Genomic DNA, 288358 nt, shown 5'->3' with positions numbered 1-288358 from the left:
TAGGCATTGAATGTCGTAACGCTGTTCACCCGATCTGTGCCCTCTTGTTATAAATATAGACAGACAGTCTCTACTATATGATGTGTTTGCTTTTTGCTAAGTTCGAACACATCCATATCCAAATTGTTACCTACTTTGGGAAAATTCCTGTGTGAAACTCTGAATCATAAACCAGATAGATTAGGGGTGACTATTCTCATTGCAGAAAGGATTCTTCAAGTTCCAAAAGCATTTAGTAAGACTTGAGGATTCCATCCCCCAACCACTCCCAATCTGGGGTGGGTGGGTGGTGTGCAGCTGGGCAGTGGGGTGAGCTCCACCTCAATGAGCCCTGCGGCTATTTAAAGTGTTACAATTGGGGGAGGGGAAGGGTAAGCTGGGACAAAGTGAGAGAGTGGCATGGACCTATATACACTACCAAATGTAAACTAGATAGCTAGTGGGAAGCAGCCGCATCGCTCGGGGAGATCAGCTCGGTGCTTTGTGACCACCTAGAGGGGGGGGATAGGGAGGGTGGGAGGGAGATGCAAGAGGGAGGAGATATGGGGATATATGTATATGTATAGCTGATTCACTTTGTTATAAAGCAGAAACTAACACACCATTGTAACGCAATTATACTCCAATAAAGATGTTAAAAAAAATAAAGTGTTACAATTAAAAATTTATTTCTTCAGCTGTAGACTCGGTCTTGTTGGAATGAAGATGTTTTCGAGGACATTATGAGGTTAAAAGGTAGTCACTTACACCTCAGTGTGAATGAGTTTAATCACTTCTTCCTTGAGAGCAGGTTCTCAAGAAGGAGAGAACTAGTTGCAGCTGAGTTCCTGAAAAGAGAGACAGAGAAAGAATATGAGTGGCAATGGAGGCAGAAAAAGAGAGTTTGGGTGCCTCAGAACAGAGATGTTTATTGCTTCATAATTCTGGGAAAAGTCAGCATTTTAGAGAGAGCAGTTTTTTTGTTTTGTTTTGTTTTTGCAGTACGGTCCCAAAGAACTTTCTGTGACAGTGGAAATGTTCTAGACCCACACTGTTCCAAAACGGTAGCCACTAGCCACATGTGGTCATTCAGCACTGAAATGTGGTTAGTATGACTGAGGAACTGAATTTAATAGCCATGTGTGTAGCCATGGAACTAACAGCTGTCAACAGCCACAAGACTGAGCTTGGGGGTGGCTTCTCTGCCATGAGAGCCGTGAAATGACTGCAGCCTTGTGAGCCCCGGAGCTAGAGACACCCTGAATTCCTGACCCCCAGAAAATAGGAGATAAGACATGTGTGTTGTCTTAAGTCACTACATTTTGAGGAAATCTGTTACACAGCAATGAAATTTGATTGTAATATGGTCAGGCCCATTTAAAATACATTTGTTCTAGTTAGGGCATCCCTAGGTCCAGAGAAACCTCCAAATATCAATGTCTGACGCAATAAAAGTTCCATTCTTTTAACAGTCCAATGTGGGCAGTCTTCTGATGGTGATTCAGGGCCTCAGCCCCTTTTTGCTTTTGGCTCTGCCATCTTTAACTTACGGCTGTTCAGGTCGCCAGCCAGGTGAAAACTGCAGAGCGGAGCCATGGGCTTAGCTGTTTTGGTAGGGGAACAGACCTGGAGGTGGCGCCTATCATTTCTGCCCGCATTCTACGTGGCCAGACCTCAGTAAAACGATCCCAGCGAACTGTCAGTCAGACTGAGAAATGTAGCCTGACTCTGCGTGTGTCCAGGGTGTAGGGGAGGCAGGTTTGGGGGCCGCTGACACATTGTGCCACAACACACTCTCCTTTTGGGAGGTAAGCTCCTTGACAAAAACGGACCTTTTGGTGCCTTGCCAAACCCCAGGGTCACAGAGGCAAGGCTCTCTTCACAAATAGTGATGGTGATGAGAGAATGGGAAAGAGACTGACAGTGCTCCCCATCCCAAGAGGGGCATTCACCAAAACTGTCAGAACGTTCTAGTCCTGTAAGGGTCTATGACTCAGCCCAAAGTTAACCAAACCAAAATTGTTTATAGGAAAGCCTGGGCACAGTTCTGGAAATGACTATGGAAGAATCAGGAAAAGATGTCTGTGCTTGTTCAAAGGGGACTTGGGATCTATAGGGTGGGGGCTGGGATGGAATTCCATGAGCCGAGGCATCCCTTAGATGTGATTCCAAAGGTACCGTCAAATCTACCATTGCTTCTGAGGCCAACTTGGATTTTCTGGTTGCTGCCCCCAATGTCACCATCTGTCCTAGGGTCTGTAGACAAATGAAAGAAAAGATTGGTTTGATGGATTTTCATTGTTTTAAGTTGAGGGGTTATCACTCATACATTGATACTTTTAAAAATGTCACTCCTCCTTTCATCTCTCTGGGCCCTGCCATCCACCTCCCTTCACCCTAACCTGTAGCTTGTTCCCAAAAAATGAGTCAGTGAAGATGGGAATGTTCATTTAACTGAGTATGTATCTGCCAACATTAAAAAAAAGTTTTGCCGACCTGAAGGAGTCACATAACCAACAGAGAAAGGAAGGAAGGAAGGGAAGGAAAAGAAAGAAAAAAAGAAAAGAGAAGAATGTTGGGAGCATATCCAAAGACAGATTTCCTTGGAGTGGAGTGAACGTAGCTCAAGCTTCAGGGCCCCTCACTGATCAGTGCCCCTTCCGAGGCTGCACGCTCTCCTCAGGGAGAAGCAAAAGAAGCAGTAGCTCTAGCACATGCCTGAGGACAAGAGTGCTGCCCTAGCCTGGGCTTCCCCTCTATATACATAATTTTTAACAGCTTTACTAAGATATTATACACATAACATAAAACACATCCATTTAAACTGTACAATTCAGTGTCTTTTAGTATATGCAGAGCTGTGCAACCAACACCATAATCTAATTTTAGTACATTTCATCATCCCGAAAAAGAAACCCAGGATCCATTAGCAGTCTCTCCCCATTACCACTCTCACACCCTTAACTCAGGCAACCACTGATCTACTTTCTCTTTCTATAGATTTGCCCATTCTGGACATTTCATATAAAGGGAATCATATAACATGTGCTTTTCTGTGACTGGCTTCTTTCGTTTAACATAAAGTTTTCAAGGTTCACCTATGTTGCAATAGGTACCAGAACTTTATCTCTTTTTACTGCCAAGTAATAGTCCATGGTATGGATAGACCACGTTTTCTTTATCCAGTCATCAATTGATGGGTATTTGTGTTGATTGTATAATCACTTTTGTGTCTATTTTGTATGTGCCCTACTGGTGGTCCAAGAGTTGTGGGTAGGGTTGACAGACTGCCAGCACTACCTTCATATCCACCTGGCCTCTTGTGACACCTTGCCTCTGGCAGTTGTCAGGGAGCATTTGGACTTCAATTTTGAGCCTTGGAGAAGGGTCTGAGACTGAGGCTGCGCTGTGCCCAGGGTACTTTAAGACCCAGGCTTCCAGGTGTCTTCCCTCAACCCCAGGACCAGCCCAATGTGGGTAGGAATATGAGGAAGAGGTGAAAGGACCTGACCAAACCTAACCAGCTGCTAGGGTACTAGTTGCAGGAGCCATGCCAACTATGATCAAAGAGCTGGAGTTCTCTGAGGGCTTGCTGTAGCAAGAAGCCCTGCCTGAACAAGAAACTGGAGGAAGTTATAAATGTGGCATTCCGCGTAGCTGCAAGAAATTGTTCTAAACTGTCAATCTTTTTTAAAGTTTGATCAACTATGCTAAAAGAAAGACTGGACTATCCTTCTAATTTTTCAATAGAAACACATTACAAACTTGTTTTCATATGAAGAAATAATAAAAGAGTATACAGAGAGAAGTGGTGGTGTCAGTGAAAGTGGAAAAGAATGCCAATATTCTTCTTCTCCAGAAAAACAAAGAAAAACCTGGGGGCTTCCCTGGTGGCGCAGTGGTTAAACATCTGCCTGCCAATGCAGGGGACACGGGTTCGTGCCCCAGTCTGGGAAGATCCCACATGCTGTGGAGTGCCTGGGCCCGTGAGCCATGGCCGCTCAGCCTGCGTGTCCGGAGCCTGTGCTCTGCAACGGGAGAGGCCACAACAGTGAGAGGCCCGTGTACTGCAAAAAGAAAAAAAAAAAGAAAAACCTGGCAAAAATTGTCAGAATCAACTTTTCCACAACCCTGGAAATTAACTAAGGGCTTGCAGTAATCAGGAAGTGCTTATTCAAGGAAAGTGGCGAATCTCAGTAGGAACAGTGAGCTTTGTGGCATTTTATTCTAGCCTGGGACCTTCCCCACACCCCAGCTCAGAGGTAGCCTTGAAAAAACAGCCCATATTTTCAGTACTGGAGGGACAGAATGGACATTATTTGCAAAGAATTGTAATTATTTCCTTTTTATCTGGTGGCTCCATGGAAGACCAGCTCAAAACACTTGTCTTTATTTGCCCTGATTTGGAACTGGTCCAGTTCAAAAGCTACTGGGAGGGAGTGGGGCATTTGTCCAAAGCATTTAAAGGCAAATGTTTTAGCTGCTGCTGCCTGAGGCTATAGATAACAGTTGGCATAAACCACAAAGCTTGGGAGAAAAGACTGGGAAATGAGATGTCCATAAAGGCTTTGAAAAGCTCACACATATTCCTGGGAACCTAGAATGCCCTGGGTGCTCAGGAACAACATGAGAAGGCTGTAGGATCTGACCTCTGGCTGACCTTGAGGTTCTACACTAGAGAAAGTGAAGGCTAAGGCAGAGTTGTAAACTACCAGGCTGAGTGATGAAGGCATGCCAACCACACACACAGAGCCCCTTGGCCAAAAACTTGAAATATTTTTGGTATGAGTTATTTAAGGAAATATCTGTTTAATCATTAGCTGACTACCAATCTAGCAGAACAGTGACTTCAGTGGCCACATATGACAAAGAATACAGTGTTTTCAGAATTAGTTCATAAAAGTCATTAAATAAATAGAGAAAAATAAGTAAAATAAACAGCAAACAACAAATCTTGAAAAGAGGAGAGAACCTGATTACTAGTGCTTCCACATTATAAGATACAAAATGCCCAATTTTCAACTAAAAATTATGAAGCATGCAAAGAAAAAATAATGGTGAAAACAGGAAAAGGAAGCATTAAAAGAAGCTGTCCCTGAGGAAGTCCAGACACTGGACTTACTAGTAAAAGACTTTAAATAAACTACTTGAAATATGTTCAAAGAGCTAAAGGAAACCATATCTAAAGAACTAAAGGAAAGTATCAGAATGATGTCTTATCAAATAAAGAATATCAATAAAAAGAAATTATATTTTTAAAAGAACCAAATAGAAATTCTAGAACTGAAAAGTGCAATGACTGAAATAAAAATATTTACCAGAGGAGTTCAACAGCAGGTATGAGCAGGTAGAAGAGTCAACAACTTGCAGACGCAAGTCAATTGAGATTATCCAGTATGAGGAACAAAAGAAAAAAAGAATGAAGCAAAAAGTGAATAAAGTTTTAGAAACCTGTGGGGCACCATCATATGCATAATGTTAGTCCTAGGAGAGGAAAAAGTGAAAGGATGAGAAAAGTATTTGAAGAAATAATGCTAGAAAACTAAAATTTGATGAAAAGCATTGTCTACAAATCCAAGAATCTCAATAAACTCCAAGTAGGGTAAACTCAAAGAGATCCACAATAATACACATCATAATTAACCAATCAAAAGCCAAAGACAAAGAATCTTGAGTGCACAAAGGGAAAAATGACTAATCATCTACAAGTGCCCCTCAAAAAGATAAACAGCAGATTTCTCATCAGAAACCATGGAGGCTAGGAAGCAGTGGAAGAAGGCATTCAAAGTGCTCAAAGAGAAAAAAAGTCAATGAAAAATTTTATATCTGGCAAAAGTATCTTTTAAAAATGAAGAGAAATTAAGATATTCCCAGATAAACAAAAAGAGAGTCTGTTGTTAGCAGACTTATCCTACAAGAAATGCTAAAGAAAGTCCTTTAGGCTGAAATAAAAGGACACCTAGATGGTAATTTGTAGTCATATGAAGAAATAAAGATCTCTGATAAAGATAATTACATGAGTAAATATAAAAGACGGGGGCTTCCCTGGTGGCGCAGTGGTTGAGAGTCCGCCTGCCGATGCAGGGGACACAGGTTCGTGCCCCGGTCCGGGAAGATCCCACATGCCACGGAGCGGCTGGGCCCGTGAGCCATGGCCGCTGAGCCTGCACGTCCGAAGTCTGTGCTCTGCCAAGGGAGAGGCCACAACAGTGAGAGGCCCGCATACCGCGAAAAAAAAAAACAGTATGACTGTATTTTTTGTTTGAAACTATCTTTTTTCTATCTGATTTAAAGGCAACTGCATAAAGCAATATTTATCAATCTGTTAATGGGCACACAATGTATGAAGATGTAATTTGTAATAGTAACAATGCTGAGCAGGAGAGAAGGGAAAATTGAACTAGGTAGGAGCAAAGATTTGGAATACTAAAATTCAGTTGACGTTAGGGACTTTCCTGGTGGTGCAGTGGTTAAGAATACACATGCCAATGCAGGGGACACGAGTTCCAGCCCTGGTCCAGGAAGATCCCACATGCCGCAGAGCAACTAAGCCCGTGCACCACAACTACTGAGCCTGCACTCTAGAGCCCGTGAGCCACAACTACTGAAGCCCATGTGCCTAGAGCCTGTGCTCTGCAAAAAGACAAACCACCTCAATGAGAAGCTTGTGCAACAACAGAAGCCAAAGCAATGAGAAGCTCGCACACCACAACAAAGAGTAGCCCCCACTCGCCACAGCTAGAGAAAGCCTGCTCACAGCAACGAAGACCCAATGCAGCCAAAAATAAATAAATAAATTTATTTTAAAAATATTCAGTTGATGTTACTCTAAACTAGATTGTTATAAATTAAGAGGTTTATTTTAATCCCCAGGGCAACCACTAGGAAAATAATTCAAAAATATGTAGTAAAAGGAATGACCAGGGAATTAAAATGCCATGTAGAAAATATCTATTTAACATAAAAGAGAGCAGTAATAGAGGAATTGAGGGACAAAAAATGTCTAAGACATATAGAAAACAAATAGCAAAATGGCAGAAGTTCTCCTTCCTTATAAGTAGTTACATTAAATGTAAATGAATTAAACTCTCCAATTAAGAGACAGAAATTGATAAAGCAGACTTAAAAGAAGATCCAACTATATGTCATCCTACAAAAGACACATTTTAGATCCAAAGAATACAAGTAGGTTGAAAGTAAAAGGATGGAAAAAGATATTCTGTATAAATGGTAACAAAAAGAGCTCAAGTTGCTATAGAAATATCAGACAAAATAGATTTCAATTGTTACTAGAGCAAAGGATATTTTATAATAATAGAAGAATCAATCCATCAGGAAGATATAACAATTATAAACATACATACACCTAACAATGGAGCTCCAAAATACTGAAACAAAAGCTAACGGAATTGAAGGAAGAAATAAACAATTCAACAGTAATTGTTGGAGACTTCCGTGTCCCACTTTCAATAATGGCTACAACTAGACAGAAGATCAGCAAGGAAATAGAAGAATTGATAGGTAGCAAAGAACACAATAAAGAACATTTATGACTCAACAACAAAAGGACAAACACCCTAATTAAAAATGAGTAAAGGATCTGAATATATATTTCTCCAAAGAAGATATGCAAATGGTCAACAAGTATGCATAAAGATGCCCAACATCGTTAGTTATTAGTAACATGCAAGTCAAAACAATAATGAGATGCCACTTCACATCCACTAGGATGACTATAATGAGAAAAAAAAAACCAACAAGTGCTGAGGAAGATGTGGAGGAATTAGAACTCTTATACATTCAGGCAAGAACATAAAATGGTATAGTTACTTCAGAAAATGATTTGGCACTTCTTCAAAAAGTTAACAAAAAATTACCATATGACTCAGCAATTCCACTCCTAGGTATATACCCCAAATAATTGAAAATGGCTACTCAAAGAAATCCACGTACACTTATGTTCATAGTAGTCCTATTTACAATAGCCAAAAGGCAGAAAAAAAACCATATTTCCATCAACATATGAATGGATAAACAAATTATGATATATTCATGCAATGGTATATTATTCAGCCATAAAAAGCAATTAAGTACCAATACCTGCTACAAAACATTACGCGAAGTGACAGAAACCAGACACAGACGGTCACATACAACACAATTCCGTTTATGTGAAATACCCAGAGTAGGTAAATCCGTTGAGGCAGAGAGTAGATTGTTGGTTGCCAGAAGTTGGGGGAGGGAGAAATGGGAAATAACTGCTTGATGTGTATGGGGTTTCCTCTGGGGGTGATAAAACTGTTCCAGAACTAGATAGAGGTGATGGTTGCACAACACTGAGAATGTATCAATTCCAAATCCCACTTGAATTTCTCACTCTAAAATGGTTAAATTTATGTGATGTAAATTTCACTCCAATAAAAATTTTAAAGATATAAAGTCCTCTACAACATGGATGAACCTTAAAATGTTATGAAAGAAGCCAGACACAAAAGACCACATACTCTATGATACCAATTATATGAAAGGTCCAGGATGGGCAAATCCATAAGGACAAAAAATAGATTAGTGCTCCCCAGGGACAGGGAGATGGGGGGATTGGGCCTGACTGCTAATAGTAACAGAGATTTTGGGGGAGTGATAGAAATAGTTTGCAATTAGATAGTGGTGATGCTTGCATGACCGTGAATAAACTAAAAACCACTAAATTGTATGCTTTCAAACAGTGAACTTTATGTTATGTAACTTTTACCTGAATTCAGAGAAAAGATGTCGGGGAAAAGTGTTGTAGGGGTGTGTCAGGCAGCTAATTAATAATAGTTATAATAGAGTTATGATGTCATTTTCTGAATTTTGTGGGGCTTTTCAGATGTCTTCTCTCCTTCTAAATGAATGAATATTCATTTTGTACCTATCTTGTATTTTTTTCCTAAGAGGGCTCTTCAAGTTAATTAAACTTCAGGTCCCAGAAAACCTGGATGCCACTCCTATATTAATAGGTGCAGAAACTCAGCCACCCATAGCTCTACAAGATTAAGGAATTCTGTCACCAAGCAAGCTGTGCATCTTCAAGGGGACTCACTGCCAAGTCCTCCACACCTGTCTGCCTCCACCCATGGGTCCTCAGTCCTCCTCTGAGATGTCCTTCTCTTCTCACCCTTTTCACTGCCACTGCCTTCATGTGGTTATTATCAGCCACATCACCTAACTGTTCTATAGTTTCACAAACCACTGCCTCCAATCATCCTCCAAACTGCTGCCAGGGAAAATCTTGTTGAAACACATATTCTCTCCTGTCTCATGTCTACCGAGAAGCCTTCCAAAGCTCTTTATCTGTAGGGTAAAGAACACATTTCTTAACGAACAGGTCCCAGCCTGTCTTTCCAGACCCATCTCATAGTCTTTCCCTCACTAAAATGTATCTCTGCATCACAAGTCACGTCCAACTTTTCCCTGCTCTCTTAACCTCCAGTTTTCTATGTCTCCTCTTAGCTTCTGTATGGTTGTTCTCTCACCTGGGATGAAGCTTCTCCTCTTCTCCTTGGGAAGTTCTTCATCTGTTTATACCCAGCTCAGGTGTTGTTTCTGCAAGGTTTCCCAACCCCCTCAGCAGCTTTTATGATCTCTCGTTGTACTTATTGGTTCAGATATGTGTGCATTCTAAACATTCACGTATGTTTACAAATCAGCTAAAATTTTTGACCTATTTCCCATGTGTATATGAATATACATAAAACATGCATATATATATATATATATATATATATTTTTTTTTTTCCTACAGAATTAGGTGTCTATCAACATACCCAAGGCAAGGAGTGTCTTTCCTATTCTAAAAATGTTTTCTTCGGTAGTTACTGTATATTCTGTACACAGTATGCCCTTAGCCATGTGCCAGGTCCTGGTACCATGGAATAAATGCTTTTGGAATGTAATTGAATTAGAAGTATCTGCGTGTGTGTGTGTGTGTGTGTGTGTGTGTGTGTGTGTGTTGCATGTGTATATAAAGATCCTTTTCTTTAAGGACTTCAGTCACTGAATAAAGAAACAAGCACATGAGAACAATTAAGAATCTCATGATTATAAATAAATGTCCAGGGCTTCCCTGGTGGCGCAGTGGTTGAGAGTCTACCTGCCGATGCAGGGGACACGGGTTCGTGCCCCGGTCCGGGAAGATCCCACATGCCGCAGAGCGTCTGGGCCCGTGAGCCATGGTCGCTGGGCCTGCGCGTCCGGAGCCTGTGCTCTGCAACGGGAGAGGCCACAACAGTGAGAGGCCCGCGTACCACAAAAAAAAAAAAAAAAAAAAAAAAAAAAAAAAAAAATGTCCAGTGGTCTACTGCAAACCAATTAAATGAGCACTGATGGCTCACAGAGCAGAGTGGATTGAATCATCATCATTGTCATCATCAGCATCACACGTAGGTTAAAGCTAATCAAAGGCAAACTTTCTGGAGTAGTGAGTAGTGAATTGTGCTGGTTCAGGGTAAGGAGGGAAAGTGGTCCTCCTTGGGAGGTAAAGAACTTGAAGTCTTTAACACATGGGAGAGAATTTTTAAGATTTTCAAGGAAAGACAAGGGAATTCTTTGATCCCGGTGGGAAGCACTTGAGTAATTAAGCGTGTTCTTTGGATATACTATCTTCTTGTACTGATATTAAAGACATACAGTAACTAAGAATTTTTACTACTCCAGTGAAAGTTCCCTTCCAAACCCCCAAATCCCATTTTGTGAGGGAGAAGGAGATGGAAACCCTGCTAGGTATACCAAGTCAATTATGGAATCAAAATAAAAAGAAGGTAGGAAAGCACACTTTGTTTTCCTCTCCTCCTTATTCTTTCTCACTCTCAGATGGAGCATAATAAGAGCTTCCCAAGGGAGGTAGCAGGTCATGCTCTGCCAGGGGCTCAGCGGTGGATTAGTAGAAAGTAGAGGGCTTCCCTGGTGGCGCAGTGATTGAGAGTCCGCCTGCTGATGCAGGGGACACGGCTTTGTGCCCCGGTCCGGGAAGATCCCACATGCTGCGGAGCGGCTGGGCCTGTGAGCCATGGCCGCTGAGCCTGCGCATCCGGAGCCTGTGCTCCACGATGGGAGAGGCCACAACAGTGAGAGGCCCGCGTACCGCAAAAAAAAAAAAAGTAGAGGACACTTTCCTCACCTTATTCTAATTCCCAGAAGACAATAAAAAAAACCCAAAAAACAAAAAAAAAACCCCTCACACCATATTTCTGTGGGTGAGAAGAAATCACCTCTCTATTGATATGCTTATGGGAAAGAAATTTGTAAGCTCTTTGCGGAAGCATGTGGCTTATTTAGTATGTGTATTTTAATTTACTTTAGTGTCTTATGGTTCTTTCTGTTTCTCTCTCTCTGTGTGTCTCTGTAACAAGTGAGCTTTGGAAGGCTTGCTTTGATGCCTTTCCCCTTCCTTTCTTGCTTGTGTCCCCAAACCTGCTTGTGTTCAGAGACCCTTAGAGAGGACTGGTCTCTGTCTCAACGTGTGAAAGACGATGTACTGAGAGGAGAAGACGCTTGGTAACCTGGAAGGTCCGCTCTCTAATGGGAGAAATAAATCTAAAATCATGGGATGACCTAAGGGAGGTATTTTGGGGACTTAACAGAAAATCTCCAACCACAGCAAAATCAGTGACTTTGATATTTTCTTTCTTCCTTCCTTCAACAAACCATTGAGTGTGTACTCTGTATTTGGCACTGGCCCAAGCATTTGAGCGACGCTGATGGGTGACTACACAAAGGAGTCAGACGTCAAAGAATCATATAAATAAATGTAAAGTTACCACCGTGCGCTAGAGAAGAGAAGTTAGGGCTGGAGTCAGGGGTGGAGGCACGTCTAGATAAAGAGGACATCACATGTCAAGGTCCTGCAGCCAGAGAGGACATGGCGAGTTGGAGAGATTAAAAGAAGGCCAGTGTGGCCATTACCAGATTTGATGTTTTTTTAAAAAAAAATCACTCTGGTTGCTCCATACATAGGAGCCAAAGTAGATGGAGAGAATTCTTCAGGAGGACACATGGTGGCTTACAGAACCCGAAGTCTGGAAGCACAGCTGGGCCTCAGGAAAGCCTGGAGCCTGGCCTGGAAAGCTACCCTCTCTGTGTCTCTGTCTCTTTCTTTGTTTCTCTCTCTCTCTCCCTCACATTCTTTCCCCACCTCCTTCACATGCCCGTGAAGGCATGCTTTGCTGTCTCTGAATCCCAGATTGGACCTTACCTGATCTTCCAAGTTCGAAGACCCAGAGGAGACTGAATCTCATGGGGGGAGACTGAATCTCCCCCCACCCCACCCTTGTTAATTCCTTGCTGAATTGGCTGAGACTCACAACTTGGAGGGAGGAGCATGTGGGGGGGATCACACGTGACTCTAGCATCTCACCCCAGAGTTCTCAGGGAAGGGGATTGGTGGGCCAGCCTCCCCATGTTTTTCACTAATATGTAATGACACATCTACATGTTCTTATGCAGTGACCAAACACACAGATTTTTTTTTTTTTTTTTTTTTTGTGGTGCGCGGGCCTCTCACTGCTGTGGCCTCTCCCGTTGCGGAGCACAGGCTCCGGACGCGCAGGCTCAGCGGCCATGGCTCACGGGCCCAGCCGCTCCGCGGCATGTGGGATCTTCCCGGACCGGGGCACGAACCCGCGTCCCCTGCATCGGCAGGCGGACTCTCAACAACTGCGCCACCAGGGAAGCCCCACACAGATTTTTTAAACAGCCCTATGGAGTGGCAGTCTACTACCGAAAGACAGAACAGCCGTCATTCATCTGGCAACTGTTTCACTTACTCAGGGCGTTCCTAGGCACTATGAACTAGGCTGGAAACCTTTGCTGGAGTATCTTTCCCTGCATTGTTAGGAATGGGAAACTAGTTACATCCAGGTTTGGGGGTGAAGAAATGCCGCTGTGAGTAGAGATTATTTCGTCAAGAATCTTAACTTTGAAGGCATGGAGAGAAAACAGTAAGTAGTTAGAAGGTGGCACTGGGTTTTGGGAAGCATTTTATGTGTCAGAGTCTTGAAAATGCTTATAGATGGAGGAGAAAGAGCCTGCTGAAAAGGAGACTGAAGAGCGAGAGGCTCTCAGAGGGACAGAAGGGGTGGATTCTGAAGCACACAGTTGGAGACATTAATCTTCAACGAAGAAAAGAATGCATCTTCTCCTGAAATGGTAAGAATGGCAATGGACGTAAAAAGGTTGTGTGTATGTGTAAGGAAAATTTAGGAGCTTTAAAACCCAGTGGTTTCCATTACTCAAGAAGAAGGCCATTTTCAAGGCTGAAGAATCGAGAAAGAGGATAGGAACTGGAGGGCAATGTTGTTATACCTGCTGTGGACATTGGAGGAATGAAACAAAGTGGAACTAATGGGGTATTGGAACCACTGGAGAGATCATGGGTTAGTGGGGACACCTGTCAGCCAGCTGTCCAGAGGTTCAAGTGCTTTGCTCATCTCACAGTACCAACCCGGGTCAGACACGCTTGACCTGGGTTAGTAGCCTGGTTTCACCATGCTGTCTAATTCCTAGAAGCTCAGGGTTCTTTCCCAATGAGCTAAGTATTCAAGTTAATAAATTAATATAAAACCAATGCCAAAGGAGTATGGCGAAATCATTGAATCTGTGGACTCTTGCCAGTGGTGACCAAAGGCAGGTTTTCCAGCATCAGGAGGACGCTGTCTAGCAGTTTGGTCTTCACTGAAGACAGGACAATAGAAAATGGTCTTAAATTGCAGCAAAGTGTCAAGAAAGAAGGATGTTCTAAGAGCGGGCTGAGAGAGCAACCTGCCCTCAGGTATAAATGCACCTCAGGGGGGTCTGATTCCATGCTCAGAGGATGGCTTATTTGGATTTTTTACATTCCCTTTTAGCTCTCTGCCACAGTTTGCTGTTAAGCATATAGTAGTACATCCCATACAATGGAGACAGAGTACTTTGTCTTTCTCTGCTTTACTTTTATCTTACTCTCGTCTCTAATGGCCACATGAGAAGTAGCTACTATATAAAAATAATCTGGACATTAAAGTTAAATAAGTCATATGTAATTATTAATTGTGTCATAGCCCCATCAAAAAAAAGAAAGAGAGAGAGAGAGAGAGAGATTCAAACCCCCCAGTCCTCTATCCTGCTTTGTTGGTTATCTCTAGCTTGATTAAAGGGAATGATACTCATTTGTAAATGCATTTGGCAAACTTACCCTGCTATTGTTTCCATTATTTTGCAAATTACAGACATTGAGATGAATGCTCTGTAATTTCCTAGCGTTCCCTTTATTCCTGCTTGGAAAACTGGTATTGCCCTGGCATACTTCCACTTTGCTGTTATTTCATTTGAATACAGCAAATTCTTTATTATGATTAACAAAGACTTCTGCTCCATTTCTCTTTGAATATCAGTCTGCTCTTGGAGTTGAGTTGATTTTGAGCCCTGCTGTCTCCTTGAATCTCTCTGCTTCGCTGATCTCAAAGATGTTCAAGACAGCAGACACCCATGTATTCCTAAATGACATGTTTTTTGTGTGCTCTCCCTTTTGAATTTGTTATATGTTTAGTAATTTTACCATCGTCTGGAACTTTTTTTCTCTTCTTTCAATTGCCTGATTCTAAATGTCTCCTTCACTCATTACTTAAAAGCCTGAAACAATGCAGGCAGTTGGGTTTGGTCATCTTGCTATTTTTAAGCTTCTTTCTCTTTTTATTTTTCAGTGTTCCTTTTTCCTCATACATACATCTCTCAAGATTTTACAATGTTTTGTAAACAGTCTTGATACCAGGCACTTTGGGGCATCTCAAATATACAGATGGTTTTCCCTGAGCACTACACGTTTCTAATCCAGTCATTAATCATTGCACTGGAATCACTTTTCCCCCAAATAAGGCTCTTCCTCCTTAAATCTTGCCCGGATGTCCACCAATTTAATACCTCTGTAGCAGCCCTCACACTTAGAGAGTACTAATGAAATATTTGCTTCCTAAGATCAGTCATATTGTTACCCGAAAGCTGGGTTCACCTCTCGGTGGGTGTTGACCCAAAAGACACAACCAAGCCAAAGATTGGGAGAAGAAAGGACGTATTGCTGGCAGCGAGTAAGGAGAACACCGAGGATTTTTCCCAAAGCAGTGTCTCTCCAAGGAGTAAAATTGGGGAAGTTTTAAGCTAAGGGTACATGCTTAAAGGGTCTTGAGCAGAGGAGAATTCAGCATAGAATTGGGGCAAAGGTTGCCGGAGTCCAAGCTTTAGCTGATTGAAGTCACGAGGGCCAGATTATTATGTATATCCCTTAGGAGGAAATAGGACCCTGTTTATCACGGAACTATTGTTTCCTGACTGCTTTTCCTTTGTTTCTGCATTCCCTTACTTCCCTTAAGATCATTACTGAGAGCTCTTCAAGGGCAAACATTGTGGCCAGGCTTACATCACAAAATGGCTTAGGACACCATTGGCTTCTCTTAGGTCAAGAAAGTCATGCCTGGCTCTCTTTCTTCGGGGACCCCTACCCTACCTGCTTACAAACTTTAGAAAAAAATCACATTCAGAGGGCTCTTCTAGACTACAGGGCTTGGTGGAAAATGCTGGAGCCCAAACAGGTGCATGAATGTGACTTGGGGGCCCATCTCCCACGATCAGATATCAATGCACCAAGGTCTCCTCTTATCCCTCTTTGCCCTCATCTCCTCTGGCCTTATTTTCCCCTCTCCTCCGTGATGTCAACATCTTTGGTCACCCTTTGTTGCTTTAACCCAGTGGGCCAAATATGGGGAGGAATGTACTGAGGTGAGGGTAGTGCAGCCCCTTTATTCATATTGGGTAGGTAGCATTGTGGAAAATAAGGGTAATACCAGAAGCAATAATGTCTCACATTATCGAGAACTTAGTATATGTCAGGCATTGTTTCATCTGCTCTACACGTTTCATCTCAGTTAATCTTCTCAACAAACCGGTGAGGTAAGTAAGAGCAGGCAGGTGGACCCTGAGAACTCAGAGAGGTTGAGGAACATGCCTAAAGGCCCCACAGCTAGCTCCTGAGTAGCAGGTGCAGGATTTTGAAGCTGGGATGTCTGACAGCAGAGGTAGAACTACAGTCTGCCTGAGCAGAGGAAGCACTCAGTGAGCTGTTAGCATTTTATGGTGATTATTATGCAGACATTTCTCTCCCATGTGTTGAGCATTACTGCCTATTGGGCTGTGTTTGATCCTTTCATCTTGTCAACTGAAAAGATTATGCACAATGTAAGAGTTATGAGTTAAGGGCTTCCCTGGTGGCGCAGTGGTTGAGAGTCCACCTGCCGATGCAGGGAACACGGGTTCGTGCCCCGGTCTGGGAGGGTCCCACGTGCCGCGGAGCGGCTGGGCCCGTGAGCCATGGCCGCTGAACCTACGCGTCCGGAGCCTGTGCTCTGCAACGGGAGAGGCCGCAGCGGTGAGGGGCTCGCATACCGCAAAAAAAAAAAAAAAAAAAAAAAAAAAGAGTTATGAGTTAAGTTTTGTTTGGGGCACAATGAGGACTATAGCCTGGGAGACAGCATCTCAGGTAACTCTAAGGAACTGCTCTGAGCAGGCAGGCAGTGGGGAAGCCAGTGCATACGTGATTTTGTGAAGGGGGAGACGTGCAGTCAAGCACACATTTTCGTGGAATGTTGCTGCTGGTCTCCTGACGTTTACTGCTAGTCACAAGGAGCAGATGTCTCCGATAATGATTTTAGTGCTTTTCTAGATACGAGGAGATGCAAGAATTTGGGCTCATAAAATCTTCTGAAAATATCTAACTACCTAAATACCTGTTCTGCTAGTTTTTCCCAGAGCACAGAGTGCCTCATGCCTGATCTCCACCCTGAACTCCTTTCAGGGTGTGTTGAAGGTCAGGGACTGCAGCAGCGAGCGACTTAATCCTTGTAGCGGCAGATGGCAGGTACGAACTTTTAGCTGGCAACCTCAGTTAATTTTCACAATAACCCATGGGATTAGGGTTTCCATTTTACAGTCAAGGGAACTGAATCTCAAAGGCATTCTGTAACTTGCCCAAGATGACTCAGGTTGTAAGAAGGAGAGCCCCTGGGCACTCCAGGTAGCCCCAACGCCCCTTTCATTCCTCTTCAAAATTTTCTTTGGAGGACATATTGAATTTTTCCTCATTAGGCTTCGGAATCTAATGAGGTCACATTGATGGTAATAACTCGGATGTCAATGGCTGGCACTCCCACCTGCATGAGCCTGGCTCACACGCTTCTTCTCTTGCTGGGAGCTGCTCCTGTGCTGTGGCGGCACCTCTGCCTCCGTGGGATTCCCTCCCCCATGGGGCATATTGTCCAGTGGTCTGTGGCAAACGGGGAAGAGGGAGGACTCACATCAGCCTTAACTCAAGCAGTGCTGCTTGTGCCCTGGTACCCTGATGTCTAGAGCTGTAGTTCTAGTGTTTTCCTAAAAATGTAAGAAAAGCTCTTTTGCTTTTCGTTTACAGCCCATCTGCTGTCTGACTCAACTAGGAGTGCATGGGGACCAGGGTGGGGATCAGGGCCACATGACAGGTGCCATTCTGTATTCAGAATCATCCTCCTATCCACCAACTAAGATGCAGGTTTGTACTCAAGAACCCCTAATTCTTTTTTCAGAAAATTCCTTTCCCCCAAACGATATGGCCTGGGTGGAGAGTAATACCTGCCTCCTACTAGTGAAGATGAGGGGCCAGAGCCTCCTCTCCTGCAGCCAGGAAGTGAGCACATGACCAGGGAAGCCCAATATATGACCTTTTATGTAAAATAATCAGGGTGCATTTCTGTTGCACACCATTAACAAACCAGAATGAAATGCACATGGATTTACAATGTAACTGTAGCAAAAAACATTTTTGTGGCCCTTTTTTCACTTCTTTTCATTCCTCTCCCTCTCAGCTCCTCCTCTGCTCCCAAGTCCTCATGCGTCTGGTGCTGCCCTCACTGCACAGACCCCCTCATGGTGTTAATTTTACTAAGCTTCCCTCTCTAGAACCGAAGCTCTGGGTTTCCTTCTCCACTTCTTACCACAATCCACATGACAACATATTTTGTGTTTTCTTCAGCAAGGCCGGCTGTCCAGCAGGTCTTCGTGGCTGTAAAGGGATACCATAAAACCATACATTTTAAATCATAGACTATTCCTGAAACAAAGCCTTATAGGGACAACATGTGTATGAGATTAAAGAGCAGTTGCTCTGGCCCACACTGAGCTTGAAAACCAGTGTTATAGGCCACGCTACGAATACTCCTACCTCCCCAAGAATATTCACAGCTGATGATGGCTCTGAAGAGGCAGTAGAAAGAGTATTTGACTGAGCAATGTCCTCCCATCTCTGCCACCATCCCACTGTGTAGTTTTAAACAAATCACTGAATGCTTTTGGGTTTCACTTTTTGAGTTTGGAAAAATAAGGGCATTATATTATATTTTCTTTACGTTTCTTGGGGTACTACGATTTGAGTGTGTATGCGTTCCATTGGTCTTTGCATTTTCATAGAAGACTTTTGAAAATTTCAAACTCTTTGAGTTCCAAACAAATATATCATCACTCTCCAGGAGTTAAGCTTTAGGACAGGCTAGGAGGAGAAATCGTTTTGGTTTGCTTGGTTGGGGGTGAGGGAGAAGGGAAGGAGAAGAAAGGAGAGGTACCTCAAATTTTACTGTTCAGGTTCCTGGCAATTGCAACTCCACAACCAATTCCTTCTCTCGTTAGACTAAGAAAGCAGAGAGCCTAACCCCCATACTAGCACGGTAGGAAGGGGCTCCCTGGTGTCCTTCCGTATTTGGCCCAAGCGCAAGACAGCCGCTTTCCTGCTTGCCTGGTATTACTGACCAGGGCTCTTGGCCTCCTTAAGCAATAGAAATTGACAAGAAGCCAGACAAATTCCGGCAAGGCTTTATTGGGGCTCCTGCTGCAGCAGTGGGGGAGTGAGAACAAGCGACAAGTTCCCTTGCTCCCTCCCTGGGGCAGGGGCGTGGGGGGCGGCCGGGAGGATAGGGGTGTGTCCAGGGTTGGCCGGAGGGGTGTCTTAGGTTGTTTGCCCACCCCTTTGGTGGTGGTGTGTGCACGGGGCGTGCGCAGTACCCTGCTTTTGCTCCTGGCTCTTCAGAAGTGGCAGTTAGGGTTTTGGTCTTTTTGTACCTTGTTGTTCATAATTTGCCCCAGCTGGGCAAGCACACAGTTATTTTTAGTCCCTTAGAGTTTCTTTGTATTTTGTTCCAGGAGATGGTTGTCCAGGTACAAGCACTGCAGCAAAGGGTCCCAGGTCCCAGGTCCCAGCCTGTCTCACTGGTACTTGTGTAGCATTACCAATCATCACTCAAATGCAGCAATATCAACTCACCTTGGAGTCCTTTGGTTCCAAACACAGTAAGTGGGAAAAAAACACCAAAAAACCAAACAAAAAAAAAACACAGTAAGTGGATCCACATTTTCTCCTTGAGGAAACAAAAACCCCTGCTTGCTACCCTGCATGGAGCGGGATGGTTTCTCTCCATATAGGTACACGTCTCTGTATTTCTGTTGGGGGTGTATTTATATTATTACCTTAGTTACAACTCATACCAATGAATGTTTGCTATGATTACACCAGCAGTAGTTACTATATCATCGTCAACATTTACCCTAAAGATACAATGCTTGTAAGTACTTTAAAATTCGTACCATTTACTTTCAACGTTTGTATGAAAGAAGTGTACTTTTATCTTCTTTGTAGATGAGGAAACCAAGCAATGAGAGTATCAGTAACTTTCCCAAAGTCCCACAGACTCTAGGAGGCAGAGCTGGTTTATGAACCAGTGCACATCTGTCTTAAAGCTCTTATTGTTGAAAAACACCTTGAAGGAAAAGGAGATTTTCCAGAGCTTGGGCAGATCCTCTCAGGAACTGGAGGCAGACAAGCACCTATTCATCTCTATTCATTCAGACTCAGGGCTCTCTAAAAGCAGGAAGTGGAAGGCGCGAGGGTTTGCCACAATATTTGCAGTTCATAAGTTAGAAATAAGCAATCAGCCCCTTTTCACATAGGGCACTATAATAAACACTGGCATCGTCCCTGCAATTGGGTTATGCAAAGAAAACAGGAAAGAAACGCATTTTCACTGGGGTTTCAGTCTGAGGAGGGTTGGCATCTTCTGACAGGCGGGCTAGATTTTCTTGTCAATACCGTATTTACTATCCTGGTCACATGAGCAGAGAAAGGAGGATGAGTCACAGTTAACTGACTGCTAAATTAAGAAAATGTAATCTATTTGTTTCTTTTAAATTAGATCTCCCCCAAAGCATTTTAAAGCTTTTTTTCTTCAGCAATCATAATCACAACCTAAACAGCTAATACATTCTCAATTTGGGCTAATCTAGCTTTCTATTATAAGTAAATAAATTACCATTCTGTAGCTTTCCTTTCCTATGTGAGGGCAGGATTTTGAATATACAACTTTTCGTCTACAAATGCCAAAACACTGTAGACTTCCTGACTTTGCTTTTCTCATGCCCGCCCCTCACTACTTACCTGCAGAGCCGTCGAACTACAATGCGTTACTTTGCACGTTACATTGCTAGCAAACAGCACTGCAGTTCTTAACCAATAAGAATCACAGATCAGCAGCTCTGCAAGGAATCTAGGGGGTCTCTCGATGTGACTTCCTTACTTTATAGATAAAACTGAGACCCAGCAAGGTTTAAGCAATTTGATGAACTCAGATCTCTGGATGCCTCATTCCCCAATAAAGCCCCTTTCTCCCTGTTGCACACCTGCACTCCTGGAAAGCAACACCACTCAGGAAACCCTGGTTTGAATGAGTGAAGTGTATGATGGTCAAAACAATCAAACAAATAAAACAGCAGGTCCACGCACCATGCCAGCGCATCCGTCCCTCAGGAGGGGTACCAGGGTAAAGTCACTGGCCGGAAGCTCTTCCATAGAGAGTAGTTCAGTTTAATCTCTTGACCTGCACCCATTTGCTTAATTTCCTTTAAAAATTTGCTGACTTGAATCAGAACCTGCTTTCTTGTTTTACCCAAACAGCAACGAGGTCCGAGAGATCTGGATTTATTCAAGCATAGACACGAGACGGCCTGTTCTGAGCTTTATTTTCAGGGCGTGCTGCCACTTTTTGGAAACCTCTGATTGGTGTTTCTCCAAATGAACAGAGTTGTGAGGAGCACTTACTAAGCACCAAATAATTGTTGTCGATGACGGTATTGGCCGAGATAAAGGGAGCTAAATGGGAGAAGAAAGAAAGGGCGGGGGGTCAGGTAATTCAGGACTGAAAAGGTGGATGAGGGAAGAAATAAGTTGAGGCTTGGGTGGCCAGGCATAAGAGATGAGCCCAGGAATTATGTAGGAGGACATAATAAAGGTGATGCGAATGGGAAAAAAATGTATGCGTGTGTGTATTAAACGAGAGGGAGATAGAGCAACTTTTCCATTAAATTCTAAGCAATGGACTAGTTTACACAAAGCCATCTTAAAGTCAATGGCATGGTTGATACTCTGTGGTGGGAAGAAAGTCAATAAATTTAGTGCCACATGCATAGCTTTGCAAGCCCTGACTTGTGATCCACGTTTCAGTTTTAGAGAGAATGTTCACATCAAGGGGCCTCATCTTTTAACATTCCTGGGTGCAATAAAGAAAGAATAGTCAGGGCACTTTGGTGAGTATTGACACATTTACCAGACAGTACAACAGATTTCAGGACATGAGGCTCTAATATTTGGCTCTACCTCTGTGGAGCAGCAGGTCTGATTATAGAGCGTTCTCAATGAGCACCTTCCAAGATGTGATTCCGGGGGAAAGAGCAACAAGCCCAGTGACTGGGATTGCCACCCAAATTGGCTCGGAGGGTCCTTTAATGAAAAGATTTCCACATCTCCTCTACCCTCCTTCACCCTCCCCCCCTCCCCCAATATTCTGGCCATGTTAGATTGGGTGTGAATTCCATAAATTGCACACAAGAAAAAACTGTAATTCTTAGGGTCAAAATGCAGAAGGGAGAAGGGGGAGGAAAGAAGGTATGAGTGGCTACAGACCCTTGGGATTCACAGCTATCTTGCTCCTTGCTTCTTGGTGCTTAGAAGCTTCTTTCTGGCAGATGCTCCCTTGAGAGGGGAAATAGAATACAGATTTGCAGCAGGTTAGGGTCCAGGAGGTTTTGATGGGTGCTCTAGGATCTGGGGAAAGATGGTATCAGCTGTGCTTGCAAGCTGTGCTTCTGTCTTGCAAGTGCGGTGGGTGGAGTTTTTATGGACAAATGTATTCAGTTTCTTCCTTCCCAGGCCCTCAACTTATCCATGGATTTCTGCTTCTCCCTTCCCACCTACTAAGTGAGAATCCAGCTGGGTTCCTGGATGGTTTATGAAGAAAACTTGGGAGAACGGAAGAGGGTAGACTAGATAAAAAAGGGATCAGAGAATTGAGGGCTGAGATGGAAACGTTGGTAGAAAGGGAGGAAGATGGGGCAAATTTCTTAGCATGGCAATGCAGAGCTACACAAGAAGAAGAGGGCAAAGAAGGTGCAGTGGGCTGTGCTGGAGAGGGGATTCTGGATTTTGCAGACTCTGTAGGAGGTACAAAACCTGTGGCTGGGGAAGAAGGGGCTTGGGGCTTCTCAGTTAGAACCTCTGAGAGAGATGAAAATAAAGATTCAAATCCTCTTAAATTGCTACCTGGCAGCTGGACTGGTCCTTTGAATATAGAGATGAGACCACAGGAGATCTGCTTATATTTGGGTTACACAATAAATGTAGAGACTTGAATACCCCCTGGTATAAATTCTATTTGTTCTAAGAAAGAAACCCAAATGATTCAAAGATCATTGAATGAAATAAAGATCGATGAGAAGCCAATAGCTCTGAGAAGCTGAACTCTCCTGTGAGACATTGGAAACTTGTTCTGTATGATTTAGACTGAGATGCTTAAAGGGGCTGTCTCTGCAGGAGCCCTGGTTTTCTGTGGTTCAGTCAGATGGAGCTGTATCTCTGCAAATCACGTTTCTTTCAGAGAAATTGCCCCTCCCCTTCTGTGAACATGAGTTGAAACCTACCCACAGTTGTAGAAGCAGCCAATATCCTGGGAAGTTCCAAAGCTAAGAGAACTCTTAAAAGGACTTGAGATCAATTGATTTAGGAAGATTACATTCCAGAGGCATTCATTCATTCAACCAGCTATTTCCTCCTTGCTTTCCAAATGAAATTTCAGGGAAATTGAAGGTCTTGTCATAAACTAGGTGAGAGTTTCATTTAGTCCATTTACCATGACCATAGTTACAAAGGGCTCTGCTCATTTTAAGGTATCCATTTTTTTTCTTGTTTTCGAAAATGGATGTTTTCTAGTCTAAGAAAATAAAGACAGCCCCTCAGAAAGTAACCCTCTAATTACTGCTTTCAGACTTTCAAAAGGTTACAGTGTTATCATCTGAGCCCCTGTTCTGGTGAAATCATCACTTCTTCAAAGATTATTTCTAGCTGTTACCTCATCCATTGTGTGATCAAAGGGATTGCTCTAGGGGTACTTGTTTAAAATGGGGGGTAGGAAGAGGGAACCACAAACTGCCCCAGATCATGGACCCTTTACAAGGCCACAGTATAACAGAATTGCCTGAGTGTAACTGAACATTCCTGTTTATGTATGAGGTAACATTTCTTAAACCTTGGCTTTAAAAACAGTCTGGGACATTAAATCTCTCAACGTCCCACTGTCTCCTTCCTTAATGAACTCTGAGGAACAGCTACCAAAGCAAACCAAACCAAACAAAAAACTGTGCTTTGAATTCCCTTCTGTTTCAAAACTTCCAAGTCAGAGGAAATTGTTTAAAATGATTTACCCCAACATAAATGAGTGAAGGAAGAAAAACTTGCCAGTTCATGAGATCACTTTTTCTCTGCTAACTGCCTGCTTTTGCTTATCTGACAAATTAGAAATACATTATTTCCTCACAGTATTTCAGACCTACTTGTAGCAATGTTTTGAAAGAGGAAAAAGAGTCCTGTTTGCTTCCATACACAGGCCTCTGGGACTTTGGTTCCCTGAGTATGATCCTGGGTTTGGAAGCCTTCCAAGCGACAGAAAATTGGCAGGTTCCTCATCATTGATTCCTCGCTGGCTCTTCGGGGAGAAAAGGCGTTCTGCTCAGGACTTGGCCATGTTCTTAGCTTGGCACCCAAGCCAGTGACTCAAAGTTCAAGGAACTTGACAGACAGAGGCTGCTTGTCTGGCGAGAGATGTCAACTGGCCAGGCTGAGTCTGCCATCTCATGCCGGAATCATCTGTCCCCTTCCAGGGAAGCTTGTTTCCAACTAGGCTTACAATGCTCTGTTCTATGGGAGAAGACCTTTGCCCATCATGGGTGGCAATGGCCCTGAATTGGGTGAGGCCTGGATCCCTCTGGCGTCCTAATCCATACAGCTTCATACTGCACCACAGGAATAGTGGTACTGTGGGGTGTGTGTGTGTGTGTGTGTGTGTGTGTGTGTGTGTGTGTGTGTGTGTGGTGTGTGTGTTGTGTGTGTGTGTTTTATCCAAACAGTTAAAAAAAAAAAAAAGACAGAAGGCTTAGACACATTTCCAGGAAACAGACTGTGTTAGTCTAGACTAGTAAAATCCAGCCAATTTAATTTCTGAATTTGTGACCGTTATTTCTTTCTTTTTTTTTTCCACATCTTTATTGGGGTATAATTGCTTTACAATGGTGTGTTAGTTTCTGCTTTATAACAAAGTGAATCAGTTATACATATATACATATGTCCCCATATCGCTTCCCTCTTGCGTCTCCCTCCCTCCCACCCTCCCTATCCTACCCCTCTAGGTGGTCACAAAGCACTGAGCTGATCTCCCTGTGCTATGCAGCTACTTCCCACTAGCTATCTATTTTACATTTGGTAGTGTATATATGTCCAAGCCATGTGACCATTATTTCCGTATTTATTTTGTATTTAACCCTCTTAAAATGAGTTAAAAAATGAGAAAAACTATGTGCACTAAGCTTTCAAATGACCAACCAATTTCAACTGCCATACTGGCATCAAGAGATTTAAAATTCCAAGGATTAGATTTATATATTATATCTATGAAAAAGAACCTTTGCGTGAATCTTTTAAAAGCCTACTTTTTTTTTTAAATAGGAAAAGCAACACATGTCATTGTTGAAACTTTAGAAAAAAATAAGCCAAAAGAAGAAAATTAAAATTTTGTATTCTATCTAGATATGATTACACTGTTAGGTAAGAATTGACTTTGAGTTAGGTAGAACAAAATTCAAACAACAGCTTTAATGGTATGATTCAGAGCAATGTATGCTCTGAATGTAGTATGATTCATCTACCTTAGCATTAATTTTCTCTCTGTAAAGTGAGACACCTGTGTTATAGAAGTGTTGGAAAGCCGTGGCAAAGTTTTGGGGTACAAAATAATCACTGATTGATAATATCTGTGTTTTATCCCCTGAACTACTGATAATAGCTTGCTATTAATTTGGTACCACCGACAGTTTCAGAACATGAGCTCCTTTCTATGTCTCATGCTCCTTTCCTATATTGCTATGACATGAATTATGGCTCCAGTATTCTGGTTACTGTGTCTATTACTTATACTTACCTGGGAAAAGAAGTATACAGAGCCATATTTTGTAGTGAGCAAATCGAATTTCATCATTCCATTATTTTTGGCAGTAAATGAGTTTGACGCAAGTCTGAGACCAACATGATTTTCTTCTTTATAGGTGATTTATTTTTCCTGGTAGATGCCTGAAGATTTTCTTCAAGTTCAGTGGTGTACTTAGAATAAACTTTGATATTGATATTCTAATTTAAATGTTTCCAGAACATGGTATTCACTTTTCATCTATAGTTTCAGTAATATCTTAAAATTCAGACAATTCTCTTGTATTATATCTTTGAATATATCTCCTATTTTGAGGTTTTTTTGACTCATGTATCAATTATTCTTATATTGGATTATGTTTATCTACATATATATTGTCTTCTGTATAATTGTTTTGTTTTTTTCATTTGCATTCACTGGGTCAGTAATTTAATTTTCAGCAGTTTTTATTCTGTCTTAATTTTTTTAGCTCTAAAATGTTGCTGTTTTATCTTTCAACTTGTTTACTTCATCTAGAAATTGTCCTTTTAAAAATCTTATTGCCTTTCTTACAGATCTGATGTTTTTATTTGGTTGTGCTATATTGAGAAGGGAGTTGAGTGGAGCACAGGCTCTGGACACGCAGGCTCAGCGGCCATGGCTCACAGGCCCAGCCACTCTGCGGCATGTGAGATCTTCCCAGACCGGGGCGCGAACCCGTGTCCCCTGCATCGGCAGGTGGACTCCCAACCGCTGCGCCACCAGGGAAGCCCTTTGCTCATTTTTAAATTGGGTTATTCTCTTGTTATTGAGTTGTGAGTTCTTTATATATTCTAAACACAAGTCTCTTGTTAAATCTCATGATTTAAAAATAATTTCTCCAATTTTGTGAGTTGTTTTTTCACTTTCTCAATGGTGTTCTTTGAAGCATAAAAGTTTTTAATTTTGATGAAGTCCAATTTATCTATTTTTTGTTTTGTTGCTTGTGCTTTTGTCATATCTAAGAAATTACCGTCTAATCCAAAGTCATGAAAATTTATGCCTGTGTTTTCTTCTAAGAGTTTCTGGGATAATTTTTGTGTATGCTGTAAGTTAAGGGTCCAATTTCATTCTTTTGTATGTGAATATTCAGTTGTTCCAGCATCATTTGTTGAAATGACTATTCTTTCCCTGTTGCACTGCCTTGGTATCCTTGCCAAAAATCAATTGACCACAAATATGAAGGTGTTTTTTTCACCCCTGAACTCTCAGTTTTGTTCCATTGAGCTATATGTCTATTCTCATGGTAGTTGCTGATGCCTCTTCCCTGGGCCTATGTGTGTCCTGTTCCTCTCCCCTGCCACCCCAATTCACCCACATACATGACTACTTTTAGATGTCATAATTTCCCTTAGAATCTCACTTTTGCTTTTTCTCAGGGCCTTAGATATTCTATTGCACTCTTCTGCCTGTAATCTCTTGGGCTGCAGTCCTCCTGCAGCTCTCCCTATGGCCACTGCTTTCAGCCGCCTCCAGTTTGATATCCCAATTATAGCACGATTCCTAGCAGCCCTCTGTGTCAGGCAAGAGTGAAACCAGTCACTTTGGTAACCCCCAGACAAGCCTGAAGGGTGCAAACAAGTTCCACTTTTTTTCATTTCATCCTGAGAAAGGAACTGGGAATTGGGTGGCTTCCTCCTTATTTCATCACGCTGGGATGGAAATGGGGCAAGGGTGAACAAAAACACTGAAATTTCCTACCATTCTGACTGTGGCTTCTTCTTGTTTAGGGATTTGCCTTGTTGGTGTAGATCCCAACTGATGTCTACAGTTCCCACAAAAGTGCTTTGATGTGTATGTTGTTTACCTGGTGTTTCTATGGGAGAACAGTGCCTGTAGCTTCCTAGTCTGCCATCTTGCTGATGTCACTGCCCTGTTCCGTCATTTTTCAGTCTCTCACAGCCAAGTGTGCTTCCTGGGCTCCAGCAACAGTGTTTCTCACCCTTGACCGCACAACAGTTTTAAGAAAAATCCCAATGTCCAAACCACACCCCAGACCAATTCAGTCAGAACCTACAGAGGTTGGATGTGGTCATCAGGACTTTTTTCTTTTTTGAGATCTTTTTTCTTAAGGTGGTGAAATAAAGATAGATAAAATTTACCACTTCATCCATTCTCCAGGGTCAAGTTCATTAATCATTCACTTAAGTACATTCATGAGTTGTGCAACCATCAACAACATCCGTATCCAGAACTTCATCATCCCAAACAGAAACTTTGTTCCCATTGAACACTAACTCTTCCTTCCATTTTCCTCTCCAACCTGGTAACTACTATTCTACTTTCTGTCTCTAAGAATTTGCCAATTCGAGGTACCTCACAGAAGCGGAATCATACATTCGTCCTTTCATGTCTGCCTTATTCACTTAGCCTAATGTCTTCAAGTTTCATCCATGTTGTAATATATCAGAATTTCCTTACTTTTTAAGGGTGAACAATATTCCATTGTATGTATTGATATATACCACACTGCCTGTTGGTGGACACTTGGATTATTTTTACCTTTTGGCTATTGTGAATATACTGCTATGAACATTGGTGTATGAATATGTGTTCAAGTCTTTGCTCTCGTTTCTTTTGTGTATATACCCATAAGTGGAATTGGTGGATCATATGGTAATTCTATGTTTAATATTTTGAGGCCCCTACATCAATATGCCTCAAAGTTCCCCACATGACTCCAGGATGCAGCCCAGTTGTCTTTCAGTGCCATAGAGCCTTATCTGATTATTTCAGCTAAATGAAACCTCTTCCACTTCTGAGCTCAGTTAACATCTTAATGAACTTTTGTTATGACACCTGTTTATTTCTACGTTATGTTATTTATATTGTTACACATATTATTTGTGCTAGATGCTGAGTATACAGTGACAAGCACAAGCCCGCAAAACTAACTGCTTTCATGAAGCTTGCAGTTAAGTGGAAGAGACAGATATTAATTACACAATTATATAAATGTATGATTACAAACTGAATTATCTGCTATGAAAGAAAGAAACACGGTTCTATTGAAGGCAAATTAAAAAATAAACTGACCTAGACTGGAGGTGGGGGACAGGGAGTCTTCCCTGAGGAATAAATACTGGGGTTTAATTCTAAAAGATGAGGAGTTATGTAAGCATTTAGTGAGAAGGAAGATCATTCCAGATAAAATGAACACAGGTTTGGGTTTCCCTGGTGGCGCAGTGGTTGAGAGTCCGCCTGCCGATGCAGGGGACACGGGTTCACGCCCCGGTCCGGGAAGATCCCACATGCCGCGCAGCGGCTGTGCCCGTGAGCCATGACCGCTGAGCCTGCGCATCCGGAGCCTGTGCTCCACAACGGGAGAGACCACAACAGTGAGAGGCCCGCGTGCCGCAAAAACGAAAAAGAAAAAAAAAAAAAAAGAACACAGCTTTGATGGATGAAAAGGAATTCAGTCTGTCTACAATATGGGAAACAAGGGGCCAGTGTTACACGATAAAATTGGCCATTTGCAGGGGATGGACCATTCAAGACCTTGCAGGTATTTTAATGATTTTGGTCTTTATGTAAGAGAAATAGGGAGCCACTGAAGGATTTTAAGCAGTGGGGTGACAAACTTGGATTGGCATTTAGAGAAGATCATTCTGCTTGTGTGTGGAGAAGGGATTGGATGGAGTTAGAGTTGTTGTGGGGAGATCACAGTGGTCCAGGTGAGAGAGACTGATTCCTTGGACTAGGGAGGTAGCAGTGGTGATGGAGAAGTGTCAGAGTTGAGAAATACTTAAGATGGATGATCCTGGATGATGGATTGGATATAAACAGCCAGGTGAGGGCACTGTCAAGGATGATGTCTACTTTTCAGACTTTCCCAAAGCTTTGAGATTGTAACTATGCTTGATTAAACTTTGCATATCTCCTGAGTAGCCTGCACAAAACATATGTTCACTGAATAATAATCTTCAAATGAATGAATGAGTCAATAAACTAACCATTATATTATATTGGGCACAGTCATATTAAGCAAACTAATAGTACTGGCCTCTGGATTCTTTTTTTCCTACAAATGGATATTTGCACGATTATCTCAACTGAATTAAATTCAGAATTTTTCTCGTTCTGCTACAGCTAGCCTTGTGCTAGGCACTGGAAATACATATATAAGTAATATATTGTCTGCCTATGGGTAGTTATAAATACAGTGGAAAAGAAGACGTACAAAGAAATAATTACAGCAAAATATAATTGTAGTAATAAATGCACACTTTAATAGTAGAAGGAGTACAGAGGAGGCAGTGATGGATTTTTTTTTCCTAAGAGAGCTAGGAAGCTTCCCAAGGCAGAAGTGGAAGTGCAATATATTCCAACCTGTGTTGTTTTTTTTTTTTAATGTACTTGGATATTTTGGGGAGTGGCAAGCTTAGTGTGGTTAGAGCGTGGGATACCAGGCAGAAAATATTACCAGGGTGGGAAAGGAGGTGAGAAAGAGGAAGGAAGAGGGATATTTGATCAGAAGCCTCATCATCATGAAAGCATAAAGACTGGGAAGAGTGAGGAGGCCAAAGCAGATTCCATGGTCCATTGGCCCTAAGATATTTTTGTAAATCAAAGAATTTCATGGTCAGATAACTTTGGTAAACACTGATAATTACATCTTGGAGATTTGTAGGCACATTGGTATATCAAAGGCTCTGCAGGATAGAAATTGGTTTAACTTTGTTCGATACAGTATTTCTCAGACTTATTTGACTGATGAAACCCCTCTTCGCCCATGTAACATCACAAATATTGACATCCTGCAGGAGATGGCTGTTTGGAAACTGCCATATTGGGTTATAGATCAAAGATGGTTTATATGGCTTTGCTGTCATTGGGGTCAAGGTGTAGAGTGTGTTTTTGCTACTAACGAGTATGTATGGTGAGGCAATAAATCTTTTAAATGGAACACTGAGCTGAGCAGGACACGATAGAGAGCGGGGTTCAACTGTCTGCTAGCAGGAGGCAAAAGGAGAGAGCCACCAATTGAACGTTTACTAAAACACCCAAAATGCCACTTCAAGAGTAGAAAAGACAGGGCGGTTAGCCCCCTAAATCCTTGTGACCCTGTAAGTAGTGGATTGTTTTATAAACACTGTGAGACATTGTTAAACTCTCGTAGGGATGGTGTCGTCATTATTACTAACTTGTTTAGTGTTGTTTTGAACTATTACTCCTTTTGAGAGTACTGCCCACAATTCTAACATTTGAAAGGATTCCATGAATAGAAAAAGTTGAGACTCACTGCTACATCCTTGTCAGTGCCTAAGGGACACCAGAGTGTCTATCCTAATTCTCAGTGGCCAGCCATTGGGTGGGGGCAGGGGGGCTCCAGTCAGATGAGCAGAGAGCTCAGTGGCTAGAGAGCATAAAGCTATTGTTTTCACATGTCCAGCACCTATTTCCCCTTCTGGTAAAACCCCCTGATTTTCCTTTCAGGAACGGTTTCCTGAAATTTATTTTGGGTACTTGGGAGTATAAGAGCCATCTTATCCCTATGTAGTACAGCACATTACTCTCTTCCTCAAGCTTCTATGTTACTCTTCTGTTTATAAATTCTTTTGCTACCCAATGGCTCATGGGTTTCTCCTATGATGATTTTGTCCTAGGGAGCAAAATCTTTTTATTTTTTACAGGATCCTTCAGTCCTAGACAGTGTGTCAGGTCCTAGACAGTATGTGTCACATCACTGGGACTAAAAATACAATGAATGAAAGATGACTAGATGGAGAATAAAATACGTCTTCAATTAGTTAGAGACTTGCTAAACCACTTTACTGCAATGTAAACAATTATAGGGTACACACTAGAGCCCCCCTAACTCTTATTTTCTCTGAATGTTAATTATAGGTCCTTTCTTTCTGGCTTCTTCAGGACTTACCCATAAGTTCAGATGAGATGGCACCCAGGCAGTTTCAGTATTTTCCAAGAAAAATATAGTATTATCTTTATATTCCACTCACAGAAATTTGCTTTTTCTAGGGTTAAAGTTTTTGGTTGGCAGCCCTTAGTGTGCTTTCAAATATTTTTTATTTGATCTTCCTTTAGAAGCTCATGTAGCTCTTCCAAGTCTAGAGTAAAATAATTCATCCTTCTGTCCCTGGATTTCTTTAAAAACACATCAAAATAAGAGACATCTTCATTCTCTAGTCCTCTCTGCTTGGAATATGGCTTGGAGCTCTTCTAAGAAGATAAGCTTTACCGGAGCAACTTTGGTCCCAAGATATTCATCTTTCTTTTACAATTGTAATCTGATCTAAACTCACTTTACATTTAAATTCTCTCACTTGGGTGAGTCAAGTTTATTCAAAATAATATGTACTTTTAGGTGAGCCTCATATATTGTTTCACGACATCAGATACTAACACATTAATAGAGTAGCAGGAATAGAGCTCTACTAATCCATTAGGAAGTGTAAAGTGTAGAGGAAATGTAAATGAGCCCTTGATCCAATAGAATAGCTCTGATTTTCATTGTTGGAAGTGGTAGAAATTGTAGAGGGAGGATGTTAGAGAAGCACAATTTGTTTCAATAAAACTCCCTGGGATTTAGGAAGGGAAGACCATGACTTTATAGATGTCTGGAAATCTTGAAAGGTTTTAGTGCCAGGATGAACATAAAGTAGACACAGTTGTCATCTTGGATTTTTTTAAAGGTCTCAGAGAAGTTTGCCCTTCTCACATCTGTATTAGGGCACAAGGAAGTACTTAATTCAGACTTGACTGTGTATGCCGGGAAAGAAAAGACTAATCTTTGACACAGAAGCTTCCCAGACCAAGATTGAATTAAATAGGATATTAAAAGGATGTACTTTATATGAGAAAGCAGGTCATTTGTGATCCAAAGGAAAATTATAACATAGCGGTCCAGTAACACCTCACTGATCTAAAATCACTAAGGAAAAAGGGAAGTTTCACACTGGTAAATTTGTCTAGATCGTATCCATTTATTCATTCGTTAAAAAAATTATTAAACTCCCTGCTATATACCAGGAACTGTCCTATGTGCTAGGAATAGAGTGGTGAAGAGACAGTCCCTGCCCTCGTGCAGTTCACTTTCCAGTGGGAGACAGACAATTTATATAAAAGAAATTAATCAGTTTTTTTCTTATTGGCAACAATTCTTATTAAGAATGTGAACAGAGAAATAAGATAGATCATGACTGGTGTGGACTGGATGTGGACTCAGTGAGGACCATCTAAGACAGTTAGAGGAAACCTCTCTGTGGAAACTGCATCTGAACCAGGGCTGAATGATGAGAAACAGCCAGTTCTGTGAAGGTGGAAGCAGAACATTCTAGGCACAAGAACAGCAAGAGCTAAGACTTTGAGGTCGAGATTAGAATGAAGGTAAGAGTGGCTAATGCAGAATAAAAGGAGAAAGAAAACAGGAAATTATCCATTTAAGCTCCAAATTTAGATGGACTGGTTTTCTTTTCTTTCTTTTTTTTTTTTATTTTGGTCAACTTTATTGAAGTATAATTTATGTAAAATAAAATGAATGTAGTTTAAGAATAAAATTCAATCAATTTTGACATATGTATTCACTTTTTCTTACTCCAAGATCTCATAGATTTTTCTCTGAGGAGTTTCTCTTAAACTCCTTTAAGAGTTTTATAGTTTTACCTCTTACATTTGGGTCTATGATCTACTTTGAGTTACTTTTTGCATTTATTTTAAGATAAAGGTCAATGTACATTCTCTTCTACCCCAAAGGTATCTAGTTGTCACATCAGTTGTTGAAAACACTATCCTTTCTCCATTGAATTATCTCGGCACCTCTGTTAAAAAAAAAATCAACTTATCCTATATGTGTGTCTCTGTTTCCATTCTGAAGCATTGATCTCTATGTCTCTCCTTTTACTAGTGGCATACTGTCTTGATTACGTAGCTTCATAGTGAGTCTTGAAATAAGAGAGTATAAATTCTCCAATTTTGCTCTTTTATCATTTATCAATTTCTACAGAAAACCTGCTGGGGTTTTGATGCATTAAATCTATAAATCAATTTGTGGAGACCTTACATCTCAGGGATATTGAGTCTTCTGATCCATGAACATTGTATATCAATTTATTTGGTTCTTCTTTAATTTCTCTCATCAATGCTTTAAGGTTTTTGGTTTACATGTCTCATGTATTTTGTTAAATTTATTCCTAAACATTTCATTTTTTATGCTACTGTAAGTGATCTTTTCTAAAATTTTATTTTCTAATTTTCTGTTGCTATATATAGCAATCCTTTTGATTTCAAATATCGATCTAGTATTCTGTAACCTTGCTAAATTTACTTATTTATTGTATGAGGTTTTGTTTGTTTGTTTGAAATGGATTAGAAACTTCATTAGCTGGACATACAGTCTTATATGTTTGCAACCGAGGTTTATGGCAAGGGGCAGGCTGTGATATTCAGTGTTCAGCACATTTGAGAACATCTGGAAACTTTATAGAGAGGGCTGGGTGCACATGGAAACAAGAAGCCTCCTGGAAAATTCCTCATCATGAATAGCCAACTGATGAGTCATGTTTGGTTAAAGGATTATGAGTTTTTTGGAATGGAGAAACCGGTAAGAGGCAAGATCCTTATTTGCAGCAAAGACTAAAAAAGCTGTTCCACTAAAACCTTCATTTATTTTAAATTAAAGTACAAATGATTTACAATACTATATTAATTTCAGGTGTAAAACATAGTGATTTGATATTTTTATAGATTACACTCCATTTAAAGTTATAAAATATTGGGACTTCCCTGGTGGCACAGTGGTTAAGAATCTGCCTGCTAATGCAGGGGACATGGGTGCCTGTGTGGTCTAGGACCCGTGCTCTGCAACAAGAGAAGCCATGGCAATGAGAAGCCTGCGCACAGCAATGAAGAGTAGCCTCCACTCGCTGCAACTAGAGAAAGCCCATACCATATGCAGCAATGAAGCCCCAACACAACAAAAATAAATAAATAAATAAAGTTATAAAGAATTGACTATATTCTTTGTGCTGTACATTATGTCCTTGTACTTTATTTATTTTATACCTAGTAGTCTGTACCTCTTAATCCCCTTGCCCTATCTTGCCCCTCCCCCTCCCCCTCTCCCCACTGGTAACCACTAGTTTGTTCTCTGTATCTGTGAGTCTGTTTCTGTTTTATTTTATTTTTTATATGTCACATATAAGTGAAAACATACAGTATGTGTCTTTGCCTGAAAAAAGTATAATACCCTCCAGGTCCATCCATGTTGTTGCAGGTATGTTGTGTGTGTTTGTGTGTGTGTATATACATATATCTGCTTTATCCATTCATTTCTTGATGGACACTTAGGTTGCTTCCGTATCTCGGCTATTGTAAATAATGCTGCTATGAACATTGGGATACATATATCTTTTCTAATTAGTGTTTTTGTTTTCTTCAAATATATACCCAGGAGTGGAATTGATGGATCACATGGTAGTTCTATTTTTAGTTTTTTGAGGAACCGCCATACTGTTTTCCATAGCAGCTGTACCAATTTTTATCCCCACCAACAGTATATTAGGGTTCCCTTTCTCCACATCCTTGCCAGCATTTGTCATTTGTAGACGTTTTGTTGATAGCCATTTTGACAGGTGTGAGGTGATTCTAGACTTTGTTTTAAATTCTACTTCGTCTGCTATGAGTATTGCCTCCCCAATTTTCTCTTCATTTCCATTTGCATGTAATACCTTTTTCCATCTCCTCTCTTTCAATATGTATATGAGTTTAACTCTGAAGTAAGTCTCTTGTAGGCAGTATATAGATGTCTTGTTTTTTTTTGTTTTTTTTTATCCAATCAGCCACCCTATGCCTTTGGATTGGCACATTTAGTCTATTGACATTTAAAGTGATTATTGATAGGTATGTACTTATTGCCATGTTGCTACTTGTTTTCTGCTTATTTTAGTAGTTTTTCTCTGTTCATTTCTTCTTCTTGTAGTCTCTTTGCTTGTGATTTGATGATTTTCTTTAGTGTTATGTTTGTGTTCCTTTCTCTCTGGTTTCTGATGTATCTATTGTAGGTTTTTGATTTGTGGTTATCATGGAGTTTATATATGATGACCTATAACTCTAGCTACTTGTTTTAACCTGATAGTCATTTAAGCTCAAACACATTCTAAAAGATTTACATTTTTTACTCCTCAACCTGCAACGTTTTGTGTTTTAGATGCCTTATTTTACATCTCGCAGGTCTATCTCTTAACTGTTTATTGTAGTAATTGTAGATTTTACAGTATTTGTCTTTTAATCTTTGTACTAGTTTATTTAAGTGATTGATCCACTGTCTTCACTATATATTTGCCTTTACCAGTGGAATCTTTCCCTTTCTATAATTTCTTATTTCTTGTTTTAGCCTTTTCTTTTTCACTTAAAGAAGACCCTTTAACACTTCTTGTAAGGTTGGTTTAGTATTGATGAACTCTTTTAGTCTGTGCTTTTTTTAAGAAGCTCTTTATCTTCAGTTCTGAATGATAATCTTGCTGGCTAGAGTATCCTAGGTTGTAAGTTTTTTCCTTTCAGCACTTTAAATATACCATGTCACTCCCTTCTGGCCTGCAAAGTTTGTGCTGAAAAATCAGCCTCATGGGAGCTTCCCTTGTATGTGATTCTGTTTTTCCTTGCTGCCTTTAAAATTCTCTCTCTAACTTTTGCCATTTTAATTATGATATGTCTTGGTTTGGGTCTCTTTGGACACATCTTGTTTGGAACTCTCTGTGCTTTCTTGTACCTGGAAAGCTGTTTCCTTCTTCAGATTAGGGAAGTTTTCAGCTATAATTTCATTAACTATATCTTCTACCTTTTTCTCTCTCTCTTCTCCTTCTGGGACCCCTATAATGTGAATGTTGGTATGCTTGATGTTACCCCAAATGTCCCTTAAACTATCTTCTTTTTAAAAAATTTGTTTTTCTTTTTGCTCTTCTGATTGGGTAATTTTAATTTTTCTGTCATCCAGATTGTTTATGCATTGTTCTGTATTACTTAATCTGCTGTAGTTCCTTCTAGTGTATTTTTCATTTCAGTTATTGTATTCTTCATCTCATCTCTTTTTTATACTTTTTAGTTCTTTGCTGAAATTCTCACTGTGTCTATCTATTCTTTTTCCAAGCTCAGTTAGCATTCTTATCCCTATTTCTTTGAACTCTTCATCAGGTAAATTATTTATCTCTGTTTCATTAGGGTTTTGTTCAAGTGTTCTTTTCTTTTTTTTTTTTTTGCGGTACGCGGGCCTCTCACTGTTGTGGCCTCTCCCGTTGCGGAGCACAGGCTCTGGACGCGCAGGCTCAGCGGCCATGGCTCACGGGCCCAGCCGCTCTGCGGCATGTGGGATCCTCCCGGACCGGGGCACGAACCCACGTCACCTGCATCGGCAGGCGGGCTCCCAACCACTGCGCCACCAAGGAAGCCCAAGTGTTCTTTTCTTGTTCTTTCATTTGAAACACATTCCTCTGTCTTCTCAATTTGTTTACCTTTCTCTGTCTCTAGGAAATTAGGTGAAACGGTTACCTGTCCCGTTCTTGAAGGGGTGTCCTTGTGTGGAAGAATCCCTATTCAATCTGTGTGTGCCCAGTGGCTTTGATGGGAGAGCTGGCTCTGAAGAGAGCACTGGCCATGCCTTCCCCAAGGATGTGCTGGCAGCCACAGCCTTGGCAGGAGGTAGGGCTGGAGTTAGAAGGGCTAGAGCCTGAGCAGGGTGTGCACCTGGGCTTCTCCTAGGCTCAGTGGCAGTCATCACCCTATCGAGGGCAGGGTTGGGGCCCGAGCGGCTGGAGCAGGGTTCCTGATGGAATTGGGTTTCTCCTGGGTAGGATGGCAGCCTCATCCTTGGTTGGGGTCATGGCCAGGGCCCAGAGCTTGGGTCTACACTTCTCTTCTGGTTTCACATTTTCCTCAGTAAGCATGCCTTGGTTAGAGGCCGGGTCAGGGTCTGAGGGGTTGCAGCCACTACTTAGCCACTACTAAGCTGCTTTCGCTCCCTCCCAAGTGTGCTCATGCACAAGTGTGCTGGCAATGGTGGGCTCAGCTCTGGAGCTCTTTTGTTCCCTCCTGAGTGTGTGCACAGATGGGCTGCCCCACCCTGGTCAGAGGCAGGGCTGAGCTAAGGTGGCTTATTCCCTCTAAGTGTGTCCGCTCTCATGGGCAACGGCAGCCTCAGCCCTAGTGGGAGCCACACCGGAGCCAGAGGGGCTGGAGCAGGACCCGGTGGGGGAACAAGGTGCCCTGGGGTAGGCCTAGCAAGTCGGCCAGAACCCCGACACTTTTCTATTTGCTGCCTCTGTGCTGTGCCTGGGAGCAAGCAAGCCTGTGCACATGTTCTTCTAGAGTAGGTCTAGGTTTCTTACAGCCCTCTGGTAGCCCCACCGGTTTTCAGGCCGGCTAAGGGGGCTCATCTTCCCGACGTGGGACCCCAGGGCTGGGATGCCTAATAAGTGGCTTGAATCCCTTGCTCCGTCAGGGAGGTTTCCGGGCCTGTGGCATCTCCCGCTTCTTCTGAGTCCCCCACTAGGGATGTGGGTCCCAACCAGACAACTTCTTCCCTTCTACCAGAATCCACGTGAATCTTTCTTTACAGCCTTGGTCTTAGAAGAGCCGTTCTGTTAATCTTCAAGCCTATTTCAGCGAGAGTTGTTCTATATACAGTTGTAGTTTTTTTTTTGTTGTTGTTTGTTTGTTTTGCGCTACGCGGGCCTCTCACTGTTGTGGCCTCTCCCGTTGCGGAGCACAGGCTCCGGACGTGCAGGCTCAGCGGCCATGGCTCACGGGCCCAACTGCTCCGCGGCAATATGGGATCTTCCCAGACCGGGGCACGAACCCGTGTCCCCTGCATCGGCAGGCGGACTCTCAACCACTGCGCCACCAGGGAAGCCCCAACAGTTGTAGTTTTGATATGTTCTGAGGCGAGGTGAGCTTAGTGTTCTCTGGCTCTACCGTCTTGATCCTGCTTCACAAAACCTTTTAAGGCAGGTGATCTTTGGTAAGCCACTCAGGATAAAAGTTAACCAGAATCTCAACAGACAAAGGGGGGATTTCATTCTTTTCCTGTGGTTGTGGTGTGTGTGTATGTATGTGTGTATGTGTGTAAGAGAGAGAGAGAGAAAGAGAGAGAGAGAGAGAGAGAATTTAATTTAATGAGAATTTAATGAAATTGTGGACTGAAAACTAATTGAAAACTAAGTAGCTGGCAGAAATTCCACACCTCTATTCTCCCTTTTCCCCACAAACCCTGCAAGCACCCCTCATACCAGAAATGCTTAAATGAAGTTTATTATATTAAAAACTACAGATAATTTTTGTTTTTGTTGTTGATGTTTGAATAGTTAAGCGATATGGTTGATTGCAGTGGCATGGACCAGAACCAGGCAGTGGTCATGAGAATAAAGGAAAAAATTTGGCAGACTTTGGACCTCTGCAGGGCATGGAAAAAGAGGTCAAACTGATGTTATCCATAACTCATGGGCCAGGCAGCTCCAGTGAACATCTGGAATTCACATGTAACCACAAAGGCTGCATCTTCCCTATCTCACCTCCTGTCTTCATAGCTGTGTTGGGAAATGAGCCCATTTGCGATTACGGAGAGGTTTTGTCAGAGTAAGAATCAAGACAATTTCACAATCCCAGAACCTCACATTTTCTGGTCTCTTCTCCACCTCCTTGGGGAAGAGCTGCTCTGAGAGCCTGCATAGGGGACCTCCCTGTTCTCTCTGGTCATTTTAACTCCACATCCGAGACTATACCCAGATATTTTGTTCATTTATTCACTCATTAATTTAAAAAAATTATTGAGAGCCCGCTATATGCCAGGAATTGTTTTAGGTGCTGGGGATTCGGAGCCAATAAAGCAGACAAAACTATTTTCATGGAGTTTATATGTTAAACAATTTCTTCAACAACCATTTGTACTGATTTCACAGTGTCACTAGGGGGAGGAGAAAACAACCACATATCATACAGGCTGATAAATGCCCCAATCTGAGGCCAGTGTAGGCTACTGTGGAATTACTGAACCTATCTTAGGGAATCAGGGAGGCCTTCCTACAGGTGGTGTCGGCCTTGGGTAGGATGAGCATGGAAGGCAGGTGAAAGTTTTCCTCCACCCTCCTAGGAGCTCCAACTGGGACTGACATAAGACAGATTAACAGGGGAAATGCACATACATTTCATTTACAAGGAGCCACAAGAAAAATGACCCAAAGAAATGACTAGGCCTAAGTGTGCATATGGCAGGTTGAACAAAGAATAGCCATTATGTCATAGTATACAAGTAACTAAAGCATATGAGGGAACTAAAGGAAGATGAGTTATTTTAACAGGGTCTGTTTATCAGATTTTTCTAGCCCTCTCCTCCCCTCCTTGTCTCTGACGATGAGAATGTTTCTTTCTCCTGGTAGTGAGGACACCATTACATGGGAATTTTATCTCCTGTTTTTAGGAAGAAAAAGGAAGATCGGAGCGCCTTCCTTGCATTTGCTGTCTTTCAAATGTCTTTAACTCAAATAATCAATAGGCCGTAGTGGCATATTTTGGGGTGGCATGTCCTGAACTCCTTCAGGTAGGAATTAGCTAGGTGAGAAAAGGGGGGACTACCCCAGCGTGGCTCTGGTGGTGGGGGAAGGAAGGAGGGGGGCAGTGGAGGCTGGAACTATAAGCCAAGTTTCATCATTGAATGCCTTGTATGTGATGGTCTAAAGGTTTGCTATTAGCTGCTGCAACATACTACCTGCACACAAATTTATCATCTTATATTCTGGAGGTCAAAGTCTGAAATGGTCTCACTGGTCCAAAGTCAAGGTGCCCACAGTGCTGCATTCCCTTCTGGAGGCTCTAAAGGAGAGTCCATTTCGTCACCTTTTCCAGCTTCTAGAGGCCGCCTGCATTCTCTGGCTTGTGGCCTCTTCTCCATCCTCAAAGCAGGCAGCACAGCATCTCCAAATCTCTCTGCACCTTCTGCCTCCCTCTTCTACTTTTAAGGACCCTTGTGATTAGATTGGGTCCGTGTGAATAGTGCAGGATAATCTCCCCATCTCAGGGTTGGATGGTTAGCAGCTTTAATTCCCTCTGCAATCTCAATTCCCTCTTGACTTGTAAGGTTTACATATTCACAGGTTCTGGGTAATCATTAGGACATGGACGTTTTTGGGGGGGCGCATTACTCTGCCTGCTACAGATGGGGAGCTACAGAAGGACAGACACAGAGGAGCAATGTGATCAGATTTGCGTTCAGAGGAACAGCTTTCATGGTCGTGTGAAGATTGGGCTGGGGGTGGGGTGAGGTGGGGATACTGAGGCTATAAGTAAAAAGCCCAGTTAAGGGCTTCCCTGGTGGCGCAGTGGTTGAGAGTCCGCCTGCCGATGCAGGGGACGCGGGTTTGTGCCCCAGTCCGGGAAGATCCCACATGCCGCGTAGCGGCTGGGCCCGTGAGCCATGGCCGCTGAACCTGCGCGTCTGGAGCCTGTGCTCTGCAACGGGAGAGGCCACAACAGTGAGAGGCCCGCGTACCGCAAAAAAAAAAAAAAGCCCAGTTAAGAGACCAGTTCAGTAATTAAGTGAAAAATGATGTGCCTGTATACACGCACTCTAGGTAGCGTAACCCTAGGATTCTTAGAAAAAATGACTCTAATTAAGCTTGAGACACACCCCACAGTGTGAAGAAAAGGAAATTGTTTTTTAATCCTGGTTTAAGGCGTGAATAACTTTGGAACAAAGGCTAAGTCTTCATAGAGAATCTCCTTACTTTTCCCAAGAAGAAAGTTCTGCTTAGTTTGTAAAAAGGGGATGTTGGATTAGAGCATCTCTAAAGTTTTCTCTGTCCTAACCTCTCTGATTCTGTGGAAAGGAGATGGGGGCTGTTTCTACCTTAATTCGATTGTGGCTTAAAAATAAATGAACACATGACTGAAAAGACCTCTGCGAGTATAACAGCAAAGCTGCTGGGCTAAGTGCCATCAACTCAACAAACTACACACGACTGGAGCAAATGCTTCAACATAGGGAAAATGAGCCACTGTGCATCCCGAGAGCTGGGAGACTGAAATTCTCGGAGTATTTTCAAAAGATACTTAGCAGGTTTTAGTTTCAGCTCTTTTTTTTTTTTTTTTTTTTTGTGGTACGCGGGCCTCTCACTGTTGTGGCCTCTCCCGTTGCGGAGCACAGGCTCCGGACGCGCAGGCTCAGCGGCCATGGCTCACGGGCCCAGCCGCTCCATGGCATGTGGGATCTTCCCGGACCAGGGCACGAACGCGTGTCCCCTGCATCAGCAGGCGGACTCTCAACCACTGCGCCACCAGGGAAGCCCAGTTTCAGTTCTTTTTGACCTTGCCGGTAGGAAGAATGAAGTGAGGAGTGGATTCCTACTGTGTCTGTCAGGACTCTTGGTGGCAACCAAGGGGAGCTGACTCTGCCTTGGGAGTATCTTGAGGACACAGAGATTGGCTGAGGGGCTGAAATCTGGGCTGAAGGACCATCAGGAAGCAAGGGAGCACGGGGGCCTCAGCGCTGAGAAGGCACAGAAGGGGATGCTATAGAAATGTCTGGGACATTGTGTGCCCCTGTTTCTCCAGAGTATCTGACCTCAAATTGTTCCCTCCATCTTTGGGTTACCAGCTGGAGATTCAACTCCCTGATCGGTCTCATTGGTCACGTACCCATTCCCGTAGCTGTAGAGGAAGAATCTGGCTCTTCCGCTCGGCTTCCCATCTAGCCACACTATTCACAATGAGAAATCTCCTACAAGAAGACCAGATTCAAACAAGTGTGGTATGTGGTGGGAGTGGAGCTGAAGGATTGTTGGTTGCTAGGTAGCCAGAAAATGACCAGTGTCTCCTAATCTTGGTTTTTGTCTCTGGCTCCTTTGACTTCCTCTTGTCTGCCTTTTAGTTTATTAACTTATGGGAGGTATGCCACATCAATTTAGACTGGTGTAAATAGGTTTCCAATTGCCAGGGTGAGTGAGAAAATAAGATTGTAAGGGTCACTTTGATTTTTTTTGAGATTGCCATCCTGATATAGCAGGCTGTATGCTGCAGATCTAAGCCCAACCCAGATGAAATTCTTAAGCCAATTTCTAATATTTGTGTTTGTGTCGCAGATGCAGCTTCTGATGGCTCCCCAGCTAAGGCTGTGTGGACAGACAGAACAGGCGAGGAGAACAGCCCTCAGGGACCATTGCACTGGGAGATGGGTGCATTTGTAGCAGTGATGTTTGACTCCACACCCGTGATGCCTATTGGGTTCAGTATCATCCTTGTGTGCATGTAGTCAGCACTCAATGCAGAGTTAAATTGCCTGTTTTTTCTCTAGAAGTGTCTGTTTGCTGTGAAGAGTACTAGAGATAGAGATGGATAGTCACCACTGTTCAATTTCACATATTGGATATCGGTTCAAAGTGAGGAATCCAGATGAAATCCAGCCACTTGGGAAAGAAAAAGATCAAACTTTTAAGGGGTCCTCCTTTGTGCATCTAACTGAGAGGCTGGAACCAGCATGTCGGCCAGCAGGAGAGGAGCTGGTAGGCCAGGCTAGTTGACTCCAGTTCTGTGGCAGTCCCCATGCTGGTTGCAGAGAAGCAGACAGAGCAACCAGTTTTTCCTCTTTCTGCATCATTAGAATGTTGCAGAAATACACAAAGCCAGGGATTTTGCAATGGAAAGCAGCAGTAGCTGCACCCTCAGGAGGATAAAGTGCTTTGGCTCTTCTCTTGCCATTGTTGTGTGCACTGCAGGGACTATTAACCCCTCCCCAAGCTTGGTGAGGGGAGTTGAGAGTAGTGATTGGCAAGGTCTATGGCAAGGGTGGGCTGGCCTCTTCTGCTGGAGCCGAAGGCTGGCTGAGGGGCAGATCCTCAGACACCCATCTCGGCCCAGCCACTGGGGGGTGGGGTGGGGTGGTGAATGAAGTGAGAGGCCCTGGGAGGAACTGACCCCACAAAGACCAGGTCTGATCTTGACCTTGACAACCAGAAGCTGGGAGGCTGGAGGAGCTATCTGGAGAGCAGGTGAGGAGAGAGGCAGCGGCGGCACTTGCACTGCTGGGTGGGACAGGGACGAGGGTGTGCCCACAGGCACCCAAGAACACCAATTAGAAAGAACCCAGCCCTGGAGACCTGCCCACTGGGGCCCTCACTCAGCCCTGTGTGAGGCTGGGGGCTAGCAATGGGAGCAGGAACTGATGCCAGGAACGAGAGGCTGACTCTGGTGCAGTATATCTGTCCCCTTTGGCCATCTCTGAAGTTCCCACTGATGGAATCTAAGAAAAAAAAAAAAAAGGTCATGAAGAATCTAGGGGTAAGATGGAAATAAAGACACAGACCTACTAGAGAATGGACTTGAGGATATGGGGAGGGGGAAGGGTAAGCTGGGACAAAGTGAGAGAGTGGCATGGACATATATACACTACCAAACGTAAAATAGGTAGCTAGTGGGAAGCAGCCGCATAGCACAGGGAGATCAGCTCGGTGCTTTGTGACCGCCTAGAGGGGTGGGCTAGGGAGGGTGGGAGAGAGGGAGACGCAAGAAGGAAGAGATATGGGGATATATGTATATGTATAGCCGATTCACTTTGTTATAAAGCAGAAACTAACACACCATTGTAAAGCAATTATACTCCAATAAAGATGTTAAAAAAAAAAAAAAAAAGCCAGAATGTGGATGCCTGCCGTGGCAGAGAGACTAAGCAGCTAGGTTAAAAGTGTTTTCCTTCTTTTCTTTTCACCCTCCTTTCCTGTGCTTTCCCTCTCCCCAGACTCTGGAGTGGCCTGAAGTAGCAAGTAGGGGTAAAGTAAGAGAAGTAGATTTGGGTAAGAAAAGGGAAATAGACACCCCACCTCCATCGTGTCTGAGCCCTGCGGAAAGCCACCGTCAAGGGAGAGGGCTACTAGCGAGTTTGGGAAGGAATTAAGTACAAGTTGCTATTCAGTTAGGAAACCGTGGTTTGAGTTATAGAGACTAGGAATCTAACTCAGGTTTTTGAGAAGAGTCTTTCATAAGGTGTGATCACGAGAATACACATGACAGGAATGAAAATGGTGAAGTGTGGCTATCTCATTTCCATTCATTTATTCCTTTATTCGTTTAACAAATATCAACCGAATGCTTGCCAGGTGATGGCCATATCTGTGGAGCTGGTCTTTCCGTATTTAGCATTAAGAGGGCTCAAGCCCTTTCTTGCGTTTCTACAGCTGTTGATAAGATCCCCCTGGTGGTCCTTAGATCCGTCTTCCGGAAGACCCCGACATGTTCTTTCTTGTTATTACCTGCATTGTTTGATCTAAAACGCACACACAGTATATCAGTTGGGCGATTCTGGACTGACGAGGGAGTATCTTATTATTGCACTCTGTCAGTTTGTTTTCTAAATATTTCTAAATGAGTTGAGAACCCAGAAATGGAGAAACTCTAATCCCTCCACACCCTGCCTGGTAGGTTCAGAAGTACCAGCACCGCCCACCACGCTGCTCCTGCCTCCGACTCCAGGAGAAGGGGGCTGCTTCTCACCTCTCCAACGCTAAGTTAGAAGCGAACCGCTTTCCGCAGCTGAATTAGAGGCTTGTACCGCAGCCAAAACACAGTGTGGATTAGACAACTAAAGATGTCTTTTCAAGGGAAACAAAGAAATTAATTAAAGCCAGACAGGAAGCGTCTCCGGTGTGCTGTCTGGAGTTGCACCCTCTCTTGGGCCTGCGGGCGCCGACAGGGAGGGTATGACCTGGCAGGTGGTGGCTGGAAACCTAAGCCAGACCTTGAGGTTAACAGAGAGCCCCTCATGGGGTGGGCGGCTGCCACCACTGTGAGTGCGTCGGAGCAGGACGATGGCCCGTGCCCGTGGCGAGGGAGTCAGTGTGTGTGTGTGTGTGTGTGTGTGTGTGTGTGTGTGTGTGTGTACGTGTGTCTATGTGAGTGCTTGTGTAGGACCTGGGTGGGGGAAGGGAAGAAGGCCATTAAAAGAGTCTTGATGGCTGGGCTTCCCTGGTGGCGCACTGGTTGAGCGTCCGCCTGCCGATGCAGGGGACGCGGGTTCGTGCCCCGGTCCGGGAAGATCCCACATGCCGCGGAGCGGCTGGGCGTGTGAGCCATGGCCGCTGAGCCTGCGCGTCCGGAGCCTGTGCTCTGCAACAGGAGAGGCTACAACAGTGAGAGGCCCGCGTAACGCAAAAAAAAAAAAAAAAGAGTATTGATGGGACTTCCCTGGTGGCGCAGTGGTTAAGAATCCGCCTGCCAAGGCAGGGGACTTGGGTTCAAGCCCTGGTCCGGGAAGATCCCACATGTTGTGGAGCAACTAAGCCCATGCACCATAACTACTGAGCCCACAAGCCACAACTACTGAGCCTGTGTGCCACAGCTACTGAAGCCCGCACACCTAGAGCCTGTGCTCTACAACAAGAGAAGCCACTGCAATGAGAAACCCACACACCACAACGAAGAGTAGCCCCCGCTCGCCGCAACTAGAGAAAGCCCACGTGCAGCAACGGAGACCCAACGCAGCCAAATAAATAAATTAAAAAAAAAAAAAAGAGTCTTGATGGTGATAAATGGGCACATTTTGTTTTTTCCAGTATAAAGGGACAGGGTCTCTGAAGGAAGGAAAAAAAGGCCTAAATGTGTTGGGAGGAAAATGTCAGGCAGTTTCATAAATATTATTTGATGTAATTCCTTGAGGTGAGTGTTGTCCCATTTTTAGAGATGAGCAGGGTGAGGTAGACAGAGGGGCCAGTTACCCTGACAAAGGTTAAATGGCAAACAAGTGGCATTACTGGGATTTGAATTCCGGTCTTTGACACAAAGCCAGGCTGCAGATGCCCCCTTCCCCTCACTGCCTCTCCCATGACCCTTTCTTGCAGTGCCTTCCAAGAGCTGTGTATGACTTACGAAGGGGAACTTCAGAGGAAAATCACTTTGCCTTACTAAGCCTCTGGGCCTCCATGGTAAAAGGAGGCAGATGAATTAGGTGAGCTCGAGATTCCTTTTAGCTCTAATATTCTGTTTGTGGAGCCTGACGGGCTTGGGGGGTGGGACAAGGTAACCCAGACTCTAGACTAAGCTGATTGTGGTGGAAATCTTACCTCATCATCATGTCCCAGACGCACAGGATGGCATTTAATTTCTCAAAAGCTGACTTGGAATCGGACACTAATCCCCACTCTCTTCAACTGTAGTCCCACTGCTTTTAGAGGGAAATATGGTGCCTGGCACATTAAACACTCAGTAATTATTTGAGGAATGAAAGATTGAATGGAATCAATTGGCCAGCGCTCAGCTGGCCCTGTGTGTGGAGGTGGGAAGTAGGAGTGGGGAGTGAAGGACCCGTGTGCAGAGGTGCATAGAGATGTCCCTGGACATAACAGGACTTAAATGATATTTATTACCGGGGCCGCATGGTGCAGTCTGTGTTCTTTTTTTTTTTTTTTTTTAAGCAAACAAAGATCCAGTTTCAGTGGGTTGGTTAAATGCCTTACTTTGATGTGGCTACTTTGTTGACCCAGTTATGCAGCTCAGCACAGGCTGTTCTGTGGAAAAGAAGAAGCCAACTGTTAAACCACTGCCTATCTTTGCTGCAAAGAGGGAGCCCCAGAGTAGATGATCTTTTGTATCTGGGAGCCCATTAATTAGTCTTGGAACGTGTAACGGAAGGCCTCGGGCTCCACTGGGAGCGGAGAACGCAATCGCACAGCATGTTCAAATGAGGAGATTGGGAGGCCAGAGTGCTGGGAGGAAGAACGCGGGCGAGGAACACCTGAGGCGTGGCTGAGATGCTTAAGATGCGGTTCTAACTTTCACCTGCAGCGACATCTGTCACCTTCAGAAGCGCTTTGTGTGAGTGATTTCGAGGGAAATTTAAAAAGTGGGGTCTGTGACAGGGCGAGAGAGAGGCATGGACATATATACACTAACAAACGTAAGGTAGATAGCTAGTGGGAAGCAGCCGCATGGCACAGGGATATCGGCTCGGTGCTTTGTGACCGCCTGGAGGGGTGGGATAGGGAGGGTGGGAGGGAGGGAGACGCAAGAGGGAAGAGATATGGGAACATATGTATATGTATAACTGATTCACTTTGTTATAAAGCAGAAACTAACACACCATTGTAAAGCAATTATACTCCAATAAAGATGTTAAAAAAAAAAAGTGGGGTCTGGGTCATGGAAGAACAGGAAGGAGAACAGCTGCTGGGGTGAAGGAGAAAGAGAGAGGGATGGTCTAACAAGGAGTGGGGTGTCCCCAGAGCCCCGACACTCCACGGAAACCTCGGGACAACCTGGGACTTCCCACTATATACCAGTGCCGGTTTTGTTACATTTCAAAAGCGCATGACCATGACCGTAGCTGACATCGTGCAGACTGGTCACAGAGCCTTGGGTGTGCGAGTCATCTTCAAGGCAGGGAGAAAGGGCATTTACTTCAGGTCAGTCAAGGCAGAGCCCCACGTGCACACGGCTGCTTTTTGCAAGACTCGGTGGGAAACCACTCGTGCCAAGGGATATGAATATTTAACATTTTCCTGAGGAACAGTCAATCTGTTAGTTTTACCCTTCCCCATATAACAAGATGTAGATGATAAGCAAGTGAAAGTCACGAGGGACAATTGAAGGTCACCGGATCCAACTAGTTATGGAAAAGAATGAAGCGAGAAGCACCGCAGGATCGAAGACTACGTAGAAAAAAACGCTAACAGTAATCATAATTGACAGCAAGAATTTCCGAACTAAAAACATTTAGTTTTCAAAAGCGCCCCAGTCATTAATGAGTAATGAGTAAGAGAGTAGGGAATATGTTTGTGAGAAAATTATTTTTACCTCAATTTAATAATTGTTACTTGGGTCTTATTGGACTGATCAGTAGAGAGATTTTAATCCCCTGTGAGTTCTACTTGGCTGCTAACCGCCGGCCAGCTCTCGGCTCTCTTGAGCCTCTACCCAGTTACTACCATAGTCTTCACTCAGGCGACTGGAGATTCTTTCATCCAGCGCTGGCAGTGATTGTAACATAACACTTATTCATTGGGGCTGGGGTTAATGTAAACTAAGTTGATGGAAGAGAACTAAGTTTTCGGCAAATCTCTTCTTTTACTTTTTTTTTTTTTTTGCGGTCGGTACGCGGGCCTCTCACTGTTGTGGCCTCTCCCGTTGCGGAGCACAGGCTCCGGACGCGCAGGCTCAGTGGCCATGGCTCACGGGCCCAGCCGCTCCGCGGCATGTGGGATCTTCCCGGACCGGGGCACGAACCCGTGTCCCCTGCATTGGCAGACGGACTGTCAAACACTGCGCCACCAGGGAAGCCCATCAGAGCAATATTATTGATTAATTATGAAACCAATAGGTAAATGTTAAAACAAATAGGTAAATATTACACTACTAGTTGTGGAAATGGAGATGTAGGTATTCAAAGCTCAAACTGAAATCATTATTTATCCCCCTTCAAATCCTCTCCTTCTGTATTTAGTGCATTAATATTACCATCATCTATCCAAAAACCCAAGAGTTTTCTTCTATGCCCCCAATCCCCTAGACCTATCAATCACCAGATCCCTTCTGTTTTACTACCTATTTATGTCTAGAATTAGCATCTTTGTTTTCCCTATTCCTTCTGCTCTGGTCAAGCCCTCATCTTGTCCAAACTGGTCTCAGCATCCTCTAGTACAAACTCCAAGTACCTCAGACTGAAGCCTCTCGGCTCCTTGCCATTGTATCTGCAAATGTTACCTACGTCACTCACAAGGCTGAGAGCTCAAGGGGATATGGAGAAGTCTGTCTGATTCACATTTGTATTGCCAGCACCTAGCATACAGCCTGGACAATGGCCCACACAAACCTCCACCCATCCATCATCCCTCCTTGCAATGCATGTTTACTGAGCTCCCACTGTGTGCACACTACTCGTGGGGGAATGAGAATATGGCAGCGAACAAAACAGCAAACAACATATGCTGTCCTTACATATGTTGCGTCTTACACTGATGCATATATTTAAACCTTTACAAAGAAATTTTGTAAAGTTATAGAGTCAGACATATCAGTGTCCTTTAAAAGGTATTATTATGTGTGCTTTTTCCGGACAGATGACCCTTGAACAACACGGGTTTGAACTGCGTGGGTCCACTTACGTGCAGATTTTTTTCAATAAATAGGTACTACAGTACTGTGTGATCCACAATTGGTTGAATCTGAGGACATGGAATCGCAGATGGGGAGGGCCGACTATAAACATATACATACTCAGATTTTCAACTGTGTGGGAGGCATCACCCTTAACTCCCCGCATTGTTCAAGGGTCAGCTGCTTAAGAAATCCTTTGGTTCTAAACGATAATAAAATATCTCCCATAGAACAATTATGATTAAGAACTCAGGCCTGCAGTGAAACTGAGTTCAAATCTTATCTTTGCCATTAAAAGCTGGGTAATTTAGTCAACAATTCTGTGCTTCAGCTAGGTCATTCGTACAGGTAAAAGTATTTAAGGGTATTTAACTCACTGCAGTTGTTTTGGAGAGCTAATGAGCTAATACAACTAAATACATATAGAATTGAGTCTGAGAAATTGCACGTTTGTATTGTTATAGGTTATTATTTTATTACGTTTGTTCTTTATGATTGCCTCTCTAATTCACATGAAATTTATTTTCATTTATGGTAGAAATTGAGAGTCCCATTTTATGTTATTCTTCATATGGAAAACCAGTTGTCCCCCAATTTTTGTTTATACTCTTTCAATGGTTTCTCTTTGCTCCAAGAATCACAGGGCAATTCTGTACGTTAATCTACTCAGCTGCATGGGCTCTCACCCCACCTTTTCAGACTTCCCTTTTTACTACTCTCCACTGCTGTGCTATAGCCACCCTAGCCTCCTTTGTGGTCCTGGAACATACCAGCCTCTTTTCCTCCCCAGGGCCTTTGCACTTGCTATTTTCTTTTCCTGGAATGTTTTTCTTCCCAAATCTTGTATGGCTCCTCCTGGTCATTCAGGTCTTCCCTGTTCACTTAAGATAAAACATGTCATCCCTTCCCACTCCCCCCACCACTCCCCGCCAAACCACTACTTTCTCTCTGTTTCATTTTATTTACTTTATTCCATCTTATTTATTTCATTCACCACATTTATGATCTGGAATTCGTTTTGATAAATCATTCTTTTCTTCCTTCACTGGAACATAAGCTTCATTGGAACAGTAATTCTTGTCTGTTTTATGTACTATGGTAGCCTCAGAGTCTAGAATAGTGCCTAGGAAATAGTAGGTACTTAATAATTACCTTATCAGGAAGTCTCTCCTTTTCTCCCTACCAAACCAGGCCTGCTTTCTAGAAGGATAATCCTGGTGACACTATGGAAGTTGATTTGTCCTATGCCTGGAACGCTCTCTTTCTGGCTTATCCTTTCAGTCTCACCTTAACTATAAACTGTTCACAGAGGCCTTTCTGGACCCTGGTATCTAACATGGATCTCCAGAGACTTGCTGCAACCAGCTGAGATACTGAGATAGTGAACACCCTGAGAATTTAAATGTGCATGTCAGGCATTTAAAGGTAAGCCCTGGGGCTGTCAGAAGGTGAGCTTGATGAGGCAGGAGTTTGTCTTTCTTCTATGCTGCTTCTCAGGGCCTGGCACTTAGTAAGTGCTCAGTAAAAATTTATGGACTGAATCAATAAGTGGTTTTTCTGTGGTTTCCTTTGTTTTCCTGTTATCTTGTTTCTCTACTTTGATGTTGCAATTCGTATTATTTTTTTTATTTTGGACTTGAGCATTTAAAGCTGTTTGCTTTGAATGCCTTTTCTGTTTTAGAAGACAACTCTGCCAGGTTGTGGTGCTGTTTATCTACAAGTCAGATGTTTCCCCTCCTCCGCTGGCCATCAGTTTTGGAGCTGGTTTCACTTAGAGGACATCCCTACCTTGTCACTCTGCCATGTCTTCAGAAATTCACAGCCACAGAGAGGCTTTTGGGAGGAGAAGAGCTCAAGTATAAAATCCTAAGAGTTCATAAACACTAGTCTAAGAGAGGCTCATAGGATTATGGATGATAGAGAGGTATGAGAATTCAAATCAGATCAGACACTTATTTAATGCTTGCTGTGTGCAGGAAACTGTGGTATATGCCACGGGGAACACGTAGAAGTTAAACCGTGCCTCAAAGGGCAAGGGGTGCAGCTGGGAAAGATGCTCTCTGCTCCAGAATGATCACATTTGAGACGACATCAGGACACACAGATGGAGAAATCTTGGAAACAGATGTGATGCCTGGTAAACAGTTGGCTCTGGAGCCCTCAAGGTCCAGGCTTGAGATTTTAAGAATCATCTTAGATGAGAGCAAATATTCAGAATGGTCATTTTAAGGGACAGTAGTGTCCTGTGTCATTAAAATAATTAAAAACGATCATAGTGCAGTTTCACAGAGGTAGAAAGGTAGACCAATGAACGATTTTTAACAATAGCAAACAAGGGTGGAGTATGTCTGGCTCAACTTACCTAGGGCCTCAGAATTTTCCAGTCCCCTTCATGAACACATGTCCTAGAATTGGCAGCCCACCTCCGGCAGGACTGCCCAAACTACTCCATTCCATAAGTGACTGAACATCGACCAAATTGCTAAGCCCCAGAAAGTCGGTTTCCCCAGGTAGCCCAGGTGGGAAACCTGATTCTGTGATCCAAAGACTCAGGACAAACTTTTAACTGAGAGCCTCAGCACACAGAATGGCGTTGGGCCGGACAGCTCTGGGAAAGGAGAGGAAATTCCCCCACGTGGTGAGAAATGAAGGAGGAGTTTGAAACGGAGATGGTCTGGCTCTTCCTGCTTTTTCCTCGAGGTTGCCATCATTACTTTGCATCATGTGCGAGAAAGCAGAGCGCCAGGGTGAGCTCAGACTCAGACATGGTGCATGGATTTGCAATGTTCATCATGAGAGTCAAGGGTGCGTTAAGGGTGATTTGGGCCAAAGACTGTGACAGGCAGCAAACTCCTTAAACCGTCGATAGTCTAGGAGTTAAGTGAGGATAGTAACTTACTGTACAGGGAGGCATTGGTTCCTTAGAAATAAGCAGGTCAGTCCAGGGCAAATTTGGAACAGGGTAAGTACTTATAACTGCACAGATGCGAAGGGGCCAAAGAAGGGAGCATGGGAAAGGCCCAGGGGGGTGGGTGGGTGTCAGGTCCGGGGTGTCTTATAAGAGGAAATTTGTGGGTTTGGGGGTATCCTGGAGTTGAGGGGCACAAACACAAATGATACAGGAGCATACCAAAGACAGCCCTCCCTTGCTTCACCTTTTGGCCTCCAGGTCTGTCTTTGGTGATTAGGAAAGGGGCAACCAGGTCAGATGCTGACCGAAGCCATTTGCTCTGAGACCTCCTGCTGGGTTACACCCCTTTCTGCCCTCAAGCAGGTGAGCTCTCTTCATGGCCTGGGGCATTATTTGCTCTCAGCTTGCATTTCTTCACAGGAATGGCTGGCCCTGTGGGTAGATGTCACCAACATTTTCCCAGGCTTGTGAAAAGGGTCTGTTAGCATTTACAGAGCATTTAGCATCTTCCAGTGCCATGCTCAGTCCCTCATTGGGGATGACCAAGACGACCTTGTTAGTAGGTTCTATACTACAATCCCTCACTTCGTAGGTGAAAACAGGGGTACAGAGAAGTCTCACAGCTTCCTCAAAGTCACCACAGGGCTGGGACTCAAACTCAGGTCCTTTTCTGCAGAGTCTGTGACTCTAATCACTCCACTGCACAGCCTGCTCAGCAGGCACGACCTCCTTCCTGCCAGGTGGTGAGTTGGTTGTTAAAACCCTCAAGCCCTGGTGATGCCCTAAGGGCATGTAAATGAGCCATTCTTGATCTTCCCAAATAGTAAATGAATGTTAACAAGCTTTTATGTAAAACTGAACTTTATTGCAATTAAAAAAGAACAAAGACAAGTTGATAAGTGCCTTTAATTACAATGCACCTGCTATTTACATGTAATTATACTTTTATATACAGCTTGAGTAAGGTTCATTACATGTAAACTATAAGATAGGACAAGTTGAACTCCAGCCTTTTGGGAACATTCAGCATAGAAATACTATGGGCAAAAATACACAGAAAACAAATACCCATTTCAGTTCCTTAGGTACCATTACTGGATAAATGATCAAGATCTGGCCACAGAAGAGAATTGTAAATATGAATCAAGTTGAAACTTATTCTTAACATGACTAACAGTATTGCTATTATTTAAACCCTAAACATAATTAATAATTGGATCACTAAAAACAACACAATTTCAACTTATACAGCACCTTTCTTACGGAATTCAAAGCATTTGTATTTATATTATCTCATTTGTCCCCATAACATCCCTATGAGGTAGGCAATGGTTGGTATCATTATCCCCATTTTGTATATGGAGAAACTGAGGCACAGAGTAGTTAATCATTTGCTCAAGGTCACACAGTAAAGTCAGTGCTGGAACGGGGACCACAGAGCCATGAGTTGATCTCCAAAACCAATGCTTCTCTTTAAACTAAATTGTCCCCTCTGAGAATTTAATTCAATACTTCAGTTCATTTTTACAAGACATAAAAACGTGCATTTTTTTCTCCCATAAAAATTGTTGAAATACTATAGGCAAGAAACAAACACTCTGGGGCAGAGGTTAGACTGATACTATGTTCTTCTAGAAAGAGTTTATGGAAGTCTCTTGTTGGTTTTGTTTTTTCATTACTAGGAGTTTCTTTCCCCAGTTTTTAAAAAAGTTAGAATGAAATATATTTGAAAGAATGCACCTAGATACCTAGAAATTATAGCTTTGGTAGCCATATTCTGCCATGCACAAACCAGGTTTATTCCTGAGTTTACAAAGAAAAAAATACCTAAACAATAATTTAAGTCTTTGAGATATTCTTTCTCAATCTTATATACATTTACGGTGTGCTTCTCAAGAGACTCAGAGTGGTAGGCAGGGCACTGGAATAAAATATTTTCCAGAGTCACACACACAGGGGCAGGAAGTCTTTCCCACATCACTTAGTTCAAATTTTACTTCTAATTCCTGCCCTACCCACCCCCTGAGAATCAAATATGTAGTTGGTACTCAGAAAAAAAATAAAGAAAAAATTTTAAAAAGGGTCAAAAATCTGAGGCATACAGGACTCTTTCAAACGCCTGTTGACGTGGATGTAAAATTCAACTTTCCCAACACGTTCCGCGAGCTTCTCCCTGAGAGCAAAGCACTGCTGATGGTGCCGCCAAATCTCCAGGACGTCAGGAGGCAGCCGTGGAGGGGCCCACAGGAGTTAAGTTTCGAGCGCGGCTCAGGAAAGACAGAGAAGCTTATATTTAAAAGCATGAATGCGAAAAAAGCAAGCACACTTACTGGATGGGTCATGATCATCATGTCAGGTTCATCTATGGGTTTGACATTAAAAATACATAAAAACTTGTCAAAGGAATGTTCAAAGACCGACTCAGGCCTTTGGTTCTAGTCTCTTCGCCTAGGGAAAGGCACTGCTGTCTGTCAGGGAAGCCTTTACTACCTAAATGAGGAGCTAAAATTACATTTCTTTTTCTCCTTAAGCTTAAAAAAGGAAAAGGAAAGAGTTTGTTTACACTCATTGTTTCCCACTTGTTGAGTTAAAAAAACAAACAAAACAAAATAAAACCAGACGTTGCAATAAGTCGGTTCTGAAATGCAGGCTCCAGGGGACAAGACTGGTCTCTCTGTTTTAGCCTTAACTGTCCTGTGAAGGGTGCCTAACTGATACACTAGATAGGCTTTTAAGAATTAAATGTATAATGAGAATGAACATATCTGTTCTGTTAATTTGGAAAAAAATATTACACTCTAGAATACCCATTCAAATAAGCTATGATGAGAGTGAAGGTTAAAAAAATCAAAACTAAACACATCCTGCACCCTCAGGTGTGCAGAACGTGAGACCCTCAGCCACTGGATCACCTAACATCACCAAACATCAGGGATTTTGCCTATAAATGGCCAAGTTATGTTCAACATCTGGTAACTCCAGAGTTAGATGCTTGAACGTTCTCATTTCCTTGAGACCTGGAGAGGAGCTCAAACTAGTTATAACTCACATAACTCATAAGCACTGTTTCTCAGGGGATGGGGTGCAATAGCTACATGGCTAAGAAATGTTACACATAATTTACTCTAGAAGTGATTAATTCTTACAGGAAAGAGTTTTTTTTTTGTTTTTTTGTTTTTTTTTCCCCTCTCAAAATAATCAGTGCCCTTCCACTTTATGGGTAGCTATTGGTCTGCTGTTCCAGGGATTTCCCTCCAATCTCAATACCTTGTAGGGGACCTGTGGGCTTACCTGGTTAGAGCACAGTGCTCATTTTTCTGCATTTGTGAGTCTGAGTCCTCAACAGAATTTTTAAAAAGTTCTTCTCCATGGCTCCTCAGTGCCAACCATTCTCACGAAAGATGTGGGCAAGAGTGTACATGGTTTAGCAAAGTTCATGGCAAATAACACCCAGCATCTGCTTCCCCAGGTGGATCTGTGCCTTATCGAGATAGCCCAAACGTGAGCTGGGCAGAGCTGTCTTCGTGCCAGGAGGTGCTGGGGAACGGTTTCCATGCTGCCAGGCCGGGTCTGTGATACTGAAGATTGCAATTGGTATTAGAAAAATTGGAATGGACTGGGAGTAGCAGACACAGGGGGGCCGGGGTGGTGCTGTGCAAGGTGACAGAAGGTTTAAACACTCGCAATATTGAAAACAACTTTCCCACTCTTTTGTGAATTGGACAATTTGACCATTACACAGACCTTTTTGAGACAATGAGTCACAATGATGCTAACTGTCATGAATTACTTTTGAGTAACAGGAGTACTTTGAAAATGATTGGGACCATCTAACAGATAATATGTCACTTTTTTTGGAAACTATTTTTATGAGGAAAAAAATGCACGCACCGTGAAATGCAAATTCCTATTTGTTTAGTTATATTTCAAACTCCCCCTGAAAACATGAGGCGTGTTAATACAATGCAATATTTAAGAGGTAATGACATTAAACTATTTTACTGTTGCCAATTTAATATACAGAAGTCTGAGGAATGACAATTACCAACCTTTACAATCCATTACACAAGGTGATCTGAGACAGAGCACAATACTTTTTAAAAAACACCCATAGTATATATATAAATGGCGAGCAAAGAAAAGTCCAATCTAACTGCATTAAGATAAATGATTACCAAATTGAATGCTTTTAAAAAAATTGCCTTTTTTAAGCAAAAATTGTATTTCTCATTTCATCTGGCATTAAGAAAAATCTGAACTACTATTTCCTAGTTAAATAAAAGAAGAACCTGGGAAAACAATGAAATACTTTATAAATATCAGAGACTGGATGTAAATACAACTTTAAAATGAGCAGTAGGAAAAAAAAAACCCCTTTATGAATGTTTGTTCTCTTCCGGACCATGATTTTATTTAATTTACTATGGTGATTCCAGATGAAGACTCTAATTTAACACAGTTTCTGGATCGATCTCTCTAGTCAAACACTTTCTAAGTGTATACAACTCATCTAATGATACTGTCAGGAATAATGTATTTAAGAAAAGGTACAACACAGAGCAAGAAAATACTACTACAGGACAAGAAATTTAGACTTCACTGCAAATAAAGCCATAGTTGATATTATAGACACATGTTCCTACTTTCACATCAGTCACTTATTAACACTAAACATTACACTTTAACTTTTCCCAGTTACACAGTACAATAAGCCTGCCAAGATTTCCAGGAAATAACCATGGGTACCTACTGTGCTTCCCGCAGCCAAAGCTAAGCTAGCTGGGTACCAGAAATCAACACTTTCAGAAGAACGGCATCACTAGAACACATGGACTCATGGCAACTATTACAAGGAGCATTTACAAAATCCTAAGTCAGTCTTGAACTGAGGCTCTGGGATTCTAGCCATGTTACATCACCATCTCAGAGTGGCTCTTCTGCACCGCATCCTCCACCACTGCCTGTTGATTCTGTGCTAAAATCTCATGGTTTTTGAAGACAGTGAAATAAAATGCCCTCATGTAATAACGGGTCCCTGCTTCTGCCCCCGGGTGGGCAGGTAACCTGGCCATGGCGCCATCCTGGCTCACGGGGCTCTTGTTGCCTTCGGCCAAATCTGTCTTCAAACGCCTGTCTGAAGAGGACACCTATTTTCATTCCCTTTTGTCAGGTTGAATATGTAGGGAGTTGCATGAATAAAACTATTTAAACGTACCACTGTTTTTCAGCTAAGAGAATGATGGACCTAATTTAAAATCTGAATTCATTAACTAGAAAAATTCAATGAGGGCAACTTAAGATGGTTTTCCTGTAATTACAAATGAAAATGATTGGAGAACTGTTTCTTCTATTCTGCTTTTATGACAATAGTCATTACACTAGTAGGATAAACACTCAAAATAAATGACAGGATGTATCCTAATTAATTAAGCACCAGAGCAACTTTATATATATACGTGTGTATATATGGATGTGTGTGTATCATATATATACAACATATATATATATATATTTTATATAGTTACTGGTAAAAGTAAGTAAATGCTCTAATTCAAAAAATGAAAATCAAATATGAGAAACAGATCTAGTGACATGCTGAGGTTAAATTTCAGCTCTTTGTGTTTACTTATTGTTAATTTAGCACTCAATTAGAATTAACTCTTGGATTTTAAGGGCAGAGAAATGAGTAATTAGCCTTTTTCCCACAAAGAGTGGTACCCTCAAAAGCTTTAATAGCCCTAATGATGTAATTTAATGCAGGGCAAGAAAAAAAATTTGTGGCAAACATATTTGCAAAAATTACTTTCTTCTAGAATTTAAAATTTCCTCAGGGCTTCCCTGGTGGCGCAGTGGTTGAGAGTCCGCCTGCCGAAGCAGGGGACACGGGTTCGTGCCCCGGTCCGGGAAGATCCCACATACCGTGCAGCGGCTGGGCCTGTGAGCCATGGCCGCTGAGCCTGCATGTCCAGAGCCTGTGCTCCACAACGGGAGAGGCCACAACAGTGAGACGCCCGCGTACAGCAAAAAAAAAAAAACAAAAAAAAACTTCCTCAAACATTTCATATAAAACAGGTTACACTTCCCTGCTGACAATATTTGAGAAATAGTACAAGCAGGACAAAAAAATTCTTCAAAACTTTCAAAATACCTGAATAAAAACAAAGATCCTACTTTTAGGCAAGATAGGTTTATAATTCTGATTTATACGACAAAAAAAATTCCTAAACTTATTTTTATCTTTTTGTATAAATTTCACCTACCTAGGTTATTATAGTTGAATGCATACATAATACGGGTGTCAACATTTTAAAGATATAGTAAACTCTTTTTTCTTTATAATATCCTTTCATATATTTAAACTATGTGGCATTTAATTCAGGATGAAATGTTTTTTAAAAGAAGCCACAGGCTTCCAACTCAAAGATTCTAGCACACACTTTCAACAAATAAAGTAAAAAGTGATGAAGTTTATGAAATACTGTACTTTAGGGTCCAAACCGTGATGCTACAACAATAAATATACTTCAGTAAGTTACCCAGTGTTCTGAAGAGCAGAGCCATCTCCTGAAGTTTATTCTGCTTCTCCCTCCTCCCCCCCAACACTCATGGACTGTGCTATCACTTATTCTTTTAGGATTTGTTCTGGAGGGCCTCAGAGTTCCTTTCAGTACTTTACATCACAACTTATTCTTAGCACAGGTTTTCAAGTCAAGAGAGATATTTCATTGCATACTTTATGGCCATAAGGCATAGCCTTGGTTTTGAAACTTCTGGGGGAATTCTGATAATGAAATTTCAAGATGATATGACTATTTATAAAGAGCTTCTCTACCTAGAAATGGTTTTACCCTTTAGAGGTCATACCCACTACCCTGGCAATAAGTAAGACATCATGAATTACAACTTTCGAGCAGTCAGGGGCTCATAAGGGACAAGCCTGCAGCACGCACAATGCTAGGTGTGCAGTGTGACATGGCTGTCACCAGATACAAAGCAACCCCACAGAGTCAAGATTGTCGGGTCAAACTCATTCATACTAAGCAATGAGACTCACTGGGCGAACCAGTGCTTACAAAGGATGTGAATTCAGAAAGCATGGGGCCTTGCACCTTCCTGATCAACTTCTCCCTAATCCAAGGTTATTCCGCCATGATCTTTTGATCAATGATGATTGTGCTTATACACATGAAGTCTTCATGGGAGAGACCAGGCTGACTGAAAAATAACGACAACCAACCAATTTACCCCAACCGAGCTACTTTACAATTTCAGAAACATATTACAGAGCAGTCACAAAATCAAGCCATGAATGCAAGGAATGGAAAAAAACATGCCCGGGAGCTGGTCCCTACAATTTTCAAGATGCTTCATCCTCCCAATTGCATTCTTTATCATAATGAGTGAAAACAGCAAGATTATTCAATCTGAAAAGTCACAGATGTCACAGCAGTACAGAATAATTGCCTCTTTTTATTTTTCTTTAGCAGTGCAGGAAAAGCTCCTTTTCTGTAGCCCACACTGCATAATAGCACTTCAACCAGGTTCATTTTAAAATGAAAAGTGAACAAGCTTCCCAATGTTGGCCTTATAAAATCTAGAGAGATGATTAAATTCAAACCAGGCTGAGCTCTCAATCTGAGTTATTTCAGCAACTGATTTTTGTAAAATGAAGGGGAAAAAAAAGTCCCAATAGGCAATTTACATTTGCAAGCACCAGGCTGCAGAATTCATCACCTTTTTCTTAAAAAAGTAGCTAAAACTTAATGAAATTATAATACCTTCTCGAGGTTAATTGCTCACAGTCATCCCTAGTCATATCTTGTTCCTCCTTCCATTTTTAGCATGTCAAATATTTCAGTACTTCCCACCACAAACCATTGAAAATGATCATTTATGTTTATTCCACTTATTTCTCCAGTGAGCCGGATGATTTGACCAGGAGCTCCAAGTACCATTTGAAAAGTCAAGTCTTTAAAAACCTTCAGTGTTTTCAACACTTGGTTAGAAAAAAGGTAACAACTACTCATAATTATCCAGCTTATGTGCTTTATGGTGTCTTTTCAAAATGAGAATACAAATCATTGTACATCAAATCAAAATAGTTAATATACATTTTATCTGGCACTTTCTAGAAATTAGGCATTAAACATAAAATACCTTATAAATTTATATAACAAAAATAAATGTCTATATTTTAATCTCAGATAGATTACCTTAGGGGAGCAGTTCATGTATGAAATCCCGCACGGCTGGTGTGGCAGCGGGGGTCATCAGAAATACACATTCAAGTTCACAGCCCTTGGGAAATGGAAGCCGTGGCTGCCATCCAAACATGTGGTCTGTGTCCCAACATAGAGATTAAGGCTCTCTGTTTTGGAGGAATGAGCTCTGGGCTAAAAGAAGTATGGAAGTACCACGATATTCACTGAAGGCTCTGAAGAGTTTCAAATACTGGGGAAAAAACCATTTTGACTATAAAAATAAAATAAAGCATCTAACAATGACTTCAAGTACTTTGGGAGAGGCTGCTGACATGGACTGCCCGAATCAGAAGGAATGAAGAGCTAAGAAGCTCAAGGGGCATCTCCAATCCTATCCACTGGCCGGTCCCGGTTCCCAGGGGCAGCAGCTTGAAGAGGACTGGGGAGCAGTAGGGAAGCAGCAACCACAATTTCTTACCATCGAAAAACACCCACGTTGAAGGCAAAGGCCAGGCTGGTGGGAGAATATCCTTGGAATGAACCATTATAAATCGGAAGATTTCAAGGGGAAAAAAGCCATTCATTTTACCGTTAGTAGCAGGCAGTAGAAAGGGGAGAGAGGGAAAGAAACCCGGCCCCTGGGAGTGGCAGTGCTTCAGGCAGGTGAGCGGTGGTTTCGGATGAGTGCTTTTCTTCCTTACTGTGTGGCTTTCTTCACAAAGAGGGTGAGACCACTGACAGCTGGGATCCTTCCAGAGGGTGTGGGTATATGAGGGAGGTGTGCTTGGGTGTGCCCGTGCCCTGGCAGTAGGGTGTGTACCTCACTGTTCTCCAAACTGAGAAGCGGTTTCGGCATCTCCAGTCATCTTCCTTTTCCGGAAGCAGCATATGCAGTGTGGCTGACACTGCTTCTTGTGTTCTGCAACAGCACTGGCCCTGCCGGCTGGTCCTATGCTAGCTGGGTTGTCTTGCGGGCTGCTAGAGCCTGGTGATGTCTCGGCATTGCTGCAGGTCCCCGATGCTCTCGTAGTCATTCTCCTTTGGGAAAAGGCCGTGGTGGCTGTTGGTCTCCGGGGCAGCCTTCTCTTCCTCTCTGCTTAGAGTCTGTATTGCTTCGTAATCTGGTTCGGGCTCCTCGCCGTTGGGCCTCCCTGCTGCTGGAAGAGTGCTGACACTGTTGGGAATTTTCTCCAAGTCTTTAAGAGTAGCATAGAGATCGTTACAGGAAGAGGGCGACCTCAGAGCGGCTCCTTGGATGGAGGTATAGGTGGACTCTGGTGCTTTGAGTGACTGTCCTGATTTGTTCCCTGGCTGTCCTTTTTTATGTACTGATGAATACATTGCCGAGATCTAGAAAACAAAGGGTGAAGTGAATAAACAAGCTTCAAGCTTGATTTCTCCCTCCCCCTTTTTAGTGATAAGCTAGATTTTTAGGACAATGTGTGTGTGTGTGTCCCTTTAAGACTTTATTGAGATATTACTGACACACAACACATATAAGTTTAGGGTGCGCAATAGGATGATTTGATACACATGTTGTGACATGATTACCACGATAAGGTTAGTTAACAACTCCCTTACCGTAATTGCCGTTTTTTTGGTGTGTAGTGATAACATTTCAGTGCTATTCTCTTAACAACTTTCAAGTATATAATACAGTGTTGTTAATTCTAGTTGCCATGCTGTACAGTATATTCCCGGAACTTATTACAGATGGAAGTCTGACCCTTTGACTAACATCTCCCCATTTCCCCCAGTCCCCAGCCTGTGGCAACCACCATTCTACTCTATGTCTATGAGTCTGGCTTTTTTAGATTCCACATATATGTGAGAACATACAGTATTTGTCTTTCTCTGTCTGACTTATTTGACTTAGCATAATGCCCTCCGAGTCCATCTATGCTGCTGCAGATGGCAGGATTTTCTTCTTCTTTACGGCTGAATGCTATTCCATTACATACGTACGTACGTGTGTGTGTGTGTGTATAAAACTACATTTTCTTTATCCGTTCATCCACTGACAGACACGTGGGTTGCTTCCATGACTTGGCTATCGTGAATGCTGCTGCAATGAACATGGGTGTACAGATATCTCTTCAAGACAGTGGTTTCACTTCCTTTGACTATATACCCAGAAATGGGTTCTTCATTATCTGTACTAATCCTGGAGTACGTAACTCCAGGAGAATTATGTGTGTCATCTACAACTTTGTAAGTAGCATAATTCTATGAAAACCAGGTCCTCTCTGGGTCTCCTCATGGGTTTGAGGAGAGCAGGTGGGGTGGGCAGCTCAAGACCCCCAGGACCTGACCACAGATCAGGTTCTATTTGGTTTCTTTATCAGAATGATATTTCACCTGCGAAAAAGGTTTGACTACTTTACAAAAAAGGGTAAAAAAAAAAAGCATTAGACCAGTGATTCTCAAAAGGGTGCGATTCAAACCAGCAGCAGCAGGATCTGGACAGTTATTGGAAAGGCAAACTCTGGGGCACCACCCCAGAACCACTGAGTCACAAACTCTGGTCGGGGGGGGTCCCAGATGGGCTGATTCTGATGTCCACTAAAGTGTGAGGACCACTGAACTAGACTGTTTGATCCACTCTTCCTGCACCACAGAGATCTGAAGAGTAGCTCCTGGATTCTGGTTGGTCATATACCTATATCTGTCAGAGTATCGTTTTCCACTTTTTTCTTTTTTTTTTACTTCACTGCATACTATTGGTTAAATATACATTTACAGACGGGGCTACATTTTCTTCAGTGGGAAAACTCTTTCTTATTTGAAACCAGCCAACTCAGAAATAAAGCTAGGAGACAATCAACTTATGGGATGCTCTTTCCTATGGGAAGAGCAGCCTATTTTCCAAGCACACCTACTCAGTCTCACTAATGTACCTCCTGTAGCCACACGTATCAGGAGAGATTTCATTTTCTTTGATAGAAAAATGGATGATAGAGTAAATGGACTGATGAGGAGATTTGGGAGGTATTGTTTTATTGTTCGAAATCATGTTTGGAAATAGGGAAGAATACCCTTCATTACCTGTATTTATCTTTGCCACAGCGATTGATTTATTCAAACACCCAGGAAATAAATGAACATACTTCCTGACAGATGCTTGGCTTTGCAAGTACAGGGAGAGATGTCCTGTTCTCACACATCTCACATACTGTGCAGGAAGCTTCCAGCTGGCCTCCGCAGCTTCTTAAGACACGCCTGCCGCATGTTAACTGGTCATTTGCATGAGGACTTTTCACTACAGGCTGGTGGCTCACATTTGCCAGGCCTTGACGAGCCAAAGGTTTTGAGTCAGAGAAATAATCTTTGGGAAACTCTTGCCCTGTTGATCTGACCCTTTTCAGGACTGTGAAATTACCATTCTCTCCTTAGAGGTTTTAGTGAAAATACTACTCTCAAAATGAAGAATTAGAATTTCTTTCCATTTAGAAAAGAATTAAAAAAAAAAGCCTCTGCTTTTCATAGGGAGGTGCAAACATATGGAACTTTTTATTTATAAGGCGGTCCAAGCCAAAAATGTGGACAGATTATAAAGGGGTAAGTCATGGATGACAGTGATAAAGGGAACCAGCATCCTAGATATTTATTCCTCACCTTCAGGGGTAACAACAGGAGGACAAACACACCTTTACCTGTGAGAGTAATGAGCGTTGACCCCTCACCACCATTTCTGTTTCTCTTCCCTACTTTCTTCCCCATGGTCCCTGCCATTAATGCCCCCAACTCTTTGTAAGTACTTGGGTCTTCTTGGGCCTTATAGTCTTTTCTTTTTTTTGATTATAGGCTCTTTCATTAACTTACAACTTAATATTATCTCTGAGCATGAACCAAATGTGCAGAGGTTGTCATGTGAAATTTGAACTCTTATCAACGTTTCTCAAGTCTTCTAATATTCCTTTTGAATATTTGTCTCCTATGACTATTATTTTTATTTTGTATATAAATAAAAGGTTTCTCTTTAAGCCCCCTTGCTATTTAGCTTTGCAATTTTTCCCTTTAAAATCTTTCATCATTATTATTTGGTCTGTAAATTGTTATTATGTTCTCATAAATTACTCCGTTTTCCCCATTTCTCTCCTTTTTATATTCAACCCTTCCCCCATCATTCTGTTAAATTGGGATAATAGTACTTAAAATTCAGGTCTCAGTTTCAGTCTGGACTGTCTAACATTATATTACATGAATATAAAAATAAATGATTTCCATATTTATTTTTTCTAAATCTTCTTCCTAAAATGAATACACAGGAATCACAGTTCCTTATTCTATGTTAAACATTCATCAGTATAACCAGGTCCTATTTTCAAAAACCACAAACAAATGTAAGATAAGAAGAAAAGTAACTTAAAATTTTACTGCCTCCATTTATTTTAAAGGATTAGTTTCCAGATCTTTTATATTCTATCTTCTTTCCCCCCTTGTTGTTTTGGCCACACGGCTTGTGGGATCTTAGTTCCCTGATCAGGGATTGAACCTGCACCTTCGGCAGTGAAAGCACAGAGTCCTACCCACTGGACCACCAGGGAATTCCCTTATTTCTCATACCAAATGGGATGGCTCCGGGACAGTGAAAAACGCTGGTGGAGGCAAAGGAGCTGCCACAGGCCCTGGTAGGAGGGTCCTGCCTTAGTCTCCTGAGGGGAGGAGGGCCCAGTGGAGATGGAGAGGGGTTGGGGGGTGCATGAAAGTTACTTTGGAGGTGGAACTGAAGGGACTTGTTCCTGACTGCATCTGAGGACAGTGAGGAAAATGGGGTGTTAAGGATGACCCCAGGGTTTTGGCTTGTGCAACCAGGTGGATAGATGGCAGGTCCCTTCCGTGGAGCAGGAGACGTGGAGGGGGTTAGGCAACATCACCTAAGGAAAGCACTTCTGCTCCTTCAACTTTCAATGTGGGATTGTAACGTAGCTTCATATTTTAATACTCAGAGTCCTATATGGGAGGTGATGTACCAGCATAGGTACATTACTTTTGTACATGTACAAAATTTACTAAGCTAGGCATTCCAGAAAGAGGCTATATGTAGCTAGATAAATTAAGGTGTTCAGCTCTCTCTGAGTCTAGCTTGACATAATAACACAATAAATAGTGGCTTTTACAATTTTAATGCTCACTGAAAGTTTAACCAGTGAATTTTCAGCCCCGGTGCTTGGGAGAATATATCATCCTTTCTTGCTGGCGGCCATGTCTGACTCTACTTCCAAGCTGGACGTGTACTTCCTGAAGTTCCCTGCTCTCAGCTTCCCAAATTCCTAAGCCCTTCTCCCCCTGTCTTCCAGCCTGGAGCAAATTCTCTACACCCACCTGCTCCAATTTCCTGTATTTTCCAACCCACTATTAACTTCCTTCTAGAGGGGACTTTCTGACAGATTAAAGCTCCCACACTTATCATTTCTCTCTTCTCATTCCTCTTTTCTCCCCTCCCCTTTCTATTTTTCTCTGCTCCTTCTTCCCTACTGAGTTTTCTTTACTTAGCAGACCTGTTCATCTTGTCCTCTTTCTTGTCTTACCATCTGCCATTCACTCTCTCTGAGCCATTATAAAGCCAACATCCCCAAACCCTGATCTCCAACCATATGCTTAAGAGCGTACTTTAGCTTTCTCAGATGAAGGGTAACATGACAGTGCATTTACTCAAGGAAGGAGGTGCTATTCTCTATTGCATGAGCTTTCTGGTTATTTAAAAACTAACAGGGCTTCCCTGGTGGCGCAGTGGTTGAGAGTCCGCCTGCCGATGCAGGGGACACGGGTTTGTGCCCCGGTCCGGGAGGATCCCACATGCTGCGGAGCGGCTGGGCCCGTGAGCCATGGCCGCTGAGCCTGCGCGTCCGGAGCCTGTGCTCCGCAACGGAAGAGGCCACAACAGTGAGAGCCCCGCGTACCGCAGAAAAAAATAAAATAAAATAAAAACTAACAAAACTCACCTCTTCTTCTGTGAGAGTTGGGTCTTCTTCCCGGGACTTGTATGACAACGAACTAAATCTCTGTTAGAAGAAACATAAACCAAGAGAAGGGAGTTTGAAGTCAATAATCGAACCTTTCTCGTGCATATGCTTTGATCCATCTATCTACAAAAATGTTTTCAAATGATATTTGGAGAAGAAATTATTTTCTACAAAGAAATTATATAAAGCACCTGAGGAATAAACACATAAAATGTATGTTTTTGCATACCCAGTAGTATTACACTTAGAGAAACTTCTGGTTGTTTATTTGAATCTGCAGGTACAAATAAAACGAACAGTTACGTGGACTACTGTTTCAATTCCTAATTGTCACTGACGGATTGATCATCAATGAGAGATGGAAAGCCTGATGAAGAAAAAAACATGGTTTCTTTATCAAGTGCCGGAATTTTATATTTCTACAGCTTGCCTGAGCCATCAGGAAGGTTCTTAAGTCATCTGGAAACTTTTCACAGCTAGTGGAGAACTCAGCTCACATTTTGTCACTTGCTACCTGCCTCATTTCTCAATGATTTTGGTTCCTGCTTCACTGATTCTGTCTCTAACGCATCTCCTGCCTGAATTCTTGCTGACTGCAACAAACAGGGATCCTTCCAAGCCTGCCCCAGCTCCCTGACCTCCCTGCCCCGACCCGGTCCTCCCGCCAACCTCACTGTTCACTCTCCCAGCTACACCTCGGACTTCTCTTACCCTAAACAGACACCCCACCCTCCCATCTCCTTGCAGCCCCCTTCAGACCAGCACTCCTCGATCAAGCCCACTCCTCCCATAACCCAGTTCCTACAATCCTGCAAAACGTTTTTGCGTGTGTCGCTTCTCCTGGGCGTCCTTCCTTTCTGCCCTGTCAAACTCCACTGCCACACTTTAAACATTCCACTTCCTTCTTGGTCCCTGGTGAACTCATCCCTCGAGTGAGTCCTTAATGCTGCTCTGAATCCTTCTATCACCTGGTCCCTGGTCTCCTAGCTCCCTGCTTCACGTCTTCCCCTCTCTTCCCAAACTCCCAACACCTCTTCACCCATCCTCATGCTTAGCTGAGGACCTTGAGAAAACTGAAGGAAACGAGAGAAATTTCTATAAACTTTTACCTCCCCCACCTGCCCCCAGTCTCTGCATTCATGTACCTTCCTTCCTGTCAGTTGCCACAGATGAACTTTCCATGCTTCTCCTTAATGATCCTTTCCTCCTGTGCACTAGATTCTGACCCCTCACACTCACTCGTGGATATAAGCTCCAGCGTCTCTCCCATTTTGTCTACATCATCAGCTTTCCCCTCTCTGTGGAGTCATCCCCATTCATGTAAAAACAGGCTATTTATTCTAAAAACAAAACCAATCCACCCTTCTTCCAGTTCTATTACTCCTTCCTTTATAGTAAAACCTCTTAAGAGAGCTCTCTGAAAAAGTCACTCAAATAACTTGTCTCTTCCTATTCTCTCTCTAAACCCATTTCAGTCTGGTTTCTGCCTCTTCACTTCAGTGAAACTGCTCTTGTCAAGGACACCGAAGTCCACGTGTAACTATCTCTCCTGACCCACCTGCTGCATCTGATGCAGGGGTCACTCCTTCCTCCCTGAAAGTTTGCCCTTGGCTTCTAGGACACTGTACTTTCCTGTTTTTTCTCTCCTGTTTTGCTCTCTTCTGCTGGCTCCTTTTCTTTCCTGGACCTGTGTCCTTGGAACTCTTCTAGTTCCCGTTCACACGTACTCATGCAGTGATCTCATCTGATGTCAGCTTTGACAACAAATTTCTGCTGCTGACTTCCAAATGTACAAACCCAGCCCAGGCCCTTCCTCGTAAACCTGCTCCCCCATCCAGCTGTTCTCTGACATCTCTACTTGGATGACCAATATCTATCTCAAAGCAATAGGTCCAGCCCGGAACACCCAAGTTGCCTCCCAAGTCTGCTCTGCCTACAAGTCCTTTCTACTTCAGTTAATGGCAATTCCATCCTTCCAGTGGCTCAGGCCAAAGCCCGGACTCATTGCTTCCTCTTTCTTTCATCCACATCTGGTCTATCAACAAATGTCCTGGCTCTAGTTTAGTGTCTCCCGTTACTCCTGCCCTGATCCGAGCCACCTCGTCTCTCGTCTTGCTTATTAGAATGGCTACCCAACTGGTCTCCTTGCTTCCATTCTTCATAGGTGAATTTCAGCTCCATCAGAGCAATCCTTTCCTAACCCAGATTAAGCCACCATTCTTCTGTGCAAGGCTTTCGAGTGACCCCATTTTATTCAGATTATAAGCCAAGGCTATACAGCGTTGGGGCCCTGCTTACCTTTCTTCCTACTTCCCTTAGCGTTGCTCTCCCCTCTCCAGCCACGCCCACCCCTTCTTCTTTCCCGGAGAGGCCGGGCCTGCTCTGGCCTCAGGACCTTCACACTGGCCATCCCCTCTGCTTCATTTGCTCTGCCCCCCAAAATGTGTACCAACTCACTCTCTCACCTCCTTTAACATTTTGTTCAAATGCCCCTTCACAGCCAGGCATACCCTGACCACTCTATTCACAATTGTGCTCCCACCCAACTTTCCTAAACCCCCGGATTCTGTTCCAATTTTTTCCTTTAAACTTTAAAGCCTTCTAAGATACCACATACTTTACTTACATACGTATTTATGTCTCTATCTCCTTACTTAAATGTAAGCTCCACGGGGGCAGAGATTTTTGTTCATTTATATGTTTTGTTCACTAGTGTATTCTCAGCACCTGTATCATGTGGCTTATAGTAGGTGCTCATTAAAATCTTTTTGCAAATAAATGCATGAATATTAAACATTTCAAGTTCTCCCAATCACTTAAAATTAGGCTGGTTTATATGGAGATGATGGATTATTCATTCCTGTATTACTATAGAAAGGTAATCTGCTTCCCAGATGGCTATTTCCAGTTTCTAATGTGACATCTGCAGAATTGCTTACTTAGCAGTGGTTAGACAGTCAACTCTCTTACCTTTCAAATGCTTGTAAGTAAAGAAGTTTTAACTGCTTTAGGCAGCATAAACGTCACATTAGTTTTATTATCTTTAGTTATACAAAGGGCAAAAAAAAATAGGCTGCATTTTACAAATAGATTCATAAATACTTTACTGAGGCTCTCAATGGCTCACTTTACGGGTAAAACGAAAAGCTGAAATGCATTCAGAGAACACGACACAGAATGACTCATTGGCATAAGCTATATAACCCTAGCCGGACCTCCCCTTTTGATCATGAACGGCACAAGTTTTTCAAGGCTACTACTGACTGACTAGTCCCTACTTGGCCTTCCTACCAAAACTTGAGAAGAGAACCCTACTTTTTTCTCTGCAGAGAATGGAAATTAGATATGAGTTGCCTAAAGAAGGTAGGGCCTAGTTTAAATCCCAAGGAAATGCTGACAGCTGGAGATGTGAATTCCAAGCTATGGTGGCTCAGACATCAGCTTATGAGACACCCACAGAGAAGGCTCGGGGATTGTTAGTACATTTTAGAGCTCTGTTGAATAGTTACACTTAAGAGCTACAGGGTAGTATTTAGAAATTGTCACAAAATAAAATCTCTTACTTGATTCCTATAAAAGTCTATACATAATCAGATACACCCAGTGGCACCTGTGAACTGGTCCCCTCTGCCTGTTCTTGTGCTCTGATTTCTGGGACCCGGGGAGCGGGGAGATCACCCCACTGCCTGGGGTGGTAACAAGTGGAAGAGGCTAAGTGGGTGGCAAAGAGTCTCGTCTTTCCAGTTCTTGGTCTTCACCATGAAGAAAATAATACTTGCCCCCATTAGACATGATGCAAAAACTGGAAGATATCCAAGGAAGGTGCCAAGTGAGAAATATTTTGTAAATATGAGCTTTCGGTATTTTGTTACTTGGAGGGGGGAACAAAAAATCAAACACAGCTTCCACCAAGACAGCTTCCACCACTCAATGCACGTGAAGGTGCTAGCATGTATTCCTTAGAACAACGTGCACGCAAAAGCCCCAGGATCAGCTAGACGCCCAATTGTGACAAAAGCTCTGAAACCAATGTGCCGGAGCCCACCTTGTTGGCTTCACTGGTCCCCTCGGCGGCCCCTTCTTCTCCTGTTTTACTCTCTGCCTGTTCCTGAAGGTTTTCATTTTCATCCAGAAGTTTAATGGGGACAGGGGGTGGCGCCTCCTCTTCTGGATCCCATGAATTTCCAAGAATACTCTCTGCATTAGCGCTTTGTCGACACTTTCTGTTTCTGTCCACGGAGGCATATTCGGCAAAGTCTGTTTTGCCACTGGTCTGGGGCCCCGGAAGCTCTTTCACAGTGGAAGTTGACTTCGACCTGCTGCTGTGGCCTCCAGCTGAGTGGGCGGCGGCCGTCACCTCCTTAATTTCTTTCACAGTTTCATACAAGCAGTCCTCCACCATATTTTCTTGTGAGGCACTGTCCTTGAGCACTTCGTACGGCCCCTCCATCCCCAGACCCTGGTCCCCGTCCGCGCTTTCTCCATTGAGCATCGTGTCCACTTTGCTCTCAGGAGGAATTCTGGGCAACTCCCGGCTCTGATGACATTTTGGCTTCCCTGTGCTGTCCTGGGAGTCCAGCAGATCTGAAGCTGAGGTCTGGACTTCCTCGTAATGCTGCGTGCAGGTCATGGTGCTGTCTTCTGAAAGAACTAAAGCAGTGGGAGTATTAAAAGTGGAGAAAGACAATTTCTGACATAATTATTACAGTGAATCAGATGATGTCAAGTTAGGTGAAATCAAAGTGCTGGCTTTTTATTTGACTTGAGGCTGTAAATTACAGATGTTTTGACTGTTAGTGGATATTCTTATTTCAATCACCGTGTAAACTAAAGCCATCCATTACATCTTTCCAATAGAGTATTTAATAAATTGTCTTGGCTATCAATTTGGGTCACAGTTATACAGTCTTTGCTGTTACTCCTGATGGGCTCCTTGTAGGCAGTGTCCAAAGTGACCAGAGGATGAAAGTGACACTGCATAGGGCCAAACTGTGGGAGGCTGGGCTCCAAGGGGGGGGCATGTGTGGCAGCGACTCTCCCGGCCCTACTGGCCTCCTCTCGTGTGGAGGGAATACCTGGGAGCCATCCCCCTTCACAGGTCACTTTGTTTGAGAGACAATGGAAAAAATGGGGCAAAAATGTGCCCAGAGCAGTATCCCAAAGGGTCCGCCTACCCTGTGCCTTTTTAAAGCTCTTCCTTCCATCTTACTGGCTCCCAGTGCCAACATTTTTACCTCAAATTAGAAAATTCGTATTTGAAATTCTTAGATTGCTACAGAAATGTTACTGAGTGGAGCCATTCAGTCATCCCTTTATCAAATGTTTTTTGAGTGCCTCCTAGGTGCCAGGGATGGTTGAAGTGCTGGGAATACATCACTCATCAGTGAGGTCCAATGAGTCCTGCCCTTTGGGGACTTACACTGCAGTGAGCCAGTTATTAAATTACTGTCTCTCCACTGTATGTTCTTTATATACTATATATTCTTCATATATGTAAGTGTATGTATATAATATATATATTATATAAAGTAAATATATACTTAAACATGTATTTGTACTGGTATATTCATATATATTTACTTTATATAATATATATATTCCTTATATATCGTATATATTCTTTACATCTGTGTGTGGGTTTATAACTTAGTTTTTCTTTTTTGATGTTGGGGGTAGGAGTTTATTTATGTATTTATTTATTTTTGGCTGTGTTGGGTCTTCGTTTGTGTGCGAGGGCTTTCTCTAGTTGTGGCAAGCGGGGGCCACTCTTCATCGCCGTGCGCGGGCCTCTCACTATTGCGGCCTCTCGTTGCGGAGCACAGGCTCCAGACGCGCAGGCTCAGGAGTTGTGGCTCACGGGCCCAGTTGCTCTGCGGCATGTGGGATCCTCCCAGACCAGGGCTCGAACCCGTGTCCCCTGCATTAGCAGGCAGATTCTCAACCACTGCGCCACCAGGGAAGCCCTATAACTTACAGTTTTTAACCCACTTGTTTTTACTGACTAGACTGGGATTCTCTAAGACCCTGGAGTCCAGAACAGTAACTAATGCATGGTTGACTCCACTGTTTTTGCATGAAAAACTAAATGAGTGAAAGAAGAAATAAACTGCTCACCTCTTATCCTGAAAAAAAAAAAAAAAGACTACTTCTCTTTAGGGGGACTAGAAATAGTGTCCCTGAAGAGTATCTCGGGAAAATGATAATGGAACCCTCGTCGGAAGTTACCATCACTACCCACTGTGTACTAAATACTTGATCATCAAGGAGGGGGTGAACTTTTGCCCTCTGGATTTAGATGTCTGTGTCACGGTGGACAGAGAACGGGCACTGGAGTCTGAAGCCTCCGGTGTCAATCCTGACTGTCCCCCAGTTTCCTCGTCTGTAACTGGAGGTAAGAGGAGGATTTGCTACCCCAGGTGAAAGCGCTCTGTAAACTGGGGAGTCGAAATGTGACTTTGGTGAGCGAGCACATCCTGGGCGTGAAACAGGCAGCATGCAGAGTGGTCCTAAGGGTGTACCCAGGAGTCAGATCGAGGGTTCAAATTACAGATCCTCAGAGCACTGACCATAACATCTTAGGCAAGTGATTAACCTCTCTGTGCCAGACAGAATAATGCCCCTCCCCCCCACTGCTCAGGCACCCACGTCCTCTTCCCTGGATCCTGTGTGTTTCATTCCACGGCAAGGGAGGAATTAAGGATACTGATGAACTATTAGCTGATCTTGAGATGGGGAGGAAAACTGGGGCATCCAGGTGGGCGCGGTGTAATTCTGAGGGTCCTCATCAGTGGAAGATGGAGGCAGGAGAGTCGGAGAGAGACTTGAAGATGGAGGGAAGTCCAGGACCAAGGAATGCAGGAGGCTTCTAGCAGCGGAAGCAGGCAAGGAACTAGGTTCTTCCCTATAGAGCCTTGGGGAAGGAGCGCAGCCCCGCTGGTACTTTGATTTTAGCCCAGGGAGACCCGGTTCAGACTCTGACCTCCAGAGCTCCAAGCTCATAAACCTGTGTTCTTCTAAGGCACTAAGTTTGTGGTAATTTGTTGCAGCAGCAATGTTTCAGTTGCCTCATCTGTAAATTGTGAAGAGTAATAATCCCTACCCTACAGGGCAGTCATATTAGTCATGGTAACCTTATAGTTGCTAGCATAAGCGGGTTAGCAAAAATGAGTTAGTACAGGGCTTCCCTGGTGGCGCAGTGGTTGAGAGTCCGCCTGCCGATGCAGGGGACACGGGTTCGAGCCCCGGTCCGGGAAGATCCCATGTGCCGCCGAGCGGCTGGGCCCCGTGAGCCATGGCCGCTGAGCCTGCGCGTCTGGAGCCTGTGCTCCGCGACGGGAGGGGCCACAACAGTGAGAGGCCTGCGTACCGCAAAAAAAAAAAAAAAAAAAAAAAAAAAAAATGAGTTAGTACACATACAAATCTTAGAACAATGGCACACAGAAGCCAATTCATAGATATTAACTTTTCATCCAAAAGAGATTTTTTTGGCTAAAACTGGTAGTAATACAAAAGGTAAGCAAGAACAAACACATTTCCTAGTTTTTGAGCCACATTTTCTGAAACCCTTTCTCAGGTGATGAGGCCTGCGTGGATAGCTGGTATTTCTGCAGAACTTACTGTCACCGTTGGTGAGTGCCCCATTCTGTTCGCTGCTGGCAGGCGCGTCTGTGGCCAGGCTGGTAACTGAACGGCTGAACATCTCCTTGTCGGAAGGCTGCAGAAACAAAGGCACCAAAAGGATCAGACTGCGTGGCAGAGGGGAATATCCACGGCTTTTTTATGGGGGGGGGTATTTTTAAAAATTCATTCATTCATTCATTCATTATTTTTGCCAAACCGCACAGCTTGTGGGATCTTAGTTCCCCAACCAGGGATTGAACCCTGGCCCTCGGCAGTGAGAGTGCAGAGTCCTAACCACTGGACCTCCAGGGAATTCCCTCCATGGTTTCTTCTAAAAATGAAAACAACAACAACAAAAGCCAAACCCACTGCTTAGATTTAAGTTAAGCGAAACGAAATAAAATCGAGTTCCTCAGTTGCACTAGTCTCATTTCAAGGGCTCAGTGGCTACACGTGGACAGTGGTTACCCTATCAGTGCAGTTACAGAACACGTCCATCTTGGTGGAAGGTTCTATCGGACAGGGCCGTCCTGGGAATCTTCCGAGGCCGCCATCCACAGAGCTTCCCATCTGGTAATCACAAAGAGGCTATGGTAGGTTGTGGGGTCTCAGGTCCCTTATCTCAAGGTAAGGGGGACCAGAAGCCCCAGGGCTGATTGGAATCAGCTCCAGCAGAGAGAGGCCTCATCCTTCTACCAGGGGTGCCGGAAACGTTACCCTTTTTAAGGGTGTGTCATGCCGAGGAAAACATCACCTTTGTCATCTGAAGGGAAGGGACTTAAATCTGATCAAAGATAATGTCACTGATGTCTGAGACTCAGAAATCAGCCAAGTCTCTGCTTCAAGGTTCACCGAAACCATCATATGCTAAAAAGTGGTTTGCAAACCTTTCTTATTCTCACAAACAAATTCAGGACGCTTGGAGGGAAGAATGGCATTGATTGTTTCCTACTGGGCTAGCCTGGGTGGACAGTACATGGCATGATACGCCAGGCTGAGCTACAGCTATGACTAGCCTGAAGGTAAGGTGGTAGCTCACATATTTCTTGAAATATGCAGCTGGTCCCACGTAGCAGCTGAATCACTGCTGATATGATCTGTTCCCCCTTCCCACTCATGGAATGCACGGCCTGCGGGACCCAGGAGGCCACACTGGACCATGTTCCAGGAGTCCACCTGGGAAGTTCTGATGTAAACAGCACCACAGCCTTGGCTAGCTGGCTTCACAAATTCTCTGACTTGGGAACCAAGTAATAATAACAGAGAGCAAATAGCTCATGCTGCGTCATGATCCAAACATGTACCGGGAGTCAGCTATTTCAATCCCATGCAGCCCGTGAGATGGGTCGTTGTGTTAGGTTGCAGGGCGGCTGCAGACACAGGTGCCCATTCACAGAAATGACGTCACCCCTGGTGAGGAGTCAGCTGTGGGGGAAGGATGGCTCCCAGGTGGGCCCATAACAGCACAATCAATCCGTCACAGCTGAATTATCATACTCTAGGCTCTCACCACCATTTCTTCTCTTAGCTTCTACGAGAAAACGCCTGCTGGAGCTCCAAACACAGAAGCCAGGAGAGAGCCTCTCTCTCACTGAAGCTTCAGATGCAGCCAGGGGACACCACCGCCCCCCCGCCGGCCTTTTTCACCTTAGGATTTAAAGGCAGCTCCTCTGGGGCTGTGGAGCGGTGTGTGTCGGGGTGTGTGTCAGCCGGGATCAGGGGTGGGGAAGGCTGGCTGACTACAAGGACTTGTCAGGCCTGGGATGGAGACTGTGCAAGTTGTACAAAATTGAGAAACTAGGATAGAAGCTTGTAAAGAGAGCCATGTGATGTGTGTGTGCAAACGTGCACTCCCTTGCTCACACGTTCGTATGAGAGAGGCTATGGGGGGCTATTAATGAAGGACACTGCACACGGAGAGCCAGATCTTCCTTTTATCCACCCGCCACTCTCTTCCCATCTCACCCAGGGCTGCTGCTGGGCGTTAGCAGAAGAGCAGGAACCAAAGGTCTAGAGCAGAGGTTCTCACACCTGAGCAAACATCAGGATGACCCGAGGGCTTGCTCCCAGCCTCCCCCCCACCCCCCGCCCGCCCCCGAGTCTTCTAACAAATGGAGGTGGAAGCCTCTCCCCCAGCCCCGCGTCTCCTGCCAACGGGCACCAAGGAGAGTGGCAAGGGGAAGAAAGCTGGGGCCTGGGACCTGCACGTGGGAGAAGCCACAGTGGAGGTACCATCCCCTCTCCCACCCGCCCTCTGGGTGCCTGCACAGCGGCAATCCAACAGAGGCGCTGGGGGCAGGTGTGAAGCGGGGATACAGACAACCAGAGACTGCAGTGAGGGTGACAACGGGGGTAAAAAGGAGGAGGGTGATGAGAAACCCGGAAAGCAGTGGAGGGTGTGTGTGTGTGAGCCGCCTGCATACAGAGATGAAAGGAAGGAACTCCCCAGGGGCTCCCAGGAGAGGAGGGCTGACCGCTTCGCTGCCTGGCCTGGAAGAATCCCTCAATCCTAGGGCAGGGCCCCCAGGACGCCTCCTGGGTGAGCTTGGAACCTGGCTGCTGGCTGAGTGTTTCATACCAGACCTCACATGACATACTTCAGTCATCCATCTTTCCTTTTTGCCCCTTCTTCCTCCAACCAGTTGATGCCTGATCTTGAGAAATTACGTCTGGGACAGGAAGCATCTTCACCATTTCAGCCTTGCGAATATGAGGGCGGCCCCATCCCCAGCTGCTGGAATTGCTCAGCCAGTTAAAGGCATGGGCCTGAGGGGAGAGAATGAGGTGGGACCAGGACGCCCAGCCTGCTCCCTATCTGGGTGAATCCAAGAGGCCCGCGGGGCTCGATCAGGACCCTTTAGGACACAGAGCAAGAAAACCCAGCAAGGCCAGGCCACATCTGGGATGCTGGGGGTCCCAGGCTCCAGTAAGCTTAATGATCAGCTGTTACAGGTTGAATTTTATCATCTCCAAATTCCTATATTGAAGTCCGAACTCTCAATACCTTAGACTTGGCCTCATTTGGAAACAGGATCGTTGCAGATGAAACATGTTAAGATGAGGTCATATCGGAGGCCTTAAAAAAGGGTAACTTGGGCAGAGACAGACACACATAGAGGGAAGACGGTGTGAAGAGTCACAGGGAGAACACAACGTAAGGGCAGAGATCTTCAAACCAAGCATCACTAAAGGCTGCCAACCGACCACGGTAAGCTAGGAGAGCGGCCTGTAACAGATGCGCTCTCACAGCTCTCGCAAGGAACCAACCCTGCTGCCACCTTGATCTCGAATTTCTAGCCTCTAGAACTGTGACATGATAAATTTATTAAGCCACTCAGTTTATGGTCCTTTGTTAGGACAGTTCTAGCCAACTAATACACCGGCTGGAGCCCAGCAGAGGCAAAACAGAAACGTCCCTGCAGTAGGTTGGAACTATCTGAGGATCCTTCCAGCAGTGGCACAACTGCATCCGTTTCAGAAGCTCTCCCAACAACCTGGCTAATTGCACAGGCCTCTAGCCACGGTGAATATAAACCTGCAGCAAGAGGACCGGCCCAGGCAGCCAGTTAACTCTGGCTGAATTGCTTCCCTGGGCTTCCTTCAGGCTGTAGGCTTGTGGGGACCTGCTTTAGATAAGCGGCTGCTGCTTTAAAGCTCGTGCACGCGTGCTCACCACGTTCATCAGGTTCTCATGATCTCCGCTGTGCTGTCTCGGCTTCTTTTCTCTGAAACAGAAAAGGAAACATGGCTGTAACATCCAACGTGCTATCTAAAATCAAACATACACTCCCCTTTCCTATTCAAACTTTGATCGACACTTAAATAATCTCTCTTTTAAAAACCGGGTTTATTTTGCCAAGGAAGCAGAAGCCGGACAATTCACTCTACCCCTCCTCTGCAGGCAGCAGGGTCCGAGGGAGTCAAGTCCCAGCAAGGGGCTGGTCACCTCTCTGGACCTCCCCTTCCTCCAGGAGTAGAAAATACAAGTGAACAAGAGGACTGGGGCAGTTTCCTGAGTAGAAACTGTTTATATCTAGAATGCTGGAATGAGTTTTTTGTTTTTGTTTTTTGTAAGGAAATCAACAATTCTCATCTCTTCATCTTTCTTAATTCAGTCTTTGCAAAGTCACACACTGCCATGGGATTGAGAAAATAAAGAAAATACAACTTTTGGCTTGTCGGGGAGGTTACATGCCCTCAGGATGAGTCATATGTACTTGCAGTCTATGGAAAAGTCCATCCAGTAAAAATAGAATTTATTTTTACTCGGGACAGGCTAAAGAAAGCCATCAGTACTAGAGGCTACCTTTCCCATAGATGTATAAGGCAACAGTGACACCTAGTGGTGGCATAAATAATTGCAAGGCAGGCCCTCCCAGGCCCAGGGGAACAAACACTCCTCTAGCTTTGCTTCTATTTTTTCATCTTTCTGGCCAGTTAGTCTCTCTCCCAGCCCTGGAGTCCTGGATCCAAACCGGGCAGGGATTTGGAGGCTACTTGTGTTCAGGGAGTCTGGATTTTCCCCTCCTGACAGAGACTTTAGGGCACAAAGCCACATCCAGACTTTTAAATGACACTTGTCCAGTCTCTTCCAAGGTTATTGAGAAGAGTTTGAAAGAAGGCTGGCTGTCAGCTGGTCTGCACTGGCTCCCAGCAGCAGCCCTCACCAGAGAGCTGCATATGTTGTAACAATGTCTGAACACCTGGAAAATCACTCCTGGTTAGAAAGGACTTTGCTTCTCTCCAAGCAAAGATCTCCTTTTCTTCTTGGTGGAGGGGTTACACATTTTATTGTATATGAGGGAGACAAAGAAGGAGGAAGAGGGGAGGGGAAAGAGAGAGAGAGAGAGAAGTATAATTCTAAAAAAGACAAGATGGTTATTTCATACACAGAATGTTTCTCTTGTAGAAAAAATGAATGTTTCTTAAGAAACTGCAGCTCTAGATAACAAATCCTTAATAAAATGACCCCCGAAAGCTACAGAGCAGCAAAAATTCTCAGTAACTCTCAAATGGCAGCAAAAAGAATATCTTTAATGCACATGATACTTAGATTTCCAAATGTCCACAGATGGAAAAAGAAAATACACATTTGGACAAGGGTGTGCTCATAAGAATAGCAAAAATTTCCTTCTGGGAAGTTTCATACATAAGGGCTCTTCCAGTTGCTCCCCAGGAAAATCAGATGTGGCTTTTCACTGAACTAATAAAAAGTGTCCTGAGCTCCTTTGCGGCAGAGAAGTCAGTTCATCTAACATACGAGTTTCTGGGAATGTCTATGCAGTGAGATGCCATTCATCACAGGCTTTTTATATAGAAAGTCTTCTGGGAACATGTTATTTTAAGGCTCTAGTAGACATGCACTGCTCTCACCTGTCACAACTGGAGCATAGAAAGATGAGGAAGGTGATGAGGAAGAAGGTGGCCACAGCTGCCAGGCTTCCCCACAGGGTGATCTGCATTTGTCCCCCACTCAGCAAGCTTCCCTCGGGTCCCATGGTGGGTGGGAAGTGGCACAGCCTGCTGGATTTGGTCAGTCCTTCCAAGGTGGCGACATGGGGGCAGAGGGCTGCGTCCTCCTGCAGAGAGAACAACGTGTGTTTTGACAACTTCTCGCGTGAAATGCCAGAATCTGGGAGTAAGCTCCTGGTGGGGCGTGGGGTGAAGGGGGCGTTTGAGTAGAGCAGGGAGGTGTGTGCAGACTGCAGGTGTGTGCAGGTGTGTGCAGGTGGACTCGACTTGGAACTCCCTCTGGGCAAGTTTCCCTCTGTGGTCCAGGCCTTTGTTTTCTCACCCAAAACGCAAAGCAGGAGCGTGCAATACCTAGCACAGTGTTTGAGGCAACGGATGTCTTGTTATTTGGATATGTTTGGGGATAGATTCTTAACGTCTTCAAATAAATTTAAGACTCCAAGTACTCCACAGCAAATGAATAAATGCTTATTTGGTTTCTCTTGCATTTTTTTGTTGTTGTTTTTTGCCAGAACAGTGTAAAGCATTTATTACAGCTTTCACAAAAATGCAGTTTGCATCTTTCCCACCTGAATCCCCAACTCCCCAAACCTGCTTCTCTTCGAGAAGGTTTACGGTCAATACAATTAATGAAACGGATTGTCTTTACATTCACCTTCGTCAACAGTTAACTGTTCTGAGTATGTGACTTTATATTCAGGGCTGGCTTTCACTAAACTTTGTAAGCACTCTATAAGTCCACTTTCAAAGGGATGGCTGAAAGTCTACGCTAAGAATGCATCACCGGCAGCAAATAAGACTTATTTATAAACAACTACAAATTGAGTATAAAAGCTAGGACGTATTAGTACCCTGCATGTGCCTGGGACTCGAGTGCTTTCCTCATTCGATCACTGCCACCAGTCTGTGAAGAAGGCACAGCTAATCCCCATTTTTCAGAGACACGAAGTTCCCCGACGGTGTCACCGCGCTCAGTGGCAGCGGAGGATATGAGACCAGCCAGCTCTGACTCCAGCGCCAGTGGTCTCAGCCCCTAGAGGGCGCTCCTTCTCACTGGGGGCTACCGCTTCCCGGTCCAGCTACAGGGCTTCTACATGAAAATGGCCAATGAGTTCTGTGAAATATTTTAAGACTTTTAGATTTTGAAAAACAGAGTGCTATATCAAATTAACGATGATCTCTCGTCAGAGATGCCTTGTTTAAAGAACATTTGCTTTGCTCAATTCTAGAACATTCTCACTTAAACAGCCTTTAACTTCATCTCAAGATTCATGAATAAAGTCAGCAAATAAATATTTTTGTCATGATAATTCATCAAAACTCAAAACATTTTTTTTTTCCTTGAAAAAGACGGTTGATGTTTGCATTTCCATTTGCTTCCGTAACAGACCTGGGACTCTATGTAGCCATCACTGAGCATCTACATCAAGTCAGCACCTGGGGAGCTTAACGGAGTCACTGTGGTTCAACGAGACCAGATTTTCTCCAGGTGAAACATTTCACATTTATTTCAATATTTAAAGGTGACAAATAATAAAAAGCTGGAGAAAAAGAAATTTTATCTACAAGCATGCAGAGAGATTTCTAGATGAAATCGATTGCTTTCTATATGGCCTTGAACCAACATGAACACTTCTTAATGCTCTATAAATAAATAAATGACAACTTCCTGGGTAATACAGAACTTCTTTCTTCCTGTGTTGGTTATATATTATACCTATAAACACTACATGCATACAGGAATGGATGGTCAAATTGCCTTTGCCTGTTTGCCCCTGGACAGCTATAACTGAGTGAAAATCGCCAGCACTTCTCTTATGATTTGTTGAAACAATGAATAATTCACTTTTAAACTTAGACTACAAACTGGCACAAGTTATTAAAATACATTCAAGCACATGAATGATGGGGACCTCTGAATATATATGAAATAAATTTTTATATCCAGATCCAGGTTCATGCATAACACATTTCAGGAGGTACAAACAAAAGATATCTGTTGTGCAGGCGTTTGTGTGTTCCTTCTTTCCTTTGCTCATTCATTCGTACAATGATTTAATCAATGTCTCTTTATAAAGTTCCCGGTTCTTAGAAAATAGTTTGCTGAGTGAATTATTCAAAAGGCACATATCTATCCAGCAGGACCCTCTCTCCATCTCTGGTACACGTTTCTCTTTTCTCTTTCTCTCTTTCTCAACAGGGGGAGGCGATAGAATATAATGAATTATGTGGTGCTCCAGCTAGCAGAACAGTGTGGGGAGAAAAAGGGCGAAAGCAGATTATTACCAGCTACTGAATAAAGGATGTAACTCAGAGAAAAGGTGTCAAAACTCCTGGATCACTCCCCTTCAACCAGAATTTGCAGAAAAGCTACTGACAGAAATGCTTTTTTACAAAAGTTCTCATTGTGGACAAAAAAAATCTCACAGTGAAAAGCAAGATCATCATCTGGTACTGTTTCTGAGTCAGATTATCAATACATTGTACCCCTAAGGACAAGGGCTCCAATTGCGTGGGCAGCTTTCTCCTCTCAGAAACCTCTATGTGCAACTCGACAGGAGCCACGCAGGTCACAGCTGTGGTGGCAGTGCAGCAGGAACACCTACCCTTGCAGGGGCCAGGGGTCTACACACACATGACCTCCCTCCCAGTGGGATTGTTCCAGTTTTAGAGAAGGTCTGCACCACTGGTACTCTCCTCTCCTGGTCTCTTTCTCTTTCTGGTCTCCTGTTTCCATAATTCTCCGGCCCATTTCTTCTCTGGTCATCTCCTTAAATTTTAGTGGCTTATTTACTATTGAGACATGGCTGCCTCCCCCCACCAACCCAGTGTGTGTAGACGGACTGTCCCCACCGTGTGTGTAGACGGACTAGCCCTCCCGTGTGTGTTTTGAACTGTGCCCCCCAGTGGGTGTAAATGGCCTACTTCCCCCTCTTTCCCCACCATGTGTGTAGACAGACTATCCCCTTCCCCCGCCCCATTTGTGTAGATGGACGACTCCCTCCCTCCACCGCATATGTAGATTATCCCCTCACCGTGTGTAGACGGACTGCCCCTCCCCCATGTGTGTAGAGAAGCGCTAACACCCATAACGGATGTACGCGTTATGACTTCCACATTCCTCCCTCTTGGTGGAGATGAGAGTGGAAGCCCTGTGTGGATGGTCCAGGGCTTTCCAAGAAGTGGAATGGACTTTCCCCCCAAGGCTGGACCCTCCTGCACTGGTTTCACTCAACTTAAATGCAGTGTTCAGGGTTCTTTCCTGGAGTTCATTTTGAGCAGGGCGGGGCATAGGTGTCCTTCCCTGAGACTCAAGGCTTCTCTCAGGATTAGCGACAGAGAGGGAGAATGAGGACAGCGAGGCACAGGGTCCGGGAAGTAAGAAGTCACCCTGAAAAGGAAGGGCCCCCGAAGGAGCGAGGGTTTTCTATATTATACACTGTGCGCCTTTACCAACCAGGTCCTCGTGGAAAAGATAATCCAAGGCTGCGGAGTCCCTGATGTTGTTACCGGCCTTGGGGACCAGCTAATTTTCTGCTAATTCCTATATCAAGTAAGATGTTTCCTGAACATCCGGCATCAACCCACACCAGCAGAAATACATGAACAATTTGGGGCGATCTCTCACGATTTTTTCAAGGAGATATTTAAGCCTATTTCTCTCCATCCTGTTCCTACCCGTCTCAATAAAATTGCGTGCAATTATAGAATACTGTTTCTTCAAAGTTAAAAAAATCCCGTTGTCAGACCACATGTGTAAATATTCTATGAGTTATTCAACATAGAGCAAAGGATGACCATTCACCGTACCTCAGCGAACATTTATTACAGCACCTGAATGCCCCACTAAGATGTGTTGCAAAAGATCATACTACTAATGAAATAGCAGATTTAGTTTAATAGTTGTACATCATTTTTTTTGTTTTAGAATAGGCTTCACCATTGGCTGCACTGACGTTCAATCATGACCAGTGACTGTAATTTAATGCATGATATTGACAAGAGGCAGTGGCATTTCGCCCACCCCGCAATTTTATATCATTTCAGAGTACTGTGGGAAATTGTCATTTGGCCCTGAGAAAGGTCGATGCCTGAGTTTATAGGACTGCTTTTGGGGATTCTTTTCGAAGTAGGGTTGGATAACTATTTCGGACTAAAAGCTCCATAATCACTCATACTTTTGTATCCATTCCTTTCACGATTTTAATCAGTAAGTGATTCAATCTTGAGAAAAACCGAGGGCCTTTTACTTTAAAAGCAGGTGCCACGTTTAACCACAAGGGGGCAGTATAATTCTATTCTCAGCCCTCCAGGACAGACCTCAGTTATTCTTGCTGTCGGCGCCTCTGCTGAGCCTTTTAACTGTCTTCAGTAGCCTGGACTATCGCCACACCAATCAATTCCAACGAAACAGAAAGCAAAAACCGGATGAAATGAATGAAAGTTGCAGGCCAACTACCAGCTATTTCTTTGTTTAGCCAAACACATTTAACAGGTAGGTGCTCTGATCGCTGCAAATTCTGTATAATTTGGTAGAGCTGGGATGGCCGGTGAGATTAGCTATAGAAGCCGACACTTAGTTCCTCTGAAGCCGGTTGAGGTCAGTAATGATGGTCATTACCATTTTATAGCTGTCCTAGTTGACTCATAATTAAGCATGTTGGAAACCACCTCCACATGACTCCTCACCAGTGGCCGAAATGAGGAGGTCAAGGACCCATCGCCATGGGAACGCCTCCTTCCCGGGTCATCACCAGGTGTGGGAACCATGCGGTAAAATGACACTTTACGGGCAACAGATTTTAACCAAACATCTAAATTCCTTGCTGGGCTTCTGTCCTGTGAGGCACGTGGGCAGATGCACAGGCTATGGAAGCATGAACCTCTCCACTGAAGTCTCCCGTCTCCTGAAAGAGTTTTAAGCTCAAGTATTCAAATTCGGGTCAATTTCTCTTCCGACCAAAGGGGTTCTGCTATAGGTAAGCTTTGTGCACTGAACTCTGTGTGAGGGTCAAGCGGGTCTGCTGTAAACACGGAGCCATGTCTGTCCACCAGGGCCCTGCTAAGGCCCAAGGGTCTCTGCCATACCAGTTGTTACAAACATATCCCTGTTTCTCTCTTTCCCTGAGTCGGGGGGAAACACACCCAAAGAGCAGAAGGTGGTAAAGGACTCCAAGGTAAGATTTTCTTTACGGTTTCCCGAATCATTTTATTTACATCACTATGGAGCAGTATCTTAACGTTTCTTCCTGCAGCGGCTTGAAGCGCGAGAGAAAGGAACCTGGGGAGGCTTGACAACACCAAACTGGCCCTGCTGCCATCAAGGCTTGCTGCTGCTGTGGAAAGAGCAAGGCATTCATCCCAAGAGCGGGTTATAAATCCTTCAGGCCATCTGTAAGCGTAACCTGATTTCTTCTTGTGCATATTAAACCTGTTGATCCCCATGGGAAATGGGAAATCTGACCCTTTGGGAGTGTGTGTGTGTGTGGCTGTCACTTGTCTTCAAAAATACATTAAACTTACATTACAGAAGTCATACAGTTTATTGCTTATCAAAGCTCTGCTGCCGTTTTGGTTTTTGCCTTCAGAAAAGCCAAAAGGCGAGTGACTTTGGTGGGTAAGGAATGCCTTCTAAGGTTGTTCCTCCTATCCTGACTTGAAAACCAATTCCCAAGGCTCATGTTTTTTATTTTTAATGGTAAATCTCATGAGAGAACAGGAGAGGCGTCGGGGAGAGAGAGGGAGACAGAGAGAGAGAGAGAGAGAGAGAGAGAGAGAGAAAATGATTCTGACAGACATGGCGGAGGAATCCAGGTATAGGGTCTTCAATTTGCATAAGCAAGTCTTAATGGGCTGTTTCACAAAGTGTGCAGTTTGAACTTTAGGCTCTAGTTCTTCCTGCCTTGCATGTTTGCTCATCTGATCTGAATGAAAAGTTCCTTGAGGGCAGGGATATATCCATCTTGTATCCCACCACATTCTCAGCATCTCCATGAGCTGGCAAACAGGAGACAGTCAAGACATTTTTACTGAATACATATTACTGCAAAGGGAGGATTCGCAAGCTGACTCTCAAAATGCAAGTTTAATGAATAATGTATTAGGTAAGGGAGAGAAGGAGAATAAAAGAGAAGAGCACATCAGGCAAACAATTAAAAATTAAGCCAAGTATGTCTTAAGGCAAAACCTTAGCTCTGGAACAAACACAGCCACCTGCCTCTTTTGTACTGTCACCAAAGCAGCCTGAGGTCTCTTGAAAAAGGTCCCAGCACTGGAATTACTTGCTTCTCTGTACGTGAATCCTCACCACCCTTACCAGGTCTCCACACTGGCGATCTCAATGTATCCCCAAGCTTGGCGTCCCTCTGGCCCCTTCTCAGCGATGACATGTCACGCCTCCCTCCTCTCCTAGGAATCTGGTACACACCTCTCTCTTCCCTCCCTCACAGTCCTGGGTCTTACATTTCTCAAAGGAAAGGGGAGCCTTAACTATTCTTGGCCGTCTTCGCACATTTTCATCCGATGGAAGCCTAACCATCCCTCAGGTTTCAGCTTAAATGTCACTTCCTTGGAGCAGCTTTTCTGACACTGTTTCCCCCTCCCCAGTTTAGTTTAGGCCCCCTGACTTTTTTTTTTTTTTTTTTTTTACAAGTTTTTCCCTTCACAGCATCACTCAAGAGTAGAGTGATGAAGCCCTCTGTGTGTCTCTTCCACCGGTCCAAGCTCCAAGAGGGAGGCTGTGGAGAGACGTATCTTGTTCACAGCTGTAGTCCTAGTGTGTGGCACACAGTAGGCACTTAATACATAAGTTGAATGAATTAACAATGAGTAAATAATTCCAAGGATCCAAGAGGAGGTGGATACTGACTTGGCCTTCAGAGACGGTTAAGAATTAGAAGAAATTCTTTTTCTCAGTCTTCTCAAACAAGGCTGAAATTTCTTGGGGATGTGAGGGGTTCCAGAAGCTGGCTTGCCTGCTTGACTAGCTGGTGGGGAAGTCTCCATGCTGCCTCCATCCTACACATGATCGACCGGCCTCTCTCCACGTTCCCCTCAGGGTCCTGAAGGGGCCCAGTGTATATCAGTTTCGACTCGTAGGCTTGAAATAAAAAAAAAAAACACGGCCATCCCCACCATGTTCATAACCCCCAGGTGTCCGCCCACCTGGGACAAGAGCAGGCAGGTGAGGACATGGGAGCCACGCCATCTTTCTGGCAGGCTCAATTCACGCGGTCGTGACTTGTTTCCGGCACCAGAGAGAAGAACGCTCCCTCTCCTCCGATTCGCCCACTGTTCACTCCCAGCCATGTCATCATGGGTCTCCCTTCCAAGGGAACTAGTGCACTTTGCAGCCCTGGCACCAACTTCTTTGCTGGAGTCCGGTGGGGATGTGCTGTTTACACACAGGCCAGTTTACTGAGGTGGGACTTTTATTTATTTTTATTTTAAAAATTTATTTTCTTGAAGTATAGTTGATTTACAGTGTTGTGTTCATTTCTACTGTACAGCAAAGTGATTCAGTTATACATATATATACATTCTTTTTCCTATTCTTTTCCATTGTGGTTTATCACCGGATACTGAATATAGTTCCCTGTGCTCTATAGTAGGACCTTGTTGTTTTTCCATTCTGTATATAATAGTTTGTATCTGCTAACCCCAAACTCCCAACCCACCCCTCCCCCAGCCTCCTTCCCCTTGGCAACCACAAGTCTGTTCTCTATGTGAGGTCAGGACTCTGTTAAGCACTTCTTTGCCTGTTTTTATTTGGCTTCTGACGCACGGGTGATTCAGACACTTGTTAAAAAAGTAGTAGTAAAAGACTTAACCAAAGAAAAACAAAACAAAAAAAACCCCAAAACCCTTCAGTGTCTTTGATGAGAAGTTCAGAAATTTACCATGTGACATAAACGTCTCTCAAATCCTCCACTCACGGACCATGATATTTAAAAGATCAGATTCATTTTAACACTTGAACTGTGGTTGGACACTAATTACAAGTGCTCCAGTATCTGTCACATCCCAATTAGCTTCTACCAAGCCCTCACCTAACAATGCTACCTCACGGAGATTGTACATCAAAGGATGCTTATTCTGGGAAAAGGAAACCTTCAGGATGGAAGCAGTGGAATTTCAGAGTTAGTTAGATAGCAATTTAAGCCACATCCCAGAGGAATCCCAGTTCGTAGTACTGGTTTCATTGTGAGTTAGATCAGCCACACCTTCTGATGTACCCGGATGTAAGGACTCTGAGGTAAGAGTTAACATTCTACCCAGGCACTAGCAAGAAGGTAGCGTGACATTACCCAGTGCTCAACACATCAAGGCAATCTTTAATTCTCATCTTTCCTACATTTAAAAAACATTAAGAATTCTTTACATTATAAAACTGGCCGACAAAGTGCTTTCATTGACCTCTAGAAAGCAAAATCTTCAAAAACCTTCCCTGCGAGTTACTTGCCGGTGTTCCCAGAAACTACTTAGGGAGACAGAGTGACAGCTTGATTACAATGAGTCAGAATTTGTGTTTGAAAATGTAGGTATTCCGGGCTCACCCTCAAGGCTTTCTGCCAGGAGGGTGCGGGGAGCAGATGACTCAGGGAGTGTGACTCCCAAGCTCCTTATAGAGGAAGCGACAGGGCCATGGACCTTGTAGGGCAGAGCTCCTCCAAAGGTGGTTCTGGAGCAGAAGCCTCACCATCATCTGGGAACTTGTTTAAAATGCAGAATTCAAGGCCTTCTCAGAAAGTCTGGGGTGAGGTCTGGCAATCTCTGTTTTAACAAGCCCTCCAGGTGACTGTGATGCGTGCCGAAACTGGAGAAGGCTGTTCTAGAATAGCACCTTCCTTCCTCTCCAGATCACCTGGGGATCTTGTTAAGCAGCAGATTCTGAATCCTGCGTTTCTTTCTTTTTTTAACTAAAGTATAGTTCATGTACAATGTTGTGTACATTTCTGCTGTACAGCAAAGTGATTCAGTTATACATATATTTGCATTTTTTTTCATATTCTTTTCCATTCTGGTTTATCATAGGATATTGAATATAGTTCCCTGTGCTATACAGTAGAACCTTGTTGTTTATCCATCCTATATATAATAGTTTGCATCTGCTAATCCCAACCTCCCACTCCATCCCTCCCTCAACCCCCTTCCCCTTGGTAACCACCAGTCTGTTCTCTATGTTCTTGTGAATCCTGCATCTCTATTCGGCCCTCAGGGGAGGTCTAGGCTGCTGGTCTGAGGGCCATGTATGAATAATACTAGCGTAGATGTTCATCTTCCTTCAGCTAGGGTTGAAGGGTCACTGAGCCAGATCCCTGGGGCTGAAACTTGGCCTTCATCTTCCTTAAAGTTAGGTGAGATGAGGTCAGAGCTCCTGTGTCCTGGGAGCCTTCTGGATTCCCACAGAAGCACACAAATAAAAGGCTGCCCTTTACAGAGTCTAATGAGACAAGTCACTGATGTGTGGCGGCACAGACCCAGCTTCTGCTCCATCCCTTCCCACTACACTGCTCTGTGGCCTGGAATGAGCCCGCACCTCCTGTGCCTCAGTTTATCCTTCTGAAAAGTGAGGTCATTTATAAAGTTTCTTTCCAGCTCTGAGATTCTCTTATAAAAGTAGCCAGTGATTCCTAAGTTTTACGACCCACATCCAGAACTTTCCACACAAAGGGAAGTATTGACCCAGCAAGAACTGGAAATTCTCAGTGTGATCAATAGTTTCAACTCCCCAGGAAACACAGTCTTAATAATTCATGGGAAAACCTGATAAGGCCACACCAGTCACACAGATGTCAGGAGGGGACACCATGGGCGGTCTTCACGGTCAGGGTCCAGCGCCGGAGGTCAATCCTGACACCCCCAGAACATCAACAGCACATCTGGCAGCGACACCAGGCACAATGGCTGCAGAGCAGACGATGAGTCTCTTAATTTTCTCATTCGCGTGTAGTTGATATATTTACACATTTGCGATTCATATTTATAAAAGTCTTTCAACAAAGTGTGAAGATCAAACCAAAGTACGCAGACGGGTGTGCAGAGGTGACTTAGAGAGAAGATGCGGCTGCTGGAAGCTTCTGAGGCTGTTTAAAGGCATATGCCCTAACTTAGGAAAATCTTACAAAGACAGCAAGTCTGAAAGGGATCCATCTAATTTCCAATCTCAATACTTGACAAGCCTGAGGAGATTCCAAATGTGACAGAACATTCTGGAGACTTTCTCTGTCTTTATTATGAAAGATGCTCAGCTCTTTGGTTTCATTTCTTGACTAATACCTCCAATGTTTCTTACTCTTTGACACTAAGGCACAATCTGTATTTTACTCTTTGACACTCAGTAATCCACTGAACAAATAATTGCTAAATACCTACTCTGTGCCAAGGACTGTTTCATCTTCTAATCACACCTTAAATATGAGATGACACTAGTCTGTTGCGATTCAGTTGCAAAATTCAACTGGCAAGAGGTGAAAAATCTTTAGAATTAAGTTCCTAATACAGAGATATATTTTGATCACAGATGAAAAACAATTTATTGTTGAATTCCAAGCACGGGAAGTCAGGGGAAAAAAAAGCCGGAAGTCCTTTCATTTCCACCATATTGCATGAGAAACAACATCTAGCCACAATAATTGTAGCGTGATTCCGTTCAGCTTGACAGCAGAGGCGCCGTGGCATTGACGCAGCTGCAGTGCCCTTGGACTGATGTTGTTTCAAGCTGAGAACTGTCCTCATTGTGTCTGGTGGATTCCAAAGGCAGCCTTTGCATGAGTACGGGGTGGACAGGACCACCACCAGGGACCCACGCACCCACCCATCACAGTCAGGGTCAGCCAACTGCTGAGGATGGATCAGATTTCAAGGACCTGGGAGGGTACCTGTAGAGAGTACCCCTCCCCGTCCCCCCACCCCCTAATGGAAGAAAACTGCTTTCACTTTACAGTGAAAGCAAAGCTTAAAAAAACATTCATGCAAGAAGTGGCACAAGCATTTAAAATCCCATTAAGGCATAAATGACAGAACAGAGCAATTCACCTAGTGAGGACAAGGGAGGGAAGGAGAAGGTGAGAGGGTTGAGGCCAGAGTGCAGACACAGTGTACGTGGAGGGAGGCAAGGGGAACAGACTCGGAGGACTTTTCTGGTAATTTTTTTCTGCTTTACCATTTTGTTTACAGCTGGCTTTACTCCATGGGGTACTTTGGGAGTTTAAGAATGACATGTGTATGTACATGTCTACGTACTTCAGCACATTTATTTTCTTCTTCTCCTTTGCCCACTTTAGAGAAGACAACACTCTGTCGACAGAGATGGGGAGATGGGTATAACAGAATGGCAACCCCTGTGGAGATTCTGTTCTTACAAGGTGTGACATGACTAAACATGAAACTCAACCATCAGAACCTGTCACATTCTTTGTAAGAGGTCTGTGTTCATTACAATGGCCATTAACATCATGGATAGCCAAAAACACTTCGAACTAGATACAGAAGGCAATGCGGAGTATTTAAGAAGATGTGGTAAGAAGATGTGGTGTATATACATGTATATATACTATATATACACACACACAATGAAATATTACTTAGTCATAAAAAAGAATGAAATATTGCCATCTGCAGCAACATGGATGGACCCAGAGAATATCATACCAAGTGAAGTAAGTCAGACAAAGACAAATATTATATAATACCTCTTATATGCAGAATCTAAAAAATAATGCAAATGAATCTATATACAGAACAGAAACAGACTCACCGACATAGAAAACAATCTTACGGTTACCAAAGGGGAGAGCAGGAGTTGGAGGGAGGGATAAATTAGCTGTTTGGGATTAATAGATACACACCACTATACATAAAATAGATAAGCAGCAAAGATTTACTGTATAGCAGAGAGAAGCGGAAAATAATCTGAAAAAATATATATATAACTGAATCCCTTTACTGTACACTTGAAACACAACACTGTAAATCAACTATATTTAAATTTAAAAAAGTTGTTTCAAAAAATAAAGGCGGAATATTACTTAGCCATAAAAAGAAACAAAATTGAGTTATTTGTACTGAGGCGGATGGACCTAGAGTCCGTCATACAGAGTGAAGTAAGTCAGAAAGAGAAAAACAAATACTGTATGCTAACACATGTATATGGAATCTAAAAAAAAAACGGTATGACGAACCTAGGGGCAGGACAGGAATAAAGACACAGACGTAGAGAATGGACTTGAGGACATGGGGAGGGGGAAGGGTAAGCTGGGACGCAGTGAGAGAGTGGCATGGACATATACACACTACCAAGTGTAAAATAGATAGCTAGTGGGAAGCAGCTGCATCGCACAGGGAGATCAGCTCCGTACTTTGTGACCACCTAGAGGGGTGGTATAGGGAGGGTGGGAGGGAGACGCAAGAGGGAGGGGTTATGGGGATATATGTATACATATATCTGATTCACTTTGTTATACAGAAGAAACTAACACAACATTGTAAAGCAATTATACTCCAATAAAGATGTTAAAAAATAATAAAAAAATAAAGGCAATATGGAATAAACTGTAGGGTCTTGAGTAGAGACATGGCAGGATAGAAGAGTATCTCATTTGTGAGCAGAATATTTTCTCAACTTCAGTGGATGAGTGTTTTGACTGTGGCCCTACCGAATAACTAGCCTCGACTGGTATCAAAGGGCACGGCCTCCAGGCCCCTCCATCTCAGCCCCATTGGTTTCATCTGGCTTCCTTCCCAGGCCACGTGAGAGCATCAGCCATTGCAGAGATGCCCCCCCCCAAACCCCCTCAGTCCTGCTCACCACCCGCTGGGCACTTGTTACACTGCTGATGCCAAGGCCTGACCCTCAGATATTCTGATATAATACAGCTGCAGTGGAGCCCAAGAATCTGTATTTTTAACACGTGTCCTAAGTGATCCTAACATTAAGTAGCTCGCTGAAAACCCCAGGCTCTGAATTTGTTACAAGTCCTACAGGAATCCCAGTGAGGTGGAAGTTACTCATCTTAAAGTCTTTGGGGGATCAGAATTACTCAGAACTGACATCATTTGGCCAGGGGAATCACTGTAGCAGGAATTAGGAAAGTGTGAGAGGAAACGTCTGTGTAAACGTGGTCCCTACAAGCTGTATCATTTCCATTGGTTCATCCTATGAAAGGAAAAATCTAATCCTATGTTGAGTCCCAGGGGGCAGGGGTAGTGAAACTCCTAGGAAATCCACTGGGAGGTCTCTGCAGGGCATTTCTTCCCTTACAATGCCACGTAGCTAATGCGATTATAAGACCTAATGAACTGAGACTAATGCAGTTTTGAAAATCTTCATAGCTAATGAAAAATCACATCTTCTCCCTCAAGATTTCCCATTTTTTTCTGTTTGTAAATCATGAATGAAACGAAGACATGGGTGAAGGCTGTGTTTATGGTCTTTATAATTTGAAGAGTTTGTTATTTTGAATGTCACAGTGGTTTCCAAGTGGAAGGGTCACATTTGGAATTTACATTCTATGCCACAGTATTAAGAACGTTTTGGAGAGACCTAGAATATGCATTTATAACACTGATATTTAAAAGAGAGTCTTTCCCCCCTGCTGAGTTCAAAGTATTTTGTACATCAGGTCAGGCTGTCAAGGTAGCCACTCTGCCCCAATTTCCTTTTTTTTTTGGAAAGTAGAGAGCAAGAAAATGAGAGCTAATATCAGGATATGGCTTTGACACCCCCCGACTCAGCACTTCTCTATCCTATGTTTTCACCCCTTTTGGGGAAGGAACATTTCAAAGGCATGAAATTGAGACAGGAGAATGGCCTATGGTGAAGTGGCGTATCGGGGAAGGCGCATCTTAGAGGCATGCTGTGGTAAATTCAGGAAAAGGTGCCAGCCACCTCTACCTGACTATCCACGTTACTCAGTTTTTTTAAAATTTAATTAATTAATTAATTAATTAATTTTTGACTGTGTTGGGTCTTCGTTTCTGTGCGAGGGCTTTCTCTAGTTGCGGCAAGCGGGGGCCACTCTTCATCGTGGTGCGCGGGCCTCTCACTATCGCGGCCTCTCTTGTTGCGGAGCACAGGCTCCAGACGCGCAGGCTCAGGAGTTGTGGCTCACGGGCCCAGCCACTCGGCGGCATGTGGGATCTTCCCGGACCAGGGCTCGAACCCGTGTCCCCTGCACTGGCAGGCAGACTCTCAACCACTGCGCCACCAGGGAAGCCCCAAGTTACTCAATTTTAACTTTCACTTGTTAATAAAAGAAACACAGGTATTTATGGAGTATAATGTAAATCTAGTAAGAACTTAAAAAAAGGCATATGAGAACTCAAAGAAATTTTGCACATGGAATCAAAAATTTGAGTTCACTCCTCTCTGCCACTGAGGCTTTGAGAGGCTCTGGCTGTGTTAAGAGCATAAACTAGAGCATATGAGTGATACCCCTAGAGGCGTGGGGTAGGCACTGCATAGCCATCACAGCAGCTCTGTAGATGCACACTATGAAAGTAGCACAGTGGAATCTGATCCTGAGAAGGTCACTGTTGAATTATTTCTCATGCCTCTATTACAGGAAAACTTCAAGAAAAATATACTTACAAAATGGAACAGGAAGGTGTGTTTCCAGGACAAAAAAACTCATTTAGCAAAATCAGAGTAGTCACTGACACCTAGTTATTGCTGTTCAGTTATTGCTGAATTTAGTTATTGCTATTATATATTGCTACATAAATCAGTATTATTCTTTTAATTTATTGGATTAGATCATCTAAGCCAAGTGGCTTCATTCCAGTTTTTTTTGTAAGCAATTATTTCTAATGGTTATGTGATTTCTCAACACTAATTATAAAACAATACATTATTATATTTTAAATTTAAGAGAAAGAGTCAGTCTTTTTTACATTACTTTTTTTTAAGCCTTTCTCCAAACCCTTTGAAATCCTACTTTATTTTACTTCCTAATGCACTGTCATATTATAATATATCAGGAACAAGCAAATTTTAGGGACAACTGGTCCACCAGCAGCCACTGTGTTTCATCTTACTAAGAACATGATTAAGAACAATCTTAGATGTCCTGCAACATTCACTAATCTACCACAAGTCTCTGATTCTGTAGCCAGGATCCATCTAAGTCACCAAGGGGTAGGATTTCAGCATAGTCCCCAAACTAGTATTGATAACGTTCTCCCAGACTGTGTCATAGTACTACCATTGTACGATCAGACAGGGTAGGGAGAGGCTGAAAAATCAAATTCCAATCTTTCACGTCATTAACCGAGTTGTAATCTGATGCCATTTCCCCTAATTTATTATTGGATATGGCTTTTCAATGAACTGAAGGATACCCTCTTGCCAATGTTAACTGGAGTGCAAATAGCCTCCATATTGTAGCCGACACTATTCTATTGTCATGAGCTGGGGGGGGGGTAGACTGGATAGCAGCTGAACCCACTGACTAATTAATGTCATAAAAAGTAGCTATTATAAAATATTAACATAAGGAACTGTCATGATTTATTTTTCTGTGTTTTTTGGGAGAACTATTAAGGACCTTGTTCTATTGCGTAGTGCATAAAGCTTTTTGTGATAAACTCAGAGATTTTAGTGCTTGGAAGGTGGTTTTATTTATCCTGATAAGTTAGTTTGATTTTTTTTTTATAGTGACTAAACTATACATACAAAAATCATACTTCCTTTTCTCTGGCTGGAAGCTGAACGCTGTAATTATCCTTCAATTATAGCAATTACCTTAGTCTAGCTGTTTCTTCCCTCTCTCTACACCAACCCCAATTACAAGTTTTTGATTTCACACATTTTGAAGAGTCTTATGTAAGTGTCTTTATTATAACAATCTCAGTATTTCTTAAAAACAGATCTTAATTTCTAAATATTGTATATATGAAGCTTTAAATTTAACTGCCATATACTCTTCCTTTATAGATTTTAAAAGCTCTCAATGTCCAGATACACTTTTAAAAAGCAAAGGATGAAAGAAGGAAGAAAGAAGGAAGGAAAGGAAGACCTTCCCACTAAACTAATCTTTGGGATCATAAGTTCTGATCTCTACTCTAAGGAAATAATGAAAGAAGTATTCAGATGATATATGAGATGCAAAGACTAAGGTGATTAAAATCAAACCAACTTTATCCTAAAGGCTACAGAGAATTATTAAATTCCTCTGAATTATATTAGAATTTTCAATCCTGGCTATACAGGATAGAATCACTTGGTAAACTTTTTACAATACACCAATGCACAGGCCTAACCCCAGAAATTGGCAGGGATTAGGTCTGGACATTTACAGTTGTAAATGTGTCCCCAGAGCATTTGAATGTATAGTTTGGGCTGAGAATCATTTAGCTAGACTATTCATTCATATTTCTAAGCTTTTAACTGACAAATGCTACTTCATTTTATTTCTTACATTATTGGAACATAGCATAGTCAGGATATGACAATATAAGACAGATACAGCTCACTGTTCCTCTTCCAATACAAGTCCACACTGGGCACCATGCAAACCAAGCTTTTTGCAGCACAGGTATAACCTCAGAGTGCAGACCCAAACAGAGCATGTATAGTCTAGTCCAGAAGGTAGTATCTAACCTTGCAACATAAAGACACACACTCAGAAGCTATGGACATTGAGCCATGTTCTTTGACTGTCTGCTAGATTAGGTCTACATATTTATCTCTGCACTCCTCCAAATACTAATCTAAAAGTTGTATGGCTAAATATAATTCACTAGATAAGTTAAAATAGCATTATTTTAAAGTATTTTCTTTTCTTTCTTTTTTTATTTTATATTAGAGTATAGTTGATTTACAATGTTGTATTAGTTTTGGGTGTACAGCAAAGTGATTCAGTTATACATATACATATATATCCATTCTTTTTCAGATTCTTTTCCCATATAGGTTATTACAGAATATTGAGTAGAGTTCCCTGTACTATACAGTAGATCCTTGTTGGTTACCTATTTTATATATAGTAGTGTGTATTTGTTAATCCCAAACTCCTAATTTATCCCTCCCTTCCAGGTTTCCACTTTGGTAACCATAAGTTTGTTTTCAAAGTCTGTGAGTCTGTTTCTGTTTTGTAAATAAATCCATTTGTATCATTTGTTTAAGATTCCACATGTAAGTTATAGCATATATTTGTCTTTCTATGTCTGACTTACTTCACTTAGTATGATTAAAGTATTTTCAAAGTAAACATTTCAATAAGAAATACAAAAAATCTCCTCGTCTAATGTCACTAGTTCTCACATACTGTTTTTAGGTTGCATGTCAGAGCTGATGTAAACACTCATTATGTCTCCACTTACAAAATGATCCATAATTCTTAGAGGTAAAGAATGTACTAGAAATCAATACATCATTATGACAATACCTTTCTTTATGCTTTAGGCTACTGGAACTTTTCTCTTGAACTTCATTGCTTCAATGGACACGATACACTGTTCAGGTCAGTTTGACAATTAACTGAAGGACTACCATGAGCGAGGCAGGCTCAACCCCTTCAGCCTCAGCTGCTTCCTTAGTGTCCTTGGCCATGACCTTCCAAACCCACAGGCTATTTCTTTGTAGCTCTTGGACATATTGAGTTTGTCCTCACCCTTTTGTACTAGCTGTTTACCTACAGGAACGATCATTTTTCAGGTCATCACACAGCTGGTTCCCCTTCCTTTTTTTCATCCTGTTCAAACAGCATGTTCTCAGAGAAGCCTCCTCTGACCAACCTTTCTGTAGCCCTCTCGTGCACCCCCAACTCAGCCTTATCCCATTGCCCCCTCTTCCTTTCCTGTTATCCCATCTGAAAGCATCTTACGGATTGGCCTTTGTGTTCATAGTCGGAGGAGGCTCTCTAGAACATAACCTCCACGAGCACAGGCCCTTTGTCCGGGCAGCTGTAACTCCAGCACCTACAACGGTGGTGTGCACTAAGTATCGATGGAGTGAATGAACACATGCCTTTGCGGTTTTATCAAGAGTAGTTCCAAAAATAGTCCTGTACTCCTTAAGGTTGAAACTACTGAACAGATAATAAATGAATGTACAGTTGCAATTTTAACTTATAGTCCCCCACACAATGTGCATGCGTTGGGATTTTAATTGGACCCACAGTGCCAGCCACTTTCGCACAGAAGGTGATTTGTACCCTGTGCCTTCGCTGGCTCTCAGTTTCTGCCAGAGAGAGCTTCTCCTTTTTGAAGTCTTTGCTGTTCCTTTCAATTCTGGGCAGAAAGCAGCTAAACATTAATGTCTGAAACTGCACTTCTAATGGTCTGTGGAGGTTTCTTGAGATCACCTTATTGGGGGTAACACCATGTTTGTTTAGCGTAGGGTTCTCAGTCTACCATGGAAACGTTTTTGGGTCTCTTGCTATTGTTCATTTCCATACATGTCTGGCTTGGGCTGGGAGTTACGCTGCAAAAAGCATCCACTTGATGTTAGTGGGTTTCTTACAGCCTGGGATATTTTGTCGGTAGTAATCTTACCCTTCCATTATTACCACGTGATACTAAAAGGACTGGCTAGGAAATCAGCTGTAATGTCTTCAGGACAAATCCTCCTGACACGTGGAATCGTCAGTTGGACCCTACCTCTATTTCGAGGCGCTTCTGTTTGGTCTAGGCTGGCACTTTAAGCCATATTAATACTGCACTCTGCCAGCCTTCCAAACACGCGCCTGCGTTTGCATGTCAGCTCTGTTCAGCATCTTCAGCATTTCAGTTTTCCATTCAGTACAGAAAAGTATATTTGATATCATTAACAAGATCAGCTACATTTGTATCTTGTGAAACACGCAGTTTGGTGCCCTTGCTCAGAAATGTCACCCAATAAATAAATATTAGTTCCTTCTGCTGCTTTCCTTGCTATTTTAACAACTTACTTTATTCAAAAATATAAAGAAGAATCTGCATCTTTTAAAAAGTCAGTGTACCTAAAGTATTCAAATGTACTTCTAGTGTCTGTTTATTTCTCTCTGTTAGCTAATTAGAGTTATGTTAAATTCAAACAATAAATTGTAATCGTTATCAACATCTGAATCAGCTGCTTCAAATGCAGGCGGTCCAATGACAGGATAAAGTTCTAAGAGATGGTGGATCTTGCTTTAACCAAATCTAATATATATAAATTTGTATTCATAAAAGAGCGGCATTATGAAATAATATGAATATTTTCCAAAAATACTATTTTAAATAATGATCAATTCGAAATTCTTTAAAATATAATTCAATTTCAAATAGACGTTCACAGAAATTAACAGGAGCCTACGTAATACCATACAGTAGGTCATAAACAGATGCAAAGCCAACTCAGAACTAATGATTATTTCCCAGCACTGATACAAGGCTGTTCAACTATAGGGTTGGGGCTGAGGGAAAACTGTAGTGGGCGAGTCAGGATGATCACACGTGAACACAACGATGAATCAACGCAGTGTAAAGAGGCACCACCGGACACTGGGTGTGTGATGTAAGATGAAGCATGAACTATGAAGCCTTCTTGCCAAAAATGTGGACCTGAGCTGATTAAGTCTCCAGATGTCACCACCAGGCTTTCATTTATTTTTCTTTTACTTCTATCACTTAACAAATCAAATAACAATCAAGGGTTTTCTCGACCCCTGTCAGTTAACTCACATTCACAAGATTGTGAGGTTTGTGCATAGGTTTCTATATGTGACTATCTGTGTTAAAAAAAATCATTACAAATTTTGTACGTGCAGCTTGTGTAACTACCCATAAGGACTGTCATCAATGTGTCCATTAAAATGCCAGTGTATTGAACGGCAGGAAACGAGAATGACAAAGTCTGGTGGTACCTACACATTTGAGAAGACACTTCCAGAGCTTCCCTCCTCTCCCTGGTTGTGAAACACATGATCCTTGTTCTTTGAGGTTCAGTCTTGGGCCTTTTTCCTTCTTTTGCCTCATATTTTCTTCCTGGCATCTTATCCACACCCATGAGTCCAATTCCCTTCTTGCTGCCTTGATTCCTTATTTGTATGTCCAGACAAAGCCTCTATTCTGAGCCCTAGATTCCATATCCAGTTGCCATGGGACCTCCCCCCGCCCCAGCACCCGGCTGTCTCCAGGCCCTCGGTCTCAGCATGTGTGCACGCTGGACTGGACTCTCCATCCTCCCTGCACACCGGTCGTCCTCCAGGACGCCCTATCTCCGTGAACGGTGCTACCTTCAGCTCTCTGCGCAAGCTCGCATCCCAGGGTCCTCCCCTTTACCACCCCCTCCGTTTCTCCGCATATCCAATCCAACACACCAAGCCCTCTTGGTCTCATCTCTGAGATGACTTTCAAATCCATCTCTTCAATGAGTCCTTGTCTCTGCATCACCAAGGTCAACCCCCTAGTCAAGTTACCAGCATCTTTTGTCTTGTCTACTGCCTTCACCCTGCCGCCTTCCAATTTCTTCTTCAAACCCCAGCCAGAGGGAATCTTTCCAAAAAGAAAATCTGATCATACCAAGCCCTCTGCTTAAAATCCTTTAATGGTTTCCCACTGATCAAAGGATAAAGAAAATAAAATCATATAGAGTAGGCTGCCACTTCCTGCAAATCCAGGCTTTGGCCTACTTCCCTCCCTCTTCTCATTCTACTCTCTCACTGTCTCCATCCCACTCACTTGCTCCTTACCTGGAACCCCTTCAACTGCCCCAGCCCCTCCCTTAGTTAAGTTCTACCCCCCATCAGATGCCAGGGAGGCCTTCTCATGCACAAGGCTATTGCTCATTGCTATACGTGTTCCTCTTTCAGAACACCTCTTTTTCCTATGTCCACGTATTTGTGCCATAGGTTTGACTAATGTCTGCCATACCTTCTAGACCGTATGGAAACCCTATTATGAAATCACCCCTGAACTCATAGTTAGTAGACACTGCAGTCTGTCATCTGGTAGTACATGGCAATCTCTCCTCCAGTCATGCTTGAGTAATCTTGCTGAATCTGGTGACTCTGGTTTGTATTGGTTTTTGTTTGTTTTTGTTTCCATAGTTAGTTGTGAAGTATGAGGTCAGATTTAAAAGAGGACCCATTTGCACAGGGCCTGGGAGGTAATGCAAACACTGAGGCAGGCCAGGTTAACCATGGGGAAATTTTTTCTCCTTCTCAAAGAAATGTGATGTTTCTCATTTTTCTTTGAAGATATGATCTGCTCATTCTATCTTTTGTTTTTTCTTTATCTTAAGAAAACCACAGCACAAAAATAATGAGAAATGGTGACTGACCCTCAACTTGATGGTTGGGGAATGACAGAGCAGGGTGGGGACAAGGGCAAATTATTATTCCACACCCTCCAAGTTGGGTATTGGTTGCCATTCTTTTAAAAGACGAAAGGAACAAGTTCTATAGTCTTAAAATTTAGATGTATATAGATGTATGAAATAGAACTAATAATTAGGTTTTACTAATCATCTTCTAAAATCGGAAGGATGAACTAGATTATGCTTACTAAATTTCTGGATGGTGTTCATTGGAATAGGGTTTCCAACAGCTCTCAAGACATGTGCTTAATCTAAAATGTTTAATATACTGTAAATCCTTTACAGTAACAATATTAAAAACCTTAGACTGTCCAGGGATCTTTGAGATCGAGTTCAACATATTTGCATTTAATTTTTATTTATAAAAAAATAATTGCAGTAATTTAAGATATTTGCAAGGTTTGCAAGGGTAAATTTGTCTCATCTTGGATTCAGAAACCTTTATACAACTACTAGTTTGGCAAACAGATGTCAACAATACGGATTCCCCTTAAAGATATTATATATAAATAAAGCCATCAAATTTAGAATAGCAAGCCCCAGATGGCCTAGCAGCATCAACAAAGATCACTTTCCTTGCCAATGTGAATTTCATAAAGCAGAAATCATTCTCAGGCACGCAGAGACAGACACATCAAGTCCACGAATACTTATGGCCATACGCTAGGTACCAGGTTAGGTACTTTATTATGTGGCCCATAAAACAGGACTTTAAAAACAAACACTGTGTGTTCAAAATGAACTGTTTACTCTTTATGGAAAGAGTGACCGTACTCTTGTGTTTTAGTGAGACAGGGTGGTGAGTACACACGGGACCGGTGGGATTTAAAAGTACAAGCAAGGCCATCAGCAAACCTGTTGGGATTGGGCTGCTTTGAACATTTGAACTTATATTGCTTTTTCTTTCTGATAATCTATTTAACCTAAATATCTGGGATTCAGTATTTGGGACTACGAATGTGACAGAACTGCCTTGTAAGCGTAAGTGTCTTTGTATGATCAGGATTAATGGAATAGGAACTGAGGCTTAGAGAGTTTCAGTAGGTACCCATGCCCACTGCCACCCCTGACTCCCCATTACTCAGAGAGAAAGTGAGAGAAGTGAGGGTGGGAGCCACATGTCTCAATCACTCCACCATCAGGACTTTCTAAAATCATAAAAGGAACTGCAGTATAATTGAAACTCAGTGCTTGAAAGCTAAGTGTAAGCAGGTGGACGGCCTTTTGAGGCCCTTGGGGCTCCTGGAGTTGGGGCGCTGGGTGATACAGGCTGGAGTCAGAACATAGGGCCCAGTGATCACATGACATATCTTTTTTTTTTTGGTACGCGGGCCTCTCACTGTTGTGGCCTCTCCCGTTGCAGAGCACAGGCTCCGGACGCACAGGCCCATACGGGCCCCAGCTGTTCTGCGGCATGTGGGATGACCGGGGCATGAACCCGTGTCCCCTGCATTGGCAGGCGGACTCTCAACCACTGCGCCACCAGGGGAACCCGCATGACATTATCTTTAAGGAACTTCAAGTCCCACAGTTATAAAAAGCAGACACCATCCTCAATGAACATTTGCCATATTTCTATAGTGCACATTCCTGAATAACGTTTGATGCCCTATTTATTTCAAAGAAGATAGTTTTTTTTTTTTTTTTTTTTTTTAAATTTTGGCTGCACTGGGTCTTAGTTGCGGCATGCATGTGAGATCTAGTTCTCTGACCAGGGATCGAACCCGGGCCCCCTGCATCGGGAGTGCGGAGTCTTACCCACTGGACCACCAGGGAAGTCCCCAAGATAGATTTTTTTTTGACAGTTCACATCAATGATTAGAGATATTCTAGCTGCCAGATAAATAAATCTCCATTGGATCCAATGTGTGGGATCCAAGAGCAAATTATGGATCCATCTGGAATTATATGGGGCTTGGCTGGTTTTGTGAAAATAGTTACAAGGCAACAGTGAAAGAAATCAATAAAGATTTATTAAGGTTCTTCTTTCTTTGCATAGGTTTAAAAATGGGTTCTGACCTATTAAAAATGCCTTTAGTGTTTTTGGAGTTGAAATATTACACTTTACTGTCTCTGGTTCTTTTCTTGAGTTGACCCTTCACATAGATTAAGTATGTCTTTCTCATGCATGGCTGTGAGGATGTCTGGCTGCCGCCGCCAGGCTTTCTCAGCTTCATCAGGTGACGACACCTAAATTCTGTGCCTAGATACACATGCCATCATAGGCAATCGCTTTCCTCTACTTATATTATCTTTCTGTAGCAGAGAAAAAATGCATAACATTTAAACTTCTTGAACACCATTTGGAGGTTCATCTGATACTCTTTAAAAGTAGGCAATTAAAGAATTTGGCTGAAAATCTGACTTTTAATATATGTAAGAAAAAGTTAATAGGTTTCACTTATTGAACATCCACTCTTTGCCAGATACTTTTTAACTTGGAGCCTCATCTAGAAAGATCAAGTTACATTTCACTTATTCTTCATAGGATTGTTGTGAGCTACAGGTAGGTGAAGGAGATTGTATCAATGGTCACAAGGCTTCCCCTCCCTGTATCCTCACTCCTTGCACTGTGACTTTGTAGGTCCTTCCAGCAAGAAATGTTGTCTATTTCTATACCCTTAAATCTTGGCTGGTTTTGGACTCACTTTGTCCCATGGAATGCAGTGCAAGCAACAGTGTCAGACCTGAACCAAGACCATAGCTTTGCATGTTTCTGCTCTCACTTTTGGGACCCTGCTGGTCCTGTGAATAAGTCCAGACTAGCCTGCTGGATAAGAGACATGTGATCCAGGTGTCCTCATTGTCCCCCAATAGTCAGCCAATTGCCAGAAGCAGAGATACTTAACTGACTGCAAGCTGACTGTAGACATATACATGAGCCCAACTGAAACCAGAAGAATCGAGCCAGCCCAAACTACAAACCCACAGAATCAGGAGCTAAGTAAATGGCTATTGTTTTAAGCTGTTAACCTGTGGGGTGCTTTGTTATGCAGCCAAAGCTAACTGATACAAAAGGCATATTCTCATCACTGTACTAAAGAGAGGTACAGAAAGGTTAGTAACTTGTCCAAGGTCACAAAACTAGTAAGAGGTAAAGCTATCAGGTATGACCTCTGTCTTATGGGCCCACACTCTTAGTTGCTCCACTGTGCTGACTCTTTTTAATGCAAATGGTAAGTGCCTCCAACCTGCTCTGGGCTGGGCTAGACATATTTCCTACATTTAGGAAACTTACAATCTCCATTTTGTTTTTCCCTAAGGAACTTGCAATGCGATAGTTTTGTTCATACTATTGCTTTCACCTGAAACACATTTTAAATTTATTTTTCACCTTTGAAACCTGCTCAAATGTAACTACCTCTCAGAAACCTTTCTAGTTTCCCAAGACAGAATTAGAGTTTCCCATCTGTGGTTGACTGCAAAAGTAATCACAGTTACTCCTTCCTTTATCCTCATCCTTTGTAATGTGACATTTCAGTACCATCCATTAAGAGATGAAAGCTATTTCCCTACCCCTTGAATCTAGACTGGACTTGTGACTTGCTTTGGCCAAGAAATATGGCAGAGATGATGGGGTGCCAGTTCTGAGATTAGGCCTAAGGGACCTTGCATACTTTCACTCATTCTATAGGTAACCATAACTCCACCATGTGAACAAGACTAGGCTAGCCCTGCTGAAGCGTGAGAAACCATTTGGACGAGTGTTCCATCAGCTAGGTTGTCCCAGCTGAAGCCCCCAGATATGTGAGGACCCAGCCAAGATCAGCAAAGCCAAACCACAGTGAACACTGCTGTATGTGGGTGGCTAGTTGAGACCAGAGGACTTGCTCAGCTGAGTCCAGCCTAAATTGCCAATTGCAGAATCAAAAGCTAAATAAGTGGTCATATTAAGTCACTAAATTTGTTATGAAGCAAAAGATAACAGATACAGATCCCTTTGTACTCTTCCGGCATTTTTAAACTTATTTTTGGAAGAGCACATATATTTGATAAATGTTCAATCAATGAATGAATAAATGATTAAATATGCAATTACACTGAGATAAGATTTTTCGAACAAAACAGAACTCTGACTCTTTATTTTTATTTTGAAGGGAATAATTTCTGTCTTTCTTGGCTGTGAGACAGAGCCACATTTACAGGGCTTGATACTTAGCAGAGGTGCTCAATAAATGTTAGCTCTCACAGATCCTGTATATGACCTGAAATGCCAAATAAAACAAAAGCTAAAGCAAACACTGTAGCACTGAGGCATGCAAGGGATTTTTTCCTAAAACCTTTCAAAATCAGGACAAACTCTCCTGGTATTTGTGAGGTGGAGATCTAGGGCAAGGGACATGATTTTTTTCCCCTTAATATTGGCAAGCTTCTTTCTCTTTGAAAGTATACACTCTTTAAATGATCCATCGCTACTCAAGTCACCCAATTTCAAAGAGTGGGAGAATTCTGCTATAGAAAGACCATCATGGGAGGCATTTCCCACTCCCTTAAGGCTAGTGGTTCTTAGCTTTGGCTGCATAGTGGAAATACCTGGGAAATTAAAAAAAAATACCTCTAGAGAATAGTTTAATTAGTTTGGGGTACATTCTGCACATAGGGACTTTTAAAAGCCCCTGGATTGACTTTACTGAATTAGTCAAAGTTAAGAACCACTATTCAAACCCTCCCCAGAGTGCTTCCACCGGTCAAGTGATTATTATTGGATTTAACTTTTAAGGCAGACCTAAGTAAGCTTTCCTTTTTATATGCCTCTAATCAAAACACGACACTGAAAACCTATAGCTAAGAAATAATAATTTCTTATAATGGACAATGACTGGCTCAAAAGGAATTAAGAAATAATTATCAGATGAGTATCTTCCTGATGATTAACTCAACAAGCATAATATGAACACTTGGCAGGGTCTTAAATGTCTTCAAGGCCTTAAGTATAATTAGGTATTCAAAATTTTATTGCCCTAAATTAAAGCACCACATAACACTATAAATTATATTAGATAATAAATTCAAAGTAAATTGCACTGAAGCACATTAAACTAAAATTTTTGTTTGAAAATGTACCTTATATGAAAATAAAAATGTATCACAAATTAAGGTATAATTTAATATTTAATATGATTTTGAGTTCAGATTCAATGTGGGCATTTCAAAAAACTGTGGTCTTATCTTCTGAATGTATAAGTGGGTCTCACATGGCAACAGTATTATTTTTAAGGACTATTTTTTTGGGGGGGATGTAGAGTACAAAAATGCTAGAAAATGATAAATAGTAATCCTATGCTATAAACTATGTAATGCATGCAAATTGCTTTAGTACCAAAATTTCGTCGTCAATGAATTCCTTCACAAAGAGACCTCTAGCACATATTCAGAGAGTCAGAATTTTTCTAAGCCACAGTTTTGGGGAGAGAAAAATCTGGTGTGACCCCCTCTGATTTCATAGAAATGGAAAATGAGGTCCAGAGAGGTTAACATGTCAAGCAAAGCCCCCAATACCCAATGACTGGGAATTGAGCCCAGGACGTTTGAGCTTGCACCCTCTCATGTCTCCAGAGATGGGTACAAGGAAGATAGCAGCACAGTGCGCTCAAGCCCCACAGTCACTGTGGCTGGTTGGGATTGGCCTCTGATTTTGCCCATCTCTGCTGCAGGTGGCTGTGTCAGAAGACCTTGGCAATGGGAGAACTAGTTATCACTTCCTACTCCATTTCCTCTTATGACAAAACAGGCTGGAGTCAACTCTAGTCCTTTACTACATTAGGTATGAATACAGTTACTGTATTTTTTTCTAGTCTATTATTAACTTTTTACATTAACATGGTACATTTGTTATAATTAATGAACCAATGTTGGTACATTATTATTAACTAAAGTCCATATTTAATTCAGAGTTCTTTAGTTTTTATCTAATGTCCTTTTTTTGTCTGTTTCAGGACCCCATCCAGGATCCCACATTACATTTAGTTTGCTCTGTTTTTTCATTAGTTCAACTGTGTGTGGGTGTGTGCATGTGTGTGGGTGGGGGAGTATGACTATCTCTCTTCTTCTATGTAGCCAGTTAAGGGCAAAATCCTACAAATTACTGTTCTCAGGTGCTCTCATGTAAAAGAAAAGGGTATATGTTAATGAAGTAATCTGGAGTTTTAATTATGAGAAAAACACTGTAGATGAGAGGAAGCTTAGGTTAAAAAGAATTTGACATTTGGAGGGACCTAGAATCATGGTCTGTGACTTCAACATGGATTAACAGAATCTAAAAAGCAAGGAATGGGGTAGAGAAGCGTGACAGTTCGGAGTAATAAAAGGCACTTCACATAGAACTATAGCAATGCAGAAGAAAGAAGTAATATTGTGCAATTTATCATCATTTAATTTAGGGGAGTCTGCATTTTTAAAATCCACAGAAATGCAGTCACAGTTTCCTTGCCAATATTTGTAGAAAACATTTTCCAAACAAGACTCATTCATCTTACTCTGAAATGAATTGTTAGATCACAACAGAGAATGTTAAAGACTTTGCATCCCTTATAGAAATGCCAAACATTTTACTCTGCCTGATGCTGTACTATAAATAGGGAAATCTGAGTGCTAAAAATGTTCTTCAAGTTGCCAAACATAGTTCTTTAGCATCAACTTCCTCCTACAAATGACTCATTCTTCCAAAGTTTGAAAATGAAAGCTAGTTACAATTCAGAGAAATGTTGTAGCGTACATCGATTAAATGGCAAAGATATTTCATTTATGTATATTTATTTTTCCTTAGATCTTATCCACTGAAATTCTTCTTCAGAATTTTATTGAAGTTTTATTAAAGAGTAGTTACTCTCATGAGAAGTGGAGTTTTAAATAAACAATTAGAACAGCCAAGCAACATGAATATTGTTGGAGAATAATGATGGTTTAAATCATTTTGAAATTCGTTAACTTCATTTGGATATAATAGATGCAAAATGTATTTACTGTAATAAAAATAAGTTAATAGTGAAGTCATAACATGAAAACTAATAAGCTCACCAAACAAGATGGTACAAATAATGCCTCAATGTCCAAGAACACAAGGAAATTAAACTCTAAGAAATTTTACCTGATTAAGAAAAACAGGACTCTTGGGAAGAAAGCATCCTTTGTTATAAAAAGAATAATAAATAGGGAAAATGCCATTGATTTATGATTAATATTTCAAAATAGTACATGTATCTATATATATCTTGCAATAAGTAAAGAGAACATAAATAGTATAGGGATTTGTATAGCACATTTGAGGTTAGTACTCATTTGAAGAGGTAATTGCTTTTTTTTTTTTTTGCGGTACGCGAGCCTCTCACTGTTGTGGCCTCTCCTGTCTCCGGACGTGCATGCTCAGCGGCCACGGCTCACGGGCCCAGCCGCTCCGCGGTATGTGAGATCCTCCCGGACCGGGGCACGAACCCGTGTCCCCTGCATCGGCAGGCGGACTCTCAACCACTGCGCCACCAGGGAAGCCCATAATTGCTGCTTTTCACTGAGAGATGCGACAGGAAACTACAGGAGATGCTCATTTGATGTGGATGGAGCAAGGCAGGCGGCCAAGAGTGGATTCACATTTTCTTCTAATCAACTGACGATACCACTGGATTTTCATCTTCCTTCTGCAAATCACTAGATCTCATATTACCAGTCGTTTACTGGAGAATGGCTAGAATCTCTTTAAACTGACTACAAATAATTATTGCAACCTCTTTTCCTGGCTTCATTAAAGGCTTTTTCACCTGTTTTGACTTGCATAGTGACACTTTTGCAAACCTCTATGGGAGATATTTTAGTTATTTAAACATTTTATGGTATATAAGAAAGAAGTGACTTAAGTAAAATTAAAAGATTTTTTTTGAAGTTTTTTACAAAAAAGTTTTTACAAAACTTTACACGTTTTGTAAAGTCTTTCTTGAATTTGTTACAATATTGCTTCTGTTTTATGTTTTGGTTTTTTGGCAGCGAGGCATGTGGGATCTTAGCTCTCCCACCAGGGATTGAACCCACACCCCTGCATTGGAAGACTTAACCAGTGGACTGCCAGGAAAGTCCCAAATTACTTGATTTTAGGTAAGTTATTATTAAAGATTATAATATCATAGTTATTTAAATATAAATTTTAATAATCCTATTTTGACTTTTTCCTATTTAATAAGTGATGTGCTATTTAATTAACTTTACCTTCATTACCTCATAAAATACATGACTTGCAGACAAATTTTTGAAAAGGCACACGGGTGTATGATTGAGTTGGGAACCAAATATATAAGTTTTAAACTATATTGAATATATTCTGATATCAAAATAGAAAATAATTGTTTCCATTAATATATGTCTGGGTATCATACATTTTGAACAAAAATAATCAAGCTATGATAATTTTGTGTTTACTTATAAAACAATAAGGCAAAAAGTTTTAGGTTGCAGTTTATAAGCATTTCTCTGCAATTAATATATATTTGATTTGATTTGACTGTTTTGGTAGCTTATCAGGAGGAGTGTGAGGACACATATATTAAGGGTATGAATGACGTTTATTTCTGATAAATAAAAAGCCAAATTGTATATAATTGTCACTACTTTTCTTTTTTTAACATTGAATTTTATACCAGACAGATATCCTAATAGGCTAATATAAAACCTACCAAATATATTAAGATACTTAAGATTTACAGAAAGTATAATTCAATAAACACCCATGTAACCACTACCCAGTTTAGGAAATGAAACATGACCAACACTATGAAAAGTATATAAGAATTTTGACCAGATGACTGCAGCTTATAACATCATATCAATGCTTCTTAAGCTTATTGTCTCACAAATCAGCTATCCATGATATGTATAAGGTAACAATCTATGACTAATTAAAACTAAAACCTCCATGGGAGCCTGCAGTGTTCACATGAATCATAAGCATGTTTGCTCATCTGACCGTCACTGATGGCTTTGTATACTCTTAAGAGGTCCTCAAACAGTATTATGTTCTTTAAAAATATTTATGTAATCACTTTTACTAATACTTTCTTTTTTTCTTTTTTAAATTTTAACTTTTATTGAAATATAGTTGATTTACAGTGTTGTGTCAGTTTCAGGTGTACATCAAAGTGATTTAGTTATACATGTACTAAATATATACATATATTTTCTTTTTTCAGATTCTTTCTCATTATAGGTTATTACAAGATACTGATTATAGTTCCCTGTGCCATACAGGTGGTCCTTGTTGGTTATCTATTTTATATATACTAGTGTATATATGTTAATCCCAGTCTCCTAACTTATTCCCCCCTTCCGCTTTCACCTTTGGCAACCATAAGTTTGGTTTCTGTCTGTGATATTTACGAATACTTTAAAAATAGAACTTGGATTTGAACCTTTACCACCCTGGACAATGTGAAACCCCTGGGACACTTTGACTCCCAGTGATTTTGTCAAGTGGCTACTGGGAAACCCTGATCCAGGCTATGACAAATGGTAAAAAGTTAGAGACAGATGAGGAAGACAGATGAGGATCCTGGAAATACAGAGTGAATGTGATGACCACATACAAAGATCACACAAATGTGTCCATCCCAGAAGTGCGATCCCTCAAACCTTGGGCTTCCATCACACAGCTCTCTGGGTTCTGGAAAAGACTCCAGAGTCCAGGGAGTCAGAACCCAGACATACCCATGTACACCAAAGGAGAGCTGGTCTCTGCAAAGTGTAATGTTTAATAAATGAGGCGAGGGCTTCCCTGGTGGCGCAGTGGTTGAGAGTCCACCTGCCGATGCAGGGGACACAGGTTCGTGCCCCGGTCTAGGAAGATCCCGCATGCCACGGAGCAGCTAGGCCCGTGAGCCATGGCCACTGAGCCTGCGCGTCCGGAGCCTGTGCTCCGCAAAGGGAGAGGCCACAACAGTGAGAGGCCCGCGTACCGAAAAATAAATAAATAAATAAATAAATGAGGCAAGGTACCCACAGCTACCTCTGAAGCACGTCTATGGAGGTTCCAAATCTCTTTGGTACCAGCCTGTGACAGAGACAAAATTTCTACCTAAAAGACCAAAAGGCCACAGATTTAAAAAACCATGGGAAAATTTTGATCTTAAAACTGGGAATAATTGTTTCTCTGGCGAAAATCTGTTTGTTCCTCGCTTAGGACCCTGTTAATCATGAATCTGTGATCATAGTTCTTTAAAAACTGTTCATTAGGAAACACAGAACAATGTTCCGTTCTTTCAGATCAACCATGAAGGCTTCTACAGAATTCACTGTGCACACTAATCTCCCTCCTTCCCCCACCTTTCCTACCTTCTATTCCTTGTGCCTCATTTTACCCCTACCTTTTTAAAACTTACTCTGTCTTGATGTGCTGTATATTGTGTCTAACTCTGGAAAGCCCTTTTGGAGAATATAAACAAAGTTCCCAGCTGATAAAGATGAAAAGAACTTAGAGATAACCCCATTCTATCCTCCATATTTAAAGGTGGGCTAGAATTTAGGAATCCCAAATGTAGCATATTGGTCTTTCCTTAATACCCGATTACCTCCTGTGACACTGGGTTTTCTTGTCTCTCCTCCACCCAAGGGATGTCGCTAGACGTTTCTCCCTACCTGAGAGAATAAGAAATTTAGGAAATTCTGCCTTCTACATCTTGCTTTGGAGGGACAGAAGAAAATTCTGAGAAACCCGCAGTAAGTAGATCAATTTTTGTTTAAACCACATCTGTCAAATATATCTGATCATAAATAAAAACTTTTCTTTCTTTTCTTTTCTAGGTGCACCGTGGAGAGCTGCACCCCTTAACACACCTCAGAACACGCTTTGGGAAGGTCAGGATTAAGGCAAGGCAAGGCTGCTATCTAACTCCCCATGGCAGTTGACAGAGAGGAACGGTCAAACGTCCAAGTCATTGACACACCAGCCTGAATAGTGGCTTCTCTCAATGTTGTCAAGTCCAGCAACACTGTTGCCCTCAGAGCCACCATCCGTCAAGGTACAGGACCTAGTGAAAAAGTGCAGAAGAAGAGGGATGGCAACCACCCTTGGCCTTTGTCCCAAGTGATGCTGTGCAGTACAGCTCACCTGACAGCCCCGGGGGCCGGGGCCTGGAAGCCTGGGTTTCCCATGCAGCATTAATCCGTACCCACTTTGAATTCTGGAAGGACAGTGGTTACAAATCCTTCTTCCACTGACATAAACACCAAGAGACAGAGGGTGTACAGTTCCAAACCCAGCAATGTCACACATCGTGTGTACCTCTGCAGACTGGCAGGTGTGTTTATAGACCCCAAAGGGATGTGACAGGTCAGCAAGATCTGCTGTGGCACAGTAGCCACCTTGAGGGCGAGGCCAAGACTCCGGCACAGGTGGCACTGCTGCTGTGTCCTGTGCCCTCACCGCCTGTGGGACTTTGGACAAGTTACTCACCCTCTCTGAGCTTCAGCTTCCTTTTCAGTAACATGGGAATAATCATAATAGTAGTAGTAGAGCAGTCTGGCGGATTAAATGATTTAATATTTGCCAAGTGCCGAGACCAGTGCTTGCCTCACCGTACATGCAATATGTGTTGGTTAAATAGGACAGTATCATTGTGTTTACTCCAATTTCCCTCTATTGGTATATGTCTCCTTTCATAATAGACAAAGATGACACACAACATTGGTGAAAACAAGACCGTCGCACTCCTCGTTTTGAGACAGCCAGGCCTGACTAATTACGAGGATACAAATGAGGCCAGGCTTGGCAGTGCTGCTTCCAGAGGTGCACATGCTGACTTTCTGGTGGGCTGGGGTAGCCTGTGATGGAGAGCCTGGCTGTTACTTGCACACACTAATGATCAGACCTCGTGCACAGTTACCAGAGATTCCAGCAGAACGGGAATATGGAGGCAGAACGAGAGGCAGGGCTGCCAGAATCACAGGTGGGCCAGCAATTGCCCTGCAAACTGCGTCTCTCAGGGCTCTCCTGTCCTGCTTCACGGGCAGCGCCTCCCAGGAGCCCCTGGCAGGAGCAGTAGGGGCTGGTCCTGCCTCTGCCTCACCTCCCTTCATAGTCCTTACCTCAGCTGTTAAAAATAATAAAATAAAACTAGCTTTAAAACAGACAAAATAAATGTGCTCAAAAGACAATAGAGGGAAATAGTTTGGTAAATCTTGATTAATTTTTCTTGATGTCATTGGTATTTACTTGAAAATAGCATCATATAAATATATTTTATATTTTTTTAAAAGGTTAATAAATATATATTTATAAAGATTGTCAAATATGTCTTAAGGAAATGTACATTTCTTGCAAAGAAAAAACAAAGCAGGTAATGTACATGAATAATGTCCTAAGTTGTAGAATAAAAGATCTTCATTAGGTGTGTAAGACTAATCCTTATATAAGTTACATAAAAAGCTGAGACTGGTTTGCTATCATCTAATAGCTGACCGTATACTGATGTCATCATAACTGTAATTTTAGAAATGTCAGAATTTATATCATATAGTTCTTGTAAAAAGAGATGCAGGATACCCCAATAAAGATGTTAAAAAAAAAAAAAAAAAGAGATGCAGGGAGATCTTACAAATACCAGCCAAGATTGGGGAATATGACACGTCTCTCTCTGAGCATAAGGACAGGGGCTGGTGAACTTGGCTTGGGGTGGCTGGGCACGCTTGCTCTCAGGGCTCCCCTGCATCAGCTCACGTGCTGTGTCTGTGAACATGGCAGCCTGCAGCCTGGCAACACCTTTATCTGCTCTGGGGAGAAACACAAATGCGCACACACACACACACACACACACACACACACACACACACACACCCCCGAGTCCCAGACACCTGGCGCTGTGCTCAGGGAAGTGGCGGAGTGGCATAAACGCAGAGCTTTTAAGAAGCACAAACCCCAGGCCACTGCAGGGTTTGCACACTGCTTTGAACCTTGGCTTTTACAGTTGTTGCCTTTAAAGTTCTGGAACATTCTGAGCATGGCGTCCTCTCACACTGTCTCTGGCGGGGCACTTCTTACCCCAAGGCACATCTTTTAATGTGTCTTTTTTTCTCTTATCTCAGGCAGCTCCCACTTGTTTCTGTGAATCATCTGATGACATGCACGGGTTATTTTTCGTTGATACCGACACCTGAATGCTTATATGTAGGGAGCAATCTCAAAGCAGGTCTAGTGCGTTTAGAACGTATTTCTCACCTTTCATGATTTTAATTTTTGCTCCTACAGTATTGCGATAGGCAGGCTGCTCTCTTAAGGACTTTTTCCATGTGAGACATGCATAATGCAATAGTGAAGCAAACAATTACTTCAAGGAAAACGATCTCCCCAAATTATGACTTGCATCTACAGTCACGGAGGCTATTAGAATATATTTTTTAAAAAAGCTCTAAGCTGATCCACTGCTTAGGATTTTGAGATTCCCCACTGCTCTGCGATGTTTCCATTCTGTATGCACAGCACAGATTCCTGCCAAGCCTATTCCAGTGAATAAACAATGTCTTCTCTGTCAGAACAGAAAATGAATAGTATCACAAAATTCTCCTCTAATGTACCGCCTCCACTTTCCCGAACCAACCCCTTCAGAAGAGAACAGGCAGGATGAAGACTGGGGAGGAGAACATTCTTCTCCCCCTGCCAATCTGGAACTACATTCTGGCCAGCTCAGGACCAAGTACTGTCAACTCTATATCAACTGCTAAACAGAGAAAGTTGACAAGTTTATTTTCTTTGAAATTGGATGGTAGATTTTTGCATTTCTGTGTGTGAGTGCACACAAATATTTTTCTCGAAGGAAGGAGGCAGTTCATCCACTATAATTTCAGGGCCTGGTGAAAACAGCTTTTAGCTACAGACTGAGCAGCAACAGGGGAACTTCATAAAAATGACACAGCAATTTGTGTTAAAATATTGACAGCTAATTCATGAGTGATGGAGCTGACTAGGAATTCAGCTGCTTCTGTGAAGATCTTTATTCTCGCCAAGCTCATGATTCATAAAGAAAATGCCTGGAGTTACTTCTCTGAAACATACAGTATGATGCTGACAGATTTCTCTCTGGTGTCTCTGTCTCATATTTATTCTCTGTCTCTGTCTCTCTGTCTCATACACACACACACACACACACACACACACACACACCCCTTCCCCTCCCCCCAAAAGAGGCATCGCGAATATAATGTTCCAAAAAAGGACATCATTCATGAAGCATTTACCACCAGCCGATGAAAGATTTACTTAGTAGGTATTTTCATAAAAGAAGAACACAGATTTCTTTTAAACTCTCCCATATTCGTAAGTCTCAGTTGGTGTAAAATACTGTGATTCAGGTTTTTCCCCCCTTGTGATGTGAATACAACATATATCTTATTTTAACCCCTAAAAGGAATTACTCAACTCTTTCCTCATAAAAGAAGAAATGCTATTTTTACAATCAGACCACACTGCCTTTTGTTTTCATGAATATCTGAGAGACACTGACACGAAGAAAAAAATACAGATTCCCCTTTCTCCCCTTTTTCCCACACATTTTGAGCCCAGCTCAGTGGGCTCCCAGATTCTGACGGCATTCTCCTGGTAACACATTTAGAAGAGACTGCAGGATATCCCAACAGCGCTATTTTCTTCCCTCCAGCTCCCTCTCCTTCTTTCTCTCCTATCACTCTAGGTTTGTACCAGACTAAACAATTAAGCCTTTGTGCACTACCGCTGCAATCTGCAAATTCTAATGATCACTGGTACAATGGTAATATTTACCTTGAAGAAAGGTTTGTCCAAATAAGTATTCAAAATGCTGGCAATGTATTCCCTTTGAAACGCTGTGGTGGTGAATGTTCTCCCTTCCTTCTTGGCCTATAACCAAAGAGAAAAAAAGTTAGGGAAAAAAAAAAAGACAGATGGATAGAGACTGTGACAGATACTGGTCCAGTTCACTGTAAAAATGCTGGCACATTTATGCCAAACACTGAACAAAGCAAACTACAAAGTAGAGGAAAAACTACACATAGTAGTGGATGAATAAAAAAATTTCTCCGAAATAGCAGCCAAGTCAATGTCTAATCAAATACACATCAATTTACTTGCTCTTTCCCTATTTTTCCTAGTTTTATGACAAAGAAACCTATGTGTTATTGTAGTGATACTGAAATTCAAATAACTGTTGTCTGAATTTGAGAATAAAACAAGTGATTTATCTGAAAAGAGTATGCTTCGAGGTAAGGTAAGCCGTGATTTAATTGTGAAAATGTCTTACGAACAACAGTATCGTTGATGCAGCGTGAACAGTGTGGCCCGAATGGCACACCGATCTAATCCTGAGTGGTTCCTTCATCCGTTCCACTGTGGAAATGGGGAAGGTGTGCGGGAATAGAGGAGACCACAGGAATGACTTCAGTTGATCTCCCATCTGTTTTTCTGCTCTGTGTCTGGTGCCCTGCCTTTTCTCCATCCCCCTCTCCTCTCCAATTCTCTTCCCTTCCTCTAATCTACATCTCCTGTACTGAACCTCTCTTGTACATAAGATACCATGAAAAGTACAGTGACAAAGGGAGAAGGGCAGAAGGATGAAATGAATAAATAAATGAATCTACAAGGAGAATATCCTGGATGTTGTCTAAGATTCAGAACCACGCAGTATTTTACAGACTGAGATATTAATTCCTGATTTACAATATAAAAAACTGAATAGAACACCAGTCTTCTAGATTTGCATCTAGTGATGTTCTTTTATTAGGACCACATATGATCTCTTAGACTGAGTGTTGCTTTCTTCCATAGCAGAATCAGCAGATTATTTATATTATCTTTAGGTACATCAATTGTTTCCCTGACAGTTACCAAGTGAGACATGGCCACCTTTTGTTTGCCACTGCATTCAGCGACATTATTATTTTCTTTTTAAAAAATAAGTCTAAAAAGATTAGAACAAGACACATAGTCACGGGCAGTCTTTCTCCAACTCGACTCCAAGTCTTTGTCAGTCATGCAAACTAAGAGAGCAGGGCTTCTCTGGGTGAAGGGCTTGACAGACAAGAGCCCTTCTCAAGCCATCTTTCTGTCTTTCATTAGATTTCAAATCAAACCTCCTCCTGAACTCCTGCCGTACAGATATATTTAGATGTGGATTCCAAACCTCTCCACTTCCCCGTGTTATCACTGTCAATCCCAGAGAACTCTCTTGAATTCGTTAGAGATGTGAGAAAGATTTATTATCTAAAGCAAATTGCTACAGTAAAAAAATAAAATGAAAATAATAAACATTTTTCTTAAAATGCCAAATCTTATTAATATGTATGGGAAATAATGTTTGCACATACTATCTGTATTACTAGACAGGAGTAAAGAGTCTGATTTTAAAACTGAACATATTATTTGACAGCTAATTTAATAACATAAAAGTGGTGCATAATTTTGCATTTTCAGAACATGAATTTCACGAGTTATGTTTTTATTCCAAGGAAACAAGGTAGTCAAGACAGTGTGGTACCGGCATAGGGTAGACATCTAGATCAGTGGAACAGAACTCAGCACCCAAAAATAAACCCATATATCTATGGCCAATTGATTTTTTGACAAAGGTGCCAAGACTATTCAATGGGGAAAGAATAGTCTTTTCAGCAAAAGATTATGGGGCAACTGATAGTCAAAGAATGGAGTTGGATCCTCAGCTCAGACTGTATAAAAAAGTTAACTCAAAAATGAATCAAATGCCTAAATTTAAGAACTAAAACTACAAAACTCTTAGAAGAAGACATAGGGGTAAATCTTCATAAGTTCAGATTTGGCACTGGTGTTTTAGATGTAATACTTTCAAAAGCACAAGTAACAAAAGAAAAATAGGTAATATAAGTTTCATCACAATTAAAAACATTTTTATGTTTTAAAGGATACTATCAAGAAGGTGAAAAGACAACCCAAGGAATGAAAAAATATAGGTGTAAATCATATCTGATACAGAACTTTTATCTAGAATATGCAAAGAACTCTTATAACTCAATAATGGAAAGACAACGCAACCAAAAACAGGCAAAAGATTTGAATAGACATTTTGCCCAATAAGCACATGAAAAGATGCCTCATCAAGGAAATGCAAATCAAAACCACAATGAGATATCACTTCATACCCACTAGGATGACTATAATTGACAGATCTAAGATAGTAGCAAGTGTTGGCGAGGATGTGGAGAAATCAGAACACTCATACCTGGCTGATGGGGATGTAAAATGGTACAGCCACTTTGAAAACAGCCTGGTTGTTCCTCAAAAAGTGAAACATCGAGTGATTTTACCCAGTAATTCCACTCCTAGGTATATACCAAGAGAAATGAAAACGTTAAGTCCACACAAAACTTGTATGTGGGTGTTCATAGCAGCATTATGCATAATAGCTCCAGAATGGAAACAGTAGCAATGTCCATAAACTGGTGAATGAATAAACACAATATAGTATATCCATATGAAAGAATATTGTTTGACCATAAAATGAAATGAAGTACCGACACATGCTAAAACACAGCCGAACTTTGAAAACATGCTATGTGGAATGTCAGTCACAAAAAAACCCCACATATTATCTGATTCCATTTACATGAAATGTCCAAAATGGGCAAATATATAGGTTGCTTAGGGCTGGGGAAGGATCGTCATGCGGATGATAGCTAAGAGTTGTGTGGTTCCTCTTTGAGGTAACTCGAATGTTCTAAAATTGATTGTGGTGATAGCTGCACAGCTCTGTGAATATACTAAAAACCATTAAATTGCACACTTTAAGTAGGATGTGAATTATATCCCGATAAAGGTGTTACCAAAACAATATTCTAAGGAATGTGGACATTACACATTACAATGTCAGTCGTTTTCTAGATCAATCTGAAATAAGTATGGCAACCCCAAGTATAATTGTAGCTGGAATCACTGGAGTCGCTGTACTGAGGAAGAGTCTCCTGGCTCCACTGAAAACTATCATAGTCTGACTGAGACAACCTGAGTGTAATTCTGCATGGACCAATATTCCTTCAGGTCCTCTCTCATCCTCATGGCTATCTCTGAGTGTGGACAGCAGTTAATTACTGCAAACAATGATTGATCCAATCAAATAGCAATCCTATGCTTTCAATGCTGATTTCTTTTCCCACTGAATGGAAGTTTGGACTTCTGAAACCAGGTATCTAATCAAATACGACTGGCCCCCTACCCTGCATACACTAAGTCAGTAGAAGGCCAATCTTACTTCTTCTATACCCATTTCACTGACAGTTCTCACGAGGACTCTTACCAGCTTCTTAACATGGATGATGTCATTCATAAGAGGCTCCAACAAACAAACTCCAGTAATTCATGATGCTTCTTGCCTACTAACCTGAAGGCTTGTTCTGGCTAAAGCCTCTCAGAGGATCTGAAATAGAATTCTATTTCTGGGCCACTGAGACTATGCACCTGACAGATGGCATGGGCCCAAGCCCCAGCTGCCATTGCTGAGGGGAAGTTTAGGGGGAGGAGCATTTCTTCAAAACTATGCCCTACAGTCCCTCCTAAGGAAGTAGTGATGACATTGACAGCAAACCTCCCTGCTATCTGTGTAGATAAATACTGGGATCTGGTAGCACAGACTTAAGAAACATGAATCCAAATTCATGTTTGAGAGGCTAGACATCTACTCAGTAGGAGACTAGACTCAAGGAGCTCAATGAGTAATTCTTAAATTTAAAAGAAGTTTAAAGGTTAGCTATAAATCAACATCACTTGATACTTGAACCCTTTCTACAGTGTCTGTAACATCCAGTTCATGAGTGCAATGTCAAAAATACTTGGCTAAATGTAGCAGTTAAAAGTACTGAGCGATGAATGAATCACAGTGCCTAAGATATAATAATCACTCAATATTTATTCGCTGATTGAGTAACTTTTAAAAAATCAGAGCAGACTCGAGGATATTGCTACAGTAAAGCCACTCTCAGTTGCAGTCCCTGAAGACAGAGAAAGGAGTAGGATTGCATGTCGCTCGTGGTAGACATATTACCATGGCAATGTATCATGCGTGCAAATGCCAGCCAAGTAAATACTATCCTTATCCACGCTGTAGTGGAAATAAACCAATAAACGAAACTTAGACCTGCTATTCCAGCCTATGCCAGATTCCCTCCCATAAGGAAAGGCTTCCAGAAGGAATCCCCTTCTACCTCTTGGAAGCACTGCTAGGTTTGAGCTAGCAGTAAGGAAGGCTTAGTGGCTGCAACCTTAGTTGGCGTCCTGGTTCTGATATCCAGGGCTAGGCAGAACAAGTCCAGTACTTTCCCTATATGGCAACCTTTGAAATACCTGAAGATATGTGTTTAAAGAGGTCCCTCTTCTGCTGCCTTTTAGTGTCCCCTTCTCCATTTCAAAGAGTATAGTTTTGAGTACCACCTACTATGACTCAGAAGAGCACAAAGGCTATATGGAGAAGGGAGCTGAGTCCTGGCCAGGCCTGCTCATGAGAGCAGAGCATGCTGAGAGCCCAATCCAGCTCCAAAGCCCAATCTAGGGACCAAACACAACATCCAATGGACAAGGCAACCTTGATCTGATTTAGCAAATAGTCCTTATCTGGGTTTTGGTGATGGTTGGTAGGGGAATCCTCAGGGAGGGCAGAGCTATCAGCAGGGAGTAAAAAGCTGGGCAAGTCAGGAAGGTGGTCCACTACTGTCCTGGAGGTCCAGTCACAGCTACAGAATCTGGCCACGGGGCAGGATTCCTGGGTAAGAGGCACACTTCTCTAGAAGACCTCCTGGCGAGACCGAGATAGACCGTGGTACCCAAAGTAGACACTGAGTCCCAGACACGTAATACACAGGAAGACAAAGAGCTGAAACTTGGAAGGTCAAGGAGTGAGTCTCAGGGCAATACCATTCTCAGCATGGGAGATCAAAATTCAACAAACACACTCAGACAAGCATGGAGCAAGATGATTATGGGCGAGGCACAGAGAGAACATGACGAGTGGTATGCCCTGCAGCACTGCGGGTTTAAGGATTAAACATCTTAGTATTTCCTGCTTTAGTGAGAACTGAATTCAGATGTGGGGAGGGCGAGACAGTGCATGCAAGAGGACCAAGTCGGGGAGGAAACAGGGAAGGTAGGAGGAGACATGCTGGGGGCTGACACTTTCATTTGCTGGTGTTCTCTTCTAAATGACTAAGCTCGAAGGCAGTTCTCCAGATGAAGTAACACTGCATCTGGGAAGAGGAGCTCGTCCTTGAGTCAGTTCAGATGCTACACTTTTATTTAGAAAGCCTACGATCACCGAAGCTTTTCTCACCAGCTACATTATACTGTGGGCATCTATGAATCTTTTACTTGACTCACACAAAATCTAAATTTGTTTCATCTACGATGCTGCTAAGCCACATCTCTCTTTATTGCCTTTTTGCAATTTAATTGGTGGCGGTGCTGAGGTGCTCTTGTCATCCCTGTTCCATGTCTGCGTCTTAGATGTGGGTCATTGCATTAAACGTCAAGTTGTTATCGAATTCTGTTTCCTTCACTTGTTATTACACTAGCCACCTCTCCCAGTTTGCGGCCACGCACTTATCGTGTTTTACCCAAATGAGTCCTCATGTTGACTAGAATAGGATTAGGTTCAAATACCAGAAACCTTTTCCAGGAAGAAAGCGATTTATTAATCAGTTCCCTCTGGATATACTTACCAGACCAGTTATTAATCGAGCTCACTATACACACCCCCTATTTGTCCAAATGTTAAATGTTAGCAATGTGATACCCTCTGGTTAAAAAAAATCAAATATATCTCTAAACAAGTATATGCTATTTGTTATTAATCCTTCTGAATTCTATGATGGGTTTCATAAATTGTCAGTATAACAGAGATCAACCTCAAAGCAAAGACATATACTTCCATTAAAATTTCAATATTCAGCCTTCGACAGTAATCGTCCAAGAAAACTACATACTAAATATGCATAATGGTACAGCAATGAAAGGAGTAGCTAAGGACAATGTATATGGGCTAAGGTATACTGTGCAGTATTGGAAAACATAACTTATGACACTTCCTTCTCTTGCATTCTTCTTTCCCTCGGGCTGCACTTCTCTTGCTAAGCTCCCGCATGTTTTCTGGCCATTTTTTCTTGCTGGTTCTCCCAGCTGTGTCTCTCATCTTTTCCACCCAGCCCCCCACCCCCCAGCTGCTTTAGCTCACACTTCCAGCCTTCCTGGTATTTACTGTGTTAACAGTTCTAGTCATCACACCATCTGATGTCTCCTGCTTCATTTTTCACACAATCTAACAGCTGAAATCCCTGATGTATGCAAAGCAACAGTCCATTAAGAAAAGAGTTTTCCTTATCGAGAACAAAAAAAAAATGGAAAAGGCAGGAAAGGGTAGTTCACAGAGGTGCCAAAGAGAGGCCACTATGTAGATAAGATGAAAGAAAAAAAAGACTTTTTTTAAGCCTCAAAAAGATTATGACACTGGGAAATCTAAAAATCCCCTTCAATGGTGTGGCTTAATGAAAATAATCCCCTTTCCAAGAAGAATATATTCTAGGGAACGGATGATAAAAATCCTTAAACACGTACCCTTATACTATCTACAATATACAGAACCCAGGTAAGCACTGATACAGTTATAATACATATACTAAGTTATTAACAAATGACATTTTCTTAGCAAAGCCTTCTTTTTGTTAGTATGTTACATGGAAAGAGGCTTAAAATGACACCTTCTACTATAAGGCTTATCTGTAAGCCTGCATCCCAAGTGAACAAGGCTTGGGCATGAATTCCTTGCAGTTTCAATATTAACAGAGAAAAAATGAAAATGACCAAAGTGCTCAACAGGAAAAAAAATCCTTTCTTAATGGAAAAAATAGAATAGCTTACAATATGCAAATTTAATGTATTTAAGGAAAATTATGTGCTTTTCGGATATCTGAACAAAAAGCAAGGTAGCATAAACACTAACATTAAAAAGATTAGCTTCGGGGGCTTCCCTGGTGGCGCAGCGGTTGAGAGTCCGCCTGCCGGTGCAGGGGGCGCGGGTTCGTGCCCGGTCCGGGAGGATCCCGCATGCTGCGGAGCGGCTGGGCCCGTGAGCCATATGGGACAAAGTAACTTTATGGTGACCCCTTCCTCTCCATATATGTATATAAAGAGATTATATGTCTATATCCATCTCTTTCTCTCTCTCTACATATACATGTGTGCGCATACAGAGAGAGAATACATATTTAATATGTAAGTAGTGAGAGAATACACACACACACACACACACACTTGACCACTTCAATCTTAGACTTTCAACACTGCCTGCAGACACCACACCAGAACTGTACCATTGACAGGATACCTATGTGGCCATTCTCTTATGACCTAGGGTTAGTTTTATGAGATGCTATCATATGTATGACATTTCAATCGTTTATTTGATGGAAAATAACTATTAGATGACCTAAGTTGAGCTTTAGAGAAATTCTGAGCCACCTAGTGAGATGTAATGCTCAGTAGCCAGAGAAAGTCAAGGAGAGTCAATGGAATGGAAATAATGCATAAACTAATGTATGGATGCTAGCAAGAGCTTCGAGATAGTCAATGCTCCGCAAATGTCAGCTCTATTATGACCTGTACGCAATGGTACATTCAACAGAACTGAAGGTATCGTGATGGACTCTCGTCTACTAAGCTCATCTCTGCAGGGAGGCTACACTTAAATACTGTACTATAGGTGTGTGTATAAGTTGCCCGTATGTGACCATTTCGTGTCTGTTATAGGTTGAATTATATCCTCCCCAAATTCATATGTTGAAGTCTTAATCCCCAGTACCTCAGAATGTGACCTTCTTTGGAAACAGGGTCATTACAGATATGATTGGTTGAGATGAAGTCTTACTGCAGTAGGGTGGGCCGCTGATCTAATATGATTGGGTCCTTATAAAAAGGGGAAATTTGAGAGGTGCACACAGGAAGAATGCCCTGGGAAGATAGGAGTTACGCTGCCAGAAGCCAAGGATGTACCAACAGCTAGGAGAGAGGTCTTGCAACAGGTCCTGCCCTAGTACCTTCAGAAGGGGAAATGGCCCTGCTGACACCTTGATCGTGGACTTCTAGCTTGTGGCACTTAAATTTCTGATGTTTAAGCTACCCAGTCTGTGGTACTTTATTATGGCAATCCTAGGAAATTAATACAGAGCCAGTACATGAAATAATGGTCGTTTTCTAATATTGCAGTCCTAAGTTAAAGGAATAGAAGTGATATAAAATAGATAATCAACAAGGACCTACCGTATAGCACAGGGAACTATATTCAGTATTTTATAGTAACCTATAAGGGAAAAGAATCTGAAAAAGAATATATATATATATATATATATATATATATATATATATATATGAAACTGAATCACTTTGCTGTGATTACACTTTGTTGCGTTTACACAATGTTGTAAATCAATTATACTTCAATAAAACATTTTAAAAAATTTAAAAAAAGGAATAGAGATGAGGGCGAGCAAGGTAGCACTCATCACTTTACACATCTCATATCAAGAAAATTTACATATCAACCCAGCTGTTACAATGGAGTTATTTCTTAATTATATAAATTCAAGTAAACATTGAAATAACAGGTTCACATAATTCATAATACAACTTCAAAGGAGGAATTTGTTTTTGTTTTTGTTTTTTTTTGCTGTACGCGGGCCTCTCACTGCCATGGCCTCTCCCGGAGCACAGGCTCTGGACGCACAGGCTCAGCGGCCATGGCCCACGGGCCCAGCCGCTCCGCGGCACGTGGGATCCTCCCATACCGGGGCACGAACCCACGTCCCCTAGCATCAGCAGGCGGACTCTCAACCACTGCGCCACCAGGGAAGCCCAGGAATTTGTATTTTTAAACATTCTTGTCAATAAGACTGAGGGACTAATTACCTAAACATCATAAAGCAGAATTAAAGAGAAAACTTTCAATCATTTCTTTAATCTTGAGGAAAGTTTTGAGAGGATTCCCTAAGAATTTGACCAAAATTTTTTTTTTGCTTTATTGGGACATCTATTTAGATTGAGTCATTTATATATTTATATAATTATTTATATATTTATTTTCTTTGCTCCTCTTAGTTAATTCATGTTTTTCCTTGAATTCATCCTTAAAAGTCTGCCCTGCTCTACTGTTTAGCACTTGCACATATTTCAGAGTTGGATTAATGTAATTTTAGAGTTAAAAGAAACTCCGCAATATTTCAGCTCATTAATTTTAGCAACAAGGAAGCCAATGCCCAGCTGTGATCACACAGCTCGTCAAGGTAGAGGACGGAACAGAACGTGGCCACTTGTCATTACTTCCAGATCTATGGCCCTGGCTTCACCATGTTTCACGGATGCTACCTGTGTGTGCTTCCCTAATCAGATAATCTGGCTTCAGCGTTGGTGCCTTTTATGTTTTTTTTTTAATCTCATCCAAAGATTCTCTTGCAACGCCACATCCAGAGCAGGCATACCAAAATGCCTGTTTAAATATGGATTATTGATGATATAGCTAAGTTTCTGTACGAAGATACTAGCAACTGATCATACATGACTGCTCTTCAGTATACTGTTATCTTTTAAGAAGTCTCTTCAATTTATTTACTATCTAGAATCTATTTTCTTTAACCTGAACATAGAACTAATCGGCATTATATATAACCCAAGTTTCATCTTCTTAGCTGTTTTGATATCCAGGCTAATGGCATTTTAAGTGAGATGTGAAATCTGGGCTTTGTTACTGTGGCCCTTTGTCTGGGTGTCTGGTCAAAGAAGTCAGTCCATCTACTTGGTTAAGTAAGGTGGGAAGAGGAAAGAGAAGAAGGAAATAAAAGAAAAGCAGAAATGACAAATAAGCTTTAAAGATTCTGAACTCCCTTAGACAAAGACATGCTTTCTAATATTACAGTTGGTAAAAATCACCAGACAACAAAGGCTTCAGGAGGTAACATGGCTGTATCCTCACATACAAAATGCAAACAGCTGAGAGCAGTTTCCATCTCAATCTGCCCAAATGGAGATAAGTGGTTTCATCCACAAGCCTAGATAAAAGAAGAAACAAAAACACCCTCCACATCTAACTGTGAGAGAGAGAAACGAGAAATATAGTAGCAGCTTCCTCACTGCAGAAGTACGTGTTTTTGGTCTGCCATCAACAGGTGTTGCCATGGTAACTATCTTGTAGTTAAGAAGTAGTAGAAGTATAAAAAACCACAATGAAGGGGAAAATAAGAAAAGTGTGCTGTAGTAAAACTAACCTCAGACCTCACAGAGTGAGCAGCAGAGACTCGCTCTCCCATTCGCCAGGTCTCTGTGTTGCTGGAAAAGGGCTCAGCCCAAGAGCATGGTGCTTGGAAGACCCAGGGAACTCTCAGGGGAGCTGTTGTGTCCCTCAATGTATCTTAGGTGCTAATTTACATCCCCACTCCCACAGGTACATTTTAGCTTTTTGATGTCTTTGTGGGAAAGGTTACAGTTTTGTAACGTTGTGTCTGGAAACCTCTAGAAAGGGAACATATATCAGTGAAGAATTTCCTTATTGTCCTTCTACTTCTCACAGGTAGTGTGTTTAGTAACGATTTCTCTGTGTTCTCTCTCCATATGGAGAAGCCAGGGCTTGCATGCAATGAATTAGTGCGATAATAACAGCTATTTCTTGCTTTGAACAACTATAGCCCGTATTTGCAGCCCTGGTACCAAGAAATACCTCAGAGCCTGGCTAGGATTAGAAGACCATTTCCATGGTCCTTCCTTCATTACTCACAGCTAGTGATAGTATCCCATACTTTTTTCATCCCAAATATACTAGCATCACGAATGATGAAATAATAATCATTCTGCATTTTTATTTTGTAAGCTATTGTTGATGACCCCATGAAAGGGCACAACCTAGCCCCTTTATTTACCCAGATTTTTGCTGTTGCTCAAATGACCACTCCATTTGATAAATAAATAACATGGATGCATACAGTTTGCTAACTTCCGTGATGCTTTAAAGTTAGGACAGCTGATGAAACAAGTTTTTGAAGGCTAACATCTGAGCGGTTTAGCCTGAGAGACAAATCTGTGTGGTACCAAGGATACTCTGTTGAGACCAAGCAGGCGTCAGAGTGCTGTGGAAAATAAAAGAGCTGCGGTGTGAGCAGAGATGGCTCTGGGACCTGACTTTACTTCCCACGTCCATTTCTGGAACTCAGGGTCCCGTTCCCTAAAGAGATGGAAGCTCCACCTCCTTCAAAGGGTTCACGTGAGACTCAAATGAAATAATGCCGATGAAAGCATTACTTTTTTCATAAACATTAAACACTAGGCCAATGAAAGCTGATGTTGGAAATATGATTGTCACTTGTTTTTCAAACTTTCTGCTATGTTGGTATTACCTGGTTCACGTTTTTGAGAATAAGTAGGCCACGAAATTTTCACACGATGTTTCTGGCAGAAAATCTTTTGCGTTGTTATCGGTTGGAGGCACTTATATGATCTGGATGTCACTGTATTCTATTATTTCCTGTTCTTTCGACTTTTTGTTCTCAGGCTGGCAGATTTGTATCAGGGGGTGCATGTGTGTGTGTGCCTGTGCGTGTGTAAATGAGGACAAGCAGTAAGGGAGGGAGGAGAGAAAGGAAGGGAAAATGAGAGGAATAAATGAGTTAACGAAGTGGGAAAGAGCTTTCTTTCCCATTCCGCAGATACGTAGCCATCCCTGATGGTGTCTGTTATTGTATTTGCAATCTGTAGATCACTAGGCATACGTTCCTGGTGGCCTTACACACTCTTCAGGAGAAGCAGTTCTGGGGACGACACTGATGTCTGCCACTGACTCTCCTCTCATGATGCTCTGTTTCTCCATTTTCAGGCCAAAGGGCTTTGCCAATTGTAGTTCAAGATGCATAAATCCTTCTGTTTCTCAAACTAAAACCCCTCGATCTCTTTTACAATAAGATACACACCTTCTGTCTTCCTTGTGTGCTTGTTTTATTAAAGAACAGCTCCCGCTTTAAAATGCTGTCCTCGGGGCTTCCCTGGTGGCGCAGTGGTTGAGAGTCCGCCTGCCGATGCAGGGGACACGGGTTCGTGCCCCGGTCCGGGAAGATCCCACATGCCGCGGAGCGGCTGGGCCCGTGAGCCGTGGCCGCTGAGCCTGCGCGTCCGGAGCCTGTGCTCCGCAACGGGAGAGGCCACAACAGTGAGAGGCCCGCGTACCACACACACACACACACACACAAAATGTTGTCCTCTTACTTCTGAGTGTTTTGAATTCATGGCCCCCACTTTATCCCTTCCATTCTGTCTCCTACTTTCCCCCTTAAAGCCTGCTGTTCATCACATTCAACTGCTGGCCAAGTCCCATGGATTCTACATCCTTATAGTTTTGTTATAGTAAATCTCCAGCTCATTGTAATACATGCTTATTGAAAAGGTTCACAGAACACAGAAGAATACATCATACAAAATGAACGTTCCTTTTCCCCTTACCGCCCCCATCCCACTTCCTCCTTTATAGGTTAGCACTGCTCGAGGTGAGTAAAAAACGCTTAAAAAAGGTCTTGAAAGATACAAAAATCTAAAGGTACTTTTTTCTTTCTGTGTTACGTATATGGTATTCTACACAAGGCATTGTTCAACTGTTTCCTTGTGTTCATTTACTGTATTTTAGAGAACTTTCCATGAAAGTAAATATTGAGTTCTCTCATTTCTCTTAATTATAGAGCATTCAATGGTATTATAAATATACTATATTTAGACATTTCCATGCCAATGAATATTTAGGTTGTTTTTGGCTTTCCTCAGTTAGAAGCAATGTTACAAAGATTACTGTTGCATATATATCTCACTACAAGAGTGAGTACATCGATGGGACAGATTCCCAGACATGGAATTGATGGGTCACAGAGCATGTGCACTTTTTGTTTCATTCTCTCTCTCCTTATCGACCTAAAACCAAAGTTGTATTAATACACAGTCTGTGTAACTGTAAAAGAGAGTATACGTCTCAGTTCTGTTGGGTTTCACCACCACTTAGATGCATTTCTCTTAACACCTTCTGGGATTCTTGGATATCCTTGTCTGTTGATGGCATTTCTTCCTGGCTTTTCAGCGCTGCTGTGGATTTGTGAATTTCTTCTTTCTTTCTTTTACTTTGGTGAGTGAAGGATAAAGCAGAACCCCACATACTTGGTCAGCTATCTAAAAGCCATAAGACCTCTTGCCCGACTACTCTTGTCTCCTTTGTATTCCTCCTCCACAGCTGTCCAGCTAACCTTCTGAAATGCAAAAATAATCACTTGACTCCCCTTCAATTCTTTCAATAACACCCTGATGCTTGGTGGGTGTTATGGGTTGGATTTCGTCCCCTAAAAACGTATACGTTGAAACCCTGGCCCCAGTATCTCAGAATGTGACCTCACGTGGAAACAGGATCGTTACAGAGGTGATCTACTTAAGATGAGGTCATGAGGGTGGACCTTAATCCAATATGACTGATGTCCTTATAAAAAGGGGGAAGCTGGACCCAGAGACACACATGCACAGAGGGAAGGTGATGGGAAGAAACACAGGGAGAATACCATGCAAAGATGGAGGCAGAGGTTGCAATCATGTTGCCCCAAGCCAAGGAACATCTGGGGCTACCAGAAGCTGGAAGAGGCAAGGGACAATCCGACCCCACAGGTTTCAGAGGAGGCATGGCCCTGCAGACACTTGGATTTGGAATTCTAGCCTCCAGAACTGTGAGACAATGAATCTCAGTTGTTCAAGGTCACCCCGTGCTTTTCAGTACTTTGTTACGGCAGCCACGGAAAACTAATGCAGTGGGTAAAGTCCAACCTCTTAAGCATCTCACATAGTACCTTTCATGCAGTGGCTCGCTGCCCTCAGCATCCTCCCTCACTACCTTTCCTACCAATACCCTACTTCCTTATCTGCTCATGTCCACAAGTTCTAGGATGCTTCCTAAAGCCATGCTTTTGAACACCCTGCTCCCTCTACCTAAATTCCCTTCTCCACTCCCCAAGCATTACTAATGTGTCTTAGCTAATTTCCAGGGTCATCTCCGTTACGAGCTGTCTCTGACATCCCTTTCTCTACCAGTGTCCCAGACACAACTACTGTCCTCGTGAGTCCCCTCTGTGCTGGCCCTAGAGTATTTTGACATTATTTTGCGCTTACTTGTTTATGCACATCCATCCCCCTCTGCCATGCTGTGAGCTCCTTGACGGAAGAGCCATTTGACGTATTCTAGCAAAATCCCTGCATATAGCATGTCGAAATGGGATTTTGCTCAGTGAACAATGCTACGAAAATATAAAAACTGTAAGCAATTTAATGTTTTCAAAAAATTGTTATTTTATATTGGAGTATAGTTGACTTACAATGTTAGTTTGAGGTGTACAGCAAAGTGATTCAATTGTACATATACATTTGTCTATTCTTTTTTTCCGATTCTTTTCCCACATAGGTTATTACAGAGTATTGAGTAGAGTTCCCTGTGCTGCACAGTAGGTCCTTGTTGATTATCTATTTTTTTTTTGATTATCTATTTTATATAGAGTAGTGTGTACATGTTGACTTTATTCTGTTAAACGTGTCTCATGTAAAGAGTTGGAGGAGAGTAGGTCAGGGCTGACTACAAATGGTTGATGCGCACAGGTGACATTGGCTGAAAAGTACTTTTCCACACACTGAATTTGTGGCTATTTTCAGCTTGTTTTTATTTCTGATGAGATTCACTCTTCTAACCAGTCACACTTAGGAACGTCAGACTTTTCCTTCAGATAATGTAAACTCTAACAGCTCCAATCATCAAAGATAAGTCCATCACCTGGACCTTGATGTCCACTGACTGCTTCCTTCATTAGAGTGGTTTATTAGAGGCAGAAAGTAGACCAGTGGCTGCCTAGGGCTGGGGGCAGTGTAGGAGATGGGGAAATTGAACGGGGTGATGACAGCTAAGGGGTGAGGGATTTCCTTTTAGATTTGTAAGAATGTTCTAAAACTGATTGTGATGATGGTTGCAAAACTCTGTGAATATACTGAAACTGTACACTTTCAATGAGTGAATTGTATCATATGAGAATTATAATTTGATAAAGCTGTTTTAAAAATAAAAGGCATGATTCATTTAATCCAATCTAGTCCACAAGAATCGCTGTTAAAACAAGTCAACTCTTTAGTAGCCAAACAGCCACACAGATAAAATAAAATAAACCCACTGCAGTAATAAAAAAGAAAACAAACAAACAAACATAAAACCACAGCCTGGAATGTATACGGCATCCTACAGAAGACATGATGGACCCTGGGGCGGGGCATTTCCCGTCAGGCCCATTCACTCGGATCATCCTATTGCATAGTTGTAGCAGCATAACTAAGCCTCAGAACTTTCCTTTTGTCATAAAGTGTTCAATTCTCTCTTCTTTCTATGTCACTAGAGATACACATAGTTCAATAAACATGACAGCTAGGAGGGAAGTAAGATAAAAGGATAAGTGATAGCCAAAAAACAAACTCTTAAAAACTACCAAGCTTTAGCTAGTGGAAGGAATATTAGTCATATGGTGAACCAATGACCTCTGTGCTAAGTCAAGACAGTAGCATTTGTCAGGGTGTCAGGCAAAGGAACACATCTTTAACATTGGTCCAACTGTTCAGTAAGTCTTCTGAACAGACCAGGCAATGAATGACTAAAAGCAGACATCCTGGTGCTCATTCATACACTGTTTTGTATTTATCACCTGTTATGCAAATGCCTGTCACATGTCCCCAGTGAAATTCCAAACTCCTTGAAGACAGGGAAAATATCTAATGGATTTTTCTCTCCTCCCACCATTCCATACCCAAAGCAATCAGCAAAGAGTTAAAACTGCTTTACGGGGTCCAGGATACACCCATCTTAGAGTCTTACAGCACTAAAGAGATTTTTTTCCTTTTTAGTAATGTTGTTTTGGAGCAAACATAATTTAATGCACGGAATAACAAAATCTATGTAATAAACAATTTTGTAATTGATTGTTACCTTTCTTTGAAGCCCCATTTCTAAGGACGTTATTTTGGAGAAATGTATACTACAATCACATAAACAACAGAAAAAGCCTTCAAAAATCAATGGGCTGGGCTTCCCCGGTGGCGCAGTTGTTGAGAGTCCGCCTGCCGATGCAGGGGACACGGGTTCGTGCCCCGGTCCGGGAAGATCCCACATGCCGCGGAGTGGCTGGGCCCGTGAGCCATGGCCACTGAGCCTGCGCGTCCGGAGCCTGTGCTCCGCAATGGGAGAGGCCACAAGAGTGAGAGGCCTGCGTACCGCAAAAAAAAAAAAAAAAATCAATGGGCTGCTGGCTCCTGAATGTATCAGAGCATGGCTCCGTGAGCCAGGATTCCACTGGGTCCACCCAGATTCACAAACTTTGGTTTTGAAAACTATTTCAGAACTAAATCTTTTTTTTAAAAATAAATTTTATTTATTTACTTATTTATTTTTATTTTTGGCTGTGTTGGGTCTTCGTTGAGGTGCACAGTCTCCTCACTGCAGTGGCTTCTCTTATTGCGGAGCACAGGCTCTAGGTGCGTGGGCTTCAGTAGTTGCGGCACGCAGTCTCAGTAGTCGTGGCTCACAGGCTTAGTTGCTCCACGGCATGTGGGATTTTCCTGGACCAGGGCTCGAACCCGTGTCCCCTGCCTTGGCAGGCGGATTCTTAACCACTGCGCCACCAGGAAAGCCCCTAAATCTTTTTTAAAGGTAGTTTTTAAGAAAAATTTTTTATTGGAGTATAGTTGATTTACAATGTTGTGTTAGTTTCAGGTGTACAGCACAGTGATTCAATTATATAGATATATTCATTCCTTTTCAGATTATTTTCCCATATAGGTTATTACAGAATATTGAGTAGGGTTCCCTGGGCTATAAAGTAAGTCTTTGTCTACCTGTAGACAAAGTAAGTCTATTTTAACTACAGTAGTATGTGTTAAAGGCAGCTTTTACTGTAACCAGAGGCAAGATTTTTATCACGGAAAGGGAGGGAATAATTTCTCTCTGCATCATGTCCTTACATAGGTCACACAACTGCAAAAAATTACAGACTCTGTGCTATTGAAATCTGATGATTAGTCACCGAGTTCAATATATTCTTAAAAATCTATAGTTAAAAGTAATTAGCCAAGGTAAATTATAGAGAGAAACATGCAAATACATGAAAACATTCTCAGAGTTCAATGTACTAGGATGTAATAAAGAAAAAAAACCCACCTCTCTTCCACACATTCAGAAAGAAATACTCAAGCATCCCACTTCTGAAAGCTCCTTAGGTAAGGAGGGAGCTCCCTAGTTCCTGTGATTGGGACTTCCCAGACCTCTGTAATCTGACCAGCCAGCCTAGTTCCTTTCCAAAACAAACTCACCTTCCCCTGCCTTTGCGGACACTACTTTTGCCTGGAATGTTCCACCTTCTTCTCCCCTTATCTCTAAGTCCTGACCATCCTTCTTAGTAAGACTTGCTCTTTTCCTTCTGCCCTTTCTGCCCAGTTCATTTGACATGAAATATTACCTTACCTGTCCTGTATTGGGGGTTAAGTCCCTTTTTCCCTGATCAAGCAATTCAAGCAGATAACACTTCTGGCTCTTTCTACTTCTTCATTTAAGGGGAGGGAGGTGGAGTGACTCACTTAATGAGTCATTCCGGGAAGGGTAAACTAGGTACCCTGGGTGTAGTTCCTCCCTTCTTCCTTTAGGGATGAAGCAGCCCTCTGGGAATTTTCCTCTGACCCTCCATGCCATAATCTGATCCTTTTGGCCCACAGATCTGCCCCAGCTACTGTGGCTTGTGCGTAACTCTGGGGTTCCGCATCAGTACAACAAATAAACCCCACCCTCCCACCTGGCTTATACTAGTAATAATGATGATAGTTGAACCTTATCTGCCAATTATTTTATCCTCTCTCTTAATTTTTTTTCAGAACTTGGTAGGTCAGAGGGGTGTCATGATTATAGTTTTCATCAAAGATTCCAGCATCATTCATATACGTAAGTTGACATATATTGATTCGATGGCTTTCAAAATTGATGTGAGATTGCGTCCCATCTCCCTGCCTGGACATAATTTTGGGTCATGTCACATAAATCTTTGCTACGTGGTGAGTGCTTCACCACAGTGCCCAATGTATAGCAGAAATAAACTCAGAAAGGTTCAATTATGAATACATCATCTAATTAAAGATATATAGAGAGAAGATTATAAGACAAAACTCAGGACTACAATACTTGTGATTCCAGCTAATAGTTATGACGTTATTAACGCATTTTTGTTGTCACTTATCAGCAGTGTTAGCATAAAGTTAATATAGGCAGGCTGAGTATAAAATTAATATATGCGACACACTGTGATCCTGCAGAGTCAATTTAATTGCACGTTGAGCAGCAAGAAGAGGGAATAAAAGATAAGGCATATACTGACTGATTTTCTTCATCAAAACCAACAAGATCTCATTTCAACAAAACCCTGTCATTAAATGTCCAGCATATCCAACAGTGAATTTTATATGATATATATCTGAATCTAATTTCCAAAGCAGTAATGGCAATCTACCATAAGCCAAGTTTTCATTTACCCACACATCTTAAACCTTCATCTTATAGGTTCCATTATCCTTTGCTCACTCTTACATAAAAAGCTTCACATGTATTTAAAAAGCTGTTAATGTGCAATGTTGCTGAGAAATAGTGGTTCAGTCGTCTAGTATATGGTTTTGAGTGTCCCCCCCAACCCCGCCATGAAACAACAAAAGTAGATTAAATACATAAAGGATTTACAATTATGTCAAAATAAAGACAGTGTTTCACAAAATTTTAGAGGTCAATTAATGTGATTAAACCACTAATTTCAATTTTAGTTTTAGTACTTTTTTTGAGTTTCCAAGTCTTTTTATTTATTTATTTTTAATTGAGTACAGTCGACAATATTATAATAGTTTTAGATGTACAATGGTGATTCGATATTTTTATAGATTCTACTCTAACAGTATTATAAAATATTGGCTATATCGGCTGTGCTGTACATTACATCCTTGTATCTTATTTATTTTATACCTAGTAGTTTAAACACAATCTTTTTTTTTTTTACTTAAGTTTGAGTTTATTGAATACTAACTGGACGCAAGCACTAACTAGCGTTTGGTATCAATAAGCAGTACGTAGCCACACAATAATAATTCTAGAAATGATTACTTATATAAAGCCCTTTCCAGTTTTCAAAGATGTCACACATTTTTCCTTTGACTCTCACAGTCTCCTGTTAAAACAGCAGAGCAAACATTGTCATGCCCATTTTACAAATGGGGAAACTAAGGCTTAGAGAGGTCTTGAGCACTGGCAGGGCTGGTACTACTGTCCAGACTGCTGACTCCCAGGAATTAATCAGTCATTTGGAGATTCAATAAATAGTTATTCAGCACCTACTGTGCGGCAAACCCTATGTTGCAGCTGGGGATGGAGATGGTCCCTGCCCTCCCGGTCTCTCCCCAGGTTATCCTATTTGACATAGGACCAGCCATCAACATGCACATGATACGTTCAACACAGGATTTTTATTTTATACCTCGATAAAAGCAAAAATAAATTTGTGACTATTTTTCCTGTAAAAACAAAACTATGGAAGACTTCCTTAAAATTAATACAGCTTAATCATTTACTTTAGAAATTAAGAACGTGTTTCATTGTTACTCCTCCAAGCTCCAACTAGAATGATAGTGTTTCCATTCAAATTGAAACTCCAAGTAAAAAATACCCTTTGGCATTTTTCAATGAAGCATTTAATCTTCTATCAGATGAATGAGAATTTAATCACATAAATTAGTCTACCTCATTCCTCTACCAAAATGTTAGAATTTATCTAAGGAGACAAACTTAGATGTAAACATTCACAGGGACAGTGATGAGAATATTGCTGGAGAAGAAGACCCTTTTTGAAATTCAGTTTTGGGATTCACATATCCCAAATCACAGGGATCTGAGTTCCCAGTACCACCCTGCAGTTCTCAAGACACGAGTTTAATATGAGGTGGCCCCTTCATAAGTGCAGTTGTCATAAAATGTCATAAAACATGAGAGAGAAGATCCATGTTGAGTCCTGAGATGAAAAGGCACGGCACCCACATGGCTTTTTCTCATCTTTGCCCATAAATTAATTAATCAGTAGTAAAGACATGTGCATTTAAGGCAGGCTTCCTTCCAGGCAGGAAGACAGATAGACAGATATAACACAGAGAAACCAGCAATCTTGACGTAGAGAAACCCAATGAGGCAAAGAAAGGAGAAAAGTAGGTGACTGAGTCAATCAGCCAGTGAGTTAATTTCACAATCGTGGCCTCACACTCTTGTTGATAAGCGGGTGAAACACAGTAGATCATGGGCTCATTACAAACGAAACACAAACCCACCCCTTCACGCCTCCAAGAGTTATCAGTCTTTGGAATTCAGCAAGTAGAGAAGAGTGTCAAAGTGCACTTTAGTTGTCCGTCTCCTTCCTCCACTCTTTCTTTCTCTAAAGGATCGTAACTTATTTGTCTCACATTTTTCTTTTTGTGAGGTAAAGTCTATACACTTTTTAAAGTATACAGACTTAATGCAGCATTATTTCTTATGTAGCATGTATTTCTGTGTCGATCCGTCAGCTGTCTCTGGGTAAGGAACTGTGATGCCAACTGTATCACATGCCCAAGTTCAGTATCATCCACAGCGCCTGGAGGCACCGCTCTCCTGTAAAACGAGCCCTGCCTTATTAGAGTCCTTTTAGATGCGGTAAGAGGAAATAGAAAAATGAGACCCAGAGAGGCCCTAATTTATATAAATCACTGTCAGATGCTCTTTAAAAACGACTTAAGCTTTTTCAGAACATCAGGTCCCAAAGTGCCACATAAATTTCTATAGAATGATACATTGACTTACACATTTCTCTATTGGTGTGGGATTAATTAAAAATCTAAATCTTTGGTTCAAACTTCCCACCTTCTCTGGCTTATCAGACAGACACAAGATTTTGGCAACCTAGGAAGAAAATAAAAACAGCTCAAGAGGCCTAATTTACAAAAAGAATTATATTCCAAAAGCTCATCTTCAAGCTTGTCATTAGGAACACTGAATGCACTGTCACATTAGAATGAGTAAATGAAAGTTATTACATTTTTAAGACAAATAGGTCATAACAATTTTTATCAAGTTAAACAATTTTGTGGAAAGCGAAGAAACCAATGAACATTAAAACCCTATTTATTCTATTCTGAAGTTTCCTTGATCTTTAATTTTATAGAAACATTTGCCAAGTTGCCACCAGCGAAGAAATACTGTTTTGTACCATTTTCAGTTATTATGTCAAATATGCATTTCCATGTTCCAAAACAGCCTGCATGTGTCATTTTAAAATTATAAAGTATTGTATACTTTTATATCCTTAGTCACTTCCTCATTGTTAAAGGCAAGTAGCTTCCAAATTTTCCTTGTTTAAAAAACATGCCGTTATGAATGGCTGCACAGTGACTTTTGCACATTATTCTCCATGACACAAAGTCATGATCTCATATGCTAGAAACACAGGATCAGAGAAGAGCCATTTACTTATCAAGATTGAGATTACACTTCTTTCACTCGGTTAACTGGAGCACCTGTGAGTGACAAGGACGACATCAGAAAACCGAATGGAGATGTTGAATAATTAACGAGCATGATGCCTCCAATACGGCGCTGATTATTAGTATTATTTTAACATCAACAACCACGCACGACACCACAGTTTCCTAAGCGTCTACCACCTGTCAGGTGCTTTGCAAGCATCATTCCCATCCTTTACAACTTTTACAAAATAGGGATTATTATTCCCAGTTTAAATATGGAGAGGGGTTAACGGACTCATCTAAGGCTACAGAATCTGCATTAGAGCTACACTTCGAACAGAAGTCTCTCTGTTCTGCCCCAAACTGCCTAGTTCTTAGAAAAAGATCACTGGATGGGACTATCAACCTGCTAAAACCTATTTACTAAAGACTTGAAAGTGATCTTTATTTGAGGCTTTGTAGTGAGACTTTATGTGCCAGCCTCCAGCTTAGGTGGGAGGTCTGCTGAGGGCACCAGTACCACCAGCAGATGGACCAGTGACATAGCAACAGTGGCAGCAGCAGCTATCTCCGTTGCAAGAGGTGACATGGCCAACAGGGCACTGGGACAATATTTTAGCTTGACGTCCTTAACCACTTACTTTTTTTCCGTAAGTATCTCAGCTATTTTGAAGTCTTATGTGGATGGCATTTTTTTCCAGATCATAATGTAAAATCATCCTTAATTTGGCAGTAACTGAGCGACATCATTTCTTTACATGTCTGATCAAAATACAGCTTTAAAAGTCTACGGACAATTAAAATTTTAGGAAGCATTTAGAGAAGCTTATTAATGTATTCCATAATCATTAACCAAAGAAAAACATTAATCTTTAAGATCCCTGTTGAGCATGGGGAGCTATTATTCTTGGGATTATTTTGTATAAACAAGCCCAAATCCTTATGCTGCACAAAGGCTAATGTCTTTGCTCAGAGGATCTGAATTAATTTATGACCTCTGCTTCTGACTTAAATGCTATAAACATCTCTGTTGACCTTGAAAACAAAGGCTGCTCCTGCATAATTTTTCAAAGAGAGGAACTTAAATTAAAGTACTATGAAAATATTTACTGGATAGAACAAATGCCAAGATCAAAAATGCTAAGACACTGAGCGGATATTTATTATCCCCACTAATCCTTTTGTATTTCAAGGTTTATTTATTTTTACTCTGTTTTTCATCAGTTATGATAGCATAATTTTAAATTCGTAAAAGATGATGCAGAGTTAATAATATCATGAGCCTTACACGAATGTGCAAGTAATACTGAAAAAGATGGAAATCCATTTGTTATCTGAACATGTTCTTTGGCTGAACCAGCAGAAATGATAATCTAATGTTGGAATTTTAGCACCTCGTGCCCTGGCCAATGAGGCCCTGCATACAGAACAGAGATTTAATTTTAAAACATCCATGATGAATAGTTTTAAAACGACAACTCAATAAATCAAACAGTCATGCTCTTTCAGTGTATTTTAATTGAAAAAGCACAAATTTTATAGTATTCTGTCTTCCTAGCATTCCTAAGTTCTTACTTGTGAGGCAGTATCTGAAGTTAAGACATGGACCAATGTCTCCATGGCTTATTTGATGAAGACATACTAATAGTTATTTCTCACTGAATATACTTTATGGCATCTTCTAAGGGACTGTTAAAAGGAATTTCTGATCGGATGCAGTTGGGGCTTGAGAATACCAGAAATGATAAAGTACTGGCTACTTAAAAGCCTACCTAGATCACTGTCTTCAAGGCGTTCATGTATTTTTGGATGGTTGATGGACGGGCCTTGGTGACAGATCAGGCATGAGAAATATAAAGGAGGGAAGCACCTTGGGCATATGGTGGTGCCATTAACTGCGATAGGAAACTAGAAGGAGGAATTGATAAGGGTGGAAAATAAACACAGAAAGAATTTAGTTCGGTGAATGTCAATTTTAAGGTGGATGTGGGGCATGGAGGTAAGGAAATCTGGTGGGCAGTTACACTTAGGAATTAAGATCTTAGGAGAAAGGCTGAAAGTAGTGAGCAAATCACGATATGCAAACATTTTCTGTAATGGGCCAGAGAATAAATATTTTAGGCTTTGCAGGCCTGACGATCTATCCCAGCTACTCACTTCTGCCATTGCAGCAGAAAAGCAGCCACAAGATAGCACAGAATGAGTGTGCCTATGTTCCAATAAAACTATTCCTAAAAACAGGTGCCAGAATGTATTTGGCTGCAGGTCATAGTCTGCCAAGCCCTGAGTTCGACGACAAATAAAGTCCTCGGAATGGATGAGCTCACCCAGGAAGAACAAATGTAAGGCAAAGTAGTATGACATGAAATTTGAAAACACGGAACCCTGAAAAAAATAGAAATTCAGAATTCCATGGACTTTATCTTCAAATTAATCTGCAGAGTTAACTCTATTTAATAAGTCAAAGGACACAGCAGTATCAGAATGTTTTTCTTACAGGTTGATTTTTTTTTTTTTTTAGGTAAATCACAGCAAGTTGATGGCAAAATTAAAGTAAGAATTGAGAATTCCCACTATTCCATTCATAGGCTATAATCCGTCTCTTATAAATGAGCGTTCTTTTAGCATGTCTTGGGAGAGAAACCTATTCTTTCCAGAACAAAATAAATTCCTCTCAAGGATTAGATTTTGAGAGACTCTACAGCACTACAAAAGGCTTTTGCTATACCCTCCTGCTAATTTAATTTTCTGCCTTTTCCTTGTTGATAGCCAGAACCAATTTGGAATACCTTTTTCATATTATTGAAAATCAGTGGGCAGTAATGTCATTAATGCTTTCAGGCCACTAATGTACAAGAGGTTATTACTTCGAAGTATAAAAGATGGTCGAAAATGAGTTGACCTTCCTAAATTAGGAAGTAAGTAGCAAAGGCCTGGAATTCAAAAGCTGTTTTCTGTTTCCCTGAAACTGTCCAATAAACTTATCTTTTATGACCACAGAACCAACATTTCTTTGGTTAACTTGACATGAGGGCCCATAAAATTGTATTCAGGCTCTACAGCAGCTTCTCTGCTCCCTGAAAGAATAGTATGATTCATACCCATTTCAATTTATATCTCTTTTGCATAAATGAAGCAGACTTGTAGAAAAGACTGATTCATTATCATGTAAAATATAGCCATTAGTAGAAAATCTAGTAACCATATTCCCAGACATAACAAGATCAGACTCTCAGGCCTCTGGGCTGGAGTTGGGAAATGAGAGGTGCAGTGTTTCTGAAAAAAGAAAGTCTTCCTTCTGAAAGAGGTATTCACAGTGGTAAATTAGAGGAATTTTATAGCTCCTTAAGAAACGGAAGCCACAACAGGCCATTCCTTGAGTCTACCATCAAAGCAGAACATTCTATCCAATTGACCCTTAGTGTTAATACCAGTGTATACGTAAGTCTTAAAACTTGTATCTGTTTCTCTTTCAGAATCTTTTTTTTTTACGTTTACCAATTATTAAAAGATATGTTAAAGGATATGATAAAGGATACATATTAACAGCCAGATGAAAAGATATGTTAGGTGAGGTCTTTGAGAATCCTGCACCCAGGAGCTTTTCAGCTCAACCTGGAAGCTCCCCGTTCCCTCCACCATTGGGATTTTTTACTTAATTGGAGTATAGTTTATTTACAGTGTTGTGTTAGGTTCAGGTGTACAGCAAAGTGATTCAGTTATACATATATATATTCTTTTTCAGATTCTTTTCTGCTATAGGTTATTATGTGATACTGAATATAGTTCCCTGTGCTATACAGTAAGTCCTTGCTGTTTGTCTCTTTTATACATAGCTGTCTTGTGGCTGGAAAATTTGATAGGAGCCGCTTGCCTCAAATGCCTATCATGGTAACAGTCGGTGCGTTGCCGTCGTGCCTGCCAATCGGGTGCCACCACCAGGAAGGAACCGCTGGTTAATGACAGAAATGCAGAGTGTGAAGTACCATGGACCCCATAGTAAGGGGAGGAGACGGGAGGGCCGGATTCCAGGCAGTGATGATGAAATGGCCTCAGAGATGGGAAGAGGGGAAGATCCCCGGAAGAAAGCAGGCAAGTGGGAAGAACCTTCGAGTGCTTCTTCAAGGCTGGGCACTGCTCTAGGCACTGAGGATACAAGGTGAATGAAACGGATGAAGTCTCAGCCAACCTCCCTGTAGGTGAAGACTGATGAAAGACCAACTCACACTAGGGTATCAGACAGGGAAAGTAAATTAAAAAGGTAAAGGAGAAAGGAGTGACAGAGTGCTGTGAGGGATTCCTGAGCCATGGCTGCCTGGGGAAGCCCTTTTGGAGGAGGGAACACTTAGGTTCAGGTGGGAATGACAAGAAGGAACCATCCTCTATTCTTTCAACCTATAAAAACTGTCTTTGATGGGAAAAGGGTGTTAGATGGCAAATCGGAGAGCCGTGATCCAGTCTCATAATTCAGGGGTTTTCACCACTTTTCTATGTGTGTTTGAGGCACATTTTCAAATATAAGAATATTTATTAGATTATATAAAGGGATAATAAAACAAAGCAATTTAAAATCAGTCAACAGTAATTCAATTCTGTGGCTCACAACAGTTCAGCTAACAGCGCCTCAGGTGTCTATAAAAGCACGCCTCATCCCATGGTCACCATTTTGCTGCGATTCTGAGTTGCTATTTGCAGTCCACATCACACTCTTATACACCTGGGAGGCAAACTTGTCTCCAGTTAAAGCAAACAGAAGATCTTTGTTTAGCAGACACTCGAGAATACACTCAACTAAAAAGTAAACTTCCCTTGTCCTCTGCAAATGTACCTGTATTGCCTAACAATACCTGTAACCGTATATACACATTTTGTAAACTACATGTATTCAAATGTGGAAAAATAAATTTTAGATACTAATATTGGACAGCACACCTTTGTGCTTCGGGGCATTTGCCGGGCAATGGGAGATGATCATGGTCATGAAATGGCAAACCTTGGTCTGCCACTTCTGAGTTTCTACATTTTCTGGCTGTCCCATAGGAAGTAGTACTCATTTTCACAGAATCCTCAACTTGTTGGTTCTTCCCCTACATGATGTTATAGGAAAAGTCTTGTTTATTTATTTTTCCCCACCATTTTGTGATTCTTCATAGTTCAAACCATCAGAGACAGCCATCAGAATAGCTTGCCCCAAGCCTGCAGAGATGAGTGAGGTACACCCAGAGGAGGAAGGGCCCCAACACAATCCAGTGACAGCAAAATTAGGAGAAACTATGGTTGATCTCGGAAGCTCACCATTCAAAATTATCAAGTGGTAACTGTTTGGATGTAGGGCCATCTAGTTGTGACACAGGTCACTCCACTGATGACCAGGGTTGATCTGGTGAGCCAAGGGGCGCCTCTAAAGGAACCAAATGCAGGGTCCACAAACATTTTCCTTTCCTAATCAGCTTCCTAGAGCGGTGCATAATTAAATCATTTAAAAAGATAGAACAAAACGGTCGTATTAAAGAATATAAAGCCAAGCCTATGGGAGGAATGTTAAGAAGACTTTGAAGGATGCAGCTAAAGCTGTTTAGGAAACATAACAGATAACCTTAATATAATGGTTAGATTCCAAACAGCCAAGTCCCCTTCAAACAGCTGCTCTGGTGCGCCTCGCACACCAGGCAACTCAGCTTCCTGCTGAAGCCGAAATCTCAGCCCACAGCTCCAATACGCCGCACTCAGAATCTTCTCATTTTTGCCAAGTAAGACATCCATTCGTGAAATGAACAGGAGTGTTCCTGGGGCTTAATGGGAAACCCCTGAAACACTGACATGCCACCAGGTTGCTGCAATGTCTGCAGCTGTGAGGAAAAGGGAGGCAAGTGCGACCAGCAGTGAACAGCTGTCTCAGGGAACGGTGCTTATCCTTCCCTTCTGGTTCCTAGAGCCCTCCTCTGACGAGGCTCTCATCGCTGCTGCCCCGAGAGGGGAAACAGCTGCGACCCAAAGGGACAGTATCGTAGTGTCTCCTCCCAAACCTCTGGTGAGGGACTGGGGTCCCCAGGGAGCCACAGGCCTGGCCGGAGACCCCAACTGCTCTCTGTAGCAGGTGCTGGAGATCCCGGATGCTAAACTCAAGGTGTGTCCTCGACGGCTCCGAAGTTTCTAAGGAAATTGTGACTCCTGGTAGCTGAGCTAATCGTCTGAAATCGTTTCTTTTCACAGAAAATCGTGGACCTTTAAAACTGGAAGAGGACTTCCCTGGTGGCACAGTGGTTAAGACTCTGTGCTCCCAGTGCAGGGGGCCCGGGTTCAATTCCTGGTCAGGGAACTAGATCCCACATGCATGCCGCAACCAAGAGTTCATGGGCCATGGCTGAGGAGCCCGAGTGCCGCAACTAAGGAGCCCACCTGCCGCAACTAAGACCCGGCACAACCAAACAAATAAATAAATATTAAAAAAAAAAAGTGAGGGCTTCCCTGGTGGCGCAGTGGTTGAGAGTCCGCCTGCCGATGCAGGGGACGCGGGTTCGTGCCCCGGTCCAGGAAGATCCCACATGCCGCGGAGTGGCTGGGCCCATGAGCCATGGCCGCTGAGCCTGCGCGTCCGGAGCCTGTGCTCCGCAACGGGAGAGGCCACAACAGTGAGAGGCCCACGTACCGCAAAAAAAAAAAAAAAAAAAAAGTGGAAGGAACTTTGTTCTTCATGAAGAAATAATCCTCACTTCATCTGCCCCCTTTTTTGCTTTCATTTCCTCCCTCCCTCTTTTTTTTTAATATCAACGAGTTACTTTCAAAAGGAAAAAAAAAAAGAGTCCTGATATACAGAAAACTATGGAAGTCAGATGAATGCCTGCCAATTTCACACACCCTCACTCACCTTCATGAAGAAATAATCGTCACTTCATCTGCCCCCTTTTTTGCTTTCATTTCCTCCCTCCCTCTTTTTTTTTAATATCAACTAGTTACTTTCAAAAGGAAAAAAAAAAGAGTCCTGATATACAGAAAACTATGGAAGTCAGATGAATGCCTGCCAATTTCACACACCCTCACTCACCTTTATTTAAATGAAAAAATCAAAATGATATAAACAAAAACAGGAGTTTTTGTGAGTTCAGGAACTCACCTTGGGTCACACAGAAGCCAGGAGTAAATAATGAAACTAGTGTCTAGAACATCTGACTCCCCAACCAAATTCTACCTTGCTAAGATCATACAGCTAATAGAAAATTGATATTTAAAATTCCAGATGGTGACATTCTAGCCATTAGATGCATTTTTAACCATTAGAAAAATCAGTTATGGTTGGGGAAACTACCTGAGACATATTTTCTTTAAGTTAAAAAATTCTAATAGTAATTTTCACATGTTAAAAACTTTTAAAAGAAAATAGAAAACACACACACATATATTGACAAAAAGTGAAAACTTTTAGAATGTATATATTCTGTACCATGAGGCAAAATTACAGTGTTATGATCAACAGGGCCAGCATAGCTTTTGAGAGTAAGTTGACAGATTCGGTATCAAGAAAGGAGCACTGCTGAAGCTTGGTTCCATCCAGTCTGATGCTATACAACTGACCCTTGAACAATGTGGGCCAGGGCTACCAACCCTCCATGCAGTCGAAAATCTGCGTATAATTAACAGTGGGCCCTCTGTAACCACAGTTGCTCTGTACCCAGAGTTCTGCTTCCATGGATTCAACCAACCACGGATCATTTAGTACATAGAATTTACTGTTGGAAAAAAACCATGTATAAGTGAACCTGCACAGTTCAAACCTGTGTTATTCAAGGGTCAACTGTACTTCATTTAGGTCCATTTGAAAGGTGGCCTGGAAAACAGAGGAATGAAACTTAACTACAGGCTGAAATTCTCCCTTTACATTTGGAAGCACAGCAAATGCACTTTCTCAGGCTTATGAAGTAACCCTCTAGCATCATTGATTTTTGAGTCTTACAAAAGCTCTTCGTATTAGGCCTGCATCACAGATTTACGCTGCCATAACTCCTGTAAGACATCATCTTGGCCTTATGAATAAATAAAACTATGCTCTAGGGGAACATTGATTTAAGAGGAAAAATCAATACCCATCTAGCATGTGATAGACCTGAGCTTTAAGGCTACTTATTCCCCCAAGTACAATATAATACTAAATGTAGAACCATACTTTTTGCTTCCTAAGTAAAAGGTGGGTGAAGGTGTATGAAATTGGCAGGCAAATACTTGCCTTCCACAGCCCTCAGTATATCAGGATTCCCCTTTCCCTTACAAAGTAGTTAGCTGATACTTCCAAAAGAAAAGAGGAAGGGAAAGAGAAAAAAGAGATGGACAAACCAATGATGGCGAAATCTTGGTAATCTGTGAACTTATGCAGTGAGTATATGAGAACTCACTGTATTATTCATTCTCTCGTGTATGCAAAATTTTTCATAATAAGAATTTGAAAAGTATGTACGCTTGCTTGGAGGAAACTCTAACTTGGAGGCTAATATCAACCAAGAAGCTGACAATGGTTCTTTTGGGGTAATGGCCTCATAGGGAAGCTTTTTTTCTTCCTTGGGAATAGGGAAGCTTTTTTTCTCCCTTGGGAGTTCTGTATTTTCCAGCGTACTGTAGTGAATATGTATATTGCTTTTGTAATTCAGAAAATACACACAGTAAATGCAAGGCAGGATAGCAAAAAAGAAAAATAAAGGATTAATTAGGTTGATTGCAAAGTATTTTGTTGACTACTGGCCTAGAGAGCGCTAAGATATACACCGTTACGCATATTTATATCAACTCTTACTGCCCTTGGACATTTTTTCAGGGCACAGGCAGACTGCTATTAAAATTGACTTAAAAAATAAAGTGAACAGCGTACGAGGAAATTAACCTCATCTTTGCGAGCCAAAGTTCATATGAGAGACAAAGTCATCATTTCCTCAGTTCTGCAATCACCTTACAACCTAAGTCTGTTTTCACAGCGGAGACAGCTGTTAAAAGTTCTGACAGGCCTGCGGTAGGTAACCCTTGATGTCAAAGCCGCTCCAGAGAGCCAAGGCTTTTGCTTTCTTGCTCAGAATTGGTTGGAATTAAAAATGAATCCCATTATGTTTCCCGAGCTCTTCAAAATGCAGTTCATTGCAAATTGTGTTAACTGTGGCCTTGTTGCTTTGGATTAGGGCTTCTGTCCCAGCAGACGGTTATTGATGCTGTTCTCATTGCTTGTCTTTCTGATAAGTGGAAAGAACAACTCTGGAAATCTGAATCACCCTTCCAAGGGCACATGAGAAGCCTGAAAATGGGTTGGGGTAATGTAAATTTTGAATCCCCCATTCAAACGTCATACAAGTAACTACTATCATCACCCAAATTGAGGAGGATATTGACTAAATCTACTTCCTAGGTGGAAATGATACACAGTTCTAAGTTCCAAAAATAGGTAGCCACCATTTTAGTACTGACAGCAGTAGAAGAGGGAAAGGGGCTGTAAATTGGTTCTGGCAGCTCCTCCTTAACGCATGGATACTGAAAGCAAAATAGACAAGCAAAACATTACTGTTGAGAAAAATGCTTGTACTTAGGGAATAAGCACACCATGAGGTTACTTTTTACAAATACCATCTTCCTTTTTATTACAGGGTCAGAGATCCACTCACTTAAAGAAATCAGAGCATCCACTGTGTGTTCCTATGTGCAAGGCATCTATTAGATGTTGTAGATATAAAAATAAGAAGATCTGAATCTTACCCTCGAGCTTAGTGTCCATAGGAGGGAGGGTCAGATGTATAAGTGGAAAGTTAAATGCAGCATGATCAGAGATACAACTGAAGAACCGTGGGAGCCCAGTACACATGGGGGAATCAGAGAGGGTTTCTCAGAGGAGATGGAAATTGAGGTGACCTTGAAGGATGTACTGGAATATATCAAGAAAAATTGAGCAAGGGCATTCTCGGAAGTCAGAAAAGCACACGCAAAGGCATGGGTGCCTGAAAAAACACGATGTTGTTAGTACATGCCAAGAAATTCAGTCCTAATGAAGCATAAATGGCGAAGCAGGGGAAGGTAGGCAGTGCGCTGGAGGGGCGCACAGGGCTGATCGCGGAGGTCCACAGCAAAGTGTGTGGGTCTATTCTCAAGGTTACAAGGGCCCACAGAAGTCACTGAGTGGGAAATCACGTTATAAACTGGGGAGCAGGGTACCTAAAGTGGAGACAGTCTGTTGGAAGAGAGCTCTACTAGTTAGCTCCAGCAACAGACTGGCACAGAGCTGATGAGGACCAAAACTAAGGGAGTGACATGGAGGACAGAGGAGAGGAAGATGGGAAAGATATTTACAATTAACATCTGTGACAGCCGGCAATTAATATTTGACCTCGCCTAGCGCCAGTCACCGTTTGGGGAATTTCCTACGTTATCTTAAATCCAGAATCCACTGTGAACTGAATGCAAAGGGTGAAGCAATGTCAGGATGGAGATTTCTGGCTTGAGTTACGATGTCAACAGTGGATGTCTTTAATTAAAATATTGATTCCAGGAGAAGGAATCAGTTGTGAGTAGAAGACAAGAGACGGGGGTGGGGAAGAAAGTTTCGCTCTAAACAGATTAATTTTGAGAGCCGCTTGGGGTATACAAATGAAGATAACTGAATGCTGGGGTCAGGGATGTGGCAGAGAGCAGACTGCAAATCCCAGGTGAAATTTCTTTTTAAAGGCAGAGAAATATCCTCATAGTAAGATTGAAGCAATCTGCCACATGCAAAAACAGCACATAATGCAATGCTTTCTAGAAAGTTGAGAAGACAGTGTGATTCCACTACAGAAACATCTGAGCCCTATTCTGAAATACTGGGTTGGCCCAAAAGTTCGTTCGGGTTTTCCCATAATTTTCCGGAAGATGGTACGGGAAACCCGAACGAACTTTTGGGCCAAGCCAATATATAGATTCTTGAGTTAAATCTTAATGTCCCTTAACTAGAAAATGCTCTATATTTCAGGCCCACAAATAAAATGTGTGAGGCGAGCAGCTCTCGTGGAAATGGAAGTCCATTAGAGAAAACAGTGTTTAATCCCTGAGATTCGACAAGAATCGAGATTCTTGTCAAATGACGGGAGATCAGAGGAAGGCATTTTTGGAGCGTGGATAATCAAAGCTCTTAATGCACTGGCTCTTAAGTTGAAGTTAACTAACAAAAAGCAGGCTGTTTTCTAGGATCTGCGATTATATTTAGAAAGACCTCTGAGGGGAACCCAAATGACCCTGAAATAGCTCCTTACTCTTCTAAGAGGAAAGGCTTTCTCTGGCAAGAGAAAGAACTTCTCAACAAGTTAAAGGAAAGATTTGATTGAAAGACAGTGGCCTATTTTACAAGATGCCTTCTGTGAAGAGAATAGGCACATTCAGGCCAGATGTACTCCTTCCTTTCCGGTCCATAAGAGAAACTGGATAATGATGTATAAGGGACAGGGGTCAGTCGGGTCACAGTGCTTGAGGTTGGCAAATCTTTTAAATGGGTGGGCACAGAACTTCAAATTGTCCAGGATTTATTAGAAAAATGGATAACCATGTAGCAAATTAACTGCTAACATCAAATAAAGAATGTCTTTGTGTTAATCTGTCACTTGTTTAGGTTGGCTGATTTTTTTTTCTGGCTTCGGCTCTGTTCAAAGATGACCTAAAGTCATTAAAGAATTTTTATGTAACTTTATTGTCAGCACTAAATGAGATTACTAATACTACTCATAACAATAATGGTAGAATGCAGCCTCATATATTTTTTGGTGGTGGTGGCGGTGACGTGAGCACTGTTTGGAATGGGAAACCCATCAGGCTACCCCATTAGAGTCTCCATTTCGAAGATGAGGAAAGAGCTTGAGGGAGGGCAGGCATTTTGCCTAACTTCACATAGGCATTACAAGGCAGAGCCAGACTCACCGCCCGTTACTGACCATAGGGAAACACCATCTTGTAGGAAGCATGGCCAGTGGCATCTCGGTGCCTATGGCAGAAGCCCCATGGTGCTAAATTCAAAACTGGATTAGCTAATACCCTTGAGATTTTTCAGCTTCAAAGCTGTGTGTCTGCAGTCCCACAGGTCAGAGTCCCCAGATATACCCTTGATGCCTGTAGAAAGTTAAACTGAAAGCAAGCATGGATGGACAATGTAGAATAAACCAGATAACTGAATACCTTGCGATCACTCTCTCCCAGCTCTGAAGTTGCACTCACTGGCTGAAACAAGAGAATGACCTCGTGCTTTCTGGAAAGGAAACACAAGAGGAAACAATTTCACAACTCTGAGCTGGATTAAAACTGCAGTCACTGAGGGTAAAATGATGATCTTTTCATTTACTTATAAAAGTTCTGAGCAATAAAGAAACTGAGAAATAATTATTTAATTAACCTTTAGTACGATAAAAAATAATGTGGAAAAACAAGAGTTAAAACTTGCTCTTCCAATATCCACAGACCTATATATTATTGCAAATCTTTTATCGATAGGAAAGTAAAAATGATGGCATTAATCACGTGTGCTCTCGGTGATTAATAATTATGCCCATGCTTTGTTTTTTACTCATTGCTTCATTCCACCTCTTCTCACAGACGCTGACGGTAACTATGGGCTAGCACCACACACCACAAACATGGACTCTGCCAGTATGTGAGGTACTTACAGATCAAAACAAAAACAAAAACGGTTGCATGCCTTAAGAAGATGACAGCCTTATCAGAACAAAGATGGCTGGAACAAAATTGCAAAGAATTCTTTGATAATTCTTATAATAGATTTTGCCATATTACTTTATGTCTTCATCTTGAAACATGCTATATTTTTTGTTAGCATGGTATCCTATGGTTAAGATAAAACTATATCACTTACAAAGATCACTTCCTCCAAGAGGAAGTGTGATTCAAGTTTGAGAAATGTAACCTCAGATGGACTATTCTGTTTTTGTAGACTGTAGAATCTAAGAAGTCATCTTAAAGTATCCTAAGTGGAAGCAAAAAGCATTGGGAGTGAAAGAATGACCCAACAACTAGACTGAATGTTCTCAGAAAACATATCCACTGAGGTAAACCAATGCAAATTTTTTTCTTTTTGGTAAGTGTTTAAAAGAGAAAAGAAAGAGCTATTTCTTAGAAAGAAATGAAATGCAAAGCAATCCTAGAAAGACCAAAGGGAAATAGTAAGTTGACAACAAGCAAGGTGGTGGTCCCTCCATGACCTGCCATGTCAGACTCTCCAGAGGCCAGTAAGACAAGAGCTCCCTAGCCCCCAACCCACCTCATGGGGCCCCTGACCACGTGGTCTTAGTGCCTCCTGGCTGGGAGCTGCAAGAGAAACGTGCAGTAGAAGGTGAGGGAGAGTTACACATCAGGTTGGGAGGAAAAGGGTTAAGATCACATTTGCCAAGAGTCCTCTTTCAACGAAGAAAGGCAATGGAAATTCTCTCCTCTTTGCCCTTTTGTGGGAATCCTCCGTTCTGAGCTACTAAGCATGACATCTCAGGAGCACTGTGGGTTCTGGAAGGTTTCCACACCAGCCTGAAAACCCATTGTTTATGAAAATGGGACAATGCATTTCAAGCTCTAAACGACTGCAACTGAAACAAGTGTTTGGGAAAACTACCTGTTCCAAAGTGGAGAAATAACTATTTTGAGATAAATACTTGCTGAAAAACCTCTGTGTTATACAAAAGCAAGATGAAGAGGCCCAGTTCAGGAAACCAAGTTATCAATACATATGATACAGAGAGACACAAGTAATAATAAAAATATGTACAGGCTGTGAATAGTGTACAGAAAAGAGCATGAGGGCCCGTACGTACAGCTCTCTGCAGCTCTTGGGATAAAACTCAAGCCACTTGGCGTGGTTTGACCAGCTCCCACCCTGGTGTCTGCCAGTCTGCCAGAGTCATGTCTCATCATCTTCGCCTCCCATCTGGACTTCTCCATGCCTCTGCCACATTGTTTTTTTTGTTTTTTGGGTTTTTTTTTTTGCAGTACGCGGGCCTCTCACTGTTGTGGCCTCTCCTGTTGCGGAGCACAGGCTCCAGACGCGCAGGCTCAGCGGCCATGACTCACGGGCCCAGCCGCTCCGCGGCGTGTGGGATCTTCCCGGGCCGGGGCATGAACCTGTGTCCCCTGCATCGGCAGGCGGACTCTCAACCGCTGCACCACCAGGGAAGCCCTGTTTTGTTTTTTAAGAGGCTAAACAACTAACATAGAAATGAGTATCTAATAAAGCACTTGTTTGTAAGTTGGAAACCATCCATAGTGTGCTTCTACCATAGGTGGGTCCTCAGCCTGTCACATCCTTCTCAATCTTCTTTTATTTAGAGTCCAGTGAAGAAACAAACTGTAAACACCAGTGTAAAGTACAGATCGCTGGCATCTGGGGCTGTATAGTTCTTTGTTTTGAGGAGTTAGCATTCCTCCGCTCTGTGATTGTGATAATCAAAAATGTCTCCAGACTTTGACAAATGTCCCATGAAGGGCCAAATCATTCCCCAGTTGAGAATCACTGGTCTTAAATAAATGATGACTTATTAAAACATAATAATATTTATATCCTAACTTCCACATTATACAGAAACAACAGTTTGGGTGGGGACCATCGCAAACAGCGCAGAGAGGGGAGGAGAGAGGGAGGAAAGCGCATGTATTACGCACCTGCTGTATTCTTGGCTTTGTGTGGGGTTAGTCATCTTTTTTTTTTTAATTTTTATTTATTTATTTTTGGCTGCGCTGGGTCTTCCTTGCTGCGCGTGGGCTTTCTCTAGTTGTGAAGAGCGGGGGCTACTCTGTCGCGGTGCGCAGGCTTCTCATTTCAGTGGCTTCTTGTTGCGGAGCACGGGCTCTAGGTGCCCTGGCTTCAGTAGTTGTGGCTCATGGGCTCTAGAGAGCAGGCTCAGTAGTTGAGGCGCACGGGCTTAGTTGCTCTGCAGCATATGGGATCTTCCCGGACCATGGATTGAACCCACGTCCCCTGCAATGGCAGGCGGATTCTTAACCACTGCGCCACCAGGGAAGCCCTAGTCATCTTATTTAATACTCAAAGAACACCCTGTGCTTTCTCTTCCTAAATCAGAGCTTGCTTAAAATCCTGTGAGGCAATGATTTATGCTGACGATGTTATTAAAAGCAGAACTTTTCAGAATTAAATAAAAACATTTCTAGAACTTTACACAGACACTGAGATGCTTTCCTTTCACTTTCAGTGGACCGACCGCCTAACTTCCCAACCTCGGGAATAGCAGCACTATTCATTCTTAAGGTGGTACCTCCATTTGTGAGTTCATAGGCTATTTCTTCTACCAACCGAAAGCCATGTGGTTGTCCATAAGTGTAGACCCAAATGGAGTCACATGCGTGGTCAAAATAGCACCTTTCCTAAACTCCCAGGGAAGTAGGCATTTGGCCTGAGGAGTTGTTGTTAAGTGCTAACAGGATACAGCTCTGTGTCCGTGTCCCACATGAAGATAACAAGCACTGAAGAAGCCCAGAGCAGGTGGGTTAAATCCTGACTTAACTACTGACCTCCCTGAGAGCAATTAAAGAGGGAAAAAAGGGACAGGAATTCCTGGACAGAATTTGGTGTTAGTCATTTTCCCTCCTGATCCCCCAAGGGCCTGACAGGATCAACGATTTCTATTACATTCAGCACAGCCAGGTCCAAAAGGATCCCAAAACAGGTAGCTGTGTCCATTCAAATGGACCAGCGTGGCTTTATGAATACATGTGTTGGTATGTAGTTTTTACTAATTGGCTTTTTCTGATTCTGTTCTAATTTAATCACATCTTCCACTCCAATATCTGTTCAAATATTTTATTTAAGGGGAGTCTTCATGTGCCGGCCACTATTCTAGGTGGTGTTTCAATACTGACAGAGACACACACAATTCCCAGTCCTCTGGTGCTTTCTGGTGCAGGTGGGAGACAAACCAGCCATCTGGCAAAACAGTTATAATAATCACTGAAGAAAACTGAAGCCAGTTTGGGGCTGGGTACTGCCCTGGGGTAGGCACTACTTTAAGCAGGGAGTTGGGAAAGACCTCAGGGGGTAAAATACGGTTGAGCAGAGCCCTCAAAGTGGTGGGGCTGGGTGGGGAGGTGGGAGGGGCCGGGAGGGGTGATGGGAGGGGCCGGGAGGGGAGGTGGGAGGGGCCTGGAGGGGAGATGGGAGGGGCTGGGAGGGGAGGTGGGAGGGGCAGGTGAGGTTTGGTGGGGCTACCAAGACGCCAAATGTCGGCACTGGCACCCCTTGGAGAGTGGTGGGAAGGCAAGTCAGAGAGGGGCTGGTCACCCCAGGCCCCCATGTGACCATCTGGGCTCCCTCGAACCTTGATCTTAAGCCGCAGCTGACTGGGGCCCCTCCCCTGGCCTCTCCACGGGGGGCTGCCCACCCAGGGGCGCCAGAGGAAGAAGGAGGGGCTGGACAGGCGCCTGTCAGCCGTCGTGAGGGTCCAGTGCTCCCGTGGCCGCTGCAGGGAAGGCCCGGGCCGTGGGCCCACACACAGACAATGTAAATCCAGTAGAAGAAATAGGAGAAAGTTCTTTTCTAAGTCATGATGCAAAGAAGAAACGTGGAAGCAAAGTTATTAGTGGAGATTCAGGGTGGGGAAGGAGGTAGTGGAGGTTTAATAGGAGAGCAGGGAGGAGGAAGAAGTCCTTCAGGAGAGGAAAAGAGTAAATGGACAAGGAAAGAGCAGCCTGAGGGGCCCACGGAGATGAAATTGAGACCTACTAGCTCAGCGGTGTATGTTCCTTCAGCCACAGCACAGCACAGCTGAAGACATGGGGGTGGGGGGTGTAGAGTGATGAGTTATGCCCGTGAGTATAACAAGGAAAGAGAGAAAGTAGCAAAGAACCTGAAGGTGTGTGCAAAGGAGTGTTACAAAGAGAGATCATGGGATCTAAGCTGAGTAACTGGGAAAGGAGAAGCGGAGGGAGTGACAGATGGTGGAAATTAGCAGGATCAATGGATTGAAGGTGCTGGTGAAGTGCAAGAATGGCTGGAGTTGGGACTTCCCTGGTGGCGTAGTGGTTAAGAATCCTCCCGCCAATGCAGGGGTCACGGGTTCGAGCTCTGGTCCGGGAAGATCCCACATGCCGCGGAGCAGCTAAGCCCGGGTGCCACAGCTACTGAGCCTGCAATCTAGAGCCCGCGAGCCACAACTACTGAAGCCCGCCCGACACAACTACTGAAACCGGCGCACCTAGATCCCCTGCTCCGCAACAAGAGAAACCACCGCAATGAGGAGACCGCGCACCGCAGCAAAGAGTAGCCCCCGCTCGCCGCAACTAGAGAAAGCCAGCGCATAGCAACGGAGACCCAACGCAGCCAAACATAAAGAAATACATAAAATTAAAAAAAAAAATGAATGGCTGGAGTTAAGGTACAGGGGAGGGTGGAATAGAAAGAGGTGGTGACCAAAGAATGGGGTACTTGGAGAGGGATTGGGTTAAACCCTTTGCTACTCGAAGTGTCGTCCCCGGACCAGCAGTATCAGCAACATCTGAGGACTTGCGTGAAACGCAGATTCTCAGACCTACTGAATCAGAGTCTACACTGTAACAGGTGACCCATGTGCACACTAAATTTGGGGAAGAACTGGCTTCCGTTTGAGCCACACTGGGTCAACCTCCACTTGCCCAGAAGCCACAGGCACTCTATAAAAAGGTGTTATTGAACAGGTTTCTGAGGTTAGGGACTTCCCTGGGGCTCTGCTTCCCGTCCTCCACTTTAAACGGCTCATTTTGGCTTCTTGGGTTTCCATTCAGCTGTCTCCTGCTCTCCCTGAGTCCTGCCTTGCAGCCTTACAATATGTAGTTGGCAGTCTTTGGATTCCATTTACCGATGGGGCCCCTTCGAGCGCCTCGCCCACATTCCCACCCTGCCTGTAGCGAATGGCCTCCCCCTCACTTCCTGAGACCAAGTTCCGGATACCCTGTCCCCTCTGCTCTCATTTGCCTTTGAGGGGGCAACCAGATTACTCAGTGCCCTCGACCTGACCTGCACAGTTCCCTGTACCCACAGAGATCTATTACTAGGCACTAATGCAAATACTATATATTGCCATTGTAGCTTCTTAAAGGTTTAGCTTCCTGCTCTGGTAATTACTCAGGGTTTTATGTCTTCTTTAATATGAGAAGACTGCCTTCCCTCTCTACAGTTAATTTTACAAAACAAGGGAAACAGCAGCTGTATATGACATTACAGAATGCAAGATGAAGTTGAGCCTAATTAATGCAGGCTTTGTTTTAATAACAGCTTTATTCCTAATAAACAGAGTGTGACATTTTCATTAACCTAGATACAAACTCCCACACAAATACTCACTCATGAAATAATATGAAAATACTGAATTTAGAATCTTTTGCTCTTCTCGAAATTTCCAGACCCAAATGATTTTAGATGTTGTCACTTGTAATAGTTTTACGACTACTAAAAATTACTAGTTAAAAGTCTTACTATTTGCAGGCCCCATGCTGCACATTCCATACATCCTCATCTCAAGGGATGCTTGTGGGACTTCCGTGGGATCTGTACTATTGTCATGCTCATTCTACAGGTGGGGAAACGGAGGCGTGGCAAGGTTAAGGGACACAGCCAGTGAGTGGCGGAGCCAAGTTTCAAACTCAAAGGTACCTGACTCCAAAGCGACACCTCACTCATATTTTGGATAACACGTAGCTGTCACCTAAGAGTGTGGCCAGATATAGTTTCTTTGCACCTCTGCCTCCCTAAGCATATACATAGTCACTACTAAGTATTATATTAGTCGAGTCAAGAAACTATAAACCAATGGTCTCTAATCCCACTATTGCTAAATATTTGACACAGACATCCTTGGTTAGATGTGATCATTTTCCAGCTGTGTGATAATTCTTTCAGCTGTTTCTCAGCTAGAAGAAATCAATGAACAGAGTCAATCTGGGATCACTCTGCTAAACTGTGATGTTATGACAAACCTGCTTATCACCGCGGGGAGCTGAATGCAATCTCCAATGGGTGGGTGGCCCACCGGGAACAGAATTTGTTCTGCCGTCAGGAGAAAGTGCTGGCAATGGCCACTTGTCGGATCGCTTCCTCCACCAAGGCAGCTGAGACCTCGGGTGAGTTTAGCAAGTGTACAGAAGAAATGGAATGGAGTCCAAACCTTCCTATGTGAGTTAATTACCATGAGACTCTGGAAACACCATCCTCCTTCCCTGTATCACTTAACCTTATCCACGATTCAGGGATAACAATGTCTGGCCCTGCCTCCTCTGCTTCCCAAGGACGGTGTTAAGATGACGTGACGGGCTCAAGACCCTTGGGTAGAAAGAGCTGAGGTTAATGAACCTGTGTCCACACACTCAGCGCTAAGCAACCCCAAATCAGGCCAAGACACATGCACATGGTAATCAGGGTTAGGCATGTGGGGTTCATAAAATATTTCTTTTGACGTTAGTGAAGCCAAAATAAAACAACAACAATAACAACAAAAGAAGCCTCAGAAACAGACCCTCCCCTTCTCCAGTCCCCATCTGTAAAACAGAAACAGAAACTCCTTGTCTTTCAGTAAAAATTACAGGGCAAACTTTTTAGTTTCCCAGATTTTAAAAAGGAACAAAAGCTTTAAGAGAATAAATATCCTAATGCCCATGCTACCTAACCTTTTTATTTTAATATGTTTTATATATAGATGAATATTTATCACTCCAGATTTACTACTGCCTCAATATTACTGTCTCTCTGCATATTTCTCCAGCTGTCTTAGGTTGTCAAGTCTGATAAGGCAGGGGCCAAATCGAGTTGGTTCTTTTTGTAAAGCATGTGAAACTGTCATGCATAATTAGGCACTTAAAGGGTTTTTGATGAAGCTGATTATGAAGAATGAGAACAGTTAATACCACAGTAGGCATGTTTCCTGAAACCTTCCTGTCTTTCTGAAATGTCAGAAGATCACACGCTCGCAGACGTGCAGGGCTCATGGAAGCCTGGGCTGAGGGATCATGCAGAGCGAGCTGAACACCATGTGGTCTGTGGCCAAGCAGCAGCCACAGCAGAGGCTGCGCCCGGAAGCTCATCTGAAAGGCAAACCTCGGGCCCCACCCCAGACCTAGTAAATCAGAAGGTGAAACTTCACAGGATGCCCTGGCAATCTGCATGCACATTCGTGTCTGAGAAGCAGAGGCTAGAGAACCACCTAGTTCAACGGCTTCCTTTTACAGACGAGGAAAGGCTGAGGGATGTTTCCGCAGTTACAGAGCGAGGGCTCGTACCTTCCAACCTCTCTTGCTCCTTTCAGGACTCTTCCTCTTTACATTACTTTTCTGTGGCTCTACAGCTTGCCAAGAACATTGCTTGTTTTTGTTTGCCACCGAGTCCTTTAATGTTTCAACATTTTGAATACGCTCAGAGATGCTGGAAACAGAAATCAAGAAAACCATCTTACAGTCATGGGCTTACTCGCTACACGCTGCCCACATCATGATGGTGTGTGGAACTGGCGACCACGCTTCTTGGTCGAGATCTGGATCCCACATTTGTGGTACCTTTCAGGTCCAGTGAGTGATGCAGCCCAGGCTGCCATTCACCTTCGACCTCTGGTCCCTACTTCATTCACGGCTCCTAAGTCCTGGCTGACACATGGCTCTGCCTTGGAGTTCTGGAGTCCAACCAAATGAATATTATTCAAACCCTCAAGGATATGCATTCCAAGAAAAGCAAACCAAAGCCAGAACCATTTGAAAACTTGTAAAATCTGTGAGTTGCTCTTGATCTGCTGCATCTTTTAAACCAGTTCCCTCCACAACTTCTCTATCCAGCTGTATTTCATCCTTCCAATATCAGATTAGGAGCCATTCATTTCTATGTAGGAGAATTTTACTATGAGTTTTCCCTCTGGAATCCAGCCACAAAAAGTAGTTAGTGAAGAATATTCAATAATATTTAAATCCCATCCCTTCTGGGCCACTAATATTTTCCAAAAGGCTAAAAAAGGACTGACGTGCACGTTCATCAGATCTGTATGTGGCATCTGTCTTGACTCACATCTGAATACCAACTGGCACCCTCCCAACATATGGTGACTTTTCTGGAAAAAAATATTAATTTCTCCACGTATTGAAAGGTTGCCTGTACTTTTTTCCACAAATCTAAGTTCTTTTCTACACATTTAGAGATCAGAAAAGAATGCGTTGGATATAAAAGAAAAGCACTTCATTGAAGAAGGCATGTTATAAAAACACAAAAGATTAATTGAATCAGAATTCAAAGTTTGGAGTTAAGGTGTGGAGAGAATGTGAACATTCTGCTGAAAGCAAAACATTTAGATTAGTTGGAGACCAGAACGGACTGACTTTGTTATGGGTAGCACTTCCTAAATAAACCTTGAGAGGGAGTGCCAGAGGCATGGACATATATACACTACCAAACGTAAAATAGATAGCTAGTGGGAAGCAGCCGCATAGCACAGGGAGATCAGCTCGGTGCTTTGTGACCGCCTGGAAGGGTGGGATAGGGAGGGTGGGAGGGAGGGAGACGCAAGAGGGAAGAGATATGGGATCATATGTATATGTATAACTGATTCACTTTGTTATAAAGCAGAAACTAACATACCATTGTAAAGCAATTATACCCCAATAAAGATGTTAAAGAAAAAAAAAACAAAAACAGCCAGAAGGACACAGGCCTATCTTGGAAGCATTCTCCTCTCTCTCAAGGCAACATTCTTCATAAGAGAACATCATTCTGTCATTTGGGGTACAAAGTACCCCAGAAAATACCAGTTAAGATGAAGGAAAAAAAGTACAAAGAGAAGATACTGCTGATGCTCACATCCCAGGAAGTCTATCCCGAACTGGCTGAGGTAACAGGTTTCAGGAAACCTTCACTGCATCTTTGGGGAGGTGTTAAGACAGTTTATTAAGCACTTAGAACAGGGCCTAGCATATATTAAGCGGAATATAAAATCAATCACCATTGGACTCCTATTCCCAAATTCTCCCCAAAACAGCAACTGAGTGAAACTATGTAACTGCTGCCCTTTAGATGAGGCATGTGCTCCCTGTTTGCCACAGTCCTTACCACTCCCTGTTGTCTCCCAGGTACTGCATCCAACCACCAGCTGGTTTTGATCATTGCCTGGCACTGTTGTTCTTAAAGTAGATTAAGAGGAAAGGGATGTAGTTTTACCCGTCTCTTTACCAAATCGCTGACCTCCTGAGAGGGCTTTGAGATCCTCTGGCTCACTCATTTCTGGTACCCACCTGAGTTTCTTGCTCTGGCTAACGCTATTACCTGGATAAAGCTGCTACCTCTGCTGGGCACATGCTCCCCCCAACCCCCGCCTTCCCATCTGCCCAATTAGAATTCACTTTTTAAGGCTTATGCAGTCTTTCTGACCTAGTCAGTTGGAATCTTCTGCTTAATTTTTGTGTACTAAAATTTAGAACAAGTTCTCTGGACTCCAGAATATTTTAGGCCAATGGTTGAATCTTCTGATCTCCTCCCTAATAGTTTTGTTTTGTTTTGTTTTTTGTTTGTTTGTTTGTTTGCGGTACGCGGGCCTCTCACTGTTGCGGCCTCTCTCGCTGCGGAGCACAGGCTCCGGACGCGCAGGCTCAGCGGCCATGGATCACGGGCCCAGCCGCTCCGTGGCATGTGGGATCTTCCCGGACCGGGGCACGAACCTGTGTCCCCTGCATCGGCGGGTGGCCTCTCAACCACTGCCCCACCAGGGAAGCCCCCTAACAGTTTTAAGGCCTTCTATTGCTCACAACATCCAGCTACAGCTTCTCCAACTCCTTTCTATTGGAGCCCTAATTATTTCCATGCTACACACACATGCACACCTCAGCACGGAACTACAGTGTGAGTGTGCATGTCGGGGAGTGGGTAACTCTGGAAGTGAGGCAGGGAGGAAGAGGGGGAGGGGGCTAAAAAGGGCAGAGGAGGCGTTCCTATGCCTTCCGCATTTGGCGCTCCCATCTCCGCAGGACCTGGAAAGAAATGAAGTAGTAAGGGAGCCCAGAAGAGATGAAGGAAACAAAGTTGCTTCATTTTCTTCTGGGACTTCTGGAACTCCCCTCCCTGGCTTCTGCTCTGCAACCCAGTGGGAAAGTCAGGTCTATATGACAAGGTGGGATCAAGAGTGAAGGGGAGGGCTTCCCTGGTGGCGCAGTGGTGGAGAGTCCGCCTGCCGATGCAGGGGACACGGGTTCGTGCCCCGGTCTGGGTCCCACATGCCGCGGAGCGGCCGGGCCCATGAGCCATGGCCACTGAGCCTGCGCGTCCGGACCCTGTGCTCTGCAACGGGAGAGGCCACAACAGTGAGAGGCCCGCGTACCAATAAAAAAAAAAAAAAAAAAAAAGAGTGAAGGGGCGGAAGAGGCAAGAGGCAGAGGAAAGAAACATCCTCAGTTTTACTCCTTGTGACTTCCTAACCTGCTCTCCGTAGTCCCCCACTTCAGAGAGAAAGTCTGCAGCTGCTGAAGGAATGGGAAAGAGAGAAGATATTGGAGAATAAAGGGCAGTTGAAGCTCACATCACCCTTCCCCACCATCTCAAAAGCCTTTCAACCTCCTTCACTCCTATGCGCGCTTCTTAGTCCCAAATGTCTCCATGGCAACATGAATGCCTCTTCCCACAATTCACTCTGCTCCTTCCCCTCCATCCCTAAGTCCACTCAAAGGAGCCATACTGGGGGCTAGAAGATAAGCTCCTTGAAGACAGGACTCCCCCCTTGTTCAACTGGTGATAATCATGTCTACTACTGTCTGGCCCACAAGCCCAGTGAATGAAACTGGATTAATGAAAACCCCTGAACTCAGTAACAGTTTTCCTTATAGGATCATTGTTATAAAACTACTCAGCAAACCTCTTGACACAAAGAAGGAGAAAAAATACAGAAGTGTCTGCTATTTTAGTTCTTTCAATGCCAGCGTTTCTGGGTTCGAATTATGCACTCAGTTGCATGTTATTTCTCATGCACTTGTTTCTTGAGATAAGGTGACAAATTTTTAGTCTTTTTAATAAAATCAACTGCAAAAACATTTAAATCTATTACTTTAAAAGTAATACTTTTAAAGATACTTTAAAAACAAATATCTTGGGGCTTCCCTGGTGGCACAGTGGTTGAGAGTCCGCCTGCCGATACAGGGGACACGGGTTCGTGCCCCGGTCCAGGAAGATCCCACATGCCGCGGAGCGGCTGGGCCTGTGAGCCATGGCCGCTGAGCCTGTGCGTCTGGAGCCTGTGCTCCGCAACGGGAGAGGCCACAACAGTGAGAGGCCCGCGTACCACACACACACAAAAAAAATAATAAAGAAACCAAAAACACAAATATCTTGAAAAAAATTGAAGACAACTAATTCCACTGGAATATGAAGGTTTTTCTTCTCTAGTCCTTCGGAAAGTGGAGATAAGAATTAAGCCTTTTCCAACAGGGCTGAAGATCTCCCTAACATTTTATGTCATGAATGAACATAGTTCGGAAATGAGAAGATATCTGGGTTTAGTGCAAAGACTAAGCCTACAAAAACATCTAAGGCTGGAAATAGATTCTCCAAAGAGATGTCTGAAAACACACATTGATAAGTGTCCCAAAAGCATGTGGAGCTTTGACTTGCCATTCTTTATCCTTGCTTATTTTATCTAAGTTACTTCGCAGGCTCCTGACTCATTACATTAAAAGACAGGCTGTTTCAGATGATCTTATAGGTACAGAATAATCAGAGTAATTGACAAAGAAGGGAAAAAAATTGTACAGTGCAGAGATGTTGCTATTTATGAAAGGAAACATTGACTGTTTGGTGCAGGAAAGAGCAAGTCTGTCTTCCGGCCCTGTAAACCTTCCCTCCTATAACAGAAACACTGACAGCGGGCTGACAGCATACAGCAGGCGCTGTTCTATGCACTTTTCATGTGACAACAACCCTATGAGGGAAATATGATTATTATCCCCATTTTACTGATGCAGAAACTGAAGTATAGAGTATAGGTTAATTATTTGCTCAAGGTCATAGAGTTGGTAGAGGGAGGGGCAGGGAGGCAGACACACAACAACAAATAGTCTGGCTTTTAACCTCTCAAGCTTTATTCAGCACCCTTTCACTCACTTCTCCATCACCTTCCTTCTCTCCTACAAATGCTCAAGTTTCACCCACAGCGGCATTATAAGTTAAAAGTCGCTGATGTCCGGATCTGGTGAAACCCTAGCCAGGTCTCAGCCTTCTCAGACCTTTCCCTTCAAATAAACATAACATGGATTGGCGGCAAGCTGGGTGAAAAGAGTCCACGGATTAGATCCCAAGCAGCCTTTCCATTCCTGGAATCCCCCCAGCCCATCCCCATCTTCCGACAGCACTAGTCACACACCCAGCCTGAAAGGTTGTCATCTTCATGGAATTTCCCATCATCCCTCAATCCTAACACAATGTGTACAAACAAGGCAGCCTCTTGTCATCTACAGTTTGGTTAAAAAAAAAAAAAAAAAAACACAAACCAACTTCTAATCGTAATAGAGCCTGAAATACCATTATCCTCAGACAATACTGAATTACTTAGGAGTTCGATATGGAATATTATCAGTTCCTTCTGAATGTCTGTTCTGTAACGAAAATGTGTTAAGTACTACAAAGTATGCCAATAGGAATAACATTACTCCTTCCCTCGTGGTTAAATTCCCCTTCTTTACTTCCATTTCCTACTAGGTCAACTATTTCAGATTGAGTATCTGAGGATCAGTGGAGATACTCAGAATTTGGCTCCTTCGGAGAGAGACGGGGCCTTTGAGTTGTAAAACTGAAAACACCTTGAATACTTTGTTAGAAAGCCAGATGCAGAAGAAATATTATCGCTTATTATGCATATTACGTCATGAAATTAAATCAATTTATGAGCACCTCAATGAAACTCTGAGAGAACTACCAGAAAGTCTTTATCAAGGAATGTTAAAGTAACTGTTAGCAATGAAGAAACTGCACAAGACTCATTATTACTAATTTAAGAAACGCCAAAGAAGACGTTCTATTTCGTGTATGCCTATTTCATTTCAGTGAACAGTTTTCCTAGATGGACTAATGATTTCAGCTCCTCCAATTCTATGGGAGTCTTAAGTTCGACAACTGTAAACTCTCTAATAATGGCGGATTTTAGAAATATAACTTTAAATAATTCATAATTAGGGAAGATACATCTACACAAATTGCTAAGATAAAAGTTAGAACATTAAAGCCATGAGAAAGAAATGTGACTTGTATGTAAAAAAAATGAAATAAAATGAAGCAATAGATTCTTACTGGAGAGATGGAAAGGTTGCATAAACTTCGAAGAATGAGGCCCCCGTGGGCAGGTGAGGAAGGGAAGGAGAACGTGGTGCCAGCAGCAGTGACAGCTTTGGCTCTATCGCGAAGGGCGAGTCATAAATGCAAGTGCTGACCAGGGTCAGGCAGGGACCATATATGAGTGTAGTGTGCCAGAGGAACTCAAAGCCTTCCTAAAAGGTCTACGATGCAGTAAAGGTGGGTAAAAATGTTACTTTTCTTTATTCTAAGGAAAACAACAGGGTCATGCAATGATAAAAAGGCAGCAGATGGTTGGCTGCGTTATCTGGCAGACAATAAAGAGTGGTGAGGACTGTGGCAAACACGCCTCATCTAAATGGACAACCACTAAGCAAACATATCTAACTCCTTTGGGGCAACTTGGGAATGTGAAATCCAGTGCTGGCAGATTTTTTTCTGTTTTTGTTTTTTAAAGAGAAGCTAGAAACCTGGAGTTTCACATGGTATCTCACAGTGTTTAAACATATGCTACTACTATAAATTAAAAAATACTACTCTACCTCCCAACATTAAGTGGGCCAACAAATTAGGCTTGAGAATCAGGTCTGAGGGCCACTTGATATATGGCTTCTGCGGAGGTGGGAGTAAGATGGAATTTGGGTGGCAAAGGCCTGGAATTTTCAGTCTCAGATGTACTACTTTGTGGCCTTGGAAAAGTGCTTCAACTTCCTGAGGTCAGCACTTTGTGCCAGAAAGATGCTTGGAGACTAAATCAGCAGCCTATGTGAACAGGCAGAGGAGTTTAGTCATTAAGAAAGAATGCGGGCTTTGGAACCAGTTCAGATGCAGTAATTTGCCCTCACTACTCATCAGGGCAAATTATTTCACCTCTCTGTGTCATAGTGTCCTCTTCTTTAAAATGCCACTGACCTCACAGGCTGTTGAAGATTTCACAAGTATTAAATGTTTTTTGACACATGTGATCAATATAACAGGATCCCTTGCCTTCCTTCCTAACCCCCACCAAACAAAGAATAACGTAAGAGACAATTTAATCCTAACACCTTTCTGAATTTGGACATGGAAAGCTCTGTACAGTATGACACTGAATCATATTTTCAAATTGAAATGATCTACAAGAAATGTTAAAAGTTCTTCACTTTATTTTTTAATTAAATTTTAATTTTTAGATAATTGTAGATTCATATGCAGTTGCTTATAATACAGGGAGACCCCAAGTATCCCCTGTCAGTTCCCTGCAATGGTAATTTCTGGAAACACTATAGCACAATATTACAACAGGATATTGACAACTATACAGTGAAGATACAAAACGTTTTCACCACCAGGCAGGATTACACATGTTGCCCTTCTATAGCCACACCCACTTCCCTCCTGCCCCTACCACATCCTTAACCCCTGTCAACTACTAATCTGGTCTCTATTTCTATAATTTTGTCATTTTTAACGAAGGTTACATAAATGGTACCATACAGTATGTTACCATTTATGACTGCCCTTATTCAATTAGCATAATTCCCTGGAGATTCCTCCAAGTTGTTGCATGTATCAGTAGCTGGTTCCTTTTCATTGCTGAGTAGTATTCCATGTAATGGATATACCACATTTGTTTAACCATTCATCTGCTGAAAGGCATCTGAGTTGTTTCCAGTTTGGCTGTTACAAAATAAACCTACTAGAAATATCTGTGTAAAGATTTTTGTGAGAACATACTTATTAATATCTTTGTGATAAATGCCCATGTTTAGCTTTTGAAGAAACTGACAAACTCATTTCCAGAGTGGCTACAACATTTTACATTTCTACAGCAATATGTGAGTGATCCAGTTTTCCCACATCCTCACCAGCATTTGGTGTTGTCACTGTTTTATATTTTAGCCATTCTGATAAGTGTGTAGAGCTATTTCGATTTTGTTTTAATTTGCATTTTTCTAATGGCCAATGATGTTGAACATCTTTTCATGTGTTTATTTGTCATCTGTGTACACTCTTCCATGAAATGTCTATTTCTTTTGTCCATTTTATGATTGTATTGTTTCTTTTTATTGTTGAGTTTTATTAATCTTCTGTTACACATATAGTTTGCAAATATTTTTTTTCCCACTCAGTACCTTGCCTTTTCATCCTCTTAGCAGAGTCTTTTGCCAAGGAAAAATTTTTAATTTTGGTTATGTCCAATTTATCAAATTTTCCTTTTATAGATTGTGCTTTTGGTGTCAAGTCTAAAAACCTCTTACCTAGATCTTAAAGATTTGTTTCTATATTTTTCCCAAGAGTTTGATATTTTACATTTAAGTCCATGATCCATTTTGAGTTAACTTTTGTAGAAGATGTGAGACAGGTCACAATTCATTCCTTTTTAACATATGGATGCCCAATTGTTCCAGCGCTACTTACTGAAAAGGCTAACTTTCCTTCACTGCATTGCTTTTGCATCTTTGTCAAAAGTCAGAATCCATTTATGTTGTTTATAAGCCATACTGTCCCTGGTACTCTGCTAGACCAGCTCAAATGGACTAAGGCAGTAGTTTAAAATATCTCAGATTTATAACCTCACAGATCTGTAAGTCAAAAGACCCACTGCACTCCCTCTCATGGTGCTAAGGGAGAATTGGTTTTCTTGCCTCTTCCAGATTCTAGAGGCTGTCTGTAAAGCTATTCTTGTGACCCTGCATCACATTTTCTCCTTCTGCTTCCATCCTTATATCTCTTTGCCTGGCCCTCCTACCTGCCTCTTTTTTTTTTTTAATTTTATTTATTTTTTTGGCTGTGTTGGGTCTTCGTTGCTGTGCACGGGCTTTCTGCAGTTGTGGCGAGTGGGGACTACTCTTCGTTGCAGTGTGTGGGCTTCTCCTTGCTGTGGCTTCTCTTGGTGCGGAGCACGGGCTCTAGGCGTGTGGGCTTCAGTAGTTGTGGCTCCAGGCTCTAGAGAGCAGGCTCAGTAGTTGTGGCGCATGTTGCTCCGTGGCATGTGGGATCTTCCCAGACCAGGGATCAAACCTGTGTCCCCTGCACTGGCAGGCAGATTCTTATCCACTGCATCACCAGGGAAGTCCCTACCAGCCTCTTAAAAGAACTCTTATGAATACACTGGGCCCACCCAGATAATCCAGGAGATTTTCTCCATCTCACATCCTTAGATTAGTCACCTCTACAAAATCCCTTGACCGTGTAAAGTGACAGATTTACAGGTCCTTGGAATTATGATGTGGATATCTTTAGGGACCATTATTCAGCTTACCACACTTAGCTTCTTGTAACTGTACACTTATATTTTTCGCCAAATTTGGCAAGTTTGCGGCCTTTATTTCTTCAAGTACTTTTTTAGCCCTTCTCTCTTCTTCCCCTTCTCCTGGGACTCCATGCCACAAACGTTAGATCTTTAGTTATAGTCCCACAGGTCCCTGAGACTCTGTCTTTATATTTTCTTCAGTCTGTTTCTCTCTCTGTTCAGATTTGGGTAATGTGCATTGTTCTACCTTCCAGGGCACTGATTCCTTCCTCTGTTCCCTCCATTCTGCTGTTTGGGCCATCCATTGAGATTTTTGTTTTGGTTGTTATATTTTTCCAGCCTAAAGCTGAGACTTTCTGTTTTCTCATTTGTATCCAGCCTGTTCATAATTGTTCAGTGAAGCATGTTTATGACGGCTGCTTTAAATTCCTTGTCAGTTAATTCTACCATCTCTGTCATCTCAGTATTGGCTGCTATTGTCTTTTTTTCACTCAGTTTGAAATCTTCCTGGTTCTTGGTATGACGTGATTTTTTTTTTATTGAAAGCTGGACATTTGGGGTATTATGTTATGAGACTCTGGATTTTATTTAAACTTTCTGTTTTAGCTGCCTTCCTCTGATACCACTCCAGCAAGGGAAGGGAAAGACTATGTCATTGTTGCCACATCAGGGGAGAATTAGGTTCCCCACTACACCTCCACTGACATCTGAGAGAGGGACAGATAGGATGCTGGGCAGGGGGAGTTCTGGCTCTCCACTAGGTCCCTACCCCACGCCTTCCTGTCTGGGAGGAACAGTGTTACTGCTTCCTATGTGGTCTCCACTGACACCACCCTAGTGGTTGGGAGGTGTGCAAATCTGGGCTCCTCGTGTGGTTTCCACCTACACAGGGGTGGAGGTGGCAGGTTTTGTTACTACCCGGCAGCAATCAAAGTCTTGGTTCCCTACTTCTCAGCCTTCTATGACACTACCCGGGGGCGAGTGGGCTGGGTGCTTCCTTAGAGCCTGGCAAGGCTAGAAGTCCAGGCTTCCCAATCAGCCTTTGCTGACAGGGTGGGACCACCGTTTTTTCTGTGATGTGTGGCTGGAGGACAGCGGCTGGTGTCAAAAAGCTTTCTGTCTTGCTAGGGTGTCCCTGTTCTAGTCTCTTGGCTAAAGAGGACAGGCTTTGGTGGTTGTCATTGTTGTTTTGTCTGTTCCTGTTGTTTCCTGATGGCCAGCTTCTCCGACTCTAAATTTGATGTATTTTGCCAAATATATGAGGCAAAAAGAAAACCCATGTAACTAATCATCATGGCACTCCCTGGGTCTTGAGGTTCTTTTTCTCCACCTTTCACAGTCTCCTTACATTTGTTTTACAGAGTGTCTAGGGGTTTTAGTTATACTTTGTCAGGATAATAGGGAAAAAGTATGTCTACTCCACCTTTCCAGAAGCATAAGTAGTCCTTCCTTCCATTTTGAGGTTAAAATTAGAAAACTTATCAAGCAAGGAAACTGCACTTATTGTGTTGAGGACACTACATTGAGTAGCTGCAAAGTTTACAGGAAATCAATTTCAAATACTTATCAAATAATTTAAGGAAAACTTTAACGTTTTGCCATGGCACTTAACCCATAAAAAAAACAAATTGACAAAGAGTATATTTTAACTGTTCTCAAAAAATACCCAATGGTTTTAGTTAACTTTGTATTTGAGGATAGTTTAAGAAAAAGAAAGGGACTTTTTCTCTGTGGGCAATGTTTTGCAATTAGTTACCTATAATACCGAGGTTTTTTAGTTTTTTTTCCTACTTCAGTCATTATCTGAAGGCTTCTTTCTTTCCTAAGCTGTCTGTAAGAATTAGCTGCATCGATCTTACGTGTGATGATACTTATATTATCTGAAAGCTTTTCTCTCACATCACCTCTTTATAGAATTTAAGAGAACTAGATGCGTGCTGCAGGACGGTAGACAGAATCCCAATACTACATCTGTTTTCCTTTTATCAGCCCTTTATTTTTAGAGAAAATGGACAGAGTAGCAAAAGCACAGCTAAAAGTAAATAAGAGTCTGTTGAGAACACATTGAGATGAAGTCTGTTGTCGACAGAAATTCCTTTTTGCAGATCAATGTGAAGGATTACTCTTCAAATCTTGCTTTAAAAAGTGTTCAAATTACGTAAGATATAGTAAGTAGCAAGAAATGTACAAATTAGAATAACCTTCAAATAGATAAAGGCACTTGAGAACAACCTAAGAGGAGCTCTGAGTTAGGAGGCTTGGGCATTTGCTTGGAACAGTTGTGGGAAAATCAGGGTTTGGATTTTGTGTTCCACTTGCCAATTAGAAGCAAATGGCAACTCCTCAGGGTAGACTCTAAATTCACCACATTATTTCTTCACATAGCCATTCTCCCTTCCTTGGGTGAACAGAAGGGAAACGCATGGTACGGTACTCAGTGAGATGTAAAATAAGGATTAACAAGCCATTCTGGCGATTTAGCAAAAATTAAGATTCATCCACCAGCTTGACTCATAGCCAATCTGGCAAGAAAGCATCCTAGAAAGCAAACTAACAGTGAAGTGACAAGCAGCACAAAAAAAATGAAATAACTCACAGAAGCATTAAAATCATGAAAAGATGTATTGTGTTCTGTGATCAACCAAGTCCACTGCTAGAAAAACAAGAGTCCATTCTGTACTCAATAAGCTAGTCCAAAACAGCCCACTGTACAATCTGCTTAAGGAAACAAACAGTACATGCCACTACCTATCTCCACACAAGAGAATTTATCAGTGGAGAGGAACACACAGGATGGTGTGGATACTTATTTTCCCTTTATGTGAAGAGGACATGTGAGATATCCTGATAGAGCTGAGGTGTGGCAGCGTGAGAAAGAACCCTCAGCCTGGAGCCCGGCACTGCAGGCGGTCACTTGGATGTGCCCGGCAGCCGGCGATGCTAAAGACACAGAAGGGAGATTCTGTGTGCTGCCCACCAGGGTTTTAAGACTTTAGACAGTTATAGGAAGGGAGGCATTGTAATGCCATTGGACTCATCCCAAGACACATCAAGGATCAGTGAAAAACTTAAGTGAAAAACTGATTTAAAACTTAAGGTTCTTGGGAATTCCCTGGCAGTCCAGTGGTTAGGATATGGGCTTTCACTGCCGTGGACCCGGATTCAATCCCTGGTTGGGGAATTAAGATCCCACAAGCCACGTGGAGCGGCCAGAAAAACCCACAAAAAAACAAAAAAAAAAACCTTAAGGTTTTTCAGCACTACCCATTTACTCTAAGTTTAAGATATTTTAACATTGCCTAATGACCTCATGGTTTTTCAAAAATAGCTCTTCAATATCTATTATCTTAAGAGGGCTTCAGATTTGGGTGCACGTCTTTGATTATGTATTATTTACATGCCAACTCCTTCCTAAAAGGATCTGAAACAGTCTCAGTGATTCATCAATTTATGAAAAAAATGTACTAAACTCAAGGGCATGTGTTGTAATAGTGACTCACTAAAATTACAACTGGATATCAACGCTACATTCATGATCTTAAATCACCCAAAGTCCATTTTTCTCCAAAAGAAGAGCTCTTAGAACTAAAATTAACATTCTATAATCATTATTAATTGGGGATTTTTTTTAACCTCTCTGTTTGTTTCCCTAGTGCATATAACCCTAATGTGTTTATCCTTGTTATGGGTCAATAGCAAAACGATTATGTTATCTTTGGGTGTAATAAGAGTAAACTGGGTAAGGAGACCTGGAAAAATAGTTGGAAAGTGCTATAAGCCTTTAAAAAGAAGCAAAATACATCTGGCTTGCCAAACAAACATTTAAACCAAACTACTACACACACATTCAGAAAAAAAGCTAGCTTAACATGCCAGCAGAAAGATCCAGAGATGCTAAGCTCTAACAAGGGCAAGGGAAAGTTATTATCAAAAATGTCCAAATAAAGACTTTGGACAAAATGAAGAAGTTTATTTACCATCCTTAGGGGAAAAAAGTTAAATCAGTAATGAACTCTTTCTTTCTTGGCAATAAAGGCTGGTCTATTTGTTTTTCGCTTTCTTGGAAATCACTGTACCAAATTTTTACTGTTCCCTCTTGAAATTCAATGTGCTAAAGTATTTTACAAGTGGAGATTGATCACAACTCTGTCAAGAACTGTGAAGGCTCTGAGATTTTATCCAACTTGTAAGCTAACAAATTGGCCTGCCACATATCATGGATGCTGTAAGAAGACGCAAGACTCTTGAGTCAGAGACAAAGGGTTGTATTACTTGCAGTCGGGCAAGCAACCAGCACAAGTTTCCTGTTTAGTCACTTCTGCTTGGTGCTCAGGTCCCAGGGGTGCTACAGAGGGGCTCAGGTGGGTGCTGTGCTTATAGTGGGTTTGCATCACACCTAAAGAACCCTGAGTTTGGGGAACATTATGGAGCCTTGCCCTAGAAGGAAACATTTTTATATTGGACAGTAAATAAACCTACGCTTTGCTCTGAATGTAGACACTATCTCTGTCTTCTAAGGCTATTTACATCACAAACATCCTTGAAAAAATCGTGCTTCTACTTGCAAGACATGCGGAAACGTGAGAGACCTGTCCCAATACTCTCATTGAAAACAAACAAACAAAAACAAACAACAAAACCTGTGAAGATTGATTGAAATTGCACTACATTTACACGTTAATCTGGGGAAGGACGGCATCTTTCCTATACTGAGTTTCCCAATCTATGAACACTGTATGTCTTTCCATTTACTTAGGTCTTTTATGTGTTTCAAATAAAGTTTTATAATTCTCTTCATAAAGGTAAGATCTTTCTTGAGTCTTTGTAGGTTTCTATTGCTAACGCAAATTATATTTTTATATTATTTAAACCAATCTAAAACAACTGTCTAATTCTCCCTGGTATATAGGAACACAATGACGATATAGCCCACAATCTTTCTAAACTGTCTCCCAGGTAACTCCTGGAACTCCTTCTCTGCTTTATCCATCAGTCAACAGCATTCCGCAAATATTCAGTGAGTACCTTACTACATGTCCTTGGAGTGGATTATAAACACAGCTAAGCATTTATGGAGCTCTTACTGTGTCCCAGGTACTATACTTATGCTTCCTATGTAGTAGCTCGTTTATTTCTCAAAACACTGTATAAGATAAATTCTGTTATTTAGATAAGGACAACAAAATAGAATATGTAACTGGTCCAAGATCACACGTTGGTAAGTGGAAGAATATGCTAAATGTCCTCAAAGAATTTCCAGTCAGTCCAGCCTTAAGATTTATGTATGTGTGAAAATTTCAAGTCCTGAATAATAGTGATTTTCCTCTCCAGTCGGGAGTTTCCGGGATTGGTTGAAACGGGGCTCTGGACCTCCAGTCAGGAAACTTACACTGAAGTTCTGCCTCACACCGCCTAGCTTTTTTTTTTTTTTTTTGCGGTACGAGGGCCTCTCACTGTTGTGGCCTGTCCCGTTGCGGAGCACAGGCTCCAGATGCACAGGCTCAGCGGCCATGGCTCACGGGTCCAGCCGCTGCGCGGCATGTGGGATCTTCCCGGACCGGGGCACGAACCCGTGTCCCCCGCATCGGCAGGGGGACTCTCAACCACTGCGCCACCAGGGAAGCCCCACCTAGCTTTTTAATGAGTGCAGGCACGTAATGTACCTGCTTAAGTTTTCGTTTTCAGCACCACAATGAAAATGCGGCTTGCTCTATCAATTTCACAGGCTTTGAAGGGAAAGTGAGAAAAGAATAGCAAATTGTGTAAAGTGTCATAAAATGTAGATGAAGTGCAAATTGTTCTAAAAATGCAGGTTTCGATCCTTACTCTCTGACTTAGGCAGTGTCTCTATAACATCCTGTCATCCTGTTTTTATCTTCATTTCAGAATCAATTCAGCAAATGTTTGATCGGTTACTATAGAACAGATTCAACACTAGACACTGGGGAAATAAACATTAATATGTTGTGAGGTCTGCCTTCAAGGGACTTACAGTCCAGCGGGAGAAAGAGAGACCACTAACGGGGTGATTACAATAAAGTGTGAGCTGCTCTGGGTAAGGGATACTCTAAACAAAGCATCATGGGAATGCAAATAAAGGCCATCTAAACCAGATTCACTTGGAGTGGCTGGACAAGCAGGGACAGCTGCTCAGAGAAAGGGGTACCTGAAGAGGGAAGCAGGAGTTAGTTAAGGTAGTTAAGGGATTCAGGGAATAGTTTATGCAAAGTCTCGGGCCACATTTAAGGAACTTTGAGTTGATGTACAACTAGAACACAGAACACACAGGAAAGTGTAACAAATGAGGCTGGATTTGAAACAGAGCAGGACCCCATGGTCCTTCCCCCCATGGTCCTCTGTTCGCCTTTTGTCTGTGGAAAAACCTCAGCCAAAGAAGAAGTTTAATCAGAGAAGTAAGAAAATGCAGAAACAAAGGAAAGCAGTCAGACGGGACAAAACAAAAATAGCTTAGTCAGTAAGCAGAGTTAAGGACATTCAGCTTCTTCTCAAGGGGGCTAAAGATGATATTCTGAGCCGTATCCTGTGTGCTGTCCTATAGATACTGAGACCTCCACCAGGTGAAAGAAGTTAACTACAAGATGACCAGACTATAGCCATGACATAAGCTGCCACGATTCTAGGAATTGGACTGAAGAAAACGGGAACAAACCGACCCTGGAACTGAAGACTAACTGTACTTAAAACAATCATGATGACGCTGGTCAGACCACCGATGACCAATTTCAAGATGACTGTCAGAGCTGACTGTGCTGTTTTTGCATGTAGCCCCCTCCCTTCACCTATAAAAGCTCCTGCCTATTGACTGTCGGTCGGGGGGAGTCGGCCTTTGGACAGGCGTCCGCCCTCCCACCCCCTGCAGGTTCCCAGCATACAAAATAAAGCAAACTTTCCTTTCCACCAACCTTGCCCCTTTACTGGCTTTTGAGCGGCGAGCGGCCAGACCCCACTTTCAGTTACAGATTGACAATCAGGGACCAGATCACTAAAGACTCTGTATGCCACGCTAAGGAGTTAGCACTCTTGCCTGGAGACCACTTTCAGAAAAATCAATGAAGAATTTTAAAGAATGGCATGAACAAGTCGGCATGTGAGGTAATTCTCCCTGGCACCGGTGTAGAAAACAATATAGTTCTGGCTAAGTATGGCAGAATGGAGACCAGTTAGAAAACTTTAAAAATCATATTCAGCCATATGCCATCCAGATGATAAGACTCTAAACTATGAGAATGGCAAAGGGATTTGAAATTCGAAGGCAGATTCAGTACTTAATAGACACAGTGTATAAAACTTGGTGGCCGAGGGCTATGAAGAGTGAAGGATTATAGATAGAGGCCTCAGAGTGACTTCCTGTTTGATTTGTCAGATCTACTGAACGGGTGATGGTAAGTGAGGTAAAGACTACAGGAAGAGATAAACTGTGGCAGAAGACAGTATACGGGGGCAGACTGATTAGCTGGGTGTTTGAACATGTTAAGTTAGAATATCATACAGCGAATATTCATTTTGTGTCAAGCACCAAGGGGAACTCTGAAAGAAGCACTAAACGCAATTCTTTTCCTCTACGGTCTGGTTAAGAATAAACATATATGGGGCTTCCCTGGTGGCGCAGTGGTTGAGAGTCCGCCTGCTGATGCAGGGGACACGGGTTCGTGCCCTGGTCCGGGAAGATCCCACATGCCGCAGAGCGGCTGGGCCTGTGAGCCATGGCCGCTAAGCCTGCGCGTCTGGAGGCTGTGCTCCGCAACAGGGGAGAGGCCACAACAGTGAGAGGCCCGCGTACCGCAAAAAAAAAAAAAAAAAAAAGAATAAACGTATATGAATAAACTATTCACGGCAATACTTGATAAATGCTAGGGTCAATGAAACCTGCAACAGTGAGTGGCCAATTTTATCAATGAGTGGTACCACAGTAGTTGTATCCTAGATCATAGGGTGAAGCAATAAACACTGACAATATTAGTTTGGACACCTGTCTGAATAAAGATCAATCCATTTATGAATATTAAAATGACATCACTTTCTACAATGAGGCTTCAGAGAAAAACAGTTATTCTGAATATGATTTCATCTTTGTCAGGTATGACAAATCCATAGAATCTTTGCATCTCAGAGCAAAGAGGTTTCTAAATGTCAACCAACTAATCATCAAATGTCGATGTCCCTCCACAGATTCAGCAATATTAGCTTGGTCCAGAATTTTATCCCTTGTCACAGAACTGATCTGACAACTGCCTTGTAAATTAAGTTCACCATTAGAAGCATGTGTTTGCCAAGATCACACAGAAAAAAGAACTAAGAAAATCATTTCTCAAGTCAATGGCATATGTAAATACCTCAATTAGAAGGGCGTATAATCTGATTTAACAATTCATTCTTTAATCCATAACTGATCTCAAAACTGGTGTCATTTTCTTGTGGTGGTGAGCTCCAACAGAGAAATCACAGGAGAACAGAGGGAGTGAAGCATAGAACATGAGCTCTATCAGATCTCCCTTAAACCCCAACTCAAACTTCCTCGATTCCTGACACAGGCAAGTCACGCCACGACTTCGACTAGATTTCCTCTCCTACGAAGTGGGAATTGTGAGGCCTTAATGATACACTGTACATTAATGTGCTTGAACAATACTTGGTTTTCAATTAATGTTTAATGAATGGAGTCTCCAAGACACATACTGAACAAAACAAACTATAAAACGAAGAAAATGATATGCTAACAATACATGACCTTTTTTGGCACCATCAAAACCAGCTGCACAAAAACAGAACTGTGTACCTGACACGAGGCTGCCCCAGGTAAGTCATCCTACCTCCAGTGGCTGAGCCAGAAAGCCAGGGCTTTCTTGGGCCGATAACCTAGCACAATTAATTTTAACCTGAGGGTGGTCATAAAGTCCATAAATCAGTGAATGCACATAACATATGGTATATTAATGTTACTTTACAATATACCATATCTTCTAGGACATATGTCTGTTTCCACGCTTTACAGGCAATCTACATGATCAGCACAAAATGCTTTCACTATAGTCACAGAGCCGAAGTCTCTCCCCACTTTACAAATCCACTGTTCTTTAAACTGCAGTTAAAGCTCTGCTTTTCTTTTCACTTCAAGATTGTCACTGAGGTTCCTCTTTTGCTTACAGACAAATGCGGGCAGGTGGGGGGGGGACATTTTGATTTCACAATACGATGATGCCTTGTCTTGTATGTTAGACCCCCAGAGGTGGCCCTAAGCCCGCCTCCCGCCATTAATGATGGAAATGAGACTAACCCCTAGCAACAAGTAACAAAATGTCCCTTTGGGAAAACCTGTGACAATCATGCTGGGGCCTGTAAAGGCCAGCCTTTCCTCTGCCAATTCTGTAGGACTTAAGAGTCAGGCTTCAAGGGAGACAGAGCCCCTTCCTCGCTTCCAGGAAGCTCATTCAAGCTGGGCTCATGCCCGAGGCAGGCAATTCACGACTGGGGTCCAGCATGGGTGGTGGCTGACATCCTAGTACATGTTAGTCTACAGCTCACAGCCGTCCTGCCCTTGCCTGCTGCAGGGGCCCAACGGAGGGGGCGTGGCAGTGCGGAGGGGGGCACCCTGCTCTGGGAGAATTTTTTTCTTGCTCTCTTTTCATGTTCCTCCTCTCTACATATTCCCCGGGGGCAAGGGTGTGTTATGAGCTGAGTTGTGTTTCCCCAAGATTCATATGTTGATAGTCCTAATTCCCAGTACCCCACAGTGTGACTGTATTTGGAAATATGGCCTTTAAAGAGGTAACTAAGTTAAAATGAGGTCATTAGGGTGGGCTCTAATCTAATCTGATGAGTGTCCTTATACGAAGAGGCGATGAGGACACACAGACAGACGTAAGGGACGCACGTGCCCAGAGGGACAATGTTGTGAAGAGGTATCCAGGGGACAACCATGTGCAAGCAGAGAAGAGGCCTCAGAGGAAACCAACCCGGCTGGCACGTTGGTCTTGGACTTCCAGCCTCCAGAACTGTGAGGATATAAATTTCTGCTGTTCAAGCCATCCAGTCTGTGGTATTTTGTTATGGAACCCTAAAAAACTAAAAATACAAGATGCCTCCCTTCCCCAAAGTCAGGTCAACCTAAACTTTATTATGAGATTAAATCTCCAGATAAATAACGTTCAGTACCCTATCATCAGAAGAAAATAAGGCTGGAAGCTTCTTCACACTATCACACTAGATGGGGGCAGGCGGATAATTTATTTAAGTCAATGTGTTTTCAAGCCAGCTTTTACAGAAGATTTCTAATTATCAGTGTGCTTTTCACGCAGCAACCCTCCTCCATCTCTTCAGTATCATTTTCACAACTCTTGGTTCAAGAGCCACTTAAGAAATAAATGATTCATGGCAACTGAAAGCACGATAATTTTCTGTGAGGCAAGATGGTTGGGTTTCTAGGTCTATGAGGTGATTAAAAACTGCTACCCCTTAAACCTCTTAACTTCTTTTATGGAAAAAAGGCAAAAAGAGACCCAGAAAGACGGATGAAGATCAAATCTCTCCTTTGTAATATACATCCCCCACTCCCACCCCAGGGCTTAAAATTCTACCCTTAAGAAAGAAAATTACACTTTTCCTTCAGAAAAGCCAGACATTTCTGGTTCTGTTCCAAGATGAGATGTATCAAGTCCTAGGTGTGAGAGAAGGCCATGTTCATTCATGAGACGGATTAACCCACAAAGGATTTCTGAATTCTGCAGAGCTGTTCTTCCCATCTTCACGCAGGCAGGACTGGCTACAAAAAGGGGCAGATCATTTCGCCAGTCAAAACATGCACCAGCGGTGTGATCTCGGGCCAGATGCTTAATCACACAGCCTGTTTCCTAATCTGTAACCCAGGGAGCATACAATCCATTTACAGGGTTGCTGTGAGAGTTACATGGGATATTCAGGTAAGCACCATCTTCAGACACAATATTTCTCAAAAATCGGTCCACGGACTCCGTGCTTAAAAGCTGGAGGCTTAATGAAGTCTTGGGTCCCACTTCACGTCACTAGACTAGGTTAGGGTCTGGAAATCAGCACTTTGAACACGCATTTTAACAAGTGAATTAAGGCCGTGAGGCCCAATCTGAGTCAGGACAGAGGGCAGAAGAGGAGCCCAAGAACAGCGTTTTAGCATCAAGTCAGCAGGCTGCCCGCTCTGTTCTCAGCAGGTACCCTGGTTCCAGGATCCGGGCTCCAGCCCGAGGCACCAGCATCCCTGTCCTCGTTCTGGTTCACCTTTTGTCCTGCTCTGAAGTGATCTTCCTAAAATACAAACCTGGCTAGGCTGCTCCCTGCTCCAGAGCAGCCCCACTGCCACTCTCTGCCCTCCTTCTGGTCTCCTCCGACTGCCTGAGTCTGCTCTGGCCAGGCTGGTCTCTGAATTCTGGCCAGCTCTGCTTGCTTTGCTCACAGTTCAGCCTAAATGGCACCTCTTCCAGGGCGCCCTCCCTAACTGCCCGGTCACTCCCAGTAACAGTAATACATTCCACTTTTCTGCCTAGAACTTAATACCTGCTGATATTCCCTTGTTTGTGTGGTTGTCTCCTCCCACTAGAAAGAGTAGATACAGCTTGTTTGTTGCTCTATCCACTGCCTATCATGGTGCGTGGAACACAGAAAGAACTCAATAAGCGCGTGCTGAATGGATGAACATGTTAATTAATCACTGGCCTGCACTGCCAGCCTTGGCAAGGCTCTCACACTGTATGCAGGAGGCTGACAGAAGAGTTGCATTTTTACATGGAAGCAGACAACTGCGGTACAGTTTGCATTATACAGTATCTGTGCTCAGGGGAAAGTGTTACAGAAATACAATTTCTATAAACTGATCCCGTTAAAGAAAGCTGGCATTTAAATCATTCCTATATCTTCATAGTGGTTTGTAAAGTGAAGCATTTCTTTTTTCTTTCTCACAGCTGAATTTTCCAAAAATTTCACGAGAAGCCCTTAAAACAGTTAGCTGTGCGTACTTGTCATCAATGCCAAAATCACCTCACTTAACATTTTCCTATTTACTGATACAAATAAAAGTATTGTCATTGTCTTTGGAACAAAATATCCCTTAACAAGAAAGCAGTAGGGTCCAGGGAGTACTGTAAACCCACTCATGTTATAACTGTTCTCAGCTCCTTTAGAAACTGTGGGACAATGGAGCACATCCAAAGGCTCTTGGGCACTGTTCTCGGGAAAATGGACGTGCATTGGGACCACAGAACGTCTAGAAAAGAGGCATTATAAAGAGAGCTTTTATAAAGAAAGCTATTCAAATGCATTTCTGTCCAACTCCTGGACTCATTATTGTGTAAGGAAAGATTTCAGAGACCCATAGGTACATTAAGAATAAAAGAAAACTATGAATAGATGACAGTTCCATTTTAGTACTGGCTTCCCCTCTCCCACTAATTCAGAAAAATTATATTCTATACAATCGTTTCCCAGCAAAGACCCTGCCACCCATCTTTCTCGCAAAGGAAGGGCAAAGTGAAAATCTCCACTTGGGAACTTTAATTGGTTCTCCTGCGTGTGTCATTGTGGGGAGTGAGATGCAAAGGAACTAGCAGCAGATGAGGCGGGAGGGCGCCTGGCTTCAGGTTACAGAGAGTTACAAAAAGGAAAAAGGAAAATAGTTGGTTGCAAGGCTGGAAGCGAAATTATGAAAGGAAAATCAGACCCCTGGGTGCAGCCCCATGAGGAGATAAGTACAGGCTTCACCCGAAATGGTTTCTGGCCTGCTGGGGACACATGGCCACCCGGGATTCACAGATGAGAACACAGTCCAAGAGGGAGAAGTTGTCACACCAGCCGGGAGGCTGTAGGTGCCACTTACAGAAACCCACGCCCCTGAGCTGAAACTGAACGTAAAGCAAGGGATGAGGGAGTCTTTTAAAAAATATATATTTTTAAATTGACATATAGTTGATTTACAGTATTGGGTTAATTTCTGCTGTACAGCAAAGTGATTCAGTTATACATATATATACATTCATTTTCATATTCTCTTCCATTATGGTTTATCACAGGATATTGAATATAGTTCTCTGCTCTACAGTAGGACCTTGTTGTTTATCCATTCTATCTATGGATACAAAAGCTTACATCTGCTAACCCCAAACTCCCCCTCCATCCCTTCCCCAACTCCCTCCTGCCTGGCAACCAAACTTCCCTCCTGGTCCTTCCACAATGGCTAATTACCCTTAACAACAGACAGGTGTCCTGCCCTCCACACTGGTGGTTCTAAGTGATGGCTGCATCCCCTGGGGGAGCTTTCAAGCACCACCAAGGCAGAGCCCCCACCCTCCACCCCCAAGGGAATGTTAATCAGAATCACTGGGGGCGGGCCCTGGGTGTCAGGAAGCAGTAGACCTCCCCAGGTGATGCTTTTTGCAGCCAGTGTGGAGAACCATTGCTCTAAAGGCAGCAGGAGAGAAAGAAGGAGAGAGACAAGATAAGAGGGATCAGAGGGTCCACCCCAACAGAGGGGGTCAGCATCCCTGCAGCACGAAGAGGGTGAGGGCCTATTTAAAGGAGGAAGAAAGTGCAGCAGTAACAAGGTGGGGCCCCTGTGCGCTGTCAGCCCTTTGACAACAGGAAATGTGGTAACAACCAGAAATGTATGAAAACTCAGGGAAGGCGCCTGGCGAGAGAAGACAGACTTGTCCTGGCAAAACCAAGCCAGGACAAGTTGAGCTATTTAAGTTGGGAGATACGAGAGAAGATGAATCTTGGTTGTAAAACCTGGGAGGAGACTGTCTGCTGAAGCTGGAGTAGGAGGTGGGTGTCAACCAAGACACCCCAGAATGAAGTCTACACTAGAAAAAGCGGGCTGTGTACTTCCATTACCAAATGGCAATGATTCAACACCTTTGCACATTGATGGTTCCCCTATAGATAGAAACTTTGGCGTCACACTAGAAACAAGAACTTAAAAAAAAAAAACAAAAAAAGAGGTAGCGAATAATAGCATGTTCCTGAGTGCCTACTACCTTTGCCTCACATTGCCCTTTAAGAATTTAGTACTGCCTGGACGAGGTTTTGAGTCTTCAAAAGGCAAAATTCTTGGATGTCCCTATAAATTTTTTTTCTGATGCCGGTGCAATACTGCACTCTTTTTCTTATCTGCAGAAATTGGGTCCCCTTGCTCGTAAATGGGCCCTACAGTCTGTAGTACATTCTGCCTAAATAACGCTGCCATAAGGACATGCACACTCACATGCCACAAAAGGAAATTTACACATTGACTGAAATACTCAATACTCATTCTACAGCTCCCTAGGAGCGCCATGGGAAGGTCAGCTAAAACCCACTGCCACACAGTTACAGCTGCACCACTGGAATCTGGAAATTAACATGGATGTGAAATTCATGATTAAAAGACTAACAAGGTTAGCTAAACGCCATTAGGCAAATTATATAAGATTATGTAAGATTTTTGAACAATTTGGAACAAGTCTGAAATGTCTTGCTTTGGACGGGTGTCCTCCTTCTAAGTTGTGAGCCCAGTAAACACCCTCTTGTCATTTTCTTCATGTCTATCTTTCTTGAATTCTAAATATCTTTATCTCAAGAGAATTGACTCTAGTGGACTCCCTACCCTGGTTTTTCTCTCTTCCTATAGCTGCTCAGTCTCACTGCCCATAATTTTGTGATGGGTGTGAAGGTTACCAAGCATGAGTCTGGGGCTACCTGGAATGATAGCTACCATTGTTACCTTTGGATTTTTCTTCGAGGACATCTTTTTGACCCCCAAAAGCTGTCTTCATCATCCAGAGTCCTGGGCCTGGGGGAGCTGGACTAGATGGACATGGCTATACTCCAGCAGGGAGGTGAAACCACAAACCATAAGAGAATAAGGATCTGGCTGGCGATAACACATCCATACCTGACCTTCATCCACAAAAACTGAACAGCTAACTTGGCATTTTGTCAAGTCTGATGGGAAGTTCATGATGTGAAAGAAAGACAAGTATACCCATGGCTAAGCTGTATGAAGTGCGTATGTGGCAGAGGAGATTGGGTGGGGAGGTGCTGAAAAGAGGATGGGACAATTATTTGAAATGTAATATCCTGGGATACACTGCGACAGGTTCATAAACCTTTATCCACAATTTTGAAACGCAAAACTCTGTGAAAACAGTTTCTTTGTTACTTTGCTACCAAACGAATTTGTTCCAAACCCTGACCTGAGCTGACAGGACTTTTTCTGTCCAGCTAAATGTGAATATTCATCTACTTTGCTCCAGAAATGACTGTGTTTCCTGAGTCCCATGGGAGTATTACATAACCTACAGTATACAGTCTGCATTCCCTTTCTAAAAGCTGGATTCTAAAAGACATTCAGCCCCAAAGGGTTTGGCTACATACAACTGTTGCTGACCTGCATACAACTCCCAAACAGGTGAGTTCTCCAGATTTAATCCTTCCACCGTTTTCCCACATCGTGAAGGTATTTCCCTGACCTCAGCTTTTCAATGATTTCTACAACATTATTTTAGTAGACAGATTCACAGGGAACAAAACAGGACAAGGCTGAAAAACAGGCATACCACATACGATTTCACATATGCCGCCTTAAACACACGTGCTCATCCTTTCCTTTATCACATTTTTCACTGTATCAGTCTGGGAGTTCCGATACTGAGTGTACCCAATCCTGTGCCGTCGCATGTGTATGGTATGGGTAATACGAAAAACAGAAACGTGATGCTGATCTTCAAAAAGAAGATATCAAACTACATTTTAACTGTAAAAATTAATATTCCAAATGATATGTCCATAGATTCGCCTTTTAGCAAATGGACACAGAAAGTGAGGCAGGGGCTTCCCTGGTGGCGCAGTGGTTGAGAGTCCGCCTGCCGATGCAGGGGACACGGGTTCGTTCCCCGGTCTGGGAAGATCCCACATGTTGCGGAGCGGCTGGGCCCGTGAGCCATGGCCATTGAGCCTGCGCGTCCGGAGCCTACGCTCCGCAACGGGAGAGGCCACAACAGTGAGAGGCCCGCATACCGCAAAAAAAAAAAAAAAAAAAAAAAAAAGAAAGTGAGGCAGAAAAGAGAAAAAGATGGAAAGATTAGTGCTTGCCTGGGGCTGGCAATGAAAACACAGCATGACCACAAACGGGCACAAGGGATCTTTCTGGGGTGATGGAAAAGCCCTAAAACCGAATTGTGATGGTAGTCCCATAGCTCTGCAAGTTTACTACAAATCTGTGAATTGTACACTTAAAAGAGGAGACTTTTATGGCATGTAAGTTATACCTCAATGAAGATGTGAAAAAACTAATATCCTAAATTTCTAAAGTAACACTTTTTATGTCCGCACCTCATCTTTTTTCCTGATGTTTCAAATTAATACCAGTTCAAATAGGGGGAGAAGGGTGCAATAAATTGGACCCATCCCTGATTATGAAGGGAAAAGGAAAAATCTTGCTCCCAAATGACTAATTTTACATCTAGCCAGAGAAGATGAGTTCTTCCAGATATTCCCCTATATTTAGCAAATGAAATAGAAATTATTTCTATTTTAACATGCCACACATGCCTCTCTAATTACAGCATGCATCACATCAAACAGTAGTATTTTGTTTACCACTCATCTTGCAAAGATAGTGGAAACTCCTAAGGACGATGCCAGTCTTCACAGTATTTTCAGGACCTAGGAGGTATTCAATATATGATTATATTGAATGCACGGATCTCTTCACCAGAACCATTGAACACATTCCCATTTGCTTGAACAATATAAAGCAAATTAAAAAGACATTCCTTTACTTTCCAGATCAGGGCTTCTCAACCACAGCGCTACTGACATTTTGGCCCTGATAATTCTTCCCCGTGGAGGGCTGTTCTGTGCATTGTAGGACGTGTAACAGCATCCCTGGCCTCTACTCATTCACTAGATGTCATTAGTAGCCCTCACGTCCCTACCCCCTACCCTTGTCCAACAGCTGTGACAACCAAAAATGTCCTGAGACACTGCCACATGTCCTCTGGGTAGCAAAGTCACCCTTCGTGGAGAACCGTAGCTTTAAATAGAAAGAGTATATGACACATCAGATCAAACTGTTGTGTTTGTGTTTCAACAGTGCTTTTCATGTTATCACTTCCTAAAGCTAGCGAGAACATCAAGACAGAAAAAGCATAAACCTGGCAAATGATGTTCCTCTGACCACAGGCCTTGGCCTATAATGGGGAGAAGAAAAGAAGTTCTTTCTACTCTCCTTGCAACTGTGGAGATGCAAAAGACTTGTTTTGATCCAAGGCTGACAGGTTTCAGGATGTGCGGAGCTGCGAAAATCCGTAAGAGCTGGGTCCAAATGTCAAGTGGCCTATGGCTGTAAGACAGTAATAAAAGCAGCATGTTCACTGCTAGCACTGGGCTGTTTATTATGAACTGTATCTAGGAGAACAATTTTGAAAATGCTACTGAATATTTAATAAAAGAAAAGATCTATAATAATTCAGGTCCTGACCAGCTGCTATTAGTAAAGCACTAAGCCAGTTGGAACCTAAAGGTTAAGAACTGTGGTGACAGAAACTATTAAATTAAGTGTAAGTTTAATATTTCAGGGTTTTATTTTTCTCAGCAACCACAGTGTTTAGCAATCCTCTTCAATACACCCTGGCGCAAAAATCTGAAAAGCTATTATCCATATTGTCTGCTTTTAATGAGTCTCCGGACTTTTTAGTGTCCATTCTTACTTTGGAAATATTGGGAATTTCATGCTGATGTTAAAAGTTCAAGATGTACATTTTGGGCAAAATGACTGTTATATAATACAGCAAAGAAAAAAATATTCTTAACATTACCTGAATATGCTTACATAGTTATCAAGATGCGTAATACTTTACTGCAAAGCATCATTATTTTTTATTCAGGAAAAGAAAGGAGTACGCGCCTAACCTCAACACTAACAATTTAGGTGCTACAAATGACATCATTGTAGGTTTCAGCCACTTCTGTGTTTATCAGTCTATTGCATATAAGAAAGAGCTACGGTGGACAGTTACCTGTCAATTCCTAACATGTGAAAAGGAAGCATATCTTTTAAAATCACGTTTGTAAAAATATTTATATTTTTCTCTGCATGCCTATTGCTAAACATAAGCAGGTTTAGGACTCTGAAATATTAAGCACATAATTCCTAAATCCACTAAGAGAAAGAACGTACACAATATGCAAAAGCCCTCTATTCAGTCAAGCCATAACTGTACATATAATTATGGTATTCAAATCAGATTACTAATTTAGGCGTGTTCTATCATGTCAAGTATACACTAACATAAGAGAAGTCAGAATAAAACTGAATGGGGGGCTTCCCTGGTGGCGCAGTGGTTGAGAGTCTGCCTGCTAACGCAGGGGACACGGGTTCGAGCCCTGGTCTGGGAGGATCCCACATGCCGCGGAGCAACTAGGCCCGTGAGCCACAACTACTGAGCCTGCGCGTCTGGAGCCTGTGCTCCACAACAAGAGAGGCCGCGATAGTGAGAGGCCCGCGCACCGCGATGAAGAGTGGCCCCCGCTTGCCACAACTAGAGAAAGCCGTTGCACAGAAACAAAGACCCAACACAGCAAAAATAAATAAATAAATGAATAAAATCCTACCCACCCACCCCCCAAAAAAAACTGAATGGGAAGAAAAAAGAGGTAAAGAAAATTTAATTACTCTTTTTAGAAAATGAAAACTCCTAGCACATAAGATTAAAATATATACTTACGGAAAGATTAGTGGGAAATGCAGCTTAATTATTCCTGTTGGTGGTGAGTAGTAAATACAGTAGTGTCAAATCGCCCCAACAGGATGCTAACTCTGTGCCCTGGATTATCATATTTGCATTTGGATGAAACTGGACACATGAGGCATGAAATGGCCAAATTAACTTTCATTTTACTTCATTTGAATTTCCTCACATATTTTTATAAATATAAAGTACAATAAAATCACATATAAAACACAATACTATTTTATATTGTTATTTAAATTCTCATATGCCTATACTGTAATTTCTCAACTACAATGGACTATGCTACTACAGTACGCCATGTGTAATGATAATTACTAAAGCTAAGATAGTTGCCTAACATTTTTATAAATCTTTAAAAACTTTATAAGCCTATGGTTATTTAAAAAAAATCAGCATTAATAACAAAAGATCAACCAACTGAATGTCACAAATGCATAAGCCCTTTTGGATTCAGTTTTTTTCCACTGAAGCTAAAATGTAAAATTGGCACCGTGAAGCCTGAAATTGAGATTTAAAGATAAACACTGGTACCAGCATTTTGCTACTTGCTAGAAATTGCTTTCATCTGGAAATTGCCATTTAGCAAGGCTCATAGATATTTTTTATGAAATAAAAAGATGTAGCATCATAAACTTTTCAAACAGCCATAAAATTCCATGTACATTTCATGGTTCTGACACTTCTGTATATTAATAGTTAATATCTGCTTTAACAGTAGCAAAATTAGGTAAATCATAATTTTAGAATATCAGAAGCCAAAATACAAGTTGTAAAAATAAAATAAGCTCTTTCGATTTATCCTGCATCATTTTACACTGCGTAAGAAAAAGACAAATGCTTTAATACTTTGGCATTAAATAGGGAACATAATAGCTGCTTTGGCAAGATAAAGCAAGCTACATCACTAATGTATTTGGAGAATTCAGGAATGATATTATAAAAGGAAAACCAATACGTTAAACTTAATCTGGCTGATTTATTTCACATACACGCACACATACATGTACACACAAAACGCTTCTCACCTACAACAGCCATTGCAACAACTGAAAAATAAATTTCCTTTGTATCACAGACAGCAAGTCTGACTACAATGATTTTACAGTTTAAAATGTTGAATCCTTTTACAACTTAGAGGCTTTTCTAAAGCTTTTAAGATAATGAAAGAAAAAGATGTTCATCTGTGAAAAAAGCTTTCCCCCAGTCTGACTTAATCGCATACATTTGCATGAAGAACCTGTGGCCCACCAAATATAAAGACTGTGGCCAAAGCAGTTTCCACTATTAGTGTTTTGAGCAGACTAATTAAAAATCTCTTAAATATTCCACACCCTAATTTTTCTTTAGTAGCTATTCATGAAGACACAGGTAACATGATGGAGTGGCAAGAAGCCAGAATTTGAAATCAGAACGCCTTATTTGGGGTCCTAGGAGCTCTACCATTCACTAGCTGTGTTATTTCCATGCAGTCACCCTAACCCTGCATCTCAGTTCCGTCATCTCTGCAATGGGAGTAATTCCACCTTTAGGTCAAAATTAAAGGATGAAACAAGTGAGGACTGAAATGCATGATATTAACTAAAACACATGGTAATTATTTCCACCATCCCCCCAAATACTCCAGCTTGTCTATAACTTAATGATGCCTGTTTTTATAAGACAAGTGAAAATTACAGGAAACTGTACTTGATATATCTCAAATAAACCAACGAGCCAAAAGGCTCATTAGTAACTCTAACAGGACTGGTTCACAGGTCCAAACCCTCCACAGATGCTGTGGCCATGATATAAGCTTTGCTTTTGTAAACTGTCAAATAATGTGTCATTATCACCGTCCCTTTCGGTGTGCTCATTCATGAATACAATGAGACATGCCTGTTATGGAGAACCAAGCACTTCATGTGCCAAGAAAGTGATTCTTTCATTCTTCCCACTTTCCCAAGTGGCCCTGTCCTGCTGTCAACGAAGGAGAAAAATGAAAGGAAAAGCAAAACAAGAAACGACAATGCTATCCTATAAGCAGCTTGAGGTTGAGGGTCATGCTTTATTCGTGATTTTATTGACTTCTTTCCTTTACCCCACTCCCCGTCCACATTCCACATAGTAGGTCTTCATGCTTATTGACAGGAACTAAAAGCTCTATGAGAAAGAGCCACTGTCATCTGTGTAGATGCAAGCGAGGAAACAGTCAGACCTGTCCCTTTGCTCTCTGCCTTTTCTTTCTATTTCATTCCTTTTGTCACACGGCTCCCGTTCCCTCTGGCTTCTGCCACTTTGTGCCCGAGCACTTGTCGAAAACTTCCCTCACTTAATCTTACCATCCCATCTCCCTTTCTTCTGCCTGCCACCTTGGCCTTTGTCATTTTTTCATTCTACGCACCCTCCCAGGCAGATCACAACCTCAACAACTTCAAATACACGGAAGACTTACAAACTTTTATCTCCAGCTCAGCCTCGGTCTTGAATTCCAGAACCGCAGCCTTGTGTAACTGTCAACTGAATCTCAAGCCCTGGGTGCCCCTCTTGTGCCTCGCATCACACGAATCCACCCCTGAATTTGTCACCTTCCCCCGCTGCATACTGTACCATTCTCTGTATTCGCTATCATGACCAATGGCACATCTGTCCTTTCAATCACTCAAGCCAGAGCCCTGGGGAGTCATCCATCCCTAAACTCACCATCCCCTCCCTGCTTCTCCTCTCCTTCTCCGATCCCCCCACCTTGATCAGTCTGTTCAGACCTTAAAATCCACACTAAGATTCAGCAGCTTTTTTCCACAACTGCTTTTTTCCACACCACCATCCTCACATCCCAACCATTCTTTACAACACACCCAGAGTGATCCTTCTAAAAGAACGACCTGAATTCATCTGAACCAAATATGGCCCACAAGACCCTTCCCGAAGTGGCTCCAGCCTCTACTTTCCATTTCCAGCTTCACCTACTGCCCCTGATGAGCACCAGTCTTGGGGAAGTACCAGCTATTCCACAGATGTACCACCCTCTTCAGCTCCTTCATTGTGTTCTCCCTGGTCCCTCTGCTCAGAATGATTTTTGCCAGCCCATTCCCACCCTCAGCTGCCTGGTCCCCTCCAACTCACCCTTCCAGACTCAGATCCTGCCCTGCTTAAAGGAAAGTCATCTCTTTGGAGTCAGGCACCCCTGAGAGAGCCCAGCATCTTTTAGGCACTGGTTCCAACTGCTGTTAAGCGTCTTTTCCCTCCCAAGACTGAGATTCTTGAGGAAAGTGAAAGGAATCCTCTTATGTCTGAGGTTTCATCATCCAACACTATGCCTGGTATATGGATATATATCTGGTGAATGCATAAATGAGTAAATACCACTCCAACTAAGTTTGACTCAAACACTGCCAAGCTTCTAGTGATCGATTATGTGTGAATGAGAGGTTCAGAGCTCTCTGTACAAGGTGCCATGGAAAATATCACAAGGCCACTCCGGTTGCAATTCCCAAGTGCTGAATACAGAAGTTGTGGTGTTCTTGTGTGTAGCCACGTTACAGATCGGCTTTTTTATAGTTTAAGAAAATTTGTCTTGTGTGGTTTTATTGCCTCTGACCTATAGCATGAGCTGCTTCAACGTTAAAGTTTCCGAGTAGCTTCAGCACGTTCAACCACGTCGGGGTGATGGAGGAAGGAGTTCGGGTGGAGGTGAAAGGCCAGAGTGAGTGGAAGCAACATTAACAGCAATGATTGAGTCACAAATACAGCGAGACCTGAACCCCAAGGACCTATCTAAATACTCTTCATTCCTTACAGAACAAATTCACAGAAAGGCTTCCATATGCAACCCTGGGGCTCCCTGAAGACTGAAATGACAGATGCAGCAACGCTGACGAGTCCCACCTTTCGGTACTTTCAGAAAATCAATTGAAATTGATTACTTACAAATGAATACGAGATATGATAGGTGGGGACTGGGTCCCGTGAAATTGAAGAGGAAAGTACAAGGCTGCTATTGATCAATTAAAACACTTGTTTTAGAAAAACCTGCCTACTCCATAAGGTTCATAGGGTTTCAAGTGCTCTGTAGTTTAAGTAAAGGCCCCCCAATCAGGCCAAACTTCCCTGTCCTCTGCCATAAAATCCACACTTAGAAAATTGAATTTTTCATAAATTTTCAATCACTCACAGGCTTGAAAATTATACAGTCCTATAAAACCAAGAAGGGGGAGTGGGTGAGACATTAACATAATATACCGAAATATTATAACAACGACAACAACAAAAATAATAACTCAAAACCCAAAGGATATGAAGAACTTTTTTTAATGGGTTTTTAAATTGTTTTATTTTGGAAAAGTGTTTCTTACAAAAGGGCAGCTGCATAATACAGAGACCTCTACAACAAACGTTGGCTCCAGTGTGAAATCAGGAAAAAATAGAGGAGGTGGGGCTCAGGGAAATGGTTTTGAAAATATTACATGTTGGTTTTAAATTCTGCCCTTTCCCTCTGCATTTAGAGTGGAGTTAGACTAGGATGCAGACACAGAAGATGTGACACAATTTTCCTTTTCTGAGACAACACGCTTGCACTTCGCTTGTGAGACATACTTGTTCATTTACTTTTAAAACCATCAAGTTCATTGTGAACAACACGTGACACTGCTGTAGTCATACTCACTGCTGATTAAATCATTTTTGATTTAATATTTTAGAAATCACCTAAGAAAATCTCAGGTTGCTACACTTCTCTCTTCGATGAGAATGACGCAAGTATGTGACATCAAACACAAGGTTTGCACGCCTCTCCACTGTGTCCCACGATCAGTGGAAGGCTTCATGCTTCCTATTTCACGATGCTAACATGGGGGTTTCTTTTCTGAGCTCATTGCATGAACTAAGCTTTAAGCTCTTCCTCAATAAAGATCTGGAAGACGGTGGGCACGGACCTTTCCACCATCCCTTTAGCTCTATCCTAGGGTCACTGTGGGGAGAACATGAGATAGCATAGGATTATTTTGAGACGCACAATAGAGGATATCTCTGTGACACAGCTGAACCATAAGAAGGCCCCCACATTGGATGCAGTAGAATGCTGGGCCTCATCAGACTCCTGGCCTCCACTCTTCGCTCAAAAACACACTAGTGTTATCTTGGACAAGTGCTCTGACCTTTCTAGGCCTCAGTTTCCCCTTGTGCAATAAAGGATAACAAAGTAACCACACAAGGTCACTGATTAAAGTAAATATTGTATGTACAGTTCTTAGCATGGCAGCCAGCCCACGGTAAGGGCTCTGTGTTAGCTATTCATTCCATCCAGTAAGGATGTGGCAGATAAATCATACTCGGAGCTGTCTTTCCCCACACCCAGCCCTCGCCCTCAAATTCAGCAACGTCCCAGCCTTGCGGGACTGTCTCTGCCATGTTGCACACGAGCAACTTGCTTGTAGAACCAAGACTTAGTATAACCTCCAACAAGTTTCTCCCAGATGTATGAGGCAAGAGCTCTAGAAATACAATCAGCCCCAGACTCCCCAAGCCCAAAGGGACGATAATTCAAAACAGTAGAGGGGCTTCCCCGGTGGTGCGGTGGTTGAGAGTCCGCCTGCCGATGCAGGGGACACGGGTTCGTGCCCCGGTCCGGGAAGATCCCACACGCCGCGGAGCGGCTGGGCCCGTGAGCCATGGCCGCTGAGCCTGCACGTCCGGAGCCTGTGCTCCGCAACGGGAGAGGCCACAACAGTGAGAGGCCCGCGAACCGCAAAAAAAAAAAAAAAAAAAAAAAACAGTAGAGATGACTGGGGAGACTAAATGGTCTTCATTCACTTTATCCATATTAAAATTAGCTTGCATTTCTTGTATGTCTTCTGACAGCAAGGATAGCTAGATGTCAGAGGCAAGTTATTTGGCGATTTAGAGGTAAGCCAATAAATAGTTAACGTAGACAAAAAAATAAAACTGAACTACGTAAATTCTAAAGAATGAGTTAAAAGTAAATTATGGACCCAGGTCGAGTCACAAAAGTGATTGAGGAAGATTTTTACTACAGAATGCCCCAGAGCAGAGGAGCATTTGAAATTTAAGTAAAAGCATTTGAAAGAGTAAAAAGGAATATTTGTACTCTGACAAGGAGAGCTAAAACCGCAGAAAGACTCAGTTGATGGCAAGGACTCTATCTGGCACCCTCCTGGAAGCTCACACCCAGAGACTTTTGATTTGATTTTTTTTTTAATTGAGATGTAACTGACATATAACACTATTCATTTCAGGTGTACAACATAATGAATCAACCTTTGTATATATTGCAAAATGATCACCATGATGAGTAGTTAACATCTGTCACCTCACATAGTTAATTTTTTTTTCTAGTGATGAGAACTTTTAAGATCTACTCTCTTAGCAACTTTCAAATATGCAATCCAGTATTATTAACTATAATCAACATGTTGTACAGAGAGTTTTGACTTAAAAAAAAGCCCAATTAGAACATCTGTATTGAAGTACCTTACAGTGGTAGGATACCAGGTTTCTTTAAATATTAAATCAGTCTGTAAGCTGTCTGTGGCATATGTGCCCTTTACAGAAATTAGATTTTTTATATCTAGAAAGCAGAGTAAATATTTACCAAGGGCCAGAATACTATGTAGATCTGGATGATAATCTAAGAAAGCCACAGGAAAAAAGCCTTTCAATCGTTCCCAACTTTCGGAAGTCAAGTGAAAAGTTTGACAGACTGGACCAGACTTTTAACAAAGTAGAGTCCATGGGGGGTTGGTTCCAGGACCCGTGAGGATACCAGAATCAGTGGATACTCAAGTTCCTCATACAAAATAGCATTATATTTGCATAGAACCTTAAAGTACATTCTCCCACAGACTTTAAATCATCTCTAGACTACTTATAATACCTCATACAGTGTAAATGCCATGTAAACAGTAAATATGTAAATGCTACAATATGTAAATAGCTGCTGGAGCAAAGCAAATCAAATTTTGCTTTTTGGAACTTTCTGGAATTAAAAAATATATATTTTTTAAACCCGAGGTTAGTTGAATCCACAGATGTGGAACCCGAGGATATGGAAGGCAAAACTGGACTGCTCACACAAGACCCCTAAAACTGCTTCCCACCACACTGGTACTAAGGCCCAGAGGAAGCATGCTTATTTAATATGAAATGTAAATTATTTCCATTTCTGAACATACAGTACACTATGTTGCAAAGTGCAGGGCCTCTCTGCCCCAGGGGTGCTCTCCAGCTGGGACTGAATTCATGCTCACAGATGATGCTGATTGTGGATCGATGGATGACCTGCTTGCGGTGGTTCACTAGGCTATGTGGATCCTGCAGCTACATCTGCAGGCGGAAACAAACCCAGGAGTGCTGTCCTCCAGCGGGAACCGTGGGAAGGGTAACATACCATTTTCTTTTTCTCGATTCTCTAAGTATGTGAATAGGGAAGTGAAAAGCAATGGAATCCACTTCAAACCGAATGAGAAAACTCATTTCACCTGCTTGCATCTCTACCATGTGCTAATGTAGGCAAGCTTTTAAACAATAATTATGATAATAATAATAGCTCCCAGTCATGGAGAACTATCTTGTGAGTTAAGCACTTTGCATACTTTACTGCTTAAAGTAAATTTCCTCATCTGTAAATTAAAGATAATAATGCACCCATTTTATTATGTTATTATGAGGATTCAAGGAGAAGAGATGGAAAAGGCAGTTTGCAAATCGAGGCAGCAGGGCCAAAAAGGACAGGGTTTGAAAGAGACAGACATGGGTTAAAATCCTAACTGCGATTTCTACTATTTGATCTTGTTGAGTTCCAGTTTCCTTTTCTCCAAAGTGGAGATGAAGCCACCCACCTTGGAGAGGAATTGAAAGAGACATTAGGTCAAACACCAGCTGGTGTCTGCATTACCAGGAGGTTCATACCCTCTCTCCTATTATACATGTGAACTGCTTCTGTTAACCTCCATCAGCAGCCATTCAATGTCCACAGAATCCAAAGATGCATTTCCTTTCCTAACAATAATTTTACTCAGTTTAATAAGCCAGACACTGGTTCAGTAGCTTTAAATCTATGAACTCACTTAATCCTCACCACAATCCAGAGAGATAGGTAACTGTTATCCCCATTTTACAGACAAAGACACTGAGGCACTGAGTTTAGGTAACTTGCCCAGATTCAAACAGATGGTACCCAAGCTGCCAGCATGGCTCCCTAGTCTGTCCTCCTAACCATGATGTGACAGTGCATCATGTTAGGAGGGGGTCAACCTGTTTGTGCTTCCATGCTCAGATGTAATCTCTTCTAGAGATGAGCAATGGCTGCTCTCACCAAGTACAAAGTGTTGACTAGCTTTTCAACTTTTGAAATTACATTTTGTGTATTTTCTTAGAATTCCTTAAAAAAAACTATGATATGTTTTTAAATGAGGTGCCTATAACTAGTTCGTCTTGTTCCATGTGCTAGAATGCTATAAATAAATGTGCTTCTTTTTCTAAAGAGTATCTAAATAAATCCTACATCAAAACACAACCCTGAGTTTTGGTTTAAACGTTTATTACAAGTCCACATTAAAAAAGATATATTAGGGCAGTCAATGTTATCTGTTTTATTAAACTAATGACTTCTATACCAAGAAATTGGAATATTCTCCTTATTTCTAATATTCACTGTCTTAACAGTCATAGCAGTACTGTATGGTATTTCAAAGTACTCCTTTTACAAATTTAATCAACTCAAATATTAAACATCAATGATGATAATCTATTGCTCTGCTTAAAAGGAATCTCTAGGGCACAGACGAGAGAAAGGTTAAAGAATTCTAGAATTCTATCCTTCAAAGTAGGGCAGGGCAGCTACCTATAAATCATGCTCTTTGTTTATTAAGATAATTAAGCCTATCAGTACACTTAACTTTCAGACTCAACAATTGTCTGGCATGAACCATTTCCACTTTTTCTAAAACAAAGGGGATGTGTTCAAAGGGGTCCTCTGCAAGCTCTCTGTACAATGCATGCTATTTTAAAACATGATTTATGTGTCTAATTCCTGGAGCTGCCTTGAAAAATATACTGGGGTTTTCCTTGCACATTCCCTATTAGGAGAAGACACTCCAATTTGAAGAGTGCACTCTGTTTCAGACTGCAGAGCGCTATATCATGTCAACATTTTCATTAAATACGTTCAAGCTAGACCTTAAACAAATGGAATGGAGAGCCACAGCTGCAGCCACTGCAGAGACAGTTATCCTGCCGGGAGGCTTACATAAGAGGTGGAGGACAGTAAGGGTGAAACCCAAGTGTCATCATCTGAACACTATTGCTTTGAGACTTGCTCACATTCTTAAAGTGTATGAAATCATACACGCTGAGCGGGTTTCTCATTTTATTTGCCTTATAGCACAGAACTCTAGGTTGACATATAAGTTGTCTTTCCCTAAAGGACTGGTCTCCAATTACAACTTCTGCCTAGGGGAAGAGAAAAGTGGGATGCGCGGGAAGCCTGGAGGCCTGAGAGGGAATGACTTAGCCCCCATCCCCAAAGATCTATCGCATCCAGGAATATTACTAGAGTCATTTCCTTGAGGACTTGCGATGGAGGTGACAGGACCCCCCTAACACCCCCCAGTCCCCCCCCCCGCGCGCGCGCACACACACATACACACACACACGCACACACACACAGTCAAAGGGCTTGGAATGTGCAATCAGCAGCAGGCAAAATGCCCTCAGAGCACCTGTCCTCTCACAGCATTTCCGTCTGGCACGTTCAGCAGAGGCTGGAGCCAGTTCTCCCGGGACTGCTTCCTCTCCCCGCGTGCCCTGTCCGCGGCTTCGCACCCTCAACTCCCCAAGCTGGAGCCCTGCTAACAAGAGGTGCCATCCCCAGCTTCCCACGACGTGAAGATAACAAAAACGAACCTCCCCTTCCCGTGGCGCCCTCCAACTTCAAAAACTACAGTCAACTTACTGGGACGCAGACGACAGGGAGCCTTCGGGGGGGACCGCACTCCCGCTGCGCACAGAGCGCCGCGGCCCCGCACTGCCCGGGCGGCGGCGGGTGCGGGGCGAGGTGCTGCCGCTCTGCACCAGCCGCCTTGGCTCCGCGGTGACAAGCGCGGCGGCGGCGGCGGCGACGACAGAGGTTGCACCCGGCCGCGCGGTCCCGAGCGCTGCAGCTGCCGCCCGCCCCGGAGTGCGGCGCTTCGAGCCTCTGGTGCGTGTCTCCGGCTCCGAGGGAATCGGGGCTCAACAAGGAAGGCGGCCAGGGAAAAGCCGAGGCGCTGTAGCGGGGAGAGCTGCCAGCCCGCTCCCAGGCGGTCGATCACATCGCAGGCGCGCCGACAAGCGAGCGGGAAGGCAGGCACGCGCCGCACTCGGCACTCGCCGCCGCGCCGCGGAGAATGACAACCGCCGAGGCAGTGCAGCCGTGCGGGGCGCGGGACGCGAGTGCGCATGAGCCCGGCCCTCTGCGGCACGTCACGGGGGTGGGCGGGGCGGGGAGGGGGCGAGGCGGGCGGGGCCGGGTCGGGGCGCGGGGCGGACCCGGGTGCGATGCCCCGCTCCTTCGTGGGAAGGTACCGGAAGTCTCTCGCCTGGGGTTCGGTGAACCTTAAGCTGTGTGGTTGAACTTGTTTGTCTCCAGAGTCCATTGTCTCTGAAAAATCACTGTTTAATCTAAGCGATCCATAGGGCCCCTGGCAAGCCTACAAAAGCCAATTTAACTCAGGTTATAGTTTAACCTTAAAAAGCTGGGATTTAGGGGACAATGTACCTTGGCTGTACATTAAAGTAACTTACGGAACTAGTAAGAGCCTTTTTGCCCTGTCCGCACCCCAGAATCCAGAATAGTAAGTACATGAGAATCTCTAGATGGGGCCCAGGTATCATTAGGTTGTAAAGCTTCTCAGGTGACACCAAGGTACAGTAGAGCTTCTCAAAGGTGTGACAGAATCTTCTAGGGATTTTGTCAAAATGCTGGTTCTGATTCAGTAGGTTTGGGCACTACGGAGCGATTCTTCATTTCTAACAAGCTCTCAGATGATGTCAGTGCTGCAGGTCCAGACCAACCTATCTTGGCTACTGGAAGTGTGGTCTAGAGTCCGGAGGAGAGCTTCTGGTCTGCGTGAGAATCACCCGAGTAGCTTTCTGAAAATGCAGAGCATATTCACGGGCCCTATCTACAGTGGTTATGGTTCAGCGGCTGGGCAAAGGTGGGTCTCTGGAATTCCATTCCTAAGGAGCACTCTCGATGAGTCTGATATAGGTGTTGTTTGAACCAAACTTCAGGATATTAGACCAGCAGCTAGGAGTTGGGAATAGACCTTTGCAGTGAGACGCACCAAGCCGGGTATTGAACTCAAGACATCTGACTGCAAGTCCAACTCCAATTGGTGCTTTATCTCACTAGTCCAAATTTTCTACAATTATTATGCATTACTTTACTTAGTAGGAAAAATATATAAGTCATGTTAAACACACACACAACACACACACTGTATTCCTTACACGTATCATTAAAGGAGGCTTAAATCTGGCCTGGGAAGAAGGCTGATCAGGAGGGGAGGTATGGGAGTAGGGAGCAAAGTGATGGAGTAAGAGATGTTAGATGGCCTGTTCCATAGTGCATTGCAGAGGGAAGGCTGTGTAGCAGGAAACAAATCTAGGTTCTGGAAAGGTGCCTTGGAGAAGAAGATCCAGGGACTGGACGTGGTCTCCTGTCTGGCAGCACAGGGTGAACCTCAGGTATTCCAGAACTTATTAATTTATGGTACGTCATATATATTACCTCACTGAAATCTCACAATGGTCTCGTAAATTGGATAAAAGAGATTTATGCTCATTTTACAGATTTTAAAATGTTGACTTGCTCAAACAGTGGGCCTTGAATGAGAGTACAGATCTGAGTGTTAGACACAGCTTCTATAATTCTAAGGAAAACGATTCAGATCTTACAAGAAAAATGCCTTCTGTTTATTATGCACATCCTTTAAAGGCTGTGCCTAAGTTTTGGGTTAGAAAAGCTTTCATTTTTGGAGGGAAAAAATCCATTTTGCATCTTCACAGCAGTTTTGCAGCTCCACAAATTGGGATACATTACAGTTACACAGGGCAGGCTTCACTGAGAGGTTCAAAGAGCGACACTCACATTTTCTGGTGACAAGTGTGATTACCATCCTCATTTTATCCAGGCCCAAAGAAGCTAAGTGATTTAGGCAAAATCCAGGCAAGAGCCAGTCTCAGGCCTCTGTCCTTCTCCTCTGCTCTCCTGTCACCAAATAACGTCCTGAAGATTGTTTTACATTTCCAAATTTTCACTGATTTGCCATCAGTAAATTAGAATCCAAAGGTATTCCAAAGTCACTCCTTGATATAGAACCGTAAGTGTCAGGAACAATTCTTGTGCTTGCGGTAAATACTCTGGACTATATTCCCAATGTGAATAAAGTTTTGGAAGAAAGTGTGTGATGTTTATATGCAGTCTCCCAATCCGGAGGTTTGCTTTGGAATGCTATACTGTAAACTATGTCCGACCCACCTTTGTCTTTACCTCCAGTATAACTCTTCCATTAGAGCTATTCCTCTGTGTGATTATGAAAAAATTAATAAATGAATGCCTAATTAAAAGAGAATTCTCTATAAATGAGGGAGATGGTTGTGGAAATTTGTTTGTTCAGTTTTTAATAAGAAAATATTTTAAATTACAAAAACCACAAAGTTAGCATAACAATCATGTTGGGACTTTTAGGAGAGGTGTCCAAAGTTGTCATCCTGTTTTCTTAGGTGTTACAAACTCCAATCAAAATATTTATCTGTATAGTGTATGAATTCACTTGAATATTGACTTTAAGAGAGCCAAGATTTAATTTTATAAAAAGTTAATTAGTATGACCCAGCGCCACTGTATTTTGAGTTACTATCATTGGCATTAAACACAGGAAATATGTAATTGCCTTAATATTGACTGTATTAATATTGATCGTATCTGATCTATAATTTGTTTCTGATTAGCTGCTGTTGTTGTCTGGCAGGGATAACAGCCAGAGCTGCTCTGAGCTATGTATTCCTTAATGGGTCAGCAAAGTCTGCTCTTTGGCTGAGAATTTCTTCATTCAATGCCTCTAAAAGTCCCCATAGTGAGGATTTCAATTATACAGATGCTAGCGACTCCATTGAACCTATTCTCTGCTCATTCAAGAAACTGTACCTAGAATAGATTTTGATTACACTCTTTCTGCTGAGAATCATGGGCTTATCACTGAGCTGAGAGGTTTTGGCCCCCAAATTCTCTGTATTTGTTAATTACATTTCTTCATCTGTTTCACTCAAAGAGATTCTTGGACATGAAGATCTTCCACCCTCTGCCTAATTCATAGTGATAGTTCAGGCCAGAGAACTGTGGGGAGCCCAGGGGACTGGCAAAGCTGAGACAGAAGTGGGCACATAGAGTTAGATTTCACCAGGGAAAACTGAGGTTGCCATAAAAATGAACACGAGTTGTTCTTGATTTTTTGGACATGGTTTATTACCAGGTTTGCCTTGTTTGAGCACATGCAGCTGCTAGTAACTTCACTGGAAACCAAAACTGAATCCCTGGTGGGATGTAGGGATCGGGGAGGTGGGAGTGGAGATAGGTAGGTTAGCATTCTGTCTTTCTTATCCTGGGCAACTTTTGAAAACTATTGAAAAGCCCAATTCCTCTTTCCCTGACACAGGAAAGTTAAGAAGCACCTGAATTTCAAATGCTTACTTCTCAACTGTTTGTTCTAAAGAGTTTGTTTAGAACTTAGGACAGCCTGATCTGGATTTTTCAGGCTAGCTCCATAATGTTTTTTAAACCTACAAATAAATTAATATGGTGTTTACTGCAACTCCAAGCTTGAAAGGAAATAGGTGCTGGATGAGAATTCTGGCTCAAGGGTAAGAGAGGGGTCTGGGGCAGGGGAGAATGGAATTTAGGGACCAAAGAGGAAGACTGCCTATGGTCTTGGTGGCTGAGAAGCAGAGGCTGACAAAGACTGTTTATCAGTAGCCTCTGAGATGAACTTTGGAGAAGTATGAGCCTGTGACCAAGAAGAGAAATAGCAGTTGAAACTGTACCTGCAGCTCAGCACTTGCATTTCCTTAAAGTGTTAAGGGTGCCACGTTTGACTTAATCTATAGGAATGAATGATCAGAAATTACTAAATAGGCTATAAATCCCTTATAAATAGATACATGTTTAAAGAACTACTGCAGAAATGTACATTCAATTTTAATCTCTAAGAATTACCTACCCCTCCCTCCCAAGCAAGTTGTCCACTAATAGAAGGAGAAGGCGGCCAGTTGAGGGACCATGTGCACAGTTGGAACCACACAGAAGCTCTGGCTTCCAGAATCCCCATCTGTCAGCTGTAATCACATGGTTACCATCTTTGATTACCTAACATGGAATAACAATAGTTTTAAGCACATAGTAGGTTCCTAATAATGCCAGATATAGGGTTAGCTTTTTTTTTTCTCCTAGAGTTAAAGGCTGTAGCTAGATGTCTCCTAATGCCCATTTTATCATTTTAATGTAAGCAGTGATTAACCATAGTTTGTAAGGGAGTGCTTTCCCTTTTTGACAGAAGACTTAAGAATGACTTTAGGCCTCCTCTGAGAACAGGGAAACCATGAAGAAAAGGCTTTCAGGGGAGATCAAGACAAAGCCTGCTAATGTTACTCTCTGGCCTCACACTGTACTGCAAAGGAAAAAGCAGGGCTTAGGACTTGACACTTCCAGATCTTTCTATTGGAAGAAAGAAATTATGATGGGAAAGAGACAGTACTTACAAAAGTGAGAACAGAGAGTATCTTAAGGGAATGTCTTTACATTACAGATTAAAGAAAGGATACCCATCATCCTTTGTCATCCTGACCTTACCTATTCCTTAAATTTCTATCCTGACATTGCTGCTCAAGATTCGTGGCTGTAAAAGTGATGCGAGGATGTGTTACTCATCATGTTGACCGAGATTCCTTAGGTTCACTTTTTCCCTCTTCTGCCTTTATCACTTCCATAGAATACAATTCTCACAAGCTCAAGTTTGAAGTAAGCATCAGAGAAAACCATGTGTTTCATTATCAGCCAACAAACAAAAATTCAAGATTGAAAAAGGAAGGTGTATACAGTTATGCAGAGTTTTACTTCCAGGAGGGGCTAGTTGCTCGCTCTCCAAAGTCAGAAAGATATGAAAAGCTTTCAGGGGCTAAAGCATTGCTGTCATTTCTTTCTCCATTCCTACCCTCTCAACGTTTTTTCAGCAAATAGACTTTTCTGCTCTCAGTCCTGTACCCTCCCTGGAGTGGAGCCTTATCTCGTTATGGAGGCACAGAAGATGACAGGGAGGGAAATTCAGTATACTGTGGCTTTTTCTTTGAACCAGAAGCCCCTTTAGGACTGGAGGAATATGCACTGTTTGTTTGAATTTCTTCCTCAGTCTGTCTAAGGTTACTTATCCGGAAAATGCGGATATCAAAAGTAGCTCTTATTATTCTCTGAAAGAGTCAGCTCTTTACTTATTCCTACTTCCCCAAGAAGAAGCAGCATTTAGTTTCTGCTGAACTCTTTTCCCTTCCTTACTCCCAAAGAGAACACCTTCTAGAGAGGGATGCTAGGGAGGACTAGGGAGAGTGAGGGCTCCCCGAAGTTTCCGTAGTGATCAACCCTACTATTCTGAACAGGCAACAAAACTCCTGGAATTTGAGATGTTGCTTGTGTGGTTGGTGGTCACACTCTAAGTGGAGACTCAAACATATTGGTTGGCAGATGAAAAAAAGTATAAGCATGTAGCCTGAAGGAAAGGCAGACCTTGGAGATTTCACAGCAATTCACATAGAAGAATTCCCAGAGGCAAAAGCCATAAAATAAACCATCACTCCAAGAGGTCTTGTAAAAACAGCAGTTGGTTTTAGAAATACTTAATCCCAAATTCCACCAAAGTGCACATGGTATTTCCTGTTTCTGGAGAGGCAGAAGAAAATTAAGCCCTGTTTGAAAGAAAGCAAACAGAGCCAGATGTTGGTGTTGGTAATGATCTGCAGAGCCTAACACTCATGTGGCAGCAGTTGGGGGAAATGTACGACAGCTGTCTGAAGCCATGGGAGCTTAATTTCTCTTGGCTAGAAAAGAAACAAAGTGTAGAGGCTGTTTTGTTTATAAATACAATGGACAGCTGAGCCCAAGAGACATTATTTTGGTTTGTAGAGCCAGTAACAGCAATTTTACATATTATTTATATTCCTTTGACATACTTTGTCCAAATCACTTATTCAAGAATATTTAGTATCCAACCAACTATAATGCCATTCTACAGTGATTTTTTTTCCAGAGAATACTAGACTATTAGATTTTAAAACCAATTATAGGCAATTTGATAGTAGTTTGCTTTGTCTATATTAGTAATTAGAATTTGGTTCTGAAAATACATGATTGGGCTTCTTGATAAAAAGAGCCTTGGGTATGTATATAGGAGTGATTACAGTCTACTTTATCTTTTGCTGTACCCCACCTTGATTCTTCTGCTTTGGTCAAACTGGTTTGCTCTTCATTGCTTCACATCCTTTGTACTTTCTTGCTTTAGTGTTTCACTGTTTTGTTTTGTTTTGTTTTGATTTTTATTCCCTGTGTTATTTAATTATATTCAATTGACTTTTATGCTGATAACATTTTCCCACTTTAACAATTTATTTATTTATTTATTTCCCCTCTTTTAAAAAATTGAAGTATAATTGACCTAGAACACTATGTTAATTCCAGGTACATAACATAATGATTCAATATTTCTATACATTACAAAATAATCACCAGGATATGTCTAGTTACCATCTGTCACCATACAAAGTTGTTACAATACTATTGACTATATTCCCCATGCTCAACATTTTATCCCCATGACTCATTTATTTGTAACTGGCTGTTTGTACCTCTTAATCTCCCTCACCTATTTCACTTATCCCCCCACCCCTACTCCTCTGGTGACCACCTGTTTGTTCTCTGTATCTGTGAGTTCATTTCTGTTTTGTTATGTTTATTCATTTGTTTTGATTTTTAGATTCCACATATAAGTGAAATAATATGGTATTTGTCTTTCTCTATGTGATTTATTTCACTTAGCATAATACCCTCTAGGTCCATTCATGTTGTTGCAAATGGCAAGATTTCATTCTTCTCTATGGCTAATATTTTATTGTATGTGTGTGTGTGTGTGTGTATATATATATATATATATATATATATATATATATATATCTATCTATATCTATCTCACATCTTTTGCATTCATCTATCAATGGACATTTAGTTTGCTTCCTTATCTCAGCTGTTGTAAATAGTGCTGCAATGAACAAAGGGATGCATATATCTTTTTGAATGAATGTTTTTTTTTTCTTTGGAGAAACACTCAGAAGTGGAATTGCTGGATCATATGATAATTCTATTCTTTATTTTTTCTGGAACCTCCATATTGTTTTCCATAGTGGTCATACCAATTTGCATTCCCACAAACAGTGCACAAAGATTCCCTTTTCTCTACATCCTTGCCAACACTTTTTATTTGTTGTCCTTTTAATAATTGTCTATTCATGTCCTCTGCTCATTTTTTAATCAGCTTTTTTTTTAATGTTGATTAGTATGGGTTCTTTGTTTATTTTGAATATTAACCCCTTAACAGATATGTCATTTGCAAATTTCTCTCCTATTCATTAGGCTGCCTTTTTGTTTTGTTGAGAGTTTCCTTTGCTGTGCAAAAGCTTTTTACTTTGATATAGTTCCATTTGTTTATTTTTACTTTTGTTTCCCTTGCCTGAGGAGACATATCCAAAAAAATATTGCTAAGACCAATGTCGATAGCGTACTGCCTATGTTTTTTTCTAGGTATTTTATGGGTTCAGGTCTTACATTTAAATCTTTAATCCATTTTGAGTTTATTTTTCCATATGGTATGAGAAAGGAGTCCAGTTTGATTCTTTTGCATGTAACTGCCCAGTTTTCCCAGTATTATTATTGAAAAGTCAGTCTCTTCCCCGTTGTATATTCTTACCTCCTTTATCGTAGATGAATTGTCCACAGAGTGTGGGTTCATTTCTGGGTTCTCTATCCTGTTCTATTGAACTATGTATCTGTTTTTGTACCAGTACCATATTGTTTTGACTACTGTAACTTTGTAGTATGATTTGAAATCAGGGAGCTTGATACCTCTAGCTGTGTTCTTCTTTCTCAAGATCGCCTTGGCTATTTGAAGTCTTTTGAGTTTCCACATAAATTTTAGAATTATTTGTTCTTGTTCTGTGAGAAATGCCACTAGTTTTTAAATAAGGATTGCATTGAATCTGTAGATTGCCTTGGGAAGTATGACATTTTAACTATTAATTCTTTCAATCCATGAGCATGGTATATCTTTCCATTTGTTGTCTTGTCTTCAACTTCTTTCATCAATGTCTTGTAATTTCTGAGTACAGGTCTTTTATTTCCTTGGTTAGATTTATTCCTAGGTATTTTATTCTTTTGGATGCAGTTGTAAATGGGATTGTTTTCTTAATTTCTCTTTTTGATAGTCATTAGTGTATGGAAATGCAACAGATTTCTGTAGATTACTTTTTTATCCTGCAACTTTACTGAATTCATTTATTCTAATAGTTTTTTGGTGGTGTCTTTAGGATTTTCTTTATATAATATCATGTCATCTGAAAATAGTGACGGTTTTATTGTTCCTTTCCAGTTTGGACTCTTTTTATTTCTTTTTCTTGTCTGATTGCTGTTGAATAAAAGTGGCAAGAGTGGGCATACTTGTCTTGTTCCTGATCTTAGAGGAAATGCTTTCAGCTTTTCACCATTGAGTATAATGTTGGCTGTGGGTTTGTCATATATGGCCTTTATTATGTAGAGGTATATTCCCTCAATACCCACTTCGTTGAAAGTTTTTATCATAAATGAATGTTGAATTTTATCAAAAGCTTTTTCTGCACTTATTGAGAGGATCATATGATTTTTTTTCTTCAGTTTGTTAATGGATATACCACATTGATTAATTAGCAGGAATTGAACCCTCCTTGTATCCCTGGGATAAGTCCCACTTAATCATGATGTATGATCCTTTTAAGGTATTCTTGAATTTGGTTTGCTAATATCTTGTTGAGGGTTTTTGCCTCTATGTTCATCTGTGATATTGTCCTGTAATTTTCCTTGTTTTTTTGTGGTATCTTAACTAGCTTTGGTACCAAGGTGACACTGGCCTCAGAATAAGTTCAAGAGTGTTCTTTCCTCTGCAATGTTTTGGAATGGTTTGAGAAGGATAGTATTAGCTCTTTAAATGTTTGGTGGAATTCACCTTTGAAGCCATCTGGTCCTGGACTTTTGTTTTTTGGGATTTTAAAAAAATTATTGATTCAGTTTAATCAGTCTCTTTATATTTTCTATTTTTTCTGATTCAGTCTTAGGAAATTGTACATTTTAAGAATTTATCCATTTCTTTATCCATTTCTTCAAAAGTTGCCCATTTTATTGGCATACACTTGTTTATAGTAATCTCTTATGATCCTTTGTATTTCTGTGGTGTTGGTTGTAACTTCTCTTTCATTTCTGATTTTACTTATTTGAGCCTTCTCTCTTTTTTTCTTGGTGAGTCTGGCTAAAGGTTTATCAATTTTGTTTATCTTTTCAAAGAACCAGCTCTTAATATCCTTAATCTTTTCTACTACTTAAAAAAAGTCTCTATTTCATTGTTTCTGCTCTGATTTTTATGGTTTCTTTGCTTCTACTAAGTTTGAGTTTTGTTTGTTCTTCTTTTTCTAGATCCTTTAGGTGTAAGGTCAGGTTGTTTTTGAGATTTTCTTCTTTCCTGAGGTAGGTTTTTATTACTATAAACTTCCCTCTTAGAACAGCTTTTGCTGTTTACCATGGATTTTGAGTCATTGTGTTTCCATTTTCGTTTGTCTCCATGTATTTTAAAAATTTCTCTTTGATTCCTTCAGTGACTCATTGGTTATTTACCAGCATAATGCTTAACCTCCACATGTTTTTTGAGGTTTTTTTTTTTTTTTACTTTATTTCTTCACTGTTGTTGTTTACTCACGTCCTCCTTTCCCACTTCTGTCCTTCAAATACCAGCCATACTTTAATGCCTAATGCATATCTCGCCATGTCCATGCAGTTGCCCTTGATCATCGTAGCTCTCCTGCTGGACAGATCTCTACTCCTGTTGGGAAACTATAACACCTACTGTCTATATCATCCACGTGACACTTATCCCAAACTGTTCCTGTTTCCTAGCACAGACCTTCAAAAACCCCTGGAGTTTCTTGGGTGGTAAGAGTGTCTTATGATATACATAATGAACTTCTTTGGACCATACCTGAGTTTATGCTAGTGAGATATGGAGGAAAACCAGTCATGTGCTTAGAAGGTTGGAAATTTCAGCCCCACTACCTGACCCTGGGGAGAGGAGAGGAGCTGGAGATTGAGTTCAATTAAATGGCCAACGATTTATTCAGGCACCCTTATGCAATGAAACCTCAATAAAAAAAACTCAAGACACTGAGGCTTGGGGAGCTTCCTGGTTGATGAACATATCAACGACTCAGAGGGTTATGCAGTCTGACTCCACACAGACAGAAGATCCTACATGCCACAGTCTTCCATACCTTGCCCTATGTACTTCCTCATCCGGCTGTTCTGTCCTATATTACATTTAGTTTGGGTTTCAACCCAAATACAATGAGAATAATCTGGGAACCTTAAAAAGAAGATAATAAACTGGTAATCTTAAATATAATATTTTCCTAAGTTCTATGGGTCATTCTAGTCAATTATGAATCTGAAGGAGCATTGTAGGAACCTCTGAATTTGTAGCCAAGTCAGATAGAAGTGTGGGTAGCCTGGAGACCCCACTTGCAGCTGGCATCTGATGCAACGGAAGTCTGTTAGGGACCTTGCACTTTAGCTTGTGGTATCTGATGCTAACTCCAGTTAGTATTAGAATTGAATTGAATTGTAGGACTACCAGTTGGTTTTAGGGAATTGGCATCAGAACACAAAATTACACTCTGTGATTAAAAAGACACACAATGTTTTTGTGTTGTCTTATTTAGAGTGTTGATTAATATAGAGCAGAAATGACATCACCATCTCCAGATGAAGAAGAGAGCAATTATATCAGGAGATTATGTCTATATCAATCAGCTCAATTTGATTGGTGGTCGGTGAAGTAATCAACACATTTTAGCATGTGCATCCCATCTCTCCAGCTGGACTGTATGCTTGTGGAAGTCAAGCCCACATTTCCTATGTCTTTATATTTCAAACCATGCCTTGTGAATTGTCTTAAAAAATCCTAAGTACTAATGACATGCTTTATGGTTGATAGGATGATGTACAAATAAGTACTTATTAATTATAATACTCATCTTTCATTTCATGCCTATTTAACAGTCTTGTCTCTATGGACATTACTTTAATAATTTTTTTCTCTACTTATTTCACAAATAAGAAAGAATAAGCCATAGATAAGCCTCTTTCCTAAAATCTCAGAGTAAGTCAGGACCAGACCTGAAATTAAAAGTCCATCTCACTTAGCCTATGACTTAGCTTATCACACCCTCCTTAAGTATTAAGAGCTACTGGTCTTTTTCAGTTCCAATCATTCTGTGAATGATGATAGACAGTGATATAGTCATTGAAGTTCAGAAGTAGGTTCTATTATGCATAGTGAGCTTGTCGTTCACTTAGCCTTATGTTTATGCTAGTAATTAAACTCAATGTCATTTTGCCAAATTAAGTTAGTGAGTCATTTATACTAATAGGAAATGTTAGGAATCTAACTTGACATACACTTTTAAAGAGCAAAAGAAATAGACTTCAAGCATTGACACAAACAGAAACATATTAAAAAAGGAATCTCAAGTATATAAAAATAACTGTATTGCCTATCTAGCAGGTTAAAATTTAATTAGCTCTATTGAACTGTAGCTGGACTCACTCTTTGAGTCTTCTTCATGTTATATATCAGAACTGCAACAATAACTTTGCAGCCAGAGGAGTTTCTAATGACTTTGGGGGATACCAGCTAACGATTTATTTCAGGAGGGAGAACAGAAGAGAAATATTGTTTTATTTGATCTAATGTTGCTTTTCAGAAGTAAACACTTGCTTTTCTAACACACCAAGCTTTTACTTTATTACTAACAAAATCTCTGAAAATGACAGCAGCTGGCATTAGGGAACAGTCATTACTGGAACACTCTATTTGACAACGTGAGATGATGTCCATTAAGAGCTTTAAATTCCCCTCAAATATGTGGTAGGAAACATCAAAGTTTATTTAACCCAGTGCTGAGTACTAAGAAGCGCAATAATAAACTTGCACTGAGAGCCTGATTCTCAACACATTTCCCTAAGAGCTTTATCTAAATGGCAAACATGACAGAAAGGATTGTTTCCCAGAGTCTTAAGTTTAGACATACTTGTGACACTTTCTCTGAGTCAAAGCAGATGATTTTAGTAAAAATTTTGCAGTTAAGGGAAAGGTCCATGGTCTTTCCCTTCTAGAAAACTCCTGGATAAATAGGGATGTCTGTTCCATACAAGCTTTTGTATGTATATGCTCTCAAATGGGAGACACCTGGGGGATTCGACTATTCAAGGGAAGGCCTCGGAGATTGGCCCGATTTTGATTATGTCAACAGTATTTAATCCAGGAGAGTCTAGATTTGTTCTCTCTCTCTCTTTTTTTTTTTTTTTGTGGTACGCGGGCCTCTCACTGTTGTGGCCTCTCCCATTGTGGAGCACAGGCTCCGGACGCGCAGGCTCAGCGGCCATGGCTCACGAGCCCAGCCACTGCGCAGCATGTGGGATCTTCCCAGACCGGGGCACGAACCTGTGTCCCCTGCCTCGGCAGGCGGACTCTCAACCACTGTGCCACCAAGGAAGCCCTAGATTTGTTCTCTTTTGAGATTCACTTAGAGCAATTCCAAAATTCCGGAATTCAGTGTCCAGGCTAATCTAGACTCTTCTGAATTAGGAATGATATGGCCTGCTGTAAACCCAACGTCCTGGGGCCACAGGAGAATTGATGGAGGCTTAGTTAGTAAAAGGTGGCCTTGGCTAGAGAATTCTGTGCCTGCTACAATAGCAGGAGTCCCTTTGGGGTACAGTAGGGACCCCAAAGCAGTTTCCCTTTTTTGTGGGAGAGAGAGTTGATGGTTCAGCCCCCCGCACAGTGGTTAGCAGCGTGGGCTCTGGGGGAAGGTAACCCAGGTTTATACGCCTCCCCTGACAGGTACCAGAATCTTAATCAAGTGCTTTTTCTCTCTCCGTCTCAAGATTCTGCGCTTGTAAAATGTAGCAATCGCTTTTCTCATTCAATATTTAATTATATGATCAATATAACTAATGGCTTTTAAACTTTTTGCACAGTCTCTGGAACCTAGAAAGTGCTCAAATAACAACCAATGGTGCTCGGTGTGCTGGGTGAAGTCTGTACATTTTATATATGTAACTCATTTGATTTTCACAGACTGTATGAATTACTGCATTCCCATCTTATAGATGAAGGAACTGAGGCACATACAGACTAAGTAACTCATCCAACATCACATAGCTAGCTAACAGCAGATTACCTCTATTCATTTTAACCCAGGTCCTATGGCTCCAGAGTCCGTGTATTTAGCCACGATTTTCTGCTGCTTCTCAAATAAATGTGATGTTTTATTATTGTTGTTTTCCTTCCTGTAAGGCTTTCCAACTCCATGACACCAATGTGACCTCTGTTGCCTCAGGTCTTTTGTTCAGGGAGAAGTAGCAGTTGGCCCCTCCTATTGCTAAACCAGGGTAACCCATGACAAACCACTTGTCACTTGCATGATTCCCATGGTGAAGGGGAAATGGTAGCCGGAAATGCTGAAAGGCCATATATGAGGAGTTAAACTCTGGTTTGGATTCTAACGCTCTCCTGGTTACATAACCAGGTTCAAGTTGGAATATTTCTATGCATCGTACATCTCTAGAATTTTGCGATAGTCTATTTACCTAAACTTAAATACTTCCTGAATACTTACTAAGTGAGATCATTGTATACTTTGCTGTGGATAGAAAAAAGAAATGAATCAATAGAATCCATGATCCCAACCGCAAGTAAATTGATTCTAGGATGATAGACGCCTATACAGGTAACCAGGGTGGAGCACCTGTGAGAGTTGGCAAGACCTGGTTTCAAACACAAGTTTCCTTTCCTGTCTGTGTATCACCTGAAGCAAATGATCTATCCGATCCTTCATTTTCTCATTTGTAAAATGGGCTTGATAATACTTTCCTTGTAAGATTTGAATCACTGCTGGTACTCATAAATGTTATTGAAAGTATTCAACAAATGCTTTGAATAAATATATTATTTAAAAGGAAGAGTATAAGAATGTCAGTAGGAAAAATATGTAATACTGTGAAAACTTTAAAAGTGTATGGACTCATGGACAAAATTAATTTCCATGTTCTATTTTCAAGATAAACTAAATAAGAGATTATATTCTAGAATGCATTTTAAACTGGTTGAGAATTTAAAGTCTAGACACCAAACAAAATTTAACAGTTAAGACCTCTTCTAGCTTGTGATCTTCAGGAACGCCCTCACCACGTGCTTTGGCAGAGGGTGTGTTTGTGCTCACGGGTGCGACATGTGGGGTATCTTTTGTGCAGGAGGCCGGAAGATGCCTAGGTTGTCTGCTATCTCAAAACCCAGATCCCTGTAAAAGGCAGCAACATATGTTCAAGAAAAACACTGTGCTTTTCAATAGTGAGCAGCGAGAGGGAAGCTCTTCTTTCCCATACTTGATACTTTCTTCCATGTAAAAGGGGTTCCACTAGCATAAACTGTCTGGGCTGTCTTCTACCCCTTGCTGATTCCCATCCAGGGAGAGAGAGTGACTTTCTGACTGGTGAGGTTGGAAGAAGAAACACGGCGTGTACAGCCTACCCCTTCCTCTTCTCTTCTGGTGGGAGCTGCCAGTAGGAAGTGAGCCCTCGTCTCTGCTCCTGGCAGAGACGGATCTGCTCTGGAAGCCCAGCACCCCTGCAGCAGAGAGGGGGAGCCTCTAATTCTGGAGAAGGAGAGCGTGCTGTAACAGAATGCCTCTGGCCCATAGATGTGCTGTCACTTCCTCTGTTAACATCCTTATCGGTAATAAATGCTATTTTGTGGCCTCCATCTACCTAACTTCTCTATCTATGTCTTAATTTATTTGGAATTCAACTGAGGGGAAAAAAAAGACATTAATTATTGAGTACTTTTGATTTCTAACATTCAAGAAGAAGTTGTTGACCCTTCCTCAGGGGACCTCTTGTTTTCCTGCTCAGATAGATAGGTTTGTACTGACTCATTTGCATTGCCTTCTCTCACCACCTTCTGACGATCCATGTAATTTTCAGGGTGGCAGTAGATTAATGGAGCTAATTCTCACATAGACTTTGAATACATTAAAGCTGAGTCAGGGACTTCCCTGGTGGCGCAGTGGTTAAGAATCCACCTACCAATGCAGGGGACATGGGTTCGAGCCCTGGTCCGGGAAGATCCCACATGCTGCGGAGCAAATAAGCCTGTGCGCCACTGCTGCTGAGCCTGCGCTCTAGAGCCCAAGAGCCACAACTACTGAGCCCATGTGCCACAACTAGTGAAGCCCTTGCGCCTAGAGCCCAAGCTCCACAACAAGAGAAGCCACCGCAATGAGAAGCCCGTGCACCGCAACAAAGAGCAGCCCCCAGTCACCGCAGCTAGAGAAAGCCACGCACAGCAATGAAGATCCAATGCAGCCAAAAAAAATAATATTAATTAATTAATTAATTAATTTTTTAAAAGATTAAAAAAAAGAAAAGCTGAGTCAATGAGTGGGAAGAATTTAATCATCATTTCATCCTCTGCATGTGAAATGTGCTGTAAAGAGATGTCAGTGAGTATGCTCATAATTACAAATGTACTATTTTCACTTATTACTTTAATGCTAAAGGAAATTGTTATATTACATTGTCATCAGACATTTGATAAGATTAAAATGCATATTAAAGTAGGACATGTCTATGCAACATGAGACTCGTGCCACTTAACCAATTTATAAATAAAGAAAAGATGAAGTGGAAGGAAACCAAGTTCAAAGAAATACTGCCCATTGATGGCCAAACTGGATGCAGATGGGGGGTTTTGAACGTCCTGGTTAGGCCCTGACGCTGATGTCCTACCTAAACATCATACAGCATAGCTCGCACGTTGACCACTTTAAAATTCAGTAACATCGCTTGTTCAGTTCAATTCGGCAAATATTTAATTGACTCAAACTTTCTATATGCCGTGTTCTGTGTTCTGTTTGGGCAAAAGAGCAATGGACCAGAGAAATATGGACCACACCCGCAGGGAAAACAAAGGAAAGAACCCGTTTGTATTTGTTAAATTTGTAATTGTTAGCAAAGAAATATTTTCTAAAATTAAAAGTGCCATTATTTAAACATGCGTTACTATGATTTTTATTGCTTTGTTTCTTTCTTTTTTTTTTTTTTTTTTTGCAGTATGTGGGCCTCTCACTGTTGTGGCCTCTTCCGTTGTGGAGCACAGGCTCCGGACGCGCAGGCTCAGCGGCCATGGCTCACGGGCCCAGCCTCTCCGCGGCATGTGGGATCGTCCCGGACTGGGGCACGAACCCGTGTCCCCTGCATCGGCAGGCAGACTCTCAGCCACTGAGCCACCAGGGAAGCCCTGCTTTGTTTCTTATAATAGGAAAAAATAAGAAAAAATCCTGAGTCTTCATCAATAGGAGGTGGTTTCATAAATTATTATACTTCTACTCTATGGAATATTATACAGTTATTTGATAGAATGAGATAGATCTATGTGCAGGAATTGGGAAAATGTAATGATATGTTAAGAAAAAATTAGTTATGTCTACAATTCCACTTTTGTAAAAAGAAAAACAACAATGGTAGTAATGGTATTTATATGTATACTGTACATGTTAGTTTAGCAAAGGAGTAAGTAAGGAAGGTGAATACCAAACTTTTAATAGTGGTTACATCAGTTGGGCAAACTTTTGACTTGTGACTCAGAGAAGTAGCATTAATACTTTAAATTAAAAGCATTGCTTTACTGGTGAAAAAATACATAATGTTAAGTAGAAAAGAATGGACTACATCTAAACTAAGAAAAATAAACAGGAGTATGGCGGAGATGAAAGTGTCAAGATGTTAATATTTGCCTCGGGATAGAATAATGATCATTATAAGTAAATTTTTCTCTCCCTCTGGACAGTTTTATGTATTTTCTGTATTTTTTACAGAAGCATGCATTAATGTGACAATCAGAAAGATATAAAATTATAAGGAAGATGTTTGCACCCTTTGACTTAACTCCATTCGTAAGTTTCTTGTTGAAACTAGAACATACCAGAAGAATCCAAATGAGAATAATTTCTTTTAAAAAGTAATTATAAGGTGAAGCTGTGCCCTCATTCCAGAAATAATTACTTAAAACTGTTTTTTGGATCTTCTTTTGGATGTCCCAGTGCATTCAGCAGAATCATTGGACTATTATATCTATCCAATTAAACAGAAGTTTATCTTTGAGCTCATCTCTATGTGCTAACCACATTCCATTCTCGGTAGGGCCCACTCCACACTAATCTGTGGTATCATCACGTAAATTCATAGAAAAAAACACATCCCTCAGAAATTACACCAGAAATTTCCCTCTAGTTATAACTATTTAAGAAGAAGCATGTTCTAAAGTCCCAAAATAATCAATAATAAAGAAAATGCTTCTTGTGTAAAAATTTACATTCTCTGAGGAGCTTGAAATTTGAATAATTGCTTACCGTGTGTGTGTGTGAAGTGTGAGGGTAACGCAGACAATCCATTTGATAAACACTATTGGTTGCCCACCATGGTTCCTCTTCTCATCGCTGGGAAGTGCAGGGGCAGATGTAAATAGAAATTACACCCCAGGTGTGGTTGATGGTTGTTCAGACAACTTCTGAGGCACTCAGGCTGGGCACCAGGGAGTAGGGATGGAGAGAAAAGAAATATACAGGGAAATGCAAGGCTTTAGTTCCTACCTGGAAAATCTATGCTGTTACAACCTGGCCATGAAGCAGGAAGACCTGCGATGGGGTTCTGTAATTTGAAGTTTTACTGAAATTGAACATGTCAGTTAATCTCTGAGCAGTCAATCTCTGATTGATCTGTGCTGAATTGAAAAAAAGCTTAAAAAAACCCCATACCACGCCCCCCCCCAAGCCAAGCACTTTACAGAGTTATTGTGAGGATTAAAGATGATATTTGCAAAATTATATTTTATAAAGTGTGAAGTTCAATATATAAGTTGGATATATCAATAGTCAAGGGCATGTTATATTACTTGGGACACATACAGTGTCTTCCACTTGGTCATTCCCCATTAAGTATTTATTAAATTTGTTTGGTGAGTCAGGACATGTATTGGTGATAAAGTGATGTTTTGGCAGCCGAGGTTCCCTGGGTGAGGTAAAATTAAAAGGCAGTTAACGCTTTGCACGGCCACAAAATACTTAACATCATCGTGCAGTCTTAGAACCAGTAGGATAACATGCGGTCACTTGATTCAACCTTCTACTGGTGGCTGGCATTTATCTTCTCATCTATTCTATCCTAGAGCACTAATTCATTGATTCATTGTGACTCACTGATTCAATTATTCAGCCAGGAAACATCGTTTGAGACCTGATTATGTTTCAGACACTCTACTAAGAGCTGTTGATACAACGGTGAGGAAAGACAAACACTCCCTGTCCTTACAGAGGTTACAGCGTGGTATTTGAGACAGGTAATTGTCACATAATCACACAAACTATTGTGACCATGACAGTTGCTTGGAAGGATAGGTATGTAATTCCACAGGATCCTGTAATTTCTATGTTTGATTTAGTCAGAGAGGTCAGGAGAGAATTCGCTGAGCTGGAGGTGTGTGGACTTAAATCCAAAGGATAAAACGTAGTGGCCAGAAGATGAACAGAAGAGAGAAGAACATTCTAGGCAGAAGGAACAGCTTGTATAAAGGTCGTGCACGCAAAGGAGCATCGCAGTCTGAGTAAATGAAAGAAGGCCAGAGTAGCTGAATCTCAGAGTTAGGGGCTGGTAGAAGAAGATGAGGCTGGGGAGGTTTGTGGTAGCTGGAAACCACACAAGACTTGAAGGCTGTGTTAACGGTTAGGGTTAGGGTTGACAATGTTTCTGAAGAGCAGTAGAAAGCAAATGATGGTTGTAAACGAGTGTGTCATAACCAGATCTGTACTTTGGGGGAAAAAAAATCACTCTCATTGTGTTTGGAAAAACAGACCAGAGATCGGCCAGGGTTGATGTATTATTTTTCTATTGCAGCTGAAAGAAATTATCACAAGTTAGGCATTTAAAACAATATCACAGGGACTTCCCTGGTGGCACAGTGGTTAAGAATCCACCTGCCAATGAGGGGTACATGGGTTCGATCCCTGGTCCAGGAAGATCTCACATGCCACTGAGCAACTGAGCCCGTGCACCATAACTACTGAGCCTGCTCTCTAGAGCCCGTGAGTCACAACTACTGAGCCAGTGTGCCACAAGTACTGAAGCCTGTGCTCCGCGACAAGAGAAGCCACCACAATGAGAAGCATGTGCACTGCAATGAAGAGTAGCCCCCGCTCACTGCAACTAGAGAAAAGTCCACGTGCAGCAAAGAAGACCCAACTCAGCCAATAATAAATTAAACAAACAAAAACAATATCACAGTTTTTGTAGGTCAGAGGGTCTCGGGCATGGCAAGGCTCAGAGGGGTTCTATGTCCAGGATCTCATCAGGTAGGAATCAAGGCATCACCTGGGGCTGAGGTTCTCATCCTGAGCTCACAGTTTGCTGGAATTCATTTCCCTCTCCTGCTCTCCATGCAGTCCCTCCTCTCTGAGCCAGTAACTCCTCCAGGTCAAGTCCAGTCTCTTCAACTTCCCCTTCTGCTGCCCCTCTTCTTGGGCAGGCCAGCAGCTCCACTTGGAAGGATTCATGTGATGATATTGAGTTTACCTAGATAATCCAGGATATCTCCCTATTTTAAAGCCAAGCTCATTAATAACCATTACATCTGCAGAGGCCCTTTTGCCATGTAGTATGTTATTCACAGTCATGACATCGGGAACAAAGATCATGGCCAAAATTCTGCCTACTATACTTGATTTAGGGATACCAATTAGAAAGTTATTCTAATAGTTCAAGCAGGAGAGGTTGATTATCTGGACTAGAGGGGTGTTGGAAGAGATAGGGAGAAGTGTCTGTGTTAAAGGAATTGAGGAATAAGGGAGAGAAGGTATAAAGGAACCTTCCAAGGTCTTTCTTGCTTACACAGTTGGATGAGTGGGGAGTTCACTACCTATAATGCAACTTGCTCCATTTTTAGACAGTTCTTATCATGTATTCTTCTTCCCCAGACTTCCAGTCTTACTGCCCATTTCCAGCACTTCTCTATCCTGCATTTCAGACTGACCCTGCTTATTCTTTTCTGCATAGAGGCAGTACCCCTGCAGGCGCTCCTGGCTTCCAACCATTACTGGGGACAAATACCAGAGAAGATTTGTTTCTTTAGTAATGTGTTTCTGATTATAAATATTATATTGATTCTCTTTAAATAGTTGTTGAATGAGTAAATGAAAAATATGAACTACTGGAAGAAAAAGAAAGGAGATTGCAGCTCAGAGTAGTTGGGGAACATTCTTGGAGAAAGATAGATGGTTTTAGCTGTGAAGAATGGTACAGGGAACAAAGACTTAGGGGCAGGAATGTGCACATTTTTGTCAAAGGGAGCATCCTGGCCTGGCTGGAGCAGAAGGTACACAGAGGTAAGGATGGGGCAGGTATCATGTCAGGGAGTGGAATTTGGATGGAATCGGAGGGCAAAGGAAAGACATTATACCGCCAAATAATATATATGCATTTTACCTCAGGTGGCAAAGCATTAAAATTCCATCCTGAGATCTAGGATGTCTATTTATTACCTTCTTCCCAGTTTCAACAAATCTGGAACAAATTACAGTCCTCAAATCATGAACATAATGAAAAAAATTTAGCAAGGCCCATATATTTCATAGTTATACTTGTGATGATGATTTTATTTTTTGTGTCCTCTGTTTCTCATGAAGTGGTTCACTGTTTTGACAGAGCAGCTTCTTGGATTATTTAATCTAAGAATAGTTTTCATTTACTTGATATTTTCTTTTCTTTCAGGAATGGCCCTTACAGAATATGCATTTCTTTTCCTTGAATGAAATAATATATGTGAAAGTATTTTGTAAACCGTCAGGCACTACGGAAATGGAAGGTGAAATGAATATTACCTCCAGAGGTCTTCAGGGACGTAAACTACAGAAAGCATCAAGTCTCACTGCCCTGGCTTTCTTGCTTTTTATTGCAATAAGATGGACTATTTCATTATACCTGGAGATTATTTTTTTGCTACAGTTGAGAGGCAATCATGTTTGTCTGTATATCACCCAGTTACTAACTCTAAGAAAGTTAACAAAACCACGTTGTTTCTGAGAGAAATGTTGGATGAACAATCAATCATATAACATACTCTTTGTTCAGAAGAAAAAAGAATTAAAATTCTGCCAATTTAAAAAGGCACATATTTGACTTGAATAGGGCAATGCAAATCAAAACCACAATGAGTTAACACTGCACACCAGTCAGAATGGCTATCATCAAAAAGTCTACAAATAACAAATTTTGGAGAGGATGTGGTGAAAAGGGAACTCTTGTACACTGTTGGTGGGAATGTAAATTAGTACAGCCACTATGGCAAACAGTATAGAAGTTTCTCAAAAAACTAAAAATAGAACTACCATATGATCCAGCAATTCCACACCTGGATATATATCCAGAAAAAACAAAAACACTAATTCAAAACGATATATGCACCCCAATGTTTATAACAGCACTATTTACAATAGCCAAGACTTGGAAGCAACTCAAGTGCTCATCAACAGATGGTTGACTTAAGAAGATGTCACACACACACACACACACACATACACACACACACTGGAATATTTCTCAGCCATAAGAAAGAATGAAATACAGTAAGTCCCCTCTATACAAACGAGTTCCATTCTGAGAGCACATTCATAAGTCCTATTTGTTCGTAAGTTTAACAAAGTTAGCCTAGGTACCCAACTAACACAATCGGCTATATAGTACTGTACTGTAATAGGTTTATAGTACTTTCCACACAAATAATACATAAAAAAACAAACACAAAAAATAAAGAAAACATTTTTAATCTTACAATACAGTACCTTGAAAAGTTCAGTAGTGCAGCACAACAGCTGGCATACAGGGGCTGGCATTGAGTGAACAGGCAAGAAGAGTTACTGACTGGAGGAGGGAGAGGAGGTGGGAGACAGTAGAGCTGACGTCTCCTATCGTCAGCAATAGGAGACGGAGGGAAAGCTGCAATTTCAGTCATGGCTGATGTTGATGGAACGCATATTTGCATCTTTGAAAGTTCGCGACTTGAAGGTTAGTATATATGGGACTTACTGTTCTGCCATTTACAGCAACATGGGTGGACTTAGAGAATATTATGCTTAGTAAAATAAGTCAGACAAAGAAAGACATACTATATGATATTACTTATATGTGGAATCTAAAAAATAATACAAATGAATGTATATCCAAAACAGAAACAGATTCACAGACATAGAAAACAAATGTATGGTTACCAAAGGGGAAAGGGAAGGGGAAAGGGACAAATTAGAGGAATGGGATTAATAGATACAAACTATTCAATACAATACATAAAATAGATAAGCAACAAGATTTACTATACAGTGTAGGGAATTATACTCAGTATCTTGTAATAATCTATAATGGAGTATAATCTGCAAAAATACTGAGTCACTATGCTGTGCACCTGAAACTAATGCAATATTGTAAATCAACTATACTTCAATAAAAATAATAAAAATTTTAAAAATTAAAAAGCACTTATTCCTCATATTCCCCACTCGACTCTTCTCTCCTTAGTATGGAATTCTACATGCAGTGTCAAGAAGAACAGTGATTTCTATTAGTCCCTAACGCTGCAATGTTGGGCTGCCCTGACCGGGAGACTTTAGTTCTGTGTTCTAATAGTGAAACTGTTGCATTAAAATTTTTAAGGAACATACTCAAAAATAAAAGTATTTTCCAAAATGGGATCATCACTCTTTTTTAAAAAAAATTATTTATTTTAATTTATTTATTTTTGGCTGTGTTGGGTCTTCGTTTCTGTGCGAGGGCTTTCTCTAGTTGCGGCGAGCGGGGGCCACTCTCCATCACTGTGCGCGGGCCTCTCACTATCGCGGCCTCTATTGTTGCGGAGCACAGGCTCCAGACGCGCAGGCTCAGTAGTTGTGGCTCACAGGCCCAGTTGCCCTGTGTCATGTGGGTTCTTCCCAGACCACGGCTCGAACGCGTGTCCCCTTCATTAGCAGGCAGATTCTCAACCACTGCGCCACCAGGTAAGCCCCATCACTCTCTTTATCCTCCATAAATTAGCTCAATCATTCTTCCTGAACATAATATTAAAAAAAAAAGACATGAAAATATGATTACTCCACAGAATGATCATTGCTTTTGTTTATTTATTTTTGTTTTATCAATGACATCCTCTCAACCTGATCTAACCCATTTCAAATCCACCCACATACTCTTTTCCTATCTCTCTTATAAAAATTTATTTATTTTAAATAGTGAAAATAACATATCTTTGCCATTCTCCTGGCTTGCCATTCTATTGCCTTTAGGCTAAGAGAAGGACGTCTTATTCTAAAGTCAAAATTGAGAATTGGCTGAGTTGTATTTTAGTTAAAGACTGAGAATAGGAGGGTTTTGTAAAGAAATGTAAGGCTCTGGAATTTTGCTTTCTTTTGATTCAGAAAAATCTAAACCTGTTGTCCTTCAGGTAATTACACAAAGCACATCTGTTAAATCAGGATTTTCCTGAAAAAATGGACAGGGATTCTCTTGACAATTTGACCTATTTGAATTCTGCTGGGCTGCCATACATATGCCTGGAGTGTCAGTCAAAGAGCGCATATTATAAACCAAAATTTAAAAATCCACTTGGCTTTATTAGAACCATTATCCATGATCCATTAGAAATGATCTCCCAAATTTTCATCTCATCAAATGCAGTTTTATTAACTACTCTACATGCTTAATAGCCAACTTGCTCTATTCATTGTGATTCAAGGTTGTATCTCTGCAGCCATCGTAAATCACTTGTTATGCTCTCCTGCATTATAATACCAGCATAACCTTTTGCTGTCTCTTGCTGTCAAAACATTCCAATCTAATTTGATGCAGTTTTATTCTACATGTGTGCATCTCTCTCTAACCTACAGAGTAGCAGAAATAATTGACCGCATCTGAGAAGTTTTTTCACCAAACACCTGTAATAATCAAAACTCTAAATATATGGAAAATTCTTGACAATACTGCTCATCATTCAGAACTTCTTTTCACAGGCCTAGCAAACAAGATGTGAACTGTGTACAATGGCTAGTCAAAGATGGATGAATAATGGAAGCTTTATTTGCCAAACATTCTTAAGGAGCCCATTTATGAGCCATCTAAAACATGATTCATTGGATCCATTAGTGGTTCCCACACCAGTGGCAGACGGGCATGAAAGACCCCCATTTCCAGGCCTTATGAAATGGTAGTTCTTATTGTGCCTGAAACAAAAATGATTCCGTACTACTACTTTCCATATAGCTTGCATGTGTACTTGCATTGAGTTTTCCCTGGCTGTTCTGCAAGACATAGATCTTCTCCAGATGCTTGGATCACATTTGCCAAATAGGTGGTCGATCCAAAGGGTCTCTGGCATTTCACACCAATCGCTGTTAGGGAAATACTCTGAAGGGCATAAAAGCTCAATGTGTGGTAGAGATTTAACTAACAGTGTAGTCTTTTTTATCTCTTACCTGACTCTTGAAACACAATATGATATATTTTGACTGAGAAATGTTTTTTTCTTGTTTTCTATTTTTAGATACATACCACCAGAGAGGGACACAGGAAATCTATGACAGCCCGACCTAAACTATTTGGAGACGAGGCTAGAAATTAAGTTCCTAGCAGGAAACCACATGTATTTTGAAATCCAGTATAATGTGCATCAAAATCATCTCTTCCTCTTCTCTAGCACAGCATTAGTCGCTATATTCTTTTACTAGAGAAAAAGGCTGTCTTTTCTCTTGTTCATAGGGGTACATGAGGTGTCTCTATAATGCAATGAATTGCTTGGCTGGCAATGAAGCATTCGCTCTCCTGATGTGCTTTCCCACGACTCAGATTCTTTCAGAAAAACTTAATTTTCCTTTTACTATCCCTCACGTGGATATAGAGTCAGATTTCATTATTTTTTATCTGTAGTTTCCTTAGCCATATCACCGATGCATCCCAGGAACCAATTCCTGAAAAACAAAAAAGGGCTTAAAACCTTTTATTGCTTCTAATATTGAAATACACTAGAAGTACAGAAAAAGAAAGACGTTTGCTTTTGCTTGTCTAGGAAAGCAGTGTAATGTCACTGCAGAAAGGACCTCACATGTATCACAACATTTCTGCAGGAAAATTGGACTCATCCTTGATGCCTGGCTGGGTGCCAAGGACCCGATCAGGAGTACAAAGTACACAATTTCTGCTCTGTAACTGTTTTCTCTGCAACAAAGGAAGCCAAATGAGTGCATAATATGTATTATGTATCTCCTTTATGGGCACACATTTAGTGTGTGTCATATAAAAGGTAAATGAGCCTAAGTCCTAGCACTGTAGCCTGAAGGAAAGGAGGACACACCTTCGTCCAACCATGGTCAGAGAATGCTTTAACAAATTAAAGATATACATGAGGCTTTCCTTCTATGCGTTGATGCCCAGAGACAGCAAATGCAGCACTGAGACAGTAAATGAAACACAGAGACAGCGAATGTGGCGCTGTCTGTATATTTGAACATAATAAATATTTTCTCCAGGTCTCCTAGGGATGCTGTTTCATGAAGTCATACATGGAAGACATTCTAGAGGGTACGAGTAGAGAACATAAACATTAATTCTTTTATTCACTTGCATTTATTGAGTCTTCCTATATGCCGGGCACAAAGGATGATATGTGCAACAACATCACTAACTTCCAGCTCACAGTCAGGTGAGTTCACATGAAGAAAGTCATGTGAACATGTAAGTAGGATGAATGTGATAAGTGTGGGGAAAAAAGTGTATCTAAAGTGCTGTGGAAACAAAGGCAGGAGTAATTCACTCTGCTTACGTTTTTAGGGGGTGGGGTATTGCCTAAGATACCTCCTATTTCCCTTTCCCACTAATTTTTCTAGAGCACTTACTATCATGTGATATAGTATATATTGTTTATTAACCAGTTTTTCTTTTACAGTGTGCACCAGCCCCACCTCAAATGTTATGTAGACCCTCTGAGAATAGGCACTTTTCAATTTTATTCACAGTTACATCTTAGTGCCTGGGACAGTGGTTGACATAAAGCCATTGCCAAATAAGCCTTTGTTGAGTGAATGAAAGGCATGCCAGCTGTGTGTCAGATTCTGTATTAGATGCTAGACATACAATGGTGAATAATACTCACAGTCAGCCTGACCATAGACAGCTTACATTCTAAGAGGGGAGAGGTAGACAATACACAAAGAAGTATGATGATTTCACACACAGATGGGTGCTAACGACACAACAAAAGTGGAGACATCATAGAGGGAGAAGAAGGATGTTGCTTAACTAGAGATGACAGAGAAGGCCTCTCTGGGAAGATGACGTTGGAATTGACATGAGATCATGAGAAGCAGGAAGCCATGTGCAAGTACAGGGAAGGAGGATGGATGTCAGGGGGAAGAAAGAACAAGCCCAGGCCCTGAAAAGGGGACTGTCAAGAATCGGACAGGTCAGTGTGCCCAGAATGAATTTACAGAGCGAGAAGTGAAGGGCTGGGAAGTCCCAGGATCCTGGGATTTTATCCTGGAAGCAAAGGGAAGCCACCAGAATATTTATAGCAGGGGAATGACATAATCTGATTTACGTTTTAGAAAGTAAATTGGCAGAGTTGTTTGAAGTTACTATGGTTGTGAAGGAGGGTCAGGAAGGTCTGGTCTAGGTGTAGGAGAGACGTGATGGTAGCTCGTGAACTAAGGCTGTAGCAGTGAGGATGGTGAAGAATGCTTGGTGTTGGGATAAATTATGGGAGTCGAACTGACAGGACTTGAAGAAGGATTTAATGAGGAGATTGAACCTCTGAGTGAGCGGACAACACAGGGTAACAAACAGATTGGTTTTAGTTAAGCAGAAAATATAGCCAGAACATTATAGGAAGTTAGGACGAATGGTGAGCTTCCTAAGGTCTGTTCGTCGGAAGTTTGAATCAATGAGCTAGTGAAGAGGAGAAACAACTGCTCCATTAATCTAATGCAGAGAAGAATCATTTAACCCTGGGTAGAGTGCCATGTAGACAAAATAGCCAACAGATTGACTACATTTTCCACATTTTAGCTACTTGTTTTTATACTACAGACAGAAAACTTTATTCTGTGAATGGATGTAATGGATGAAGCAAAAGAAAAAAATCTGGATTTGATTTCAAACTTGGTTTCAGATTAGTGGGGACACAAATACCGTGCCACCATATATGACCTGAGAAGCCTGGGGAGATAAAAGAAAAAGAGACAAAAGTAGTTATTTGAACCAATGAAAGAATGTCGTTTCATACGAAAGCTAGTTAAAAATCTTTACCGTTGGCTTGGAAATGTTTTCAAGTTTACATTTAAATATAAAAGGGTGTGGTTTTTCAGGAAGTTCATTTAAATATAATGAATTAAAAGGGTGCAAAGAGGACTTAGAAGACTCTGGGGAGCTACTTCGTTTCCCACCACCAATTCTTTACTGCGAATAGATCACTTTCTCAATTTTTCTAGAAAGATGATCTTTCTTGAGCCTTCCCAGGAAGATTCCGGGAAGAAGCTATGTGTTTGTGTTCAGTATCAAGAAAAATGAGTTAAGAGCTCAACAAAGCTATAATTAAGCTCATTTACTCATTCATTTGACACATATGAGTTACACTGAAGTCCAAAAGTACGTGATAAATATTTAAACCTCTTTGAGGTCAGGAATAATATCTGATGCATCTTTCTATCTCTTCCAGCACTGAGCACCAGTTTGTGAATTAAATGAATGAGTCTGGCAAAGGGAAAAGTGACAAGGCTGGAGTCATTTAGCAAAGCTTCAGGGACAAAGTAGAATTTTAACTTGTCCTTTAGCAGAGGAATAGTCTATCTAGAAATTAAAAGAGGTAAGGAGTCAAAAGTATTAATAAATTTGGAAGAAAGATTTGCCTCCTAATCCAAAAATGGACAGATGGATATAAGATTATTCATTCATTCATTCAACAATTGACTTAGTACCCCCTCTGATCTTGGCATTGCGTTATATTTTAAGCATGCATTATAAACTATTCACACTCTCTGCCCTAGTAAGACTTAGAGTCTTAGAGACTTAGAGTCTAGTGGGGGAGATAGTTAAGAAACAAACAAACAAACAAACAATTGAATTGAAAAACAAAAGAAATCCAGTTTTTTTTTTTGTGATGAGAACTTTTAAGACCTATTCTTCTAGGGATTTTCAAATATCCAATACAGTATTATTAACTATAATCACCATGCTGTGCATTACATCCTGAAGATTTATTTTATAACTGGAAGTTTGTACCTTTGGTTACAAAAAACTTGTAACTGTGTGGTGATGATTGTTAACTGGGCCTGTCATTTCACAATATATACATATATCAAATCATTATGTTGTACACCTGAAACTAATATGAAAAAAGAAAAAACAATGCAGATTGTTCGAATTGGAAAATAATGACAGATTGGTTGATCAGGGTGATCTGGGAAGATCTTTCTGAGGAATGACATAGGATTTGGTGAGAAGAAGCCACCCATCCTAAGAGCAGAGCATTTTCTGTGGGAAGGAAGGAATTGAGGAGACTGAGGCTCCAGGCAGAGGACACAGCACGCAGGAAATATCTTGGCTCCTTGGGGAACAAAAAGGAGGATTTGTGGCTCAATTTTAAGGCTTGGTTTTAAATAAAAATGGGATATCCGACTGGAGATCTCCTAGAATAAAGGAAATTAACAGCCTAAAAGGGGGTGAAACGTCACTGGTAATATTCATTCTTTTCATAAATATGCACTGAGTCATTCCAGGCATTGGGGAGAGAGTAGTAAGAAGCTTGCACTCTAGAAGCGGAAGAAAAATCAGAAAACAAGTAACTCAATAAACACTTTTTTTTTTAACATCTTTATTGGAGTATAATTGCTTTACAGTGGTGTGCTAGTTTCTGCTTTATAACAAACTGAATCAGCTATTCATATACCTATATCCCCATATCTCCTCCTTCTTGGGTCTCCCTCCCACTCTGCCTATCTCACCCCTTTAGGTGGTCAAAAAGCACCGAGCTGATCTCCCTGTGCAATGTGGCTGCTTCCCACTAGCTATCTATTTTACATTTGGTAGTGTATATATGTCCAGGTCACTCTCTCACTTCATCCCAGCTCACCATTCCCACTCTCCTTGTCCTCAAGTCCATTCTCTACATCTGCGTTTTTATTCCTGTCCTGCCCCTAGGTTCTTCAGAACCAGTTTTTTTTTTTAAGATTCTATATATATGTGTTAGCATATGGTATTTGTTTTTCTCTTTCTGACTTACTTCACTCTGTATGACAGACTCTAGACCCATCCACCTCACTACAAATAACTCATTTTCATTTCTTTTTATGGCTAAGTAATATTCCATTGTATATATGTGCAACATCTTCTTTATCCATTCATCTGTCAATGGACACTTAGGTTGCTTCCATGTCCTGGTGATTGTAAATAGAGCTGCAATGAACATTGTGGTACATGACTCTTTTTGAATTATGGTTTTCTCAGGGTATATGCCCAGTAGTGGGATTGCTGGGTCGTATGGTAGTTCTATTTTTAGTTTTTTAAGGAACCTCCATACTGTTTATCTCTGGGCTTTCTATCCTGTTCCATTGATCTATATTTCTGTTTTTGTGCCAGTACCATACTGTATTGATTACTGTAGCTTTGTAGTATAGTCTGAAGTCTGGGAGTCTGATTCCTCCAACTCTGTTTTTCTTTCTCAAGATTGCTTTGGCTATTCGGGGTCTTTTGTGTTTCTTTACAAACTGTGAAATTTTTTGTTCTAGTTCTGTGAAAAATGCCAGTGGTAGTTTGATAGGGATGGCATTGAATCTGTAGATTGCTTTGGGTAGTAGAGTCATTTTCACAATGTTGATTCTTCCAATCTAAGAACATGGTATATCTCTCCATCTATTTGTATCATCTTTAATTTATTTCATCAGTGTCTTTTAGTTTTCTGCATACAGGTCTTTTGTCTCCTTAGGTAGGTTTATTCCTAGGTATTTTATTCGTTTGGTTGCAATGGTAAATGGGAGTGTTTCCTTAATTTCTCTTTCAGATTTTTCATCATTAGTGTATTGGAATGCCAGAAATTTCTGTGCATTAATTTTGTATCCTGCTACTTTACCAAATTCATTGATTAGCTCTAGTAGTTTTCTGGTAGCATCTTCAGGATTCTCTATGTATGGTATCATGTCATCTGCAAACAGTGACAGCTTTACTTCTTCTTTTCTGTTTTGGATTCCTTTTATTTCTTTTTCTTCTCTGACTGCTGTGGCTAAAACATCCAAAAGTATGTTGAATAATAGTGGTGAGAGTGGACAACCTTGTCTTGTTCCTGATCTTAGGGGAAATGGTTTCAGTTTTTCACCATTGAGAATGATGTTGGCTGTGGGTTTGTTTTATATGGCCTTTATTATGTTCAGGTAAGTTCCCTCTATGCTTACTTTCTGGAAGGTTTTTATCGTAAATGTGTGTTGAATTTTGTCAAAAGCTTTTTCTGCATCTATTGAGATGATCATATGGTTTTTCAACTTCAATTTGTTAATATTGTTTATCACATTGTTTGATTTGCATATATTGAAGAATCCTTGCATTTCTCAGATAAACCCCACTTGATCATTTTGTATGATCCTTTTAATGTGCTGTTGGATTCTGTTTGCTAGTATTTTGTTGAGGATTTTTGCATCTATGTTCATCAGTGATATTGGCCTGTAGTTTTCTTTCTTTGTGACATCTTTGTCTGGTTTTGGTATCAGGGTGATGGTGGCCTCACAGAATGAGTTTGGGAGTGTTCCTCTCTCTGCTGTATTTTGGAAGAGTTTGAGAAGGATAGGTGATAGCTCTTCTCTAAATGTTTGATAGAATTCGCCTGTGAAGCCATCTGGTCCTGGGCTTTTGTTTGTTGGAAGATTTTTAATCACAGTCTCAGTTTCAGTGCTTGTGATTAGTCTGTTTATATTTTCTATTTCTTCCTGGTTCAGTCTCGGATGGCTGTGCTTTTCTAAGAATTTGTCCATTTCTTCCAGGTTGTCCATTTTATTGGCATAGAGTTGCTTGTAGTAATCTCTCACGATCCTTTGTATTTCTGCAGAGTCAGTTGTTAGTTCTCCTTTTTCATTTCTGATTCTATTCACTTGAGTCTTCTCCCTTTTTCTCTTGATGAGTCTGGCTAATGGTTTATCAATTTTTTATCTTCTCAAAGAACCAGCTTTTAGTTTTGTTGATCTTTGCTATTAATAAACACTTTTATTTCAGATCATCATAAGGTGCTATGAAGATGACACAATATCATGGGAGTGACAATGACTGCTTTCAATAGGGAAGTCAGAGAAGGTTCTTGAGGAGAAGACACCAGCTGCGTAGTCTCTAGTGAGAGCATCTCCACAGAGCATGTGCAAAAGTCTTGAGATCTGTGGTTCTGTTCAGATCTTTCCAGTGTCACAAAGGCTGGAAATATTCTCATGGTCCCTCTATCCCACAGCACGTCAGCACCCCTCACCCCATTGTGTCCATAGCCAGCCCATCAATCATCTCCAGAAAGCCAAAGTCATCCATGTATTCTGTACCTCCTCTAGCTCCTTGACTCTTGTCTCTCTTCCTGTCACCCTGTGCAACTTACCTTCCCACTCTAGTTACACTGCCAGCAACACCTTCTCTTTCTTGAGGTGGGGACAGTGAAGAGGTTTTGTGGTCTGTAAGCTGGGAGGAGGCTCAAAGAGCATAGCGCAGGAACCCTGCCTGGCCAAGGAGGCTGCATCAGGAAATGGGTGTGAGTAAATATCAGCTTGGGCAGAGTTCACTGACGAGCCTGAGATTCAGTTCAACAACATGTCACTGAGTTCCTATTGTGGGGCTCTGAGCCAAGTGCTTGCATCTTCCTGACATATGTGTGAACGTTTCGCTGAGAATGTGAGCTCTAAATGTGGAAGCAAATGCATAGTTACTCACACATAGGATAAGAATAAAGTGGAGAATTATGTTCTCAAAGATAAACTGAGACTTTATCAAGTTACAATGAAAGATGAACTGAGATGTTATCAAGTTGCTATGTAATGAGAAACTATATAAAATATACAAATATATTTTTCTTTATAGAATTGAAGAATCAGACTCAATAACCATGAACTTAGCCCCTATTATATACCAAAGACAATACTTGGAAAATGAATTCAATTCTTACAGTGGTCCTATGCAGTAAGTCAAACTTTCCCCATTTTACTGGCAAAGGATAGGGAACAGCCTGATACCTGGTCACGCCCTAGAAAGAGGCAGAGCAGGGGTTCGAATGCAGGTCATCTGACAACAGACCTCTGGAATCATCTTGTGAAACATCAACTTCTGCTCAGCACAATGGCAACATGCTGGGAGGCAGGCTGGGGAAGAATCCAGAGCAGTGATGGTTACACCTGGTTAAGAGCATGAGTTAGAATCTCATTGTTACCTCTTTCTAGCCCTGCTAGCTTGGGCCAGTAACTTTACCTTCCTAAGCCTCAGGCTCCTGATCTCTAAAATGGGACTACTAATAAAACCTACCTCGCAGGGCTGTTTAAGGATGTAATGGCACACTTGGCACTCAGTAATGGGAGCTACCTATTATCATCTCAGAGGAGAGAATTTAGCACTTAGGGTGCTCTTTTTAAGCATCGTCACATCCGATGGAGGGCCGGGCTCTATATGATGCTGTCCCCAAGACAGGGGCTCCTTGCTCTCGGGCTCTCTCCATGGACAGTGAGCAACCCAGTCACCCCCATTAAAGCATACACTTCCTGTGTCTGCAGCCAGGACAGAAATGCCAGGGGCCATGAGTGGCAGTCAGCAGTGACACTCGTGGCCTCATACACATCCACAACCCGAAATCTCTTGTCAGAGAGCATTGAGGTTTCCTGCAGTAGAGCCTCACTTTTTTTGTTTTTGACATCTTTATTGGAGTATGATTGCTTTACAATGGTGTATTAATTTCTGCTTTATAACAAAGTGAATCAGCTATACATATACATATATCCCCATATCTCCTCCCTCTTGCATCTCCCTCCCACCCTCCCTATCCCACCCCTCTAGGTGGTCACAAAGCACTGAGCCGCACATTTGAGTCGAAGTGCTGCATTTTTAACATAATCCCTGCCCCCCTGTACCTTCTAGATGTCTGAGTAAGGTGATTTACATAAATATCCCACACGCTGTGTCAGAACATTTAAATGTGGACCTTTGAATCGGGCTCTTATTAAGAAGAAATTCATTTTTAATTCAAATAAAATTTTTTTTGCATGCTTACCCCATCAAACTTCCTGCCTAATAAATTATGTAAAAAAAGTTAAAAATAAGTGAGTCACGTGACCTCTGAAGTTAGAAAATACATCAGAAAAAAGAAAAAGGGAAGTGAATTGTTCTAAGTATACCAGAAAGGCCTTGTGTATTCAGAAACTCATTCCTTTTTTCTCCAAATCAATATGCAGTGCTCAGCACAGAGAACTGTCAGAGAACTATTGAATATAAAGCACAGAAGATAACAGCAGTGATTACAACATGCAATTGTGCAGCTGTGATATCATCTCCTCCCTCTCAGCCTGGTCCCCTCCATCAGATTGGTTGCTATGTTAATATTTTAGGCTTAAAGGACTAGAATTAATGCCTTCAGTTTTGTCTCTGATGTGTTGGTTTTCTGTCAAAAATTCCTGACAAAATTAACAGCCAATGAATCAGGATAATTAGAGATGGAGTGATGCAGCCTTGGAATCACTGGGTACACCGTCATCTCCTGCTTGGATGCAGGGCCTTGGCACGAGACGATCCCCCTCCTCATTCTTCTACAGGGCAACTATCGTCAGCTATGAATAGGTCACCAATTATTTTTCTCCTTGAATAATGAATGTGGAGGATGACCTTCCTCTGGTTTGATGAACAACCACCAGTACGAAAAATCAGATGAAATCTGGAGAGGCAACTGGAGAAGGTGTTAGAAAGCCCCTAAAAACTGAAAAAAAATAAATTAAGAAGAATATACAGCCTGATCATTTTACCACCTCGTTCTTTTTTGATGATGATGTGAAGTAGGTTTCTGTTAATAGAGAGAACCTGTGAAATAGGCAAAGATCCTCCAGAGAATGTTTCAGGTCATTCAGCCTTACAGAAAATAGGGAAGTGTTTGGAGGAAGATGAAAGAAACACAGGAAGTTGACTGCTGGAGATGAGAATGTGCCACCATAGCATTTTCATGTCGAGTCCCAGACTCTGCCTCTCCCCTACTACATCTCTTCCTTTCCCTCTGAAGTCTTCACTCCTGAAGACGAATGTGGAGGGAGGGAGAAGGGGAAAGCATGATGTAAGCGTCTGTCTGCCAATAACCTACTTTATGGTCAGAAATCATTAATCTTGATGACCTTTCTTTTTTCATCATTTCCTTAAGAACGGTTGAGAATTCAGAGTTTGACTGCTGTCAGTGGCTAAAATCTTCCTAATCCAAACCTACTTCTGGTTTCTAATAGCCAGCTGGTTACCCTCATGCCAATTTCATTTGTCTCTGAGAAATTTACTTAACTTCTGAAAAGACTTTCAGAAGGATAAAATGCTACCATGGATCCTCTTGGGATCTAAGCTGTGACCACGGTGTATATGAAGGTTTTCTGAAGCTTAGTGGGTATAGGTCACATTCTAGGTGCTCCAACCTGTACCTCGGGTGGCTTTCTGAAACTCAGTATGTAAGGGTCACATTCTAGGCACTCCAACCTGTACCTTGGGTGGTTTTCTGAGGTTGGCTGAGGGTGCCAGCAGTTAGGTGTCAGAAGTAAGTGGTCTTCAAAAAGGAGGTGAGTTGGGGAAGCAGGAAGGTGAGAAGCAGATGAAATTGAAGAAGGGACGTATCTCCCTTGATTATGTCTTTTTCAATCAGTGGGGGCTGGTCAGCAAGGAGTGTGGGAAATATTTGGTATGTAAGGAACAAGGCTGATGCAATAAATTATGAAACTGTCTGTAGCAAATTTCCTGTGAAATACCCCATCCACCCTTAGAAAAATGGTTTGCCTTTGCCCTGGGAAATTGCTTACCATAAAGATGTTAGGTAATACCTATGCTTTACAGCACCCCATTACAGATATCCAAATGGCTCCTGCACGCTATAACAAAGCACCAAGCCCTCTCTACGCTGATTTAACAGCTCTGGAAGCATCGACGGACATAAATAATTAAATAATTATATACGCATATAAGTCTTTTCTCCAGTCTTCCGTCTAAAATTTTCACTTTTCTACAGAGTGGAGAAGATTAACTTTTAATGTTACTAAATTAGTTAGAATAAAACTTAATAGGCACATCTGAACATTTGATACAATGTATTTTCTTCCTCTCATTATGACAATAGTACCTAAGGCCCCTTCCTCATTTAGCTGTTACTTGAGCATCAATAATCCATTAAATGAAAAGGGCTAAGCATTGAAAAGCATTAACTGAATTTTCCTCTATTAGGACCAACTAAACTTGATCAGATATAGGTCAAAAATAGAATACATGTCCAACTCTTGATTATCCATGGAAAGGAAAACAATGTCTGATGTGGATTACACCGTAATGACAAATGATTCTAAACTTTATTTTTATTGGATTTTTAAATACATTCTGTAAATTTTCAGCACAAGAATAGAGAGTGAATTGTCGGACCATGTCTGGAGTTAAATCACGTGTGACTGGAAGATCTCATTCCATTACGTTGCACTTATTAAGATAATTTAATTGTATGACCCCAGCACACTACAGGATCTTGGTTAGGCTTTGGAAACAATTTGTGGATGTTTGTTTGTGTGTGTGTGTGTATGAGATCATTCCAAATCATTTTCCCATACTAGTTCCTCTTGTAGTAACTTATAACATGTATATATTTAGACATATTTGAGTAAACTTATTTTATTAAGTATGGTTTAAAGCAGTGGTCCCCAACGTTTTTAGGACCAGGGACCGTTTTCGTGGAAGACAATTTTTCCATGGACTGGGGGGGAGGGGATGGTTTCGGGATGATTCGAATGCATTACATTTATTTTGCACTTTATTTCTATTATTATTGCATTGTAATATATAATGAAATAATTATGCAACTCACCAAAATGCAGAATCAGTGGGATCCCTGAGCTTGTTTTCACTTTCCACTCACTGAGAGGGTTTTTTTGTTTTGTTTTGTTTTTTGTTTTACTTTTTACATCTTTATTGGAGTATAATTGCTTTACAATGCTGTGTTAGTTTCTGCTTTATAACAAAGTGACTCAGTTATACATATACATATGTTCCCATATCTCTTCCCTCTTGCATCTCCCTCCCTCCCACCCTCCCTATCCCACCCCTCTAGGTAGTCACAAAGCACCGACTTGATCTCCCTGTGCTATGCGGCTGTTTCCCACCAGCTATCTATTTTATGTTTGGTAGTGTATATATGTCCATGCCACTCTTTCACTTTGTCACAGCTTACACTTCCCCCTCCCCATGTCCTCAAGTCCATTCTCTAGTAGGTCTGTGTCTTTATTCCCGTCTGACCCCTAGGTTCTTCATGACATTTTTTTTCTTAGATTCCATATATAAGTGTTAGCATATGGTATCTGTCTTTCTCTTTCTGACTTACTTCACTCTGTATGATAGACTCTAGGTCCATCCATCTCACTACAAATAACTCAATTTCATTTCTTTTTATGATTGAGTAATATTCCATTGTATATATGTGCCACATCTTCTTTATCCATTCATCCAATGATGGACACTTAGGTTGCTTCCATCTCCTGGCTATTGTAAATAGAGCTGCAATGAACATTTTGGTACATGACTCTTTTTGAATTATGGTTTTCTCAGGGTATATGTCCAGTAGTGGGATTACTGGGTCATATGGTAGTTCTATTTGTAGTTTTTTAAGGAACCACCATACTGTTCTCCATAGTGGCTGTACCAATTCACATTTGCACCAGCAGTGCAAGAGTGTTCCCTTTTCTCCACATCCTCTCCAGCATTTATTGTTTCTAGATTTTTTGATGATGACCATTCTGACCAGTATGAGATGATATCTCATTGTAGTTTTGATTTGCATTTCTCTAATGATTATTGATGTTGAGCATTCTTTCAGGTGTTTGTTGGCAATCTGTATATCTTCTTTGGAGAAATTCTATTAGGTCTTCTGCCCATTTTTGGATTGGGTTGTTTGTTTTTTTGTTATTGAGCTGCATGAGCTGCTTGTAAATTTTGGAGATTAATCCTTTGACCGTTGCTTCATTTGCAAATATTTTCTCCCTTTCTGAGGGTTGTCTTCCAGTCTTGTTTATGGTTTCCTATGCTGTGCAAAAGCTGTTAAGTTTCATTAGGTCCCATTTGTTTATTTTTGTTTTTATTTCCATTTCTCTAGGAGGTGGGTCAAAAAGGATCTTGCTGTGATTTATGTCATAGAGTGTTCTGCCTATGTTTTCCTCTAAGAGTTTGATAGTTTCTGGCCTGACATTTAGGTCTTTAATCCATTTTGAGCTTATTTTTGTGTATGGTGTTAGAGAGTGTTCTAATCTCATACTTTTACATGTACCTGTCCAGTTTTCCTGGCACTACTTATTGAAGAGGCTGTCCTTTCTCCAGTGTACATTCCTGCCTCTTTTATCAAAGATAAGGTGACCATATGTGCATGGGTTTATCTCTGGGTTTTCTATCCTGTTCCATTGATCTATATTTCTGTTTTTCTGACAGTACCATACTGTTTTGATTACTGTAGCTTTGTAGTATAGTCTGAAGTCAGGGAGCCTGGATCCTCCAGCTCCATTTTTCATTCTGAAGATTGCTTTGGCTATTCGGGGTCTATTGTGTTTCCATACAAATTGTGAAATTTTTTGTTCTAGTTCTGTGAAAAATGCCAGTGGTAGTTTAATAGGGATTGCATTGAATCTGTAGATTGCTTTGAGTAGTAGAGTCATTTTCACAATGTTGATTCTTCCAATACAAGAACATGGTATATCTCTCCATCTATTTGTATCATCTTTAATTTCTTTCATCAGTGTCTTATAATTTTCTGCATACAGGTCTTTTGTCTCCTTAGGTAGGTTTATTCCTAGATATTTTATTCTTTTTGTTGCAATGGTAAATGGGAGTGTTTTCTTGATTTCACTTTCAGATTTTTCATCATTAGTGTATAGGAATGCCAGAGATTTCTGTGCATTAATTTTGTATCCTGTTACTTTACCAAATTCATTGACTAGCTCTAGTAGTTTTCTGGTAGCATCTTTAGGATTCTCTATGTATAGTATCATGTCATCTGCAAACAGTGGCAGCTTTACTTCTTCTTTTCCGTTTTGGATTCCTTTTATTTCCTTTTCTTCTCTGATTGCTGTGGCTAAAACATCCAAAAGTATGTTGAATAATAGTGGTGAGAGTGGACAACCTTGTCTTGTTCCTGATCTTAGTGGAAATGGTTTCAGTTTTTCACCATTGAGAATGATGTTGGCTGTGGGTTTGTTTTATATGGCCTTTATTATGTTGAGGAAAGTTCCCTCTATGCCTTCTTACTGGAAGGTTTTTATCATAAATCGGTGTTGAATTTTGTCAAAAGCTTTTTTTTTTTTTTTTGCGGTACGAGGGCCTCTCACTGTTGTGGCCTCTCCCGTTGCGGAGCACAGGCTCCAGACGCGCAGGCTCAGCGGCCATGGCTCACGGGCCCAGCCGCTCCGCGGCATGTGGGATCTTCCCGGACCGGGGCACGAACCCGCGTCCCCTGCATCGGCAGGCGGACTCTCAACCACTGCGCCACCAGGGAAGCCCGTCAAAAGCTTTTTCTGTATCTATTGAGATGATCATATGGTTTTTCTCCTTCAATTTGTTAATATGGTGTATCACATTGTTTGATTTGCATATATTGAAGAATCCTTGCATTTCTCAGATAAACCCCACTTGCTCATGTTGTATGATCCTTTTAATGTGCTGTTGGATTCTGTTTGCTAGTATTTTGTTGAGGATTTTTGCATCTATGTTCATCAGTGATATTGGCCTGTAGTTTTCTTTCTTTGTGACATCTTTGTCTGGTTTTGGTATCAGAATTATGGTGGCCTCATAGAATGAGTTTGGGAGTGTTCCTCCCTCTGCTATATTTTGGAAGAGTTTGAAAGGATAGGTGTTAGCTCTTCTCTAAATGTTTGATAGAATTTGCCTGTGAAGCCATCTGGTACTGGGCTTTTGTTTGTTGGAAGAATTTTAACCACAGTTTCAATTTCAGTGCTTGTGATTGGTCTGTTCATGTTTTCTATTTCTTCCTGATTCAGTCTTGGCAGGTTGTGCTTTTCTAATTATTTGTCCATTTCTTCCAGGTTGTCCATTTTATTGGCATAGAGTTGCTTGTAGTAATCTCTCATGATCTTTTGTATTTCTGCAGTGTCAGTTGTTACTTCTCCTTTTTTGTTTCTAATTCTATTGATCTGATTTTCTCCCTTTTTTTCTTGATGAGTCTGGCTAATGGTTTATCAATTTTGTTTATCTTCTTAAAGAACCAGCTTTTAGTTTTATTGATCTTTGCTATCGTTTCTTTCATTTCTTTTTCATTTATTTCTGATCTGATCTTTATGATTTCTTTCCTTCTGCTAACTTTGGGGTTTTTTTGTTCTTCTTTCTCTAATTGCTTTAGGTGCAAGGTTAGGTTGTTTATTCGAGATGTTTCCTGTTTCTTAAGATAGTATTGTATTGCTATAAACTTCCCTCTTAGAACTGCTTTTGCTGCATCCCATAAGTTTTGGGTCGTCGTGTCTCCATTGTCATTTGTTTCTAGGTATTTTTTGATTTCCTCTTTGATTTCTTCAGTGATCACTTCGTTATTAAGTAGTGTATTGTTTAGCCTCCATGTGTTTTAATTTTTCACAGATCTTTTCCTGTAATTGATATCTAGTCTCATAGTGTTGTGGTTGGAAAAGATACTTGATACAATTTCAACTTTCTTAAATTTACCAAGGCTTGATTTGTGACCCAAGATATGATCTATCCTGGAGAATGTTCCATGAGCACTTGAGAAAAATGTGTATTCTGTTGTTTTTGGATAGAATGTCCTATAAATATCAATTAAGTCCATATTGTTTAATGTATAATTTAAAGCTTGTGTCTCCTTATTTATTTTCATTTTGGATGATCTGTCCATTGGTGAAAGTGGGGATGTTAAAGTCCCCTACTATGAATGTGTTACTGTCGATTTCCCCTTTTATGGCTGTTAGTATTTGCCTTATATATTGAGGTGCTTCTATGTTGGGTGCATAAATATTTACAGTTTTTATATCTTCTTCTTGGATCGATCCCTTGATCATTATGTAATGTTCTTCTTTTTCTCTTGTAATAGTCTTTATTTTAAAGTCTGTTTTGTCTGATATGAGAATTGCTACTTCAGTTTTCTTTTGGTTTCCATTTGCATGGAATATCTTTTTCCATCCCCTCACTTTCAGTCTGTATGTGTCCCTAGGTCTGAAGTGGGTCTCTTGTAGACAGCATATATATGGGTCTTGCTTTTGTATCCATTCAGCCAGTCTGTGTCTTTTGGTGGGAGCATTTAATCCATTTACATTTAAGGTAATTATTGATATGTGTGCTCCTATTCCTATTTTCTTAATTGCTTTGGGTTTGTTATTGTAGGTCTTTTCCTTCTGTTGTGTTTCTTGCCTAGAGAAGTTCCTTTAGCATTTGTTGTAAAGCTGGTTTGGTGGTGCTGAACTCTCTCAGCTTTTGCTTGTCTGTAAAGGTTTTAATTTCTCCATCAAATCTGAATGAGATCCTTGCTGGGTAGAGTAGTCTTGGTTGCAGGTTTTTCTCCTTCATCACTTTAAATATGTCCTGCCACTCCCTTCTGTCTTGCAGAGTTTCTGCTGAAAGATCAGCTGTTAACCTTATGGGGATTCCCTTGTGTGTTATTTGTTGTTTTTCCCTTGCTGCTTTTAATATGTTTTCTTTGTATTTAATTTTTGACAGTTTGATTAATATATGTCTTGGCGTGTTTCTCCTTGGATTTATCCTGTATGGGACTCTCTGTGCTTCCTGGACTTGATTAACTATTTCCTTTCCCATATTAGGGAAGTTTTCAACTATAATCTCTTCAAATATTTTCTCAGTCCCTTTCTTTTTCTCTTCTTCTTCCTGAACCCCAATAATTCAAATGTTGGTGCATTTAATGGTGTCTAGAGGTCTCTGATACTGTCTTCAGTTCTTTTCATTCTTTTTTCTTTATTCTGCTCTGCAGTAGTTATTTGCACTATTTTATCTCCCAGGTCACTTATCCATTCTTCTGCCTCAGTTATTCTGCTGTTGATCCCATCTAGAGTTTTTTTTTTTTTTTTTTTTTTTTTTGCGGTACACAGGCTTCTCACTGTTGTGGCCTCTCCTGTTGTGGAGCACAGGCTCCGGACGCCTAGGCTCAGCGGCCATGGCTCACAGGTCCAGCTGCTCCGCGGCATGTGTGATCTTCCCGGACCGGAGCATGAACCTGTGTCCCCTGCATTGGCAGGCGGACTCTCAACCACTGCGCCACCATGGAAGCCCTATCTAGAGTATTTTTAATTTCATTTATTGTGTTGTTCATCGTTGCTTGTTTCATCTTTAGTTCTTCTAGGTCCTTGTTAAATGTTTCTTGCATTTTCTCTATTCTGTTTCCAAGATTTTGGATCATCTTTACTATCATTATTCTGATTTCTTTTTCAGGTAGCCTGCCTATTTCCTCTTCATTTGTTAGGTCTGGTGGGTTTTTATCTTGCTCCTTCATCTGCTGTGTACTTTTCTGTCTTCTCATTTTGCTTACCTAACTGTGTTTGGGGTCTTCTTTTTGCAGGCTGCAGGTTCTTAGTTCCCATTGTATTTGGTGTCTGTCCCCAGTGGCTAAAGTTGGTTCAGTGGGTTGTGTAGGCTTCCTGGTGGAGGGGACTAGTGCCTGTCTCTGGTGGATGAGGCTGGATTTTTTCTTTCTGTTGGGCAGGTTGACATCTGGTGGTGTGTTTTGGGGTGTCTGTGGACTTATTATGATTTTAGGCAGCCTCTCTGCTAATGGGTGGGTTTGTGTTCCTGTCTTGCTAGTTGTTTTGCATATGGTGTCCAGCACTGTAGCTTGCTGGTTGTTGAGTGAAGCTGGGTGTTGGTGTTGAGATGGAGATCTCTGGAAGATTTTTGCCGTTTGATATTATGTGGAGCTGGGAGGTCTCTTGTGGACCAGTGTTCTGGAGTTGGCTCTCCCACCTCAGAGGCACAGCACTGACCCCTGGCTGGAGCACCAAGAGCCTTTCATCCACACGGCTCAGAATAAAAGGGAGAAAAAGTAGAAAGAAAGAAAGAAAGAGGATAAAATAAAATAAAATAAAGTACGATAAAATAAAATAAAGTTATTAAAATAAAAACTAATTATTAAGAAAAAATTTTTTTAAAAAGTAAAAAAAAAAACAAAACAACAGCAACAAAATAAAAAACAAAAAATGGACAGACAGAACCCTAGGACAGATGGTGAAAGCAAAGCTATACAGACTAAATCTCACACAGAAGCATACACATACACACTCACAAAAAGAGGAAAAGGGGAAAAAATAATAAATCTTGTTCTCAAAGTCCACCTCCTCAATTTGGGATGAATCGTTGTCTATTCAAGTATTCCACAGATGCAGGTACATCAAGTTGATTGTGGAGATTTAATCTGCTGCTCCTGAGGCTGCTGGGAGAAATTTCCCTTTCTCTTCTTTGTTCACACAGCTCTTGGGGTTCAGCTTTGGATTTGGCCCTGCCTCTACGTTTAGGTCACCTGAGGGTGTCTGTTCTTTGCTCAGACAGGACGGGGTTAAAGGAGCAGCTGATTCTGGGGCTCTGGCTCACTCAGGCCGCGGGGAGGGAGGGGCACGGAGTGCGGGGCGGGCCTGCGGCGGCAGAGGCCGGCATGACTTTGCACCAACCTGAGGCATGCCATGCGTTCTCCCGGGGAAGTTGTCCCTGGATCACGGGACCCTGGCAGTGGCAGGCTGCGCAGGCTCCCGGGAGGGGCGGTGTGGAGAGTGACCTGTGCTCGCACACAGGCTCTTGGTGGCGGCAGCAGCAGCCTTAGCGTCCCATTCCCGTCTCTGGGGTCTGCGCTGTTAGCCACAACTCGTGCCCATCTCTGGAGCTGCTTTAAGCAGCGCTCTTAATCCCCTCTCCTCACGCACCAGGAAACAAAGAGGGAAGAAAAAGTCTCTTGCCTCTTCTGCAGGTCCAGACTTTTTCCCGGACTCCCTCCCGGCTAACCGTGGTGCTCTAACCCCTTCAGGCTGTGTTCATGCCGCCAGTCCTCTCCCTGCGATCCGACCGAAGCCCGAGCCTCAGCTCCCAGCCCCGCCCGCCCTGGCGGGTAAGCAGACAAGCCTCTCGGGCTAGTGAATGCCAGTTGGCATGGATCCTCTGTGCGGGAATCTCTCCGCTTTGCCCTCCGCACCCCTGTTGCTGTGCTGTCCTCCACAGCTCCGAAGCTTCCCCACTCTGCCACCCGCGGTCTCTGCCCATGAAGGGGCCTCCTAGTGTGAGGAAAACTTTCCTCCTTCACAGCTCCCTCCCACTGGTGCAGGTCCCATCCCTATTCTTTTGTCTCTGTTTATTCTTTTTTCTTTTGCCCTACCCAGGTACTTGGGGAGTTTCTTGCCTTTTGGGAGGTCTGAGGTCTTCTGCCAGTGTTCAGTGGGTGTTCTGTAGGAGTTGTTCCACATGCAGATGTATTTCTGATGTATCTGTGGGGATGAAGGTGATCTCTGCGTCTTACTCTTCCACCATCTTCCTAGTTGTACTGATAGGGTTTTGATATGAGTCTGCAAGCAGTTGATTTATTATGGCCTCTGTGCAGTCAAACCTCTCTGCTTATGATAATCTGTATTTGCAGCCACTCCCCAGTGCTAGCATCACTGCCTCAGCTCCACCTCAGATCATCAGGCATTAGATTCTGATACAGAGTGCACAACCTAGATCCCTCGCATGCACAGTTCACCGTAGGGTTCGCACTCCTATGAAAATCTAATGCCGCCGCTGATCTGACGGGAGGAGGGGCTCAGGCGGTAATGAGAGTGATGAGGAGTGGCTGTCAATACAGATGAAGCTTTGCTTGCTGGCCGCCGCTCACCTCCTGCTGTGCGGCCCTTTTCCTAACAGACTATGGACCACTACCAGTCCGTGGCCCAGAGGTTGGGGACCCCTGTTTTAAAGTGTTTTATTTCTTATTTACTTTTATTTTTTTGAAGTATAGTTGATTTACAATGTTGTGTTAATTTCAGGTGTACAGCAAAGTAATTCAGATTCTATTCCATTATAGGTTATTATAAGTTATCAAATATAGTTCCCTGTGCTATACAGTAGGTCCTTGTTGGTTATCTATTTTATATATAGTAGTGTGTATCTGTTAATCCCAAACTCCTAATTTATCCCTTCCCCCTGCACATTTCCCCATTGGTAACCATAAGTTTGTTTTCTATGTCTGTGAGACTTTATATTTTGTAAATAAGTGCATTTGTATCATTTTTTTTTTTTAGATTCCACATACAAGTGATGATAAGATATTTGTGTTTGTCTGACTTACTTCACTTAGTATAATAATCTCTAGGTCCACCCATGTTGCCACAAATGGCATTATTTCATTCTTTTATGGTGTTTTAAACAACAACAACAGCAAGATAATAGGCTTCTGATTCTGGTCCTCCTTAATCTCCATCAAAAAGAATATTTAGGGAACAGTAGCACCAGTATCAACGCCACAGTGATCTTTTGATCTTCCTGTTTATTTTTTTTTTAAATCTAAAAGAAAGTGAAACTGGTAAGAATGAAAATAGATATTCCCAAGTATACCTTACTAGAGCAATATTGTGACCCAAATTTCTGAACAAAGAAATTTAAGTGTATGATAATAGACCACTCATTTTATAAAATACTTAATTATACAAAATTTTAGTTAAGAGAATTTGATTAATCCACGAAATTTTCTTCAAATTGAATTTGACCAGGTCTTAGAAAAACTGATCTCTACTGAAACAGCATTGCTGCAAACTGCATTATAATGTGTTCGAAGTATCAGAATCTCCCAGATGGGACTCAGGGTAGCAATAGAGGCATATAGAGGCAATTTAAGAAGTAATTTAATCCCCAGGGCACAGTGAAGGAAAAGAGAACAAATAACGAAGTAATGGTTGACTAGCATGTGTTATTCTTAAGTCTATCAAAGGTAATTATAAAAAATGTCCTAGATATAAGTTTTATTATCTTTTCTTAGAATGAAATATTTTTATTAAAACATCTTTAAAATATCTAGGTTTATAAATGTTTTAACATAGGTCGATTGGGGACATGTTTTTTTTTTTTTTAAACTGGTGAGAGAGATTCTTTTTCAAAAGAATTTCACATTAAAATTATTGAATCTGATGAGACATTGAAAAGCACACTTTTTCCTCTCAGAGTAGCAAACTTTGAAGAGAAAAAAATGTCCTAAAGAATGAAAAACCAAGTTAAAATAAAGAAAATCATTGACCATTTGGTTTATAATGTTATTTACAAAGGTCTTATGACTCCTGGAGGCCTATTTTTTACATGCATGAGCATTTATGTATTTTGTTTTAAAATTTATGTCAACTTCACAAATCATTTTTTTAAACTATTACGTCTGGAAAAGAAAAGCCTGAGTCTTTGGGAAAAAAATATTTTGCAGGTCATTTAGTGGACTATATAACAAAGTCATTTCATTTTATGCCCCAAATCTGATTCAAAGTATGTCTGTGAATTCTTTTCAAGGCCCAGGAATAGAATGCCAAGGAAGCAAGGGGATCGATCCTAGTTATAATTTTAACTACCTGGGTTCAAGAGTCCACAGTAACCTTGATTTACTTTTCTCTCACTCTTTTTCCTGGTCTGTGGTTTCCATGGTGAATTACTTTAACGCAGGTAGACTAATCCCATATTCTTTTGACTCAGACAGTTCCAGAGGTGATGTATCTCAGTGGTCTCTGTGAAATCCAGTCATAGCAGGGAGAGATCTCCTTTCAGAAAAGAAATCTGCTCGCCGAAAATAGATAAGCTTCCAATAATTAAAAAGGAAAATCAGGTTAAAAGATTTAATGAGGTTTTGTCCTCGTGATTAGTCACATCATTTTATTAAAAGAAAAAAAAATACTCCAGTGAGCCTTCTGTGCCGTAACAACTCAGATTTGCATGGTGTGCTGCGGTTTACAAAGATTTCTCACAGATAATCTCATTTTAATTCATACAGTGCCTGCTTATTTTTCTGTTAGATTTTAGAACTCTGCTGTGATCAGTCATAATCTGAAGTTCATGGCTGGCTATAAACACAACCAGGGCAATAGAAGGTGAATTGTTTTGGATGAAATATAACAGAGACCAATAATTGAAGCCCCAGAACTCAAGTTCAAATACTATTCCATCTCTAGCACGATCTCAGAGCCAAGACTTCCCAGATGACATCAGTGTGAGACTCTATTGTCCTTAATTTGATTTTTTATTATTCAAAATCATTTCCTGGGAGACAGTCTTCTTATTTAAGTGTAGTTTTTCAAACCATCTTATCTTCACCACCGTTTGTTTGAAGATTTCCTAATTGAATTCTTAACAGAAAAGCCTCCTTGCGGTCAACACCCACAGAAATGAAATAGAAACAATGGATACAGGGATTTGCTTTTGAAATACTGATAAGTTCAGGTAAAATCAAATGCTTCACAGTGTGAAAATCGCTCTCATTCTTATTTGTAAAATTCAAAGAAGCATTTCCTAATCGTTTGTGTAGATCCAGTTTCGCTTCATAATTTCCAGACTACCACTTGGATGTACTGAGGCTCTTCTGTGACACAGCTGAGCTAGTTCCGAAAGTTCCTCCTTTGTCTCTGGGTTCCTTTGCTTTTATTCCCCTAGGACTCGCCGCCTCAAATTGTTTTATCTGAACTATGACTGAACATGAATAAACAAATGGAGAATTGAGGCAATTATACTATTAATATGAGCAGGAAAAAAAAAACCAACACATTGCCTGAGTTATCACATTGCCAATTCTTGGCAAACATCTTTTTCTGTTTCAGTGATGTGGAAGATTGCCTGACTTCTTTTCTCGGGGAGTGTAGGTCTGGTCCGTGTCACATGGCTCTGAGCATTCAGTGTCTACACATGATTGCTTCATTTCCTGCTGCCTCAGACTATATCTATTCTAGGAAGGCTAAACTATGATAGGAAGGTTCAGTGGTTCTGAAGTACAGTACTTACAAAGATATCCCTGTGAACACTTTGATATTTTAAGTTCTTAACTGATGTTAGGACCTGTTCCACTGGTCATGGTGAGCTGGACCAACTGATATTTTCATTCATTCATTCACTCATCCATTATTTATTGAGTGCTCTGTGCCAGGTCTCCAGGATACAAAAATGACAATCTCTTGGTGCCAGCACTTGAAGAGTTCGAAGACATTAAAAAAGTATTTACAAATTACTACTAGAAAACTATGACTACAAAAAACTAAAAATAGAGCTAACCTGAAATCCCACTCCTGGGCGTATATTCAGAGGAAACCATAATTCGAAAAGATACATGCACCCCAGTGTTCATTGCAGCACTGTATTCACTAGCCAAGACATGGAAGCAGCCTAAATGTCTGTTGACAGAGGAATGGATAAAAAAGCTGTAGTATATATACACAATGGAATACTACTCAGCCATAAAAAAGAGTAAAATAATGCCATTTGCAGCAACATGGATGGACCTAGAGATTATCATACTATGTGAAGTAAGTCAGAGAAAAACAAATATCATATGATATCACTTATATGTGGAATCTTAAAAAAATGATACAAAGGAACTTATATACAAAACAGAAATAGACCCAGAGACATAGAAAACAAATATGTTTACCAAAGGGGAAAGGGAGAAGGAGGGATAAATTAGGAGTTTGGGATTAACAAATACACACTACTATATATAAAAAAGGACCTACTGTAGAGCATAGGGAACTATACTCAATATTTTGTAATAACCTATAAGGGAAAGGAAAAAAAAGTAGTTATGATACAATGTAATAAGTTTGAACAACGAGTCCACTGTGGGTAAAAACACACACCCTCTAAAAGTTTCAGGGAGACAGAATCAGAAGCCACAAGCAATTTCCCAAGAATATACTTTTCATTCTTATCTTGTTTTATTTTTCTCCTACAATCCTTTAAGAATGAGATAAGCCAGTCTCACTAGGTATTCATTTGCTACTTCTCAAAGATCTTCAGCTTCTGAGAGTTTGGGGACAGACATTTTCAACAGAGCAGGATTTGGCAGAGGTTGGTCAAATATCTCTGCCAAGGGCTCTCCCTGGCAGATGGCAACAGCTGTTTGGGATTGAGTCAAAGTACAGGATAAGCCCCTGCAAAAAGTCCTTTTTATTAGACTAATGGCTTTTTCCCTCGGAGCGGTGATTCATTGTATCAGTGCATAATTGTTTTTGTTAATGCATTTGCTCAGATCATACAAAAATCTAATTATTCTATGTAATGAATCATTAACAATTTCCATAAATTCATTGCAGTGTTTGCATGCTGGCATTCAGGTTATGCTAATAAATGTAAAATATTCATGCCTTTAAGTCTGAGATTGCCCACTATGTTCGAAAAATTTGTTTTAGTAAATGTACCAAATTTTGAATCTGCATTTTGTAAAATACTGAAGTGTAAACTGCAAGATTATTCTTGAATAGAATATTCTAATTTTCTATTCACTTTTTAAACTGAGTTCTTTTATTTCCTTCACAACCCACGTTCACTTAGCTACAACAAATGACACATGGTCATGTTTAACTTAAGAGCATTAATTGGTGTTTGGTAATGAAAGAAGATCAAAAGTGATTGTCGTTGGCCTTTTCCACTTTGATTTCTTCACATTGAAACTCAGCCTTTGATCCATTTGCTGAAACAGATATTAGGAATATGTACCTTATTATCATTATTTTTAATCAGAGAAGGGGGAAATAAACCTTGAATTCTAGTCATACAAATTCACCACTATAAAGTACAGAGGTTTTCTACATTATTATTATTGTTGTTGTTATTAACATGCACTGTGTGGCAGGTACTCTGTTCAGTGCTTAATATTCTCCATCTCATTTAATCCTCCCCCAAAGCCCCTTAGGTTGGTCCTCTATTTTCCTCAATTTACAGATGAGAAACTGAGATTTAGAGAAGTGAAGACACTTGCCCAAGTTATCAGTTTTGCATAGTGGTTCTCCACTGAAGGAGATTTTGCCTCCTTGGGGACATTTGGCAATGCCTAGAGACATTTTTCATTGTCACAGCTGGGCAGAGGGCAACTGGTATCTGAGGAGGAAAGGCCAGGGATGCTGCTAAACATCCTACAATGCACAGCGCAGCCCCCATAACAAAGAATTATCTGGTCTAAAACATCACTAATACTGTGGGTGAGAAACCCTGGTGTAGCAGCTGCGTGTTGCCCATGTCACAGCTCCTTCAGTGACCGATTTCAGAGCAGCTGTGGTGGACGGTGGTGCATCTTACCAGCATGTGAGGTTGTGGATCTTGGCTTTTCTGCCTCAGGGCTCTCTCTGAAACACCAGTGTAGGTGCATTCTGAGATTGTGCAGGAGTTAACACCTGGGGGCAACCCTCCACCAGTATGCAACCTGATGGGACCCTTGAGGGCCTTCTACACAGTTTCTCCTCATGTCCCCAGATAGATGGAGTCTCAGTTGCCTACAATGGTAACCAACTGGTACAACGGACACTGACTGACTCAGTGCCACCTCTTACTGGCTGAGGGTTGCCCCAGCTTGTCAACACCTCTTAGATTCTAGGTCATATCTGTTGCTTGGCTTCAGAGAAAGATTTGGGGCAGAAAATCAGAGATAGCACCACCTGAGCAGTGTATTTAACTACACTGAACTGTCTGCTAAAGCTGGTTGAAATCAGTAACATATATGTTATGGGTTTTTAATCACTTCCCTGTCTCACTCCCTGGACTCTTTCTTCTTCCTAGACCCGCCTTTGAAATAAACTACCTGGACCCAAGTCCTTATTCAAGCTCTGCTTTCAAGGTAACCCAAACTAAAACAGAAGGCTAGCAAGTCTACTCTGTTACATTGCAAGTCCAATTAAACAGAACCCAATGCTGGCTGTGTCACCTGATAAACAAGGGAAATCTGTCCATCGGCACCCTTTGGCTTACAATGCCCTTTCCACTTTAAGTTCCATGGTCAACTATTTAATACTGCTTTATCAGGACTCTAAATGCTCTCACTACTTTATTTTTCCCCAAACCCAATAACACATCCTCAATGATGGAATCAACCTTTTGCTGTTGTTTTTGTTTTCTGTGCAGAAGTGATATTGGCTTGAGAGAGGAACCCAGCTTACCTGACCTATTGTAGATTTATGCTGAGAACTTGAACTTAGCCTTTGCTACTGTTTGGAAATCTTTCAGGAGTGTTTGAATGACTTCCTCATATACTTCTTATTCCTTTCTAGCCCCAAGCCTGGCTTTATAAGCCCTCTCCTCCATATCTCTTTGGACCATTTGACACTTTCTTCCTGAATTTTTTCTTTTTTTTTAACTTCCATGATTATACTATATTTACTACTCCTTTGATCTGACAGCTCTTTTTTTTTTTTTGTAATCCACTAGTATCTCTTTTTCTTTCTTCCAATCTGAAAACAAGAATTGTCATATCTCCTTTTTTATACTCACTTTATGAGCGAGTTCATTCTCTTCTATAGGAGTGTCAGCTAAATTTCTGTTTCCAGCTCTGATATTTCCCCTAGGTCCCCAGGTCATTGCTGACTGTCCACTTGATTAACCCATCAGCTAATCTTCTCCTAGGCAACCTACATGGCTCAGAAGAAGTTGAATTCCCTCTGAAGTCCAGGAACGCACCAGAATGGTCTAAGGACAATCTCCTCCTCTTGCCCAATCGATTCAGCAATTTTCATATAAACCAGTTCAGTTTCCTGAGATTCAAGGTAAGATTTGTTGGGGATTCTGGCGAAATTCTTCCTTACTCTTCTGGGAGAACTTTCGGAAGCAATTATCTGTTTTTTTCTCTTGCTTTTTCTCAGTATATATTCATGTGTGGATGTGACATCTGGAAGGGAGGTCATTATGTTAATATCACTTTGGGGATGAATCCACCGTGTGGACGAGTGCTGAGTCAAATGACTCTCAAGGAAATGGAACTAAGGAAACTGGATTAAGTCCCTCTGAATGAGTGCACTTCTTTTGGACAGCCAGCAATGGGAGTCAATATTTTTCCTTGTTTAAGCTAGTTTCAGTTACTTGCAGCCAAAGGCTCTTAGTGAGAAAATGTTGTGCCATGGTCTCTTTGGAAGAACCTCAGTCTCTCCATTTTTTCCCATTACAACTGTCATCTCGAATGCACATCCATTACTGGCAGTCTTCCAGTGAAACTACATACTTGCATTCTCTCCTCTTTCTGATTCATCTTCTATACTGTTGCCAGGTCAATTTCCCTAAAAGACAAGTTTCATTATGTTACTCCGTAAATTTCCATAATGGTTTCTTTCTTTTCACTTTCAGCTTTTAGTCCAAACTCCCAAGATTTGTTTTTAAGACTTTTCATAATCAGACATCTTTTTGTATACTCAATATGGTTTCTCTGTGCTCCCCAACATACAATTGAAATCTTTCCTCTTAATATTTTCACAATAGAGAAATGTTTCCCCTGTGACAATTCCATGTACACTTTCAGTCTTTCTTTAATTTCTAGATTCTCCTAAATTTTTCCTTAATAGATACAGCCTTTATTCATTTAAACAGTCTTTATTTTATTTATTTATTTATTATTATTTTTTTTTGTGCTACGCGGGCCTCTCACTGTTGTGGCCTCTCCCGTTGCGGAGCACAGTCTCCCGACGTGCAGGCTCAGCGGCCATGGCTCACGGGCCCAGCTGCTCCATGGCATGTGGAATCTTCCCAGCCGGGGGCATGAACCCGTGTCCCCTGCATCGGCAGGCGGACTCTCAACCACTGCGCCACCAGGGATGCCCTAAACAGTCTTTATTAAGTGCAGACTATATGTTCCAGGTATGCAACGAGCAGTGGATTTATAAAGACAAATGTCTGAAAAAGTCCTCTTAGGAATAATGAAATAAAACTTGAGAAACACTGTTCTAGATACTGGGTAAACTTTTTTGCAATGCATGAAACAGTCCTGCACAATTGGAGAACTGTTCTGCCACAAATCCCAACACTGCCGTTAATCCCAACACTGGTGGAGTTGCTTTTATGTATTTATTTTCTTTTTAAATCTGTAATTGCAATTTGAGACAACAGAAAGCAGAGTATTTTACTGCCAATTATTTCAGATCAATTCCTCCTCCCCCACTCAGCTAAATTATCAGTGCCTTGAGAGCAGATGCCATCTCATATATTTCTTTCATACCTTCCTTGAGAGAATAGCATGAAATGTCTTTACGTTGGTCTCTCTCTCTCTCATTCTCTGCATACTCATTTTATCCATTTCTTATTGGAGTGCAAGGAGTGATATTTGCAAAGCTGATACTAACCGTGGTTAAGAACAGATTTTTGCTTTACTGACTTAGCACACAGGAGATGATAAAAAACATTAGCTCTTATTAATGATAATAAAGGAAGCATAGAAAATGTCTTGATTGATGAAAATGCCTGCCTTAGTCTTGTTGCTATCACCTTTGCCCATTCTCTTAAATTCATATCTTAGTAATAGAGTTTAAAAATTATTGTCAAACCAATGAAAGGTCTATTTTCTTAATCTAAACATAATCCTAACTCTCTAATATTTATTTCTTTATATTCTCTTACAAATTTTGTCCATATGTAGTTGATTTTTTATTAAAAATAGCAATACTGAATAGGTAGTCAGTGTCACTGACTATTTTATTCATGTAGAATCAATAGTAGATTGATGTAGAATCATCATTAAATGATGTAGAATCATTTAATAAAGATGTTTCAGTGTTTCTACCTAATTATCAGAATTGTCATTTTAACAGCTGCATAATGGCCCATCACATTTATTGATTGCTCTTACTTTCTGTTGGACAATTTGTTTCTCGTCTTTCATGATTATACGTGATGCTTCTGCCTAGTCTTTCTGCCACTGATTTTTGTCATCCTCTATTAAATACTGCCCCTACCCCCTGGATTATTGTCTACTTGCTTGGATTCTGACTATTGTGATTTACACATGCATCAATTCACCTGCCTGTACTTAGCTCTGATCAATGATAGTTGCTTGATCCTTTACATTCCTGGTTCCAAAGAGTTGGTGCTTCTGATCCCCGCTGCTCAAGAAGGATTTGGTATAGCTCGAGGCACGTGTGGGAAGTCAGCTGGTGTTTCACGGTAAGAGAGAAGACATATCCCAGAATAACTGAAACTCTTTAAAGATAAAATCCACATATTTCCTCTTTTGATAAAGTGCTAAATTATAGTAAATGTGCTCCCAGGATACCCATGGATTACTTGATGATAATAAAAGATAACAGCTGAATATTGTTTTCAATTTTGAAAGAGCAAACAAATCAACAGCAATCATAACATTACTTTATATGCCTAAACTAGGATGGAATAATGTTTTCATAGAAGATGTGATCTGGGTTCAAATAACATCATTTACCAAATGCAGAGGATTGCTGTAGCTCTTGACTTAAAGATACATTAAATCTATCAAAGTTAAGAGTCAATATAGACGCAGGTCAGATTCTATGACAAAAACTCAGAGACCAGGGCTTCGCTGGTGGCGCAGTGGTTGAGTGTCCACCTGCCAATGCAGGGGACACGGGTTCATGCCCCAGTCCGGGAAGATCCCACATGCCGCGGAGCGGCTGGGCCTGTGAGCCATGGCCGCTGAGCCTGTGCTCCGCAACGGGAGAGGCCACAACAGTGAGAGGCCCGCATACCACAAAAAATAAAAAGAAAAATAATCAAAATAAGATTGCTGAGTAAGGTTGTGAATAAACAGTCTACAGAAATCAATTATATATATTTGATGAAAGGGAGGAAAAAACTCTATTCAATAAGAAAAATAAAACATTTAGGAATAAGAGTGAGATTTATACAAAGATCTACTTAAGATTTTAAGATGCTACTGAAACATACATGTGGACAGGTGTATCATTTCTTGGATGAAGCAAATCAACATCATAAAGATGTGATTCAATAAAAATAGTAACAGCATTTTTATTTTGGAATCAGACAGGCTGGTACTAAAGTTCAGATGGAAAAATAAAAGACAAGAATAGTCAAGAAAAATCTGGAGGAGTAGCGAGGAGGACTAGTTCTTCTGCATATTCAAATGCATATTTTAAATCTTCAATAACAAAAACAATATGGTACCAGTACCTGAATCGAATGACAGATCAATGGAATTGAATAGAAAAACCAGAAATAGGTCTAAAATAAAAGGATTTAGCATATTAAAAACGTGACACACCAAATCAGTAGGGTAAAGGTAGAGTTGTCAATGAACGATGTTGGGTCAGTTGGCGGGGTCTGGAACAATATATAACTCCATAACACATTTCTGTATTGACTCTCCCTCCTTTTGTTCCTTTTCTATCCCTCGCCCCTTTCTCTAGATCACACTCTCCAACAAAATATTTGCACAAAGACTTTGTTGCAGGCTCTGCTTTCTAGGGAACCCAGGCTAAGGTACTTATTGTATATCTAACCTCTTCTCCCCTCTACTCCTCTTTTCTCCATTATACCTTTTATAATTTGTTAGAGCTTAGAACGTTTCCAGCTGTCACTCTATTTCCTATATTTATTTTAGTCTTAGTTTTATAGTTATTTAGTTGCAATTCTCACTGCCAGTGGTTGGCTAAAGTCTTTCCTCTAGTTGATTCCTTAATAAGGATTTATGGGAACAATATTCCCTGAATGCTTGAATGTTTGAGACAATTTGTCTGCTGTCCTTACAACTGAAAAGCAGTTAGATTGGCTATAAAATGCTAAAGTCACTTGAAGATTTTGTAGGTGTTCCTCCATTGTGTTCTGATGTTGATAGGTGTAGAAAAGTCTGAAACCAATCTAAAATCTTTTTCTCTGTGTGCCCAAAATATTTTCTTCCTTTTGAAAGATTATTGACTTTATAAGTGCCTTTCTCAGCATGGATCTTTCTGAGTAAATTTACTCTGGGAAATGGTCAGTTTTCAATATGTGCAAAGTCATGTATTTCAGAAAAGTTTTCTTGAATAACTATTTCTGTTTCATTTTGTTTGTTCATTAAATTTGTATTTCTGCGTCCATCATGGGACTTTTAGCAGTGTTCACTTCCCTTAAATCCTCTCAAATTTTACATTTATTTCTGATTATATTCTGATTATGATTATCTTTTTTCTTCTAATTTATTCCTAAACTCCTCTAGCTCATAATTCATCCCTTCCTGTTATCTTACCATCTCTCTTCCGAGTTCCTGCATTTCTGTCTTATGTACTTGTTTCATAGTGGTGATTGCTTCATTAGGCTTTTCCCCTCCCTCTTCAATGCACTGTTAAATATTTGGTCACACTTTTTTCTGCTCCATGGCAACTTCTTTCTCGCGAGTTTTTCATTTTCCCCTTGGTCTTCTTTTCCTTTCCTCATGCACATTAATTGGTCAGTTTATATAAAGCTTCCCTATAGGAAGGAAGAGAGACTTTGGAGTCATTTTACTTGTATTTGAAATCTAGCTCCACGACTTACTGCATATGTGACTTTGGATAAGTTATTTAACCTCTTGATTTCAGTTTTCTCATCTACAAAATGGGAAAAAACAAAAGTACCTACCTCTTCGTGCTGTTGGGCGAATAGAATAAAATAATACAATTAAGGCTGAGAGTGGTGTCATACACATAGTTTAACAGTCACCAAGTGTTAGCTACTGTCATATAATCACTGCCTTTTTTAAGACACATTTTTCAGACAAGACAAATGAGACACAAAGTAAGTAATTTCCAAGGACTATAAATTCCATAAAGATAGTGTCTTAGTCTGTTCTGGCTGCTATAACAAAATACTACAGACTAGTAGCTCATAAACTACAAAAACCTATTTCTCACAGTTCTAGATGCTGGAAGTCCATGATCAGGGTGCCAGCACAGTGGGGTTCTGATGAAGGCCCCCTCCTGGGTTGCAGACTGTTGATTTCTCTCTGTGTCTTCCCATGGTGGAAGGGGCTAGGGATCTCTGAGGGGTGCTTTCATAAGAGCACTAATCTCATTCATGAGCGCTCCACCCTCATGACCTAAGAATCTCCCAAAGGCCCCACCTCCTAATGCCATCACGTTGGGCATTAGGATTTCACATGGGGCAGTGAATTTGGAGGGGACATAAACATTCAGACCACAGCAGGTAGTGATTCTATTGCTACCTTTTTCTCTTTCACTGCTATATATCTAACACTTTGCATACTACCTGGCACATATGAGAGTCTGTGATCCAACAAATAGGTGCTGAATAAATGAACAAATACACTTCCCATTGGTCACACAACTAAAAAGTCGGCAGAGCCAGCATTTGAACCCAGCTCTCTTAGACTTGCCAGTCACATTTATCTCAGCCACATTTTATAGGTCAAAACAAGTCCTAAGACTAACTGGATTTCAACGGTTTTGGGAAACAGACTCCAGCTCTTGCTAAGAACTACCAAGAGGGACTTCCCTGGTGGTGCAGTGATTAAGACTCTAAGCTCCCAATGCAGGGGACCTGAGTTCAATCCCTGGTGAGGGAACTAGATCCCACATGCATACCACAGCTAAGAGTTCGCATGCCACAACTAAGGAGCCTGCCGGCTGCAACTAAAACCTGGTGCAACCAACCAAATAAATAAGTAAATTAAATTAAGAAAAAAAAGAACTGCCAAGAATTTATGGCCACATTTAAATTACCATAGACACTGTCTCCCATTCTTTATTCAAATCCTTGGGTCTTTTAGCACTTCATGTATCCCCACTTTTGGAAGGTACGTAATCCCTAACTTTACAGAGAAAATGGAGGACCTTAGGCAGAAATTACTTCTCTTTCTTGCTGCCACCTGGCACTTAATTTACAGTAGACTGTGTCTCCTATCCCCCTCCTCCCAGACCCTGGCACCATTCCCAGGAATCAGCTGTTCTGATACCTGTCCTTCTATTCTTCATTCAGGGTTAGAGGATATTCAGCTGTTCTTCCTGAAAAAAGCTGGTCTCTTCACCCTTGTTCTTATTCCCTTCCCCTACTTTTTCCTTAGGGACCTTACATTTCAATGAAATCCTTGAATAATTTAAATATTTTTTTAAAATTTCATGTCATTTTATAAACATGCATGTATCTTTTTTTATCTTTGGAAAAAAACACTCCAACATCTACCCTATCTTTTAGCCATAAGAAAGTATTTGCAAAAAGATATCTCCATTTAGTGTCTCTTCTTCTTTACTTTCTATTGATGTTTCAGCCCATCTCCCCTTGTTTTTTGTGTTTTTTTTTGTGATACGCGGGCCTCTCACTGTTGTGGCCTCTCCCGTTGCAGAGCACAGGGTCTGGACGCGCAGGCTCAGCGGCCACGGCTCACGGGCCCAGCCACTCCGCGGCATGTGGGATCTTCCCGGACTGGGGCACGAACCCGTGTCCCCTGCATCGGCAGGCGGACTCTCAACCACTGCGCCACCAGGGAAGCCCTCCACTTGGTTTTTATACCAACTCAAAAACACAAATTTTTTCCACCAAGGTCACTTCCTAGTTGTGGTATCTAATGGATTTGCTTGAATCAGCACTGGCTGCTCCTTTGTAATTTCCTTCACTAATTTCTTTTCTCTACTCATATCTTAAATGTTGGTTTATATTACCACCTTTGCCCATAACTAAAACCATATGACCTCATGCTGGATGATCTCATGCAGTCCCTGGCACTGACCATCATGATCATGGTCATATTATCTCTCTTATGTGCTCTAGATTCATATCCAACTCCCAAATGGATACTTTGCTCTGGATATTCTATGGACAATATATCAGTTCTCTATTGCTGTATAATAAAGCATCATAAAATGTAGTATCTTTAACAAACAATAATTTACATGCTCATGATTCTGTAGTTTGGGCAGCTTTCAACTGAGTGGTTCTTCCGGTCTTGCCTGGGGTCACTTAGGTGGTTGCAGTGGGATGATGAGTTGGCTGGGTCTGAATGGGCTCATTCACATACCTGAAGCCTCAGCTCAGAACACTGTTAATGGCTGGATCTCTCTTTCTCCCTGTGATCTCTTGTCCTCAGGAGGTTAGCTTGCACTTCTTCACAAGGTGATGACCATTTTCTAAGAGGGTGAAAACAGAAACTACAAGATCACTCGTGACTGAGACTTGCCAGTCATGTTACTTCTGCCACATTCTATTGGTCAAACTGAATCATAAGACCAGGTATATTTCAAGGGGGGCTGGGGAAATAGACTCCACATCTTGCTAAGAAAATTTATGGCCATATTTTTTTCCAACTGTCATATAATAGATATCTCATCTAGTTTAATTCTCACAACAATCCTGAGTACTGTAATTATCATTCCTTTTTTGAAGGTGAGAAAATGGAGGCTCAGAAACATCCTCTAACTTATCCAAGGCTCCATGATTTAGAGATGGCATGGCAGGGTGGGCACCCTGGTCCATGTCATGTATATTTCATGTGCCTCACTGAGCAGAAACTCAGATGTCTAGATTGCCCATGCATGAACAGAAGGATATTCCTCAGGCTGGCCTCCAGGCTAACAGACACAAGAAAACAAGGTAAATGAAAGTATATTTCATTATATGATGTAGCTATATATTCGGAAATCATTGTATTAGTCCAGGATAGGGCCGGATCTGCTAAAATAATAAATCCCAAAATGTTAGTGGTTTAGCACAGCAAAATTTCATTTCTTGATAATATAAAATCTATTGTGAAAGACTGAGCTAGATGGAGACACAGTGTGTGTGTAGATGCTTCAGTTGACAGTTCTAGCTCAGTCCAGCCTCTGAGCCAAACTGCCACATACACCTTATACCTGACATGCCCCCAGCTGTTATTTATTATCTCCCCTAAATTTGCTGATATTCCTGAATTTTCTGTTTTAATTCACATGGTCCCCAGGCCAGAAATTATCAACAACTCTCCTTTGCTTATCAGGTTCAGTCTCCAGGTTCTGTCAAATTAATCACTTTATTTTCTCTCAAATCCATTGTTTCCTCCCTCTCCCCTTAGCTTCATAATGTTTTGCACGCAGCTTCAAATTGAAACTCTAATTTTGCTTCTGTAATCTATTCTCAACATTCCTGTTAGGGTGATCTTTCTAACATGCAAATGATCAAAATAGTGGATGCATATCCTTTCTGATAAAAGTAACTTTTGTTGTCTGGCATCTGGATCTCACTCTTACATTTGGTTTGTTTTGCCTCATGCTATTGAAGCTGAAAAGAATTGTCACTGTTTTGCCAGCCTCTTGCCCTGGGTGCACACTCATAACCCAGGCTAGGACAATCAGACATGTCTGCTACAGAATTTGAATCCAAAGCAACAAGTGGCAGCAACATCCAGTCTCCCAGGCAAGTGTGAGGAGTGGCCTCCAGAGTCCAGAGTTTCAGTGTCCCATGGTCAGATGTAGGCAGGTCAGTCAATTTTACACCTTTTCTTCCTGCCTATTCTCTGTGCCTCGTTCACCAGTCTTCCACATGATTGTGTATGTCACCCAATGGCTTTTCAATATATTGTTTTCTTTCCTCCTGAAATAGGCCAGGGTTAGTTTCTGTTGCTTACACCTCAGAACTCTGAACACTTCATATATTTTAGCTTCACATCTTCCAATGAATCCTCATGAACCAATGTTGAGTAAACATTTATTGAATGAATGATTGAACCTGCTTTCTGACTGCCAGGGGCAAGCAAACTAAGAAGGGAGAAGAGACTCATAAACATGAAAAATTGCCATGATATTATTGTCAGTCTTTTGGGGTTGGACAAATCATAAACAACTTTATGAGGTGCTCCTTGGACTTTGGTAGATGTTCTGTGTTGGTGCAATTAGAGAAGTACCATTAGGTGGACTTGGCCGTTAGGGCTAGCATTTAAGAGATTTCGGGGACATATAAAAATATTTTAATTTTAAGTGAAAGATAGCCGTGCTTGCTCTTACTAGTAAAGTGTTGCATAGAAAATATAACTTAATCAATTAAGCATTACAATATTGAACAATGGCAAGAAAAACAAACAACTGCAGGCAGTACAGTCTTTCTATTTTAAATTACAGCAATTTATTCTGGCCCACTTATCTTGGCATGATCTGGTTAGAGCTGGTTTATTAATGCTCCACCTTCATTCATAATTCCAGATGGAATTATAGAATTTCCAGAGGTTTCTAGTAATGTCATTGTATTTCAGCTGATTCCTATTGAGCTACATTCTCATTGGTGGAAAATATAAAGATATATGTTATTTATTTCTAGATGAATGCAAAAAGTAACAAGTGTAATGGTAATTCAGACATCTTTTATAGATAGTTTCATTTCCTTTTAATTCCAGACTAATATTGCCTTTTTATTCATTGTGCAATGTTTTGTGAACATTTTAAGCTGGCAACATTTAGTGAAACAGAGACATCAGGAAAATCTATTAGAAATGTAGTTTTGAGCTGAGTTGGGATGCATGACAAGGATTTAGATGTTATGAATATGCAGAGACTCAGGAGGGCATTAGTGAGTAAGGAATGGACTGGGCAAGGTGTATGGAGGAGGAACTATGTTTGGCATGTTAAGATGGTAATAAAATTTCAGCTCATTTGAGAAGTATTAAAGTAATGCAGTCATTAGAGAAGGGGTTGGAAAGTAAATTAAAGATAAGGAATTGCCATCCACAAGTTGTGCATGGAAGAGGAACAGATGTGGTATCTAGAAAAATTAATTTGACAGTCACATGCATGGTGGATGGGAGTGAAGAAATGCTGGAGTCAAGAAGAGTAGATTGGTTGATTACTTCAATTATTACCTCATGGGGTTATTACAATGATAAGCTCACAAGGATCTGGCAGTGAGTCAGGTAATAGGAATGAAAAGAATCAGACAATTTTAAAGATATTGTGAAGCATAAATTCACAGAATTTAAGATAGGACATGGAAGTCAAGAGAAAAATAAATGAAGAGGTAGAGAATCAGTAGTTTGATGGTTGGTCAAAAGAGAGATGACTAGCCCTACTAACAGATGTGAAGGCAGAAGGAGACAATCAATTTTAAAACAAGAAGACAAATTCCAGTTGCATATATGTTGACTTTGAACATCTAAGTGGAAATGTCTGAGAAACATTTGTATATGTAACCTAAAAGGAGCACTGAGGGCTACAGAAAAAGGATTTGAATGAAAACCATCCTCATAGAGAAGATGATATGTTATGGGTTGAATGAACCGATGAGAATGAAAAGTAGATCTCTGGGAAATGGTGATGCATAAGAGATAAGAAGATAAAGAAGAAAACAAAGTGAACTGAGTAGGAGCTATCTGAAAAAAATGGTGGAAAAGTGAACATGGAACCTGGTTTTGGAGGGCTAAGCAAGGATAGATAAATAGTGTCAAATGCTATTCCAGCATTTTCCAAACATCCTTGGGAATGTTGCATTTATAACTGTATTAATTATCTATTGTGATATAATAAAATATCCTAAAAAATAAACATTTGCTATTATCACACAACTTCTGTGGTTAAGAATTCAGGAGTAGCTTACCTGAAATATTCTGCTTTGGAGGGGTCTCACATGAGGTTGCAAACAAGATGGCAGCTGAGGTTGCAGTTATCTGAAAGCTTGACTGGGGCTGAGTGTCTTGCTTCTAAGAGAGCTCACTCACATGAGTTGAAAGTTGGTGCTGGCTGTTGGCAGGAGGCCTCAGTTCTTCTCCACATGAGTCTTTCCATGAGGTACTTAAGCATCCCTACAGCATGTCAACAGGCCTCCTCCAGAGTAGGTGATCCATGAGAGAAAACAGGAAAAAACCAGAATCCTTTATGATCTAGTTTCAGATGTCCCAGTACCTCATTTTTTGCAAGATTTTATTGGTTAGACATGTCAGCCTGATTCAGTATCAGAGGTGACTAGGAAAAGGTATGAATGCCAGGAGGTGAGGATCACTGGGGACATCTTAAAAGGCTGGCTACTACAACATGCCTCTTCCTGTTACAAATCCAACCAGGAACTTAGCAATATTTAGGCTTTTCTATAAAACTACTGACTTCTAGGAAATTAAGTTGATGGAAATTTTTCTGAAATAATGAGAATAACGTATCTTTTATAATGAATTCTTTTCTTTGTTCTGGTCCATTAGATTTCACTGTCAATACATGCTCTGAACTTGTAACTTGGATTGCAGTACTACAAAATAATTGGTAAAGTCCACAGAGTCAGTAACTGTATGCCAGAATTATCCTCCTTAATGAGACATTTAATGTAAAGCAGGTGGATTAGTGATGTTTTCAGGCTCATTTGTTGAGTATTAATGCTTAATTTCCTTGTCTATCTAACAGTGTGCATGTAATCTGCTTTAAAGCTACATTGATTTTTAAAATTTTTATTGTAATTTGATGTTTATTCTTTTATCATTTTAAAAGGCTCTTCCAGAATGATAAATATGCAAGGTCTCTATGAATTAATGAATTAATTAGATTAATATTTAGTGAAAACACAGATGACATTTTCAAAATCGGCCACAGTTCTCAAATCAGAATGTGTAGAATAATTACCCACAAAATTTGTTTACAAAGGCAATTTTCAGGATCTTCTATATAGAAACTAATTTATTAGATCTGGACTAGAGTCTGGAATTTAAAACCAGAATTTTAAATGATAGTTAAGGCGATTCCAAAATAGGTGATCCACAGAACAATGTAGAGCTGCATTCTCATGAAAAACTTCTATTAACTTATAATGTTAATATCCAGCATTTTGCAGAATATATTTTATAAGAGAGAATGAAAGTCTTCTGAGAAAACTAGCTACTAAACATTAGTTCTTGAAAAAATACAGTTTAGGCAAATACAAAAGGGAAGACTAGAACTTTCCATAGTTACTAGGAAAGGCCTGGCTGTGCACAGCAGCGAGGTGTGAAGTTAATAGCAGCCTTTCTCTCCTAGTATAATTGCCAGGATTAAATGATTTAATGTGAGGTGCTTAGAACTGTACTCGGCACAGAGTCAAACCTGAATGAAATGTCATTATTGATGATGATGATACTATAAGTTGTATCCCTCATACTGGACCAGAACACATATTATTCTCTTGTAAACACTGGTTAAAATTACCACCCATTAATCAGGGAGTAGGAATTAAATATTGATATTGTACCCTACTGTGTATATTTTCTTAATAGTTTGCTATATATAAATATAAAGAGTGAAATGTGTACAATTCTTACCTCAATGAGTTCAGGCATTATCCCAAAATACCTAGCTTCTGCAAGTTTAAAAACCCAAACAAAAAAATTTTTGTATTAGTTTGCTAGGGCTGCTGTAACAGAGTAGCACAAAGGGGGTGGCTTAAATGGAAATGTATTTTCTCACAGTTCTGGAGGCTAAAAGCCAGAGATCGAGGTGTCAGCAGTGTTTGTTCTTTCTGAGGGCCATGATGGAGGAATCCATTGCAGGCTCCTCCCCTTGGCTTGTAGATGGCTGTCTTCTCCCTGTGTCTTCACATTGTCTTGTCTCTGTGTCTGTGTCCAAATTTCCTCTTCTTGTCAGGACCTCAGTCATTTTAGATTAGTGCCTTAAATGACCTTATTTTAACTTTAATTACCTCTATAAACACCTTAATTCTAAATAAGGTCTGAGGAAATGGGGGGTTAAGACTTCAACATATGACTTTTGGGAAGGACTCAATTCAATCCATAAAAACCTCTTTGGATTTTCCTTGCAAATTTTAAAAAATATATTTATAGGCTTGGGGGTTGGAATTGAGGGTCCCTAATGAGTAGGCTTAGAATAGGGGGCACACACACACACACACACACACACACACACACACACGATAAAAATGGGCAAAGACTGCTCTTCCCACAGACTGCTTCTGTAACAAAGTTTGTTTTTGTTTTTGTTTTTTTTGGGTGGAGGCGGGTAGTGGAATTGGCACTGTGAACAATATAAAAATGTAAAATATCTTGTCCTTGCTTTCAAAGGATTTACACTCCTCAAAGGGCACACAAGAAGTAAATGTGTGGGGGGAAAATAAAATGACAGTGCACAAATGTCTACTAGTTGAATTGAATTCAGCTTCGACTGTGACCAAATTTAATGAGTGATATTTGGGGTTTAACACAGAGAAAGTGCTCAATAAACAGTACCCATGATTGTTTTACTGTTACTAGTCTAGCATCCTTCCAGAAAGACTTTCTATGAAATAGGTAAGAGTGGGCCATAAGAAGAGAGAAATGGCCTGGTAGAGTAAAACCAGTAAGGCACATGCGTCTGGAATTGGTTCTTTTGTTTATAATCTTAAATAATAGGGACTCAGTGGTCAATCACTTTCACTTTTAGGTAAATCACATTGTAAAGTTTTCCCTCTTGCTATTCTTTTCTTTGGCTCTGACTTTTTATCTCTTTTAATATTGTCATATTACTACCATCATTTTGAAAGTCCTCTCAAATATCTTTTGGAGCAAGATGAGATATAAATATAATAAAGTGCTCTGTGGGAATTGTCTTGCTTTATTTTGTTTGCCATAAGGAAAATATTTTTATAAATCAAGCCAGCTTTCAAAGCTTGACACTATAAACAAGAAATGTGAGATAAGAAAAGGTCATATAATGGATAAAACTAAATCATGTAATCTGGATAGGATGGCTTTTTTTTTTTTTTTAAATGAGAGTGTGGAATTGTGTCAATTTAGTCGATTGTTGGTTTAATAGGAGAAAAGGTCTCAGAGCCATAGCTGCATGCATTTCATGTAATAAAATAAGAAACAGAAGTGAATAATAGTGATTTATGGGATTCCTTTTGATCCTGACATTTCATTATTTTTATACAGAAATAGCATTTCTAGTGTATGGTTTTAACATTATGTTTCCTCATCTTGCTCTGAAATAATATATATACTGCAATGCATTGTCTCATTTTATAGTTTTCTGACTTCCATCAGGAAAATAGTTGTACCATAAACAAGGTTCTTGATCTATTTTCAGTGTGTTTCTTTACAAATCTTTGTACAGATGTGGAAAGGAATGCCATAAACATGAAACCTAAGACTCAAAACTTACTTCTTAAAAGTTACACACAAATTAATTTATTTCTCTAAATTTAATTTTATTTATTTTTGGCTGCGTTGGGTCTTTGTTGCTGCACGCAGACTTTCTCTAGTTGCGGAGAGGGGGGGCTACGCTTCGGTGCCGTGCGTGGGCTTCTCATTGGGTGGCTTCTCTTGTTGTGGAGCACGGGCTCTAGGCACGCGAGCTTCAGAAGTTGTGGCACACAGGCTGAGTAGTTGTGGCTTGTGGGCTGTAGAGCGCAGGCTCAGTAGTTGTGGTGCATGGACTTTGTTGCTCTGTGGCATGTGGGATCTTCCCAGACCAGGGCTCAAACCCGTGTCCCCTACATTGGCAGGTGGATTCTTAACCACTAGCGCCACCAGGGAAGTCACCCCCACCACACACACACAAGTTATACACACAAATCATTTCACTAATTTGGTATATGCAGTTTTAAAGGAAATTAAATTGAAACGATAAGGCTTTATCCTTCTTTTTTTTTTTTTTTTTTTTTTTTTTTTTGGCCGTACGCGGGCCTCTCACTGTTGTGGCCTCTCCCGTTGCAGAGCACAGGCTGTGGACGCGCAGGCTCAGCGGCCATGGCTCACTGCCCCAGCCGCTCCACGGCATGTGGGATCCTCCCGGATCGGGGCACGAGCCCGTGTCCCCTGTACCGGCAGGCGGACTCTCAACCACTGTGCCACCAGGGAAGCCCTATTCTTCCCTTTTAACTGAGGTTTTGAGTGGAAAATGTAATTATATTTTTGAACCAATATGATTACTTAAAAACTAGAGAATGAAGCTTTATTTGCCACAAGATACTCTTATTAACACTGTTCTCTTCATTTTCTAGTCAGTTTTTATTTAATATAGAACCTTATCATAAGTGATACAAGGCATAGGATTTTATGAAGGATGGAGAAAGAGTTTGTTGTGTGTGGCAAAAATCTGTGGCTTGTATATTATGATTTGGCTACAAACTCATCATATGATCATGACTCTGACCTCTGGTCTACTACTTCAGGGTAGTGGTGGTATAGTCAGATCGGACCTGGGCTTAAATCTCTGCTTTGATACTGAGTTGGAAGGAGGTACTTAATCTTTTTAAGCCTCAATTTTTCCATCTGTAAAAATGGAGACAATGATACCCATGTTATCAGACTTTGTGGAAAATAAAATGAGATAATGTATGTGATATATGTTAGGCATTACCTCTCATAGCACTTAGTTTCCAAAAATAGTTTTATGGTTTATTGAATGAAATCAGAGTGTTTAAAAATAAGAATAATGTAACATTAGACACAAGGAATGGTTGAGATTAGATTGGCCAATGCCCTCTCCAGATAAACATCTTTGACTTTATAGCCTCTGCCTAAAGACTGTTGGTGAAGAGGCATTCACCATCTGTCAGTGTAGCTGGCTCTCCACTGAACTGTTTTAATTACTCCCATATTTGCTATGTCACTCTATGCATAAAATATTGACATGTTGCCTCAAAACTAACATTGGAAAAGGAGATAACCTTATTGCAATAAAAGGCTTGTGGACTTTACACTTGCAGTGGCTATGATTCACGTGGCAAGGAAAAATACAGCAACACCATAATATCTAAGTGAAATATTGCATGCCTGGGAGTGCATCTTTTAGAAAACAGATGGTTTTTTATTGAAAACAAAATATGATTATGGTGTTTGCATGCAAAAATCTTATACTGTCTAATTATAAGAATCAGACTAGTTGTAGCTGTTTTGGAGTGCAAAGCTTCAAACCAGTAGAGAAATTTCCTACCCTTGACTCTATACAATTGAGGACAATGAGATCCAGGTAAAATATCACTTAAATGAATATCATTATGATGCCCAGATCTCTATAATAAGACTATGTGCAGGTTCAGACACATGACCCATGGTCACTGTATTCTGTTGATCTGGTTTCAATATATACTATTGAACCAAAAACTTAGCATAACTGATGCTACGTTCACCAGGCCCTGCCTGTTTAAGAATTTACCTCCATGAATGTTGCTTTGACATTTATCATTGCATTGCAACTGGACTTCAATGCTATGGAACATTTCTTTAAACTTTGACAGATATGAGGAAAGAATGACTACTTTTGGGTTTGGGGAGAGTATAGAGATCAGTCAGATTAGCAGTCATTGGGGAGAAAAGGCAAATTGGAGTAATTTCTGAGTTAGGTATCTTTAGTTTATAAATGAAACTACAGTATCCTCTAATTCAGTGGCTCTCAACTGGGATAATTTTGTCCAGGGGCATATGGAAATATCTAGAGTTATTTCTGGTTGATACATCTGGGGAGGGGGTCCTGCTGGCATCTGGTGCATAGAGGCAAGGGAAGCTGCTAACCAATACACAAGACAGCCCCTCCTAATACAGATTGTCTGGCCTGAATGCCAATAGTGCTGAGATTTAGAACCCTGTAATTTGAAAGTCTGAATTACATGCCCTTATGTATTTCAATAGATATATCTACATAAGCTGGACTTATAACATGATAAAGTAATTTTTATATCCTATTGGCTTTAATCTTGAGACTCTACTCAGATTCTATAATTTAATAAATAGCTACTTTCTAAATGTTACGTGAAATAAGATGTTCACAGTGATAAAACCTATCCTGTACAAATAGCGACCTTAGAACTGTCTTTTTCTGAATATAGCAGAAGATAAAAAATAGTCAGATACCAAATCTGTAAATACCTTCAACTCATGTACATTCCTGGGGATTCTGTGGATTGCTCTGGGCAAGAGCAGAAAAAGCCAATCAACGTGGGACCCAGAGGTTATGGTCATTGAAGCTGTAAATGTTGGAGCAGTAGTACAGACAACAAAACTGAGTGCAAAATTAGAGAAATAGCTGGGAGCTAGAGCAAATCAACTTAGCCTGGGAAAATGAAAACTCGTGAGTTAAAAATAGGAAAAGTAGCTCAGGAAACAGAGTTAAAAAGAAATCAACCCTCTTCAGACCCTAGACTATAGACCATACAATTCTCACGTTTGGTCAGTTTTTACTGTGCAACCATAATATCTCAGTGCCATTCAACAATAGTGCTTATTTTTTATGGGTCTGCTTGTTGGTGGTAGTTGGCAGATCTAGGCTCAGCTGGATGGCTCTGCTTTGAGCTGTAAGCTTGGCTTTAGCTGGCTCCGCTTGTCTTTATTCTGGGACAAAGAGATACACAGAGAAATCTCTTTTTATGGGAATCACAGAGGCACAGGAAGATAATTGCAGAAACACGTTTCAAGCTCTTGCTGACATCAGATCTGCCAATAGCTCATTGGTCAAAGCAAGTTGCATGGCAAGCCCTAAGTCTGAAGACAGGGAATAATACTCCTCCTACAGAGGTAGTGAAGAGGATGAATATTTTTAAACAATAATGTAACCTACTATACCATCTCCAACTAAACCCAGATTTTCTGAAGAAATATAACTTTTTTGTACTCAACTGCAATACAATATTTTTAATTCTCAGATTGAAAGGGTAGTCCACGTAATGAGTCATGTAGTTGGATTCCCAGGTTCTGAATATTATTCCCCCTTCTACTACTGATGTGAGAAGTTGAGCATATCAACTTTTCTGCAGAATCTCATCTCTACCATCTGCTAAATGTAGATAACATTTGGTGTTGACTTACTATTCTGTGCCTTCCAAGAAACAAGATAAAATCTAGAATTTGCTAGGAAATCCTCAGTGGAAGACAGTAACAAAGGATTCATCATTATTTGGTTGTTTAGCCTTGATAATTTTTAATGTAGTTCCTTTGACGTTATTTAGAATATTTTCAGAATGGATTTGTCCAGACAAGCATTTGATGTTTTTCCTCATCTCTCTCTCTCTCTCTCTCTAAGGGATACTACTTTGAATTTGTTTAGCATTTTAGTAAATCCATTAACCTTTCACCCTGGACTTAGAAACTGGGTTTGATGGTTTAATTCTGTTCCCTGAAGAATCTATAACCACATCATAAGCTGCATCATGTTAGACGTTAATTGCAATGTATTTTCAGACCAAATTCAGAGTTAAGATAATGGAAGTATAGAAAGTAGGTACCGGAGAAAGCCAAAGAAATTTGTCAATCTTGGCTCTTGCTAATTTTTACAGTTGGGTTAATTCCTGTTCATGGGAATGGTGTGTATTAGCAAAGGGACTAAAAGAACTACTGAATTTAAAAAAAATATCCACTTAAAATAAGCTTGTTCTCTTTCCTGTACGAGATTGCCACATATATCCTATATTTAATCTCTGACAATCTTTTAAGTACTCTTGATTTCTTCAGTTGCTGTGATGTTCACGGTATGGAATTAAGAGGAATATCTCAGAAGGAAGAATCTCAGTTTCTGAAAAGAAGAGCTAGTTGTGAAAGTCAGTCTTTGCTTTTCAGTGGCCTCATTTCACTTCCTAAATCAATCCTGAAAAGCAGGAAATACATTAATAGCTTCAGCAGGTTTCTTTAAGAGGGAAGAAAAGAGTTAGACCTTGTTTCCTTTACTTTCTACACAGGTTTGATTATTGCTAGGAGATGGACATCACAGGAGAGCAGTAGCTACCTCGTGCCTGACCTGCAATCTACCACCTGGATAGCGTGCCCTCTCCACACTTCCCAGCACACATTGCGTGCAAGGATAATGCCTACCTTGTATCTGACCTCATGTTCTACCTGCTGTCTGGCACGTGGATATCAGGCCCCTCTCAAGGGATTCGATCATTGTGAATGTCTACATCTCATCTGAGATCTCCAGTCCCTTTACTCTGCTTCCTAGCTGACCTTAAAAAGGTTAATCTTGTAACCAGGTTATTTCTTCCATCTTTCTTGTATTTGTTCAAGGATTTCTCTCCAGTCCAGTTTCCAATATTGTTGTACCAGGGAACCTTATCTGGTTTAAGGTTAAGATATTAAAATTTCAGAAGAGCAATAACTTCAAGGAAAGGAAAAATATGGATGCAAATTCCAATAATTCCTATAGTAGTTAGTTTATGAAAACAGCATTTCATTAGAAGCCTTAAACAAATCATTGGCTAAGTAAGGCTTTCTTATTTTGTGAGGTGGAATGAATGAATAGGGGATAGATAATGGCTAATGATAATATCGAGTGTGTTCTGTCAAATCACAGCGGCCTTTCATCAAAAGATATTACTAGGTATTTTTTGTCTACTGGGTAGCAGACAAGAAAAAGTATGGAAAGAGAGTTATTATTTTAAAAATTCTGAATTACTGGTTTTCTATTTCAATTGGAATAATATTTTGTCATTTTTCTAAATAATATTCACCTTTTTCCATATGTTGTACATGGTACTCTCTTGCTTTTTTAATTGTTTTGGGTATCTGTGGTTTTATTTTATTTCTTATTTATAGTGTTATTTACTTCTGTGGACCTCCACTCTTTCTTCACTTGACTTAATGAGGGTTTATCTTTTCATTTGCTTCATTCCATAAGAATTTTGAGTGTATACTTTAAGAGATTGATTCTAAATTTTGTCTGTTTTTTTTAAGTGATGTGTTTTGTTTTATATTGCTTGGTTTGATTGTGAATCTTTTTACCTATTTAATGAAAATGTTAATGCATATATTTCCTCTTTTAAAAACAATGCTAGTGGTGAATATTATAACTTTCTGCCTGAATCCAGCTCCATCCTACATGTTTAGAGATATGATTGACGTACTGGTCACTTGGTCTGTCCTGCATATTCCCCTTTTCTGATAGTGCACTTGCGCAGCCTCTAATGAGCAGGAACATGGAACCCTACAGTCCCATGACTGGTCACATGGGACTCAACCAGTCCCAGATGATTGGACAGTGGTGGGTATCTGATCCAACTGGATCAATCAGATTTTCCTCTCCTTGAAGATCAGATTTGAAAAAGTCACTTCAGTCAGTGTCTGTTAGACTCCAATGGGAATATAAGAAAAAGTCAAAATTGGGTGGCCATGATCACCTGGCATGAGAAAAGGTAGGTTGCAGGTAAGCCTGTGCACAAAACAAGGAAGAACAAAAAGACTATGCAGAATGAGACAGAAAGATAAAGTGGTCACCATGATTCTTGCAAGATTCCTTGTTCCTCCTATAGTTTGGCTTCCCTACCAGCCTCTAGTTTCCATTTTATTTAAGCTAGCCAGAGTTAGTTTTCTTGCAAATGAATGATTTCCAAAAGAGTAGTTGTTTCATTTTATTTTAAAATCCTTTTATCATATTTTGGAAATTGTTTTAAACTTTGTGGTTGTTGTTTTTAAATTTAAAATAGTGAGTTTAGTTCATATGTTATTAGCCTGTGGGAAACTAGCAAGTCGGTCCACCTAACCTGCATCACAGTTTCAGTTTACTGAAACTTGAATTTTCAGTAAAGTTCCTGGATTTCTCTGTTCCTTTCAGTAACACTCATGATTATTTTAAAGAAGGGAAGTAAGCTGTTTAAATGGAAAGAGCATTAGTTTCCTATTATTAGTTTCCTATTCCTGCTATAGCGAATTCACATGACCCTGGTGGCTGGAAACAACACAAGTTTATTATCTTACATTTCTAGAGGTCAGAAATCTGAAATGGGTTTTATGGACTAAAATCAAGGTGTTGGCAGGGCTTCATTCCTGCTGGAAGCTCTACAGATTTACTCACCTTTTCCAGGTTCTCAAGGCCGCTTGCATTCCTTGGCTGTGGCCCCTTCCTCCATTTTCAAAGCACATCACTCTGAGCTTTGCTTGCATAGTCACATCTCTTTTCTGCGTCTGACCCCTCTGTTTTTCTCTTATAAGGACCCTTGTGATTACATTGGATCTACCCAGATAAACCAGGGTAATCTTCCCATCTCCTAATCTTTAACTTCATCACATCTGTACAGTCTTTTTTTTTTTTTTTTTTTTAACATTTAAGGTGACATATTCATAGGTTCTGGGGATTATGATGTGGACATCTTTGGGTGGTCATTACCCAGCCTATCACTGAGCATTAGATTAGGAGCTATTTATTTATTCACATATCAATTCTATTACTGTTTGATCTTAAGCAAGTTATTTAAATTCTCTGTGCTTAAATCAGCTCCATGCTTTGTGACCGCCTGGAGGGGTGGGATAGGGAGGGTGGGAGGGAGGGAGACGCAAGAGATATGGGAACATATGTATAGGTATAACTGATTCACTTTGTTATAAAGCAGAAACTAACACACCATTGTAAAGCAATTATACTCCAATAAAGATGTAAAAAAGAAAATTCTCTGTGCTTCAGTTTCTACATTTGTAAAGCAAGGAACTTACATGAATCATTTTTTAAAGAGTCCCTTCCTAGGCCAAAATTCTTTTTCTAGCTTACCACGAATAACGCATAAAATAACACTAAATTGCCAGCATAAGTTCAGAGGTGGTTATTTTTTCTCAAGAATATTTTACTAATTTTAACTACTAGGTCTCTTAATTTCAGGCAAGCATGTATATGTTCCTTCTCGTTTGACAAGAACAGCATTCTGCTTCTACTATACATAATTATTTTGTCCTTTCCTAATGACAGCGTTCCTCGTTCTTATTCAATACTTCTTTTCTAATGCTTCTTCTTACTCCTTCCCACTTTTACTACTCCACCTCCTAATTCTCTTGCTTAAAAAAAAAATGGAAGAACAACACATATACCGTGGCTTCTGAAAAAGGTTGTTTTAAATGAATACCCCATGTTTTTTTCAATTTACTTTTCCAAAAATATAGGCATAAAATATGAGCCCTTCATATTATCACTAGTCATTACCCATTCCCTCCTCACCCATGTCACCAAAAGGATATGAGTAAGACTTTTTCCATTTTTATTTTTTAAGTAATTAAAAAGGCAGTGGGTTAAGGCATGGATAGCAGTTGTTAAAATGTAACCTTAAGGAGATAGCATATTATGTTAGTATTAACAATTAATAGATTTTTTTCATAGAGAGTCTATTAGATTAGCCAGTCTACTATCCAGTAGTGAGGGGAAGGGGAGCTGAAGCAGGCACATTTCAGGGGAGGCAGGTTGTAAAATATTCAGATAAGCATAATCTGGGAACGGATGTCACAGTGGAAAACTCTAAGAGAAAGCCTTAGAACTGGAAGAGGGCCTGACCACTGAGAGGCTGACTATGATCTCTGAACAAATCTTCACTGCCCCATTTTGCTTAGGGTTGTCAGGAATATACACTGTCCTATTTTCCTCTTCATGGTTTCCCAGGGAATATCTATGAGGAAAGGCAGACATACAGATCTGTTATTTTCCTATTTTAAACTTCAAGTATGAACTAAGTAATCTCTAAGACCCCTTCCAGCTCTGAACTTAAATGTTTTTTTAAAACAAATTATTGAGTTCGGGTCCAAGATGGTAATGTAGGAGACTCCTGGACTCACATCCTCCTCCCATGGATATACCCAGTCTATGACTGCACATGGAGCAATTGCTTCTGAAAGAAATCCGGAAACTAGCTGAGTGACTTTTAAACATCAGGTTAGTGAGGAGATATCCATATCAAAATGCATAGGAAAGTCTGAGACACAGTCTCACTGTAATCCCCACCACTGGCACAATGACATACAATTGGGAGGGAATTAATGACTCCCAGCTTCTCCCTGAGGAGCAAAGGGTTTGGACCCAACATCTAGTGCCTAAGAAAGAAAATTACAGGCCAATATCCCTGATAAACATAGATGTAAAACTTTTCAACAACATATTAGCAAACCAAATTCAACAGTACGTTAAAAGAATCACACACCATGATCGAGAAAGATTTATTCCAGGAATGCAAGGATGATGTAGATGTAACACCCACAACCAATGTGATACACCACAGCCAAAATAAAGGATAGGGACTTCCCTGGTGGTCCAGTGGTAAAGAATCCACCTTCCAATGCAGGGGACATGGGTTTGATCCCTGGTCAGGTAACTAAGATCCCACATGCTGCGGGGCAACTAAGCCTGTGTGCCACAACTACTGAGCTCATGTGCCTCAATGAGAGAGCTCACGTGCCACAAACTACAGAGCCCACGCACCCTAGATCCCATGCTCCACAACTAGAGAGAAGCCCGCGCACCACAACGAAAGATCCCATGTGACTCAACCAAGATCCCTCGTGCTGCAACTAAGAACTGACACAGCCAGAAAAATAAATAAATATTTTAAAAAAACAAAATAAAGGATAAAAATCATCTGATTTTCTCAATATGTGCAGAAAGAGCATTTAATAAAATTCAATATCCAATCATGATAAAAACTCTCAACAAAATATGAACAGAGGGAACATACCTCAACATAAGTCTATATATGACATGCCCACAGCTAACATCATACTTAATGTTTCAATCTAAGATTAGAAAGAAGATAAGGATACCCACTTTCCTAACTTTTATTTAACATACTACTGGAATTAGACAATTAATTAGAGCAATTAAGCAAGATAAAGAAAATAAAATTCATCCAAATTGGAAAAGAAGTAAAACTATCTCTATAAGAAGTAAAACTACCTCTATTTGCAGATGATGTACTATTATATGTAAAACCCCTAAGACTCCACCAAAAAACTGTTAGAACCAATAAACAAATAAACTAATACTAATAAATTCAGTAAAATTTCAGAATACAAAGTCAATATATAAAAATAAATTGCATTTCTATGCACTAGCAACAAACTATCAGAAATAGAAATTGAGAAAAATATCCCATGTGCAATTGTATCAGAAAAAATAAAATACCAGGGAATAAATTTGCCTAAGAAGATAAAAGATTTGTACACTGAAAAGTATAAGAAAATAATTAAAGAACTTAAAGAAGACACAAATAAATAGAAAGATATTCCATACTCATGGACTGGAGGACTTGATATTGTGGAAAAGTCCATACTATCCAAAGCAATCTACATTTTCAATGCAATTCCTATGAAAATTCCAATGGCATTTTTCACAGAACAAACAATCTTAAAATTTATATGGAACCGCAAAAGATTCTGCATAGTCAAAGCAATCTTGTGAAAGAAGAACAAGGCTGGAGGTATCACACTTTCTGATTTCAAACTATATTAAAAAGTTATAGGAATCAAAATGGTATGATACTGACACAAAAACAGACACATAGATCAATGGAACAGAATAGAGTCCAGAAATAAACCTACTCATATATGGTCAATTAGTGTATGACAAAGAAGCAAGAATATACAATGGGGAAGGTAGTGTCTTCAGGAAATGGTGCTGGGAAAACTGTACAGCCACATGTAAGAGAATGGAACTGGACCCCTATCCTATACCATATACAAAAATCAACTCAAAATAGATAAAGGCTTGAATATCGGACCTGAAACCATAAAACTCTTAGAAGAAAATACAAAGGATAAGCTCCTTGATATTGGTCTTGGCAATATTTTGGGGGGATTTGACACCAGAAGCAAAGGCAAAACAAAAAAGCAAAATAAATAAATGGAACTACATCAAACTAAAAGGTTCTGCATAACAAAGGAAATCATCAACAAAATGAAAAGGCAACCATGGAATGGGAAAAAATATTTGCAACTACATATCTGATAAGGGGTTAACATCCACAATATACAAAGGACTCATATAACTTAATAGCAAAAAAAAAAAAAAAAAAAAAAATCTAATTAAAAAATGGCCAGAGGAACTGAACAAAGATTTTTCCAAGGAAGATATACAAATGGTCCATAGGTACACAAAAAGATGCTCCATATCTCTAATCATCAGAGAAATGAAAATCAAAAGCATATCACTTCACACCTGTTAGAATGGCTATTGTCAAAAAGATAAGACATAACAAGAGTTAGCAAGGATGTGGAGAAAAGGGAACACTTGTGCACTGTTAGTGGTAATGTGTAATGACTATGGAAAACAGTATGATGGCTTCCCCAAAATTAAAAATACTATTATATGATCCAGCTGTCCCATTTCTGGGTACCTACCCAAAGGAAATGAAAACAGGATATTGAAGAGATAGCTGCATTCCCATGTTCACTGCAAGATGTGGAAACAACCTTACTTACTTATAATAGGCAAGATGTGGAAACAACCTAAGTGTCCATAGATACATGAATGGATAAAGAATATATACACACTCACACACAAACACAATGGAATACTATTCAGCCTTTAAAAAGAAGGAAATCCTTGATGTTTGTGAAAACTTGGATGAACCTTGAGGGAATTACGCTAAGTGAATAAGCCAGACAGACAAAGACAAGTATGATATCACCTATATGTGGAATACAAAAAAAAAAAAAAAAAAAAAAGGGAAGTTAAACTCATAGAAACAGAGAGTAGAAAACTAGTTTCCAGGGACTGGGGCTGGGAAAATAGGGAGAGGTTGGTGAAAGTGTACAAACTTTCAGCTATAAGATGAATAAGGTCTAAGGATCAAATATCTAAAGTAAAACACTGTGACAATGGTTGATAACACTGTATTGTGTAGTTGAAATTTGTTAAGAGAGTAGAACTTAAATGGTTCCACCAAAAAACAAAAAAGATAAATATGTGAGGGAATGGGTGCGTTAAATAACCTGATGGGGGGAATCTTTTCACAATGTATATGCACATCAAATCGTCACACTGTACACTTTAAATATCTTACAAGTTTGTATGTCAGTTATTCCTCAGTAGAGCTGACATTTTTTAAAAAAATTATTGAGCTTATAAGAGTAGTTTTAATATTTATACATTTACTATTTTGATTTCTAAGTGGCCTCTTAATTTAGCAGTTTCCCAGCTGTGTCAAATTCTAGTGGCCTTTCATCAAAAAATATTCCTTAGTAGGACCAATATGTCTGGATCAGCTACACCCCCTCACCCTTCTTTTAGGTTAATCTCTTTTCCTCAGAAATATTTATTGAAAGTAATTTTCTTCACCTGCTTGAAAATTTTACCATCATGAACATGTTAACCTAGGATGTATCATCTGGACAGTGAACCAGGAAGAAATCCAGGCTGTATTTACTGTTGTTACTCAACATGGCTGCCTTGTTCATCCTTTATGTAAGAAGAGTGGTGAGACTATTGGTCCTAAACATCAAGAATTTATGGTTCAATAAAGTGAAGGTATAATTATGAAACTTAAGCATCAACATTCTGAAAATAAGTGAAAAAGGCTACAGTAAAAAAGCATAAATATTTCAACTACTGTTTCTTCAAATATGTACCTTTCCCCGAAGAGAAGGGTTTCTGTAGCCTCATTGCCCAACTGCAAACAACTGACTCATGGCCATCTTTTTTGGGGGGAAACTCAAGCAATTCTCCGGCATGAGAAAACTATTCCTACAACACTGTCAAGATGCTACTTCACAGCTGTCATATCCACAGTAATTTTTATTAGGAAATTATAATCTTATGGTTAAATTAAGCAAAAAAGTTCTCTACAGAAAATCCTGAAGAACTTGACAGAACTTATGTAGTCTATTAATTCTGAAATGTAGTTATACCCAGGTTCGTTGTTTCCTCTTGACTAATTTTACCACCAATATTTTCTACTGAGTCTAATTTTTAAGCCATGCAAATTACAGAAGTCTTCAGAATGCCAATAATAGCATGCTGGGGTTAATTATTGACTCAGAAGGGAGAATGTCAACTACTGAATCATCAACATATCTCCTGCCACACCTGGGGTGTTCTCTGGGTGACTTCCATGCAAGTGTTGACAAAACCTGATCTTGGATAGTTGCAGAGATTTGTTGGGACTATGGCCAAGGGTGCTTATGTGCCAGAAGAACAGGCTCCATGTTCCTTAACTAGGTTATTCTGCTCCACATATGGCAAGAAGTGTACTGTTTGAGTTTTCCACATTAATGCTGATTGAAAGCTTCCAGACAAAAGGTTCTTATTATTGTAATTTCACGCAGTGCCCTGGGTTCAATCCTGATGTAAACCTTAGTAGCTAAGTTGAAAGACCAAGGCCCAGTGACTGGTCACCTAAAATGGATAAGCATGCCTATTGGATAGAGATAGAGTAGGATAATTAAAAAGTTAGTTTAGAAATCCCACTAGGGAATTAAAGACAGAAAGGGAATTATTATTATTATTATTTTTTGCTGTACGCGGGCCTCTCACTGTTGTGGCCTCTCCTGTTGCGGAGCAACAGTCTTCGGACGCACAGGCTCAGAGTCCACGGCTCACGGGCCCAGCCGCTCCGCGGCATGTGGGATCTTCCCGGACCGGGGCACGAACCCGTGTGCCCTGTATTGTCAGGCAGACTCTCAACCACTGCACCACCAGGGAAGCCTCAGAAAGGGAATTTTAAGGGAGTTTGGGAGACTGTTGTAGGCTAATGACCACTCAAGAAAAGAATCCAGTAACCTAGCAACAATCTACACTATGTTGAAGGAAGACCAGGTACATTCAAGCACTAGGCACACTCAAGCCACAAACCCTGATAGTTAAAACACAAGACAATAGATATGGGGTCTGAATCTTGTTACATGAAGTCAGGGAGTTAATGGTCTTTGGAGAGTAACATTTCTGCCTGTAGCCAAGACAGAAATATAGGTGAAAGGGGAAAGAAACTAGGTGAAAAGGGACATTATACCGAAACCCGAGACGAATTACCATATTTTAGTATATGTTAACACCCTTTTGTTAATATACCTATGATTTAAATAGCACCATGACAGTCCCACTTAGACCATACAGGGCCAAAGGAGGAACTAATGATGTAAGCCTTGACATCTAACCAAGAATGAGGAAGAAGGTGGTCGTCTCCTCTCCCCACTTTTTCTTTGATTATAAAAATGTAGCCCTCTTTGTTCTCAGTGCTATGCTCCCTCGCTGGCCTGCTTTATCTCTCACAAGCATCCTATGCTAATAAACTCATTCTTTGCCTCCCACTTTGCCTCCTGCTGAAATCTTTCTGCACTGAGACAAAAGAACCTGAACTTCAGTAAGTCCTGATATCAGGTGAGTGGTTTCAATTAAAAGACTGTGGGTTTGAGTCCCCTCTTAAGTCAGAGATCGTGGGTTCAAGTCCCAATCTGTGGTGTATCTAGGTTCAAGTCGTATTGGAGCGGAGTGGTTTAATATTTATTATAGTTAAAATACAGGCCCACAATCAGAACACTATATTATACCTTCTGAGTTGTCCTGGTAGAAATCCCAGCCAGAGGGATGCATTGTTTTCCAGTTGAATTAGCTGGGAGTCCAAAGAACAAGAATTCTGACCACAGCTGTCCTTGTGATTTGTCTGGGGAAGGCCATTTAACCTAGAGGCTCCCCTTTCTCTTTGCAACATTAAAATTATTAAGTAAGTGACCTTGAAGGTTATTGTGAGGAATGATAACATTTTAAGAAGGCTTGTCTTTGAGGGAAAAGGGGCTTCCTAGCAGTCTCACTAAACCTCAGTGTTTCAACAAGCGGTGGTAAATAGAATAAAGAGAGTGAAATAATAGTAATAAAAAGGGCATTATAGAAAAAGACTAAATAATGCTGTCTTGCCTGTTAAAACCTTTTCTTGCTTCTATTATCTATAATTTCTAGGTCAATTATGCTAATGTCAGCCCAGGGCCTAACTGAGTTAAGGAAAGAATATAGGAAGATTTGTATTGACATGGTGTCAAGAGAAGAGTGGTGTGGGGTATGGAAATGCCCCATTAAGCCTCCATTTGGATATAATAGTCTAATTTGGTACAAGCTCCTAATAGAACTTGATGGTTAGTCATATCCCTGTGGAGCGAAACTTGAGTCTTGCGGATCACACATCCCACAGATTCTCAGTTTCACAAAATGCAAAGTTGACATCAAACTTTTAACAATTAATTCTCCAGAAAGTAGCCTTTGAGAGAGTCTAGAAAAATCAGTCAGCAATATTTATTGAGGGCTTTCTGTATGCCAGGTCTGGGTTAGGCTCCTTAGGCTTAATCGTAAATTATTGTCAGATCATAAAGCAAATTCAGTAAGAGAAACAGAAAATTTCTAATATAAAACATTAAGTGTATTAATTTAAATATTAATGTGAATAAATTATCTTGCCCTATTTTTTCCCCTAGGAAGTCTTCACAGACTGGGAAAGAAAATTTACTCCCGACTTTCCCCCCATGAGCCATGATGACATATAGTCTTAAACCTAGGTACGGTGGGTCTCTGTCTTGGGGCAGGCTCCCCAGCACGTCTCCCTCTACGTAGAAAACGATCTGGATATAGCAAAGAATCTTTACCCAAGAACTGGAAACATCAGCCTGGGAACAGGGCAATTTGGTCATTCCTTTTGGAATAGCTCTGTCCTCCTCTCTATGGGGCCCAGCATTGGTGGAACTTTATCTGAGAATGCATAAGTTCTTGCTGAATCTTGTGTAACATGGGAAAAAGCAAGGGGTGAGCGGCTTACCTTGAAATGACAGCAGCTTTTTGATTGAGTTTCGGCCTGTAATGTAGTATCCATAGTATGCATTCCTAACTGGAATTTCTAAGCATTGCCTCTATGTTCAGAGCAAATACCCATTGACAAGTCTGTGCTGTGGATGGGGAGATAGCCTTTTGCTCACACTGCACTTTAAGAGGTAAAGCCAAGTGACATTTAAGTGGTCAATCCCTAGACCCCCTCGGTCACAACCACTGGCTGTTTCAGCCTCTTCCTCATCTCATTCCCTAGTACTAACCGTCTGGCAACCGAGTAGAGGTATTTTGACAAAGTCTAACCTCCATTCTCTGATATCTCTCTGGATTCCCCAAACTTTCACAAGTGTGATTTAGCTTCTTTATTTTTGGCTGTAGATTTTCTTCCTGGGAGCAATTTAGCGTAAAATGTTCATTTCTCATCCAAGCAAGCAAAAAGATATGCACAAGTACAAAACAGTAAAAATCATTGAAGTAGAGGATTAATAATATAGAACAATTAATTGTAAAAAGAAATCGGTCTAGAATCACATATTACAACTTCAAATATAGGGAAGAAATAGATGGGAAAATTTTATTCATGGAGTTGATGATAACTCCAAGTGAAGAATTTGGTTAAGTATGTTCTTAAAAGCTTTAAAGTAGCCAATGGCACAGAATTAGACTAAAAATGTAGTATGAAAGCTATTAGTTGTAATAATCAACTTAAAATTAAATGACCTTATTAAAAGACCTGAGGCTAGAATTTCCCAAACTGGTGTCCTGCACACCACCATGTCACAAAATGTTAGTAGTATACTATAGAAAGTATACTCTACTGAAGAAACTATACTAAACTATGGAAAGTATATATACCATATTATACTATACTATTATGTTCTATACTATACTATAGAAAGTGTTTCTAGCGTAAAAATTATTTGGAAAACGCTGTTTTAAAAATGCTATACATTTCTTAACTTGAGAATTCCTCAGTGTCTTTAACATGATAATGAGCATTGTAAAGCTCTAAGAGGAAATATAGTGTTCATTGTTTCCCATAATATTTCATCAGAGAAAATTGTTTTCATAGTATACTTATTAACGTCTCAGTGTAATGCTTTTCTGAGCAGTTTAGGAAAAACTATATTCAGCATTTAACTGAATTTAAGAATTTAAATTTAAGAAGCATTGAGAAAGAATTAAGTAATAATAAAAATTAATAAATTAAAAACATAAACTGTCCAAATTAATAAATAATTTTATAATTTGGTTCTCTAAAAAAAGTAAAATGGACTCTATTTGACTAACCTGGATGTAGAAAAATAATTAAACTATTTGATACTAATAAAATTGACATACTAATGAAATATTAATTTTGAGTAAACTATATACTGCTTAAATTGACTCAAAAGGAACGTAGAAAGTTAAGAAAGTAAATATTGTCATAGAACTGGGAAAAAAGTCACCTAAGTGCTTTTTCTGTTCTTTCTGTTATGCTATTTTTTTATTGAAATACAGTTGAAGTACAATATTATGTTAGTTTCAGGTGTACTACATAATAGTATTACATTTATATATATTATGAAATAATCACCACAATAAATCTAGTAAACATCTGTCCCTAAATAAATTTATTACAATATTATAGACCATATTCTTTATCTTGCATATTACATCCTTGAGACTTATTTATTATGTAAATGTAGATTTATATCTTTTAATCTCCTTCACGTATTTCGCCTATCTCCACAACCCCCTTTCTTCTGGCAATCACCCGTTTTTTTATCTGTACCTATGAGTCTTGTTTTGTTTGTCTGATTAGGTTTTTAGATTCCACATATAAGTGAGATTATGTGGTATATGTCTTTCTATGTCTGATTTATTTCACTTAGAATAATGCCTTCTAGATCCATCCATGTTGTCACAAATGGAAAGATTTCATTTTGCTTAATGGCTGAGTACTATTCTACTGTATATATGTACCATGTCTTCTTTATCCATTCCTCTATCAATGGACACTTAGGTTGCTTCCATACCTTGGCTGTTGTAAAGAATGGTGCAATGAACATTGGAGTGCATACAGTTTTTTGACTTAGTGTTTTTGTTTTCTTTGTATAAATATCCAGAAGTGAAATTGCTGGAACATATGGAAGTTCTTTATTAATTTTTTGAGGAACATCCATACTGTTTTCTATAACAGCTGCACCAATTTACAAGTCCACAAACAGTGCATGAGGGTTCTCTTTTCTCCACAACCCTTGCCTTGTTATTTGATGTCTTTTGGATGGTAGTCTTTCAGACATGGGTGAAATGGTATCTCTGTGGTTTTGATTTGCATTTCTCTGATGACCAGTGAGGTTGAGCATCCTTTCACGTGCCTGTTGGCCATTTCTACATATTCTATCTATTTTTTCTATGTATTTTTCTTTGGAAAAATGTCTATTCAGGTTCTCTGCCCATTTTATTATTGTGTTGTTTGGTTTTTGATGTTGGGTTGTATGAATTATTTGTATATTTTAGATATTAACTCATCAGCTATATCATTTGCCAATATCTTCTCCCATTCAGTAGGCTGCCTTTTCATTTTACTGATAGTTTCATTTGCTGTACAAAAGCTTTTCAGTTTGATCTAGTCCCATTTGTTTATTTATTTTTTCCCTTGCTTGAGGAGACATATCCAAAGAAACATTGCTAAAATTGATGTCAAAGAGTGTACTGCTGGGCTTCCCTGGTGGCGCAGTTGTTGAGGGTCCGCCTGCCGATGCAGGGGACGCGGGTTCGTGCCCCGGTCCGGGAGGATCCCACGTGCTGCGGAGCGGCTGGGCCCGTGAGCCATGGCCGCTGGGCCTGTGCGTCCGGAGGCTGTGCTCCGCAGTGGGAGAGGCCACAGCAGTGAGAGGCCCGCGTACCGAAAAAAAAAAAAAAAAGAGTGTACTGCCTGTTTCCTTCTAGGAGTTTTATGGTTTCAGATTTTACATTTCGGTCTTTAATTCATTTTGAGTGTATTCTTGTATATAATGTGAGAAAAGTAGTCCAGTCTGATTCTTCTGCATGTCGCTGTCCAGTTTTCCCCACACCATTTATTGAAAAGACTTTTTTTCCCCATTGTATTTCTTGCCTCCATTATCATAGATTAATTGACCTTATAACTGTGGGTTCATTTTTGGACTGTATATTCTCTTCCATTGAACTATGTATCTGGTTTTGTGTCAGTTCCATACTGCTTTGATTATTGTAGCTTTGTAGTGCAGTTTGAAATCAAAGAGTATAATACCCCTACCTTTCTTCTTTCCAAGATTGCTTTGGCTATTCAAAGTCTTTAGTGTTTCTGAACAAATTTTAGAATTATTTGTTCTTTTTTTAAAAAATGCATTGGTATTTTGATAGGGATTGCGTTTAATCTGTGGATTGTTTTGGGGAGTATGGTCACTTTAATTAATATTATTAAATGTTAATAATATTAATATTTAATATGTAATATTCTTACAATCCATAAGCAAGGTGTATCTTTCCATCTGTTTGTGTTGCCTTCAATTTCTTTCATCAATGTTTATAGTTTTCTGAGTACAAACCTTTTACCTCCTTGGTTGGATTTATTCCTAGGTATTTTATTATTTGGGGTGCAATTATAAGTGGGATAGTTTTCTTAATTTCTCTTTCTGATAGTCCATTTTTAGTGTATAGAAATGCAACAGATTTTTGCATATTAATTTTGTATTCTGCAACTTTACTGAATTCATTTACTAGTTCTAATAGTTTTTTGGTGGCATCTTTAGGATTTTCTATATATAGTATCATGTCATCTGCAAACAGTAACAGTTTTACCTCTTTCTTTCCAATTTGGATTCCTTTTATCCCCTTTTCTTGTCTGATTGTTGTGGCTAGGATTTTCAACACTCTGTTGAAAAAAGTGGTGAGAGTGAGCATACTAGTTTTGCTCCTGATCTCACAGGAAATGCTTTCCGTTTTTCACCATGGAGTATAATGTTGGCTGTGGGTTTTCACATATGGCCTTTATTATGTTGAGGTATATTCCCTCAATACCCACTTTGTTGAAAGTTCTTATCATAAATCAATGTTGAATTTTATCAAAAGCTTTTCCTGCATCTAGTGAGATAATCACATTTTTTTAATTCTTCAATTTGTTAATGTGGTGTATCTCACTGATTGATTTTTATATATTGAACCATACTTTCATCTCTGGGATAAATCCCACTAGATCATGATGTATGATCCTCTTAATGTATTCCTTTTTTTTCTTTTTTTTTCCGGTACGCGGGCCTCTCACTGTTGTGGCCTCTCCTGTTGCAGAGCACAGGGTCTGGACGCGCAGGCTCAGCGGCCATGGCTCATGGGCCCAGCCGCTCTGTGGCATGTGGGATCTTCCCGGACCGGGGCACGAACCCGTGTCCCCTGTATCAGCAGGCAGACTCAACCACTGCACCACCAGGGAAGCCCTAATGTATTCTTGAATTTGGTTTGAAAATGTTGAGGATTTTTGCATCTATGTTCTTCAGTGGTATTGGCCTGTAATTTTCCGTTTTTCTTGTGGTGTTTTTGTCTGGTTTTGGTATCAGGGTAATGCTGGTCTCATAGGATGAGTTGGAATGTTCCTTCCTATTCAATTTTTTGCAGTTGTTTGAGATGGATAGGTGTTAACTCTTCTTTAAATATTTGTTGGAATTCACTCATGAAGCCATCTGTTCCTGGAGTTTTGTTTGCTGGGAATTTTTATTACTGATTCAATTCTGTTACTGGTAATTTATCTGTTATATTTTTTGTTTCTTTCTAGTTCAGTCTTGGGAGATTGTTCATTTCCAGGAATTTATCCATTTCCTCTAGGTTGTCCATTTTATTGGCATATAATTGTTTATAGCAATCTCTTATCATCCTTTGTATTTCTTTGGTGTCAGTTGCAACTCTTTCATTTCCGATTTTATTTATTTGAGTTTTCTCCCCTTTTCTCTTGATGAGTCTGGCTAAAGTTTTTATCAATTTTGTTTATTTTTTTCAAAGAACTGGCTCTTAGTGTCCCTAATCTTTTCTACTATTTTTTTAGTGTCTATTTTGTTTTTTTCTGTTCTTATCTTTATGATTTCTTTGCTTCTCCTAAGTTTGGATTTTCTTTGTTCTTCTTTTCCTAGTGCCTTTAGGTGTAAGATTAAGTTGTTCATTTGAGATTTTTCTTGTTTCCTGAGGTACGTTTGTATTGCTATAAACTTCCCTCTTGGAACTGCTTTGCTGCATCCTATAGATTTTGGACCATTGTGTTTCCATTTTCATTTGTCTCATGTATGTTTTTATTTCCTCTTTGATTTCTTCAGTGAGCAATTTGTTGCTTAGTAACATATTGTTTAGCCTCCACACATTTGTGTTTTTTGCAGCTTTTTTTTTCTTATAGTTGATTTCTAGTCTCATATCATTGTGGTAGGAAATGATTTCAATTTTCTTAAATTTACTGAGACTTGTTTTGTGGCCTAGCATGTGATCTATCCCAGAGAATGTTCCATGTGCAACTGAAAATAATCTGTATTCTGCTGCATTTGGATAGAGTGTTCCACATATGTCTATTAAGTTCATGTTGTCTAATATGTTATTTAAGGCCAGTGCTTCTGTATTGATCTTCTGTCTAGATGATCACTCCACTGATGTACATGTGGTGTTAAATCCCCTACTATTATTGTGTTACTGTCAAATTATCCTTTATATCTGTTAATATTTGCTTTATGTATTTAGGTGTTCCTATGTCAGGTTCATATGCATTTACAATTGTTATATCTTCTTGTTGGATTGATCCCTTTATCACTAGGTAATTTCCTTTTTTGTCTCCTGTTACAATCTTTATTTTAAGTCTTTTTTCACTGATATATTAAGTATTGGTATGCTAGCTTTCTTCTGATTTCCATTTGCACAGAGTAACTTTTCCCATCCCCTCACTTTCAGTCTATGTGTGTCTTTAAATCTGAAGTGAATCTCTTGTAGGCAACATATATATGATCTTGTTTTTGTATTGATTCAGTCAGTCTATGTCTTTTGATAAGAGCATTTAGTCCATTTGCATTTAAAGTAATTACTGATAGGTATATACTTTTGTCATTTTGTTGATATTTTTCTGTTTTTTTGTCTTTTTTGTTCCTTTCTTCTTCTCTCTTCTTTGTGATTTGATGACTATCTTTAGTGTTATGTTCAGTATTAAATTCATTTATCTATTTTTTGTGTTTATCTATAATAGGTTTTTGATTTGTGGTTATCATGAGGGGTGTGTGCTATGTGTGTATGTGTGTGTGTGTGTGTGTGTGTGTGATTTAAGCTGATGTTTTCTTTGATTTGAATGCATTCTAACAACCCTGCATTTTTACTCCCCTGGCCCCCACCAGCAACATTTAATATTTTGACATCCTATTTTACATTTTTCCCTTTGTATATCCCTTAATTACTTACTGTGGATATAGATGATTTTGCTTCTTTTAACTTTTCTACTAGGTTTATAAGTGGTTGATCTACTACATTTATTGTATGTTTGCCTTGATCAATGAGATTTTTCCTTTTGTAGTTTTCATATTTCTAGTTGTGGTCTTTTCTTTTTTGATTGGAGAAGTCCCTTTAACATTTCCTGTAAAGCTGATTTGGTGGTACTGAACTCTTAGTTTTCGCTCGTCTGTAAAATTCTTTATCTCTCTTTCAAATCGAATAATAGCCTTGTTAGGTAGAGTATTCTTGGGTATAGCTTTTGTTCTTTCATCACTTTGAATATATCTTGCCACTCTCTTCTGGCCTGACAAGTTTCTGCAGAAAAGTCAGCTGATAGCCTTATAGGAGTTCACTTGTATGTAACTTGTTGCTTTTTCCTTGCTGGTTTTAATATTCTCTCTTTATCTTTAATTTTTGCCATTTTAATTATAATGTCTTGGTTTGGATTTCTTTGGTTTCACTTTGTTTGGGTGTCTCTATGCTTCCTGGATCTGAATGTCTATTTTGTTCCCCAGGTTAGGGAAGTTTCCTGCTATTATTTCTTCAAATAAGTTTTCTAGCCCTTTATTTCTCTCCTGTCCCTCTGGGACTCCTTTAATGCAAATGTTAGTATGCTTGACACTGCCCTACAAGTCTCTTAAACTAATTTCATTTTTTAAAAATTCTTTTTTTTTTTATGTTTAGTTTAGGTGGTTTCCACTACTCTGTCTCCAGTTCACTGATCTGTTACGCTTCATCGTGTAAAATACTGTTGATTTTTTCTAGTGTACTTTTTATTTTAGCTATTGTATTCTTCAGCTCTGTTTGGTTCTACTTTGTATTTTCTAACTCTTTGTTAGATTTTCATTGTGTTTATCCATTCTTCTCCCAGGTTCATTGAGTACCTTTATGATCATTACCTTGAACTCTGTATCAGGTAGATTCTTTTCTCCACTTCATTTAGTTTCTGAGGTTTTGTCTTGTTCCTTTGTTTGGAACATATCCATCGGTTTCCTCATTTTACCTAATTCTCTGTGTTTATTTTTATATATTAGGCAGGTCAGTTACATTTTCCAACCTTGGAGGAGTGGCCTTAGGTAGGAGATGTACTATGGGGCCCAGCAGCATACTCCCTTCTGGTCATCAGAGCTATATGCTCTTGGTGTGTCCTCTATGTGGCCTTTGTGGGCCCTTCTGTTGTGGTGGGACTGAGTACTGTAGGTATGCTGGTGAGTGGGGTTTGTCCATAGCCTGGTTGGCTTCCAGGCCCTGTCTCAAGCAGTGGCTCCTGGCCCACTGGTGGGTGGGACTGTGTCCCAAGGCAACTGGCTGTGGGGACTGAGGGGGACCAGGGCTGGTGCCAATACACTGGTGTGTGAGTCCAGGTCCCCATGCAGGTGGCTGTGGGGCCCTGGGGTTCCCAGGACTGGTACCAGTTTGCTGGTTGGCAGAGAAGCCCCCAGTGCTTTTAAGCTAGAGGGAGGACTCCAAAATGGTTCTTGCAAGCACCAGTATCCTTGTGTTAGAATGAGTTTCCAAAAATGGCTGCTGCCAGGGTCTATGTCCCCAGAGGGAGTCCCAGACAGGAAAGACAGTCCTCCTGTCTTTCCAGGAGGCTCTCCAAGATCAGCAAGTAGGTTTGACTCAGGGTCCTTTGTAATAACTGTCTCTGCCCTGAGACTCAGAGCATGTGAAATTTTGTGATAGGCTGATAACATGTCTTCAAAATAACTATTGATCCTCTAATTTATTACAGTAAAGTCTTCTCATAAATAAAGCAATATCTCTCAAATGCATCTTCTTTCTAGAATTGACTGAATGCTTTTACATATTTTGTGTTTTATAATATGCAGCTAAATTTTATGCATTCCAAGCTTTACACTCTTCATAAATATTTTAATTCAAATAAATTTCAGAGTGTAACTTTTTTCCAAGACCGAAAATATAACTATTAATCATTTCTGATTTCATTAGTGTTCTCTAAATATCATAAAATTAATATTATAAATCTTCATTTAGGTTATTAATTCTTAAACTGGCTCTAGTTTATATTTGAGGAAGTTTTACAATTTTCTAAAAATATTTGGCAAAATAGCTCATTTTATCTGGAAATTGCATTTCCAATTCTGTATCTCTAAGTATTCTGTTTTATTTTCCTGATACATTTTTTCTACATCCTAACTGCCTAAATTATCATGTATGGCTTGTCACAACTGATTACTTCAAATATCACTCTTTTGTTTCACCAATTAGAAATGCTGGTTTGATTCTGAAGCCAACTATCCCCTGTAAGGAAAGGTCCAAATAAGAGAATCACAAAATGAAAAAAAGATGTTTTGTTTTCCACTTTGGCTGGGACATATGTACATTTAATTAGGCTTATAAATTTTTGTTTGTCTCAGAAGGATCAAATCTATTAGAAGGGAACTTGAACACTAATACAATAACTCTATGTGAAATACTAAGAATTTTGTAAGATCATCCTAAATTTGTTCCCATTAGCAGGAAAATGAATAAGAAAACCCACCTACAGAAAATGTTAATTTCCCTGAAGAGACAGAGAGAGAGAGAGAGAGAGAGAGAGAGAGAGAGAGAGAGTGTGTGTGATGAAGCAATTGAAAAGACTCTTCAGTAAAACAACAGAGGTACTGCTGATCTAACCCTGCTCTGGTTCATCTATGTAGAGCTTTCAGAAACTGAATGTAGGTTTTCTATTTCTTCTTCTTTCTCCCAGTCATTTGGAATTTTCTTTTGAAAGGAAATATTAAGAGGCTGGGCTGAATGTTAAAGTTACAATTATTTTCTGAGTCCCACCCTATAAATTTTTCTAATCAAAAACCTATACTAGACAATTGTTATGGTTTAGGAAACTGTAACAAATAAATCAAACCCAGTTGGATTAATTCTCAGGTGTTAGTTCATTAGGAAATATATTTACTAATGAAACTAACATCTTCACAAATCTGAATACTGTTGGACACCAAGCTATGAAATACTTCAGTGTATAAAACATTGTTGCATCCATTGGCATCTTAAGGAGACTAATTGACATTCTTAACTAGACGTCTCATTTCTGCCCCAAAGAGCTAGTTTAGTTTAGAAGCAGTCTTCTCAAGCCTATCTGCCTCTCAATATTTACTAGCTCTTGGTTTCATAAGCTTATTTGTCTGCAGGTGACAATAATTCCTTTTTCTATTTCTCCAACATTTCCTGAAAATAAGATCTTAGTGAGAATGGAGGGCACCTCAGTGACTCGATACATCCACCTTCTCTTCGTGTTTGAGTTACTATCTTTTCTTCAAAGTATTACTTGGGCACCCACTATTGGGTACTACTGTGTAGGGCATTCAAGATAGTTTTCACTCTTCCAAGGTAATTTCTTCTCGAATCTCTTACCTAAACATCTGCAATGGTCACTTCATTGCTACTGCAGGCTCAAATCTTGCATCCTTCCTGTCTATCCTTCACTTCACCTCCAAAGTGATATGTTTATAATGTAAAACCAACCACACCACTCTCCTGTTTAGTCAGTGGCCCCCATTGTCTTCTGTATAATGTCCACATTTCTCCAGCCTCATCTGAAGTGCACAGGTCAGACATTCAGATGTGCTTTCCATCCTCCAAGTACATTAGGCAATTTCATATCTTCCTGCTTTTGATCGTGATGCTCTTTCTACCTGGAATATTCTTTCATCCCACTTCCTTGCTACTTGAGGATGCCTATTCACTTTTCAACTCCTAGTTCAATCAGTAACCCTCTGTGAAACATTTCCTGGCTCGTTTCATCCTGTTCTTTATTTATGTTCTTTCTTTATAACCCAACATACTGCTATCTTTATATCTATAATTCTTAATTGTACTTTTTGAACCCATGGCTATCTGTCCTACTATTTTTATTCTCCTGGAAGGCAGAAATTATGTCTGATTTATTCCTGAGGAGCATGGAAGAAAACACATTAATTAGTGAAGAATGAAAGGATTGTTAAATAGAGGGGAGGCACCAGCTGCTAACAGACAAGATGAATCTGAAAAACAAAAACAAAACAAATGAGTTTGGTTTTGTGACTTTCTTCGGTTATGCCCAACAGCCTCATGATAAGGAAGGGAAGAGATAATACCCAGGATGAAGAACTGAAAAGTTGGTTTCATTGGAAGGACATGGTGTACAAGAGATCAAGGCTTCCAGTGAGAGCTTTACTGCAATGGCTACCCATAGGGAATGTCTGTGTTGGAGACAAATGAGCCTGCAGTCTGGTAGATGGGTTGTAAGAACAGAGGTGGTCCAGGAACTGGAGGACCAAAGGCAGAGTCAGTAATAGTGAGGCAGTGGGAAGGGAAGGAGGAAAGGAAAATTTTGGAGTTCAAAATTTTGGAAATGAAGCAGTTTGGGGTGATGACAAGGCCCAAGGCCCAAAGCCCAGTTTTAAATTTAGGCAGCTTAATGGGAGGGTAATGAAGATAAAGGTTGTTACCACTAAAGAAACTTTGAGGTCAGGGGGCTCGGGGTGTTATTATTAGAGTGACCATATATCCTGGTTTGCTTGGGCCCAACCTGGTTTATACTTCTTTTTCCAGCATAATTATTAATAGTATTTCTTTCACTCTCAAAAGTTCCTTTGTTTGGATGATAAATTATATAGTCACTCTAGTTTTTATTAACTTTCCCCCAAAAAGCATGATACTACTTACTGTAGCTAAGATAGCTTTGTGGACTTTGGGTGAAAAATGAGGCTTTCAAAACTAGAACTGTAAAAATTAGAGTTAAAAAAGAATATTCAGAGAACAGTTATTGCAATTTACGATGGGAAGATAGTAATAATGAATGCATTTTTAATTATATCTCATAATAGAAGTTTTTAATTTCACATCTAGACACAAAATCTT

General features: G+C 41.1%; 1 protein-coding gene across 5 annotated transcripts; it reads right to left on the bottom strand.

The window, feature by feature from the left end:
• Positions 1–53438: 53438 nt before the first annotated feature.
• PAG1 (phosphoprotein membrane anchor with glycosphingolipid microdomains 1) lies at positions 53439–196230 on the bottom strand. Of its 5 annotated transcripts, none has more exons than XM_079902149.1 (12): positions 195957–196082; positions 184412–184599; positions 183858–183920; positions 149896–149961; positions 118322–118421; positions 115876–115971; positions 79751–79956; positions 78051–78102; positions 74375–74471; positions 70803–71407; positions 66737–66796; positions 53439–62141 (listed from the first exon to the last, which is right to left on the bottom strand). In XM_079902149.1, exons 5-12 carry the CDS (start codon positions 118391–118393, stop codon positions 61770–61772), a joined length of 1560 nt encoding a protein of 519 aa, XP_079758275.1. In that variant the 5' UTR covers positions 118394–118421; positions 149896–149961; positions 183858–183920; positions 184412–184599; positions 195957–196082; the 3' UTR covers positions 53439–61769. The 5 variants fall into 5 exon arrangements, with proteins under 5 accessions (XP_079758275.1, XP_079758276.1, XP_079758277.1 ...); XM_079902150.1 differs by lacking the exon at positions 195957–196082 and adding an exon at positions 188442–188555; XM_079902151.1 differs by lacking the exon at positions 184412–184599 and having other exon boundaries at positions 195957–196091.
• Between the last annotated feature and the right edge of the window lie 92128 nt (positions 196231–288358).

The sequence above is a fragment of the Stenella coeruleoalba genome, assembly GCF_951394435.1.
Source record: "Stenella coeruleoalba genome assembly, chromosome: 17".
In the NCBI taxonomy this organism is placed as follows: Eukaryota; Metazoa; Chordata; class Mammalia; order Artiodactyla; family Delphinidae; genus Stenella; species Stenella coeruleoalba.
Note: the sequence above shows the minus strand (reverse complement) of the source record. Positions and strands in the feature narration are given on the sequence as shown.

Bases quoted from the DNA above. Each gene is read 5' to 3' on its own strand.
- PAG1 (XM_079902151.1), bottom strand. From the start codon at position 118,393: ATGTTTCACTTTTTGAGGAACAACCAGGCTGTTTTCAAAGTGGCTGTA. The intron at 74,472-78,050 runs GTGAGCACGCGT...TTGTTTCTGCAG, and splicing joins ATGAGAACCTGATGAACGTG to CCTTCCGACAAGGAGATGTT. The intron at 71,408-74,374 runs GTAAGTTCTGCA...CCACTGCTTTAG, and splicing joins GGCACTCACCAACGGTGACA to TTCTTTCAGAAGACAGCACC.